The 288,358-nt window shown below is 43.0% G+C and overlaps 2 protein-coding genes across 5 annotated transcripts; one reads left to right on the forward strand and one right to left on the reverse strand.

The window, feature by feature from the left end:
- Positions 1-39,926: 39,926 nt before the first annotated feature.
- Positions 39,927-176,507, forward strand: LOC140727894 (mitogen-activated protein kinase kinase kinase 15-like). Of its 4 annotated transcripts, none has more exons than XM_073045829.1 (28): positions 39,927-40,359; positions 71,288-71,427; positions 75,747-75,940; positions 76,925-77,093; positions 78,636-78,742; positions 93,383-93,553; positions 98,660-98,772; positions 101,524-101,683; positions 107,579-107,729; positions 112,169-112,273; positions 114,966-115,015; positions 117,370-117,465; positions 119,016-119,100; positions 120,866-120,999; positions 129,060-129,187; positions 138,412-138,548; positions 139,226-139,331; positions 146,967-147,124; positions 147,243-147,426; positions 148,468-148,645; positions 156,039-156,213; positions 157,418-157,603; positions 160,604-160,709; positions 162,098-162,323; positions 169,584-169,693; positions 172,452-172,528; positions 173,411-173,487; positions 175,449-176,507. In XM_073045829.1, the coding sequence occupies exons 1-28, from the start codon at positions 40,029-40,031 to the stop codon at positions 175,510-175,512; spliced, it is 3,918 nt and encodes a 1,305-aa protein (XP_072901930.1). In that variant the 5' UTR covers positions 39,927-40,028; the 3' UTR covers positions 175,513-176,507. The 4 variants fall into 4 exon arrangements, with proteins under 4 accessions (XP_072901930.1, XP_072901931.1, XP_072901933.1 ...); XM_073045830.1 differs by having other exon boundaries at positions 112,169-112,270; XM_073045831.1 differs by lacking the exon at positions 39,927-40,359 and adding an exon at positions 40,791-40,883.
- A 284-nt stretch (positions 176,508-176,791) lies between these two features.
- LOC140727895 (pyruvate dehydrogenase E1 component subunit alpha, mitochondrial) lies at positions 176,792-203,067 on the reverse strand. The gene is made up of 11 exons (XM_073045833.1): positions 202,892-203,067; positions 194,451-194,519; positions 192,627-192,800; positions 191,512-191,638; positions 188,429-188,520; positions 187,439-187,531; positions 182,829-182,984; positions 180,308-180,379; positions 179,304-179,371; positions 178,373-178,481; positions 176,792-177,253 (listed from the first exon to the last, which is right to left on the reverse strand). The coding sequence occupies exons 1-11, from the start codon at positions 202,940-202,942 to the stop codon at positions 177,089-177,091; spliced, it is 1,176 nt and encodes a 391-aa protein (XP_072901934.1). The 5' UTR covers positions 202,943-203,067; the 3' UTR covers positions 176,792-177,088.
- Between the last annotated feature and the right edge of the window lie 85,291 nt (positions 203,068-288,358).

Genomic DNA, 288,358 nt, shown 5'->3' on the forward strand with positions numbered 1-288,358 from the left:
CTCCCGCGTGGTATCTCAAGGCTGGGGTCCAATGAGCCCCTCCGGCCCATCAGGTGGTGGTGCAGCCAGAACCTCTCCACCTCCCCAAGTCCCCTTGATACCCACCATGATAGGACTGGGGCCAGCCCCCCTCGCAGCAGAGCACTGTCCCCCACTGGTGCAGGATTACCCTGCCTGGATGAGATTAGACAACATACCTTCAACAGCTCTCGGTAAAAGTGAGGCAGTTCCCTCAAAGCGGTGTGGTTGATGGTGTCCGCTGGAAGCCGTGTGCCCTCCTGCAGGCAGTCACCCTGGCGGAGAAAATGCATTGCCAGCACATGCCATCTTGGAGGGCGGTCACTGTACAGGTATCTCTGCAGGGTCCAAAGGGGGAGAGCCACCAGCTGAGTGCGCACACACACCAATAACTGATCACCCTCCACAATCGGAAGACTCAGAACGACAGCAGAGACCCAATGCCCCCTGGTCCACCAGCTTCTTCTGGGTCCTGGAGACAAAATCAGTTGGTGGGACTAAAGGAATCAGCCGGTATCATATCTTTACAATGAAGGCTACTTATCGATGGATTTTACATGGGCTGGTGACCCAAGTTGTCCTATTCCAATGTGCCTTGTCAGTGGCAAACAATTTACAAGTATAGCAAAATTGAAAAGACACAACTGCAAATCACAGCCATATGACATGTAAAGGTGCTGATTATTTTAGATGACTATTGGAATCTCAAAACAAACAGGTTGAAGCTTTTGAAAATAAAGTCACAGTGGGTAAAAAAAAGTCAGGAATCATCATTTAGTAGCTTTAAGACCAGTTGACCCGAGAATGTTTAAAAAAGCTGTGTAACAACCTGGACAAAGAGCACACTAGTCTCCTGCGACAAACAAAAATCTGGTGGTTTAGCAGAGGAAGAGTTCTCAACACTGTGTTTGTGCTGAAAGGTGAACTGCAGGAGTATTTTCAAGAAAATAGAAGGCCATATTTTGCTAAGTGCTTTGAAGGTGAAGAATGGCTACAGAAACTAGCCTGTTTAACAAATATTTTTCATCATATGAACCAGTTGAACAAGTCTCTGCAAGGCCCCTGGAGAAAATGTTTAAGCTTCAAGTGACAAGATTTAAAAGGAAACTGAATCTTTGGAAAAATCATGCTGCAAAAGGAAATCTTGAAAGGTTTCCACTGCTGCTTGGGCTTGAGAGTAAGGAAGGATATCAGAAAGTCTTGAGTCTTATCGAAAACCACCTGGAAGAACTGCAGAACAAAATTGAACAGTATTTTTCCTCCCTTTCAACACAGGTGTGACTGGGTGAGGGACCCTTTCTTTCAATCTTCTGCTCAGCCCCAAAACTTAATTTTGAGAGAAGAGGGTGAACTTTGTGAGCTGCAGTCTGATCATGCACTCAAGATGAGATTTACTGTCCTGCCCCTGGACAAGTTCTGGATTTCTGTGAAAGAAGAGTATCCTGCCATTCATAGAAAAGCAATGAACATTTTATCGTGGTTTTCAACTTCTTACATGTGTGAGCAAGCTTTTTCTTGTTTAGCAAGCATCAAGAGCAAGGATAGAAATCATCTAATTTCAGTTGAAGGTAAAATCCATCTGTGCTTATCTCAAGTTTGACCCAGAATTGAGAAATTTATCATGTTTGCCTTATGAGTTTTTTAAAAATTTATGAAAGAGACTGTAGAGTAATTTCAAGGAAATTAAGCTAAGCTTACTATCTTTTTTTTTCAAGAAAGGTTGGCTAAAAATTCATTCTCTACGCAAAAGAGCATTGACAATTATTTTTTGATTGTTATATCTACAACTTACTAATCACACTAACGTACCGTGAGCTCTAGATATAATAATTTTTATGCAGGTGTTCCCTGAGATCTGGAAATTATTTCAAGGGTTCCTCCAGGGCAAAGAGGTTGAGAAAGTCTGCTCTAGTGAATAAGATCTTAACCTATTCAACATTTCCCTACAACTCAAGTCCTCAAGTTCTGGGCAATATCCTTGTAAATTTTCTCTACACTCTTCCAATCTTATTGATATTGTTCCTATAGGTACATGATCAGAACTACTCACAATACCCTAAATTCAGCCTCTTATGAACCTATGTACCTGTGATTCCACGTTCAAGGAATCAGGGATCCCTCTGTTCTACCACACTCTTCACAGCCCAATCACTCACTGTTCAAGTCCTACCCTGGCTTGGCCCTCTAAAGTGCAACACCTCACACTTGTCTGCATTATTTTCCATCTGTTACTTTTCAGCCCATTTTTTAAGCTTGTCCAGATCCTGCTGCAAGCTTTGATAGCCTTTCTCGCTGTCCACTATCCGCCAATGTTAGTGTCATCTGTAAGTTTACTGATCCAGTTTACTATGATATCACTCAGATCGTTGATATAGATGACAACTGCAATGTACCCAGCACTGAACCCTGTGGCATTCCACTAGTCACAGACCTCCAGTCAGAGAGGCAACCGTTTACTACCACTCATAGTCTTCTACCTCAAAACCAATGTGTAATCCAATTTACTACCTCATCATGAATGCCAAGTAACTGAATCTTCCTGACCAACCTCCCGTGTGTGACCTTGTCAAAGGACTTGCCAAAATCCATGTAGACAACATCCACTGCCTTGCCTTCATCAGCTTTCCTGGCAACTTCCTGGAAAACTCTATAAGATTGCTTCAGCATGACCTACCATGTTGGCTATCCCTAATCAATCCCAGTCTATCCAAATACTTATATATCAAGTCCCTTAGAATACCTTCCAATAATTTACCACCTACTGATGTCAGTCTCACTGGCCTATAATTTCTTAGTTAATCTTAAACAACAGAACAACATTAGCTATCCTTTCATTCTCCAGCACTTTACCCAATACTAGGGACATTTTAAATATCTCTGCTAAGGCCCCGGGATTTTCTGCACTAGCCTTCCGTAAGGTCCAAGGGAACATCTTGTCAGGCCCTGGGGAATTATCCACCCTAATTTCCCCCAAGACACCAAACACTTTCTCCTCTGTAATGTGTATGCGGCCCATAACCTCCCTGCTATTTTGCCTCACTTCTATAGACTGTGTGTCTGTTTCCCGAATAAGTATAGATGCAAAAATTTGATTTAAGATCTCCCCCATCCCCTTTGGCTCCATGCATTGATTACCACTCTGATCTTCAAGAGGACCAATTTTGTCCCTTGCTTTGATTTTGCTATTAGTATTGCTTTAGAATCCCTTAGGATTGTCTTTCACCTTGTCTACTATAAGACCATAAAATCATAAGCCATAGGGGTAGAATGAGGCCATTCAGACAATCAAGTCTGCTCTCCCATTCCATCATGGCTGATCCTGGATCCCACTCAACCCCATATAGCTGCCTTCTCGCTAGAGCCAACCTCATGCCTTCTTTTGGACCTCCCTATTTCCTTCTTAAGTGTCCTCTTCTTAACTAGGGCCTCAGTATCTATTGAAAATCATAAACCATAAGACTATAGGAGCATATTTAGGCCATTTGACCCATCAAGTGTGCTCTGCTATTTCATCATGGCAGATCCTTTTTTTTTTGTCTCAGCCCCAACCTCGTACCTTGCCTCTATATCCATTCATGCTCTGACAAATCAAGAATCTATCAACCTCTGCCTTAAATATACATAAGAACTTGGCCTCCACAGCTGCCTGCGGAAAGGAAGTACTCAGTTTCACCACTGTCTGGCTAAAGATATTCCTCCTCTTCTCCATGCTAAAAGGATGCCCCTCTATTCTCAGACTGTGATCACTGGTCCAAGACTCTTCAAACATAGGAAACATTCTCTCTACTTCCACTCTATCAAGGCATTTTACCTTTGATAGGTTTCAGTTAGGTCACTCCTCATTCTTCTGAATTCTAGAGGCCCTGAGCCATCAAACAGTCATTCAATCCTGGAATCATTTTAGTGAACCTTCTTTGAACACTCACCAGTTTCCGCACATGCTTTCTCACATAAGTGGCCCAAAACTGCTCACAATATGCCAAGTGAGTCCTCACTAGTACTTTATATAGTCTCAAAATCACATCCTTGTTTTTATATTCTAGTCCTCTTCAAATGAATGCTAACATTGCCTTTGCCTTCCTCACCACACACTCAATGTTGCAAGGAAGGACTGGGGGCAAAACCAAGTGCAGGACACAAATGGCCTGCCTACTGAGCTGGATACGAGACGACAAAACAATGACAGTTCATTCGAGTAGCGGCAAACGGCCTACCTACTCAGCTGGATATGAGATGACGAAATCCAAACCACGACAGTCCATTCAAATCTCGGCTCGGAGAAGCGGCCACTGGCCAGCAAATCTCAGCAGGCCACGGAAACAGCAGAATTCGTACATTTGGCTCGGAGTGGCGGCAAACGGCCAGCAACTCAGCTGGACACGAAAACGACCAAATCCACAAAGCAACCCCAGGCACTGGAGCTGCTTAGAGTGCACAATGAACGGGCACCCGAATTAAGCACAACTGCACTTGCTCAGGTGACGGTCCAGCACTGAGTAGCTGTAAGCTGGAGCTTTCATGCTCCCCGGCTCAGATGGGAAACAGGTGCCTTAATCAAGGCACCTGATGGGCCATGGGGGAAAAGGAAATAACTGGAATGAGGAGACAATGGACCAGACCTTGACACTCGACCTGCAAGTTAACCTTTCGAGAATTCTGAAGGAGGACTCCCAAGTCCCTTTGTACCTCAGCTTTTTTTTGTATTTTCTCTCCATATAGAAAATAGTCAATTCTTTCCTTTCTTCTACCAGACTGCATGACCATACACTTCCCAATACCATACTTCACTTGCCACTTCTTTGCCTATTCTCCTAATCCATCTAAGTCCTTCTGTAGCCTCTCTACTTCCTCAAAACTACCCGCTACTCTACCTACCTCCATATTGTCTGCAAACTTTGCAACAAAGCCATAAATTCCATCATCCAAATCATTGACATATAACGTAAAAAGCATCAGTCCTAACAGACCCCTGTGGAACACCACTAGTCTCTGGAGGCCAACCAGAAAAGGCTGCCTTTGCCTCCTGCCAATCAGCCACTGCTGTATCCATGCTAGGATCTTTGAATCTTTCCTGTAATACCATGGGCTCATAGTATGTTAAGTAGCCTCGTGTGTGGCACCTTGTCAAAGGCCTTCTGAAATTCCAAGTACACAACATCACCCAATTCTCCTTTGCCTATTCTTGTTATTTCTTCATAGAACTCCAACAGATTTGTCAGGCAAGATTTTCTCTTGAGGAAACCATGCTGACTGTGGCCTATTTTATCATGTGCCTCCAAGTACCCTGAGTCCTCATCCTTAATAATCGACTCCAACATCTTCCCAACCGCTGAGGTCAGACTAACAGGCCTATAGTTTCCTTTATTTTGCTTCTCTCCCTTCTTGAAGAGCAAAATGAAATATACAATTTTCCAGCAATTCAGAACCATTCCAGAATCTAGTGATTCTAGAAAGATCATTACTAATGCCTCCACAATCTCTTCAGCCACCTCTTTCAGAACCATCAGGTCCAGGTGACCTATCTATCTTCAGACCTTTCAGTTTCCCAAGAACCTTCTCTCTATTTATGCTAACTTCACACACATCATGACCCCTGGCACCTGCAACTTCCACCATACTGCTATTGGCTTCCACAGTGAAGACTGATGCAAAATACTGATTTAGTTTGTCCACCATTTCTTTGCTCCCCAACACTACCTCTCCAGCAATCTGATATCCACTTTCACCTTTTTTTTACACTTTACATGTCCGAAGGAACTTTTGGTATCCTCTTTAATATCATTGGCTAGCTTACTTTCTTATTCCACTTTACCTTCTTAGTGACTTTTTTGTTGCCTTCTGTTGGTTCTTAAAAGTTTCTCAATCCTCTAACTTCCCACTAATTTTTGCTCTATTATATGACCTCTCTTTGACTTTTATATCAGCTTTCATTTCTCCTGTTAGACACAGTTGTATCATCTTGCCTTTAGAATACATCTTCCTCTTTGTGACGTATTTATCCGGTGCCTTCCAAATTGGTTCCAGAAATTCCAGCCATTGCTGCTCTGCCATCATCCCTGACAGTGTTCTTTCTCCAATCAATTCTGGCCAACTCTTGTCTCAAGCGTTTGTAATTCCATTTACTCCACTGTAAAAATGATACATTTGACGTTAGCTTCTCTTCCTCAATTGCAATCATACTATGTTCATTTTTTCCCTAAGGGTTCTTTTATCTTAAGCTCTCTAATCAATTCTGGTTAATTGCGCAACATCCAATCCAGAATAACTGATCCCCTAGTGGATTCAACCACGAGCTGCTCTGAAAAGTCATCTCATAGGCACTCTAGAAATTCCCCCTCTTGGAATCCAGCGCCAATCTGATTTTCCCAATCTACCTGAATATGGAGATCCCCATGACTATTGTAACATTGCCCTTTTGGCATACATTTTTTATCTCTTGCTTTAACTTGTAGAACACATCATTACTACTGTATGGGGGTCTGTATGTAACTCCCATTATGGTCTTTTGACCCTTGCAGTTCCTTAGTTCTATCCACAATGATTCAATCACCCCCGCCCCAGACCCTATGTAACTCTAATGATTTGATTCTGGTTTTCACCAACAGAACAATGCGCCTCCTTTGCCTTCCTGCCTGTCCTTTCGATACAATGTGATGATAAGCTCCTAGCTATAACCTTCTTTCAACCATGATTCAGTTATGCCTAAAACATCATACACACCAATCCTTTCGAAACAATGTGTGTCGATGGACATTGAGTTCCCAGCTATAATCTTCTTCCAGCCATGATTCCGTGATGCCTATTACATCATATATGCCAATCTGCAACTGTGCTTCAAATTCATTTACCTTATTCCATCTACTGTGCACATTCAAATACAACACCTTCAGTCCTGTATTCACCCTTTTCAATGTTGTCCACCTTTTACATTGCAACTCATCCTGTTGACTGCAATTTTGCCCTATCAACAGCCTCTGATTGCCAATCAGCTACCTCATCTTCAGCACTTTTATCCGCCTTTCCTACGATACTTCTTGCACTAAGATACAGGCAGCTCAGGACACTAGTCGCACTATGCTCAACCTTTTCATTCCTAATTTGGTCTGAGGTCTTACCAACATCTACCTCCATAACCTCTCCACTAACTGTTCAGGCACTCTGACTCCCATCCCCCTACAACTCTAGTTTGAACCTCATCATGCAGCATTAAGAATCCTTCCGGCTACGATATTAGTTTCCCTCCAGTTCAGGTACAAATTATCCCTTCTAGATAGGTCCCCACTTTCCCTGGAAGAGAGCCCAATGATAGAAACATAGAAAACCTACAGCACAATACAGGCCCTTCAGCCCACAAAGTTGTGCCGAACATGTCCTTACCTTAGAACAACCTAGGCTTACCTATAGCCCTCTATTTTTCTAAGTTTCATGTACCTATTCAGGAGTCTCTTAAAAGCCCCTATCGTTTTTGCACCCGCCAGCGGCACCATTCTCTGCATAAAAAAAACTTACCTCCGACATCTCCTCTGTACCTACTTCCAAGCACCTTAAAACTGTGCCCTCTCAATGCTAGCCATTTCAGCCCTGGGAAAAAGCCTCTGACTATCTACATGATCAATGCCTCTCATTGTCTTGTACACCTCGATCAGGTCACCTCTCATCCTCCACCTATTCTCATAAGGCATGCTTCCCAATCCAGGCAACGTCCTTGTAAATCTGCTCTGCACCCTTTCTGTGGTTTCCATGTCCTTCCTGTACTGAGGCGACCAGAACTGAGCACAATACTCCAAGTGGGTCTGACCAGGGTCCTATATAGCTGCAACATTACCTCTCGGCTCTTAAACTCAGTCCCACAGTTGATGAAGGCCAATGCACCGTATGCCTTCTTAACCACAGAGTCAACCTGTGTAGCAGCTTTGAGTGTCCTATGGACTTGGACCCCAAGATCCTTTTGATCCTCCACACTGCCAAGAGTCTTACCATTAATGCTATATTGTGCCATCATATTTGACCAACCAAAATGAACCACCTCACACTTATCTGGGTTGAACTCCATCTGCCATTTCTCAGCCCAGTTTTGCATCCTATCAATATCCTGCTGCAACCTCTGACAGCCCTCCACACTATCCACAACACCCCCAACCTTTGTGTCATCAGCAAATTTACTAACCCATCCCTCCACTTCCTCATCCAGGTCATTTATAAAAATCACAAAGAGTAAGGATCCCAGAACAGATCCCTGAGGCACACCACTGGTCACCGACCTCCATGCAGAATATGACTGGTCTACAACCACTCTTTGCCTTCTGTGGGCAAGCCAGTTCTGGATCCACAAAGCAATGCCCCCTTGGATCCCATGCCTCCTTACTTTCTTAATAAGCCTTGCATGGGGTACCTTATCAAATGTCTTGGTGAAATGATCCAAAAATCTTGTGCCTTCCCTCCTACACCAACTCCTTAGCCACATATTAAACTGTATAATCTTCCTAGTTCTGATCTCACCAGCACATGGCATGGGTAGCAAACCTGAGATCACAATCCTAGAGGTCCTGCCCTTTAACTTACCACCTAAGCACTAGGAGGAGGAGCTTAGGAGAGTCAATGGCACCTAACCTCAACTCCTTGGCTTGCATCTTCTGAAAATGCTCTATTTCTATCTTTAATATCTCTATTTTCCCCTTTCAAGTTTGTTTTGAAGACCCTGACCTGGAGTTACATGCTGCTTCGGTTCTTTGTGGGAATGGGACCCACTCTTGTGGTTTTCATGACTAGCTGTTATTCAACTTGCCAAAGGTGCAGCCTAAGAGCTTTGATCACCTTCGGAGGACTGTGATTTCATGGCTCTGGAGACGGGCGGATCGAAGGTTGGTGTCCCAGAAGGAGATAAGTGTGTCGTGGGGGTCATAGGATCTATGGCCGTATGCCTGAGATCTTTGGACACAGAGCTCGGAAAAAGCGACGCAACTGACTTTTAACATTGTAAACCAGAGAGCTGTTTGTTATGTTTCCCCTCTCGCTGTGAAATGGAAACATCTCTTTCTCCCTTATTAGGGAGAGAGAGCCTGTGGTATGTCGAATACTGGGTGAACGAGTAGTCTTTGGGTTACTGCAAGTCTGTGTCTTTGCTGTTGCTTTGCTGCACGCTTGAGTGCTCGGTGGTGAGTGCCAACGCGCTTTTTTTTGCTGGTGGAGGGAGGGGGTATTGTTGTTTGCTGCTGCTTATGCGCGGGAGGGAGGGGAGCTGGGGGGGCTTTGAGGTTCTAACATTTAACTGTCATTCAGTCTTCAGGGCACACTGTTTTCATGGATGGTTATGAAGAAAAAGCATTTCAGGATGTATATTGTATACATTTCTATGACATTAAATGTACTTTTGAAACCTTTGAAGTCCCTGAACTCCCCATGCAAAACCTCGTCACTTATCCTACCCATGTCATTGGTACCTATATGGACCATAACCTCTAGCTGTTCAACTTTCCACTTAAGAATACCGAGGACTCGATCCAAGATGTCCTGGGCACTGGCACCCAGGAGGTAACATACCATCTGGGAATCTCATTCTTGCCCACAGAACCCCCTTCCCTTCCCTTCTGTGTCACAGTGCCAGACTCAGTGACAGAGACTCAACCACTATCAATTTCCTCAGTTAGGTCAACACCTCCCCAACAATATTGTAACCCAGGTTAATTAAACCTCAAGGCTTAATATAAGAAAGCTCCACCTATGGAGAGGTTAAAATGGGATTTAATGAGTTTTTAAAAAGAACTTGAAAAAAACCAAGTGAATATGAGGCGTGGCTATGTGATAGAAAGTGCAGTAAACTATTAGAAACTAACTAAAGATAAAAGCTGTTAGAAGTGGAATCAGGAGTTAGTACCTCTGCCCTTCTTATTGGAAGTCCTCAGGGTGAAACCCCTGGAGGAGAGACAATATTGATAAAAGATTAATTGAAGCCATGGCTATAATGAGCAAGGCAATATCGGCAGAGACGGAGGTCCAACATCTCTACCATGCAATCAGGAATAAGTTCTGTTAAATCATACCAAGCGATTTGATGAGTTAAAACACTTTCACTATTCCGAGTGTATAATTTGTGTGTGAAATATGTTCAGTAGTGTTGTAACTGAGAAATGTTTGGAAATGATAATGAGATATTGAGTTATTTTGATATAGAAAATAGAATGTGTATAAGAACTTACGGATTGTAATCCTGTTGTGTATAGATCAGGTTTTTTTGTGTTAGTATTGTGAATCAACTTTCCGTGGATGATCCAGCATTTCATCCATCGAATCAAGAAACAAGATAGCTAACCACCCAGGATCAAAGAACCGGCATGGGAACAAAACTTTTCAAGATGTAAAGGATTTAATATGGCTGGGTGTATACGTTTATTTCTCACTTAAAGGATCTGTAATTGATTTTCTTGAAAAACACACTATTTGGGTTTGAATTTGAATTTGTGGACATATTGACCTGAAATGATGTAAGTCAATGATTTGGACTATGGGATTAATGGATTTGAGCTAAATTTGCTGATGATGCAAAGATAGGTGGAGGAGCGGGTAGTGTTGAGGAAACAGAGAGACTTAGGTAGTTTAGGGGAATGGGCAAAGAAGTGGCAAATGAAATACAATGTTGGAAAGTGTGTGGTCATGCACTTTGGTGGAAGAAATAAATGGGCAGATTATTATTTAGATCGGGAGAGAATTCAAAATGCAGAGATGGAAAGGGACTTATGGTCTTATAATACTTAAGAATAAGAATTCAATTAGTTTCCTAATTAACTAAGAATAAATAGAAGGCAATTGTTAGTCTGTAAGCCTTTGAACAGGGAATAACACGAGATCTAAATAGAGAAATTGGAGTAATAAAGGTTATTTTAATCAATCTTATTGATTCTAACTGAAAAGGAATTTGGTTTTCGTTTCATATCTGAGATTTGGAACCAAAGACTGACAGCTGGAATTTTGAATTGTTCTTACTCGTGTAAATATTTTGTATATATTGCTACTGGTTTATAAACAAACTTACCTACAGAAGTATCTGTTTTCTCTACACTGCCTCCTTCAAATACCTAGATGGCCTATTAGCACTTAGCTATGTAATTTGATGAAAAATAATGATTGCAACAACCAGTCACATGAGATAAGACAAGTGCTACATGGGTGTTATAGTATCCAAAGTGATATACATGTTGTTGAGGGGTTGGCCACCAGGATACTCTGCACTGACTCCTTAACCCCTTTCCCATTCCTGACTGTCACCCAGTTTCCTGAGTCCTGCACCTTGGGTGTGGCTACCTCTCTATCTATCCTATCTATCACCTCTTCAGCTTCCCGAATGATCCAGTGTTCATCCAGTTCCAGCTCCAAATCCTTAATGCAGTTTGTTAGAAGCTGCAGCTGGATGTAGTTCTTGCATTTGTAGTCATCAGGGAACTGGAGGTCTCCCTGCCTTCCCACATCCCTCAAGAGGAACACTCAACTATCTTGCCTGGCATCTCTACTGTCCTAGCTGAGCAGGTATAAGGAAGACAATAGACAATAGGTGCAGGAGTAGGCCATTCGGCCTTTCGAGCCAGCTGCGCCATTCAATGTGATCATGGCTGATCATCCACAATCAGTACCCTGTTCCTGCCTTCTCCCCATATCCCTTAACTCTGCTATCTTTAAGAGCTCTATCTAACTCTTTCTTGAAAGCATCCAGAGAATTGGCCTCCACAGCCTTCTGAGGCAGAGCATTCCATAGATCCACAACTCTCTGGGTGAAAAAGTTTTTCCTGAACTCCAAGATCTTAAAGCACAAACTAACGGAGATGGGAGTAGACTCTCACATGGTGGATTGGATAGTGGACTACTTGACAGATAGACCTCAGTATGTGCGGTTGGGAGACTGTAGGTCTGACACAGTGGTCAGCAGCACAGGAGCGCCACAGGGAACCGTACTCTCTCCGGTCCTGTTCACCCTGTACACATCTGACTTCCAATATAACTCGGAGTCCTGCCATGTGCAGAAGTTCGCTGATGACACGGCCATAGTGGGGTGTGTCAGGAATGGACAGGAGGAGGAGTATAGGAAACTGATACAGGACTTTGTGATATGGTGCAACTCAAACTACCTGCGTCTCAATGTCACCAAGACCAAGGAGATGGTGGTGGACTTTAGGAGATCTAGGCCTCATATGGAGCCAGTGATCATTAATGGAGAATGTGTGGAGCAGGTTAAGACCTACAAGTATCTGGGAGTACAGTTGGACGAGAAGCTAGACTGGACTGCCAACACAGATGCCTTGTGCAGGAAGGCACAGAGTCGACTGTACTTCCTTAGAAGGTTGGCGTCATTCAATGTCTGCAGTGAGATGCTGATGATGTTCTATAGGTCAGTTGTTGAGAGCACCCTCTTCTTTGTGGTGGCGTGTTGGGGAGGAAGCATTAAGAAGAAGGACGCCTCACGTCTTAATAAGCTGATAAGGAAGGCGGGCTCTGTCGTGGGCAAAGTACTGGAGAGTTTATCATCGGTAGCTGAGCGAAGGGCGCTGAGTAGGCTACGGTCAATTATGGAAAACCCTGAACATCCTCTACATAGCACCATCCAGAGACAGAGAAGCAGTTTCAGCGACAGGTTACTGTCGATGCAGTGCTCCTCAGACAGGATGAAGAGGTCGATACTCCCCAATGCCATTAGGCTTTACAATTCAACTGCCAGGACTTAAGAACTTTTTTTAAAGCTATTATTAATGCTTTTTGAGTTAGATGCATATCATATTATTACTGAGTTAAGTATTGTATGTAATGAGTTTTTGCTACAACAAGTGTATGGGACATTGGAAAAAATGTTGAATTTCCCCATGGGGATGAATAAAGTATCTACCTATCTATCTATCTATCTATCTATCTATCTAAATGGCCTACCCCTTATTCCTAAACTGTGGCCTCTGATTCTGGACTCCCCCAACATTAGGAACATGTTTCCTGCCTCTAGCGTGTCCAATCCCTTCATAATCTTATATGTTTCAATCAGATCCCCTCTCATCCTTCTAAGTTCCAGTGTATACAAGCCCAATCAATCAAACCTTTCAACATATGACAGTCCCGCCATCTCGGGAATCAACCTCGTGAACCTACGCTGCACTCCTTCAATAGCAAGAATGTCCTTCCTCAAATTTGGAGACCAAAACTGAACACAATACTCCAGGTGTGGTCTCACCAGGGCCCTGTACAACTGCAGAAGGACCTCTTTGCTCCTATACTTAGAAGGGAAGGAGACAGAAATAAAAACAAGGATCCCTAAACCTGTTATCTATGCCTTATATTCTGACAGGGGCATATGAACTCTGCACTCCCAAAATTTCAGTTTTGAAAGCCTTCCCCTTACCAAAGCACACCTTTGCCTGAAAACAACGTCACGGTCCTTCCACACCTGCCAGGTGCTTCCTGCTACCATCAAAATGAGCCTTTCTTCAACTGATGATCTAAACCCAAGGACCAAGCCTATCCTTCTCCATAATTATCTTGAAGGCTAATGGCATTATGATCAGAAGATGCATAGTGTTCCCCTGCACACAGCAGTAAATCTTTGGATGGAAATCCTTTGCTTAAATGTGTACGTTAAAAGACAAAAAAGCATGAAAAATTAATGTTCACCTCAGGCAACTGTGAACCACAGCAATGCTTTTATCAGTGCATGTTGCACAGTTGACCTTTGAGTGAACTGTACACATCAAGGCAATTAATTGTAAAGAGAACTGAGGCAAACTTTGAGGTATTTATTCACTTAACACCCACCCACGCATGGGTGTTAGTCATGTGATTGCTAAATTTCATAGCAGAGGGTAAGGGAATTGTGGAACCACCTAAATTATTCAATAAATCTCTGTAGTGACAAGATAGCAAGGATGGCATTTCAAGACAGAAGCATGTTGTCAATCATAGCAGCCCAGTTTTGGGCAGAAAGAGAAGTGTATGGTACGAGTGGAATAACCCAGCTGATGGAAATCGGAAATGACTGAGAGAAATGTCAAACTGAAAAGATTTGTCAGAATGGTACAAAGTAAACACAGGAACATTTTACCATTGCTCTACTTCAAAGGTGATGTATCTGCCCAATGCTTTGCTTTAACCACAGCCAACTTGTGATTGTATTAGACAGCAACAACATTAGACCAGCACGAAGAAATATAATGAACTGTTTTCTGGCAGGATTATGAAAGTGACCGAGAGCCACATAAGGAGATACCAGACCATAACACAGAAGATGGTTCAAGAGAGACATTTTGAAAGAGAAAAGCAAGGCAAGTGATTTAATGTAAATAACCTTAAGCAGCAAAGCTATGGTTGCTCATGGCAAGAAGCTTTAAACCACAGATACACAGAAGACCAGGACCTTGAAAGGTTGTAAAGATGGAGGCTGGTGCAAAGCCAGGGAAAGGTGAGACCAGCAATTCATATGAGAACAATATTAATAATGTTATCACTGTGGAGCTGCTGGTTGAAGAAGAGGATCGGCAAAATCCCACTGGATTAGTGAAGTGCCTGTTGACTTGCCAATTCAACATACTTTCAGAATAAAGAGCTGATATAACTACAGTGTGATGCCAAAAGTAAACAGACTAAGAGAAACTTTGAAACAAGGTGTGTTTGAAAAGAGTCAGTGCTGGGGATGAGAGGCATGTGACTGATAAATTCAGCGGGAGAGGGTATGAGAATATTGGAAGCTTCTGCATTATCTTGTAAATTTCCCAAGGTAAACCTCCCATCAGCATTATTTAAACAAATGTATGTTTGGCACTTAATTGTAAACTGTGATTGGAAATTGTGGAGTCCCTAGTGTAGAACTGAATAACCATCATATTAATGCAGGGGCAACCAGTAGGAAAACTGTATCACAGGATGTTTTTCTTACATTTATTCTCTATCAAGCAGCACGAGCATACAGCAGGTACTTGATCTGAGGGTGAATAGAGTCTGTGATCACTCAAGAGAAAATGTTGAGCGTGTTGGGGTGTACACTATCTGATCCAGGTGACTTACAGTCTTTACCTTCAGATCTTTCAGTTTCCCAAGAACCCTTCTCCCTACTAGTCACACACTTCTGATCTCTGACACTCTGGAACTTCCACCATATTGCTAGTGCCTTCTGTGCTATTAAGTGTGTAAATAATAAAGAACTTCAATTCCCAGTGTGTAAAGCAGGCAGTTCACCCCGGAACTGGAAGTAACATTAGTGAGCTGATTGCTCTTGCTCAGTTCAAACTGAAGCCATGAGCTGGGCACACGTGTGTCACTAGAGCAATTACCATTAATAATTATGTGTTAGTTTTACCCATGCTGTTTGTTTTTATTAAGAACAAATATAACATGGTGTCAGAAGTCAGCATGAGGATTAAACATGGAGGGTAAATAAACTGTGTGTAGCTAAGAGACACAAGTGACGGAAAAAAGCTGGCCAACGAGACATGACAGCACATTGTTCCAGAAGTTCACCGAATTAACCAAGAGAAATTCAGGTCAGGGACTGAAAAATTCCATCATGGGTAAGCTCAGTCCTCCCACACGTATGCATTTTACTGGCAATATACAACAGCTTTCAAGTTGATGAGACAGCCGTTACATTGGACACTCTGATGACAAAATGTGAGGAGTACTTTGTCCCAAGTAAAAACATCACATTTGAAAGACACAAGTTATTTTCCTGTGGCCAGAAACAAGGTGTTAGCTTTGACCAATATTTAACTGAACTTCACACACTGAATAACTCCTGTGAGTTTGGAGTTTTTAGAGACAAAATAGTTTGTGGAATTTTGAATAATGAGCTCAGAGAAAGATTGCTCCGTGATAAAGATTTAACGCTGGGAAAGGCTGAGGATATGTGTAGGACAGCAGAGACCAGTTACGGAGCTGCATAGGTCAGAAACAATAGCACATGCTGTGAAAACAGAGGGGGGTATCACAAGGCAACTGCAAAGCAAAGAGGTAGGCGCAAACAGCAAATGCAACAAATGTGGAGGTAGGCACATCCCAAAGAAGTGTCCTGCTTATGGAAAGCCTTGCCATAATTGTGGGTAGAAGAATCAATTTGTAAAGTGCTGCAAAGCTGGAACTACCATGAGAAAGGTGCACACGGTTGATGAGGAAATGGAGGAAGTCTTCATAGATTCTCTACAGACTGTTGGTGCTGGTAAAACAGAATGGATTGTTCCAGTGACTGTGAGGGAGACAGCAATTCCATTCAAGCTTGACACCAGAGCCCAGGCAAATCTGTAGTCTGTGAATGATTACAAGCGTCTCAAAATTTAGAGCAAGATTTACCCAATGAAGCTAAAAGTGACTGGCTTACTGAAGAGAACATTCCAGTAAAATGGGGCTGTGTAGTGACTTTCAAGCACAAGGGGCAGCAAGTAAAGGCACAGCTTCTGATTATTGAAAAGCGAGTAAAGCCAATTATCAGATCTGAGTGAATGTGAAAAACACAACATGGTGAAAAGAGTTTTCATACTGGCTTCACAGACCAAAGACAACCACAATTCACTCATGGAAGAGTACGCAAATGTCTTCGAGGGGCTCAGATGCTTTGAGGTAACTCAAGAAACTTGTATCAGCATCCATGAGAACTTCAGAGAGGTTGCATAAGAGAAGCACTAGAACTCCACTTTCCATAGACATCTGTACCAGCCACAGCAGCTTGACAGTCAGGATGCCAGTGCTGAACAAAGTGATCAAGATGAAGAAGTCGCCAGTCTTGCTTCCACACCGTGCAGCTTTGGTTCTGAATCTGCCTCTCAACAACTTCCGGTTAAAGACTGGAAATCAAACCTATCTCCATGATCCTTTCTGACGTCATAGAGGAAAAACAAAAAGGAGGATGGGGAGACCACACAGTCCCCAAGGTCAGAATAACAGCAACAGTTCAACACAAACCAGCAGGAGGAGTTTCTACCTTTGATATGCAGACAACAGAAAGGGCTCTGTGAACTGAGACAGAATCAGTTGGAATTTGTGTAAAGTTTCACTGATCAGTTGGATGAAGTTCAGGGCTCCATTATGAGGCATATGGAGTGAATTATGGCCACACAACAAGAACAAGAGCAGATAGGAGCTTGGCAGAAGGATGTGAAAGAAATGAACATGTTGATCAGAGTTCTCAAAAAGACACTAATATTAGCACAGCAAGTGAAAGCAATACATTTGTGGAGACAAATATCAGACCAAAAGAGATCATCAAACCACCTAAGAGATGGATTGAGAGCGAATGATTGAATAAGGGACTGTATTTAACCATTAAAATTGAACTTAATGTAAATAACTTTGTTGGAAAGCACTATTGTGTCTTGCAGGTTTATGGGGACATACTACTGTGTTTGTTTTTTTCTTTAATGGAGAAAGATGTGTTATCATATGTGCATAATAAAGAACTTCAGTTCTCAGTGTGCAAAATGGCCATTTCACCCCGGAACCGGAAGTGACGTTAATCAGTTGGTTCCATGCACTGAGGTTGAGCTCAAGCCATGAGCTAGGCACATGTGCTGGTGTCTAGCTAGAGCAATTACCATAAATGAACATTTATTAGTTTTACCCACGCTGTTTGTTTTCATTAAGAACAAACACAACGTCTTCCACAGTGAAGACCAATACAAAATATCTTTTCAGTTCTTCTGCCATTTTCTTGTCCACCATTACTACCGCTCCAGCACTGTTTTCCTGCAGACCAATATCCACTCTTGCCTCTCCTTTATACTTAATATATCTGAAGTAACTTTTGGTATCCTCTTAAACATTATTGATTAGCTTACTTTTGTATTCCAACTTCACCATCTTAATGACTTTTTTACAAGCTTCCCAATCCTCTAACTTCCCTCTTACTTTTGCTCTATTAAATGCCCTCTCTTTGGCTTTTATGTTGACTTTGACTTCTCTTGTTAGTCATGTTTATGTCATTTTGTTTTAGAATATTCTTCCTCTTTGGGATGCATATATCATGTAGCTTCTGAATTGCTTCCTGAAATTCCAGACATTGCTGCTCTGCCATCATCCCAGCCAGTGTTCTTTTTCAATCAACTTTGGCCAGTCAACTTCCTCTCTCATGCCTCTGTAATTCCCTTTACCCCACTGTACTACTGATTCATTTCAGTTCATAAATGAACAAAATTAGACACCTGGCATAGATAATGCTCTGCCTTCATGCAAATTTCGACAATTGCACCCTCCAAATCTTCATTTTCATTATAACATTCAAATGATTGTCAATACCTTTAAATTTGTTGTGATTCCTAACTTGTTTAAGTACTGAAATCATTTCCTTTTCACTCTCAGCCATTTCTGACATTTCCAAGCCTGAATGCTTGAAACCGCAGTAAGCAAAACAATTCATCTCATCTGATGCTGGTCAGAAACTGTTTGGTAACAGTCTCCAGTCTTAATTAAGTGGCATTGTGTTCCAAATAGATAAAGGGAATCCTGGCTATTTTCTCAATTAGGTTTTGCTCTTTAAGAGTTGTCCCAAATAAGTGGCCACCCTGATTAATTGATAACCCAGCTAACCAGATGCGCTACACACATATGTAAATATATATGGAGAATAAAGTTGATACTTCTTCCTTGATCCTTGATGGAGCTCTTCCTGAATGTCTGAATGTGGATTTTCAGGTTCCTGTACCTCATCCCTGATTGAAATAATGAAAAACGTGCATGTCCCAGATGGTTAGGGGCCCTAATGATGGATCATTCTTTAGGTATTATTGCTTGAAGGTGACTTCAGTGGAAGATTTTGATGGCACAGGCTGAGTCTACAATCCTCTGCAGCCTCTGTGTTCATGCTCATTGGAGGCTCCATACTAGTCTTTGATACAACCAGTCAGAATGTTCTCCATGGTACATCTACATAAATTTGCAAGATTCTTTGGTATCATACCAAATCTCCTCAAACTCCTAATGAAGTAAAGCCATTGGTGTGCCTTTTTTTGTGATTGCATGAATGTTTTGGGTCCAGGGCAGATCCTTGGAGATGCTGAATCCTCGAACTTAAAGCTGCTCACTCTTTCCATTGCGGACCCCTCAATGATGACTGGTGCATGCTTTCTCAACTTCCCCTTCCTGAAGTCCACAATCAATTCCTTGGTCTTGCTGTTCATGAGTTCAAAGGTATTGCTCCGACACAACTCAGCCTTGTATCTATCTCACTCTTGTATGCCTCCTCGGCACCGTTTTCGATTTTACCAACAACAGCAGTGTTATCCAAGAATTTATAAATGGCTTTCTGAGCTGTGCTTATCCACATAGTTCATGAGCATAGAGAATACACTTGCCTTATATAATTCTCTAAAGATAAATTAAGCCATATTGCTCTGCACATATATTACAATGTTATTTAAATTAAATTAAAAATGCCATTAAGATTTTGTGTGATTAACTTTTATTTAGTTATCATGAAGGAAAAATTACTTACTCTCATTAATTATATTAATACTGACAGTTAAAAAATAATTTAATTTAAGTACCAATAAATATGCCAGTAGTTAATAGAGAATTAAGTAGAGGACATACTTGTAACATTTCAAAATTCCTAAATTCTAGACATATTGATGATTACTTATTCATTTTACCATCTGTACTTGGATAGCTTTTAAGAAAGAAATGTTACTTATCATAAGTTACTATGCGTTCTTAATAAATTATTGTGTCAGAGAAGAAAGCGTAACTGTTACTGCTCAGAGTAACTGAATGTGATTGAGCCACACTTTAGTCTAAAGTTGGCCGAGTTCACATTCAAAGTGTCTACCCTTGTGGCCTGCAGGAATCCTGTCAAATTCAGCTACAAGAATTAGCTGTACATTTTGTTGATAGATGGATGTTGACATGTCTGTTACCAAGCATATCAGCTTTGGTTTTAACTTTGAAAGCCATTAAGAGTTGCACTCACTAGAGGAGGTTTCTCTTCCTAACCAATTCATGCTCCTTAAATTAACTCTTATATTTTGATAATTATTGCTGGCATTTCCAAATGGACACAAACAGGCAAGATAATTTTATTTCTTCCAAGCTGTTTTAATAATGTCTGGCCTTTACAAGATATTACTGATCACAAGTCTTAGAGCATCTGAACTATTTGTGAAGGAATTCTTTGCAAATAAATTTGCAATTTCATTCCAAATATAGCAGACATGAAATCTATTGCCATCCAGTCTTAAATTAGCAAAAGACAAATCATATCTAAGGATTTTCCACAAGACGTCAATAGGAGAATACTACACAGTTCTCTGAGAGTGCTTTAAGTCTCCAATCCTGATATATTACAATTGATAGATTTTATGTTTTGATTAATTTCTACTTTAATTCCAGAAGGTTGTTTCATTTAAACTTATTACACCAGCTTTCTACAAACTGCAATGTGCCCTGAATTGAATTGTAATTTAAAACTTTTGAAATTACATGATCACAGAGACCAGAGGGTCAATTGAGATGAAGCTTACCTTAAATAGATAGACAAGGGAAGTTAGTACTTAACCTCATTTAGAAGCCATTATAAGCTATGAAATTTAGGTCCATTTTGTAGTGGTCAGAAAGTTGGAAGTGAAGGGAACTGAGTTCACAATAGAAGGTGGTGATCACATCAGAGATCCAACATGAACTCACCCGTATTATATATAAGGCAGTATTAAGGATATGCTCTTGAGAAAGACCATTTAAAGATTATAGTCACTGTGGTGAACTACATATACCTGTCTGGACACGCCCCCCCCCCCCCCCACTGACTGCTCCTGTGGCTCCTCCCACAGACCCCTGTATAAAGGCAATTGGAGGCACTGCTCCTCCCTCAGTCTCCAGGATGTTGTGTGATCGTCTCTTGCTGCTGACAGTGCTTTCTTCCAGCTAATAAAAGCCTATCTCGCCTCACGTCTCCGAGAGTGAGGTTTACCTCAGTTAGGAAGTCTTCACTATGTTGCCTGCCACTTGTGCAGCACTGTTGCCTGATCTAAAAAAAGATTCTGATGGTCAATAATAAGGTCTTTAGAAACCTATTACTGAGCTACCTACATCCATACAGGAGCAAAGGGCACATGGCAGAGGTGTGCAGAGGAATAGATGAAGGAATCTTGTGAGATGGATAATGGCAAGCTGGAAATCAAAGACAAATCGAACTTACAACGTGAAATGCTCAAGGTATTCATTGACAAAATGAGTTTTCACGTGCTGCTGACTTCCAGCAGGGTTAAGTGAATGGCTTATGCTGTGTGCTTGGGAGGAAATGGAATTCTTCCAGTAAATAGCTGTGAGACTCTATTCCCTCATCCCCAATGGGCATGGATTCAGAAATCCCAGTCATTTGCAGTGACGCCTCACAGTATTCATCAGCTGCTTCGCTTCATCGTGGACAATCGGTCTGCAACTCTAGCTTGAGCTGGTGAGAGCAATGATGTGTTGGAGCATACTTTACATGGACAGAGAAAGTGCCTCATTAAATGCCAAGAGGATGTAGAAACAAATGAAAGGGGGAAAAAATGTTCTCTTGGAACGTCTGCTAGAGAAAGGCTGGAATGTATTTCATCTGTGTCAAGTAGGTGTGCAGATTACATGCTGCAGGATGCTTGGGTCTTTCAGCTAAACACATCAGCTCCTCGGGAGACAGAATGTGTCAAAAAGCTGCTAGCATTTGATCCGTAGATGTCAGTACTGGTGGAGATCCTGTTTGACACCACCTTTTATCTCAAGTTTAAAGCTTGATGCTTTCAGTCTTTATTCTCTGTGTGGATGAACATTTACATATTACAGGCATTGGACCCTTTATACCTACATCTAGGTTTTCATGTCAATGGTTTTATTTCCAATCCAATTATCATTAGATGTCAAGACCTGAGTGCTGTGCAACATGAAGGAAGTCTCTGAGGTCTTTGCTGCCCTTGGTGATAGAAGCCACAGCAAAGGAGGATGCTATTGAAATAACCACAGTGAGATGTGACAAAGCACATTTAGCTTGAGCACATGAAAGAAAATGCTGAAAACAGTAGGTCAGGCTGCATCTGTAGAAAAAGGTGAAGAGCACAAATGGAATATCTATGATAGGGTAGAGATCTGGCAGATGCTGGAAACCTGGGGCAACACACACAACCTGCTGGAGGAACTCAGCTAGCGTCATCTATGGAGGGAAATGAACAATTGACATTTCACGTCAAGCCCTGGAAAAAAGAAGGCAGACGTTTTCTTTCTTTTCGAAAACAGGGTTTCCCCTCTAGTGCTATCAATGTACCCTTCACCTGGTTCACTTAGTGTGCATCAGCCCTCACCCCATCCCCCACCCCAACATAACAAGGATGGTGTTCCATTTGTCCTCACCTACCACCCCAGAGCCTTCACATTCAACACATCCTTAGTTACAGCTTCCACCATCTCCAACGCCAGGCACTGCCTACCCTCCCCTCTACTCCCTGCATGGACAATAATCTCTGTGACTCCCCTGTCCACTCCACCAAACCCTGATCAGACACATACCCCTGCAACAGTGCAGAGTGTTACACCTCCTCTCTCACTGTCATTCAGGTCCCTAAACAGCCCTTCCAGGTGAGGCAGCTCTTCATGTGTGAATCCATCAGGGCTATTTATTGTTTCTGTGGCCTCCTCGATATCACTGAGACCCGACGCAAACTGCTCATTGAGCACCTTTACTGCTGGATGCAAATTGGAGCAGCAACAACTCATATTCCTTCTTGGTGGTCTTCAATTGATGGCATCAGCCATCAATTGATGGCTTTTGGTTAGCACTCCACTAAATTCATTCCCCCTCCCATTTGTTTTTCCCTATCCCTCTTGCCACCTTACCCCTTCTCTTTCCCTCCCCACCCTCATGGCCTGCCCATTACCCACAACTCCCTCCCTCTAGTTCCCCCCCTCCTTCCCTTATTCCATGGTCCACTGTCCATTCCCCATCAGATTTCTTCTTCATCCCTTTGCCTCTTCCACCTATAATCTCACGGCTTCTCACATCATCCCCCTCCCACAACTCACCTGGATTCACCTATCTGACGGTTCATGTTCCTCTCCCGACCCCCGCCATTTTCATTCCTGATGGAGGGTCTCGGCCTGAAGAGTTGACTGGTCATTACTCATCATAGCCACTGCCTGACCTGCTGAGTTCCTTCAGCACATTCTGCGTGTTGTGTCCATGATAGGGTGGAGACCGAATGGCATGGCGGTGAGAGTGATCACGGGAGAAGGGTGAAGGCTTGTTCGTCATGATGGATCCATCCAGAGGAGACGTAAATAGAAGCACGTGCATGAGAGCTTAAGAAAAAAGGAATAGATGGGGAAACTGTGAGTTGCAAGACACGTTTGCTTCTGGAAATACTGGGAAAAGCAATATTGAAAAGAAACTATATTCATTCTGGGTAACGTCATGTCCAAACTAACCATGAAAAGAATGAAAATCAAAAGAATATCCAATTATTACAAAAACACAATAAAAAGATGTATTAATGAATAGTATTAAATAGCGCTACTATTAATTGTGTTCTTCCAACTTTCAGAACTCAGATTTGTAATTAAGTATATTCATCACACTGTGTTAATAAACTCAATTACTTCAAGAGGATTTGCAAATGATATGAGCAGAATTACGATGATATGAGCAGAATTATGATGAAATGATTAACAACAGACTCTTTCCTGTGACCAAGTAGGTGCAATCAAAATTAGTCCTGGAAAAATCACAAGCACGTTTATTTTATCAGAGTAAGAGGACAGAAATCAGAAGGACGTAGATGGTATTACAGCACCAGAGAGGATCTGCATTGGCGTGCACTCTACAGGCAGTGACTGTAACAGAGTGCCATCTGCAGGTACTAACTGTAATGGATTGCAGTCTGTAGCTAGTATAAGTCAGTGTATAGCCGCTGTCTGACATGGAGTTCAGTCTTTAGACGGTGAGATGCAAATCAAGTCTAGAATTGCTCTCTGTAATAGACTGCAATATGGAGGGGCTGACTATAGTAGGATGCAATCTAGAGGTATTTTTGCAATTGGATTATAGTCTAGAGATACTGTCTTATTTATTTGTATTTATTTATTGAGATACAGCATGGCCCTTCAAACCATGCTTCCCTGCAATCCCCCGATTTAATACTAGCCCAATTACAGGACAATTTACAATGAGCAATTACCTATCAAATGGTATGACTTTGGACTGTGGGAGGAAACTGGGGCCCCTGGAGGAAGCCCGTGTGGTCCCGGGGTGAATGCACAAGCTCCTTACAGGCAGCGGTGGAAATTGAGCCCAGGTCACTGGGGCTGCAGAGCTTTGTGCTAGCCACTGTGTTCCCGTGCCAGCTACAGGAACTGACGGATTGCTGTCCGTTATGGACTGTGATGTAAGTCAGTGTGTGGCTGCTCTCTTTCATGGAGTTCAGTCCATAGACAGTGAGATGGAAATCAAGTCTAGAGTTGCTCTCTGTAAAAGACCGCAATATGGTGATGGAATCAATTGCTTGCTTTGGGAATATTCTGACCTTACACAATGAACTCAATCAAAGTGAACATAAGAGAATTTCTCTATTAATTGGACGAGCTTCCACAGCATCAAATTCATAAGTAGCTACGGTGAATATCAACACCACTAAATCACACTGAAGTTCCCAGGTTCCAGTATACCTCTGTCGAATAACACTGGGGATAATTTTTCATTTTCTTGACTGAGGTATTGAAGAGGCAAAATGAACCATCCACAAGCTATAAAAAGCACAGAGCTCTTGAAACAGCTTCATAGAAATGACTAGATTTTTTGTTCTCCTAGGAAATGAAAATGCATGTGATCTGAAGCCCATACATAGAGAACGGAAAACTCAGTCAATCGTTTTATCACCTGAGAGATGAAAGGTTAACCCATTTCACCTTCGATGTCGACATTCCTGATTCTGACTCTGAAATCTGTCTGTTGGGATAAGGTTCACTCAGTGATAGTTCCTCAGTATCTTTGGAAGTTTCTTTGTTGGGTTCTAGCAGCCATGAGTCAATAACATGAAATATTGTACTGAAAGCAGTGTCAGTGAGTGAGGGATCAGGTTGGTGTTGAAGGAACTCAGGGTTTGACTGGACGGGAGGAGTGACTGCAGGAACCAAATCTCAAACTGAAGCTGCACTGCACTTGCCTTCAAGCATCACTGAATCCAAATTGCTCCACGGTCCTACTCAGCAAGTCTATACATCAAACAGGGCTGGGTGAGTACTGAACCTTAAAGCACATCAGATACACTCACCGAGGAGACTCTGGAGTTTATCACTAAGGAGACATAAAACATAATTTGCACGTGGCTGGAGAACCTAAGTAAGTCGAACTAACCTTAAAGCTATGGATATACTCTATCAATGCCACTGATGGTGAAAAGGAATAGCGTGCTTCTATGCAGAACATTGCACAGAAACAGGTCCTTTCAAAAGACTCTATTATGCAGGAGTTTCTTCTCAATTTTCACTTCGGTTTGCCTCATACTAGTGTGCTTTACCTTGTCCAAACGGAGTTGTGGGATGTGAGGTTAGGGAAGTGGCAGTGATCTTATTGAATTCCAGACAGGGGGCAAGAGGGAGAACAATGTACTGCTTTTATTTTTTCTGTTCCTAAGTGTTTTACTGTATGTGCTGCATGAATAAGGCTCCTGATCAAAAATTAATCCAGAACCTACCTCGCCTTCCAACTGTGATCCAAACAGTCACTGCAAACAATAGACAACCTTTTGGGCCACCTGTACGACTTGGCATTTGTGCAGTGCGAACAAGGTGCAGGACTGCTGCAGTGTGGCATGGTCCAGGCCGGAATGCGGGGGGTATTGCTGGAGCCGACTCAGAAGCACTGCAATGCAGCAGAATCCAGGCAGAGCCCAGACCCAAGAGCGAGGAAAGACCCAGGTTTGATTAGTTTAGGCATCAGGACGAATCAAGGTGGCAGGGCTCGGGACCAAGAGCGTATCAAAGCATCAGGGCCAGGGTCTGAGAGCAAGGAACGACCTGAGGTTTGGATGATCTAAACACTGAGCCATTTTGAAAAGCTCAGGGTGTTGGGGCCAGAGGCAAGTGATGGGCTGGTTCCAATCACTTCTCCGTGAGCTTTAATCATCTCTGCACTGAACTGAGGTTGTGACCTGCAACTAATAGGCTCCTGAATTGTGAACTTCAGATCTGAACACTATTTGCTTACTCTTATTGTTTGTTGATTTGTTTTTTTTCTCTCTGCACACTGGGTGTTCAATGGTCTTCTTTTGTTTTAATAGGTTCTATTGGGTATCTTTGTTTTGTGGCTGCCTGTAAGGAGACGAATCTTAAGGTGTGTAAAGTATACATACTTCAATAATAAATGTGCTTTGAACTTTGAACTTTGTATGTCCCTTTCAAATTGCTTTCTTTATTTCGGCAAAACATTTTGAAATGCACTAATACTGAATCCCTTCAGGAACCATGTCAATACCCCTGTGGGTACCTTCTTGTAAGGGTCTGCAGAGAATCACAAAAGATTATAGATTCAAACATAAGTTTATACTTCCAAATCAATTCAATACATTTTGGCAATCAAAACCAAAATATTAGATTGAACATATCAATAGCAGATTTATGTTGAATAGCATTTTTATTAAATAATCTTGTATGAATGATTGTATCAACGGAGCAGGATTGCTAGGCTTTGTCAGACTTGGCTCCCTGTCTCAGTGAAAGATGAAAAAAGTTATGCTCTCTAGTTTTGCAGCCAGTTACAATGAAGATTATACAGATAAAAGTTAATATGGTGAATATATTTCTGGTGCTGTTACCTCACAAAATGAAAGACAAACAAATGGGATTTATTCTCTCTGGTTTTGTGGCCAGCCTACTTAACTGTATTCTTAAACTTTTATCAGCAGATGTACTTGTTCTGGTTTAATTGTTTCTTTTTAAGTGTTTGACATCTCTGAAGCGATTTGCACTTGTCTGAACACCTGTAGCGTGCAGGAGTACCGAGAACCACAGGAGAGTTTTGGTGTGATTGTTGGAGTCTCTTGAAAGGTTTGAGTTTCAAATAAATTGTCAAAATTGCTGCAAGATTGCTTAGCCTCATATCGTACACATATCTTATCTCCACAACTTTCCCATTAGTATCAATGTACGCCCAAATAAAATATTAATGCAGGGATAAGGCACGGATGAAGCCAAAAGTTGCAGTTTCTATGGTTGGACACTTGAGTGGAAGAGCCTGGAAATGGTGGATGCATTTGTTATTAGGCTTATGCCAGTCTGAAGTGTCGTGGAGTTGTGCAGTATTGTTTATTGTGCTATCAAACAAAATTTGAAAATGCACAATTTATTCATTGTAATGTCGTTTGCTTTGTTTGTTTAGTGCACAGCATAATTTTCTGTTGAATCCTGTCTGCCTCTCTTCTTGCTACTACCATTGGGCAGGAAGTGCAGGAATCTGAGGTCCCATGCCACCAGATTCAGCAACAGTTGATGCCCTTAAGCCACTGGGCCCCTGGACTGGCTTCTCTCAATTCAGTGCTGCATTTACTCTGTAGCCTGTGGACTTAGTTTCAGGGACTCTGCAGCTCACAATCTCAATACTCTTTGTCTACTCCTTTTTTACTGTTTGCACAATTAGTCCTCTTGGGCATGTTGGATGTTTGTTGTTCTTCAGTTTTACTTGGATTCAGTTATATTTCTTTGTTTTCCTGTGGGTGCCTGCAGGAAAATGAATCTCAAAATTGTTTCATGTTCACATATTTCGATAATAAATTTCTTTGAACTTTGCCTGTGGTCAAAGGGAAGCTCTTTGGACCTTTAAGTCCTTATGAGATTTTTGTTTTTGCAAAATTGAAGAGCCAAACCAGTCATAGCTTTCTTTCTCTTCCTAGCTACTGATGTTAAAGTGTTCTATACATACAACTTAATAGACTGTTTGAGCTGCCCAAATATTTGATGGTAAAAAAGGCTCCAGTTTAAAAGTTGCATCAATGTGGACTTTCGTCTGGTTTAATTTACTGTCTACTGGATGGACCCTCTGCTTCTTCTGATAAAACTGACAAGTCATGGGAATGGATGACCAAGTTTGTGTCAGTCTACTCAAATACAGCACAGGAAGAAAGACCAACAGAGAGAAAAACATTTTTAAACTAGCTATTTAGAAGCAATGTAACGTAAAAGAACAGGAATAGGCTACCTTGGTTTTTGAACTGTCCTTGCACTCTACACAATCATGCCTGATCTTTTGTCTTAATTTGATATTGTCAGGGTCCGGTCCGGTCCGGTCCGGTATCTGCGTACCGGGTCTCGATCCGGTCTGAGGGCTCCAGACTCCGGGTCCTGCAGTTGCCCCTCCCGTCACCCGTGAACTAGTTAGGACCCTCCTGGCTCAAGGAGGCACACCTGTGACTCATTGAGCTGCAGGTGTTTATAAGGGGCCTTGGGACTGGGACGAGGCGGGGGGTTGTTTTGTTCTCTTTCCTGTTTCTCCGCCAGCTCCGAACTCTTCTCTGCATTCTGTTATCCTGCCCGGGCTCAGATCTACTCTTCATCATGCTTCTCTGCCCCGTGCCAGTACTGCCAGGTTGGTCCGCTCCCCCACCTTTCTTCCCATGCGCTGGTCCCGCTTCTCCGCTCATTTGTTTTGTTCGCGCGGTCGCGCTGTCTGCCGCAGTTTCCGATTTTCCTGTTCTCATGGCTGTTGTGTTGGTCACCCTGGACCTATGCCCGTTCCTACCCCTTGCATCCGTCGGGTGGGTCCGGCCGACCCGCTACTGCCCGGCGGTGGTTCTGCCCATTCCTATCCCTTGCCTCCGTCGGTTCTGCCCCATCCTCCTCTTCCGCCCGAACCCTGGGATTGTGCCCCGCACCTGCCTAGGGGTCCGTGTCATGCCGAGGCCTCCGGTGTTTCCGCCTGGGAGGCGGCCCTACCCGGAACATATGCGGCCCGCCCAGGGAGGTCTCTCCGCCAACTTATCTAGCCACCTAGACCTGTCTGCCTGCCTGCCTGAACCCCGGGGACCTGCCTGTCTGAACCCCGGGGACCTGTCTACCTGCCTGTCTGAACCCCGGGGACCTGTCTGTCTGCCTGCCTGAACCCGGGACCTGTCTACCTGCCTGCCTGAACCCCGGGGACCTGTCTACCTGAACACAAACTCCGGGAGCCCGCTCCGCTCTGCCTGCCTGAACTCCGGGAGCCCGCTCCACTCTGCCGGCCCGACACTCTTATCTACCTGAACCCCAGCTCTACCCTTAAATGCCATGGCATCCCCATCCTGTCCTCCCCCTAGTACTTCAGTGTCTGCGTCCTGTGTTTGGGTCCATCCGGCCCCATTCCTGACAGATATAACCATTCTCATCTCACCATTTCCCTATTAAGTATAGAAATGTATTCACAGCTTGGCCTCTATTGCCTTCTGTGTAGAGAATTCCACAGGTTCACTGTACTCTGACTGAAGAAATTCCTTCTCATCTCAGCCCTAAAGATTTTATCCTGAATCCTGAGATGCCTCATTCTAGAACCTTCCTGACCAGCAGAAGCATCTTCCCCACATCCAATCCGTCTAGCCCTGTAAGAAATTTGTATGTGGATTCCGAGCTGTGGACTTTGGACTATTCCTAGAAATAACTAACTGCTTTTGCAATTTGCCGCTGATGTAAAATGCCTCATTGCAGGTTTGTAATATTTTGAGCAGATTTTCTTTTAGATAGCTATGAGATGTTGGATTGTTGTTTGATTTTTATTATCAATGTTCACGAAAGCTGCTTAACTTTGGAAGACTAAAGAAATATGTTTTCATTTCACATGAGGACTTGACTAAGCAGAGTAGCAGTTTGTAAGTATCTATCAATCTAATTGGATTCTATGGCACTGATATTAGTTTACATGAGATATTATCCTCATATCTTCTCTTGAAAAGATTGGGAAAAAAAATCTCTCTCCTCATGAACTGCAATATGACCTTTTGCAGAAACTAATTTTGATCGAGTGTCTCAAGTAAACAATGCATTTTTCACTGAGAAATAAAACAGAAAAATGGTGGAGAACACAGCAGCTGTAGAAAGAGAAGCCAAATAAATATCAGTATTAATTTCAGAATTCCAGCAACCCTAGAAATCCCAGAACTCCAGGAAATACACAGCCGAAAAGAACATTAACATTCCAATACGATCAGATGAATTTTCATAGGCAGCAGCTGGTCAGAAACAAAAGATCTATTCACCATCAATCATTTTGAAAATAAGCAAAATGAGCAGCATTGTCCTCAATATGAAGGGAAGTACAATACATAGCCTTAGGTACAGGGTTGCTCTTTAGGTGGGAACTGGACCTAATAATCGATCAAGTGTTGACATATTATACAGACAGCTGGTGGGTGTACAGCCTAGCTTGTGAGTCATTCACTGTCTGCATGGAGAGGATAGAAATGACTTTTTCTCCAAATAATATTCTCGAGGCAGAAAATCATGTTGACAAAGCGCAGGCACTGCACGCTGCCCCGAGGAAGCATTTTACTGACAGGTAAAGCACATTTCAGACTTACTAATCTGGTGACTCCACAGGAAGCCAGAGATGTCATTTCACAGACGTGGAACAGAAGTTGCAACAATACTTTAAACCAAATCCATCTGGGATCCCGCAGAGCTGTAACTTCTGCACATGCAATCAGAAACCAGAAATTTGAAGGACCTGCAAAGTGACCACAATACTGAATATCCTTTATATGGCATGATGTCTGAAAGATTCCTGCATGACGTGAATTTTGATTGGATTCCAGTCTAAACTATTAGGTGTGATGTGCATCGATGATTTGATGTGGCTTGAAGATTGTAACCTCAATGAACCAGGAGTGAGAACTGCCAGAGAATTGGGTCCAACCACTAATGTGAGTAGCTACAGATACATTACAGCAGAGGGAGCTCCATCCACGAACCAGGGCCAACATCACAGGAGGGTAAGTGGTGCAAATTCCTATCACCAAATGGCAATTACTGTTCCCCACAGGTTTGTTCCTCCAAAGAAATTAAGGAAGGGCATGCAGGAATCCAAGCACAAAGCAACTGGCCAGAGCACTGTTACAAATACAACATCCACACGGAGGCACTTTGAAAACAAAGCATAACGGGACAGCCAAATGATATTTGAGTCCATGCCGATGATGCAGAATTAGACTGGTGCAGCGTCTACACCATCAAGGCAGGAAGCAGCAGGTAAATGTTCCCAGTGTTACAAATATTACGAAAAGAATAGCTAAGCACTGGACAGAAGTGTCTACTGCTCATCTATTGCTTTATACATGAAGCATAGGGATTGCCTGTAAGGAGTTGTGTGTACCCGTGACAACGTGGGTTTCGTTCAGGTCCTCCTGCTTCCTCCCACAGTCCAAAGATGTTCTGCTTGGTAGGTTAATCGGCCGTTGTAAATTGTCCCGTGCTTAGGCTAGGATTAAATCGGGGGTTACTGGGCCGCGTGGCTCAAAGGGCTGGAAGGTCCTATTCTGCACTGTATCTCAATAATTAAAAAATAAAATGAATTACCCACATGAAGAGAGTTCAGGTTTCAGCTTACGATTTTTTGATCTGTCATTTACATGAAACATTAGTTCTGTTCCTCTCTCCACAGGCACACCCTGACCTACTGGTTTTCCGGACTTTCTGTTTGTACTTAGTACCTCCAGCATCTGCAGTACGTTGTTTTCATTACCATATCAATGTTCGGATGTTGATAGCGAAAGCATGATTTTCACAACATAACTTCCCAGTCGCAGCATGAATGACACAGCAGATCCACAAATATCATCTCAGCAGATGGACCAGCTAGGATTAATGTCAAAATAAAGGTGTGCGCCATTCTACAATAGGAAATTTGAATTATCCATATCTCTAGGCTATCTGAAATAGTACCATAGTATAATAGTAACCAATGTTCTAAGAAGAGGAAATTTGAAAATGCCACAACATACTAACATTACCAGCGTGAACACTGTAACCAGACCTTCTTCTATTGGCCTGGTGGCAGCACTTTACCTGATATGCATCAAAGGTTTATATAATGAACATTATGTTCATAGAAATTTGAGAGACTACTAGACGGGTATATGGAGGAATTTAAGATGGGGGGTTATATGGGAGGCAGGGTTTAAGGGTCAGCACAACATTGTGGGCTGAAGGGCCTGTACTGTGCTGTATTGTTCTATGTTCTAGAAGAGGAAGGCGCAAGTAATTCTGTCCACGACGGCAGAAAGAGAATTATCACTGAGCCTTTGACAATGGACTTCAGTTTGCATTGTATTATGTGAATGCTTCATGATGTTCTATGGTATCAAACACATGATTTCTCCATGTAACCCTGTCAGTGCAGCCAAAAGGCCTTTATTTATCACTAGCAGGGGTCATTTTTTAAAAGAAAAGCAAAGATATTTTTTCAGCTAGTATGTGGGTTGTATTGTCTCAGTGTAACCTCGTGGGTATGCAGTGTTCTTTAGATTGTTTACCTTTTATGTCTAATTGTTTGTCTTTCGATGAGCTGTGGATTTTCACTTGTGTTGCAGGTCGGTATCATGGGGGCTGTTAAACTCTCTTTGTACTTATCACTTTTGTTCAATTTGTGGTAATTGCATTAGCATGGGATTTTCTTTGTAGTTGTTGTGTTTGGGGGTTATTGCTTTGTCTCGACACTAGGGCTTTCTGAATGGTCCTGAAATCCTATGTGCTCCAGGGTATATTTCAGGTGGCTTGCTTGGTCGTTGTGGACCCTTGACTCATAAAACTCAGACCGAGTTCCATGTATCGTGAGTGATTTCAGTTCAGCATTCTGTATAGTTTGCCTGAGTTCTTGTTAGTTTTGCTGGTAATTTCTGGAATAAATATTTTCCTCTGTTTGAATTGACAAAGTCTCTGGGATTCCTGACAGTTATGTTACTTAGCTCTGCTCTGTAATTTAATCCGATCAGGTAAAATGTCAGCCATGATCATACTGAATAGAGGAGTAGGCAATTGGGGTCAAACAGTCTACTCCCACTCCCACTCTTTCCTTATCTTCTAACAGCTTGCTATAGCTGCACACTAACTTTCTGTGAATCATCCAAGTCCCTCTCCATTTAAATGATGTTCTACTTCTATACTGTCTCCAAAGCATCTCCACTCTATAAATCATCTGCGGCAGTTTGTCCACTTGTTTAACCTCTCTATATTCCTTCGCAAAAACAAAACCCTGCAGACGTTGGCATTCTGAATCATCCAGAGAAAACGTGTGAAATATGCTGTAAGTTGGGCAGCATCTGTGGAAGCATCAGTGCAGCTGTCATTTCAATTCTTTGAACATTTTGACCTATTAACTTTGTCCTTTCATAATTGTTTCTGCCTTGCTTTCAGCTACATCTTCATCTAGCTTTGTCTTGGCAAAAACTCAGATGGTCCACTCCTCCAAATGACTGAGATGGTTATGAATAGTTAACAACAAAATACTGATCCACGCTGCTCTCAATCAGTTATCATGCATCAACCGGAACATCTCCTGTCCATTCCTATTTTGCATTCTATTCTTTGATGACGTTCCTCTCTGCGCCTTGTGGTGCAAACTTGCTATTTCGTTAGCATTTGTCTGTTTGTTAAGAGGCCGAGTTGCTAACTCAACACTCAACCCTACACAGATGGAAAGCGTGCAGGGGGCCTGCTGGATTCAAACCTGCGACCACTCGCCTCAAAGTCCGGGGTTGTTGCCGCTACACCATTGGCTGGCTAATTCATCCTTAATTAACTCTTATTGCTAACATAATATTCTCAAACCTATGATCCCCAAACCTATAACCTTTACATTTGTAGTATGACTTTTTGTGTGACAAATATTGAGTGCTTTTTTGAAAATGCAAAAATACTCATTCAACCTCTTAACTATCCCAGGAATTGGAATCTCAGGTGTTAACCCCACGTGCACCATTGTAACATTCCTCATAATGAGATTTTGGAGTCTTTCTTTTTGGTGTTTCTCCTGAGCACTTAAGGGTGGTGGAAATGCAGTGCCAATCAGCAGGCAGACGTCTTGCTGTGCCAAACTCTCTCTTTCACAGCACGCTCCAGAAAATCACAGACAGCAAACTCTAGGGACATTAAATATTAAGAGTTTTTAATAAAGTTAGTCATTAAAGGTCGGAGAGGGACTTTGGAGATTATGTTTACTGTAGAATTTCCTACAGTGGTGAACATGAGTAATAGCGGAAGCTGGTCGTTGCCAGACAAGGTATTGTTTATTGCCTGTTTAGCTGTCCTTCACCTGATCAGCCTGTACTTTGTGGTGTTTCCATCTCTACTCAGCTGTACATAGTTCCAGCCAAAAGTACATCATGAGTGTGTATTTCTGTAACTACATGTATTAATGTCTGTGGAAAAAGTTTTTTCTTCCTATAGGAGGAACATAAAGATAGGTTTCAGTACAATCGTATTTTCTTATTATTGATATTCTCTACTGTCTGCTGGCAAATTAAAATGAGGCCAAATGGACAGTGAATAGCCCCATACAGTACTTGATAAATCTCCAATCTTTAGCGTCTCGGGTACTTCAAAATCCATCAAAATCCAAATATCTTCATCACAGATTACACTGCCATGATTTCTTGAAATCATGTATAATCAGATTTCACTTTTTTCAATTTCAGTGTCCACCTTCCCAGAACGCCCAATTCGTGATTAATATAACAATTTCTCATTTCCACATTCTCTCTGACTTTCAATGTGGTATGACTGTTTATGATCACCAGGATAACGAACAGCAGCGTACTTTTCACCAGGATAATGTCCACCTCTTAGAGTCACTCCAGATCTCAGACTTGTTCCCTGACCCCAACATTCATTCTGAAACTTCAGCATTTCAAAATTCAAAGTTCAAAGTAAAATATATTATCAGAGTACATACATGTCACCACATACAACCCTGAGATTCTTTTTCTGCGGGTGTACTTAGCAAATCTATAGACAGTAACTATAAACAGGATCTGTAAACTGTAAACACACTGTGCAAATGCTGATAATAAATAAATAGCAATAAATAACAAGCATGAAATAACAAGATAAAAGTCCTTAAATGAATGTAGTTATCCCCTTTTGTTCTAGTAACTGTTCTTGAACCTGGTAGTGTGAGTCCTGAGGCACCTGTACCTTCTACCTGTTGGCTGCAGTGAGAGAAGGGCATGGCCTGGGTGGTGAGGATCTTTGACGATGGATGATGCTTTTCTGTAGCAACCTTTCATGTAATGTCCTCAATGATTGGGTGGGTTTTACCTGTGATGTACTGGGCTGAATTTACTACCTTCTGTAGGATTTTCCACTCAAAGGAATTGGTGTTCCTGTACCAGGCCATAATACAGCCAGTCAGCACACTTTCCACCACATGTCTATAGAAGTTTGCCAAGGTTTTTGATGACTTGCCGAATCTTGGCAGATTCCCAAGGAAGCAGAGGCGCTGTTGTGCATGTTTTGCAATTATATTTATATGATGTGTCTAGGACAGGTTCTCTGAGATAGTGACATCCAGGAATTTAAAGTTACTGACTCTCTCTACCTCTGATCCTCTGATAATTACTGGCTCGTGGACCTCTAGTTTCCCTCTCCTGAAGTCTACTATCAGTTCCTTGATCTTATTGACATTGAGTGAGAGATTGTTATTATGACACCACTCAGACAAGTTCTCATTCTCCCTCTTGCATGCTGATTCATCACCACCTTTGATACAGCCCACAACAATAGCGTCATTCTCAAACCTGTATATGGTGTTGGAGCTGTACTTAGCCACACAGTCATAGGTGTAAAACGAATAGAGCAAGGGGTGTAAGTACACATCCCTGTGGTTCCAAATGTAGAAAAAAATAATATTTCCACATGACATACCAGTGCACCATTTGCCCCATCAATGCTGGCTCACAAAACTATTCAATTTGCCCATTTTTTTTCCTTTAACCTATTTTCCCCGACAATACTATTAATTCCACCACCTACATAACAGAGGGACAATCTGCAGTTGCCAATTTACCTGCAAATCCACACAAATTTTTGATTTTGATCTCAACCCTTTGTTCCTTCCATCTCTCTTTTTCAATCATTCTCTCTTTCTACTGCTCTCTCTCTCTGTACAGATCAGAAATTTGGGCTTTAACAAGACCACGTTTTCCTTCTGCTGGGCTTCATCAATCTGAGCTGTCGTCAAAATGAAACTCACAATCGCTTTTGATACAATTAATTCCTATTAAGTTTTCAGTGATTAAGTGATTCATAACCTGACTTGAATGGAACTAAAACCAAGAAATGAAGAAATTTCATGGACTGTTTCTACTAACAATGTTTTTCACTTTAAGGCACAAATCCAGATTTGACCTTGCGAGAACTAATCTCTTTGGTCTCCTTTATCAGTTATTCTAATATCCAATCATCTACTTGGGGAAGTTATCTCTTCTTTAATACAAGCCGAACAAATTCCCTTTCAGTTTATTGTTTTTTACTTTTGCTATATTGTACTAAATCAAAAATCCTTGACTCTGTAATTGCGAACCTTACCCATTCTCCCTTATTGTTGCCAATTTTGGAAAGAATGCCATTTCTGTTACTATGTTTATTCCTGCACTTTCCTGACAAATTTAGAAGCTTTTGTCTATACCTGTGGCAGCTCTAGTGTTTTCTTTCAAGAATAGTGCAATGCAATATGAACTTCACTACACAGAGGAATACCCTCCTTCAATCCACACTCTATTCTTCTCTGTTGTGCACAGATCAAATTGAAATGCTTGTAGCCAAGAAGAGTGGAATTATTTTTGGATAACTTTATGATTATGTATATGTAATCTGAAAATAATTATCCAATTCTTTATTAGTGGAGGCATTGGCTCCAAAAGTTGGAAAGTTATGTTGCAGCTTTATAAAACTCTAGTTAGGCCACATCCGGAGTACTGCAAACAGTTCTGGTCACTGCATCATAGGAAGAATGTTAGAGTTTTGGAGAGGGTGCAGTGAGGTTTACCAGCATGTTGCCGGGATTAAAGATGTGTGCTATAATGAGTGGTTGGACAGACTTGGGTTGTGTTCTCTTGATTGTTGGAGGCAGGGGGGAGATCTGATTGAGGTTTCTAAGATTATGAGAGGTATAGATAGTGTATCTTTTTCCCAGAGTTGAACTATCTCATACCAGAGGGCATGCATTTAAGAAGTGCGATAATTTCAAAGATGTGAGGGGCAAGTTTTTTCTACACAGTAAGTGTTGGGTCCCTGGAATGTGCTCTCTGGAGTGGTGGAAGAGGTAGATAGATTAGAGACTTTTAAGATTTGTTTAGATAGGCACATGCATGTGATGAAAATGGAAGGATATGGACATTGTGTAGGCATAAGGGATTAGTTTGGTTGGCCATTTGATTTTTAATTTATTTGGTTCAGCTTGTCATTGTTGGCCAAAGGGCCTGTTCCTATGCTGTACCGTTTCATGTTCTGTTTTATACATATATATATATTTAACTACTATAGATTCATAGGCTTATACCGCTCTGTAACAGACCCTTTGTCCCAACTGATCAATGTATGATAGGCTGATCCAGAAGCTTAGACCAGATGGGTTCCAGAATTAGATATTAAATCGGATGCAAGATTAGCTTGGAGGTTGGAAGCAGAGAATGGCAGTAAAGGGTCGTTTTTAAGGCTGAAGAAATGTGCTCTGTTCTGGTGAAGGGCATTCGTGTGCTGCAAGGATCAGTTCAGAGCCCTTTGCTGTTTATCAGATATATTGATAATCGGGAAGAGGATGTAGGTGGTATGACAATTAAGTTTGCAAAAGTTACCAAAATTGGTAGTACAGTGGACCATGAAGGAGTCTAAAGTTACAACACCATCCAAATCAACCGGAAAAATGGCCAGTGGACGGCAGGTGGAATTTAACTCAGACATGTGCAAAGTACATATTTTCAGAATTGAAAGCAGGCAAGAACATATGCAGTGATTGACTGGCCTTATGTGCAGTGCTATTGAACAGCAAAACCCCCGGATACAAGTACATAGTTTTCCCTGAAAGTGGCAACACAGGTAGACAACATGGTATGCTTATTTATTTATTTATTGTAAAACAGCATGGAATAGGCCCTTCCAACCCTTCGAACCACAGACCTCGACAACCCCGATTTAACCCTAGCCTAACCACAAGACAATTTGCAATGACCAGTTAATCTAGCACCAGGTACATCTTTGGACTCTGGGAGGAAACCAATGCACCCAGAAGAAACCCATGCAGTCAAAGGGAAAACATGCAGCTTCTTACAGGCAGTGGCGGGAATTGAACCCGGGTTGCTGGTACTGCACAGTGTTGTGCTAATCACTACGTTATAGTGCCGCCCCATTGTCCAATGGTGTTGAGTATAGGAGTTAGGATGTCATGTTATAATTGTACAGGTTGAAAGCTGCACTTACACTGTGTGCAGTTCTGGCTGCTATGCTGAAGGAAGGATGTGATTAAGCTAGAGAGGCTACAGAAAATATTTACAGGAATCTTGCAGTACTGCAGCGCTTGAATTATAAGGAGCAATTGGATAAGCTGGAGCTGCTTTCCCTTGAGGTAACGATAGGTAGTCACAGATTTTTCCCCAGGGCTAAAGTTAGAAAGTGCAGCTTTAAGGCATGAGAGGAAAGATTTAAAGGGGACTGAGAAGCATTTTACACAGGGTGTGGTGGGTATGTGGAATGAACTGCCAGAGGAGGTGACAGAGGCAGACAGAATTAGACACTTATATGGCATTTGGACAAGTACATCACTAGGCAAGATTTTTAAGCGTATGAACCAAACGTGGGCAAATGGGACTAGCTCCGGTCGGGACTTTGGTCAGCACGGAGGAGTTGGGTCTTCCGTGCTGTGTGACTTATTGGTTCTTCTACCTCTTTTATGTGACTTGTGAGCAACAACAGTCCTTACAATGGCAAGATTTCATTAGTTTAATACGCATAACATTAACTGGAGGTGTGGTGAGGCTGTGGCTCACAGCAAGGGTCAACTCAGCACTCATCCAAGTCAATTTATTCTGAAAGCTGAGTTGCTTAAAGTGTGGAGAGAACAGAAGCTTTTCCCAATGAGGGAGTCATAACTTTCCAGAAAAATATCAAGTGTGGAGGATAGTTACATATAGCTTCAGAGAATTAAAACAATGCTTATTAATCATGATTGACAAAGGAAAGTATCTACTCCACTGTCCATCTTCTGCCATTGTTATCAAAATCCATCTTCCTTCTGCACCAGCTGTTTGAGATCTGGCAATGAAACTGGCTTTGGGGTTCACAAACGTTCTTATGCCAGGAGCCCTACCATTAAAGGAGGGGCCTGTGGACCACAAGTTAGGAACCCCTGATTCAGTCTCATGCTAAATGGTGCCATTTCTTTTAAGCAACAAGGTTGCTTACCACCACCAAGGTTTCAGAGTCAGAGACAAGAATGCGGAGACACTATAACATAGTTAATTCCTAATACAAAAGTCTTATTAACCTCTAAGCATAGGTACGTTTAAAAAAAAATCCAAAGGGCTGCAGAAATCAGAAATAAGTGCAGAAAATGCCAGAAATGCAGGAGATTTGGCAGCATCTGTGGAAAGAGAAACAGAATGGAAAAGCCTTTCAGGTCTAAAGGCTGGAAAATACTTCGAGTCTTCACATATTTGTCGACCATTGCTGACAACTTTTTGCAATTAAAGCCCGCCTCAGTTTGCATGCGTTACCCAAAGTGTTGTCTTTTTTTTCTACAGGTGCCACCTGGCCTGCTGAGAGTTTACAGTAATTCTGTTTTTTGGTGCACTTTAAGAGGAAGCTGGATTAAGCCAGGGGCGAGTAAGAAACGGAAGGGTAGCCGAGTGTTAGTTTAGACGAAGGAAGAAGTTTCACGGCCGCCGGCTGGATGATTCCGCCCCGGTGACAGGGGGTGCTGCTCTCTGTCTGTTCAGGCTATACGGAGATCAGCTCATCGGTATTTCGACACTATCGGACCGGCACTTGTACTGTGAATGAGTGGACCCTGAAAACCCTGGTTTTCACTTTGGATAGAGATGTACAGGAACTTCTCGTCCCGCAGCCTCTGGTCAGAGACGGGTCAGGGGATAGTGTGCGGGCATCAGGCGGGCGGCAAAGGGGGAGCCGGCCAGCGGCAGGCGGCTTTCGGCTCCGGCTCCGGCTGCGAGGTCGCGGCGTTGTCCCGGTCGCGGCGTCCGCAGGCGGTCTGCGTGCTCAACGAGACGGCCAAGCCGCAGAGCCCGGAGTGGGGAGCGCTGCAGTGTCTGGAGCGGGCGTGCCGGAGCGTGGACACCGATCTCACCACCTTCCCTTTTGGGAAGCTCGACTTCGGGGAGGCGATGGTCCTCGACTCGTTCTACAATGCAGGTTAGTAAGGAAATTTGCAGTAACAAAAAAAGACACTGGCTATTCATCCTTTTACAGCGTAAATATTTCCTTTTTACGATTGCAACTAATAAATGACTTTGTAATAAAGTATTTTATTAATAAAATTAAAGTATTGAAACAAATACTTTTATAAAAATATTAACGTATTCACTGAAAAACCATCAAATCTAATACAAAACATTTGCTGGGGAGGCTAGTGCCCATGATGGAGCTGGCTGAGTTTACAATCCTCTTCAACTTTTTCCCATCCTGTGCAGTGTCCGTTCGATGCCGATGCAACCAGTTAGAATGTTCTCCACTGCACATCTGTAGAACTTCCCGAGTCTTTGGTGACAAGCCAAGTCTCCTCCAACACCAAATGAAATATAGCCGCTGTCGTGTCTGCTTTGTGACTGCGTCAGTATGTTGTGTATGTTGTGCCCGGGATAGATCTTCGGAGATGTTAACACCCAGGAACTTGAAACTGCTCAGCCCTTCCACTGCAGGCCCTTCCATGAGGACTGGTATGTGTTCCCTCGACTTCCCCTTCCTGAAGTCAACAAATAATTCCTTGATCTCACTGACGTTGAGTGCAAGGTTGTCGTTGCGACACCACCCGCTGATCTATCTCGCTCCTGTAGGCCTTCTCATCACCACCTAAGATTCTGCCAATAATAGTAGTGTCAACGTCAAATTTGTAGCTGGTCTTTGCGCTGTGCCTAGCCACACAGTCATGGGTGTATTGAGAGTAGAGCAGTGGGCTAAGCAGGCATCCTTGAGGTGTGCCAAGTGATGCTATTGCCTCTGTGCAATGACTGTGTTCTTCTGATGAGGAAGTCAAGGATCCAGTTGCAAAGGGAAGTCCAGAGGCCCAACTTTTGGATCTTCTTAATTCAAACTGAGGGTATAGTTGTGTTGAAGGCTGAGTTGTAATCAATAGACAGCAGTCTGAGATAGGTAGGTATTGCCATTGTACAGGTGGTCCAACACTGAGTGCAGAACCAGTGAGACTGCATCCGCTGTAGACCAATAGGCAATGACAGTGGGTCCAGGTCCTCGCTTAAGCAGAAGCTGATTCTAGCCACAACCAACCCCTGAAAACACTCCATCACAGTAGATGTGAATGCAGCTGCCTGATAGTCATGGAGGCAGCTCACCGTGCTCTCGCTGGCTGTTGCCCTTCTGAAGCAAGTGGGAACCTCCAGCTGCAGCAGTGACAGACTGAAGATGTCCTTGAAGTGCTTAGTTGGGACAGGCTGTTTAGTGGCCTACAAGTTACACAGCGAGGGCCTGATGCGTTGTGAAGGTTCACCCTCTTGAGAGATGTTCTGATATTGGCCTCTAAGGCAAAGATCAGAGGGTCAGTAGATGCCGCGGGGATTCACACAGGTATAATTTTATTCTCCGTTTTGAAGCGTGCATAAAGGATGTTGAGATCATGTGGGAGTGGAGCATCACAGCTGTTCATGAGGTTAGGCTTTGCTTGTAGGAAGTAATGGCCTGCAAACCCTGCCATTGGTGCAGGATAAGGTAGAAAATAACATTGAGTTTATCAGCACCACCGGACATTGATCAAGTCCCATTCAAGGAAGCTGAGAGTATTGATAGGTTGTTTATATTCAGTGTCTCTCTGTGAGTTGTGTGTTGGCCATGTGTTACCAGGGACCAGAAGAGATGGTAGTTGCCTTTATCAAGTTAAAGGCACTGGCTGAAAGCTGTAACTTCCAGGTTTGGTGAGACCAGGCACTACAAAATAGTTTGGTGTACGGACTGGCAAGTGTGGAAATTCAAGCAAACAATGCTGCCACTCTGGGTCTGATGGCTGAGGGAGAATGCAGAATGGTTAATAGTATGGAAGAACATGAAATATTTCTCATCAGGTGCTGATGGGGAGAAACCCCAAAGGGATGGCAGTGGCTTCTTCGTAATCCAGACTCATTGATCTCTCACATTATTATGGTGGGGAAATTGTAGCTCATGTGAATGCTGAGGGTAGGAAGACTGTAACATAGAACCTACCCTACCTCAGTATAATCATGTCAGCCAAATGGCTGTTTCAATTGTCAGTCGATTTAAATTATAGATAGATAGATAGATAGATAGATAGATTGATAGATAGATACTTTATTCATCCCCATGGGGAAATTCAACTTTTTTTCCAATGTCCCATACACTTGTTGTAGCAAAACTAATTACATACAATACTTAACTCAGTAAAAAATATGATATGCATCTAAATCACTATCTCAAAAAGCATTAATAATAGCTTTTAAAAAGTTCTTAATTCCTGGCGGTAGAATTGTAAAGCCTAATGGCATTGGGGAGTATTGACCTCTTCATCCTGTCTGAGGAGCATTGCATCGATAGTAACCTGTTGCTGAAACTGCTTCTCTGTCTCTGGATGGTGCTATGTAGAGGATGTTCAGAGTTATCCATAATTGACCGTAGCCTACTCAGCGCCCTTCGCTCAGCTACCGATGTTAAACTCTCGAGTACTTTGCCCACGACAGAGCCCGCCTTCCTTACCAGCTTATTAAGATGTGAGGCGTCCCTCTTCTTAATGCTTCCTCCCCAACACGCCACCACAAAGAAGAGGGCGCTCTCCACAACTGACCTATAGAACAACTTCAGCATCTCACTACAGACATTGAATGACGTCAACCTTCTTAGGAAGTACAGTCGACTCTGTGCCTTCCTGCACAAGGCATCTGTGTTGGCAGTCCAGTCTAGCTTCTCGTCTAACTGTACTCCCAGATACTTGTAGGTCTTAACCTGCTCCACACATTCTCCATTAATGATCACTGGCTCCATATGAGGCCTAGATCTCCTAAAGTCCACCACCATCTCCTTGGTCTTGGTGATATTGAGACGCAGGTAGTTTGAGTTGCACCATATCACAAAGTCCTGTATCAGTTTCCTATACTCCTCCTCCTGTCCATTCCTGACACATCCCACTATGGCCACTTGCATGGGGTGCATCACTCTGAGGAAGATGACTACAGGTAAAGACAGTAGTTCTGTTTGCCTCAAGTCAAGATGCAAACTTGTGGAAGGTATCCATGGTATATCAGTTCAGGAAAGTTACCAAAAACTAGAAAGAATGCTCCTCAGACAGGATGAAGAGGTCAATACTCCCCAATGCCATTAGGCTTTACAATTCTACCGCCAGGACTTAAGAACTTTTTAAAAGCTATTATTAATGCTTTTTGAGATAGTGATTTAGATGCATATCATATTATTTTTTACTGAGTTAAGTATTGTATGTAATTAGTTTTGCTACAACAAGTGTATGGGACATTGGAAAAAAGTTGAATTTCCCCATGGGGATGAATAAAGTATCTATCTATCTAAAGTTGCCATTGAGATGTTCCAATAAAGATACTGTCTATGCCTGAGAGTGGAGAATGAAGAGGTTGAATTGGATATATTAAGCGAAGTTTGTTGTACAGCTGGAGTGGGAGTTATCAGCTACATGTCAGTAAGCACTTTCTCAGCTTTGCTGAATTCCCTTTTGGATCTCAAATAATTTTTAATGGTCTACAGTAATGTGGTATAGAAACTAATGCTGAGTGCAATAGATGAACTGTACATCTGTCCAGTCTGATCCAGTACATATAGATGAGTCCAGGTACTTATCATGGACAACAATTGGATTGAGATTTTTAAAAAACTGTGTGCTTTAGAGTTTATTTTGATAGTGATCCAAGAACCATTCAATGCCCTGGAGATGTTGGCTTTACCCATGAAGGTCACTGGTGCAACAAGCAGCATGCTGGAGGAACTCCCAGAGTGTTGAGCAGCATCTGTGGGAGGAAAGGAGTGTCAGCGTTTTGGGTTGAAACCTTGAACTGGTCAGACAGGCTCTAGAAATTTCAGAAAATCGAAAACTTAGCGATTTGGCCACACTAGGACCGACACTGACAACAATGTGAACAAGGTGAAGTGGACTGTATCTCTGTCTAAGAAAGGTGAGAGCTGATGTTTCCGTGGCATGCGGGTATGGTGAGGTGAACTCTGTCTCTCTGTGTGAAACAAGATGTGATGATGGTACGGGCTGTGATGGCCAGGCACCAGTACAGATGGATTCTGGGGAGAGTTCAGCTATGGAGGAGCACACGGTTTGCATCTTAAGATGAGGGAAATGATAGAATGGCAGCTCTGGTAGAGAGGAGAAAAGCTAGAAGTTGAGTCAATGCAACAGGTGTGCGCGGTTGAAAGTAGATCCAACTGTATGGAGCCAAGTTTAACACCCCCTGGGGTGAGTTTGTAATGTGAGTGAAGAAAGAACTAGCAAGAAGAGTGTATTTTAAATTGTGTGTTTGCAGAGATGAGTTTTGAAGGGTCTACTAGCAGGTGTTGCGAATATTTTAACTTTATTGAGAGGAGTAACTGAACTAATCACTGCAGTACAATGGGAGTTACTTAATGTTCATGGTGCTAGCATATGTGGGGGGCATCAGAAGCTGTAAAGCTGTTAAAGAGACACAGCAAAAGAAAACCATGAATGCAGATCAGGGTGAGATGCCCTGGAGCATGCGTGAGCAGTTTAGATACGGACTAACCAGGCTATAATGATACGATGTTTTCTGAGCAATGCGTAGGTGCAGCCCTCAGTAGCAACCAGCTCTGTGATTCGTTGAAATGGGCAAAATGGCTAATATGGATGTGGTAGGATGAAGTCTGGCCTTAGTACTCCAGGATATAAGGCAGCAGCTCATCATTGTTGGGACAACAGCACTGAAAAGATAGAAGGTGAGATGCTTGACATGGGCTATTTCAGCAGTTGAATGCTGGATGAGAGTAGGCAGAACTTGGGAAAGGGTGCACTGGTTATAGGCTCTCCGGAGAGCAGGAGCTGCTGAATGGCCTGAACCAGATGGAAGTCAATGCCTTGAGGGTAAATGATGTTGTGTCATGGAGGCGACAGGGGAGGTGTTGGGTCTGAAGCCTTGTATGATGTTAACTTGGGTTTGGAAGTACTGATAGCAGATCAGCGTATTGTGGCCAAGGCGCAGCAGGAGAGGCTGAGAACTCTAGCTGACTGGTATACACTTGGAAACACCCAAAGAGGAAAGGTCAGAAATTTTCAAAGGGTTGGCAGAGAAAAGGAATGGTGTAGTATCCGTTAGTGCACAGGAAGACAGAGAGAATGTGAGAGTGTGAGGCAGGGTGTATTAGGAGAAAATTATAAATTGCTATTACAGGCGGCTCCTGTGTTATGGCCATTTGGATTATGGACATTCCTTCTTATAGAGCTTGCAAACTATAGAATGATGATGGCTTATAGAGCCAAAAAGTTTGAGATACAGAATACAATTTACTCTCATGAAATTTTTCTGGAGTGGTGGGTGGGGAGTAAATAAAAAACACACAATTTATTCTTCAACTTGCATTTCTAGGTGCATGTGCAGATGATGTGGTGTAACGATATGGAAAGTTGTGATTATTGACCATTGTCTAGGAAATATAATTCCACCCTTACCCTCCAATAATGTCGAGCAGTATTATGATGTCTGTATTGATAAATTGGAATAGTGGTTACCAAACCTTTTTGGGTTTCTACCCTCTTGGCTCCTAGACCACATCCCCAGTGCCCCCTCCCCCTTTCGGGCATTACATAAAAACTATGAAGAATTTTGTCTTACAATGCGAAGTGAAAGAAAGTAGGAACTGCAAGTTCAAAGCGGTGACAAATAATTGCAAAAATTATTCAAATCTTTATAAAGTTACAAATAAAATTATTTATTTATTTAACAGTAAAAACTATTTCCATTAACAATTTTAGCACATACCTTCGTAGCCCAACTATTCACTACTATATTTCTTCACCTTATGTTTGTTACACCTTTATGAAATGAATATAACTAAGAAGCAAATATTCATTACCTTGCAAAGTTGACTCATCCAACTGCAGTGCAAATTCTCTTGTCCTAATTATGTTGGAAAACGTGTCCCCCCACATTCTCAGACATTTCATCTATTTGTCTTTGAATGGAGTTGTTGGTGAGCGGAAACACTTTAATTATTTGATCTGGTGACTAATGCAAAACCATATGCAGAGCATCCCTTCCTGCTGACAGAATCAGTTCTTCTCCAATTGCATGAGGCTTTCCAGATTTATTAATGAGCAAAGAAATGTACGAAACATTTTGTTGTGAAATGCAGACAAACATGTTTTGTTTCTGGTTTCTGAAAGTTTTCATGATGAAGTGACTGAAAATACATAAGCCAAGTTTTTGTTTACTTTATCAGAGTGTATTTTCTTCAAATATTCAAAAAGCCCGGAAGGTTTCATTGCCTCATTTGAAAAAGTGCAGTTTCACACTACAAACACAATGGCTGCTGTTGGTTGCATGGTGTAGGTATAAATCCATATTCCAGATACTCCACACTGTACTGTCTAAACTTCTTTATCGTTTGGTTTGCTTCTGCCATTTTCATTAAGGTTTAATGATCACAGTCAATTGCCTATTGTTTAAGTCCAAACTCAAGTGCTGCGATCAATAAAGGGGAAAGTTATGATGTCATAATTTCTTAGGCAAAACCTGACTCTCCCTGAAGTTGCATAAAGTGGGGCAGTGATATCTCAGTTGGGCCGTGCTAGAGTAATGCAGCCAAGATGATCTGAATGAGCAGATTCTGAACTTTACATCATATCCTAATTGTGTCACTGCATGATTAGAGTATGGCAATTGTACTAGATAACACTACAGTAGTTAACGGCAATAATGGCACAATTCACACAGTCCTGAAATGGATAAATTTTGAATGGGATGTTACACTTGCAACACTTGCTAGGCTAATATTGTAGAGAAAAGAGTTCTCTCTGAGACCAGCAGCATTAATGCTTCAACCAACGCCACTAACATTAGTCTTCCTCATTGAGTTGTGGACAAAATTGTGTCTAAGTAATATTCACTTTTATTTATTGTGGTAAATAGCAGGGATAGTCAGGATATTTGTTTCGGCGGATAAAATAGCAGGAGGTACATAAACTTTTTACAATTTAAAAAAATTAAACCATGTCTGAGGCATGTTTTACAGCAGGACTCCAGTAACCATCAGTTTGTTTTTCAATGTACATCTCTTGGTGTATCGCAGTCCATTGGTCCAATCCAAGGAGTGTTTGCTTTGGATCATGGGGTCTGCTGCTGGAATAGGCAAGCACAGGGTTTAGTATTGTGTGAGCAGACATCATTGTCCATAGGTGGTCAAGAGAGAGGCTAGAGGAAGGATCAAGGCTAATATTATGGATCTCAAATCTGGGAAGGTTCTAGCTTGATGTTGATTTGTGATGCACCAAGGACTAAGGAAAATTTTGCTGTGCCGCATATGGCCTACAGCTTTGTCTTTCAAATAATAGTTTTATGGAACATTTTGAGAGTTTTTTTTGTGAAGTGGAGCAGGTGAGGAAATAGCTTTGATTTGGATTCCCCTTGATTATGTGACAAAATCGCACTTTGCATAATTTTAGGACATTCCAACCAATGAAGTCTTTCTACTCTGCAGGGACTAATAGAATGCAATGAAAGGTGGCACTGGCTTTGCAGAGCAGCACAGCTCCACAAACATCACTGCAATTAATAAATTTTAATGTCATCTTGGTTACGGGTTAAATGTAGGCCAACACAGCAGCATGTACAGTGTCATTAAGGGCTTGAATATTTGGCAGAATGACAAAGGAAATGGTCTTTGTTCCTTCCATATCCTGCTTCTCAGATGAAAAGAATTTGCCAATGAGCAACCAGGGTGACGACTGTAAATATTTGGAATCGGTTTGCACTTATGAAATGCAGAAACTGGAGTATTATTCTCATTGATACATATTGTTTAAGACCAAAAGAAAAATCTGTTGTGATATGCAGGAGAGCTTTGTGCTGTGCTGTTCTTTTCTACCAGTTAGCAAGTGCACATTCCAGAAATGTCAGATAGATGATAAAGTTGGGGGGTGCCCTAACTTGAGGGAACAAACAATTAGAAATAACATTATGTTTTGTATAGTGTGTAGGATATAAGAAGAAGCCAGCCCTTTGTTAGTTCAGAACTGACAAGAGATTATAATTCCTCCATGTAAAGCCTTCTGGTTATTTTTAGAACAGTTAATTTTGGATTCTGTTTCAATATTTTATTGGTGATCATGAACAGTTAACATCCGACTTTCCATTGTTGAGACATAGTTTATTTTCTTTGCATGTAACATAATTCAAGCTAAAAGTACCTACTAATTTTATAAGGCCAAACTATGTGAAAATAAAATAAATGAAACGTTGATTTGGCTGTTCATGAGCAGTCTTAGGATATAGAGCTTTCCAATTGGAGAAAAGCCTATTTCAACCTGTTACTCCTCCAAGTTTTCCATCCATCCGTTCCATATTTAATGATTGATACCCCATTGCTGATCCATCTCCTAAGTGGATTCCGGGGGCACCCCAGATAGGTTTCTAGCCTGGTCTCATCCAAAATCAGAGATGAAGAGGAGTGAAGTCATGAAGGGTTTGAAAACAAAGACAAAAATTCTGAAGCCAAGTTGCTGCCAGAGTAGAAGCCAATGTAGTGTGGACGCCTTGCCAAACAGCTTGTAGTGTGTGTAAGCTTAGACTTATAGTTGCGGCTCTTGTGACAGGGCTGTGTGTGTGAGATTGTTTACCAACAATTGGGACTCAAACCCAGTATTATATGTTCACAATATTGATGGTCTGCAGGGACCAGTATCTGAGCTTTATGTGACAGTTGATAACATGTGGGGTTTGAATGGGTTCACTGATTTTGAATGCATGTGAGGTCTTTGAATTTTTTTCAGACTGTGTCTATGTCCTTGGAACTTGATAACTGGCTTTCTGGACCTAATGTTTTCTGACAGTATCTGGAGTACACTTGTGGCGATGTATTTACTTCATCTTCCATCTCTTCTATCCCTTGATGCAATTTTTGGATATACTTGTAGTTCACTCTGTCCCATGTTTTGACATTATTCTCACAGTGTGAATGACATGTAATGCAACTATGATGCACCTCTCCCTTTTAATATTTGGATAGGATATCTAGTTTTAACTTGGATGAGACACTCAGTTTTGAGTGTTTTTAAAATTCACCCACTGCCTGATTAAGGTTTGATGAGATGACAAACTAATTTAAGGTAGTGTAGTGAATGTGGTGTACATGAATTTTAGTAAGGCATTTGACAAGGTTTCTCATGGTAGGCCCATTCAGAGAGTGATGAATTATGGGATTTGTAGGAAGTTTACTGCATGGATTCAGAATTGACTTGCTCCCCGAATGCAGAGGGTGGTAATGGATGGAGAGTATTCTATCTAGACGTTGGTGTTCTGCAGGGATCTGTTCTAGGGCCCATACTCTTTGTGATTTTTATAAATGATTTGGATGAAAAAGTGGAGGGGTGGGTTAATAGGCTTACAGGTGACACAGAGGTTGGAGATGTTGTGCATAGTGTGGATCATTGTCTAGGTTACTATGGGATGTAGTCAATATGGAGAACTGGGCTGAAGAGTGGCAGGTAGAGTTCAATTTGGAAAAGCGTGACATGATCCACTTTGGCAGATCAAACTTGAAGGCGAAGTATAAGGTTAATGGCAGGGTTCTTAGCAGGGAGGAGGAATGGAGCGGTCTTGGCATCCAAGTCCACAGATCTTTCGAAGTTGCTAGTGTCTCTAAGAAGACGTGTGGTGTGCTGGCTTTAATTAGTCAGGGGATTGAGATAATGTTGCAGCTGTATTAAACTCTGGTTAGACCAGACCTGGAGTATTGTGTCCAGTTTTAGTTGCCTCGTTATAGGAAGGATGTTTCTGTAAGAAGAGAGGGACAGAGGAGATTTATCAGGATGCTGCCTGAATTAAGGAACATATCTTATGAGGGAAAGTTGAGAGAGGTAGGGCTTTCCTCTTTGGAGTGAAGGAGGATGAGAAGTTACTTCACGGAAGATTAAGAGAGCCATTGAAAGAATAGACATCTTTTCTTCCCAGGGCTGCAATGGCTCACACCAGAGGACATCCATTTAAGGCAAGTGGAGGAGAGCTTAAGGAGGTATCAGAGGTGGACTTTTACAGAATGTTACCTCAGTGCCTGGAATATGCTGGCAGGCTTGGTGGATATAATAGAGCTATTTAAAAGTTTCTCAGATAGACTTGGGTGCAGGAAAAATGGAGGGTTATAAATTATGTGGTAGGGAAGGGTTAGACGGATTGTGGAGAAAGTTTCTCTAGATAGCACAACGTTGTCAGCTAAAAGGTCCATACTGTACTGTGCCCTGTGACTGGCATTAGACCATGCTTTAAATATACGGGTTTAGGTATTCGTTTGAATTTAAATTCCACAGCTCCATGCTGGGATTGAAGTTTGTGCATCTTGATCGATGGTTCAGAACTCGGACTGATAGTACAGCAACGTAGTCCTTTCTGCTGTAGTTTATAGCTATCACTAAACAATGCAGCTGGCTGCACCCATCCAGATAAGTCAACAGTTACTTCAAAGTGAGTTGGTCGTCTGTGACTTATGACAGTTGTATTAAGGAAGGAATATACCACTCCTTCAATATCTGTGGGTTGTCTTAATCGAAAGCTCTTAGATATCTCCCTGCAGAATTCCTCACATTGCATGTATGCCTAAAAGTATTTTGGGGAATTTAACCAGGCCAAGACAGGCAGAGTGAAGATCAGGGCCTGGGGTATACTGTATTGTAAACATACGTGCTCCATGGAGGTAGTGACAGGTATACAGCATGGTGAAGAAGGCCTACTATATAATTGGCATTGAGGACAAGAGTGGGGCATCATCTTAGGTTGTACAAAGAGATTGTGAGGCAGCAGTTGGAATATTGTGTGAAATTCTGGTGGCCATATTGCAGGATGAATGTGATTGAGCTGGAGATAGTGCAGAAAATATTCACAGGATTATTGTCTGGACTGAAGCCTTGAGTTATAAGGACAGGCTGGACAGGCTAGGCCAGTTTTCTCTGGAGTGAAGAAGGCTGAGAGGTGACCTTATAGAGGTTTAGAAAACTATGAAGGATATATATAGGATAGGTAGCCACGATTGTTTTTCCAAGGCAGGGGACATAGAATTAAGGTGAGATAAGAGAGATAGAGAGTACAAAATAGAGAGAGTACAGGGAAAATTTACTAGAATATTACCTGGGTTTCAGCACCTAAGTTACAGGGAAAGGTTGAACAAGTTAGGTCTTTATTCTTTGGAGTGCAGAAGGTTGAGGGGGGACTTGATAGAGGTATTTAAAATTATGAGGGGGATAGAGTTGATGTGGATAGGCTTTTTTCCATTGAGAGTAATGGAGATTCAAACAAGAGGACATGAGTTGAGAGTTAGGGGGCAAAAGTTTAAGGGTAACACGAGGGGGAATTTCTTTACTTAGAGAGTAGTAGCTGTGTGGAACGAGCTTCAAGTAGAAGTGGTAGAGGCAGGTTCGGTATTGTCATTTAAAGTAAAATTGGATAGGTACATGGACAGGAAAGGAATGGAGGGTTATGGGCTGAGTGCGGGCCAGTGGGACTAAGTGAGAGTAAGCGTTCCGCACAGACTAGAAGGGCCGAGATGGCCTGTTTCCATGCTGTAATTGTTATATGGTTATATGGTTATGGTCATATTAAAGGAGCAGATTTTTCAAAGATTATGGGCATATGAAACAAACGCTGGCAGAAGTTGTAAAGGCAGGTATAGCTACAATATTTAAACATTTGAATATGTAGGTAGGAGAATTTTAGAGGGAAATGAGCCAAATGGAGGGAAATAGGATTAGCTTAAGTAGCCATTTTAATCAACATGAATGACTTGGGGTGTGGGGTGGGGAGGGCTGGTTTCCCTACTGTATTACTCAATGAATCTGTGACAGTCTCCAAGTGTTATCGTGTGATGTTTCTGAATAGTTGCTGGCTGTTCTGAATCCTTCATCGTCAAAAATAATTATTAAAAGAAGTGTTCTCAGATGCCTCATTCTGCAAATCAATACAGAGTATAGTCAGAGATGAGCAGTATCATGCATTATCTTCACTCTTTTGTACATAAATGTCAGTATGTCTCCATGGTCTTAAGTGCAACAGCACTGAGTTTTTGTCAGACTTTGTTTCTGCAGATTGAAGGGGAGAATCTTGCTGAGTTTTGTTTGAGTCTTTTCCTGGAATTTCTACAATATTTAAATGATGTCTTCATGATCCATAACATCAAAATAAGGAAAATATTGGGGATGTTTCTGATTGTAAGGTATCAAATCCGCATTTGTGTAAAACATTATGTAATTATTAAGGTAATGATGACAAAGACCTTGTCTCCGAAGGTTTCTTCAAGGATTCCAGTTATTACGTTGATTGTATCCGTTTTACTGTAACATTTCCACTGAGCTGAATGTAAGTACTGTCTAACTAGAGGATGGCGCAGACTGTGATAAAGTCATCAAGGTCGTTAACAGAGTCACTGGGAAAATAGGTGCAGGATAATCTTGGGCTATGATGTAGCAACTTTTCAACAAAGTTCTTTGGGTAGTGCAGATGATAGAGCAGCTGTCTGAAAGCTCCAGCAGTTTAGGTTCAATCCTGACCTCCTGTCCTGTTTGTGTGGCATCTCTCTGTGACCATATAGATTTCCTCTGAGCACTCAGTTATTGCCACTCATCCAAAAACTATGCAGGCCGATAGGTTAATTGGCCATGTGAACTGCCTTTGGTTTGTAGGTGAGCAGTAGACAATTGGAGTTGATAGGAGCGTGAGGAAAATAAATGGGATTAGTGTAAACAAATTATTTATGGTCAGCACTGAACTGGAGGGCTGAATAGCCTGTTTCTATGATGTACCCTTTTGATTTGATAGCTAAAGTAAAAAGAAACATGATGTCATTTGGAAGGTGCTAACATAAATTAATTTATTTTAAAGCGTGAATCTTATTTTTCATTTGCTTTGGCACATGTCTATAATACAGTAAACTCATCTATTGAAATTATACAAGTCTCTTAAGCATCAATCAGCATTTTGTGAAAACACTTATCTGTAATTATCAGTTGGTCTCTGGGAGCCGAGAACTAGTCCATTTATTCATTAAAGAGGTTAAATTGTGGTCAGGAGTAAACCTTGATGTGTTGGGTTTCCACTTGTTTCATTCCTATATTAGGAACTGATATGAAAAAATATACACATCTCATTTTGCACCCTGGGTAATCGTTATGATACAAGTGTAATTTTAGTGCGATGTGCAAAATCCCATTCACAAGAAGCCATCTTCATCAATAATTCTGAATTGAGAATGTGTTTTAGCTGCCACTTGATGCCCTTCCATACAGACATGGGACTATGCCTCAACGATGGGTAAGAGAATTAATGGCAGGCAGTCACGTGTCCTCCACCAATAATCATCTAGCAAATGAATAAAGTGAATTTGCAGACCCGCATGTAGCTTCTCACCCTGCAGCATTGAGGATTTGACTGTATGGCCTTCCAAATCTGACCAAATGTTAAACTCCTGCACATAACTTTTGTAGGCCAAATCAAAGGTGGTGAGAAATCAGCATATATGAAGGAGATTGAAAATCTGGCTGAATGGTGCCACACAAACAAACTCTTACTCAATGTCAGCTACACCGAGGAGCTGAGTATTGACTTCAGGAGGAGAAAATTGAGGGTTAGACCTCATTGGGGGTGGGGGGGAGTTCAGTGGTGGAGAGAGTCAGCAATCTTAAATTCCTTGGTGTTAGCAGTTCAAAGGATCTGTCTTGGGCTCAACAAATAAATACAGTTATGAAGGAAGCAATGCAGCGTTTCTACTTCCTTAGGAGTAGGCGAAGATTCAGCATGACGTCTAAAAATTTGACAGGCTTGTGTAGGTGTGGAGTGAAGAGTCTATTGGCTGGTTGCATCACAGCGTGGTATGGAACAGAAATTCCTACAGAAAGTAGTTGATACGACCCAGTCCATCACGGGTAAAGTCCTTTCCACCATTGAGCACATCTACATCAAGCGCTGTCACAGGAAAGCATCATCCGTCATCAGGGACCCCCACCACCCAGGTCATGCTCTCTTATCACTACTACCATCAGGGAGAAGGTACAGGAGCCTTTGGACTCACACCACCAGGTTCAGGAATACTTATTACTCCTCAATCATCAGCCCCTTGAACCAGAGGGAATAACTTTACTCGTCCCTTCACCGAACTGTTCCCACAACCTCTGGACTCACTTTCAGGGACTCTTCATCTCATGTTTTTGATTTTTATTGCTGATTCATTTATTATTCTTTTTGTATCTGTGCTGTTTGTTGTCTTTTGAACATTGATTGTTTCTCCGGTTGGATGTGGCTTTTCATTGATTCTGTTAAGGTCTTGGATTTACTAAGTATGCCCACAAGAAAGCAAATCTCAGGGTTGTTTATGGTAACATATATGTACTTTGATAATAAATTTACTTTGAACTTTGAATGTACATATATATAGAGATGTACTGTAGGAGACTGCATATTCTAATGTTCAGAAGGATTGCAGGGGGAAGATACTTTCAGAAGCAAGGAACATGTATTAATTATGATCCTTGTGCTTGTTCTGGAAAATACACAATGTAGTCATATTTCACACCCCCCCCCCCCACTATATTGTGCTGCCCGGAAATAAAAACAGTTTTTCCGTATCTAACTGATTAAATCCCTTTGTTACTTTACACAGGCCATTTATATCAAATCCCAACCTTCTAAGCTCATTATGCTTATCCAACTATCCTCGTAATTTAACCGTTGGATCCCTGTTTCATTTTGGTATATCTGGTGAAGCTAGTATAACCTTCCTGCTATTTGCTGCTCATCTACTTGCTGTGATAATTGGTAATAATATCTTGTGTCAACCTTTATGAACTGGCTTCTGCAATCCACAGGGTGAGTAGAGTTGTATTTCTGCTTTATATAGGATCATTTTGATCCTATGTACACCTGAAGCTACATTGGTTAGGTTAGGCTGCATGCATTCACCAAAATGAGGAAGTGGGGCTTGTAGCCTTTGTTAGACAAGGAGACAGAGTTGGGAGAAGGAGGTTAGTTCTCTAATTTCTGGCTAAAGCAAGACTCCTTTCACTATAGTTTGGGTGAAGGGTGGGGGTGTTTAGTTCAAGGATCCCTGCAGTTAAATTGGGTTAGCCTCCACCTCCCAAATAAGAATGATCATGGAAATGTTAATGCGTGGGATTGCATTTGTTGTTTTGGATGCACACAAAATGCCAACTTTACTCTGCCTTTATGACAGGTATGGATGATCACTGGGGCACCATCTGCGTCACGATTACATCAGGCTAAACTAATTTGGCTAATTGCTGACAAATTTCAAGATATGACAATCCTTACACCTTTTCTGCAAAATATATTGCTTAATGGATTTAAAAGTTGAACCCTGCTGGAAATGAGTTTATCGGTAAAGATGAACATTTGAATCTGACTTTAAAATTGCTTAAAATAATTTCAAACAATCTGTGCTGAACTGAATTAAATGAGATTACAGAGACCTGATTGATGCTTCAGATTTCCAAATTTTATCTGCTTGAACTTCTTTTTTCATGGTCTTTGATTCTAGGTTTCAGAATTTCTCAAAAGCTAACGTTAAGTTAATTATTAATTTCCTTCTTTTTTCATTGTCTGCCATAGTTGGCCAGCATTACTAATTTTTCAAATCTGGAAGTGGTGTATTTGAAAATAAAGATTACCAATATGCCTTTAATTTATCCACCTCTTCTTTTAACACCCTGGGATGGAAATTATCAGGTGCTGGAGATGTGTCTATTATAAATCTCTGTATTTTCTCCATTGCCGTTTCATAAAATATGAATTCACTGTGTCCTAGCCATGAGTTGCTTGTTATTTATTTCTGGCTCTCTTCATTCCACAAACTGAAACAATGTGTAGTTCTCATTTAACAAGACACCTTTTATTTATTTATAGTCTATTGTGACTATAACTACTCAGTTCCATGGATTTTCCTTGAATTTGTTTAAGATGTTTATCTTGGCTGATTGTTAACGTAAATTACTTAATCTCACATGGAGCTTTTGCCTTTTCGGGAAACGTACTGTCTTTTTTAAAATTGGGCTATAAACTTGTTTTGAAAGGCTTTCATTCCAAAGGCTGGACCTTCTTCTTTGGCACGCTTCCTGAACTCTATGTTCTTAGTGCTGGTTACTCTAGGTCACTAAGTGCCTTGTTCCTTCCTTTCTCAAGGATGCTGACCTCTTCCCTTAAGGTCAGAACCATTTCCTTTCTCATGGTTACAAGTTACTGCTGTTCCTCTTTCCAATGTCAAGCCATCTTCAAGGAATGGAATGTTTGCTGACTTGCTGATACAAATTATTTAATTATAAAATGACAGTTGCATCTGAGTTTCTGAGAATTTGCTTTCCCATGTGCAACCCTGATGTGTAAATGCTTTGTGCTCTTTTTCTCAACGTCATTAAACTCAAAGTACACTGTTGACTGTACTAGCTTCCACTGCTTATCTCAACTTTAAATGTTATTTTTGAACCGCAGATGAAAATGCCACCGTGAGACAGCAGAAAATAATGAAGAGGTGGAAGAGAATGATTTATATACATTGTCAACATTACAACATTTACACAACCTGTAAATGCAGTGTTGTTAGAGAGCTGGGCGGTTCAGTGGCACAGATAGTAGAGTTGCTGTCTCATAGCTCCAGCAACCAGAATTTCTTCCTGACCTTTATTTTCTGTGAGGACTTTGCACATTCTCTCTACATCCCAAAGGTTGTCTGTTGTAAATTGTCCCAAGTGTGTTGGTGAGTGGTAGAAAGTCTGGGGATTTGATAGGAAGGTAGTGTGAATAGGGTCTGACTTCGTGGGAAACTGGGTAAAAGGATTGATGACTATGGTGGAGGTTTTCTGGATGGACCTAATAAGGCCTTTGACAAAGTCTTGCATCATAGGCTAATCTGGAAGGTTACAGTGTATGGTATCCAGTGAGAGCTAGCTAACTGGATGTGTAAATGGTTAGAAAGTAGGAACCCAAGGGTGATGGTGGAAGGTTGTTTCTTAGACTGAAGACCTATAAGTAAGTGTCTACCACAGAGTTTGGTGTTGGAACATGTGCCATTTGTTATTTAAATGATTGGATGGGAATATACAAGGTATAGTTGGTAAGTTTGTAGATAACACTAATATAGGTGGTATTGTAGACACTGAAAAAATTATCAAAAATTACAGAGGGATCTTGACCAGCTAGGTAAGTGTGCTGAGCTTTGGCTTTCAATTTGGATAAGTGTTTAGTGTTGAATTTTGGAAACTCAAACCAGGTAATGAGATACATTGAACGGTAGGGCCCTGGGGAGTGTTGTAGTACAGAAGAATTTAGGAGTGCAAGTACATAATTTGCTGAAAGTGACAGGTAGGCAGAGGGGTGAAAAATGCAGTTTGACATGTTGACCTTCATCAATCAGGGCTCTGAGCATTGGAGTTGCCATGTTGCAGTTATACAAGACTTGGAAAGGCCACTCTTGGAGTATTGTGTATTTATTTGGTCACTCTGTTAAAGGTGTTGTCATTTCAGAGGACCTCTGCTGTAAAGCACAGCACAGCAGATTCAGGATGATATCTAAAACTTTGATAAACTTCTATAGATGTTTGGTGGACATTATATTAACTGGCTGCATCACAGCCTGGTATGGAAACACCAATGCCCTTGAACTGAAAATCCTACAAAGAAGTAGTGGATACGGCCCAGTCCATCACAATTGATAAATGAGTCAAGGTGAAGTCCTCCCCACCATTGAGCACACTGTTGTCACAGGAAAGCTACATCCTTTGTCAGGCAACACCCTCCCCCCTCCCACCCACCAAGGACATGCTTTCTCCTTGCTGCTTCCATCAGGAAGAAAGTACAGGAACCGTGGGATTCACACCACCAGACTCAGGAACAGTTATTACCTCTCACCCATCAGGCTCTTGAACCAGAACGGATAACTTGACTCACTTGTGAGTCTGTTGAGGTCATCTATTGCATCCGGTGCTCCCGGTGTTGTCTCCTCTACATCGGTGAGACCCGACGCAGATTGGGGGACCGCTTCGTCGAGTATCTCTGCCACAATAGACAGGATCTCCCGGTTGCCACCCACTTCATATCTGCTTCACATTCCCATTCGGATATGTCCATACATGGCCTCCTCTACTGCCATGATGAGGCCAAACTCAGGTTGGAGGAACAACACCACATATACTGTCTGGGTAATCTCCAACCCCTTGGCATGAACATTGAATTCTCCAGCTTCCGGTAATTCCCTCCCCCTCCCTTCCGCCATCCCAGTTTCACTCTACCTCCTCCTCCAGCTGCCTATCACCTCCCTCATGGTTCAGCCTCCTTCTACTACACATAATGCTTTACGTTCCTTCTTCACCTTTCTTGCCTATCCCCTCCCTGCTTCCCCTCCCCCACCCCTTGATCTTTCCTCTTACTGGTTTTTCACCTGGCACCTACCAGCCTTCTCCTTCCCACCCTCCCCCCACCTTCTTCTCCCCTGCCCCCTCCCTCTTCAGTCTTGATGAAGGGTCATGGCCCGAAACGTTGACTGCTTATTTCCACGGATGCTGCCCGACCTGATGAGTTCCTCCAGCGTGCTGTGCGTGTTGCTTTGACCCCAGCATCTGCAGGGTATTTTGTGATTTGACTCAACTTCACTTGCCCCATCACTGAACTGTTCCCACAACCTATGGACATACTTTCAAGGACTCTTTGTCTCATGTTCTCAATATTTATTGATTTTTTTTTCCTCAGCTGAAGCTGGTAAAACCCGAGGTACAAGCAAGGCCAAGTATATCCATTTCTCAATTGCCAGAAACTTTCAGACTATTCTGGTGGTGTTTCATATTGTGGCATTCTGGCGATGTACACAGATATTACAGTGTAGCCTTAATTGTTTAATGCTATTGTGCAGTGCCTTTGGGATGACACTAGTAGTAGATATTAATATTGGGACAATGTATACCGTGTTCATGTTCCAAAGTCTCTCAATTCCCTCTTTTAATTCAGCATATTTCTGTTGTTTTTCACTTATTGATATTTGTAAGTTATGTGTGTTTGGAATGGCTTTATCAATTAAATAATTTGTTTTTGCTTGTTCATTCTGTATTGTTATATCCAGAACATTATTATGGATTGTCCTATCTATAATAACTGATCAGTCATAATATAATTTGTGGCATTCTGATTTGTGTGTGGGCTGGCATAGACCTGAGTTGAATTGGCCTCCTATTTTATTAGAAAATACAAGATAATGGAAATATTGCCATGAAGAAATTTAAATTGACACAACTCTGTGTATCAAATCTCAAATCTTTGTTATTTCCAAAGTAAATGGGAGTAGGGCACCTAACACCTCAAGCCTGTCTTCTATTCACTGACAATCTAACTCTGTTGCCCCATCTTTTATCAAAATCCCTGGAGATACAAGAATGTGAGCAACAGAAGCAAGATTTGGCCGTTTGGCCTCTTGGCTAAGATCATGAGATGGTTAAGATCTCAGTAGGATCATGAATGGTTTTATATTTCAGGATTTCATTCTTGCACCAAACCCACTCCTCTTAGTTTCCTTGGAAACTTTTATTAAGAAAATACCAAAAATGGCTTTTTCGATATCATCCTGAATATACTCTGTGATATTTTGATGTTGAATCAATTTAGGTTTTGCTGGTTATAAATTTTGATATTGTCTTGAATACATGTTTGTAAAACCTCTTTGAGAGAGAATTGCAAAGACACACCTCCTCTGGGTCATGGAGCAGTGGGACCTGAGCCGCCAGAAGTCAGGAGTGATAGACAGGGAGAGGCAACCTCTGATGGATAGGAAGGGTCACAAGGGATGGTTGAAGCTGGAGGAGCTGAAGATGGGGCTAAGGAGGTCTCAGAGAGTCAGGAAGCCGCCCGAGAGGCTGGCCTATCCTTCTAGTGAGGTATGCCATTATAATTCACAAATGGATTGGAGGTGATGATGTCATGAAGTATTGATGATGGGTTGATAAAGGTTCAAAGTCAGGAGGACATGACCAGCTTTTGGTGGAGGGAGAGTGTAACGCCCTGGTTAAGATTTTTACTGCTATGGTGTAGGTATTTCATTTTAGTAAGAGCAGTCTGTTCTGCTTTAGGCTTGTTTGGGTTTGAGCTGAGATAAGAGGCTTGTTATTCAACTTAGGAATGTGCTGTCAGCCAGTCAGGATATGGAATTGGGAGAAGGTTCTGGAGAATGCTGGGCTGATGGTTTTTGTTGGCGGGAGCTGGAAGCAGACCGGGGGAAAAGTAGACCCAGTATGCTGTCCCTGTTGCAAGTGTGCTTAGTGCAGATGAATGGCTTCAAGAAGGAAGACCCATCTGTTTAAGATGGATTTCAAGCAACATTCAGAAGGCGTATTGTGGTTTCACTCAGACTGAGGGTCCAGCGTGTGAGTGACAGACAAGTTCAAGATTAGCTCCAACTTAAGTGCACGTTTGACTGCTAAGAGAAATGAGCCCTTTTTGCTTTTCTCTTTCTTTCATTTAATAACTGTTGCTTAAATTACCATTCTCAAATATACTTTTTAATTGCATGCAGCGTACAATCTGTCATTCCTTGCCAGGGGCAGTAAATCACACAGCATTCACACAAACTGGGGTTTGGGTGCGTGAGACATTGCAACCTCACGGGTTTGGCAGGACCATAGTTGTATACATCCTAGATGTACGAAGCGGAGAAAGGTGGGTTTATCGCCATAGAGTGCAGCGGCTGTTAGCGAGGGGTTAACGAGCTGGTTATCCAGAGACACCCCATATAAGGGGGTTTCACTTCCTTGTTGTTCTGGTGTGTCTTCTGGTTCTGGACGCACTAGTCAGGAGGATTTATCCTGTCAAGTCCCTTAGGATATTGGGCAGCGCAGCAGCACAGAGGTTCGTGCAGCACTATTACAGTGTCAGTGATCCAGGTTCAATTCCACCGCTGTGCGTAAGAGGCTCGTATGTTCTTCCCATGACTGCATAGGCTTCCTCCAGTGTTCTCTCACATTCCAGACATATGGGTTATTAGGTTAATTGGTCACATGGGCTGATAAGGATGGCATGGACCTGTTGGATGTAAAATATTATATGCCACCTACCTTTTAATCTTCAACTATTCAGGTTTATAACACTTCATCTCCTCATCAAAATTATTGATGTTGTAGTGAAAAGTTGGGCCTCAGCATCAGTTCCTATGGCAGCCTACTAGTTACAACCGTCCAATGTGGAAATCGCCTGTTTCTTATATTTTCCGTCCATGAATTTATCCTCAGTGCACACCATTAAATTAGCTCCAATATCATGCTTCTTATTTAATTATTCAATGTTACCAAAGGTCTTCTGAAGGTTCAAACACAGCACTTTGCATATTTTGAAAGTTACAACTACAAAATATTCTGAACAGATTTACCAAATATGATTCCCTCTCATAAATCCACATTGATTGTGCCTAATTTGAACAGTATTTTCTGTTTGATAATAGATTACAGCAATTTTCCTACTACTAATATCAGGTTTACAGTTAATCCATGGTTTCCTGTTCCTTTCTTAAGCAGTGAGGCCACACTTGCTACCTTCTGGTTTGTGGGAAGCTTTCCAAAATTTGTGCCGCTTTGGAAAGTGACATCAGGGCACCCACTTTCTCCAGAGCCCTCGCCTTCAATTAACAGAAATGCTATAATCTCGTGGAAGATAACTTTAAAAATCTTATTCTTTAGGGAAACTTAACCAGTTTATAGTGTGGAATAAGAAATCTATTGATGTTTCAGTAACAGCAGTTATGTAACAAACTTCTCCTCTTGGCTTGGTAATATGCTAAAACTGTCCTTTAAAATTTGATTGAGAATTTCACTGTAAGTATCAGATGGGATTTTTTGCCTCAGTTATTCTGATAGTTTTCCAGGTGTCTAGTGTATAGCATGGGTTTAGGTGGAGGAAGGGAAAATTAAAAGAGATTTGAGGAGTAAGTTTTTTCATATGAAGGGCAGTGGTTATATGGAAAGAGATGCCAGAGGAGATAATTACAACATTTTAAGATATTTGTGCAAGCCATTGAGATATATTGGTCAAATGCAGGCAAATGAGTTTAATTGATAGGTATCATGGTTGGGATGGATGATGTGGGTTTAGAGTGTCCACTTCTGTGTTTTATGACTTATTGGATCATGACCTCGAATCCTGGCTGAGCCTTTGGAATTCTCCACTTGGAGCTCCGCAGAAATGAGATCTTTCGAGTAAGATAAATTTTTAATGGATGGGGAGGTGGCTTAGAAAAGTAGGCAAAGTAAAATTTATTATCCAAGTGCATACATATCACCACATACAACCCTGAGAATCTTTTTCTGCGGGTGTACTTAGCAAATCTATAGAATAGTAATTGTAAACTGTAAACATCAGGAACTGTTAACTGTAACCAAACTGTGCAAATGCAGATATAAATAAATAGCAATAAATAACAAGCATGAAATAACAATATTACAGAGTTTTGAAATGAATGTAGTTATCCCCTTTTGCTCAGTTGAGTGGTAGTAACTGTCTTGAACCTGTTGGTGTGAGTCCTGAGGCTCTTGTACCTTCTACCTGATGGCAGCATGGCCTGGGTGGTGAGGATCTTTGACGGTGGATGCTGCTTTTCTATGGCAATGGTTGCTATATGTGCTCAATGGTTGGGAGGGTTTTATCCCTGATGTACTAGGTTGACTTCACAACCATTTGTAGGATTTTCCACTCAAAGGCATTGGTGTTCCCAAATCAGGCCGTAATGGAGCCAGTCAGCACACTTTCCACCACACATCAATAGAAGGTTTTCAATGACAAGCCAAATCTGCACAGACTCCTGAGGAAGTAGAGGCACTGTCATGCTTTCTTCACAATAATTTTTATATGATGGGTCCAAGACAGGTCCTTTGAGATAGTGACCCCCAGGAATTTAAAGTTATTGATCCTCTCCACCTCAGATCGTCTGATGATGGCTGGCTCGTGGACCTCTGGTTTCCCTCTTCTGAAATCTACAATCTTCTGAAGTTCCTTGATCTTATTAACATTGAGTGAGAGGTTGTTATTACACCACTCAGCCAAATTTTCAACCTCCTTCCTGTATGCTGATTCATCACCACTGTTCATGCAGCCCACAACAGTGGTGTCATCAGCAATCTTGTATATGGTGTTGAAGCAGTACTTAGCCACACAGTCCTAGGTTTAAAGTGAATAGAGCAGGGGGCTAAGTACACTTCTATGAAGTGCTCCTGTGCTGATGGAGATTGTGGAGGAGATGTTTTTGCCAATCCGAACTGACTGGGGTCTACTCGTGAGGAAATCCAGGATCCAATTGCAAAAAGGGGTATTGAGGCCTAGGTCTTAGTGTTTACTGATTAGTTTTGAGGGGATAGTGGTGTTAAGTGCTGAGCTGTAATTGATAAAGAGCATCCTGATGTATGTCTGAATGTTCCAGGATTGTGTGAAGAGCCAATGAGATAGCATCTGCTATAGACCTGTTGCTTCAGTAGCCGAATTGGAACGGATTCAAGTAATTATTCAGGCAGGAGCTGATGTGCTTCAACAACAGCCTCTCTAAACACTTGACCACTGTGGATGTTCGTGTCTCTGGGCAGCATTCATTTAGACAAGTTACCACGTTCTTCCTGGTCACTGGTACGACTGAAGCCTGCTTGAAGCAAGTGGGTACCACACACTGCTGGAGCAAGAAGTTGACAATAATCTGTGAATACACCAGCCAGTTGATTGGCACAGGTCTTCAGTACTCGGCCAGGCACTCTGTCCGGACTGGATGCTTTCCTTGAATTCACTCTCCTGAAGGCAGCTGCAGGTCATATTCAGATACTGAGACCAAAGGATCATCAGGAAACATGGAGGTGCGCAATGGTTCCTCACTTTTCTGGTGGTCAAAGCGAGCACAGAAGGCATTGAGCTCATCTGGAAGCGAAGCCCTGATGTCTCCTATGTCACTAGATTTAACTTTGTAGGAGGTTATGGCGTTCAAACCCTGTCACAGATGTCGAGCATCCCTCATTGATTCCAGTCTAGTCTGGACTTTCCACTTCACCTGAGAGTTGGCTTTTCAGAGATCATACCTGCACCTCTTGTAGCATTCTTAATCTCCAGACTTGAATGCCTCTGATCTGGCTCTCAGCAGTTTTTAGATTTCATTGTTTATCCAGAGCTTCTGATTGGGGAAAACCCTGAATGATTTAATGGGGACATACTCATCCACAGCTGTTTTAATAAAGTCTGTAATGACCCTGGTGTAGTCATTCAGGTCCTCCAATGAGTTCTTGACCACGGCCCAATCCACTGACACAAGGCAATCCTGTAACAATTCCTCAGCCTCCCATGACCTCTTATTGGCTGTCTTGATCTCTGGAGCCTTACTCTTTGGGCTCTATCTGTATGCAGGTAGCAGGAGTATAGCCAAATGATCCACTTTGCCAAATTGCAGTCTTGGGAAGGAACAATTGACATTCCTTATCATAGTGTAGGAGTTGTCTAATGTGTTGGGACCCCTGGTGAAGCAGGTTACATGCTGGTGATAACTGGGCAGGGCTTTTTTTAAACAGGCCAGATTAAAATTGCCAATTATAATTTGAAATGTGTCGCGATGGGCTATTTCTTGTTTACAGACAGTATTGTGCAGTTCCGGCTTATAATCGGCTGCTGGCGATATGTAAACTGTGGTCAGGATCACGGATGAGAACTCTCAAAGCAAATAGAGTGGTCTACATTTTTAATTGTTAGTTGTTCTAATTCAGGGGAAGAAGAAGTCAACGTAACCCCAACGTCCGTGCGCCAACAAGAATTGTCTAAAAAGCATACGCCACAAACTTTTTTCTTACCAGAATTCAAGATTCAGTCCATTCTGAAAATCGTAAAACCTTCTGGTCGGAGAGCTGTGTCCACCCAGTTCACTGTTAACCAAGTCTCAATGCAACGGGCAATTGAGATCTGCCTCATCTGCCTCTGATACAGCAGCCTTGCCCTGAGATCGTCAGTCTTATTTTCAAATGACTGGATATTCACTAACAAGATGGTAGACAGAGGAGGCCTCATCCCCCTGTGCTTCAGCTTGGTTTGAATCCGGCATCTCCTGCCACATTTTCTGCCTTAGCCTTGGTCTTGCCCTTTAAGGGTATGCTTTTAACCATCGAACGTGAGATCTGAAGATCATTGATGTAATATCAAACACATCAAACGCCTCAGGCTCGCTCAGCTCGTTCTCGTCTAGGGGGAGCAGCCTTCGGCCCCGCCAAACTGGGTCATCAGCTTGTGTGGATGCTGTGTGATGTCCCCGCCTCGCCCAAAAACAGACAGTACACCATAAGCGATTAAATGAGTACGATTTATAAAGGTTACTATAACTAAGTGATTAATAACGATACAGTATATATGAAGGAAAAACAATAAAGAAAAGGCGCCAAACTTATCAAAGTCCAAACCACATTGTGCACAACTGTTGGAGCTCAATTACTGAAGTCTTCTGGCCACCATTCAATCCCCTCCAAAACCCTTGACTCGCAGCTCAGGACCACCCGAAGAGGTCAACCAAGCACATCTATCGTTGTCTCCTCTCCTCAGGGTACCTCCTGGCCTTGGACCTCCCCCCCCTTGGGGTCCGTTCCTCGCCCAGCTTACAGCATCGCATCCACTCTCTCTCACCCCCTCGTGCCGATCTGCCCAAAAGCCTGCCAACAATAGCTTATAGACTCAGAAGAAAGAACAGCATTAATCCCAATTGGTTTACAAAGGAATACAATTCTCGTTATCAGTAAATTTTAACCCAAACAAGCTTCCAGCACTCTCTCGCAACAAAGAAGCATTCCTACTTTTAACAAAACAAAGAAGCCATTTTGATTACATACACAGTAACAAAGAAAAAGAAGAAATCCCCTTTACACTCTCCTCCCACCAAATAAAAGTCATGTCCTCATGACTATTAAATAACTCGCCACCTTTCCTGCCAACACACCCTAACCCAAGCACAAACAGTGACATCTCCTCCCCACACAGTAAACCTCACACTCTGTTCCTCAGGCACTACATAGGCCAACTATCTGGGAGTTCCCCAACCCTTCTGAGACCTCCGTACCCCCTCACCTAAACCCTTCAGGCTAGGACACAACTGGGGATACCTTGGGCCCACTACCAACTCCTCTCTCAACCTCTCACTCATGCCCCCCACTGCACACAGCTAACCCTCCCCACTACACCTGACTCAGTGGGAGAAGGGCCAAAGGTCTCTTCCTCAGTCGAGGGAAAGTCAGCAAAAGGCAGCATGTACCACACATCCAGCACATTATCCATCGAATCTGTATTCTTCCTCATGTCTGCAATCGGTAGCTGCTGTTTGATCTTCTCCAAACGGAAACACGTGGCCTGCACTGCTCCTGCAGTCTCTTCAGCCTCCTGTTCAGTATTCACTGCACTTCTCTCCAGCTTTTTCTTCCTCATGACTTCTTCCAGATCAACTTTCTCCAGTCTCTCCGTCTTCATTTCAAACTTGATTCTGTAGAGACAGTCACCCACGAGCTGCGACCTTCGCCAGCCCTGGCACATGTCCAGAAAACACTTTAACTCTGTAGTTCTCAACCACTTCTGCAACGACCTCACTTCATATTCTCCTGAGGCAAATCCAAATACCAAGAGATCATCCACATACACCAAAACTCCAAACGCCTCCACATCCCCCATGGTCTTCCACATGCCCCGCAGGAAGGTTGCAAGGGCTCCAGATATGCCCTGTGGCATCTTTTCGGATCGGAAGACTCTTAGGGAATTTATAACGGCCGTCTTCTCCTTGTCAGCCCCACTCATCGAGATCTGGCAACATCCACTCCTCAGATCCAGCACCTTAAACCACTTGGCACCACTCAGACAGGCCATCTCCTCTTCGGCCCTCGGGGCCATATTCTGGTCACTGACAGTGCGCCTCTTCAGCGCAATATAATCCACACACACACGCTGCCTACGTCTTCCACGGCTTCAGGGGCCAGTCGCCGCAGCCTCTCTCTCACTGAGGTGTCTTCAGTGGTCAACTCCCTTTCCTCATGGTATTTCGCAGCGTCCACTAAGAGGCTGTCACCCTCAGATACTTCCCCCAGGCCCTACCACCACCGGCTCTTGTTTGAATTTGGTATCGGCCCAATGCTGCTACACACGTCCGCACAAGCAGCTCGAAACTCTGGGTGCATCGACAATGCCTCCGAACAGCGCTCACCCGCCTCCTCCGGGCAGGCCCCCAAGCGCACCAGCAGGATATTGGTTCTCTCCAGAACCGAAACGCTGCCCGTCTCAACAGTGTCCGGACACATCAGCATTAACGATTCACGAACCTCAGTCACCTCCACTTTTGCCTCCAAGAACTCCATTTTGACTGACCAACAACCATTGTCTGGATAATCACCGGCACTGGTACCCCAAATCTCCAGTGCCCTCAGTGTTGTCAAGGGTAAATGCTTCCAATAACGGTTATAAAACAAACTGTACAGCAACTTAACCGGCACCCCGGTGCCGAGGATGGCTTTAACTTGACTTCCATCCATCCGTAACAACACCTGTGCACTTGGTCCCTCTAAGCCTTCAGGAATAGGGTCTGTTCCTTTTGGGAGTTCCTTGGTACATCGCTGGGAATGTGCTCCCCCAGAGACCCCAAGCCGTTCCCCCACTGGGCCTCCTCTAAGTTTCCCGACACCTCTCGGATCAACTGAACAACTGAGGGAGGAGCTGATCCCCTTGACAGATCCCCCTGGCACTGCAAGCAATTTATCTGCCTCCCTAGCCAAAAGGGACACCCTAAAAACTTTCCATCAATCTCCTGCCACGGATATGATAAGCCCCCCAGCTGTGGCATTTGACTTCCAGTCGAACCACACGCATTTTCCCACACTTTCCCGGAACTGGCAGCTGTCACTTCGAGGTAATTGTACCCGACAGTTCTAACAACGTCACCAGTCCGCCTACTCAAACTTTCAACCAATCCCTGTCGCTTTCCCTCAGCCAAGCACTGCCACTCACCCAACACACATGCAGAGATAACCAGCAATCGCACACCCACAAAGGCACACCAGCTCTTCGCCGCAGACATAATTTAAAGAGGGTGATCACACAGCTTCCACAGAAATCAATCCCGGATGAGCCCCCACAATGTAACCCCCTCGCGCCGATCTGCCCAAAAGCCTGCCAACAATAGCTTACAGACTCAGAAGAAAGAACAACATTAATCCCAATTGGTTTACAAAGGAATACAATTCACGTTATCAGTAAATTTTAACCCAAACAAGCTTCCAGCACTCTCTCGCAACAAAGAAGCATTCCTACTTTTAACAAAACAAAGAAGCCATTTTGATTACATACACAGTAACAAAGAAAAAGAAGAAATCCCCTTTACATGTAAATATCACTCCACTTTTCAAGAGGGGAGAGAGGCAGAAGAAAGGAAACTATAGGCCAGTTAGTCTGACCTCAGTGATGAAATAGGCTTTAGTCAGCATGGTCTCCTGAAGGGAAAATCTTGCTTGACAAATCTGTTGGAATTCTTTGAAAAAAAAACATGAATTGTCACCTGTTGTGTAAAGTCGGACTCTGTGAAGACAAACCTGCTAAGCTGTCACTTCACAAGGCTGTGAGGAGGCTCTCCAAATGTAGACACCAGTTCTCAGATTTCTGGGAGGTCTTTGAAAGGCCAATTGGACTGCAAGTGTCTTTGTTGTATATTTCCTGGTGTAACTGAGAGGTGTGTTATGACATTTCAGAGTCAAACCCATGGTTTCTGGCTCCTCCCCAGACTAATCCCTCCTGCCTGTTGATTTAAAGGACTAAAAGGAGGGCTGCCTCACTGTTAAACTTTCACCTACTAGAAATTTAATCTTTAAATTTCTCAAGTTTATTTTGTTGAAATGTGTTATAGAAGTAAACTTTAGAATATTGCTTTTACAGCTAAGGAAGTTGCACCTTCCTGAAAAAAAGTATTCAGAATTACACCAAGGTGGAAGAGGTGGTAATTTATAGCAAGAGATGGAATATTGTGCCATAGTGAATATTCACTTTGCATCACCCTCAGAGTCCTACTGTTGTGGCATCATTGTGAAATTCTGAACATTGGGATAGTCCATGGTATCAAAAATACCTTGATCCACTGAATTCACATTGTGGTTCGGCTGTTAGCCCTTCTTTAAATCACTGGCCAGGTGTGGTGGGAGGGTGCAGTGAGATTTCCAGGTGATTGGCTGCACTTGCATGTGTAGTGATTGATATCTCTGTGCAATGAACGTCTGGTGTTTTTTCATCTTTCTGCTGTGAGGCCTGCATACTAAAGGGGTATGATGACATTCTGCTGGCAGTATTGTGCAACGCGCTTGTGTTGGCAGCAGCACTTAGTTGTAATGTTAGCTTTATTTCAGTATTTTGTACTCTGTTAATGCATTTTCTTTCCCTTTGGCTGAAGTCATTGGAAGCTAATTTTCATGTTAATTCTGTCTCCATGACCCATCCGCAACCATTTGGCCTCTATCTCATGCTGCACACACAAAATGCTGGTGGAACACAGCAGGCCAGGCAGCATCTAAGGAGAAACACTGTCGACGTTTCGGGCTGAGACCCTTCGTCAGGACTCAGCCCGAAACGTCGACAGTGCTTCTCCCTATAGATGCTGCCTGACCTGCTGCGTTTCACCAGCATTTTGTGTGTGTTGTTTGAATTTCCAGCATCTGCAGATTTCCTCGTGTTTGCTCTATCTCATGCTGTCTGCTTTGGTTGATTTGAAGTATTCACATGACTACTCCTGCAGATATCATCTCCTGATACACTGACACTGTAATATGGTGGTAGCCTGCTGCGTTTATAAACCTAACGCCTAGAATATTAATCAGTAGAACACAAGTTCCAATCTCAGCATGGCAGTTTTAGAAATTGAACTTGGTATTTAAAAAAAAATCTGCATATGTCTGGTGAAGATACTGTTTGAATGTCTTAATATACACCCACTACCAGCTTGCTCATCCACCGGGCATGGGCAATAAATAATTGACTTGTCATTAATGCCTACTTCAGGGAGCACTGCTTCCTCAATGGCTTCAGGGAGATGTGTTCCATTCTGCTTTGTGGGTACGTGTGTGAAATTCTTCCTCCAACCACATGGGTTTCTGCTGTAGTTTTTTCCCCCCGAAACTTGCTGGTAAGTGGTTTGTAAAAACCAGTGGTGGGGGTCTATTGATGGACATCTGACAGAGAATGTGGTAGAACCACAAAGGAGTAGGATTGCTTAGCTGGATTTGATAGACTGAATGGCCTTCATCTATATACCAAGGAAGAAATGGCTGACAGGTGTCCCCCGCTTTCCGAATGTTTGCTTTACACAGCTACACTTTTATGAAAGACTTACAGTAGTACCTGTTTTCGCTAACCGAAAAAAGACGCCCGCTTTAAACTTGTTTACCCTGAGAAAGACTACCATGACCATGAAGCCTTGCGCGGGCAGGTGTGTGCGCATGCGTGTACGTGCCAGTTTATTTTCTATAAATCGGTTTTGGCTCAATCTTTCCAATTCTGGTAAGTGAAACTATACTGTACATACATTATTTCTACTTTATATAGCTGTGTATTTATCATATCATTCCTGCTTTTACTATATGTTAGTGTTATTTTAGGTTTTGTGTGTTATTTGGTAGCTTATTTTTGGGTCTGGGAATACTCAAAATTTTTTCCATATAAATTAATGGTAATTGCTTCTTTACTTTACGCCATTTTGACTTATGAACGGTTTCATAGGACTGCTTTACCGTCGGATAGCGGGGGAAACCTGTATACTGTTCGTTGCAGTTGTAACTTTTGAGATATTATTGTGGTGATTTTCAGGGTATGGTTGGTGCTGAATGTGAACATTGACGAGTCAGCCTGATCTTCCTTTACAGACATTGCAGTGGTGGACATGAGTGACGTTTTCAGGCAGCCTACGCTCTTTTATCATCTGGGCGTGCGAGAAAGCTTCAACATGACAAATAACATTATCCTCTATCACAACACTGACCTGGAAGGTGCCCAGTCACTTAAGGTTAGTCAGTTCATTGACTGAGCTGGAGTGAAAAGTGTCCCTGCAGCCAGTCCCTCTGGATTGTGCCTTCAACAGATGTGTCATTTCAAATTAACTCCTTCTTGTAAAATATTTTCTCTCTCTGGAATTCAGTTTCAAAAAGTAGGGCTATTTGAGAATAATTTTAGGATAGCGGAGATGTTTCCATATTAGCCATTTTACAATTTTGCATATAAGGCTGTAATCTTTGCACTGAAATTTCCTGGGTGACACAAGGACCACCATTACTGCAATCAGTCCACTTGGGCTGTATCCTCCATTCCAATTTCTGTTGCTGCTGTTGCTTGGTATTCCTTTGGGATCAAGGATAACTGACTTCCACTTCAGTATTGTGGGTTGTGGACTGGCTGATAAAACCAAGATGGGAACTACAGACCCTGGCACAGTTCGGCCGCACTATATTTCCAGTCACGCACCAGTATCTCTAAACCACCTTCTGAAGCAGTTCCACAAACCTATTTGAACCGGTCTCACTCTAAGATAGATGGCTTTTATTGTCCTAACTGTTTTTCTGTCAACTTCTCTGGAGTAAAAGTGACCTTTTTTTAAAAAATCTCCTTCCCATTCCTGATGAAGTCTTTGACCTAAAAAATGAACTCTGTGCCTCTCTTTTCACTGGCCTGCTGAGTATTTTCTGTGTTTATTTTGTTCTTTATTAATTGCATTCTGAAAGGAATTATTGAATATCTACACATGTCCCTCTCATGGAATCCTCCAACCTTGTTGTAGGGAAGTTGCTGGAGAGAATTCTTTGAGATAGGATTTATGAGGACTTGGAAAACCATGGCTTAATTAGAGAGAACCAGCATGACATTGTGTCGAGCAAATTGTGCCTTATTAACTTTTACGTTTTTCATTGAGATGATGAGGGTGATTAATGAAGATAGAGCTGTGGATGTTGTCTACATGGATTTTAGTAAGACGTTTTACAGGGTCCTTCATGGAGGCTCATCCATAAGATTAAAATGTATGGGATCCGTGGTGAATTGGCTGTTAGGATTCAGAACTGTCTTGACCATGGAAGACAGAGGATGGTGGTTGAAGGGACTTATTCAGCATTTCATGTTTGTGAATAGTGCTTTTCCGTGTGTTGTTTGTTGCTAACTCAATTGGGTTTTCTGATGAGATAACAAGATGATTGATGAAGGTAGAGCTGCGGATGCTGTTTACATATAGGTTTTAGTAAACACAAGAGATTCTGCAGATGCTGGAAGTCCAGGGGAACACACAAAATGCTGGAGGAACTCAGCAGGTCAGGCAGCATCTGTGGAAATGAATGAGCAACTGACATTTTGGGCTGAGACTCTTTTTCAGGACTGGAAAGGAAGGGGGAGAACACCAGAATAAAAAAGGAGGGAGGGGGAGGAAGAATGATGAGCTAGATGGTCATAGGTGAAGACAGATGGGTAGGGAAAGCAAAGGGCTTCAAATGCTCTATCTCCTCTACAACTTTCAATCTCCTGATCCTGACCATCTTATTTCCAACATGGATGTCTAGTCCCGATGCACTTGTATCTCCCATCAAGAAGACCTTAGAGCTTTCCGCTTCTTTCTCAACAAAATATCCACAGTTTCCCTCCTCTGCCTAGCAGAACTTGTCCTCACACTCAACAATTTCTCTTTCAGCTCTCCCACTTTCTCCAAACTCATTGGGTAGCCATGGGCCCCAGCTATGCCTGTCTTTTTATTGGCTATGTGGTACTGCTCCCCAACTCTTTCTGTGCTACATTGATAACTGCATTGGTGCTGCTTCATGCACCCATGCTGAGCTCATCAATTTCATCAACTTTGCCTCCAACTTCCACTGTGGCCTTAAATTCACTTGGTCCATTTCTGACACCTTCCTCCCCTTTCTTGATCTCTCTGTCTCTATCTCTGGAGACAAACTATCCACCAACATCTTTTATAAACCTACTGATTCCCACAGCTATCTTGACTGTACCTCTTCCCACCCTGTCTCTTGTAAAAACATTATTCCCTTTTTACAATTCCTTCATCTCCCCACATCTGATCCCAGGATGAGGCTTACCTTTCCAGGATATCAAAGATGTCCTCTTTCTTCAAAGAATGGGGGTTCCCTTCCTCCACTATTGATGCTGCCCTCACCCGCATCTCCTCCATTTCCCAGACATCCATGCTCATCCCATCTTCCCGCCATCTTAACAGGGATAGAGTTCCTCTTGTCCACACAGACCAACCCATGAGCCTCTGCATCCAACACATCCTCTTCAACTTCCTTAATCTTCAACATGAACCTACCACCAAACACATCTTTACCCCCCTGCCCCCCCCCCCACACACACCCACTGTCTACTCTCCGCAGGGATCACTCTTTCCGTGATTTCCTTGTCTATTCATCCTTCCTCACAATTCTCCCTCCTGGCACTTATCCCTGCAAGTGACTGAAGTGCTACATCTGCCCACTGACCCCTTCCTTCACCTTCATTCATGCCCCAAACAGTCCTTTCAGTTGAGACAACAATCCACCTGTGAATCTGTTGGGGTCGTCCATTGTACTCAGTGCTCTCAATCTGGTCTCTTCTACATTGGTGAGACCTGAAGTAAACTGGGGAACTGCTTACTCGAGCAACTCTACTCGATCTGACAAAAGCAGAATTTCCCGGTGGCCAACAATTTAAATTCCTTTCCCCAGTCCCGTTCCAAAATGTTGGTTCAGGGCCTCCTCTTTTGCCACATTGGGGCTACTCTCAGGTAACACTTCATATTCTATGAGCATTGATTTCTCCTTCTGGTAATTTTTTTCTCTCCTCCTCCCCTCTTCTATTCTCCACTCTGGCCTCCTATTGCTTCTCCACACCTGTTTATCATCTCCACCTGGTGGCCCTCCTTCAAACTTTTCTACCATAGTCCATTCTTCTCTCCTATTACATAACTTCTTCTCCGGCCCTTAACCTTTCCCACCCACCTGGCTTCCCCTATCACCTTCTAGCTCTCCCTCCTTCCCCTATCCCCACCTTTTTATTCTGGTGTCCTTCCCCTTCCTTATAGAGCAGTCCCAAAGAAGGGTCCTAGCCTGAAATCTTGACTATTTGTTAATTTCCATAGATGCTGCCTGACCTGCCCAGTTCCTCCAGCATTTTGCTGGTCTGGATTTTAGTCCCTCAGGGGAGGCTCATCCAGAAGATTAAGATGCACGGAATCAATGGTGAAATCGCCATTTGGATTCAGAACTAGCTTGCAAATTAAAGACAGGATGTAATGGACAAAGAACTTATTCTAGCTGGAGGCCTGTTGTTGATGGTGCTTTGTAGGGATCCGGATTGGCACCTCTGTTGTTTGTGATGTATATAAGTGACCTGGGTGAAAATATGGATGGGTGGATGAGTAAATATGAAGATTGGTGATGCTGTGGATAGTGTAGATCACTGGCAAAGAATGCAGTGGGATATAGATCAGTTGCAGAAATGGGCGTAGAAATGGCAGATGGAGTTTAACCCAGCCAAATGTGAGGTGTTGCACTTTGGTAGGTCAAATGTAAACGGCAAGACCCCTAACAATGTTGATGAGCAGAGGGATCTTGATGCTTGAGTTCATAGCTCCATTTTGATAGGGTGGCTAAGAAGGCACATGACATGCTTGCCTTTTTTAGTCGAGGTATTGAGCTCAAAAGTCAGGAAGTTATGTTGCAGCTTCATAAAGCTCTAGTTAGGCTGCATCTGGAGCACTGCATACAATTCTGGTTGCCCCATTATTGGAAGGATGTTGAGGCTTTGGAGGGGGTCCAGAAGAGGTTTACCAGGATGCTGCTTGGATTAGAGGGCATGTACTATAAAGAGAATTTGGACAAACTTGTGTTGTTTGCACTGGAGACTGAGGGGAGATCTGATAGATGTTCACAAGATTATAAGAGGCATAGACAGTATCTTTAACCTAGGGTGAAACATCTCATACCAGAGGGTATGTATTAAGGTGAGAGGGGGTCATTTTAAAGGAGATGTGAGAGGCAGGTTTTTTGCACCGAAAGTGATGAGTGCCTGGTATGTGCTGTCTGGGGTGATCATAGAGGCATATACATTAGGGAATTTTAAGTGATATTCAGGTAGGTACATGAATGTGAGGGAATTGGAGGGATGTAGACATTGTGTAGGCATAAGGGATTAGTTCCACTGGCCATTTGATTTCTAATTTAATTGGGCCTCATCCTGTGCTCTACTGTTCTATGTTCTAAAATCCCTTACAGTGGCCCTTAAAGCAAACTAATATAAATATTGTGAATCTTTTGTGTAATTTGACTGTGATGTTTATCTTCTTCCTGTTAGTCTGTTAGCAGCAATTGTCATTTTATCCCCTACGTGACAACAGCAAATGACGATTTTCTGTGCTGCGAGAATGACGCTCAACGGAGGGCCTCTGAGTACTTGCAACCAAACTGGGACAACCTTCTTGGACCCTTCTGTCAACCGTTAGTGGAGAAACTGATCAATCTCCTGAAAGATATTGATGTTACTTCGAGGTAACTACTTGAGGATGACGAGAGATGGTTAACAGAAGTTACTGATGTGCCGCTGAAGGTCAAGGTGATGGTGGTGTTGAAAGACAGGGAAGTAGCACAGCCTGGCAGGAAACTGATTTACCCTCTGCTATTTTTTAAAATCTTCTCTCAGTTCAACCTAAGTGAAATATGAAATGCTAACTGAACATTTGGAGTTAATTTTGTGTGGGGAGGAAAATCTGACTAGCCATTGAAGTTAATGGAATTGTATTAATGGGATTTAGAACTCACTAAGATAGTATGGAATTCACGGACTAAATGATCTCTTGTGTCATATGAAAGTACAGAGTATAATGCTATAAATCTACAATTGAAATCTACAGTTGATTGCTGACTAAATATTAAGCTTCAGTTTAATATCTCGCCTAAAGACCGCCCTCCTGCTTCGTGACACTCCCACAGTACTGCATCAAAAGACAGTCCTCGAGTTGGTCTCAAACTTTAAGTGAATATTCAGATGGAGATATCATTTGAGACCATAATTTAAACTTTTGGAAAGTACCTAGAGAAAGAACTGAGATGAATAAGCCACAAACGTTTGATATCTAGTGTGTCAAAAACTGACTGACATTTTAAGTACAAAAATTCAAAGCACCTGCTTGTTCTAGTCAGCGAAAATGCCATTGTTTTTATTCTTTTCACAATGTTGAGCTAAACTTAAAAAAAAACCTTCTAGTTTGCCTGGTACTACAGGTTTTATAACATTTGAAATGAAACAAATATTCCTGTAAAGATTTCATAAAGCACAAAAATAAGTGGTTTGGGCAGGAATTTTAAAGAGGCATGATGTTGGATTTGCATTTTAGAATGTTCAAAATATTGCTCAAACTGCATCGACAGCTCTCTGATTGACAAGTAATTTATTCCAACTTAAATCATTCTTTCAGTGCATTCTCCCTGTTGTTGCTGTTGTTGTCACTATTCACACTATTGCTCTGTTCACAGCACACACCTGAAGAAAACTCTACTGAGTGATATTAGAAATGCAAGGGAGAAATACCAAGGGGAAGAGCTGGCCAAACGACTGTCTGCCATTAAGTTGCGTTTAGAAAGCACAGAGGTCATCACGCCTGACGTCATCACAAACCTTCTTTTCTCATACAGAGACATCCAGGTAAATTGAAAGGAGTGAGTCAGAAATTATGCTTTTTATGCATTGATGTGAACTTGGCATCACAGGCAAGGGTATCGTAAATGGTTGCTTGTGGTCTTTGTGCAAGTATTGGTGCAATGCCAAACGGGGTGGGAGTATAAGATTTAGACCCAGCGATGCTGAATATGCAGTTACATATTTCCAAGCCAGGAAGCCATGAAGATGAAACTCAATCCATGCATTGGGTGGCATTCCAATCTGCCTGCTGACGTTGCCCTCCTATGCAGTAGTGGGGTGGCACAGTAGTGCAGTGGTAGCACGATGTTTTACAGTACAGGCAACCCGGGTTCAATTCCTGATGCTGCCTATGAGGAATTAGTACGTTCTCTCCGTAACATTGTAGATTTCCTCCGGGTGCTCTCATTTCCTCCCACAGTTCAAAGATGTACCATTTGGTAGGTTAATTGGTCATTGTAAATTGCCCCATGATTAGGCTAGCATTAAATTGGTGGGTTATTGTGCTGCATGGCTTGAAGGGCTGCTGTATCTCAATAAATAAATAAGGTCACATGCTTGACAACTGCTATCAAAGAAAACTTGGCAGGTTGCTTGCATGCCTCTAGTAAACACTGCAAGCCACAAGACATGAGTGAATGTGGTATTAATCCAGTGGGAAATTTTGTCCTGGATAGTCCTGACCAATGTCAGTGTTGTTGGGGCTGCACTTCTCTAAACCAGTGGTCTGATGGCATTCTTGGAAAAGAACAAGGAAATCACACCGGGGAAAATCAGTGTACACAGAAGCTGCAAAGATACGGCAACAAGGTGTGCTTGTAAATAGCCAAAAAGTTAAAGGTACTTGAAACACCTGAGAGATCAGGAAGAGTGTGGGTGGGGTGTTTCCTGTGAAAGGAGATAAGGATCACGCTGGAGGAGTTTGCAGAATGATTTTGAATTTAAACATTATACAATAGCAGCTTCAACCTCACTGATAATACAGCTTTAAATGTTGAACTGAGAGCAAGGAGTACACAGCATCTTTAGGTCCATCCGGACTCCCTAAGCCCAGAGGGTTGTCAGTTAATTCAGCTGCAGGATGAAGCCCCCTTAGATGAGGTTTTTATCAAGCATGCATATGTCTCGTTTTCTTTAACTCTTTATGCTGGGGCACAGTTCCTGGAGTGGACGCTGTCATCTGGGGTCAGCTCAATGATCATTCTTCCACTCAAGTTATTGAGATCAGTGAGGCTTATTGGTTGTTTGACAGTGAGTATTCAGTAGGACCTATTGGCTTATGATGGGGAGAAGATTAGCTCTGTGGGTCCCATTGCTTTATTTCACTATGAGATCTATATAACCTGCTAAGACCTGAGGGTGCAAAGAATTCAACACATTACTTTAATGATAAAAAGCAAGCAGATATGCCAAAACAGATTATACATATCAAACAATAGCAGGATCTTGCTATTGTTATCTACCTTCGTTAATCTCCTTGACTTTTCTTTTAGAAGTGGCAGAATTTTTAGTTTTACTCTGTTTTTTCTTGGCGTCTTCCACTGACAGGATTACGATGGCATGGTGAAGCTGGTGGAAATGCTGGAGGCTCTGCCAACCTCTGACCTGACTGATCAGCACAGCATCCGGTTTCATTATGCATTTGCACTGAACAGGTACGGCCTCTGCTGGAAGGAGGTAGGGAAGATGGATGGCATGGACCAAAGTTCAGAAAGTTCAAAGTACATTTATTATCAAAGTATGTATACAGGATAAAACCTTGAGATTTGTCTGCTTACTGGCAGCCACAAAGCAAGAAACCCAAAAGAACCCATTTAAAAAAAAGACTGACAAACACCCAATGTGCAGAGAGAGAGAGAAAAACAATAATGCAAACAATAAAAGCAAGCAAAATAGTATTCAGAATGAAAGTGAATCCTGGAGCAGGCCCAGAGCCTCAGCCTCGGAGCCTGCTTCTGTGCTAGATCGCTGTCCAATCCACAACCTTCAACTCTGAATAGATTTCCACTCGGGTCCTGGGTTTGTGAGGATAATAGCTTCAAAGCTTTTCTGGTGGTCTGGTTGGAAAATCTTCTTTTTTGATTACTTTCCACTAACGTAACTCCAGTTAGTGTTAGTAGTGGGAAAACTTGGTCCTTTCACTCAATTTGTTTTAAGAATGCCTGAGGGAGCTTTGTTTGTGGAATATGCTTGACACTGAGGGTGTCAACAGTGAATATCATGACTGTACCTGTGTGCTGGTTTCAACATCATTGTTTTTACTGAGACCAAAATTTGTTATGCGTCTTCACTCAAGTATTTTCAGCCAATAGTCGCCATGCACTCTGCAACTTGCCACAGAGCGCTGAACTTCAAGGGTTCTTGAGCTCTTGTATTTACTGATCAATATTTTAACTAGAGTTGTTAAGCCCTTGTGTTTTTGGTTTAACCTTTTCACGCTGATTGTGGCTGGCACATGTTTCCGCAGTCCATGATTATTTAAAGAGGACCCGGTCGGTGCCTGAGTGGGGTCATTGTGTTGGAGAGGATGGATTCTCGTGGTGTCGCTCAGCCGTGCCTCTGATGTTTAATCTCTTGTTTCCGTCTCTTCCTGGGGATCCTGCCATTCCTCCACACTTGGATCCAGTCCTTTGCGAGCACATCACGACAATAGGACAGTACTATAAAATTACAACAATAGCTGTGCGCTCCGCAACACCAGCCATCAGGCAAACTGAAACAGCTTCAAGCTAGTACAACAATAAAGCAAGGTCTAGTTATTGGAAAGGAAAGGCTAATGAAGTTTTAAGTGGAGGGAGCCTGGTGGAAGCTTGTAGGAAATTTTGACTGAGTCAAATGCCTGCTCCTGCTCTGTGAATTCCATTCGATCCTGTAGAAGTAATTCGATGCACTGAATCTCAACTGGTCCTGAAAGGGGATTAAATAGAAGGAAGCTGTCAATTCTGTTTAATTTTGTGGAGACTGATTTGGAGAGAGGATAATTGCACAGCAGTGCTCCATTTGAGGGATCTGTGACCAATTAGGCTCAGTGAAACCTTTGATCTTAATTATAGCCAGACCAAGAATGTCTCCTCACCCACGTCAGAGTATTCCAGCATTACAATTATAATTCACACCAACCCTTCATCTGCTTTTGTTTGGTATCTGAGTAGTTCATGTACAACTAATGATCTCAGTCTTGAAGAGCATCAGCTGTCTCAGTGTCCATATCCCCTGGGTAGAGTGAGTTTAGATTTCCCCTGTCTGTATGTGGAAATTTTTTTTTCCCCATGTTGACGATTACATATTTTAGCTCAGGTTTAAGATAGAGACATAAGAAACCTACGGCACAATACAGGCCCTTTGGCCTACAAAGCTGTGCCAAACATGTCCTTACCTTAGAAATTACCTAGGGTTATCCAGAGCCCTATATTTTTCTGAGCTCCATGTACCTGTCCAGGAGTCTCTTAAAAGACCCTATCGTATATGCCTCCACCACCATAGCCGGGAGCCCATACTACGCAATCACCACTCTCTGCATAAAAAGTTACCCCTGACATTTCCTCTGTACCTACTTCCAAGCACCTTAAAACTGTTTCCTCTCATGTTAGCTATTTCAGCCCTGGGAAAAAGCCTCTGACTATCCACACGATCCATGCCTCTCATCATCTTATACTCCTCTATCAGGTCACCTCTCATCATCCGTTGCTCCAAGGAGAAAAGGCCCAGTTCATTCAACCTATTCTCATAAGGCATGGTCCCCAATCCAGGCAACATCCTTGTAAATCTCCTCTTCATCCTTTCTATGGTTTTCACAGCCTTTCTATAGTGAGGCGACAAGAACTGAGAGTACTCCAAGTGGGATCTGACCAGGGTCCTATATAACTGCAACATTACCTCTTGGCTCTTAAACTCAATCCCATGATTGATGAAGGACAATGCACCGTATGCCTTCTTAACCACAGAGTCAACCTGCGCAGCAGCTTTGAGTGTCTTATGGACTCAGACCTCAAGATCCCTCTGATCCTCCACAGTGCCAAGAGTCCTAACATTAATACTATATTCTGTCATATTTGACCTACCAAAAAGAACCACCTCACACTTACCTGGTTTGAAATCCATCTGCCACTTTTCAGCCTAGCTTTCCAACCTATTAATGTCCTGCTGTAACCTCTGACAGCCCTCCACACTATCCACAACACCTCCAACCTTTATGTTATCAACAAATTTACCAACCCATTCCTCCACTTCCTCATCCAGGTCATTTATGAAAATCACAAAATGTAGGGATCCCAGAACAGATCCCTGAGGCACTTCACTGGTGACCAACCTCCATGCAGAGTATGACCCGTCTACAACCAATCTTTGCCTTCTGTGGGCAACCAGTTCTGGATCCACAAAGCAAGATCCCCTTGGATCCCATGCCGCCTTACTTTCTCAATAAGCCTTGCATGGGGTACCTTATCAAATGCCTTGCTGAGATTCATATACACTACATCTACTGCTCTTCCTTCATCACTGCGTTTAGCCACATACTCAAAAAATTCAATCTGGCTCGTAAGGCACGACCTGCCTTTGACAAAGCGATGCTGACTATTCCTAATCATATTATGCCTCTCCAAATGTTCATAAATCCTGCCTCTCAGGATCTTCTCCATCAGCTTACCAACCACTGAAGTAAGACTCACTGGTCTTTAATTTCCTGGGCTATCCCTACTCCCTCTCTTGAATAATGGAACAACATCTGCAACCCTCCAATCCTCTGAAAACTTTTGCCATCCCCATTGATGATGCAAAGTTCATCACCAGAGGCTCAGTAATCTCCTCCCTCGTCTCCCACAGTATCCTGGGCTACATCTCGTCTAGTCCAGGTGACTTATCCAACTTGATGACTTCCAAAAGCTACAGCACATCCTCTTTTTAATATCTACATGCTCAAGCTTTTCAGTCCACTGTAAGTCATCCCTACAATTGCCAAGATCCTTTTCCGTAGTTAATACTGAAGCAAAGTATTCATTAAGTACCTCTGTTATCCTTGATTGGTCTTATTTTCTCATGTCTTATCCTCTTGCTCTTCACATACTTGTAGAATGCCTTGGGGTTTTCCTTAATCCTAGCCACCAAGGCATTCTCATGGCCCCTCCTGGCTCTCCTAATTTCTTTCTTAAGCTCCTTCCTGCTCACCTTATAATCTTCTAGATTGCTATTATTACCTAGTTTTTGACCCTTTCGTAAGCTCTTTTTTTTTCTTCTTGACTAGATTTACAACAGCCTTTGTATACCATGGTTCCTGTACCCTACCATCCATTCCCTGTCTCATTGGAATGTACCTATGCAGAACTCCATGCAAATATCCCTTGAAAGTTTGCCACATTTCTTCTGTACTTTTCCCTGAGAACATCTGTTCCCAATTTATGCTTCCAAGTTCTTGACTGGCAGCTTCATATTTCTCCTTACTCCAATTAAACGCTTTCCTAACTTGTCTGTGCCTATCCCTCTCCAATGCTATGGTAAAGTAGATAGAATTATGATTGCTATCTCTAAAATGTTCTCCCACTGGGAGATCTGACACCTGACCAGGTTCATTTCCCAATACCCGATCAAGGACAGCCTCTCCTCTTGTAGGCTTATCTACATATTGTGTCAAGAAACCTTCCTGAACACAGCTAACAAACTCCACCCCATCTGAACCCCTTGTTCTAGGGAGATGCCAATTGATATTTGGGAAATTAAAGTCTCCCACCACGACAACCCTGTTATTACTACACCATTCCAGAATCTGTCTCCCTATCTGCTCCTTGATGTCCCTGTTCCTATCGGGTGGTTTATAAAATACACCCAGTAAAATTATTGACTTCTTCCTGTTCCTAACTTCCACCCACAGAGACTCTGTAGACAATCCCTCCATGACTTCCTCCTTTTCTGCAGCCATGACACTATCTCTGATCAACAGTGCCATGCCCCCACCTCTTTTGCCTCCCTCCCTGTCCTTTCTGGAGCATCTAAATGTCTGGCGCTCGAAGTAACCATTCCTGCCCTGAGCCATCCAGTTCTCTGTGATGTCCACAACATCATAGCTCCAAGTACTGATCTGCGCTCTAAGCTCACCTGTTTTGTTCATAATACTCCTTGCATTCAAATAGACACACATCAAACCATCGGTCTGAGCACGTCCCTTCTCTGTCACCTGCCTATTCTCCCTCTCACACTGTCTCCAAGCTGTCTCTATCTGTGAGCCAACCGCCTCTTCCTCCATCTCTTCAATTTGGTTCCCTCTCCCCAGCAAATCTAGTTTAAACTCTCCCCAATAGCCTTAGCAAACCTCCCTGCCAGGATATTGGTCCCCTGGGATTCAAGTGCAACCCATCCCTATTGTACAGGTCACACCTGCCCCAAAAGAGGCCCCAGTGATCCAGAAATCTGAATCTCTGTGCCCTGCTCCAGTCCCTCAGCCACACACTTATCCTCCACCTCACTCTATTTCTGTACTCACTGTCATGTGGCACAGGCAGTAATCCCAAGATTACTACCTTTGTGATCCTGCTTCTCAACTTCAACTCCCTATAATCTGCTTTCAGAACTTCCTCCTTTTTCCTTCCTATGTCATTGGTACCAATATGTACAACGACCACTGGTTGTTCTCCTTCCCACTTCAGGATATCGTGGACATGACCAGAAACATCCCGGACCCTGGCACCTGGGAGGCAAACTACCGTCCATGTTGCTTTCCTGCGTCCACAGAATCGCCTGTCTGACCCCCTAACTATGGAGTCCCCTATCATTGCTGCCATCCTCTTCCTTTCCCTACCCTACTGAGCGACAGGGCCAGACTCTGTGCCAGAGGCACGGCCACCAATGCTTCTGCCAGGTAGGCCGTACCCCCCCCCCCCCACAACAGTACTCAAGCAGGTGTACTTATTGTTAAAGGGGACAGCCGTAGGGGTGCTCTCTAGCCTCTGACTCCTGCCCTTCCCTCTCCTGACTGTTACCCACTTATCTGTCTCCCCAGGCCCCAGTGTGTGACTATCTGCCTATAGTTCCTCTCTATCACCTCCTCACTTTCCCTGACCAGATGAAAGTCATTGAGCTGCATCTCCAGTTCCCTAACACGGTCCCTAAGGAGCTGCAGCTCAGCACACCTGGTGCAGATGTGGCCATCCGGGATGCTGAGAGTCTCCAGGACTTCCCACATTTGACACCCTGCCCTGAACACTTGCCTTCCTGTCTGTATTCTACACAAGTAACCTACCTCACCTCCACCCGTTATCACCAAAGTCCCATTGAGCCAAAGCCTTCCTACTCTGTCTCCCTCTACTCCACGCCCGCTCTGTAAGGTGTCTCCTTTTAAACTCTTCTTGCTCTTCTCATTGGCTGACGTCCATGTGCTTACGCGGTCGTTCCCCGATCAAACCACTGAAGAAATAACCTTGAGGCCTTTGTTCTTTGTTTCATTGCCGTGTAATTGAAAATTACCTCATTTCGCTCCAGGTAGTTGATGATCATTTCTGGTTTATTTTCCATCGATGCAGAAGCTCATTCCCTTGATTTTGGACATTGGCCGCTGTTGCGCATTTGCGGTCGTACCTGGTGCCAGACATCCATCAAGTAACGCTGTTCTAATGCAGCTATCATTCGGAGTGCTGCCTACATGTTCCCTTGACTGTTAATTGTGGCACACTGAGATGGGATCCCATTGAAAATATTCCGTTTCCTCTGCAAGGGCTTCCTTCCCTCTCTTCATTCCTGCTATGGACCTTGCCCATCTCCACTTGGATAGCCTAGTCTTCCTAAAAGCTCTGCCTCTCCCTGTGCCCCATGTCATTCCCTCCCAACACCACACTAGCCAAACTGCATCTCCCTGCTCCCAGGACTCACCTGGGCTTCCAGTCACCCTCACCGTGTCCTGATTGGGCTCCTCGCTGCTGGATGGTGCTCTACAATTCTTATCTAGATTGAAGGATTACATGACCAGAATAGCTACTGGTGTCCACTCAACTATTACATGCCATATTGTTTGTATCATGTTGTTTACCATCACTTTATTTTTAATACATTTATCAAGCTATCCCATAAATTCTGAAACTCAAGAATATAAGGCATTTCAAACTCAGTTGAAACCTTTAAGCCCAGTATTGTTGTGGTGAATCCACAGTAAGTTCACAGTAGATTGAGAGTAATATTCTCTCAATCTGATTTTAACTCTGGTTGAGTAATTGGTTGATTAGCAGTGACAGGAGATGCTTTTGCAGTAATGAGGACCAGGTTTTCCTCCCACAATGGACCCCATTTTAATCCTGTTGACCAACCTGTACCCACTCTGACCAGTGGATTGTGGTACAGATTTCCACAGTTTAGATGGGTAGTTGCTGGAGGCTGCCCCATAGCGTTAGTAGTGGTGTTGCCTGGGGAGCTCTGGGGTTTTGAGGGACCAGAGAATCACACTTACTTTTCTTGGTTCCATTAAGAAGGAAACCAAAATAATTAAAAATGCACCACCTTGGGTCTCGTGTCCCATCTGTCTCACTGCTGGACTGGTTTCCTCATGACATCTTTTACATTGACTCTGGCTGCACCTGGTCTCTGACCGATTGTACCGTTCTTTCAGGAGTAATGTGGCTGGCCAGGTTGCTCTTTGTTCCTGCAAATGATAACTAGAAGCACTATCACGCTGACAATGAAGGAAAGGCAGGGTATAGTTATTCACAGAGACGTCAGACATGCTGTGTATGCTCGATTTCTCACACCCGTGTAGTACTGGTAACTGGGAGTCACCCTATCCACCCCTGACACTGCTGTATCTCCATGCAACACCTCTGCCTGTAGGGCACATTGGCACCCAACTGGAGGAGGCAGCAATGTACGTAAGCAAGTCTACTCAAGTGGCAACTCCTTGGATGGTATGACAAACCTACTGCCTGAACTGTAGCTGATCTGTATCTAGTGGAGCTGCTTAATACTGTCTCCTCTGCCCAGCCCAAACACTGTTTCCCCGATGTGTATCCAAGCACTTTTGAAGAGATCTTGGATGGCCAGAATTCAAACATCACCACAATGGTGTGTTGTCCTGAAGAAGAGAAAAGGCAATGTATCTCAGATGCTGTGACAGAAGAGGAGAGGCTTAGTGTACCTTGGACACCGATAGAAATGGAAAAGACAGTGTTGCAATGTGTTAACCTGTACCAGAGGGGGAAATGATCAAATGGGCTGTGACACTTAATCCCAGAGGGGAACAGAAAGATTGTCTGATGTATTGTGACACCATGGCCTAGGGGGAGGAAGGATATACCTAATGCACCATGACACCCAAACCAGAAGGGAAATGGATCGTGTCTCTAATACATTGTGACATCCGCTCTGTCAGTGGCATAGGACAATGTATCTGACATAGTGTGACATCTAGTCCCTGATACACTCTAATTCCCGAAGACAGAAATGTCAGAATGTCTCATGCACCATGACAACCTCGCCACAGTTTGTAGAACAAGCCACAGCCTTAGCTTTGGACATTGGAGAGACAGACCAGGTGGCAGGAAGGGAGGAATTTGAAAATGGATACAGGAAGCAAATGGGTCAGATATGTGAGGTGCTATGATATTTGGTCAACTTGCTGAAATATGGACCCAACTGCTTGCAAGCTCAGGCTTACAGTTAATTTTCCAATCAGTTCACAACTTGTGAATTTGGTCTACATACTTATATGCTTAATCACTTACCTGCAAGGTTCTAACCATCATGCGAAGGGTTACTATAGGGCTGAGACTCTAAGATGCAAGAGGCTAAACAATTTGTCCTGTTAAGTATCTTTGCCATCCCTACACCACTCAGTCCAGAAAGAGGATTTATAGTTTGTGACGTGTAACCTTCAAAACTCTTTCATGTAGAACAACATTCATATGTAGCTGAAACTTAAAGCTGATTATAAATTCCATTCAGCTACAGTACATCGTGTGCGGAGTTGTAAAGTTGGCTAAGTTTGTTATGAAACTAACATGTACAGAAGACCATTGAGCGAGGCAACTGCCAAATAATGTTGTTTGGTGTTACTTAAACACAATTCATATTTGTACACATGATTACACATTACACAAGCACAAGGACGTACACACAGAAGTGGAATCCCCCACTCGATACCTCCCCTGCTAATGCTCCTCAGGATCTTGTTTCAGTGAGCTCATTTGTCAGTCTACAAGCTCCAAAGAATGTTGGTCGGATGTCTCATGATTGGAAAAACTCTCTCATACCAGGAATTAGCCTGGTGAATCTGTTTTAGTCCAGTCGGATTTATTTGACAATAGCTTCAAATAAAGCTGCAGTTAGAATTGAAATCACTTTTTCTTGTTGACAGTGGCAAATGAGACATTTGAGTCACACGTCCCAGTACTAGGGTGCATGGAAGGAATTTTATGAATGAATAGCCCACAGCTTTTGTTTAAGTACCTGTGTCCAGTGGGAGGAATTCTAAATATTTAGAAGTGGCAGATACAGTGGGTGTATGTTAGTAAAGAACAGAGGCAGGTGAGCAAAATTAACTGCTTGAAGTCTGCAGCAGATATTATTCAATGGTATTGGTCATGTTCCAGGAATGAATGAACACAGCTTCAGCTTTCCCCTCGAGCACTGGCAGGGCTGCACTCATCTTTGCAGCTCCTGTGCTAATTCCCAAACGCCCTGCAGCTAAAATAATTGATTTGTCACTAGGGAGGCCGCAGCTCGATATTGCTTTTCAGGTGCAGCAATTTGCACTCTTCTCATGTCCTGTTCCGTTTCCTTCCTTATCTCTGATTCGGGTTTCTCCACCTCACCCCCTGCCTCCCTCCCCCTTGAGTAGGGTACACTCACCATGTGTAAGTCAGGGTGCTTCCTGCCGGGCCCAGGCACTGAAAAGAATTTGTATAAAGGATCAGGGACATTGACAGGCAAAGTCAGTGGCCACTCTACCTCATAAAGGTCATCTGCTGCTGTAAGGTTCCACTTTAAGGCTTGATGTGTTGTGCCTTCAATGGTGCTCCTTTGCATACCACTGTTGTAATGCGTGGTTATTTAAATTTCCCCTGCCATTCCCCCTCTGACCTTTCTCATTAACAAGGCGTCTTTGCCCACTGCTCACTAGATGTTTTTCGTTTCTTGCACCATTCTCTGTAAACTCCAGAGAAATCCCAGGAGGTCAGCCGTTTCCGAGATACTCTGACCACCCCATCTGGCACCAACAGTCATTCTAAGGACAAAGTCCCCATTCTGATGTTTGGTCTGAGCAATAACTGAACCTCTTGACCACGTCTGCATGCTTTTATGCATTGAGCCTCTGCCACATGATTGGTTAATTAGATATCTGCATTAATAAATAGGCGTACAGGTGCCACTGAGTGTAACACAATAGGTTGAATTTTCTCTGAACAGCTTCAGATACTTCTGAGTCTAGTTGAAGTTTACTGTTGTCAGAAGCAGACATTCACAGTGCATAAATGCCATGAAAATAATATTTTTTGCCGCAGCAGTGCAGTACATTGCAAGAAAGGGTTAAGCATTAATTGATACTAATTTAAGAGAAAATAAGTTATTCAAATCATCCATGTGTACAAGATAACAGAATAAGCGTAAAGACACGAGTGCAAGATTAAGAAGGAGTGAAAGAAATATATCATCTAATGTAGATTTTCAGGTTGGTTCGAGAACCTGATAGCCGTGGGGAAGCAGCTTTTTTTGAAGCTTCAGGTGTAGGTCTGCCGTCTCCTGTAGTTCCTGCCTGACAGCAGCATCAGGAAGAGGGCATGGTCTGGATGATGCAGGCCCACCCAAAGATGGATGCCGCCTTCCTGGTGAGCTGAACAGTTTCAATGTAGAAATCAGAGTCCCAAGTCGAGGAAATCCCATACTTGTAATTTATGATTGTATCCTCAATTGACCAGCAAGTTAGAGTAAGCCAAACTTGAGCTCCGTGCTTAAAGGTGTCATCACACAGACGGAAGACATGTGCCATCATCATCACTGCTCCTCCTCCTGCTCTTATTCCCCTGTCACCCTTCTCCCCACATGCTCGCCAATTTGCCCTTTTTAAATTCTTCAGCGATTTGCCTATTCAAAATGGCATTAATCAAAGACCAATTAATCTACCTTCACATCTTCGGGACTTGAGGGGAAATGGGGGCTGTAAAGCCGTGTAGTCGTGAGAAGAATGTGCAACCTCTGCACAGGGAGCACCTGATATCATCATTGAAGCTGGGTTTCTGTGACTGTGAGATGCCAGCGTCAACTAGTGCACCACTACCGTCACTGAGAGGAGGAAAGAGACTCAAAAATTGGGCATCTAATGCTTTATAAAGTTTGCACCAATGGTCTCCTGTGCAGCGGAATCATGTGTCACATGGGACTAAGGCTGGGTCTTGGGTCTCAGGAGAAGAGATGAGGCTTAAACCAAATTTAAAAGAGTGAAGCTGGGATCAGGACCCAGGGTCTGCTTGCTGAACATGTAATGGGCCTGCAGGAGATGTGAAAGGTGTGGAGAATGGGGAGGAACACTGGTCAGTTTGTAGGTTGATGCAACAACTCTGATTGAGCTAAAAAAAAACAGCCATTAGAAGATGCTGAATGACTTGTGACTTCACATTCGCAAGTTATATTTCGGACCTATGTTTAAAAGAAGTCATGAAACAAATGATTGTATAATATCCTGCCAGATCCTGCTCTCTCTTCCTTCCTGGCCAACCATAAACCAGCTGAAAACAGAGAGTGGGGAAATCAACCCTGCATTTCTAAACATTTAGTACATATCTGCAAGTACAACATGATGTCTTTTGCATTAATATCTCTTGAGGGCATAGATATGAATTTGGTTAATTCTGACTTTGTATGCTAGCAGTCACTGGGAATCTACCTTACAAAACGGGAAAGCAATTGATCTGTTAAAAATTAATTTGAAGAATGTTGTCTGTGGGTTCTTTTAATTCAAAGTGAGACAGACTTCTGATTGGTTACAGAAAGTCACTGTAAATACATTTTAGGGGATTCCCTTTGTTGATTACCTCATATACGAATGCTTTCTTTATTTAAACAGGGATCTATTTTAATTAGAGGGAGGTCAGGGAAGTCTCACTATGTTGAGGGATGGGAAAGCAGGTTTGCCTCATGCTTATTGGAGTTGAGATGAAGGAGAGTAGCTCTCAATGAAACATAAGATTCTGAGGGAACTTCAAATGTTCGGTGCTGGGAGGTGGGCATTTGGCTTTGGGGTTGAGGGTGAGAAGTTGGGGGCATTGATTCATATTGGAGTTGTCTTTGAAATTGGAGACGTAGAATTTCTTCAAGAATATTTTGGTTCATCAATATATAATTTTTGTTGGGATTTATTTATTACAAGTAGAAGTTAATTTTTATTTAACGTAATTTCATTGGACAAGTATTTTTCGCTTTTGCAAAGACACACCCAGGAGCTGTAGAACATTGTAAATAAACACGTGACCTTTCTGACTACTGAAAGCTATTTTCTCTGTAAGGTCATAGATCTTGTCTCGCAGAGGATTGTGAATCTTTGGATTCTGCTTAACCAGAGGGTTGTGAGGATGGTTGTTGAATATTTCTGAGAATGGGGTAAATAGATTTTCGGTCGGCTGGGGAGACAAGGATTATGGGGAATGCGTAGGAAAGTGGAGTTCAGGTGAAGATTAGATAAGCCATGATTTCACTGAATAGTAGTGTGGGATTGAGGGGCCACGCGAAATACTCCCCCTTCTTGTGTCACATTCCTTTGGGCTAACGTGCTCTGGATTTAACACACTGATTAAGTGCCAGTGCCACAAATTCTGGTAGCAGTATCAGTTTACTAAATAGATAAGCAGGTGTTGCTTTAGGTAATAGTTAAGCATTAATAACCTCATGCGCAGAAATTCAGGTCTTTATAATCAATTAGTTTTTCTCTTGAGTTAATATGTTAACATACTTCTGGTTTCATATTCACAATACCTGGTTGTTTTAATGATTTGCCTTCCACCATTTGATCAATAACACCTGGCAAAATGATGCAGCCTGGAGAGTTCACTGGCTCACAGCTCCACTGACCTGAGTTTGCTCCTCACTTCGGGTGCTGTCTGCGTGAAGTTTGAAATATCTTCCTGTGAGTGTGTGGGCTTCTGGCTGCTCCGGGATCCTCTCACATCCCAAAAAATGTCCAGGTCGGTCGATTAGTTGGCTACTGTAAATGACCATGAGTGTGTAGAGGTTTGGCAGAATCTAGAGCATAGAACTTAGAACAGTACAGACCCTTCAGCCCACAATGTTGTGCCAACCTTTTAAGACCATAAGATATAGGAGCAGGCATTTGGCCTATCGAGTCTGCTCCACCATTTTCCACCATCATGGCTGATCAATTTTCTTTCTCAGCCCCAATCTCCTGCCTTCTCCCTGTATCCCTTCATGCCCTGACCACTCAAAAATCTATCAACGTCTACCTTAAATAAACCTAAAGACTTCACAGCTGCCCATGGCAATGAATTCTACAGATTCACCACCCTCTAACTAAAGAAATTGCTCCTCATCTCTGTGCTAAATGGATATCCTCCTATTCTGAAGCTGTGACCGCTGGTCTTAGACTCCCCATCCGGAGGAAACAGCCTCTCCACGTCCACTCTATCGAGGCCTTTCAACTTGCGATAGGTTTTCAATGAGGACACCCCACATTCTTCTGAATTGCAGTGAAAGAGGTCTACGCTAAGATCAATCCACCCCTTTCCTGCTGCATAGCCCTCCATTTTCCTATTGTCCATGTGCATATTCATAGAACACCTGGAAGGGAGTTGACAGTAATGTGGAGAAAATAAAAAGAGGAGGTAGGATAGGTGTAAGACTAGGTGGCTGATAATCAGGATGGACTCTGGACTCGGTAGACCTGTTTCCAAGTCTGTCTCTCAATAATTATGACCCCCAAGTGATTTGAGATGGAAGCTGTTATGAGCCCAGGCCATGTGAGTGAGGAAGGGTTTGAAAGAGCACTCTATCCTTCTTGCTGAGGGCATTGTTCTCACAGCTCATGCATTCTTGCCTATCCAAATATTTGACATGAAATACATCTCCTGACATATTTCGTCCATTTCCTTTGGCCAGAGCACCTCTGTTCCATGTCCAAGCTACAGGAACCCAGCCATTAATTTGGAGCTGAGGTAACAGGATGAGGCACTTTGAACTTCATCTGTTTGGACTACGTATGTGCTTGCCAATCATTGATTACAGAGGAGTTGGTATAATTCATTAAAGAACAATTGCCCACGGAAGCAATAGTAATTTGACTTCCTATAATGTATAAATGTGCAAAACATTGCAAAGAGCTGAAAACAGGAAGTAAGTAGAAAATGAATGCTGTGTAAGAGTGAGTAATGTTATTGATGGAAACATGATTGTTGGTGAATTTGTCACTATCTGCCTGTTAATGGTGGTATTCACATTGAGGGGTTGATCTGTTTGTAGATGCAGAGGGACCTCCTGACATCTTCCCCACTCCTGGCTCTCACACGTTGCCAGATGATTCTCGATCCTGTTCTCCATAACAAATGGTGTCAGAATCTCACCCATATATGGTCAGGGGCAAATGTAAAACAGGCACAGAACTGTTCCCTGCTGACATAAGAGAGAGCGGCTTTGAAGTGACCTAGTTTAAACACGTCATCATCCACTGTTTATTTGCAACGTTAAACTCAAGCACTGACCTGCCCTCTTGAATGGTGGTATATGGTCTCTTAGTATTATTCTAGGAAGAGCAAGGGAGTTCCCCTGATGTTTTAATAGATATTTATCTCCCATCAAGACAACTGAACTGGATTACTTATTGTCATATTTCTGTTTATTTGAGCCTTTTCTGGATGGTTTGGCTGTCCACGACAACCACAATACAACTGTGATTAAATCTTCAAAATTGCTTTATTGCCCACAGAATGTTTACACTGTCTTGAACTCAAAGAAGGACTATAAAATATATGCTCTTTCTCTTTCTCCCATAGTCCACTCTCATCTCCTATCAGATTCCTTCTTCTCCAGACCTTGACCTTTCTCACTCACCTGGCTTCACCTATCACCTTCTCTCTAGCTAGTCTTCCTCCCCACCCCACCCCCCACTGTTTTACTCCGGCATCCTCCGCCTTCCTTTTCAGTACTGAAGAAGGGTCTTGGCTCAAAACGTCGACTATTTATTTCCATTGATGCTACCTGATCTGTCGAGTTCCTCCAGCATTTTATGTGTATTGGTTGGGATTTCAAGCATCTGCAGATTTTCTTGTATTTATGATAAAAATAAAGGTCTTTTTGACTTTAGTTGCTTTTTTTTCGCTTTGTAGGCGGAATCAACAGGGTGACAGAGAAAAAGCCTTAAGAGTAATGCTTGGGGTCCTGGAGTCATGTGACCAGCCTGCCCCCGATATGTACTGCCTGTGTGGAAGAATTTACAAAGACCTCTTTCTCGACTCGTACTGCAAAGATGTAATCAGCCGAGATAATGCAATTGAATGGTAAAAGAAATCCTCAAAACCTCAAGGAAGAAGCAATGGCAATCTTTACCGTAGGGAATTTTCTTTAATATAACGTGGGTGAATGTTAGCCTATACATTTCACTGGAAAAAGTAAAAAAGCAGGGTATTAATTTCGGTGGTGACAATGGGATTCAGAAGGACCTGGGTATACATAGCATGGAAACTTAACATGAAGGTAAATGCGACATTTGAAAAGCTTATAAGAAGTGCACTGTGAGCATGAGCAGACTACACTTCTAATTAATGATGATCTTATCCGAACGTACATATTTTTGTAATTTATTTTTTATTGAAATTCAGCATCATACAAACATTTCCATAAGATGTATTTCAGAAACTGTATGTATATATCATATATTCATGTTTGTCACAGATCTCCACATAGTATTTATCTAGTATATATATCATATATATCTAGTATATATATGATATCTAGTATATCATAGTATATATCCACTTATAGAAAAGAAAGAACAAACAAAAGTAAAACTATGTACAGGTAGGGAGTGATCTCTTTTTTTTACAACATAATCATAAAATACAACATAAAATTTTGAAGAGCCTTGCCAAAAACTGGCAGGATGTGCATCCGCAGATTTTCTTGTGTTGAGGTTGTTTTCTCTGGTTAGTTAGTAGAGAAGTAGAGATTACAGTGTCTCAAACAAGACATCAGCCATTCAAAGCTGAGAGAAGTAGAAACCTCTACATTTAAAGAGCTGTGAATCTTGGAAAATGACTCTTTTGGAAATCGTTGTCTGTGTTTTACTGACTGGTGGTTTTTTAAGGGAAAAAGGAAAAATGTTAAGGGAAACACTGAGGAGGAAAAGGCAGGTAGTGAACTCAAAGTTCAAAGTAAATTTATTATCAAAGTTCATATATGTCACCATATTGTATACAACCCTGAGATTTAAATCTAAGAAACACAAAAGAATCAATGAAAGACCACCCCCAACAGATTGGACAAACAACCAGTGTGCAAAAGACAACAAACTGTGAAAACATGAAAGAGAAATAAGTAATAATAATAAATAAACAAGCAATAAATATTGAGAATATGAGATGAAAAGTCCTTGCAAGTGAGTCTGTAGGTTGTGGGAACAGATCAGTGATGGGGCGAGTGAAGTTATGTGAATTTATCCCCTCTGCTTCAAGAGCCTGATGGTTGAGGGGTAATTACTGTTCCTGAGCCTGGTGAAGTGAGCCCTGGGTCAAATTTGCCTTCTTCCTGACGCAATTGCAAGAAGAGAACATGGTTTAGATGGTGGAGTTGCTTGTTGATGAATACTGCTTTCCTGTGACAATGCTCCGTGTAGATGAGCTCAACAGTTGGTGGGCTTTACCTGTGATGAACTGGGCTATATCCACTACTTTTTGTAGGATGTTTCAGTCAAGGGCATTGGTGTTTTCACACCAGGCCATGATGCAACCAGTCAGTATATTCTCCACTACATGTCTATAGATGTATGTCAAAGTTTTAGAGGTCATGCTGAATATTCACAAACTTCTACGGAAGTAGAGGCACTACCATGCAGTTACATATTGAGCCTAGGATAGGTCTTAGGTGAAGTCCTTCACTCGGTGAAGTGCTAACGCCAAATAACTTAAAGTTGTTGACCTTCTCCATCTTGGATCTTCTGATGAGGACTGGCTCATGGACTTCCAGTTTCCACCTCCTGAAGTCAATAATCAGCTCGTTAGACTTGCTGACATTGAGTGTAAGGTTGTTGTTGTTACACCACTCAGCCACATTTTCAATTTCCCTCCTACATGCTGACTCATCGCCACCTTTGATTTGGCCAGTGACAGTGGAGTCGTCAGCAAACTTAAATATGGCATTGGAGCAGTGTTTAGCCTCACGGTCATCGGTATAAAATGAGTGGAGCTGGGAGCTAAACACGCAGCCTTGTGGCGTCCCTGTGCTGATGGAAATTGTTGTTGCCAATCCGAACTGACTGGGTGAATTTGGGTTAAAAGGTCAATTTTGATATTTTTGACCAATGGGGCAGTTTTGAAGGAATAGGCAGTTCAGCTCCCATTTATCTTCTGTTACAATACACTTTTACTATACTGTATTTACCAGTATGGCTGTTCATGGCCCCCTGTTCTGTCACAAAGAGGCCAAATGCAGGTTGGAGGAGCAACACCTCACATTATGTCTGAGTAGAAACAACCTGATAGCACAAACATCAGTTTCTCTAACTTCTGGAAACCACTCCCCTCTATTACCCCTCCACTCTTTTTTTATTTATCTTTCATTCTGGTAACCCTGTCATTCCTTCTCTTCTCCTTCCCCACCCCTCATGACCTGCCCATTACCTCTGTTTCCCCTCTTCCTTCCCTTGATTCCATGGTCCACTGTCCTTTCCTATCATATACCTCCTTCAGCCCTTTACCTCATCCACCCAGGCTCTCACATGATTTCCCCTTCCCTACCCACCAACATTCCTTGACACCTGACCTCATCTATCACCTGCCAGCTTGTACTCCTTCCCCTTTCTCATCTTATTCTGTCGTCTGCCCCCTTCCTTTGCAGTCGCAATGAAGGGTCTCCCCCTGAAACTTCAACCGTTTATTCCCCTCTAGACACTGTTTGACCTGCTGAGTTCCTCCAACATTTTGTGTGTGTTATACTGACTACTTTTATGTTACATGCTTCAGCGTGCAGAACTATATAAAGCAGAAGGAGTCAAACATAATGTTTGAGTTAGATTGTTCTCCAAACTTGGCAATTTACTTGCTAAATGTTTAATCACCATGAGAAGAGACATTATCAGTGCTTTATTGATTGCAGTTTGTCCTCCAAATGCTTGGCCTTTATAGTATAAAGTATATAAAGGCCAAACACGGGTATTGCCAACAGGCTCAATAAGCTGATTAGGAAGGCTGGCTTTGTTGTAGGAGTCAAACTGGACACAGTGGAGGCTGTGGTAGAACAAAGGACCCAACAAAAAATCCTGGCATTTCTGGGCTATGCTTCTTACCTTGGCCGAACAGAGAAGCATTTTTAGTAATAAACTAAGGCAACTGCACTGCTCCAAAGAGCGCTATATGAGATCATTCTTACCCTTGGCCATTAGGGTCTATAATGAGTCAACCTATAGCCAGGGATGTGATGACACCCTCCTTTTAGACTGTTTGTTGTAACTTATTTTTTATTCTTTCTACTTCTATTATTTATATCTGTGTAATTGTAGTGCCATTGTGACACTGTGATTTGCTTTGGGATGAATAAAGTATCTATCTATGATGTCTCCTCACATGGTGATGAAACACTTGCCAAAATCAAAGAACAACTCAACCCAACCATCAACCACGTGAGCCACACATCTTCTGAGTTATTTCCAGTCGCACTGAATGTTCGGAGGAACAGAATTTCTGTAATTAATGACTTTATTATAATAGATGAGAACCACATTGTAAAAAAAAACTCTAAAATAAAACAAGTCGATATGCAGGAAACCTGAACTAAGAGCACAAAATGTTGGAAAAGCTCAGCAGGACAGGCAGTGTCTATAGTTGGAGAAACAGACGTAGCATTGCAAATCTAAGATGCTTTAACAGGAGTAGGAAAGGGAGGTTACAGGGTAGTTTTCAATATTTCCTTTGAAGTTATAACGTCCATTAAAACCCATTGTCAATAATATTCTGCAGAATGATTGTAATGGATTGTAGGTGAGCACTCTCTCATTGTTGAATCCTTTCCAAACACTGAAGCATCTGCAGCATCTCTTTGCTTCCTCGCAGAAAAGAAGAACATTGTGCTGCTATATATAAAGGATATGCAGTGCATTATTACCTACGGCACCATTTTCAACAACCTACAGCAACTTTCCTTTTGAGCCATACTGTATGTAATAGATTTTGAAAGCTATTATTGACTCTTCTCCCACAACTCTTCTGGTCTGTGCATTTCATATCAGAAAATATATTGATCTAACACCAGACCTAAAGTTAAGTTGAGAGCAATAAAGCAGCTTAAGTAGAGTTATTGACCAGTCATGCATACAGAACAATTGTGAATGACTGTTGAAGAACATCTCTGAAAGACCCAGAGGACATGGATTTAATGTGGTAAAAGAGCCAATGATGGCACAATGAATAATTGGCATCTAGAATGCACTGTTTCACTGGGTGGGGGAGGTATTTTCAATCATGGCTTTCAAAAAGGAACCATGTCAGAGTATGAAAATAAAAATCAAAATACTGGGCTCCAGGGAAAAGGGCAAAGATTATTAGATTTGAAAATCTGACTGATCTTCCTCTGTGACCTTGCAATTCTACAGCAGGTGATGATGCCCAGATACATCCTAGACTGCACTGGGACACATCATCAGTGACGTAACCTGCAGTCATCGGATGTTTTGGGTCTGTCAACATCAGACACTCTCGCCCAGGTGACCCAGCCGGGGTTGATCAGGCCCTGCTCAGTGTCCCAGCAACACTGGTCCACAGGCCACACCTCTGATCCAAAGCCGTCTGGAGGCTCACTCAGCAGCCATAATGGTGGCCCTGATGGCTCTTTTCTTTGCAGTCCCCAGAATGCCAAGGAGAGTAGATTCTGCACAGTGAGCAGCCGGCGAAACCTCCACACCCCACCTTGATAGGCTTGCAATGTGCCCTTCACCCCTGTCTCTGGTAAATCCTTGTGAGAGACGTCCTTAAACTTGATATCTATTTCATTAATAGGAGCATGGGCTTGAACGGCAGGGGTGTGATTGACAATTGGGATGAAAAATGCCTGTATGCCAACTTGATAGAAGTATAAGCTTAAAGCCAGATTTGTTATTGGATTTGTGAATAGGCAGGACCAAAATATATTGTACATTCACACTAGCTGCAGTCTACCCTGATGAGTGAGAACTTCTATAAATTGCTTTATAAAGTAGTTACATACGTATCAGAATACTGTGTATATCTGACAGCTAAGTGTTGACAAATCTGTGTTCCATTCTCTTTCAGTTTAATTACATTCTAAGAGCTTCTTGGATCCATCTGTAAAGTGTTGAGTGCCCAATGGTAGTTTTAGGGATCAGCATATGCTGTCCCTTTTATAATTGAATAATAATTGTTTCTGTTAATAATAAGGTACTGCAAAGGCTTTGAGCTCCAACCAACTCTATATTCTGGCATTAATTTGGCAGTCCTCCTAATCGCTGCTGGCCAGCAGTTCGAAAGCTCAATGGAGTTGAAAAAAATCGGTAAGTCCTTCACCATGAATTGTCACTGCTTGCATTTATTCCCAATCAACTTCTTGAATTCTACTGTCATTAAGCAGTTCTGAGTTACAAAACAAGGCAAAAGGAAACCAAAAATCATTGAAGATACTATTCAAGGTTTTTTTTCCTGATGACTGAAGATCACAGATGTGTATATAACTTCTTATTTTGATGCCTATACCTACCGGCAGGTCAGAGGGATCTTTTTCCCAACATTCTTCTCAATCCTTCAGCTCCAGTGCTGCATATGGTCTCCAACAAACTTTCCTGCAGGAGTGGAGCCAATCTTCACAACTAATGGAAAGCTGTTTAGCCGTTGGCTACACACCACATCCAGGTCATCGAGGTGGGGTAGGCGTTCGATGTCGGCACATGTCCACGGGCTGAGCTTCGATCCATTGTCAATATTTTCACTGAAGCACAGAAAAGCTTGGGTGGTACAGTCTACTCCACAGCTGCATGACAAAGATCCTGTGCTAGTTCTGTCTGTATCAGGCTGACTTCCAGTAATAAAGATTGACAGTGAAATCACAGATCTGCCTTTTGGAGAAGGCAGATGTTAATGATGAAATTTGCCAGCACAGCATTGGGTCAATTGAAGAAAAGGGTATTTGAAGATCGAGATCAGACCCAGCTTGAAACTCATGTTCTAATAGCCAGCAGTGATCGCTGCCCTCTTAAATACTTTTGATACCTAAATTACCTATAGTAAACTACTCACGGCACTAGAAAAATACCCAACATTGTTTGTACTAATTTGACTAAACAGACATTGGCAATGTCCTCTCCCAGGCCAACATCTCCAGCATTGAGACCCAAGTTGTTCTCATTCAGTTAATAATGGGATCACTTTGCACATCTCCAGATTCCAGAAACACCTCTATCTGAACTTTGCCATTGGAAGAAAGGAAGAGATTCGTAATATGCTCAAGACTTCTTTGGAAAAGTGCTGCATTCGTGCTGTCGATTGGGAATCTCTGGCTCATGATGGCTCAGAGAATAGTGAAGGAACATTCAGGATGCTATTGAGAGCCTTGAGGCTTTGCATAAGCAAAAGAACTACCAACCACCCACCTACTGATCCCTTCTGTCTTCACATGCCAAATCTGTTGAAAAGTCTGTGGTTCCTTTGTTGGTCTCATTAGTCACCCCATAATCTGTTAAACTGAGTGGAAGTAAGTTGCCTTTGATCACAAGGGACTGCCTCAGGAGAGAATGAAAGCGGCAGGGATAATGAATTGATGCATGACCATAATGTAAACAGGTGCCCCTCATGTCAGTGAATCATATCACAATATCCCTTGGTTTCCCAAATATTGAAAGTCTATTGACAGTTTTGGTAAATTCACTGCCCCTCTCAACTCCCCTTTACTATCCATCCCAGGTTTCAGAATAGAGCCATAGAGTCGTGCATGGAAACAGGACCTTCAATCCATCTTGTCCCTGCTGAGCAATGCACCCATCTGAGCTTGTCCCATTTAGTCCATATTCGTCCAACTTGTACCAATCCGTCCACCTGTCCAAGTGACTTTTATTTGTTGGTTTTGTAATACCCCACTCCAACCACTTCCTCTGTCTGTTCATTTCACATACACACCTTGAAGAAGTTGCTCCTCCGATCCCTTTGAAATCTTTCTGCTCAATTTAATCCCTTTTAGTTTCCAGTTTCTTTCCTCTGGGGAAGATGTCTGTGTACATTCATCCTATCTATGGCCATCATGCCTATATTGAGCAGTTTTGGGCCCCTTGTCTGAGAAAGGGTATGCTGGCATTGGAGAGGGTTTAAAGGAGGTTTACGAAAATGATTTGGGGATTGAAAGGCTTGTCATATGAAGAGCATTTGATGCCTCTGGGCCTGTACTCAATGAAATTCAGCAAAATGAAGGGTACCTCATTGAAACCGAATGTTGAAAGGCCTCGATAGAGTGGACATGGAGAGGATGTTTCCTGTGGGGGGAGGGGAAGAGTCTAAGACTAGAGGGCACAGCCTAGGAATAGAGGGGCTCATTTTAGGACAGAGATGAGGAAGTATTTCTTTAGCCAGAGAGAGGTGGCTGTGGATGCCAAGTTATTGGGTATATTTATGGTAGATGATGACGGACTCTTGATTAGCCAGGGAATGGATGGATATGGAGAGAAGGCAGGGGATTGGGACTGGGAGGGAAATTGGATCAGCCATAATGAAATGGCAGAGTAGACTTGATGAACCAAATATGCCTGCTTCTGCTCCTATATATTATGGTCGTATTGTCTCTATAAAGTCTCACTTCAGTTTCCTATGCACCAAGGAATAAAGTTCAAACTTGACTAAACCCTCCCTATAACCCCTTAATCCCTGGCAATGTTCTTGTAAATCTTCTTTCCAGCTTAATGATGTCTTTCCTGTAGCAGGTTAATGAAAATTATATACTATAATCCAGGTAGAGCCTCATCAGTGTATTCTACAATATCAATTCTATGGCTACCATTTGTTATCAGGGCAGACAATGGTCAAACATGGAATATTTTTAGTATTTATAGTTCAATGATAAATGAATGGTTCAGATGCCATTAGAAAGCTGCTTCATTCATTGTACAAATCCTCTACAGACTCACAGCTGCACATAGGAGTAATAAGGATTATTATTATTATCTTTAGTAGAGGCAGCCTCCCTCATAAGGGCATTAGTGATAACAAGAATGTTAGCATTGGAGTACCTGTTGCTTACATTTATTATCTTACCTCATGGACAGGCGTGAGATTAAACAGTCTGCTGGGGAGAAAAGGGAGTCTGGATAAAATGAACAACTACTATGATGTGGGCCATTTCTTCACTGTCAGCATGTTGGCCAAAGACATCAACAAGGCTGTACTGGCAGCAGAGAAGCTCTTCAAACTCAAGTCTCCTTTCTGGTAAGTGAGGAACCAACACTCATATTTCATTATGTCCCTGAATAAACTTCATCGGAGTTATTCTGAGTGACCACTACGAAATTCAGTGGGGCTATTTTAAATTAAGTGAGAGAAAGAAATGGTCAAAAAAATCAACCATCATTTAGACACCACTTTCCTCAATGTTGTTATTAATGGTATGTAGTGTCAGGAGAGGTGAGGTTGTAAAATGACTGAAGGAGGAGCAAGTCTAACATGCCTGTGTTGATTTATGTACCAAGCTAGAAGTGTTCTTCTTCTACTTCTTGGGACCTTAGCTCTCAGCGGAGCATAGACCATTGATGACCTCCTATCTCCATCGTCCAAAATTGCTGGTATGTTGGAATTCCTCACTGTTTCAGGAATCCATGGTATCCACTGTCCATGGGATTGGTTTATACAGTTTCACCAAAGCCCTGTTGGCCGGCCTTGCCTGTTCCTATCTCTCACAATGGGGACGTAGGGTTGGACTTTGAGAGGCAAGCTGGTAGTTAGATGGTACAAAATAGGCAAGAAATTTGTTTCCATGGACTTCATTGAAAATCAGGACAGCTTAAAAACTAGCTGCTAACTTATCCCTCATGTAAAGTCAAAACCGTAGCAAGGCAATGTAGAAAGCAAAACTACAGGTTTGATAATGTTCTGAAGGAAGCTTCTGCTCACTAAGGTTGGGAACATTCATTTAAATTTGTTTGCAAGGGTGATTTCAGGTTATCTAATCTCATAGTAAGTTACAACCAAAATCGTTCAACTATTTATCAAAAATTGTTGACTATTGTTCATCATCGCCAATGGTGCGAGACAATTAGACCATAAGACCATAAGATATAGGAGCAGAAGTAGGCCATTCAGCCCATCAAGTCTGTTCTACCATTCAAGAATGGGCTGACCCAGTCATTCTCACTCCCTTGCCTTCTCCCCATAGCCTTTGATGCCCTGGCTAATCAAGAACCCATCTATCTCTGCCTTAAGTGCACCCAATGACTTGGCGTCCACAGCCGCTTGTGGCAAGAAATTCCACAGATTTACCACTTTCTGACTAAAGTAATTTCTCTGCATCTCTGTTCTAAATGGTTGTCCTTCAATCCTGAAGTCATGCCCCTTTGTCCTAGACTCCCCTACCATGGGAAATAACTTTGCCATATCTAATCTGTTAAGGCCTTTTAACATTTGGAATGTTTCTATGAGATCCCCCCTCATTCTCCTGAATTCCAGGGAATACAGCCCAAGAGCTGCCAGATGTTCCTCATACAGTAACCCTTTCATTGCTGGAATCATTCTCGTGAATCTTCTCTGAACCCTCTCCAACATCAGTATATCCTTTCTAAAATAAGGAGCCCAAAACTGCACACAATACTTCATATGTGGTCTCACGAGTGCCTTATGGAGCCTCAACATCGCATCCCTGCTCTGATATTCTATACCTCTAGAAATAAATGCCAACTTTGCATTCGCCTTCTTCACCTCCGACTCAACCTGGAGGCTAACCTTTAGGATATCCTGCACAAAGACTCCCAAGTCCCTATGCATCTCTGCATTTTGAATTCTCTCCCCATCTAAATAATAGTCTGCCCATTTATTTCATCCACCGAAGTGCATGACCATACACTTTACATCATTGTATTTCATTTGCCTCTTTTTTGCCCATTCCCCTAAACTTTCTGCTGGCTTTTTATTTCCTCGACAGTATCTGCTCCTCCACCTATCTTTGTATCATCAGCAAATTTAGCCACAAATCCATTAATTCAATAGCCAAAATCATCAACATACATCGTAAAAAGCAGCTGTTCCAACACCGACACCTGCGAAACTCCACTGGTAACCGGCAGCCAGCCAGAATAGGATCCCTTTATTCCCACTCTCTGTTTTCTGCCAATCAACCAATGTTCCATCCATACTAATAACTTCCCTGTAATTCCATGGGCTCTTATCTTGCTAAGCAACCTCATGTGCAGCATCTTGTCAAAGACCCTCTGAAAATCCAAGTACACCACATCTACTGCATCTCCTTTGTCTACTCTGCTTGTAATTTCTTAAAGAATTTACAGTAGGTTAGTCAGGCAGGATTTTCCTTTCAGGAAACCATGCTGGCTTTGGCCTACCTTGTCATGTGCCTCCAGGTACTCCGTAATCTCATCCCTAACAATCGATTCCAACAGCTTCCCAACTACTGATGTCTGGCTAACAAATCAATAGTTTCCTTTCTGCTCCCACCCTTCATAAATAGTGGAGTAACATTTGCAATTTTCTAGTCATCTGGTACAATGCCAGAATCTATCGATTCTTGAAAGATCATTGTTAATGACTCTGCAATCTCTCCAACTACTTCCTTCAGAACCTGTGGGTGCATTCCATCAGGTCCAGAAGATTTATCCATCCTCAGACCATTAGGTTTCCTGAGCACCTTCCCAGTCGTAATTTTCACTGCACATACTTCACTTCCCTGACACTCTTGAATGTGCAGTACACTACAGATGTCTTCAACTGTGAAGACTGATGCAAAATACACATTCAGTTCCTCTGCCATCTCTGTGTCTCTCATTACAATATCTCCAGCGTCGTTTTCTATTGGTCCTCTATCTACCGTCGACTCGCTTTTGCCCTTTAAATGTTTAAGAAAGCTCTTAATAGCTTCTTTAATATATCGCCAGCTTCCTCTCATAATTCATCCTTTCCTTCCTAATGACCTTCTTAGTTTCCTTCTGCAAGTTTTTAAAAGCTTCCCAATCCTCTATCTTCCCACTAGTTTTGGCACATATCAGCCACAGAAGTGTCCTTCCATTCGGAAATTTCTTCTTATGTGGAATATCTGTCTTGCGCATCTCTCATTTTTCACAGAAACTCCAGTCATTGCTGCTCTGCTGTCCTTCCTGCTAGTGTCCCTTTCCAGTCAAGTTTGGCCAGTTCCTCTCTCATGCCGTTGTAACTTGCTTTATTCCATTGCAATACCAACACATATGAATTTAGTTTCTCCTTCTCAAATTTCAAAGTGAACTCGATCATTCTGTGATCACTGTTCCCTAAGGGTTCCTTAACAAACTCCCATATCACCTCCGGATTATTGCACAACACCCAACCCAGCACAGCCGATCCCCTAGTGGGCTCAACAACAAGCTGTTCTGAAAAGTCAACCCTTAGACATTCTACAAATTCTCTCTCTTGAGGTTCAGTACTGGCCTGGTTTTCCCAATCCACTTTCATGTTAAAATCCCCAACGATTATCGTGACATTGCCCTTCTGACACACCTTCTCTATCTCCTGCTGTAATCTGTAATCCACATCTTGGCTGCTGTTTTGAGGCCTGTATACAACTGTCATTAGGGTCCTTTTACCCTTGCCATTTCTTAACTCAACCCATAGAGACTTTACACCTTCCGATCGTATGTCATCCCTTTCTATTGATTTAATATTATTTCTTATACACAGGGCCACACTTCCCCTTTTGCCTACTAACCTGTCTTTCCAACACACCGTATATCCTTGGACATTCAGACCCCAATGGCAGCCCTCCTCTAACCAAGTTTCAGAGATGGCCACAACGTCATACTTACCAATCTGTAGCTGAATTTCAAGATCGTCCATTTTATTTCTTATGTTGTGTGCATTCAAAGATAACACTTTCAGTCCAGTATTTGTTGCTTTCTGTTGTAAATCATCCCACTAGCTGTAATTATGCCTCATCTCTTGCCTGTCCTTTCTATTACCTCTGTTGCATGTTATTTTTGATTTATTTCTGTTTTCCTCTTCCTCAGTCCTATCTCTCCGGTTCCCATCCCCCTGCCAAATTAGTTTAAATGCTCCTGAACAGCTCTATTAAACCTGCCTGCTAGGATATTAGACCCCTTTGGGTTCAGGTGTAACCCATCCTTTTTGTACAGATTGTGCATCCGCCAGAAGAGGCCCCAATGATCCAGGAACCCGAAGCCCTGCCCCCTACACCGGTCTCTCAGCCACGCATTAATGTGCCTGATCATGCTATTCTTGCACTCGTTAGCACATGGTACAGGCAACAATCCTGAGATTACTACCCTGGATGTCCTGCTTTTCATCTTCCTACCCAACTCCCTGAATTCTTCAGGACCTCCTCCCTTTTTCTACCTATGTCATTGGTATCAACAATGTGCCAAGACTCCTGGCTGTTCACCCTCTCCCTTCAGATACACTGCACCTGACATGAGACATCCCGTACCCTGGCACCTGGGAGGCAACACACCATGCGGGTATCTCTGTCAGGTGACAGAACCTCCTGTCTGTTCCCCTCACTATGGAATCCCCTCTGACTACCGCATTCCTCATCTCCTGCTCTCCCTTTTGCACCACGTAACCAGGCTCAATGCCAGAGACCCAGTCACCGTGGTCGTCCTCTGTCAGGTCACCCCCTCTCCCCATGAGCGTCCAAAATGACTAGAACCATAGTTTCTAAACGTCTGACTTGAAATGACAGTGTTTGCAGCCTTTTTTGTTTTTGTTGCCATTGTTGCCAGGAGCTTTCTACAGCACATTAAAACTAAGAAATTACAGTGTTGGAATGGTCAATACCTGTAACTTTCATCAGTAAGCCATGGAGCAGTGTAAGTGAATGAAATGGAAGAGTCATTCCTATTGCTAGCAACAGCTAAATTTACCATCAGAGACTGTGAAATAATGTTATGGATGCTTTATAGGAACTACAAAGAAGTTTTTGTAAGTAGTTCATTTTACTTGGTTTTAATGTTGAAAGCTATGACCTGGGAGAGCAGGTGTACATAAGTTTGTCTTCTTCGCTGCACTGACAGGTTCTGAGTAAAAGGTTTGAGTGTTCTAATTGCACGTACTTGCTTGCTGCTTTGATGTAGGAGAAAACGTGGAGGGTGCTGAGAAATTGATTAGAACAGTGTTGAAGATAAGATTATATATGGGTGACACGGTAGCATGGTGGTTAGCAGAACAGTTTACAGTACCAACAACATGGAATCTATTCCTGCTGCTGTCTGTAAGGAGTTTGTACATTCTCTCTGTGGCCATGCAGGTTTCCATCGGGTATTCCAGTTTCCTCCCGCAGTCCAAAGCTGTACTGGTCGGTAGGTAAATTGTCCTGTGATTAGGCTAAGGTCAAATCCAACGTTGCTGGGCAGTGCGGCTTGAAGGGCCTATAAAAAAATAAAAAATAAAAATCCTCTATTGGGCAGATTGGCCTGTGAAGGCAGTTTATGTATTCCGTGTTTGCCTCCTGGCTCAGAGCAACCTTGAGGGTCATATTTCTGTGCCATTTGGTGTGTATCATTAGGTAATTAGAGGAACAGGACAATTCTGCATTTTTGTGATGATACCAACATCAGAGTGATAGAAACATTCAGTTTTATAGCATTCCTGAGCAGGGTGTAACATGTAGTCCATTCTTAACTCTGTCACCTTTCTTATCGCCAAACAATACAGGTTTGTGATCATTTGCAAGCTATTCTTTGCTCTAATGCTATAAGTTGCTGTTTTGTATATGCCATCTATTTGTTTATTGGACAATATCATTAGTAAGTACTTTAAAAAACTGAAAGATAGATAAGCCAGGTTTAAAATTTACCTAAGTTAAAACAAGTGATGGACATCTGAAAAGTCAGGAAATGACCAAAAGATCTAGGAGCAGTTGTGCAGAGAACAGCAGAGTTGATGTTTCCAGTTGATGAACTTTCATTGTTATTAAAATTATTTTTTTAATAATTTTTATTAAAATTATTCTCTTCTCAAGTGCTGCTTGAATGTTTCCAAAGTTTGTTGCAACCTTGATCTCCAAAGTTGAGAAACTGACTGAAGATGTGGCATGTACTGTAAATGTGTCAATATTTATCAAAAAGCACTGCACAGCATCACTGAGCTGTCTTTCCTCCTCTTTTATTTTTTCAGGTACTTGAGATCCGTAGTTCAGAACCTAATGTTATTGCAGCAATTCCAGAAGATGAACAATGATCATTCCCCCAAACAGGAGTGTCTCAATTTCTGGATGGACATCATTGTGGAAGCAACTAAGACCAACAGCACTGGATTACGTTTCCCTGTATGAAATTTTATTTAATCTTGCTTCTTTGTCACCTGTCTAGTCTGAGGGTAGGGATTCTATCTCGGATATAGCATCCACTCACTATTGCTCTACACCCATTAGTGGAAAGCAAACACAGTTGGTCAGGATTGGTAGGTTGTGACATTCACAAGAAGACAACATCTAGAAGTGAACGCTGGATAGCAGTAGGCACCTTCCTAAACGCAAACACACCAAAGTTAATTGGACTGACCGGCCTTGGTTAGAATCATAGAGTTACAGAAAAATACAGCACAGGAACAAGCCCTTCGGCCCATCTAGTTCATGCCAAGCCGTTCTGTAGATTCCTCTATGACATGGAGGTACAGCTGCAAGGTGAGGTAACCCATATTTGCTTTCCTTACTCCAGAAGGAGATTGTTCTTTTGTTGGGAGAGCAGCAGCTTTAATATAACATTTAGCAATGATTTGAATGATTCTTCCAGCAAAGTATTCAAAGCTCATCAGAAATAAGCTAAGTTAGCCAGACGTATACCAGATTCATGCAAGCAATTCTCAGCACTCCTCTGGGGATTAAGCCCGAATCAGAAATTGGTCCATTTGTGTCTTTTTTTTTTCCATTTGGATTTATTGTGTTGAATTCCAAGTGATCCTCAGAATTAACGTACAAGTAGAATTTCCCCTGCTTTTCCTGGTCTGATTTTGCACAGTGGCACTTTTGCTGGAGAGTAGAGATCAGTTGTAGCTTTTGTCTGCTTCTAGATAGATAGATAGATAGATACTTTATTCATCCCCATGGGGAAATTCAACATTTTTTTCCAATGTCCCATACACTTATTGTAGCAAAACTAATTACATACAATACTTAACTCAGTAAAAATATGATATGCATCTAAAATCACCCTCTCAAAAAGCATTAATAATAGCTTTTAAAAAGTTCTTAAGTAGTTTACTTAAATACATTGAGTCCTAACCCCGGCACTATAACATATCTTACTCCTGGTGGTTGAATTTTAAAGCCGAATGGCATTGGGGAGTATTGATCTCTTCATCCTGTCTGAGGAGCATTGCATCGATAGCAACCTGTCGCTGAAACTGCTTCTCTGTCTCTGGATGGTGCTATGTAGAGGATGTTCAGGGTTTTCCATAATTGACCGTAGCCTACTCAGCGCCCTTCACTCTGCTACCGATGTTATACTCTCCAGTACTTTGCCCACGACAGAGCCCGCCTTCCTTACCAGCTTATTAAGATCTTCCAGAAGTACTGGAAGCTGCTGAATGAGCTGGCCCCTGGCGTGTAGCTGGATTAACGTTTCATGTTAATGAAGGTCAGATATCGACCACCTTATTAGTTGGTTTTGGTTCAGTAATATCACTGCATCATTAATACTCTGGGCCACAACAACAGGCAGTTTTAAAACACAACCTTTGAGTAGTGGAAGCAGCAAGTTACGTTTGTAAATAAAAATAAAAGAAATAGAAATGAGAGTAGACCGTCTGGCCCTTTGTGTCTCTTCTGTCATTCAGTAAATCTAAACCTATCTTTTATTTTAGCCCTGCCTTGACCCATATCTCTAATGGCCTGCATGTTTTTAAGTTTTCTACAATGCTGCCTAACTCGTCTCACTGTACCAGGACACTTTCCTTCACTACCAACGTTAGAAACTAAGTAATCGGTCTTGTTAAACAAGTTCCCTCCATGAGAAAACTGGTTTGGTCTCTGAAAATATGCCAAGGTCATTCTCACATACTGATGCATTCCATGGTGCAGCAAAGAAAATCTAGACCAAAGAGTTTAACACTGGCCTTGTTTGTCCTTCATTTCCCTTAAATTGGAGTTCGAACTGAGCTACCTTTCTGAAGCATGTAAATTTCCACTTTGAGTCTCCCATGAAGAGAAAGGAGATTTCACAAGAGAAACATGTGATCCATAAAATGATATCACGCGTACATATTACAGTTCAGGAAATGGCAGGTATCTGGCTGTATAGAAAGACTACAGTTGCTTTCAGAAGCATTCATTCCTTTTTACTTTGATATTTCACCCTTGCAGATCACAGTGAGATCAGAATCCAGACCAAAAGAGAAAATGGCAAATACTAAATGTGACCTAGAATATATAAAATGGCAAGCAAATACTGATACAGCATTGAAATATTATATCTGGACCGATTATTCAAACATCACACCAGCTGTAGTTTATGGATATTAAAATATGAATTGTGGTGAAGTTTAAAGCAATTTCACAGTTCATTCATATGACAACATGGTACCATTCAACCATTTCCATTAACACACAATGTGTAGTGCTGCTCCCTCAAAGCTCCCATACTTTGGCGATTGCTTGTGTGAAGTTTAAAAGTTTTGTCTGTGTGGAACTCCCCTGGTGCTCTGATATCCCAAAGGGGTAGTTGCTATGGTGAGAGAATCAAAAAGAAAATGAGCTTGTGGGCGAAAAGAGATTGCTGTGAAATCAGAGAGGAGTGGAACTAAAATGAGCTACCATAAACATCACAGGGTGAAGGGCCTCGTTCCTGTTATAAGAATCACATTTCGATTTAGGAATGCACTACATGTATAAATAAAATACCTCTCTGATCCTTATTTCGCCACAGTGGAATTTACCAGATCCCTTCCACTATTACCCTCCTCTGTGTGGCAGAACTGGTCCTCGCCCTGAATTGGTCATTTAGTTCCCCCAACTTTCTCCAGACTCGAGGGGTAGTCATGGGCATCCACATGAGCTCCAGTTATTCTTGTCTTTTTGTTGCAACGTAGAGCAGTCCATGTTCCAAGCCTTCCCTGATAATGCTGCCCAGCTCTTCCTGCGCTATATTGATGATAGTTCTGGTGCTGCTTCCTGCACGCATGCTGAGCTTGTCAATTCATCAACTTTGCTCTAACTTCCACCCTGCCCTTAAATTCACTCGGTCTATTTGTCATATCTCCCTTCCCTTTCCCGATCACTCTGTTAACATTTCTGGAGACAAACTGTCTCTTATAAAGCTACCAATTTGCATGGCTATTTTGACTGTACCTCTTCCCACCCTGAATCCTGTAAACGTGCTATTCCCTTTCCTCAGTTCCTTCACCTCTGTTCCCAGGGCGTGGCTTTCCATTGCAGAACATCCGAAAAGACCTTTTTCAAAGAAGAGGGTTTCCCTTCCTCCACCATTGATACTGCCTTAACTGCATCTCCTCCATTTCCTGAACATCCGTGCTCACTGCACCTTCATAGTGATGGAGTTCCTCTTGTCCTTACTTACCACCCCATCAGCCTCTGAATTCAATGCATCAATTTCCACAACTTTCCCCATCTCCAAAGGGATCCTACCACTAAACATATCACTATCTCTCCCCCCACTCTCTGCTTTCCACAGGGATTGTTCCCTCAACGATTCCCTTGTCCGTTTGTCCTCCTGGCATATATCACTCCAAGCAGCCAAGTGTTATGTCTGCCCATTTACGTCCTCCCTCAGCTCCATTCAGGGCCTCAAACAGTCTGGGTGAGGCATCACTTCAGCTGCGAACCTGTTGTATCCAGAACGCCTGACACAGCTTTCTCTACACTGGTGAGAAACATCATAAACTGGGGGACTGCTTCTTCAAGCCCCTCTGCGCCATTTGCCAGAAGCGGAACTTCCCAACAAAATGGCCCAACATTTGTATTCCGATTCCCATTCTGAAATGTTCATTCATGGCCTCCTCTTGTGCCATAATGAGGCCACCCTCAAGGTGGAGGAACAACACCTCATATTCCGTTAGGGTGGCCTCCAACCTGAATATCGATGCATGAATATCAATTTTTTTTTCTGATAAAAAAAATTTCCCTCCCCCTCCCCTCTTCTTCTGTTCCCCACATTGGCCTCTTGCCTCTTCTTACCCTGCCTATCATCTCCCACTGGTGCCCCTCCTTCCCTTTCACCTGTGGTCCACTCTTCTCCCCTTCCTTTGACCTCGCCCAACCACCTGGCTTCACCTATCACCTTCTAGCTATCTTTCTTCCCCTTCCCTTCCAGTCCTAAAGAAGGGTCTCGGCCCAAAACATTGACTATTTGTTCATTTCCTGCTGAGTTCCTCCAGCATTTTGTGTGTTTTACTTTGAATTTCCAGCATCTGCAGAATTTCTTGTGTTTATTTATTGTTCAATCCTTTTATTTAGCAGTCGTGTTATTAATAACTAGCATTAGCACACTGTTTTGCTGGCAACAGCAGAAAACAATAACAATCATTACTTTAACTATAGTTTTCATTTGAAGCAATGCCATTCGTTACCAGTAATTGATCTAATCCATTAAGGGATGGTGCTGGGGTAGACTGCATGAAACCGCTGGATCATTTTCCCTTTAAAATAGCATAGAATTTCACCGAAGTATTACACAGTGCAAATTTAGACCAAGCTTGAAAAACCATTATGAACACAGTTAATGAGTGACAAATTCCTTTGATTTGTTTTAGGTTCTTATTCTGGAGCCAACCAATGTCTATCAGCCATCCTACATATCGATAAATAGTGAAGCAGAAGAAAAGACCATCTCCATATGGCATGTCTCTTCTGAGGTAGTAGTAAGATTGAGAAATATTTTTGCCAGTATTATCACAACACATGCTGGATTCTTATTTATCCATTGTTTTTGCTAATGTCCCTTCTAGAAATGAATCAATGTGTTTACTTGCATCCTTTATGTGCTTATGTACAGTGTGTTTGAAGGTACTTGTCTAATTGTACTCTGTGTGACAGAAGGTTCACTTAATCTGATTATAGCCATTGTCTTTTAACCTGATATGCCCAAGGCTTCAAAACGAATTGCAGGCCTTCTCCTTTTTCCCTGGATGATAGATTTTTCACGCTTTCATCAGCTCCTCCAAGATTTTACCACTCATCAGCACACGAGAGGCAATTCACAGTGGCCAATCAATTTCCCTATCTCCTCCAAGTGCACCAGTTACCGCCCACATTCCAAAGACTTACAGGTTAGGGTTAGATTAAAGATAAAGATTACCTTGAGTTGTCACATGTACATCTAAACATCCAGTGAGATATGTTGCTTTGTGTCAAAGAACAACAAATTCCAAGGATTGTGTTGGGGACAGCCGTAAGTGTCGTCAAGCTTCTGATGTCAACATAGCATACCCACAACTCACTAACCCTAACACTAACTATACGTTTTTGGAATGTGGGATAAAACTGGAGCATTTGGAGGAAACCCATGTGGTCACAGGGAGAACATGTCAACTCCATACAAACAGTAGCGGGAATTGAAACCTGACCAGCGATCACTGGCTTAGTAAGATAATGACATTACTCCGTAGCATGTTGGTACATCACACAGTTCAGAAGGCAAATTATAAAGGGCCTGGCCATCAGTACAAAGGGATTGGAGTTTAAAAATATGTACATGGTTTTGTTAAGGCTGCATCTACAAGCTAAAGTTTACATTGGAAGCATTGGAGTTGGCCAAGAAGAGTTTAACTTGGAATGTGGGCTGTCTTCTAACAAATGGCAAAACAGGTTAATTCGCATTTTCTTTATACAAGTATGTGGAGTAATCTTACTGAGATGTGCTGTCCTAAGAGGTCACAACTAGGCAGGTATTTCCATTTGTGGGAACACCAAAAAAAAAGACACCACCATTAGATGAGAGCAATGATCTAAAACTTATTAGGAATTTCTTCTCTTTGTGGGTGGTGAATTCCTGGAATTCTACATCACTCAGGCAAGATTACAGGAAATATTTAATGTGAAGTTAAATATTGACTGATGGCCCCCAGCACATCCTCAGAGTATGTTGGCCATTGACGCAAATGACGGATTTCACTGTATGTTTCGATATACATGTGACAAATAAAGCTAATCTTTAATGTTTAAATCTTTTAAATCCACAACCTTAAGGATGTAGGAGGAAACCGCAGCACCCAGAGGAAACCCATTTGATTGTGGAGGGAAAAGAAATTCCACACAGAGAACACTAGAGGTGTGAGGCAGCAGCTATACCAGGGACACACTACAGTATGTACACTTGTTAGTTGACAAGAAGGTTGAGTTTGGCCAGTATGATTTTCATTGCAACTTGTAAACGATCCACGTTCAGTTGCGAAGGTAACCATTGAAGGAGTTGTTACCTCCCGTTGACTTATATTCCATTTTAAGCCATTGTGTTTGAGTGAAAAAGTATAGATGGTTAAAAAGAAAATGAATACAGGTGAACTTCTCTCCTCACTATTTTGAACAGGACACAAACTGACAAATAATCTATTCCTGGATGCTGGAGAGGAGTTTTTTTTTTTTGCAACTCTGCTGCAAATTGTCTCCATCTTACAAAATCCCCTTGTATTTTGGATCTTTCACCATCTAGCTAGCAAATCATGTAGCCTCATTTACACCTACGATAAATTTCTTTCACAGTGTAACTCTGATTTATTGTTATTATGTACTTTGGCAAAACCTGGGCTGAGAAAATTGAGGAACCTGAAGAATGTGGTAGTTTTCATTAGAGGTTTCCATATTGGTGCTCCTTGCCAGTGTAGATCTATACTCCCATCACTTTAAGACAGGGCCAGATTACTACATTATTTGGAAGCTGCCCTGTTGAACTTAAGGAGCTGACCAGGTCTTCCAGGGTGCTGGTGCGGTACTTGACATAATGCACAGATTGCACAAGATCCCTTCTGAGGAGATGTGAATTGAAGGGTATCGTTCACTGGAGAGACAACAGAAAAACCCACAGGGTTGTGGATCTGCAGCAATACTTAACCATCCACCTGAGCTGTAGTTTGTTTTTGAAATAATTGCCTTTCAGGTGTGAGCATGTCATTGAATGTACTGCAATTTGGCTGTCTCTTGGTTAAAAAATTAACTTGTTCCACAAAACATCTAACAATCTGGTAGCTCGTCTAGGAGAGGATTGATCAAATTTATTGGAGTTTAATTCCCAAGGTCCAAGATGCAATCAATAGTTTCTTTTTGACTTCGGGAGTTTTGACAGAAGATCTCTTTGCATTAAAAGTCAACTCACTGTCATCAAAAACAGCCCCACTAAATGTACTGATAGCACTAGTGAACCACTCTGGCATTGTAATGTGCAATTGAAGTTGGGTTGTTTGGATGTTTCAGATCTGATTTGGTGAATCAGTGAACCAGATCGAGGGCCAATGGCATACTCCTGGATATGCTTTGAGTAGGCAATTGGTAGTGAAAGTGGTGTTGCCTCATTGTTTGGTTTAACTAACATAAATATTGTTATCCTCCTAACAGAAGGGGATTTATGAATGGAATTTTACATCCTCATCAATCAAAGGAATAAGGTGAGTGTATGTGAAATAGCACCAGTAAGCACATAAAAGCAAAAATCAGCAGTTGGCCTTGCTTTAGAAAGTGAATGCATACAAAGTTATATGTGCACGTGTATAGTGTACATTTTACTGTGCTCACTTCTGGTCGCCTCACTACAGGAAGGATATGGAGGCCATAGAAAGGGTACAGAGGAGATTTACAAGGATGTTGCCTGGATTGGGGAGCATGCCTTATGAAGACAGGTTGAGTGAACTTGGCCTTTTCTCCTTGGAGCGAAGGAGGATGAGAGGTGACCTGATAGAGGTGTACAAGATGATGAGAGGCATTGATCGTGTGGATAGTCAGAGGCTTTTTCCCAGGGCTGAAATGGTTGCCACAAGAGGACACAGGTTTAAGGTGCTGGGGAGTAGGTACAGAGGAGATGTCAGGGGTAAGTTTTTTTACTCAGAGAGTGGTGAGTGCATGGAATGGGCTGCTGGCAATGGTGGTGGAGGCGGATACGATAGGGACTTTTAAGAGGCTTTTAGATAGGTACATGGAGCTTAGAAAAATAGAGGGCTTATAGGTAAGCCCAGAAATTTCTACGGTAGGGACATGTTCGGCACAACTTTGTGGGCCGAAGGGCCTGTATTGTGCTGTAGGTTTTCTATGTTTCTATGTGTAATAGGCAATGCTTGCAGTAAAGGCAAGATGCCTTAGGGTCTGGCAACTCCCACAGTGTAAGGGTCTGAATAAAAGAAGTGTAGTATGTAGAATAAAACATTTTGAAAACAAACCTGTTGAGAATGATGGCTGTTGAAAAGTAATTCCAAGACAAGAAAGACTACCAAGTTGTTTACCGAGGTGCTGCCAAGATAAGAGGAGAGAGCATATAAGGAGAAGATGGACAGACTAGGGCTGCTTTGTCTGGAGCGGCAGAGGCTGAGGGGAAACCTGATAGAAATTTATAAAAAATGATTAGAGGCATAGACAGACAGCTGGTATCTTTTCTCAGAGCCAAAGGTTCGGACATGTGAGTTACAAGTGGTGGGAGACGTGACTCGAGTGAGTGATCTTGGCCTCTCTACTTCAGTTGTCACATGGGCCTTGTGATCACACTGCCAGCATGTTGAAGGGTTTGCTCGTTCCAGGGACTTTCTCAAGCTACTCTGTTAATCAGTAAATTGGAACTTGAGGGATTTTTAACACATTTTAAACATCTCTAAGTCTACGGAACTTCCTGCTGCTGTATAGAGCAGACAGCTGCTCAGTAACGCACATGAGTGACGGGTTAGGACTATTTCTGCATCTGTGTAGCAGGATGTAAGAACATCCTTGGATTTAATAAAAATCCTTTCAAACCAAATTGCCATGACCTCTAACTTTAGTATTTTTTTAATGCTGTGCCTCTTTGAGGGTGTTTCTCCCTTCTTCAAACAACACGGTGTAAATCCATGTTTCTTTACTTGACGTTTCATTGACAGCACGGTGGTAACAGAGCTGACTTCTGTAGAAATATCAGGGACTGTATTTCACGTGATGACAGCCTCCCTCACTCGGTCCAGATCACAGATACTGCAGTGCAGTCTCCAAATTACTTACTCATTTGGGTGACCTAGAAAGTTCCGTGCATAGCTGGTCCTGAGGACCCATCAGCCTGCAGGCACCAGTAAGGCCTATCATCAAATACGTGCACTAGGAAGGGATTGCTACCTGCAATAACCTTATGTTCACTGCAATGTCCTCACATCCCCAATAGATTTCTATAACTTCTGGTAAACACTACCTCTGTTTTCCTTTCTCTCCCCCACCTTTGTTTTCCCCAATCCCAGTGGTCCCCTCACCTCCCCTGCTCATCACTCCCTCTGCTTCCCCGTCAGCTTCCGTTATTCCATGGTCTAATACCCTCTCCTCTTTGATTCTTTCTTCTTCAGCCTTTTGCCTCTTCCGACTATCACTTTCCAGCTTTACACATAATTCTCTTTCATTGCCCCTGCTCTAACCCTCCTACCTCCCTCTCTTGCCTAGACTCACTTTTCACCTACCAACTTGTGCCCCACCCCCTCTCCTACCTTCTTATTCTGGCTTCTGCTCCCTTCCCTCCCAGTCCTGGTGAAGCATCTCAGCCCAAAGTGACAACCGTCCATTTCCCTCCAACCTGCTGAGTTCCTTCAGATAAACAAATCTAGGATTACTGTAAGAGCTGTTGAAGGTTGATGTGAACTCCACACTGACAGCACCAGATCTGGCTCGCTGGCTCTTAAGCAGTTTTAGAGGGTGGATGTTCTCATTGCTGTTCTCCCTCATGGCCTCCAGTAGAACAGTGCCGTCTCTGGTGGTATGTGGAAAGAAACCTGACATGCATTCCTGTCTGTCTTCGTTCCAGCATTTCGAAATGTGATGAACGCTGCTGTTTCCTCTACGTCCATCACAACTCCGATGATTTTCAGATCTATTTCTCCACCGAGGCACAGTGCAGCAGGTGAGTTATCCAAGCTTGAAAGGATAGCTTCTGCCCTTGAAGGAACCATTCCAGCTGGTCATAGAGTTTCTTCAAGGGCATAGAAATTTCCAGTGAGATGTCCCCAGTCTCCCCTCTGGAACATAGGGTGTCTGGTTCCTTCATTATCCCTCCCCCTCTCCCTCCCCCTCTTCCCCCTCTCTCCATTCCAGTGGATCCATCTCCACCTCACTTGGTTTCACCTATCACCTGCCAGGCTCCCCTCCCCTCCCCCCCCACCAACCTCATCCTTCTCCCTCAGTTCTTTATGCTGCCCATTGTTCCTGATGTGGGCTCTCAACATGAAGTTTTGACTATCTTTTTGCCCTCATCGATACTACTTAACGCTCTGACCTCTCTCACTAGTCTTCTCTGTCTCCTTTCAACACAGCTCCTTCACTCTGTTTCACTGTTGAGTGAGAATGAAATTTATAGTTGGTCCCTAGTCACATTTGTGTGCTGTTCCAGATTTCCATTGCTTCCTACAAGAAGGAATATTTCCGAGCATCTCTGCCAAACATTTTAACTCTAATTTTAGCTTGGCAGTGCACACGCTCCTGTTTACCTCAATGGCGCTGAGATCAAGAGGGTTGAGAGCTTCAAGCTGTTAGGAGTAAGTGGCACTAATAGCCCACCCTGGTCAACCCGAATAGTTACCCTGACCATCAAAGCTCACCCGGTGCTTTCTCTTCCTTGGGTGGCTCGAGAAATTTGGTATGGCCAATTTAACCATCATCAATTTTTATCGCAGTGCCAGAGGAAAGTATCCTATCCAGATGGCTTGGTACGGCAACCGCTCTGCCCGTGACCTGTAAGAAACTGCAGAGAGTTGTGGACACAGCTCAGCACATCATGAAAACCTGCCTCTCTTCCACTGACTCTGTCTAAAGTTCTCACTGCTTTGGTAAAGCAGACAGCTTAATCAAAACCCCACTCACCCCTAGCATTCTCCACTTCTCCCCCTCCCGTCGGGCAGAAGTTATAAAAGCCTGAGAGCACGTATCGTCAGGCACAGGGACAGTTTCCATCAGTAAGATAAACGTGCTCTCACCTTGTTATGACCTTGCACCTTATTGGCTGCCTGAGCTGCACTTTCTCCACGAGTGCCACATTCTGTTATTGCTTGTGTGAAGTTGTAGATGAAATGATCTTTATACATGGCACACAAAACAAAGTTTTTCACTGTACCTCAGCACATAGGGCAAAAATAAACCAATTTACCATTACTCTCTGTCCTTGCTGCACTCCAGGACGAAATAGGTTCTTTTCTACTTTCTTTTCCATTTCATCCTCAGAGACTGTGGGGAGCATATCACGTTCAGGAGGTGGAATTAGGCTACTAATGTTTCACGCAGCCCAGTCTGGCACAGGATGCCTCCAGTCTGATACCAGGAAGAGTGCAGCAAGAAGACCTGTTAATTTTTGAGCCATTCTGCTTCTGTTTTTTTCTTTTGGACCATGTCTTTTATTTACCTGAGTTTTCTTAAAACTTGCTCACACCTGCCCTACATAGTTCTGTAACTCTTTTGCAGGTTTTGCCGCTTGGTAAAGGAAATCAACAACGAAGCGGCAAGCAGTGCCAAACTGGAGGTTGATGCTGAGGGAGAGACACTGGAGGTACGATGGTTCTTCACTGTGGCTGTGCTCTGCACGGTGCTGTGTACACAAGAGCCAGCAAGTGATGCTCTCAACCATGTTTTCCACTGAATTCACATGAGGTGCTTTCAGGAGACTTGTGTAGCTCAGAGGGTTACATCTACACTGGGTCTCCCCGAGACTTCATTGGAGTTCAGGAGGAAAAAAAATTAATAGCGGTGAAGAAATTGAAGTTAGGTGTGGCCACTGGAGTTGTAATTGTTCCAGCAAAAATGTGGAAAGAAGTCAAAGGCAGATGGAGTGTGTGGCTGTTTGTTTCTTGATAACTAATCTCATCTTGACTGCAAAATGGTAAAATAAACATGATGTTTGTGCAATTGTCATTTGAGCTCTGCCTTACAGATAGTCCATTGTCCCAAAAGTGTGATGCTCTGAGCACATTGCCTGTGAGATCCGCAGGTTAAACCAGGATCTTTCCATTCTCAGTCACAGCCCTCCCCCTACACCAAAGAAGGAGAAGAACGATGCTTCAGATGGGAATCTCTTGTGATAAAGTTTCCTGAACTATAACCTGGGTTATCCTGGTTTGCTGGTATATTAAAACAAACCAGTGATTAATTTCATTTTCAAGTGATGGCTGCATATACCCATCTTGCAGTCCAGGTCTGATCTTCGAGCTGAACCCCAGAAGACCTCCAGATAATTTCAGCAAAAGGACTTACTGAGGCCACCCCAGTCAAGCAATGTCACAGTTGTCAGAAGTTGTCTGATGGGGGCCTCCTCTTATAATATGGAGTTTTCCAGCAGGTTAGGTCCTACTCTTTGAGCAGAATCAAAGCCCCGTGCCTTCGCATGCCCAGAATCAATGCAAGCACTTAAATTTTGTTTACTTGCATCTCTGTGGTACATAAAACCAAATATAATTAATGTTTTTTAAACAATAAAATAATTTGTTCTTGATATGATGTTGAAGAATAAATATTAGTCAGAGCTCAGTCTTTCAGTTAGTTCCCGAAGGTTGTTATTGATAGCTGGGAGTGGTCCCACTACCTATTGACTGCTTAAAATGGCATATGACTCAAATAGACTTTGACAACCATGTCCAGGTTCTTCATATGTGGCCTAGTTACTAAGTCTGACAGAACTGTGTCTACTGACAGGAGAATGGGCAAAGGTGGGTTACCGGTGCCTTAAAATGAGTTGCTTTGGGCAGATGGGGCTTGTCAGCCATGGTTAGCAGCTCATCTTGGAGAAGGAAAGCTCTGTTCTCAAACCTCTGCTGCCTTGCAGCTATACACACTCATGGGGAAGGCTTTGGGAGTAAACCCTGAGGGAAAAATCCAGAGCTGGAGTCCCTAAGGCAATCCTATGTTGAGTTCAATGCTGATTGCCAACTCTTGTGACACCGCTGGTAAGAAACTGTATCGGGCTCTGCCGTTCCTTTGGGTTCATCAATCTATAGACGGGGGAGTCTGCTACATGGACAACAGTTTGCTCTACATCCTGTACTGCCCAGGGTTGCATATCTAGACAGTTAAGGTGTAGCATCCATGGTCAACTGTGACTAACGGAGGCCACATTCATTTATTCAATCTCTCAGTTTCTGTTTTCTCATAGCATAATTGGATTAAAAAGATCATACTTACAACAGTGCAGTGCTCCCCCAGTGCAGCCTGGATGGAAGGACTGGAACATGTTTATTTTGGGTGTTTGTACCGAGACTGGAACCAGTCATTCCAGTATATGGCTAAAGATTAATTATCTTCTCCCTTCCCTTATGTTTCAGTATGAGTACGAGTACGAAGAGTCTGAAGAACGGGTGGTGTTAGGAAGAGGAACATATGGAGTGGTCTACGCCGGGCGGGATCTCAGCAATCAAGTGAGAATAGCCATCAAAGAAATACCAGAGAAGGATAGTAGGTGAGTGTTAGGCAGCCAGTTTCATATTGGTCCAGGGTCAGCGCCTATATCATTCAGTGGAAAATAGTACTTGCTTCCTTTTTTTGTTGATAAGTATCAGAGTTACTTTTGCATACACTGAAAGTATCTACATATCATGGGATGATAAAAACAGAAGCAATCATTTGGCCCTTTGGCGTTTTGCCAAAACATCCCACAATAGGTTCCATGATAATAATTGATGACAGTCAGGTGAAATCATTGCATTACTGAGTCAGTTAATATTCTGCATTACAATAGTGATATTTTTCTATAATATTAATTGTGTTCTTGCTAATTGAAAAGTGATACGGTGTGTACAACTGTGCTAAATTTTACGTAACGTTCTAACACAATAAAGATGTGTAATTGTGAAGAATTGTCATTAGAAACCTTGAAAAAATATTCCCATAAATCTCATTTCCTTTCACAATGATTTTGGATAACTTTTGTTTCAGTATTTTGCACCATAAATTGCAATTTCACTATAAGCATTTTACTGCTTTGTCAAACTTCATGGTACAGTTGTGGACTTTGAATTCTAGGTTGCTTGATGGAATAGGTTTTGGTAAATTAACCTAACTATCAGGATGTCAAAAAACAACACCAGTCCAAATTCAAGTAACAGACCAGCTATTAATTGCAACAGGGCTTACATGCTCTGTTGGGGAACCAGGATGAAGTCCCAACAACATGCCTTCCCAATGAGCTTTTCTTTTTTACAAAATATATTTATTACAGATTCAGTGCAACAATATATACAAACCAGTGACTAACACAATTACTGGGGTATGGGCCCAAGAGCTTAAGATTAGCTGACTTTACTTAGGAAATAGTATAATTGGAAGTACTAAGAGTTTTGATCTCTTGGGTACAGGTTCGAGTCCTGTTTTTCTAAAGCAAGGAAGAGGAATGGCTTTAACATGACTACTAGACAAATGACATTAAACAAAAATGTTTCCATCCCTGTCAATGGTGGCACTACTCCCCCGCAGAGCCCAATGGTCCTGGAATGCGTCTGTGGTGCCATGGACGGCCCATGTTCCCTCTCAGTGGTTACCCAGACACCAGCATACCCCCTAAACATTGCCAGGCTCTCTGCTTGGGCAGATCTATCCACCACCCATTTCCAGGACTCATGGATGCCTGATTTCGCCAGGCCCAGGAGCAAGTTGACAGGGACATCCTCATCCCTCCATGACCCCTCCTTACTGGATGACCGTAAATGAATAGGGTGGAGCTAAAGTGTAACGAGAAGGCGAGAAACAGCCCTTGCAGATACGCAAAAAGGGGCTGCAGCCTCGCACACTCCATATAGCTTAATTCATTTAATGAACATTTTAAACAAAAGGGGACTAGTCTGTCACCATTAGCTCTGACAGCCTCCAATTTGAACCCACAGCCACTGTTGTAGATGTAGGATCTGGAGAGTGAACCTGCTGGAAGCATTGGGCCCAGATTGGGTCCTTGACTGTGTCCTTAGATCCTATATTGATAAGCAGGCAGGGGTGTTTGCGGACATTTCTAACCTTTCCCTGCTTCAGTCTGAGATTTCCACCTGCTTTAAGAAGATTCCGGTACCTAAAATACACAAGGCATCGTGCCTAAATGACTACCACATGGTGGTCCTGGTGTCCACCATTACGAAGTCATTTGAGAGGCTGATCATGGCATGTATTAACTCCACCCTTCCAGACAACCTCGAGCCACTGAGTTTCACCTACTGCAGAAACAGACACCATTTCCCTGGCGCCACTCCCATCACAGGAGTATCGGAACAGTAAGGGTGCCTATGTTACGCTTATGTTAAATAAATGGGGCAACCAGAACTGTGTGCAGCCTAACTAGAGTTTTATAAAGCTGCAACATAACTTTTTGACTTCTGAACTCAATGCCTTAACTAACGAGGGCAAGCATGCCACATGCCTTCTTAACCACTCTATTAACTGTTCAGGGAGCTGTGAACATGGACAGCAAGATCCTTCTGCTTCTCAACACTGTTAAGGGTCTTGTTCTAGGCAGTGTACTGTCTCTTCCCATTTGACCTAGCAAATTGCTCATTGTCTTCGGGAAGGGGGTGCAGTGTGCATGCTCCTGTTCACATCAAAAGTGCTGAGACTGAGAGGGTTGAGAGCTTCAGGTACCAAGGAGTGAACGACACCAATAGTCCGTCCTGGTCCAGCCACGTTTGTATTACAGCTAATAATGTGCACCAGTGTCTCTACTTCCTCAGGGAGCTAAAGGAATTTGGTATGTCCCCTTTGACCCCCAATAATTGTTATTGATGCACCAGAGAAAGCATCCTTTCCAGATGCATCAGGGCCTGGTACGGTAACTACTCTGCCCATAACCACAAGAAACTGCAGAGAGGTGAGCTTTGCTCAGCACAACACAGAAACCAGCCTCTGCTCCATGAACCCTGTCTATACTTTTCACTGCCTTAGTGAAATAGGCAGTGTAATCCAAGACCCCACTCTTCCAAGACACTCTCTCTTCTCCTCCCTCACACTGGGCAAAGATACAAAAGCCCAAAAGTACATACCAAGGCAACACCAGTGAATCTGCAGATGATGGAAATAAATAAAAACACAAAATGCTGGCAGAACTCAGCAGGCCAGACAGCATCTATGGGAGGAGGTAGTGATGACAGTTCGCCAATATGATAAAATGGACACATTCTTGGATCTTATTTTCACTTTCTCTGCACTTCCTCTGTAACTGCAACACCTTATAATAACTGTTTTTATTTTACCTTATGCTACCTCACTGTGCTGTTGTAATGAACTGATCTGTGTGAATTGTATGCAAGGTAAGTTTTTCATTGTAGCCAAGTATGTGACAATAATAGACCAATTTAACAACTCTGCTAAACCTCAGTAACTTTGTAGAAGTAAAATATTGCATATTCCTGGATATGTGACAGAGAAGCAGAAAGCGTTATTAATGCTCAGCAGGTTCACGCAGAGATGTCTGATGAAAGGTCATTGACATGAAGCATCTATTTCTCTCAGCCGACACTGCCTGGCCTGTTAATCAAGCTACAGTTACTAATGATGAACATGGTCATTAATGATGAATAGATAGTGATCTTGTTAATTGGATATTTCTAGCTAGGGACTGGAGCAGGGAAGTGGATGCAGGTGAGAAAGTTTCTTTTTTAATTAAAAATCCAAAAAGGGAGATGGGTTGTAAGTGCTCTTTTCTTGTCTGAATCTTGGTTTTGACTCCAATAAGGTGAAAGTTTTATCTCTACCAACTGCAAGGGCTGTTTCAACTCTTGTTTTCAGTGAGCTGGGAGCATGGGTCTAGAGTTATGAATTACTTTTTCCATATGTACATAGAACCATAGAACCATGTACATACTGCATAACCTGCCGAAATTGTTCTGTTCTTATTTCAGACTTTTTGTTTCTGTGTTGTTATTATTCACACTGCTACAAAAGGCGACAGTGCTTTTGAGGTTGACCTTGTGGATGTCTTTGCATGGAGCCTGCATCACCAACTTAAATCAGTGGGACCCAGCTATGAATATTGGGTTCAGATCAGTTCTGCAGAACGTTATACGTCTGGTTGCTCAGGCTGAGCCAGGCTGCCTGAATACTTTATAATGTGGATCTTTGTCACTCTTTTAGATAGTTTCTCTCCAAGGATCATTGGGGAAAGACGCTGCTGAGTGGGGTGGAGAGATCTGACTGGGGTTCAGGAGGTCCCAGGCACAGATAGCTGGTGAATTTGATTGGAAGAAGATTGAAGGTAAAGAAACTCAGTAAATGGCTTTTGGAGCAATGAACTCTTAAAGTCTATGCATATAAGGGGCTCCAGCAGTGTCAGGGTGAGGCAAAAGGTCAGGATTCTGGACAACAGTATGTTTGTGTTATTGTATTTCTGGTGACAGTCAGGTTGGTTGTGAGCAACATGAAGTCCTTGGCTTGCAGTCACATCAAGTTTGCTCGAGTTTTAATTTTGTATCCAAGCAGATTACCAGTGTCACATTACGACTGTAGGTCAGTTTGAAATAGTATAATGACTTGGCACTGAGGCTGCAAATATAAATAGGTAGTAAGAGTCATATTCCAATCTGGTCCCAAGGTGAAGTGAAAGGAGATTTCTTGCAGGTGGAAATTAGTTTGGGCATTATTGTTTGACACAGAGTACATAGCACAGCACACAATTTTCATGGGTAGCATGTTTGTTCCCAAGTGATGTAATCTAGATGATTGTCCGCTTTGATCTTCCGGTGGTGAGTTTATACCAGAGTGTGCTGAAGAGCTGATTAAATCTTGACACGTCACAAGAGAGTGGCAATTGTAAAATAGTATAGTTAATACATTAAAAACACTTTCCCATCAGTTCTGATCAGAATATCAATTATTTGTTTTTCCTGCTTAATAAAAATATCCTTTTTGGGAAGCTACTACAAAGTGACTTGTTTATTGTGTACTGCGGTTGTGTTGTCAACTGGACTTATTGTGTACCATTGGACGGTGTGCAGTGCGGGTGATTGTCCTGAACGTTGTGATCCGAAGACCCTATTGCTTGGCATTGGTAATGTAGAATACTGCAAGTCTGGTTCATTGGCAAAACCGACAGCAGGGGAGCTGCGTTGTCTCGGTTGTGGCAACTTCCAGGCCTGTTGCAGTCCTGGAGGGGAGGAGACACCAAGGTGGGGTGGGAGAGAGCAGGGCCTCTGTGGGCATGCTGGAATGAGTACCGGATTGGGGGCTATCCCCTCCCATTGGCGCTACTCTCCATTGTTTGCTCGGTGCTGCCCTCTAGTGTTTGCTCAGTGGAAGAACAAACTGAACCAGGACAACTTGCAATCAATCTACAGTCATGGACTCAGGGACCTGGCTATATTATTTTGTTTCTTTGTGGCTTTATGTTTTTCTGAAATTGGAACTATATGTACTCTTTGTTCATTTGCGCTATGTGCTGCACCTTGGCCTCAGAGCAACACTATTTTGTTTGGCTATATTCTTGTACGGATGAATGATAATTATACTTGAATTTGTTGTATTTTTGCATAAAGTTAAAGGAATCCCTGCAACTAATAACAATAATAATTGAGAATGTCAAAAGCTTTGAAATTTTGTTCAGCTGTTGGTGTCAGTAGCCTAATTTAGTTCAAAGCATGCCCTTTTGTCCGGGAGGGGAATTGCAATGATTGAAAAAAAGCATCAATGGGAAGAAATAATTAAATAATTCCCTCTCCTGTCTTTAGGTTCCAAACAAATGCAGCCATGTGGTTCTAACAAAAAGTCTCAGATGTTTCAACTTAACTATTTCTCCTTTCACAGATGTTCCCTACCCTGCTGAGTATTTCTAGATTCTATTTCCTTTTCAGATTTCCAACATCTGCAGTGTTTTATTTTGAATTATGCTATGTGTTATGAAAATGCCTTCACTTGTTTAAATGGATCCATTTTGTCCTGACAGGATGGGTTGAATGGTGGCCTCCACTATTCAGTTATCCTGTGGAATTTGATATTCACTGATGCTACACCTCATTGATGTGAAATTGATTGTATTTTCTGGATAAAATTTATGTGGTTGATGGTGAAAATAAAAACCTGCAACTGTCACTGCCAAGGCACCAGAGTTTATTGAATAGATGCAAACATTATATGTCTTGTAGAACATACAAGGTAAATGGTAGGACACCAAGGAGTGCAGTAGAACAGAGGGATCTGGGAATACAGATACATAATTCCCTAAAAGTGGCATCACGGGTAGATAGGATCATAAAGAGAGCCTTTGGTACATTGGCCTTTATAAATCAAAGTACAGTATTGAATATAAGAGTTGGAATGTTATGGTGAGGTTGTATAAGACATTGGTGAGGCTGAATTTGGAGTACTGTGTGCAGTTTTGGTCACCAAATTACAGGAAGGATACTAATAAGGTTGAAAGAGTACAGAGAAGGTTTACAAGGATGTTGCTGGGACTTGAGAAACTGAGTTACAGAGTAAGGTTGAATAGGTTAGGACTTTATTCCCTGGAGCGTAGAAGAATGACGGGTGATTTGATAGAGGTGTATAAAATTATGATGGGTATAGATAGAGTGAATGCAAGCAGGCTTTTTCCACTAAGGCTAGGGGAGAAAAAAAAACAGAGGGCATGGGTTAAGGGTGAAGGGAGAAAAGTTTAAAGGGAACATGGGGGGGGGGCTTCTTCACACAGAGAGTGGTGGGAGTGTGGAATGAGCTGCCAGATGAAGTGGTAAATGCGGGCTCACTTTTAACATTTAAGAAAAACTTGGACAGGTACATGGATGAGAGGTGTATGGAGGGATATGGTCCAGGTGCAGGTCAGTGGGACTAGGCAGAAAAATGATTCGGCACTGCCAAGAAGGGCCAAAAGGCCTGTTTTTGTGCTGTAATGTTCTATGGCACTATGGTCTTTCAAAAATTTGATTCCATTTAATGGGAATATGTTCTGCTTAACTAATACATTGGAAGGCCAATTATCTATTCGTTAGCTGAATAAATCTGCAATAGGGGCATATGTGGTAATTGGAAATCTGTTTTGGAGCAATAAATCTCTCTGCTGTCAGATCAAGTCTAGCTTTGTTTCAGTTTGCAAATCAGTACTGATCAAAACAGTCCTAATTAAGCAATGAGGAAGGCACCATTGATTGTAGAGAGGTGCTGGAGACATTCCAGTGCACGGTAATAGTCATATAATGTCTTTCATAATCCTAAGGCACCTTAGGATGTTTCTAGCCAATCCAATACAAAAAAACAGTTGTTGTTGTGATAATTAAATTGTAATGTGCCATTTTGTGTACAACAATGTTTGACAATCAATACTGCATTTGTGACTGGTAAATCCGGTTCACATTACTGAATTGGTTCAGCGATAAGTCTATAAGCAGGTTCTTTTGCTCTTTGCATAGAGCCACAGAACTTGCTTTGTTCACCCAAGAGAGCAGATAGTGCAGCAGTGTAATATTTTTATCTGAAAGACAGCACCTTTGGCAGGATAGTACTCCTTTGCAATGGGGTCTAAATCCCAGTGATTATTTCAAAGTTTTTGATGTGGGACTTCAATTTGATAGCCTTTTGACCAGAGTCTTATCATTGTCAGGACAGGAACTTAATAAAAATCACATTCTTGCCAAAGGGGTGCAGAGGGGTCCAGGAAATTTGGATGTGCCATTAGTAATGATCTAGGTCATTTATACCTGAGAAAACCGTTTCACTCCAATGCTTCTGGCCATCATAGGTTTCCAGGAAATTGATGGGAACCTGCAGGGGCTGATTTCCTCACATTCAAGATGAGGGTATCAATACACACTGGCAGAAGTGGAATTCTAAAGCAACTTCAGAATGAGTAAGAGAACAATGGTTCTCAATGTGAACTCTGATTGTTACTAGATGGATTTATTGGCTATAAGCATTCTGATCTGATGTCAATAAAGGCATTAGAGCAGGTTATGTTCCTGGAAGAGAGTCCGTATCACAAATTTCTGTAGTGTGGAGCTGCGTATGTTGGGAAACATGACTCAAGACATTAAAAAATAATGTTTATTTATTTACTTAACATCCATGAGACTGAATTTTATTGTTTCTCACCTTTTTGGTAGTGATTTATGAATTCTGCCAGGTTGTATCTCAGTTGCCTGAATGACTATAAGTGAGGGTTGTCTCTAAGTGGAAGGTGCCATATGACAGCCAGTTCCATCTGCCAAACCACAACTTACCCCCCCCATGGGAAAAGCCCAAATAAATTGCATAACAATGAATTTCAGTGTGCTTACTAGTTTTTAGCAAAAGCAACACAAAAACAAAACTAACTTCCACTGAATTACAAAAATATCCCTTACGTTTCAGAAGATCTTCACAAGTAAATAAGTTATTTTTGTACTGACTGTATCTGTATTTAATCTAAAAGTGCTTGGCACAGATATTGGGTGGAAAAGATTCCCCTGTAGTGATCCTCTCACCTGGACAATTAAGTTTCCTTTAACAATTGTAAATGTTAGTGAATGCGTAACACACTGGAAATTTGGCTTCAGTGGTTCTCTTTGTTTTCATTCCTAGATACTCCCAGCCTCTTCACGAAGAGATAGCTTTGCACAAATATCTTAAGCACCGAAATATTGTCCAGTACCTTGGTTCAGTTTCAGAAAATGGCTACATCAAGATCTTTATGGAACAAGTACCAGGGGGTAAGTGAATCAAATCTTATATGTGTTCTTAGTGAGTACTTTTCCTAGCAGGTCTCCAGCAGCTAATAGAAATTTAATTTTACCAAGGCAAACTTCATCTACTTTAGATCAATAAGGCACAAATGTGGAAAGACTTGGAGTTGAGTGACTTGGATATCCAAGTACAAATTTCACCAGAAACTATTTCACAAGTACCAAAGGTCCACCTTAACCTCAAGAGGCAGGAATACAAATGTGAAGAGATTTGACTAGCCCTTGACAGACAGCAGCATTCAATTATAGATACCAGGGCAGATGTTAGCAATCATGCTGAGTGGAGTTGTGCTGTTGGACAGCAGTTACCTTTGCCATAAGTAGAAGTGGCAACAGAAACTGGACCAATCACATTGACTTCTGAGTTCATCTTGGATACATTTGGACGTCTGTTCCTCATCCTTCTGCAGAGGTGTGTCATTGATTATATTTAAATTGGGTTTTATTGAAGAAATAATTGCTGCCTTTCACTCTTCTGAAATGGGAATGACCATCGAGAGGAAATTGCGAAGGCTGGATCAATTCATCTGGCTGATTATCTAGCCGAATACACAGTGCTTAAAGCTGCTTTCTTAACTAATCCTTAAAGGTTTAGGGGTGTTAACTTGTTGGATTCTCCTTTAACTGCCTTAGACTGAACTCAGGCCAGAAACAAGAAAAGAAAGGTATGGAAGCGTGAAAATCTAAAAAAAACCTGTAAACGCTGAAAATATAAACCAAAATGCTAAAAAGATTCAGCAGATGAGATAGCATCTGCAGAAAGAGAAAGAGTTAATGTTTCAAGTGTACAGACATTTCAGGCCAAGACCCTTCACCAATCCTGCTGAAGGGTCTGGGCCAGAAATGTTGACTGTACTCTTTTCCATAGATGTTGCCTGGCCTGCTGAGTTCCTCCAGCATTTTGTGTGTGTTTGCACTTCGAGCATCTGCAGATTTTCTCTTGTTAATGTTTCAAGTTGATAAGTACTACTGGACTAGTATTCAGGGGCCTGGACAGTGAGCTGGAAACAAAGTTCAAATCTCAGATGAGGAGTTTAGTGTCAAATCAGAAATGAAACTCAGCATCGGTGATCTTTCTGGATTGCTTCTAAATGTCCTTCAAAGGAGGAGATTTCTGGATTTTCTGTGATTTCAGCTTCATCATTACTTTAAAATGGCCTACCAAGGTATTAGAGAAGGGCAGCGTATATTGAACAAAGTCTCTCAGGACTGAGATTGGTATTGGTTTATTATTGTCACATATACCAAGGCACAGTGAAAATCTGTCTTGCATATTGTTCATATAGATCAAATCATTACACAGTGCATTAAGGTGGAACAAATTAAAATAATAGCAATGCAGAATGAGGCGAAAAAGCTACAGAGAACGTGCGGTACAGTATACAACAAAGTAGATTGTAAGGCTATTGTCCATTTTATCATGTAAGAGGTCAGTTCAAGAGTAATGTAACCGTGGGACAAAACCTGCCCTTGAGACTGGTGGAATGTGCTTTCAGGCTCTTGTATCTTCCTCGTCTTGGGAGAGGGGAAAAGAGAGAATGGTCTGGAGTGGTTGGGTGAAGCTGTCTCCTTTTACTCGGGCAGTGGAAAGTATAGACAGACTATAGGGTAGTCCGGTCTCACTGATGTGCTTAGCTGTGTTCACAGCTATCTGTGGCCATGAGCAAAGCACTTGTCGTACAAGTTGTTATATCAGAGTCAGGTTTAATATCACCGGTGTATGTTGTGAAATGTGTAGTCTTTGTGACAGTAATACATTGCAATAAATAATTATAGAAAAAAAGGTGAATCGCAGTAAGTTCTTACTGTATAATATAGTTAAGTGAGGGCAACTTACAGAGGCTAAATGACTCAGCTGCCCAGTGCACTCTGGGAAAACCCAGATGATCACAGGGAGAATGCACAATCTCCACACAAGTAGAACCGGAGGTCATGACTGAACGCGGATCCCTGGAGCTGTGAGGCCTGTCTCTACAATCTGCACCTCTGTGCTGTGTTATACAGACCTGGACTGCGATCGCATGCCCACTTCACTCAGAACTACAGGCAGGAGGAAATAGGTGGTTAGCTAACTTCCAAGCATTCAGGCCAGTCCAAACCCAACCAACACTCGAGCACAAGGTAATCATTTTCATTCCCAGCCTGATTCAAATCTAGGTAGCCAGGCCTCTAAGTCTCCTGTTAGGTCACTGCTCTTGGCTCCCAATCACTCATTTTCCACTTTAGTTGGGGCTCTTTGCATCAGCACTTGTTTCAATCGCCTCACTTGGAGAAGTTAGAAGTCAGGTAGAGTCCTGGGATGCATTTCACTGTATGTTCTGATATGCATATGTTAAATAAATCTGAATCCGGGTCATCATCTTCGTTCAGAATTCACACTCTGAGCAGAGAGACAGCTCGGCTCCTGCTTCTCGCGTTGTGTCAGTCACGTGTTTATCATCAAGGGCTGAGCTGCTGTCCTGAATGTGACAATGAATGCATAACTCCCTCTGCTGATGGCAGGTCGCTGGGCCTTCGCGTGCTGCCTCTTGATTCAGGAGCAGGAGCTCTGCTGGCTGTCTTGGAAGGATACTCACTGTCTATTTTCGGTAACTGGAACCAGGAGGCTCAGTTACACTTGTTCTCTGATCCTGCGTGATGAAGCTTCCATGATGGTTCTACTGAAAGAATTTGATGGAAGAGCACCAATGACACAAGGCTACTTCCCCAAACACTGGGCTTAGAGTTACGTATCTACATGTGCACGTGATTCTCTCCCAATTCCTTGGAAGACCTCAAATGCTATTTAGAAGCAGCCGGCAAAACATTGGCTGCAGCTCAGTTATTTTCATGCCTGACGATAGCAGCCCTTGGTCATTACGCTGTGTGATAACAGATCTGATATCCAGGGGTTGCTATCGCAAAGTTTATGCTGGTTTCAAATGCGGTGTCCAGCTGCAGAGCAAAATTGAGAAAGGTAATTAAGCAAATGAAGTGAATATGTGAGAAGAGGTTAGGCCATAAGATCATTGATACAGGAGCAGAATTAGGCCATTTGGCCCATCAGATCTACTCTGCTATTTCATCATGGATGATCCATTTTCGTTCTTAAACTCTTGCCTTCTCCACATATCCCTTCACACCCTGAGAATCCAACAACTTCTGCCTTAAGTATACCATGACTTGGCCCCCACAGCCGCCTGTGGCAATAGCTTCCACAGATTCCCCACTGTCTGGCTGAAGAAATTCCTCCTCATCTCCACTCTAAAAGGACGTTCCTCTATTCTGAGGCTATGTCCTCTGGTCTGAGACTCCCCCACCACAGGAAACATCCTCCAAACATCCACTTTATCGAGGCGTTTCAGCATTTGATAGGTTTCAATTAGCTCACCCGTCATCTTTCTGAATTCCAGTGAGTAGTGACCCAGAGTCATCAGATGTTCCATTTATGACAAGCTTTCAATCCCGGAATCATTTTCGTGAACCTCCTTAGAACCCTCTCCTGTAGCATCACATCCTTTCTTGGGTAAGGAGCCCAAAGCTGCTCACAATCCTCCAAATGAGGCTTCACCAGTGCTTCATAAAGACTCAACATTACATCCATGCTTTTATGTTCTAGTCTAGTTGGTGGATAACTTAATAAGGAATCCTTTGTCTTTTATAAGCATGTTTATTGTAAAGTGCTAATGAACCAAAATAGATCATATTTGTCTTCTTTTGAAGAGGACACTGCAAATTTCTTAGTTATCCTCAACCAGAGGTTCCCAGCCTTTTTTATGCCATGGACTAATACCATTAAGCAAGGAGTCCATAGACCCCAGCTTGGAACCCCTGCCCTAAACCTACGCCCTCTAGTTTTGAATAGCTTGTTAATAGCAAAATGTTTCCCATGATCTGCACTCTTTTTGTCCATATTTATTCTGTTTACATTAATCATATCCTTTCTCAGCCTCCTCAGTTGTCCAAGGAAAACAAATCAAGTTCATCCAGTCTCCCCTGATAAATGAAATCCTCCCTCCCTGGCAGCAGTGAGCTCTTTGGGATGTGAGAGGAAACTGGAGAACCCATGTGGTCATGGGGAACTTGTGTAAGCCCCTACGTAGAAAGCAGCCAAAGTCAGGATTGCTGGAGCAAATTTACCTCTGGCACTGCTGACCAGAATGAATAGCAACTCGTGACAGTGGAAAGCAGCTGGGGAGGATGACAAAAGCATCTGTTGGACTAGGTGCAAAAGAGGGCCTTATTCTACAGGTGCATTTGTAACTTGTGCTCCCTTTGTACATCTAATTGTATACAGTACTCTCAGGATGGAACTGTGTATTACTCATATGTAACAAATCAGCGGCTGTTTCTGATCATAAATGTTGGAATTGTGAATTTATGAGGAAAATACAACATGTTGGTTTGATCTGTACAGTGGTTTCTGCAATGCACGTGGAAGGACTTGAGAATGGGTTTTGACAAGCGGTCTATTTTAGTAGTAACAGCGTCAACTGCACCCTTGGACCTCGGATCTACTTCAGCCCTCGTTGGTGGTTCTTGACAGCAAGTGTCTAGTTCAATTTCCCATGAAGTGAATTTCCCGATTCACCACAATTTACTCTAAATTAAATATATTTGCATATACCTAGTGCGGAACCCTATGATCCCATTTCTAAGCATTCCACCAGTTTGGTCAGAACAAAATAGAGCCTTTCAAATTCCCATAGTATTGTCCATTAAAAAGACCAGGCTACCATAGAATTTGAGAGCTACTTTGGCATTATATCAAATTAATAATGTCTTTTTATGAGTCTTTCGCTATGAATTGATATTAAAATGCCTTATTACCTTGTGCCACATAAATATCCTATTCACAAGGAAGTCTGCAGATGCTGGTATTCCAAAGCAACACACACAAAATGCTGGAGGAATTTAGCAGGTCAGGCAGCATCTATGGAGATGATTAAACAGTCGACATTTTGGGCCGAGACCCTTCCGCAGGACTGGAAAGGAAGGGGGAAGATGCCAGAATAAAAAGATAGGGGGGGAAGGGAAGGATGCTAGCTGGAAGGTGATAGGTGAAGCTGGGTGGGTGGGAAAGGTCAAGGGCTGGAGAAGACAGAATCTGATAGGTAAGGACAGTGGACAGTAGGAGAAAGAGAAGAGAGGAGGGTGTTGTGACTGTGAATAAAGTAACCAGAGAGTCACTGAAGCTGGTGGTTATAGAAGTCTTTATTTAACAAGCTGGCATCATACTGGAGAGACTCTCGGAAGAAGAGGACTGCCTGACGCAATATTACGTGACATTTTCATATGCTAAAGATCAAAGATAACAGCAGGGCAATTTTATAGTTACAATGCATCCTTTGAATTACATATAATTTTCAAACACCTCCAACACTCCAGACACCCAAAATGGATGTTAATCCCCGTCGTCTCTCTAGCTGCACTCTTGCACATGCAGACATCTCAGGTAATCAACCCTAGTCTGCAGATCCAGGAAGACCTTTGTTCAGAGTTGCATTTTGAATTCAACCTGCAATCCACTTTCCCGTTTGAAGACTTGTTGCTGCCGAACTTAGTATTTTTATATCCCCTAAATCCAGAATACTCCCTAATGGAGGGGCCCCAGGCAGAAGTGATAGGTAGCTGACAAGTGATGGAAGGTCAGAGTGGGGAATAGAGGAAGGGGGGAGGGGGGAAAATGTGTTTATCAGAAGGAGAAATCGATATTCATGCCATCAGGTTGGAGGCTACCCAGACGGAGTATAAGGTGTCGCTCCTCCACCCTGAGGGTGGCCTCATCTTGGCTCAAGAGGAGGCCGTAGATTGACATGTCAGAATGGGAATTAAAAGGTTTGGCCATCAGAATGTCCCGCTTGTGAGGGATGGTGTGGAGGTGCTCGCCAAAGCAGTCCTCCAATTAAATACCCGATTCATGTTTCTGAATATTTCACATGAAACCTAACCATCATATGCATTTTGATTTAAATTATTTAAAATAGAAATAATATGTAATCTTTTGATCATTTCCCTTCCTGCAATATTTTGATCTGGATGTAATTGTATCTAGTGCTGCTAGAAATTAGGTTTCACATTCTGCTGAAAAAGGAGATTTAGTCTTTTAACAAACCAGAATAGAATCATGACAGTAATGTAGGGAGCCCTTTTGGATTTGCTGCGTCTGTATCCACCGTCTGCTGAAATGATCCAGTCGGTACCAGCTGCAGTTCTTTCCCCATAGTCCTGCACGTTTTGATCCTCTTCATGTATACAGTATCTCTAAATGCTTTATAAATTTTGCTGCCATATCTGCTTCTGCAGCCTACCATTGAAGAGTGCCCTGGGCACCTTCCACTGTTTGAGCATGAATTCAGTTCCCTCTTAACTTCAAGGTTAGCTTTACTTCTCACCGGACATTGAAACACACAGTGAAATGCATTGTTTGCATCAAATCATATCAGTGCTGGGAAGCCGACTAGTGTCACCACACTTCCTGTGCCAACATAGTACGTCAAACCTCACTAATCCTAACCATATGTCTTTGGAATGTGGGAGGAAACTGGAGCACCTGGAGGAAACCCACGCTGCCACAGGATCATGTGTAAGCTCCTTCTAGACAAAGGCAGGAATCGAACCCTGATTTTACAGCTGCTGCTAATAAGTGTTGCACTGACCATGCTCCACTTTGACTGCATTCAGACAGTGAGATCCAGAACATAACCTCAGGCCATCCCCAAGTTACAAGCACTTGGGGTCTGGAGACCCCAATGCATGGACTAGCTACCATAATAAGTTCAAAACTCCAACGTACATGCATACACTCATTCCAATAAACCGCAGAACTAGTTTACTCCACTTTTAGTAATTCTTCTTAGCAACCTTGCAGGCTCATTTACTTATTTATCTATTGAGATACAGCACAGAATAGTCCCTTCCAGCCCATCGAGACATGCCACCCAGCAATCCCCTGATTTAATCTGAGCCTAATCACAGGACAATTTACAAGGGCCAATTAATTTACCAACCAGCATGTCTTTGGACTGTGGGAGGAGCCCGAGCACCCGGAGGAAACTCACGCGTTCACAGGGAGAATGTCCAAACTCCTTACTGGCAGCAGCAGGAATTGAACACGGGTTGCCTGTACTGCAAAGTGTTGTGCTAACCAGTGCGTACTGTGTTTTTGACGCCATTTATTGGCAGCGGTGTGTTTATGAAATTGAGTGGTTTTCAGTGTTTTTTGACATATGACGTCTGTGAAAATAGAACCCGTTCATTATCTTGCGGTGGCCTGCATTCCTGCATGAGAAAGGTCTTTCATTGTGCCTGTACCCACTCTTTAGATCTCACCTTCTAGTATTCAACCTTTTCACCACTGGAAAATGTTTTTTCACACTGTCTGGACATTTGATGATTTTGGACATGTTTGTCAAACCTTCTGTCAATCTGCCAATCTTTTCTTCTCGGTGGAGAAAATCTTTTCTGTCGGCACTGTCCCTTAGACCACTCCAACAAGTTGATCCAAGCCTTTGTGCCTTTCCTGACATGCAGTAACCAGACATGGAACTAATAAGGCACAAAATGCAGGAGGTAATTCAGCAGCCCAGGCAGCATCAATGCAGAGAGTAAAATAATGGCTTACATCAGAATCAGAATCTAATAACCAGAGGCAGTACTCTTCTTGTAACCAGTGCTTTACAGGAGCTCAACACTTTTATTCTCCGAGGCTGCATATATAAAACCTGTGATCTTGTATGTTTCCTTTTGATCTATTTTTCAGTCTGTACTGCTACCTTCAAATTCTGTGCACAAGAATGCTGTGTTCCTGAACACCTTTCAGAATGATAATTTACTTCTTGTCTTCACTTATTCTTCCTACCAAAATGGATCTCCCTGCACTTGTCTCTGTTAAATTGCACTTTGCTTATGTTCCACACCATTCCACCAGGTTTCTAACAGCCACTTGAAGCCTGTCACTGCTACCCTCTCTGCTTTCCTTGTAAATCTCCTGTAAGCTTCCCTCCTCTCACCTTAAACCTACGCCCTCAAGTATTTGGTATTTCCTCCTTCTGATCTATCTATGCTTCTCATAATTTTATATACTTTTATCTGATTGCACCCCTGCCGCTTCAGTTGCAGAGAAAACAAAATCCAAGTTTGTTCAATATCCTCCTATAGCTAACAGTGTGACCCAGAGACACTCTGGAGAAATCATGCAACTAGTGATTTGTTGTAATCTGCCATCGTGTGGATTGTCTGAGGTACTGAAGTTAGAGACACCAAAGGACGACTTGACTAAAAAGAATGTAGCTGAGGGATATGTTGAGAGGGTTAGATAACTGGTGTAAGTTTAGAAAGGGTTAAATTGCCTGTTACTGTGCTGTACGTGCCAGTGAGTAAGCTATGTATTGGTTTCATTTTGAATTGATTGGAGGACCATTTGTACACTGGCCCAGAGAGCAAAAGTTAAACACTGTATCTAGTAGAAATATGTACAGAAGGAGCTGGAAACACTCTGCAGGCTAGAGCTCAACTAGAGAAAGAACTTAGGTGATGATCTGTAATCAAAGCAGGAAAAATCTGAGGTGATTGGATGAACACGCGAGAATATACAATGTATAGAGACACAAGACTGCAGGTGCTGGAATGTGGGGCATAAAAACAAGATGTAGGTGAACTCAGCTGGTCAGGCAACATCTGTGGAGGGAAATGAACAGTCAATGTTTCAGGATGCGACCCACTAGAGTAGACAAAGATGGAATTGTCAATTGGCCATTTCCCTCCCTGAATACCGAGTTCCTTCAGCATCTCGTCTGGAAAAATATTCACGTTCATCCTGCAGTATTCAGTTAGGGACATAATTATAGCTGGTTCTGATGGAACTGGAGTTCGCAATGTGCTGAAGAAGGAGCTCCATTTTCTGAATTTCAGAACAAGTTGACAGGGAGATTCTGCAATGCCACCTTCTTTCCCCAGCACACAGGATGTAACGTTGCCTTAAGAATGAGGATACAGTTATCAGCATTAAGGTGCTTGATCTTGATTACTAGTTACAAGGCCATGTACATACAGATTTTGGAGGTGGATGGTAATTTTCTAGATGAAAGGTATCATACGATTTATTTTAAAAAAAAATCAGGATACAGTCTTAATTGTGCAGTAGAGATAATGAGCTGCATTGAAGTGTTTAGTTTAATTTTGTTCATAGTATACGTCTTTTTTCTTTACAGGAAGCCTTTCTGCACTCCTCAAATCAAAGTGGGGTCCATTGAAAGATAATGTGTCTACCATTGTGTTTTACACCAGACAGATACTGGAGGGCCTACACTATCTGCATGAGAACCAGATTGTGCATCGCGACATTAAGGTGACTGGTTTGAATTGGCTTGTGACCTGTCTGAGTTTATATCAGATTGTCAAGATGATGCTTAGGTAAACTATAGTACATTAAATAGAGAAAAGATGGTTTACTGGGAATTTACCAAAATTGTCCTTCAGTGGAACTATTTCAGAGGCACTTGATGATATACGTACTGTATTCTCAAAATGGCATTACCAATACACCATTCCAACTATGTTAAATAGAGAATGTTACCCTGCATAAAGTCTTTCTCTGCAGATACAGTATTTAATTACATTTCTGCAATTGATGCATATTGATTGCATACAAAGGTTAATTAGTTATTGTTTTTAGGAGAATTCAGGAACTCAGCCTCAAGCAGATGTACACACTATTATGGGATAATCAAAGATTCAAGGCTGAGATAAATGTTTAGTTAAGGATTCAGAGGAAATGGAATAAGGCCAATAAATGTGTTTGAGGTACAGAACAACCATCACTTGATTCAACAGTAGAGATATATTGAAGAACTGAACCACATTCCTCCCCGTGATATAGCCTTAGTATCCAATAATAAATATTGTCAACTGTTGGTTTTCTGCAGAATTGTGCTAAAAATAATTTCCTTTTGGCTAGTATATTGGTTACCTGGGCTAATTTCCTTACAATTATTTTTAATCCTGTGAAGATCTTTGTACTTACAGGGAGATAATGTTCTTGTAAACACATACAGTGGTGTGGTGAAGATTTCAGACTTTGGAACATCGAAGCGATTGGCAGAAGTGAACCCTTGTACTGAAACATTTACTGGTAAGGACCAAAGGATTCAAATTGTTTGGTCACAACACTGGAGAGAGCTGGTATTGTGTTTATTGCCTGCTGGATGTGCTGGTTTCTTACTTTATAAGAAGTTTCTCATATTGCATTACAACTTGGAAGTATGCCATTCAGCTCATTAGAATTGATCCCAGTAGAATCACATCATTTATATGTTCCCACCCATTCTCATTGTGCTTTACATTGGGATAACTTTCAGTAGAAACATCTAAAACTGTAACAAACTTCTGTAGGTGTGTAGTGGAGAGTGTGTTGACTGGCTGCATCACAGCCTGGTACAGAAACACCAATATCTTTGAACAGAAAATCCTACAAGAAGGAGTGAATTTGGCCTAATACATCATGGATAAAGCCCTCCCAACCATTGAGCATATCTACAAGAAGCACTGTCATAGGAATGCAGCGTCCCTCATCAGAGATCCCCACCACCCAGGTCATGCTCTCTTCTCGCTGCTGCCATCAGGTAGAAGGTACAAGAGTCTCATAACTTGCACCACTAGGTTCAAGAACAGTTACTACCCCTCAACCATCAAGCTCATGAATAAAAGGACATAACTACACTCACTTGCCCCATCTTTGAAATGTTCCCACAACCAATGAATTCACTTTCAAGGGCTCTTCACCTCATGTTCTCATTATTTATTACTATTTATTTATATTGGCACTTGCACAGTCTGGTCTGCTGGAATCTGGTTGATCTTTCATTGATCCTGTTATAGTTACTGCTCCATAGAATTGTTGAATGTGCCCACAAGGGAAATAACTTCAGGGTTATATATGGTGACATGTATGTACTCTGATAATAAAATTTACTTTGAACTTTGAATGTGGGAGGGAACCAGAAGATGGCTACAGAAGAAAAAGATGTACAGTAATTCGCACACGGGTCAGCATTGAAGCTGGTCTGCTGGAGCTATAAGCCAGCAGTGCCACCCCTGCTTCTCAAATTCCAGTGTTGAAGTAGTGGATGAGTAACTCTCACCATTTCCCGTACGTGGGGAAGCTACTAGATCACTTCAGCATTTGTCCGGCGTAAACATTTCTGCACTGTGCAGACTTGGGTTCTGTTCAGGAAGTTAATAAAGGCAGCAAGTGATGACTATATTATTTATTTAATATAACAAAATAATTAAAATAGGTGGGCCCAGAACACACACACTCTTACGACTCAACCATTCCTGTTATTTTACTTGTGCACAAGGGAAACAGCATGGCCCCTGTCACCCACACTGTCCTGAAGTCTGAACAGAAATTTGCTATTTTTCTACAGAATTGGCTTCTCATTTACAGATATTAATCATTGTAAATTTCAAATGTTTCATGGAACAACAATAACAATTGAAAAGCAGGGAAAGGTTCATATTTACTTCACTGTGTTCTATTGGAGCTCCGAAGCGCTGAAAAACTCACGTAGATTCCATAAGTGTCTGTTGTCATGTGCTACTTCGATGGCATAATGATATTTACCAGGATAGGGCGAAAAGGCTCAGCTGAGTCGAGCAAAGCAGGAAGGTAACTGTGCTATCTTACCTGTTATATGACATGCAGCCGCCACTTCTTCCAGTATCAAATTAGGAGATAAAGCTATCAAAGAAAAATTACATAGGGTCTTACATTAGGTGGCATTTTACAATGGGCAATATTAAAATTGTACAAGTTATTAAATACAGTTAGGGAATGGATTATTTAAACTGTGTAGTCTATGTTGTGGGTGGCACTGAAGATGGAAACTGTTATCAAAGCTTTCTTGCCTGAGGGTATTGTTGAGCCCAGTGGCCAGGATGTCCACAAACAAAACATACCCCTCTCAGACATCCCAGTGTTTTACCCCCCACCGTGTTCACTGTCCCATTTCCATGTTTGCTGGATCAAAAAACCCATTTAGAATTTATTTCACATTTAGGATAGTATTCCCTAAAGTTTTCAGTGAAATTTTAAACAGAAATTAATCTGGTAAGATTAGCCAAAATTTGGTCACGATCAATTTGGTTAAATATAAAACAAAGCAATAAGTTAAAATAATATTCAAGTTGTACAGGACAGCTTTGCAATACCTTTAAATCAGTGTACAATATTGCCCAGAGACCATAGTGAAGCAGCCTGGAAAGTCTACAAATATTGTCTCCATTCACTTAACGGATTTAATCTTTTGATGTTGTAATTGCTTTTGGCAATATTGTAAAATACTCACAATTTTACTTAACTCTTCTCATCTCACACAAGTAACAGTACGTATTTTCCTTTAAGCTAGGATGCAATTTATTTACAATAACATTTATTAAAATGGGTGTCCCTACGTTTAGAGTTAATCCAGGTACTTTTGTAAACATTTACACACAAGTTCTATGTATTCATTAACATCCTTGTCTTTTGTACAACAGTGTATTTTATGCCGATCTACAGTGCGAAGGAAACATTTTCTTATGGCTCTTACTAGATGAGTTCAAGGTACACTGAAATCAACATTTTGCTCATCACCTCTGCATCCCTCCACCTCCCGTCTCCCGTAGTGCTATTGGGAACCTCCATCTGTGGCAGGGCACCAGCTGATGCCAGCCTCGCCAAGTACTCTTGAGTGACACTTGGTGTGGGCCTTGTTGAAACCGTGCCTGGGGAAGGCATGAGGACAACACCTAGTTCACCACCGGACTCCAGTGTTAATTGTTTCTTTTCAAGCACTGAGGTAGATGATATTAACTTCTCCTGATGTTTCTGTCTTTTCCTTTAACTTTTGCTCACTTTCTCTGCTTTTTGCTGAGATTCATCTGACTGTTTTTGCATTTCACATCTTCATTGAAAAATCACGGTCACCATACAGTCTTCTCTCATTTTCTTTTCTCTAACAACCCATCTGCAGACCTTAGTCCATTCCACCGTACAATACACTTTTCAACATACCTAATGTTTTCTGGTCCATAACATACAAACATGCACACTATCGGAGTCCTTTAGAAGTCCGGGACACGGCACTTTCACGCACACACACAATCAGGGAGTGCTCTCACACACACACACACACACACACACACACACACACACACACACACACACACACACACACACACACACACACACACACACACACACACACACACACACACACACACACACACACACACACACACACACACACACACACACACACACACACACAGTACCTGTGCTCTATGCGGGAAACCAACCCGAACCACGACAACCTCGTGTGGAACTCCATCCCAGACACAGCAACGTCGTGCAGAACTCCAGCCTGGACGTGGCAACCTCGTGTGAAACTCCAACCTGGACCACGGCAACCTTGTGCGGGACTCCAACCTCAACTTTTGTTAAACATTACAGCTTTCCTATTTCAGTGACTAAGGTGACACAGCTTGACTACTCCACACAGTGATATTTGCCTTCCTGCAGCAGGCTTAGACTCAGTCTCCTACTCACCTATGAGCAGCCTGCGATAGAGCTGATCAGATACCAGGGCTGAATTCCTTTCTCCCATATAACAAAGTCAAGGATTAGCCGTCTCGGTAGAACCTCCAAGTAACTGTCGTTGGTGATAGTAAAATAAAATAACTGGGCCCAGAGCACACACACTCTTATGACTCGACCATTCCTGTTATGTTACTTGTGCACAAAGGGAACAGCATGGGTCCAGTCACCCACACTGTTCTGAAGTCTGAACAGAATTTTTGTACAGAATTGGCTTATCAGTAAATTGTACAGTGTATTTAGCCCCATCCCTTTGTTCACAGAAATGAGCATTACCACCAGGGGTTTTCAATAATTTAACTGAGAATTTTTATTTGGGAATCACATGCTGCTTTTTCACAGTAAAGCCCAAAATAAAACAGGGAATATTGTAAAGTATGAAAAACTAAAAATTCAAGAACTGAAATGTCAACAATTCCAAGTATTCTTTGCTCGGTGCTGAGGTGAACCACCTCTCACAGCGATTACCTCCAGTAGTCTTTTTGGCTGATGGTGTAGTGGCATCAGCACTGGACTTTGGGTCGAAAGGTCCCGAGTTCAAATCCAGCCGGCTCCCTTGCACGCTCTCCATCCGTGCCTGGGTTGAGTGTCGAGCTAGCAACTCGACCTCATTAAAAAGAAAACCTAGAGAGGGATGGGCGGATGGACTCCACCAAGTTCCAGATGCCCAAGACACGCCGTACGATGAGCAGTCACCAAAAGATCAGTGCAAAAAGCTTGTCATGACGGTGCCCTGACGACTCCACCAGAGTTCAGGATGCACACACACACGCACGCACGCACACACAGTCTTTTTGGATAAGTCTCTATTCGCTTTGCACAATGTGATGGAGCAAGACTTTCTCATTCATCTGTGCAAAAATTGCTGAAGCTGTGCCAGGTCAGTTGGGGACCACTAGTTAGTTGCAGCCACTGGCTTCTGCGGCTTACTCAGAATGACAGCAATTTTGAGGTCTTACCAGAGGTGTTCGATTGGGTTAAGGTCAGGATTCTGACTGGGCCTCTCAAGGGTATCACTCCATGGTTGCTCTGGCAGTGTGCTTTGGGTTGTTGTCCTACTGAAAAATGAACTTTCTCCCCAGTTTAAGCTTTCTGGTGGAGGCTAGCAGGTTTTTATCCAGGATCTCTGTATTTAGTGGCATTCACCTTCCCATTAATAATGACCTGATTTCTAGTCCCTGCTGCTGAAAAGCATCCCCATGGCATAATGCTACCTCCACCATACTTTACAGAAGAGATGGTGTTACCTGGCTGGTGTGTAGTATTAGATTTATGTCACACATACCACTTAGTTCTAAGGCCAAAAAGTTCCACTTTAGTCACATCCGACATCCAACCACAAGGCTAACTTCCACACTTTTACAGTAATTTCTAAGCAATGTTTCATCTTTTCATCTGCAGAGTGACTGTTAACATCACAGTAGCCTCTCTAACAAATACCATTCTTCTCCAGCAACAAAGTTTATAGGGTCAGTCTGACCTAGGCAATGTGGCTGTGATTTCATATTATATCCACTTTTTCACAATGGACTGCATTGAGCACCAAGGTCTGTTTGGTGCTTTTGAGATGGTCTTGTACCCTTGTGCTTCTCTATTATAATTTCCCTGACTCCTCCTGAATGTTCTTTTGTTTTTGTTTTGGTTTGGTCTGTGGAAAACCTACCCTACCATTGAGAGAGAGGTTATTTATTCTTATGAATTCATTGAAAACAGGTGATCCTCCAATTTTCTACATTAAAAATCGGGTGAGTGGGTAGTATACACATCACACCTGTGGAAAGTTAGCTGAGTAATTACAAAGGGGCTAAATACTTCTTCAGCCTCAGAATTTTTAAATTTTTAGTAAATTGTTGACAGGTTTTGAAATTTTTCTTTTGTTTTGACATAATGCACAATGTTTTGTAGATTAGCTCAAAAATCCTACTTCAATATATTTTAAATTTCGAAAATGAGACAGCATAATATGAAAATAGTTGTGGGGGCTGAATACTTTTGAAATACACTGTATAAGTTTGAATTCCTTCCTCACAAGATCAATCACCATTCACAACAGAGAGTCAATTGAAGTTTCAAGTGAACAGCGGATGACATTTTGAAGTTAGTAAGGACAATAGAGGGTTAGTTGTTGGATATGTTTCACATCCTTCTGTTATTCTTACCTTGTCGATCTCCAGCACCCCCTATTGTGTAAAGGGATACTATGTTTTAGGAAGACCTTTCTAGAAATGTCTCACTACAGAGGCATCCCTTGTCTGGCTTGAGTGCACATTGCCTCAGTCACCCCAGCCCATCTCGTCCAATGTGAGCAGAGGTTTCTCCAGCGGTCTCACTTCAAAGATCTTACTTGACTCCAACTGCCTGAGGCTATCCTTGCCTTAGCACAACTACCATACAAGGAATACGAAACATGATAAACATCCTTGAGATAAACCAATGTCTTTGCTGAGATTATTTCCAAAGCAAATATCAAATGTCAATTAACTGGCCATCTTTCTAATTGTGGACGAACCTCCCTAAGATTGTTATGTTAGATTTTCCCCTTGTCTATATCATGGCCCTTTGTTCTCCAGTTCATCCCGGAAGAAATGCTTCAAAGATTAACCTGGAACAGTTAAAACAAAAGCAAGAATGCTAAAAACATTCCATTTACCTGTCCTTTTTTGAAAGGTTTATGCAGAAAAATACTTTTGAGCGCAGGCTGTGGTCTACATAAAACGTCTTGATGCACCATCAATAACTCACGCTGAGACTTAGGAAGTGAGATATCGGCTTTTATTGACTGAAGAACAACACTACATCCTGGGAAAATGAGGGAGAGCAGCAGACCACAGTCGCCTTTATACAGGGGTCTGTGGGAGGAGCCACAGGAGCAGTCAGCAGGGTCTGTGGGAGGAGCCACAGGAGCAGTCAGACAGGTATATCTAGTTCACCACACGTCTGCAGGAGAAAAACGGTGGTGAATCATTTTGGGTGCTTTCCCTGTGAAAGTCATTTGGCAGAATGTCTCATCACCACAACCCTGAAGCTAGGCCTTCATCTTAAGAGGGGCCATCCCTGTGAAAACCTCTGTGCACAGGTAGTGTCTCATCTCTACTGCACACTATTCTTAGGTTGCTGTGGTGTGGATGAGTTATTATCCTGCTCCTGCCAAACTGTGGGCTTTTCCAGAAAGTCTTGGTTGGGATCTCCATCAGGGTCGATCGTGAGCAACTGTGCAACATTGGATTCTGAGCTCTAAGGATGCTTCCAAGAATGGACCAAGTTACGCATCATCTGTTGCAAGATCATCAACTTGGTGAAAAAACGGAGTTTGCTGTGCCTAAAATTTGCTGGTAATCCAGTGTAAGGGTATGTTGACAATCAATAGTTGGAGACTGGCATATTCCAGGGTGCAGGAGTAGGTGCTGAAGAATTCGCTGAAACTTGGTGCAGTGCCATGGAAGCTTTAAGGGAAGGAATACACTATAGGGTTGTCTTGGGACAGAGCCCATGTTAGTCTCTCAGACTAACTGTAGATAGAATGTTTGGGAATCAGCAGTAAGTTTTAAGTATGCGGTGGGTAATGATATGCTTGATAGACTGAATGAAACTGATGCAACTTCCTTTACTATAAAACTGTGTATTTTATCAGTAACATATATCTTTGGAAATAAAAGTTATGCTGTGGCTCAAGAATGCCGAGGGAAGTAGCAGTTACAAGACTTGTAAAACTGGCTGCTGCCTTGTCATTGCTTATTTTATGCAATTGTTCAAAAGCAGAAGGTCTTCTTCCACATTAATTGGAGCTAGGAGTGTTTCTAAAATATGTCTAATATATATGGAACATGTATTCTGTCTAATTATCATCAGCATGCATTGTTTATTTGTTTTTATTTTCTCTTATGCTTTTCTTAAGCATGGAAATCAAGAACAATAATTTTCCTCCAGAATCTCGAACACTTTTGTCTCATTATTTGGAAGGTATCTTACCCCCCCCCCCCACTGTAAAGAAGGCATCAGATTCTTCCTTCTACTCTCACTGTACCTCATTGTAGAATGGCTAATATGTGACAAAAGGACTTCTGTGTCATTGACGGTGAAATCTTCCCTTTCTTCAATGGGTTTCTTTGTCTAATTCAAACCATCTAGGCACATTACAATACATGGCTCCTGAGATCATGGACAAGGGCCCCCGAGGTTACGGTGCCCCAGCAGATATTTGGTCTCTGGGCTGTACAATCATTGAAATGGCAACTGGCAAACCACCCTTCTACGAATTAGGGGAGCCTCAAGTAGCTATGTTTAAGGTAAGGTTGCCACTGTGTCACTTCTTGCTGTTACAGAGTATGCCTTTACTCCTAAAGGATTACAGTCAAACTCTGTTTTGAAGTTTTCCTGTTTATCTAAGATGGGTTTCTTCAACAGGTTGGAATGTTTAAAATACACCCTGAAATCCCAGAATCTATGCCAACAGATGCAAAGTCTTTTATTCTACGCTGCTTTGAGCCTGATCCTTCCAAGCGAGCCATGGCTGCAGAGCTGTTAAAGGATCCCTTCCTCAGGAAGACTAGTTGGGGCAAGAAGAATAAAATTGCCTTCAAACAGACTGGTAAGTCTTGCAAGTAATCAAAGATCCAATGTCATTACAAGAAGAGATAAGAACTGATTATATGATTAAATTGGAGAAGGATGAGCAGAAACAACTCAACAGAAGATTGCAAAGACAGAGAGTACACAGCAAATGGTGGGAACCTTAACCGTATTGATACACTGAAGGGTCTTGGGATCTAAGTCCATAGCTCTCAGAAAGTGGCTGTCTAAGGTAAAAGGGTGGTAAAGAAAGTAAATAGCCTATTTGTCTTTATTAGTTAAGGTGTTGAGTTCAGGAGCCAAGAAGTTATATTACAGCTATATAAATCTCCAGTTAGGCCACTTCTGGCATATTGCATATTACTCATTGTGGGAAGGATGTTGATGCTTTGGGCAGGATGCAGAAGTGGCTTCCCAGGATGCTGCCCGGATTAGAGGGTAGGCACTATGAGGAGAGTATGGTCAAACCTGAGTTGTCTCTCTGGACCAACAGAAAGAGCACTTTCATAAGATTATGAGATGGAATAGATAGACAGCTGGCATCTTTTGCTCAAGATTGAAATGCCTGATACTAGAGGACAAGCATTTAGGGTGAGAGGGGGAGATGTGGGAGTTACTTTTAGTTTACACAGAATGGTGTGTGTCTGGGATGTGATACCAGAGATCGTGTGGAGGTAGGTATGATCGTGGTATTTCAGAGACTCTTAAAGAGGCAAATAAATATGCAGAGAATAGATGGATATGGACCTACAGACAGAAGGGATTATTAATTTGGTGTCATTCATTGGCTTAATCAGTTCAGCTGAACTATTCCAGTGCTTTGCTATGGACTGTTCTAGAAGCAGTCCCTGAAATTGTGAGGCAGACAATCTGCTGAATGGGAGTGGATTCCAGTATTGGGTTTGGAACTTAATGCTGTAATTATTGTTTTTCCTCAGTACTAATGGTCGCAAAGTTAAGCCTGGTCCAGGGTAGCAAGCTGAGTGCTCGGAATCAGACTGGGGTTTAAGGGAAATGGTCAGCAGGAAGATGATTTGTTTCCTTGTCTTTTGCTGTCTAGAGTCCAATCGAAGCATCTCTCTTCCGATCCTGGGTCCGGGTGAAAACCGGGGCAGCAGTGGCAGTGATCATGGATCAACGTCACCAGACTTTGACACAAAGCAGAGCACATTCTTCGAGAAAAATGAAGGACTGAATTCGGACAATCAGATCGGAGTTTCAGGGTCTCCTTTACTGAGGTAAAATGCAAAACCAAATTTTACCAGTTTTGCTTATAGGTTTTGTGCGTGGATCTTCCAGGCTTCAGTGCGGAATGTCAATAAGCCAGAGTGAAATGCTTGCCGAGTTTGCAGTCAGAAGATAGGACTGTAATGCAAGGACCACATTACCCCATTGCATTATCCTGTATGATCGTATTACCGTCCTCCAACTGTGTACATTGAAAGATAAATATTACAAAAAATGCTTAGTGAATGAAATAGCTCCAGACATCTTTTGGCACAGGACAAATTTCCAATCTTAACTGAGCCATAATGAGGAAATAAATGACAAGGGGAAAAGCATTGACATTTCTAGACTTCTACAATACAACACGTCCTTTCATTTCTTCCGTTCTCACCATCAGTGATGCAAACAGTTCTTCTAGGTGAAGTTCATAAAACTATAATGCATAGGAGCAGGATTTGGTGATTCGGCCCATCGAGTCTGCTGTGCCATTTCATCATGGCTGATCTATTTCCTTCTCAGCCCAAATCCCCTGCCTTCTCCCCATATCCCTTCATGCCATGACTAATCTAGAATCCATCAACTTCTGCCTTGAACATACCCAGTGACTTGCCACCATGGTAACAAATTTCACAGGTTGATCACTCTTTAGCTTAAGAAATTCCTCCTCTTCTCTATTCTAACAGGATGTCCCTCTATGCTAAGGTCATGTCATCTGGTCTTAGACTCCTCCACCACAGGGAAACATCCTCCCCATATCCACTCTATCAAGGCCTTTCAACATTCAATTCAATGTGATGCTCTGCTGACCTAGTTTTCTGCATGTGATCCTTCTGCTCTATAGAAAGCAAATGTAGGCAGGTTGATTGTTTTTGTGTGTTCTTCAGGGTGAAGAGAGCCCCAGTTCACATTATATGCAGATTTCACAAATTGTGCAAGTGATTCAAGATCCCCTGTGCCAGATTATAAATTCACATTAATTTTGGTTCCAAATAGAAAACCAAGAAACCAGACGAGATGTGCATTAGGTTGGGTCAATGTAAGCAAAAGCAAACTGAGGGAGAAACTGGAGATGCAAGGCAGCAGATGCTGGAATCTGAAGAAGCACTGGAGAAGCTCAGTGGGTCAGTCAGCATCTACCGTAGGAATTAGGCAGTTCTGGTTCGACATCCTGACAGATGAAGAGACACAACCCGAGTCTTCAGCTGTCCATTTCTCTCCATGCTTCCTTTCTCACTGAATTGCTCCAGCACTTTGATTCTTTTTCTCGGTATTTGAAACCTCTTTATGTCCCTGGATAAACTCAAGATAGAGCGCCCCTAATACATTACAGGATTTACTTTCTTGAGGGAAAGAATACAGAATTAGTTGCAATAATGTGAAATGTATGATGATCTCTGCAAAGATTCATAGCTGATTCCATATTTGCTTGAATGGAAGCTACATCCTGTGGGTGAAGAGGTACTTAGGATTGCAAGTTTCTGGTGCACAGCACGAGGTCCCCTTATGTATTATGTCCTGAAATCTTTAGGACTTCAAGACCGCGTCAGCCAATAATGGTTCCAATACTGGTTAGATTTCCAAGATTCAGCCTGCTCTCTCACAGACCCAGTCTCACCACTTTAAGGGATAGTGCCCCTTCCTGTTTTACTGAAGGCTTGGTGGAGGAGGCTCCCATGGCCTGTATCACTGGGTTTGCCTGTGATTGAGTAGAGAATCCTGAGTGTCAAGTGTATTGCATTTTCCCTTGTGCAAGCTGCCGCCTAATCCACTCACTACCCGAAGCAAAAATGGATAACAGTGCGGATCATGTTCACAATCAGTATGTGTGCTTTTCAGAAACTTGATGCTTATGTGTGATATGGAATGCAACTAGATTGCAAAGGGTTTTGTGTGCAGTTTCCATGGTGCAATCACAAGGGACTGTATGTCAACTCAATGTATCATGCTGTTCATTCCCATCATAAATTAGTTTGTACCTATTATGTTATGCATGAGATACATTTACAGAGCTAACCATTTCCACTTGCTGTTTGCATTTATTTTAAGAGCCCAACATGTGTATTAAAAGTTCAGCTAAAAATAGAAGACACTTTCATTCCAGGAAGACACAGAGCTTCATTTCACATTAGAAGAGACAGTCAGAATGACTTCACTTCAAGTCAACAAGTTAATTTACGCGTCAGAGGAGCCTGGTTACTTTCATCACTCACTTCCATTTGCCAGATGCCTAGGCATTATCTACTTTCAGCAGTGATTTCAGTTGTTGTTTTATTCATCCAGCCCATTCTCCTCTGAGGAATTAATATTGCCAATCGCTTTTCCCATGTGGTAGTAGCAAAATTACTCAAGTGTTATTGTCCCAAAGTCAGTTACTGAGCCCAAACCTTCTTGAGGAGATTACACAGCTTAAAAGAATGCATATACTGTAAATCGTACATTCACCAAATCTCAAAAGACCTATTACCCGTTATCTTGGCTTCTCCCTTCCTTTCTAGTCCTGATGAAGTCTTGGTCCAAAGCGAGATCATAAAGTACAGGAGCAGAATTAGGCCATTTGGTCCATCGAGTCTGCTCCACCATTTCACCATGGCTGATCCAGTTTTCCCCTCAGCCCCAATCTCCTGCCTTCTCCTCGTATCCTTCCATACCCTGACCAATCAAGAATCTGTCAAACCCTGCCTTAAGTATACATAAGGACTTGGCTTCCCTAGCTGTATGTGGTGAAGAATTCCACAGATTCTCTACCTTCTGGTCTTGGGCTGTCCCACCATAGGAAGCATCCTCTCTGCATCCACTCTATCAAGGCCTTTCACCGTTCAATAGGTTTCAATGAAGTCAACCCTCATTCTTCTGAATTCCAGTAAACACAGGCCCACGGCCATCAAACGCACTTCATATGATAAGCCATTCAGTCATGGAATCATTTTCATGAACTTCCTTTGAACCCTTGTGAAACCCTCTCTAATTTCATACATCCTAAGATAAGGGGCCCAAATCTGCTCACAATACTCCAAGTGAGGCCTCACCAGTGCTTTATAAAGTTTCAGCATTACATTCTTCATTTATATTCTAGTCCTCTTGAAACGAATGCTAACATTGCATTTGCCTTCTTCACAACAGACTCAACCCTGCAAATTAACCTTTAGGGAATCCTGTACAAGCACTCCCAAGTCCTTTTTTGTATTTTCTCTCCATCTAGAAAATAGTCAACCCTTTCATTCTTTCTACCAAAGTCCGTGACCATACACTTCCCAGCACTGCATTCCATCTGTCATTTCTTTGCCCATTTTCCTAATCTATCTAAGTCCTTCAGTAGCCTCTCTACTTCCTCAAAATTACATGACCCTCCTCCTATCTTCATATCGCCTGCAAAATTTGCAACAAACCTATCAATTCTGTCATCCAAATCATTGACATTTAACATGAAAAGAATCAGTCCCAACACAAATCCCTGTGGAACACCATTATTCACCAGCAGCCAGTCAGAAATTCATTCATTCAGATGCCTTGCCATGGGGGCGGGCGATCGTGTCTCTCCATCCATCACAGTCCCTGACCCTCCAAATTGTAGTTGTTGCCTCCCCTGTTTCTAACCATGATATTAATCCATCTATAATTCTCATTCTCTGTCAGCCTCTGCTTCTTTTTCCTTCCAGTCCGAAAAGGCTCCCGTTATTCCCACTCTTTGCTCCCTGCCCATCAGCCACTGCTTTATCCATGCTAGAATATTTCCTGTAATACCATGAGCTTGTACCTTGTTAAGCAGCTTCATGTGTGGCAACTTTTCAAAGGCTTTCTGATAATCCAAGTACACAACATCAACTTGTCTATCCTGCTTGGTACTTCTTCAAAGAACTCCAACAGATTTGTCAGGCAAGATTTTCCCTTGACGAAACTATCCTGACTACAGCCAATTTTATCATGTGCCACCAAGTATCCTGAAACCACGTCCTTAATAATCAACTCCAACATCTTCCCATCCACTGAGGTCAGACTAACTGGCCTATAGATTCCTTTCTTCTGCCTCTCTCCCTTCTTGAAGAGTGGAGTGACATTTGCAATTTTCCAGTCTTCTCAAACCATTTCAGAATCTAGTGATTCTGGAAAGATTATCACTTATGCCTCCACAATCTCTTCAGCCTCCCCTTTCAGAACCCTGGGATGTACACCATTTGGTCCAGGTGACTTTTCTACCTTCAGAACTTTAAGTTTCCCAAGAACTTTCTCACTAGTAATGGTAACTTTACACACCTCATCACCCTTAACACCTGGAAATTCCACCATAGTGCTTGTGTCTTTCACAGTGAAGACTGATGCAAAATAATTATTCAGTTCATTTGCTATTTCATTCTACACCAATTTACTACCTCTCTATAATTGTCTGATATCCACTCTTGCCTTTCTTTTACACATTAAGTATCTGAAGAAACTTTTGGTATCCTCTTTAATATTATTGGCTAGCTTCCTTTCATACTTCATCTCTACCTTCTTAATGACTTTTTTAGTTGCTTTCTGTTGGCTTTTAAAAGCTTCCAAATCCTCTAACTTCTCACTAATGTTTTCTCTATTATATGCCATCTCTTTGGCTTTTATGTTGGTTTTGACCTCTCTCGTTAGCCATGGTTGTGTCATCTTTCCTTTACAATACCCCTTCCTCTTTGGAATGTATATATCCTGTGCCTTCTAAATTACTTTCAGAAATTCCAGCCATTGCTGTTTTGCCAGTGTTTTTTCCAGTTCTGGTCAATTCTGGCCAGCTCCTCTCATGCCTCTGTAATTCCATTTACCCCACTGTAATATTGATACAGCTGACTTTAGCATCTCCTTCTCAAATTTCAGGGTGAATCCGGTCATAGTATGATCACTTCCCTGAAGGGTTCTTTTATTTTAAGCTCTTTAATCCATTTTGGTTCATTGCACAACACCCAATCCAGAATAGGTTATCCTCTAGTGGTCTCAACCGCAAGCTGCTCTAAAATGCCATCTCATAGGCACTCTGGGGAAACCCTCCTGTAATCCAGCACCAACCTGATTTTTCCAATTACCTGCATATTGAATTCCACCATGGCTATTTCAACACTGCCCTTTTGGCGTGCATTTTCTGCCTTCTGTTGTAATTTGTAGTCTGCATCCTGACTACTGTCTGGGGATCTCCATACAACTCCCATCAGGGTCTTTTTACACTTGCAGTTCCTTAGCTCTATCCACAATGATTCAACACCTTCCAGCTCTTTGTTACCTCTTTCTAATTATTTGATTTCATTTTTTACCAATTTTGTAAGGCCACCCCTCTGCCTTCCTGCCTCACATTTGGATACAATGTGTTTCTTTGGACATTAAGCTCCCTGCTATAATCTTTCAGACATGATTCTGTGATGCATACAACATCATACCTGCTAATCTGCAACTGTGCTGCAAGATCATCTACGTTATTCTATATACTGGACGCATTCAGATACAACACCTTCAGTAATGTATTCACCTTTTTCGATTTTGTTGCACCACGCTCAATACTTTTATTCCTAACTTTGTCTGAGGTCTTACCAACATCTGCCTCCACAACCTCTCCATTAACTGTGTTGGCACTCTGGTTTCCATCCCACTGCAACCCTAGTTTAAACCCCATCGTGCAGCATTAGCAAACCTTCCCTCTAGGATATTGGTCCCCCTCCCGTTCAGGTGCAAACTGTCCCTTTGATACAGGTCTCACCTTCCCTGGAAGAGAGCCCAATGATCCAAAAATCTTGTGTACCCCCCCCCCCCCCACACCAACTTCTTAGCCATGTATTAAACTGTATAGTCTTCCTAGTTCTGGCCTCACTGGCACATGGCATGGGGAGTAATCCTGAGATCACAACCTTGTAGGTCCTGCCCTTTGACTTAGCACCTAAACTCCTTAGGCAGAACCTCGTCACTCATCCTACCCACATCATTGGTACCTACATGGACCACGCCTTCTGACTGTTCACCCTCCCATTTAAGAATGCTGAGGATTCGATCCAAGACATCCCAGACCCTGGCACCTGGTAGGCAACAGACCATCCAGGGGTTTTGTTCTCGCCTCCTGTCAGTTCCCCAAGCTAATGAATCCCCTATTACCACAACATGCCTCTTCTTCCACCTTTCCGTCTGAGATTCTGAGGCAGAGACCCTACCACTGTGACTTTCCTCTGTTAGGTCATTCCCCCCCAACAGTATCCAAGGTGGTGTACCTGTAGTTGAGAGGGAGGGCTACAGGGGCGCTCTGCACTGGCTCCTTAACCCCTTTCCCCTTCCTGAATGTCACCCAGTTTCCTACATCCTGCACTTTGGGTGTAACTACCTTTCTACATATCCTACCTATCACCTCTTCAGCTTCCTGAATCATCCGCAGTTCATCCAGTTCCAGCTCCAACTCCTCCATGCGATTTGTTGGAAGCTGCAGCTGGATGCACTTCTTGCAGTCGTAGTCATCGGGAATACTGGAGGTCTCCCTGCCTTCCCACATCCTGCAAGAGGAGCATTTCACTATCCTGCGTGGCATCCCTACGGTCCTAGCTGAGCAGATATAAAGAAGAATGGAAGAAAAAAGTTTGTATTTTTCCTTCCATTGCTTTCTTTGAGCCAAGCCCCTCCTGTTTGAAACCTTGAAGAGCTAAAGCCTTCAAATCACCACTCTGACTATGTCCACTCATTCGACAGTCACTGTACTTGCCGCTGCCTTCCTTTAATTTGTTCTTACTATTTAATCCGAAATGCTGACAGACCATTGGTCAAAGCTGTGTTACACTGCCACGAATCGCTCCTGTCTTTCATCCTCGGGAGGTGGACCTGATTGAAGTGTCCTCCTCTTGAAACTTCTGATGTCCGATTGATGCTGATGAAAGTTTTCCATAGAAGCTTCCTCCAGCATTTTATGTGTGTTACTCTGGATTTCAGCATCTGCAGAATCCCTTGTGTTTACCCATTATCCTCTGTAATTGTTCTGTCTGTTATTGGCATCATCATCCATATTCCAACATTAAAGCAGGTTTGAAAGGCCATTTGTGTACCCATGTTCCTTTTTTCTTGTATTCACTGTTGCTTGCATGAGTTTGTTGGTTGTACTCCCCTAGAGATTGACTGACGTTTTCTTGATCACCGAGTATCAGATAATGCTCTTGGCAGCTTTGGCCAGCTGCTCATCCCTAGAAGTCCTAATGGTTTCATCTTTGGCTTTTATTTTGTTACCTTTTTATCTGATTGCTCACAAGGAGTATTTTACTGTGACAACCTGTTATATACATCAGATTGATCAGATTATCTGAAATAAAGCATTGATAGTTGCTTCACTGTTAGTTAAATGGCACTGAGCATTAATATTCTTAAAACGTGCTCTTTTGTTAATGGTTGCTCACTAACCTCAATGACCATCCCATGATATAGTCTCCCTGATGAGTCTTTATCCACGGATGACCGAAGCAGTCCTGTTTCCTCTGATGAGATAGATGCAAGCTTATTCCTGCTAAAGAATGACAGCAAGCGCAGATCCCTTCTCTACAAAATTCTGAACGCAGACCAGGATAAGGTTGTTTCCAACTTGTTGGAAAGTCTGCAACAGGTAAGTGGATTTCACACACTCCTTGGAGCTAAGTAATTAAGTTTGTTACTCTGTTATATATAGCATACTGAAAATATCTTCTCCTGTGATGTGGCACTGTGTCACCAGAGGTATTGCTGCTACTTTGTAGTTCTAGTGACTCGGCTTCCATCCTACTGAAGATGCAGTGAGTGCAGAGTTTGCATGATCTCCCTATATCCATATGCCTGTTCTTTTCTCATTGCTCCTGCTCATTCTCACATTCCAAAGATGTGCTGGTTGGTGAATTAATTACTCCAAGTGTAGGCAGATGGTAGGAGAAATGAAGGGAAGCTGATGAATATGTGAGAGAGAAATAGGTAAAGGAATGGGACTGATGGAGTTGTTCTGAGAGCTGGCTATATTGTAAGGAAATAGGAGAAACAAAATTTTTGAATTGAGATAATTTGTTTGAAATATTTTTGTCAATTTTACTTTCTTCCGTTTTGTTCTATCACCCCTGATGGTAGCCAATTAAATCAAATCAAATTAGTTTTCTTTTTGTGAATTGTGGTTGTCAGATAGTGCTGAAGATTGAGGCATTTTTCCATCTTGCCTCTGGGATGTGAGCATGGGTATTCTCATATCAAGAGAAGCTTGGTTTGACACGTTTCAAAATTCTCTCTGCTCTTTCTCAGGAAAGCGCCTGCTACCACTTTCAGGTGAATATCTACACCTGCATTAAGGGCATGTATTTCCCACTACGTTCACCTGAGTAGCATGCTGTTTAGCAATAGCGTGGTGCAGTGAACCATGTCCAGTGATTTGTGGGTGAGTGTAGAACGTGCACATGGGCTTGATTTGTGTGCAGCTCCATGAAGTAGGGATCCCACGTCACCTCCAGATGGGATTAAAGTCACAGGCCCTTCAGCCCTGCCAATCTATTATTTTGCCCAGTCCCACCAACCCACACATGGATATGCAAAATGGTCAGCATGAATGTGATGGGCCAAAGGGCCTGCCTCTGTGTTATGTTACTCTAGGACTCCTTTTTTTTTTCTACAACTTCATTAATAGATAATGTACACCTCAGTAGTTACTAACATTCTGAGCAGCCAGACATCTTATTAGTGTTTTTTCCTCCGTCTCTTTACTCAGTTTTGGATGCCCTTTGTATTGTTTTTCCAGTCATTTCCCCGCCAGCTTTCCTCATTAGATTGAACACATGGCTCATTTTATTTTCCAGGGTCATGAAGAGCTTAAGCTGTCAGTTGATCACATAAAGCAGATAATCAGTGTCCTGCGGGATTTCATTCGCTTTCCGGAGCAGAGAGTGATGGCCAGTGCCATATCTAAATTCAAGCTGGATTTGCATTTCGATCCCATCTCCATCAACCAGTCCCAGTTAGTTTTGTTTGCTTTTCAGGATGCGGTAAGTTCTCTGACAATAGAATAATACAAATGACAAGACTCATAGTGGTCTATTTATTAAATCAAAATCAGGTTTATTATCATTGATGTACATATCATTGATGTCATGAAATTTGACATTTTGTGGCAGTAGTAGAGAGCATTTTTGAAAAAGTTGCTGGAAGTTTTAAACACAGCCAGCTCCATCATAGACAATAAACCCATGTACACTACCTTCCTGTTTACCTTTTCTGTTCTCTTTTCTTATTGTAATTTATAGTATTTTTATTATGTATTGCAGTGTACTGCAGCCACAAAACAGCAAATTTCACAACAGATGCCAATGATATGAAACCTAATTCTGACTCTTTCGCCATGAGGAATAATCGTCAGTGGCCAGTTAACCTACCAAATGATAGGGGGGAAAAGTCACGTCTCTGAGGGGTGGGGGGGTGGGTATGTGGGGAGAAGGGTTGTGAGGAAATTCACACGGTTGAAGGGACAATGAGCATCAATGTGCAAATTCCACACAGTATCTGAGGCCAAGATTGAATCTGGATCCCTGGAGCTCGTTGGCAGCAGCACCACTGTCTGCCATCCATTACAGTTCAAATCGCCCCGTATCGTCAGGTTTTACTCCGGCCGCGTCAGGCTCATAACAACTGTTCAACAATGGAACATGAAGGACCGTACAGAAGGAGACTGACTGTTACATCTGCTCCTCACCAGCCATATCCTGAATCCACCCAGCATTAGATCCCTTGTGAGCTCATCAGCTGAGCACAATATTTAAGTAGTTTTAAATGCTCTTCTTATTATAAATAATACACTTTGTCTTTTTATAAATTTTAATATAGCTATTTTTCAATTATTTGATTGGCTGTTTGTGAATGTGAATTTGGGCATGCAAGATGCTACGGAAGTTGACTGTCCCTCCACCAGAGAAGGGACAGTTACAAAAGGAATAGTGTAAAAGAGGAGCAAGGTAGTATTTATAGGTTCATGAGCATTCAGAAATCTGATGGTGGAGGAGAAGAAGGTGTTCCTGAAATGCTGCGTATGGGTCTTCAGAAAGCACATGACTTGCAGTAACCTTAAGAAAAGTCTTGAGTTCATTGAAAAGGAGGACTTGGTTGGTTATACAGAGCTAAGGTCAAGAGTTTCATAGCACACAGGAAGTTAGAAACTGAATGCAACTTGTAGTGACTACTCGAGGAAACCAATACTGCTTAGAGACTAAGGTAAGGGTGGGGGGGGGGGATGATTGATTCTGTATGACGTGCTCTCCAATCCTATTCCATTAACAAGGCTCCAAAGTCGAAGAATATGTTCAATCTTTATTAGCAAACTAACAAATCTATCTTGAAGTCATAAAATCTAATAAAACTAAAACTAGCATTATAACAAAATAAAGTCTTGGCATATTAAGTGTACTTAAGCATACCTCAACATTATTAAGCAGTCAACAAAAAAGATATTTCCCCTACTCCCATAGGTTGACTGAAATAAAGACAAAAGCATGAAGACGTAACTAAAACTCTTTGCTTCTTCCAAGCCCCCATCTAAGTGACTAACTACCATAATAAACATACTAACCACACAACACAAAATACAATGCAGATAGAAGATCGATGTGTGGCTCCTACACAGATTTTATGTCTGATGCATAAACACACCAAGGATAGCAAATTAGTGTAGAAACCAGTTCTGGATTTGACCGTTCATTGACTGAAATACTCAACAAAATAGTTTCAGTTCAAGGTGGTAAAAGGTGGATGATATTTATACTTGGTTACTGAACTGATTGAGGAGGAACGTGTCCTAGCAAAGGAGAGAGGTAAAGAAAACCTGCAGAACTGAGTCAAAGAAACAAATCAGACCATCGGTTAAGGGGAAAAGCTACTGATGAATAAAACTAATGAAGAACTGAGGAAGTGAGGAAAGTTTGGAAAACTGCAGCAGAAAGTCAGAAATGAGTGAGACACAGCAAGAAACCTTGTTGAGTAATGTAACTGACATTAAACAGATGAACCGGTCAGTAGCAAAGATATTGTCAGTTCCTAATGGTTCCAGATAACATCCCTTCCAAATGTTTGAACACAGAAGATTTCAGAATATAGTGGAAAATCTTCTTCCCCACCGCCATAAGATTTCTGAAGAGTCTGTGAACCCCTGAACACCACTTCATCGTTCCATTTCTGTGCTACTTGTTCACTTTCATCATTTATAGTAATTCTATGTCTTTGCATTGTCCCACTGCTGGAAAGCAACACATTGCACATCACTGGAAATAAATGTGATTTGGATCCTGAGGGATGTTTAGGCTGAAGAGTTCCAGTGTGGAGATGGAGCAGGCAAGATGCAATAGAATAAATGAGCTCCATCTGTGCAGAAGTATTCTTGAACCTTTTATGCTTCAACATTGAGAATTTTAAGTAGGGAGTCAGACTGTTTCCTGAGATGATTTCTTGGAGCATAAAAAGAGACAAGAATACTAAACAAAATTGACAGAGTCTTGACTAGATGGAAACGGAGAAGGTAATTTTTCCTTGAAGTGTACTAAATGAAGGTGGATGGGATAGTGATGACAAAACATTACTCAAAGTGGAATTGGCAAGGAGACAAACCAGGTAATTCTGTCAGACTCGGCATGTTCTTACTGTCAGATTATAGAGCGGTGACAATAGACTGGAAACTGGCAGAAGCAATTATCTTTTAGCAATCTTTCTGGTGTTCCTAGTCAATCATCATTAAATGACATTCCCCTAATGTTTTAATAGCATGATGGCTAAAGAACCAAAGATGCATTAAAATATTACCAATTTGGATTGCCAAATGATAGTGACAATCTTATTCCTTAATGACAGCGTTCAATGGATACATGTATGGTGAGGCAGAATAACTAAAATGAGAAAGTAAGGGATTGAATGGGGAAAGCAGACTGATGAAAATGACAGATTCATGTTAGATTTTTCTTTTCTTTCTCTTTACAATAAAATAAAAAACCTTTCTGCTGTTTTAGGTTAATAAAGTTACACGGCATCATAATATCAAGCCCCACTGGATGTTTGCAATGGACAACATCATCCGCCGTGCAGTTCAAGCTGCAGTGACTATTCTTAATCCAGGTACACAATGTCCTGCTCTTTGAAAACCAGCTCAGCAACAGGCCTCACTGATGATTTAGGTTCTCTAACATTACTGAGACTTCCAAGCTTCAAACAGAAATAGAGTTGGAATAGTTAATGTTTCACTCCTTTTAATTTCTGGATGTAAGATAATGTCTTCAGCAGATCTACCACGTACAGGAACTATACATACAGGAAGTATTGAAATTGATGACTATGTCTTACATTGAGGAGTTATTCAAAATGTGCCAGATGATAATTAAATCCCACTTCAACTAGGTTTTAATGCAAGAGGAACTGCATTTCTCAGATAGGACCAGGAGAACCGTGATAGGTCAGTGAGGTATCACCTGGTTGATAATATTTCAATGAGAAGTACCTGACTTGAGGTTAGGATTAAATGTAGTATTTGAATGCTTTTGCTCACTCTTTCATGGCAACAGGCCCTTCTGGCATAGCAGGCCCGCGCATTTCAATTATAGCCATGAGACCAACTAATCTACTAATACATACATCTTTGGAATGTGGGTAGAAACCAGTGCACCCAGAGGAACCCTGGTCGCTGGCACTTTAACAGCGTTAAACTAACTGCTGGGTTACCATGTCGCCCAATCTCTCACCTGACATAAACTACTGATTTCAATGGAAACACATGGAGAAGAGGGTTACAAAGCCTGATATTCAGTCACCATTCTTTTGGCAATAAAAACAGCAATTTACTTTCAAATCAACTTGCCCAGGTGTCCTCTGGGCTCCATACCAACACTCAAAGGCACTAGAGTGTGTCAAGCAACCTCTATGGAGGGAAATAGATAGTTAATAGTTTCCTGATTGGTCAGGATGTCGAAGAATATGGCGAAGGCAGCTGTATATGCGGTTGAGTGGGATCTGGGATCAGCCACGATGGAATGGCAGAGCAGATTTGATGGGCTGAATCCCTAATTCTCTCCTATGTCTTAAGGTCTTATGGTCTTGTGGACCATGTTTTGGGTCAGCCTGTAATGTCGACTGTCCATTTCTCTCCCTTGATGCTGCCTGACCTGCTGAGTTGCTCCAGTATTTTTGTGTGCTGCTCCGGAAAAGCAGCATTCATAAAAAAAGCATAAACTAAACATAAATTACACACATAACTAGAACAAAAAAGTCAATTTAGTGCAAAATACCATCATGGTGGTCAGTCATATTAAAGCCTCACAGTATGTAATCTTCCACAAATATCAGACCCTAAAATATCATTGTGTGTACATTTGCAGCAATATTAAATAGAGCTGTAACTATTTATTAAATAATTTTATTAAAATTATATTTCTAAACATACCGCTGATCAGAGCTTTTAATTTTATTGTTTAATGGCTGGTTTCTAATATATCAAAGGTGATTTCGTTTAGAGCTGCATTCCCACTTTGGGCCTATCTCGGAGGGCGATGGGGCAGACCGAGATGGAGATGAGGTAGAGGATCACATCTACCAGCCGAGGGCAGCATTGCCCAAAAACAAGGGGCATCCCGTTACCTCGGGAGCAAGCACCTTTAGTTCCACCACGTCTCATGACTTGCAGTACCAACGGGAGCCTCTGAGTGTACAGCTGGGGAGAATGAAGCAGGAGACAAACAGGTATCGAACTTGTGTTTTTTATTAAGTATGGTATTGAACTAGGGAGAAAAGTTATGCTGCCAGGCCTAGAGAGCTTGAGTTATAAGGAGAGGCTGAATAGGCTGGAATTGTTTTCCCTGGAGTAACGAATGCTGAAGGGTGACCTTATAGAGCAGGTCTTCCCAACCATTTTATGCCATAGACCAATACCATTAAGCAAGGGGTCTGTGGACCCCAGGTTGGGAACCTCTGTTATGGAGGTTTATAGCGGTAACATAGTGGGTTAGCACAACACCTTACAGTATCAGCAACCCAGGTTCAATTCCCGCCGCTACCTGTAAGGAGTTGGTATGTTCTCCCCGTGTCTGTGTGGCTTTTATCCAGGTGCTCCAGTTTCCTCCCACAGTCCAAAGACATACTGGTTGGTAGGGTAATTGGTCATTGTAAATTGTCATGTGATTAGGCTAGGGTTAAATCAGGGAATTGCTTGGAGGCACGGCTCAAAGGAGCGTAAAGGCCTTCTCCACACTTTATCTCAATCAATCAATAAATAAAATCACGAGGGTAGTGGATAGATAGACAGTCATTGCCTTTTTCCCAGGGCAAGGGAGTCTAAAACTAAAGGACATAGATTTAAGCAGAGAGGGGAACGATTTGATGGGGCCTTGAGAAGCGGGTTTTTTTCATTCAGAGGGTGATGGGTTATTATAATGAACTGCCAGAGGAGGTGGTAGACATGGGTAGAATTGCAACATTTAAAGTTGGACAAGTTCATAGCTAGGGAAGTTTAAAGGACAAAATTCAAGCAAATGGAACTAGTTCAGATCGGCATCTTGGTCAGCATGAAGGAGTTGGGCTGATGGGTCTGGGCTTGTTTTCGTGTTATACAACTCAATTTCCATTCACCAGCTGCAGTTACTTCATATATTTGGGCCAAGAGCAGGAGTAGGCCACTCAGTCCTTGGCCTGCTTCACCATTCAATAGCAAAGTAGCTGTGCTGATTGTAAATTCAATTATGTATTCATGTCCACCCTTGGTAACATTTCAAGACCCCTGCTTTACTAAGAATCTATTCAACTCTGCATTACTTCCTACAAAGTGAAGCCTAACATCATAAATGGCCATGATGCTTCCCTGCTGATGAGTTGAATGCCTTTTATGGATGCTTTGAAGGGAGAATCAAACAATACCTGTGCAAATCCCAGTAGCATTTGGCAACCCTGTGACCTCTCAGAGGCTGATGTCAGAAGATCCTTCAAAAGGCATCAGGCCCTAATGGTGTACCTGGTAGGGCACTGAAAACCTTTGCCAATCAACTGGCTGGAGTGTTGAAGGATGGCTTCAATCGCGCTGCTGTGGTCTGCAGTTCCCACCTGCTTCGAAAGGGCATCAGTCGTACTGGTGTCTAGGAAGAGCAGGGTGAACTGTCTTAATGACTATCACCTAGTAGTTCCCACATCTGCTGTGATGAAGCATTTTGAGAAGTTGGTCATGGCTAGAATTAACTCCTGCCTAAGCAAGGACTTGGACCTTTCCAGTTATTTCATCTAGTGAACTGCTTCCAGCACTTTGATATCTCTCCTTAAAAAAGTGACCAATTCTGCACACAGACATGTAGATGAGTTTTCAGCAGTGTTGATACATAACCTTTCTGCTCCTGTATTAAATGCCCCTAGTAATAACTGATAGTGCTAAATGAGTTAGATAAGGTTTTCTAATTACTCTCTGTAGTTAGACGATAAAATCTGTGTGGCTTCGAATCCTGAGGAACACGTCAATTCAATTAAGTCAGGTTTATTGTCATCCGCAAGTGTAGTATGGTGCAGGCACGATGAAAACCAGGTTTGCAGCAGCACCATAAACACATCGATCAGGCAACACACTGATTCAAAGATTCAAGATTCAACGTCCATTTATTATCAAAGTATATGTGCAGTATACAACCCTGAGGTTCGTCTTCCCACAGACAGCCATGAAACAAGGAAAACCAGGGGAACAAACACTTTTAAAGAAAAATATCAAACCTCCCACACGCAAAAAAAAAAGTCGTGCAACTGGCAAAAAAAGAGTAAAAAACACATAATGTAAAACACCAAACCACAAGTCATCAAAACAGTCCAGGCATATTCAGTTCAGTTCAATCTAGCGAAGAGTCATTTGTTAACTTTAGGCTGCAGTTACACATAAATTATACAATATAGTAAAAAAAAATTAGTATTAAAAAAAAAAGTCAATTGGAGGCAAGTTCCCAGGACTGTAAGTGGTGGTCTGTAGTACCCTATTGCTGAGTCATTATGCAGGCCTCCATTAGTCTCGATAGACCATGGATTTGCGCCTTGAAAAGTTTCCAGGGCTCAGGCCTGGGCAAGGTTGTATGGAAGACTGGCATTTGCCCATGCTACCTTCTCCACGCCACTGATGTTGTCCAAGGGAAAGGCATTAGGAGACAGCTTGGCACCGGTGTCATCGCAGAGCAATGTGTTGTTAAGTGCCTTGCTCAAGGACACACATGCAGCCTCAGCCAAGGCTCAAACTATTGACCTTCAGATCACTAGATGAACGCCTTAACCACTTGGCCACGTGCCAACACATTGCTGGAGTAGAGTTAGGTTTGTGTAGGTCAGATCAAGAACCTATGAAAGTAACTATTTGTGAAGCTGGTAATGTGGGGCTTCAATATTCCCTGCCTGACAGTAACAGCCAGTAGAGGTCTTGACCCAGATAGTGGGGATCCTTGATCATAGATGCTGCTTTCTTGAGGCAGCACATGTTGATGCTTTCAGTGGTGCCCGGGATGGACCAGTCTGTATCCACATCTCTCTGCAACTCTTGTGTTTCCTGTATTGCTATTGCTCCGTTGCAATGCAATTTATTTCTGTCTGCATTTGCACACTTTACTTACAGTTTACAGTTCCTTTTCTATAGATAGATTTGCTAAATATGCCCGCAGAAAAAGAATTTCAGGGTTGTGCGTGGTAACATGTATGCACTCTGATAATAAATTTTACTTCTGAACTTTAAACTTTGTACAATGTACATTAGAATTGTCATACCAGGATGCGATGCAACAAATCAGTATACTTTCAAGTATTGAGGATGTGCGATGAGTGACTGGAGCCCTCTTGCCTACTTAGATGGATGCAAACTGTTATACCAGCATAACGGGCTGGGGGAAGGTCAGTTCTCTCTGCACCTAACAACATTTATCCCTCAACCAATAAACGGAAGTAATGAACCTAGTGATTTTAACTACTTGCAGTTTGTGGGACATTGCAGTTAACAAATGGGTCACCCTGTTTTCTACATTGCAGTATTGTCCTTTGGTTATAAATAGCTTTTGTTTGTCCTGGGATTGTGGTCTGGAGTTATCTGGAGAAGAACTAATTGCTCATTCCCCAATGTACACCCTCCTTCTATCGCATGCCACCTCAGTCCCTTCATTACATTTAATGCATGCGTTGTTGACAACAGAACGAGCATTTAGAGTTGTCATTGAATTTCAAAAGTCTTATTGTTCAACTCTATCCTGTTGAAATTGCCTTTAACCAACATTTTGGTACTAATGAAGCTATTTAGATCCTGTTATATCTTTAAAAAAAGGAAGTTATGTCAATGATCATTATAATGCAGATTTTCAGTGGTGACTCATGGGTTGTGTCCAACTCCAGACAACAGGTGAAGGCATAGGGAGCCGAATATTTTTATTAGGATGGTTTGTGGGATGAGAGACCTTGGTTATTTGGACAGGCTGGAGAAATCAGGGTTGTTCCCCTCAAAGTGGCATGGTATTATCATATTTGATTTGAATAGAGAAAAACCTTAGTTTTATTTTGCACATTGATTGTTTGCCAGTCCTTGTTTATGTATAGTTTTTCATAAGTTCTGTTGTATTTCTTTATTCCTGTAAATACCTGCAAGAAAATGAATCTCAGGGTTATATATGGTTACATACGCATAGTTTGATAATAAATTTACTTCGAATTTCAACTTTGAATTTTGAACAATCGATCTACCAACTTTCACGTCTTTGGGATGTGGGGGGAAACTCGCGCAGTCACAGGGAGAATATACAAATTCCACACCGACAGCACTGGAGGTGAGGATTCAAACTCAGAATCAGAATCAGAATTAGGTTTATTATCACTGGCATGTGACGTGAAATTTATTAACTTAGCAGCAGCAGTTCAATGCAATACATAATACAGAAAAGAGAAAAAAATAAATTAAATAATACTATGGTGTGACCTGCACAAAAAGGACGAGTTGCACTTGAATCCGAGGGGGAACCAATATCCTGGCAGGGAGGTTTGCTAAGGCTATTGGGGAGAGTTTAAGCTAGAATTGTTGGTGGGGTGGGAATTAAACTGAAGAGACAGGGGAAGGGGCGTTTGGCTCACAAATAGAGAAAGCTTGTAGACAGTGTGAGAGGGAGGATAGGCAGGTGATAGAGAAGGGATCCACTCAGACCGATGGTCTGAGATGTGCCTATTTTAATGCAAGAAGCATCATGAACAAAGCAGATGAGCTTAGAGCATGGATCAGTACTTGGAGCTATGATGTTGTGGCCATTACAGAGATTGAGATGGCTCAGAGGCAGGAATGGTTACTTAGAGTGCCATACTTTAGATGTTTCCGAAAGGACAGGGAGGGGGGCAAAAGAGGTGGGGATGTGGCACTGTTGATCAGAGATAGTGTTATGGCTGCAGAAAAGGAGGAAGTCATGGAGGGATTGTCTACGGAGTCTCTGTGGGTGGAAGTTAGAAACAGGAAGGGGTCAATAACTCTACTGGGTGTTTTTTATAGACCACCCAATAGTAACAGGGACATCGAGGAGCAGATAGGGAAGCAGATTCTGGAATGGTGCAATAATAACAGGGTTGTCATGATGGGGGATTTTAATTTCCGCAATATTGATTGGCATCTCCATAGAGCGAGGGGTTCAGATGGGGTAGAGTTTGTTAGGTGTGTTCAGGAAGGTTTTATGGCACAGTAGGTAGCTAAGTATACAAGAGGAGAGGCTGTACTTGATCTGGTATTGGGAAATGAACCTGGTCAGATGTCAGGTCTCTCAGTGGGAGAGCATTTTGGAGATAGTGATCACAATTCTATCTCCTTTACCATAGCATTGGAGAGGGATAGGAACAGACAAGTTAGGGAAGCGTTTAATTGGAGTAAGGAATATGAATCTATCAAGAGGGAAGCATAAATTGGGAACAGATGTTCTCAGCGAATTGTACAGCAGAAATGTGGCAAACGTTCAGGGGATATTTGCGTACATTCCAATGAGATAGGGTTGAAGTTACTGCCCTATCATGAGAATAGGTTGAATGAACTTGGCCTTTTCTCCTTGGACCGGAATATAGATGATAAGTCAACTATAAGTCACTTATAAGTGGCTAATCACTCAATTTTGTTCCTAAAAGTGTTTATCTAATGAATTTAATATTAAACACACAGTGCATATTTTCCATGCATGAATATAGTGGTAAGTCAATTATAAGTCACTTATAAGTCAATAGCATCATAACATTTTAAGTAACATTTGGATATTAAACACACAGCGCATATTTTCCTCGTATGAACATATAAAATCATTGCAACACACCAATATCGCTGAATCAGTGGGAGCTCTGGGCTTGTTTCCCTGCAACAAGATGGTCCCATCGCGGAGTGATAGGAGACAGCGATACTCAAAGGGGGTTCCTTATGTCCAGTCTATTCTGCAATTTAGTTTTCATTGCATTAATTGCAGAAAACCCCTTTTTGCAGAGATATGTTGGTAATGGAAGCAACATTTTCAGTGCTTTCGTGGCTATCTCAGGATATTCAGCCTTGACTTTGATCCAGAATGCCGGCAGAGATGTTATGTCAAACATACTTTTCAGCCCACCGTCATTTGCAAGCTCAAGGAGTTGATCTTCTTCCCACGTTGATGTGGATGATTCACCGGGGACATTCACAAATGGGTCACGGACCCATTCCTTTGCACATCTTGGGTCATTTGCAGTTGGGAAGTAATGCTCGAATTCTGTCGACAGTGCAGATAGACGATCGCGCACCAGCTGTGAGAAGGATGGTGCAACCTCAGTCTCTCCCAAGATCCCAGCTAATGTTGGGAACATGTCAAATATGCCCCTGTCCACTCGCCGTCCCCACAGTTCCAGTTTGGCTTTGAAAGCACTTTATCTGCCAATTTGAAGACAGTTGTCATTCTCCCCTGAAGTGACAAATTGAGTTCATTGAGCAGGTTGAAGATGTCACATAGATAAGCGAGTTTTGCTATCTGCTCCTCATCACTGAAGTGTGCTGCCAGTGGTGACTTTTTTCCTGAAAGAAATCTCTGTAGTGGCTCTCTTAACTCAAAAACCCTGGCCTTGATAGCCGCCTGACTTCAGTGCATAAGATAAGACGTTTGTGCTCTGCATCCATTTCCTCACAAAGCTGCTCAAACAGACGTGAGTTAAGGGCTTTTGCTTTGATGTGATTGATAACTTCAACGTCACTCAATACGCTGTTAAGATCAGGTGACATTTTTCGGCTAGCCAGCATTTCCCTGTGTATGCCACAGTGTGTAGACTGGCATTCAGGAGCAACCTCTTTGACTTGGGTAGTGAAACCAGACAGTCGTCCAGTCATAGCTGCAGCCCCGTCTGTGCATATTCCAACACAGAATGACCAGTCCAGTTTGCCTGACATGTAGTCATTCAAAGACTTGGAATAGTTCTGCCCCAGTTGTGTTAGTTGGCTGTGGCAGTGCACACAATATATCCTTGTGCATATTGTCTTGAAATGTCAAGAAGGCCTGGAAGATCATCGGGGACACCAGTCACCCCAACCATAAACTGTTCCAGCTTCTTCCGTCTAGCAAATGGTACCACAGCATTAAAGCAGGACCAACAGACTACAGGACAGATTTCTTCTACAAGCCGTGAGACTTAAAAATTCACAAGTCTATACATTGCAACGGAGCTGTTACGCAAAGATTGTTACTCCCTCGTGTCGTGGGATGGACGTAAGATTTAAATAAATTCAATTTAAAAGGTCTTTTTCTGGTGCTGCAATCATTCTGTTATTCTTTATAACTCAAATGGTGCCTAAGGAGAAGGATAAAAATCTAATAAAGTGTTGAAGGTGAAGCAGGTGTACTATCGAAGATCCGAATATTAGTGACTACCCTTCGGAAGTACATAACTGCTGTAAAACAACTCTGGCACACCTTGAGCTCATGAAATACAAATCTATCTCTCAGTGCGGTTGATCTTTTCCTTCTGACCTTTCAGGCTTTTGGAGAAGTTAGTCCAGAAGGAAAAGGAGTATCAGAAGGTTCTTCAAAAAAAAATCAAGCAGAAAGGCCAGGTCATATCCCAACTCCAGTCAAAATACACATCAGGTAAGTAATTCAAACTGAACTCCAGGGTCACAGAGAAGAACAGCATCTAGTCTGTGCCGAACCATTTATGTTGCTTAGTCCCTTTGACCTGCACCCAGACCATAGACGTCCATACCCCTAACTATCCATGTACCTATCCAAACTTCTCTTCAACGTTAAAACAAAGCTTGCATGCAACACTTGTGCTGGCAGCTCATTCCACATTCTCACGACCCTCTGAGTGAAGAAGTTTCCCCTCATGTTCTCCTTAAACTTCTCACCTTCCATCTTTAACCCATGGCCTGTAGTTGTGGTTTCACCCAACCACAGTGGAAAAAACCTGCTTGCACTTACTCTGTCTATATCTATCATATTTTGTATACCTCAATCAAAATCTCCCCTCAGTCTTCTATATTCCAAGGAATAAAGTCTTAACCTACTCTATCTTTCTTTTTAACTCCGGTTCTCCAGTCCCAGCAACATCCTTGTAAAATTTCTCTGTACTCTTTCAACAGTATTTATATCTTTCCTGTAGGTAAGTGGCCTAAATTGTATACAATACTCCAAATTAGGTCTCATCAACGTCTTCTACAACTTCAACATAACATCCCATCTCCTGTACTCAATACTTCGATTTATGAAGGCCAATGTGTCAAAAGTTTTCTTTACAACCCTAGCTACTGTACCTGTGCCAGCACTGTCAATGAATTATGGAGCTGTATTTCCAGATCCCTTGGTTCTACTGCACTTATCAGTACCGTGACATTCATGGTGTAAGACCTACACTGGTTGGTCCTACTGAAGTGCAACACCTCACACTTGTCTATATTAAATTCCATCTGCCACTTTTCAGCTTATTCTTCCAGCTGGTCCAGATCACTCTGTAAGCTCTGATAGTCTTCATTACACCCCCAGTCTTGGTGTCATCCACAAATTTGCTGATCCAGTTTACCATACCATCATCCAGACCATTGATATTGATGACAAACTTCAGTGGACCCAGCACCAATCTCTGTGGCACTCCACTAGTCACAGGCCTCCAGTCAGAGAGGCAACCATCTACTACCACTCTCTGGCTTCTCCCACAAAGCCAATGGTTAATCAAGTTTACCACTTCATCTTGAATGCCAAGCAACTGTATCTTTCTGGCCAACCTCCCATGTGGGACCTTGTCAAGAGCCTTGCTAAAGTCCATGTAGGTAACATCCTCTGCCTAACCTTCATCAACTTTATTGGTACCTTCCTCATAAAACTTGGTTAGACACGAGAGCCATGCTGACTATCCCTAATGTGTCCCCATTTATCCAAATACTCATTTGCCCAGTCCCATAGAATACCTTCTAGTAACTTTCCCACCTCTGATATCAGGCTTACTGGCCTATAATTTTCTGGTTTAGTTTTAGAGCATTTCTTGAACAGTGGAGCAACATTAGCTATCCTCCAATCCTCTGGTACCTCACCAGTTGCTAAGGATAATTTAAGTATTTCTGCTAGGGCCCCTGCAATTTCTGCATTTGCCTCCCAAAGGGTCTGAAGGAACAGTTTTTGTCAGGTCCTGAGGATTTATCCACCCTAATTTGCCTCAAGATAGCAAACACCTTCTCTGTAATCTGTATAGGGTCTATGACTCTCTGCTGCTTTTCCTCACTTCCATCTCCCAAGTAAATACAGATGGAAAAAAAATCCATTATATCTCCCTCAACCTCTTTTGACTCCACACACAGATCTTCCAGAGGATCAATTTTGTCCTTTGCAATCCTTTTGCTCTTAACATATCTGTAGAATCCCTTAGGATTCTCCTTCATCTTGTCTGCTAGAGCAACACCATGCCTTCTTTTACCCCTCTTGCATCTCTTATACTCCATAAACTTATTTGTTCCAACCTGCCTATACCTGTTACATACTCCTTTTTTTTCTCTCTTAACCAGGTCCTCAATATCTCTTGAAAACCAAGGTTCCATAACCCATGTTTACACTTTATTCTGACAGATACATACAAGCTTTGTACTCTCAAAATTTCACATTTGAAGGCCTCCCACGTACCAAGTACACCTTTGCCAGAAAACAGCCTGTTCCAATCTACACTTGGCAGATTGTTTCTGATAACATCAGAGCTAACCTTTCTCCAGTTTAGAATCTCAACCATGGACCAGAGCTATCGTTTTCCATATTTACTTCGAAACTAATGGCATTGTGGTCACCAGATGCAAAGTTTTCTGCTACACAAACACCTGTCACCTCTCCTGTCTCATTCCCTAATAGTAGATCGAGTATCGCACTTCCATGAACACATTTGAAAAACTCTGTCCCATTTAGTCCTTTTACAGCATGGGAGTCCCAGTCAATAAGTGGAAAGTTAATGTCACCTACTATAACAACCTTATGTTTCTTGCAACAGTTTGCAACCTCTACAAATCTATTCCTCTAAATCACCTGGACTATTGGGTCTATGATATATTCCCATTAATGTGCTCATACTCAAGTAACACTCCTCAAGAAAGTGCACAATACCCAGATCATCTCTCACAGCTAACAGAAATGTAGGCCAAAATGCTGAACTTTTTCGACGGAATTGTTCAGCCAGTTTAGTTCATAGAAACGCATCTATTTAGCTTGCAGTGATTTTTGCCTTTTACATTTATACATTTTTAGAGAGTTTCTTCATCTATTTTGACCTTCCCAGCACATTCCTTCATTGGTGCAGTGCTGACATAGATAGGATCGGGATCGAGGATGACAAGCTGACAGCACTAACTTTGCTCTCCTTTGCCTCTTTCAGTGCCACACCACACCCTGGATCAGGAACTCATCAGCTGGCTGAGAGAGCAAGGAGCCAATGCAGAGACTATAACCAGGGTAAAGTGGCACTTGACAGGCCAAATAGATTTAAAACAGCAAAACACTTTCTTTTTCTATGATAGTTACTTGTACTGAACTTTTGATTACTGTTATAAACAGAAATGATGTTGGAAATAGTCAGCATGTTGGGCATCATCTACAGAGAGAGAGAAGCAAAATTAACATTTCAGGTTAATGGTCGTTCATTGGAATAGTTTCTGAGGTGAGGGACCTCAGGGGCTGGAACAGACTGAAGAGACTAGGATTGTTTTCGGCGCAGTGAGAGTTGATGTCTGCTCCAAATTCCACTGTTCTCAGATTAGGAAAACACAGTTCAATTCTACCAGTATTTATTTCTGTTTAGTTTTTCTTCATTTTTCTTTCTTCCAATCCTTTTTTGTCTTTCCTTTCTCAGCTGTTTCTTTCTCCGTTTTCTTTAGTACCCTACTCCTTATAACGTTTTCCTCCCCCTGCCTTCCCTTCTCTTCGTAATTCTCATTCATTCCTCAATTCTGGTTTTCACACCTTATTTCAACTCTTCCAGATCCTCATCTTCTCCCTCTCCATTTTCTCTCTTCTCTTCCTCTTTCCCTTTAGGTTAGAAATTCAGAAGGATCACTAAGGCTGGGTCTCTGCAGGTTTACACTGCGCCTATTCTCAGTAACACATGGGGTTACACTAATCACTCCTAATCATGGCAACAGACGACCTCGTGTCCAAAGACACTGAGGTACATGCAGGAAGATTATATGTGGTATTATGTGGTGAGACCATGAGATCATTCTATGCAGGCTCAAGTTTTGCCATCAATAAAATCAATGTAAAATGTAGAGATAAAGAAGAATTGAGCTGCTTTTCCTTTGTTTAGGTCACCTTTAAAATAGCCTTTTCCTTCAATAGATCTGTGATGAGGGCTACGTGTTGTCTGACATTCTCAAATATATCACCAAAGATGATTTGCGAACGCTGAAACTCAGGTAAGGGCAGCTTCAGATTGCAAAAGAAATAAATGGCAGATACTTTTATCTTTTGCAGTTTAAAAAAAAACACAGGATAAAGATAAATGGATAGTTTAGGAACATTTACCAATGCAAAGATTGAATAGCAAAAAGAACTATTTTGGTTGTTGGACTGCCCTGAGTACACTGTAGGAGGATGACTGCATTGCTGTAATTGTAGTTGTAGCAGCATTATATCATTTACACTTGAAGATGTTCAAGCAAACATCAGCTAGCCTCGTGAGCCTCCAGTAAGTTTACAATGCTTGCATTACCTGCTTAGCCTGTTTCACCAGGCTTTGGCAATAGTAACAGAGCTCTGTGCAAATTTTGAAATAAGCATGCAATCTTTCCCTAAAATGATTTGCTGCCCATGAGAAGATGATGGTGAGCTACTACTTTAAATTGTTGCAGTACCTCTGGTGAAGTTACTCCTATTGGGATTGTTGGATAGGGAATTTCACCGTCAGGCCATCAGACTGATGAACACACGCTGATTTGAGTGTGTTCTATATTACATTGACTGTTCTATTTATTGTAAATTACTTTGATTGCACATTGCACATTTAGATGGAGACATAACATAAAGGTTTTTACTCCTCATGTAGGTGAAGGATGTAAGAAACATAGTCGATTCAATTCAGTTAGGAATTAGACATAGTCATGAAGGGGAAATGATGATCTACTTCCAGGTCAGAATGGAAGCAAAGCTACAAGTGGTGTTCCCATTCACCTGGTGCCCTTTGTGGTGGTACAGGTTGTTAGTGGGTTGGGGGGGGGGGGGGGGGGGAAATGATGTGAGAGCTTTGTGAAGGCTCAGAAACTGAGTGGTTCCTTTTCAAAACTTCAGCAGTGTTCAAACTCACAGATCTAATAGTAGAAGAGACAATGTGTGTCTAAGAATTCAGTCCCTGAAACAGCTGACAGCTGTCCAATGCTCAATGACATTGATGGAGAATTGGTCAACGTCATATAGGTGGGAGTGAGCAGTGGACATGACCCAACACTCATCTGTGGCCCAGCTATGAAGTCAATGTCTTAACTGATCTCAGACACTAGTTATTGGAAAGGCATGAGGTTTGTGGTGGGGCCAAATGATTCCAGTCTTCCCAGTGATTTCTTTTGGGATTTTTTTTTGCCCTGTGGTGGATGTCAGCCAGACAATGAGATAAATTGGCTGTTGCCTGTTTTCCACATGCCCTTCTCAATGAAAAGCAAGCAGTATTTTGTGCCAACACTCCTGGATCACGTCTGCTCACTTGGTGCTCAGATTTTTTTAAATTATCAGAATTGATTGCAAGAAAATGGGAAGTTCTGCACAACTATCATACTGATCTCCAAGCACGTACTATCCGTGCTGCACACAAATATTGTGGGTTGCTGTGATCTAACTGATACAGGGTAAGCTGCCCTCCCCTCCTCAACCAGTGCCACAAACTTCAGAGTGACTTATGGAACTTTGTCACTGCAACAAGGCAGTATTTCATATCATCAGCAGTGACCAAGGAAAAAGAATGAGAATCTTTCACGTCTTTTGGCCACAAGGAGGGTTGGAAGTGGGTACTTGGATCTGCAGGAGAATCTGGCAGAGTTTGGGCATTCATGCATTTCATTTGAGCCATCTTGCTTTATGGACCCAGATCTGATGGATGAAGATGTGCTTTAGTGGGTGTTTTCTCTTTTCTCAGCCTTTGCTACGCTACATTGTAGGCACAAAACAGAAAAAGAACAGTACATGGATTTGGGGGTAGATTATAATAAAATTAGCAAGCTGTTGTTCTTGCTAATATTGCAAAAATAGCAAGAAGGGTCTGTGGATGTATGAAAGGTACTGCATTGATACATGAGTCAAATATGTATGTTTAATGAATATTCTATTAAGCTAATGCATATTCCCATTGGGAAGAGCTCCTAATTCACTGTCATTTTTCACATTTTAGAGGAGGAACTGTTTGCAGACTATGGAATGCCATATTAAAATTCAGGAAAATAGCCAAAGACTAAATAAGTGAAAATGGAAAATATACAATCCAGCTATTTCAAAGTGATTTTTTTTTAAGAATGACCAAAGATGCAACCTTTCTGAGGGTAAATATGTTTGTGTGTGTCTCTACATGTGTATTGAACTTCAGTTATTGCACTAATTTGGATTGCCATACAGATGGTTGTGAAATCTTTACTATTCTTAGGGTAGTCTGTGAATCTTGTATACTCAGCTGTACTGCTGACTTACTTTTCAAAGTACAGTTGCCTCTTTAAATAACCTCCCTGTTTCCATTCCAAAGCAGCACTCTGAGACACCTTGACTTTAGAAGTGCACATTTTGTATTAATAATAGATTGTGTATATTTAGACCAATAACATGTTGGTTTTCTAGTAACATAAAATAGCAAAGGGACCCATTATGATGGAAATAATTTTAAATTAGTATTTATTTGTTGTGCAAATGATCATGTAAAATTGATTCCCCCTATGTAATAGAACCTGTATGCTGTTTATTGATTTTTCTTTTTATCTAATACATTCGCCACCTGTGCAGGATCCATCCATTATTTCAGCTGGCCTAAGAGGTGAAGGTTTGAGTTAGCTCAATAAATGGATATAGGTGGATTTAGTATTGAAAGGATTGCCATCTTTTTCCTTAAAAATGTTAATTAGTCAAATGTAACTTCACGCCATGGTTTGCCTTAAGTTTACTATCTTGCTAAATGGTCCTGTTAGAAAGACACCTTGAATGTTTAGTATTTTTATATTATTCTTAAAATTGTCTCTGAGTAATAACCTTTAAAAATGTTTTAATACTTTTCGTATTGTGCATATATAATTGTAAATATTGCTTGAAGTGAAAATATTTTTTGTTTGCACTGTTGAAACAGGATGCTATTCCGCTCCTCAATTAATTCATTGCTGATTTGTATTTATTCATTATGCAAAACTAATTTTTAACAATACGATTAGTGTAGTTAAAGGCTTTCTGAGTAAAAGATATTTTCTTCATATTGAGGTGGTTTGAAGTGTCTGGTCATTTTTCAATGACTAACTTTTTTTATGTCAGGTATTACAAATTATTTCTAAAGTAGCATGAAGTGTGAGATGAGCTTTGGGGTCCTCTTAAGTCCCTCCAAATCACAGGGCTATAAAAATGCATGACTTTTGTTTATATGTTGCAGTAGTTCACAAGTCAAATTCATTGGGACAGAGAACTGTAAACAAAAAAAATTATCATTCTTATAAATAAGTACAAGGTTTAGAATCTGGAAAAAAGGAATTTACAAGAGGCCCATTTTATAAAGCAGTCCAGCTATTTTTATTATATTGATGTCAGATATTACAACTAAAACAAGAATCTGAATTCTTTCAGAATACCCTTAATTAAAAACAACCAAAGTAACACAAACCATAAATAAATCATGGGAGATAGATGACTTACGATGGTCTATAAACTGCATATGTACAGTAGATAACATTAATCAAGACTAAAAGAAAGTTAGGATTGTATACCTAATTTTCAGATCCCCTATGACAATGTACATGTTGGCTGCAGGCGGCTGTATAACCAATTACAAGGGCTTTATCTCTTTTATGAGACAGATCTGTATTTAATCCATGGATTGGTGCCACGGACTTCAAATTCCGATTCGTTGTTGTAAATATAGTAGGCCAGTTCTTCTAACGCTGGTTCAGGGTCAGTGGTGGCAAACTGTGCTGCTTCCTCCACCTCTTTCCTAATGCCAGCGTCAATTTCCTACAAAACAACACAGCTGTTAATGTAACTGCAGATTAGACCTAAGCATCAGTAATATTGTAAAAAGAAATAGAAAGGCAGCTACAGATAGACCTTAATTCAACATATGCTAAAATACAGGGGTGATGGCAGCAGTAACAAATGGGTAGAAAAGAAAATCCTTCATTTTGGAAAACTGGCAAGAAATTAGATATGACTGCATTGTGTTACTAATTTGGACAAATTTTAACCCCCATGGTAGTTACAGCAGCTGCTTATGTTTTACCAATAAACATGGAACTTACAAATGCACAAAGGTTACAACAGCATTCCAAACAAGACAGGAAACTTTTTCAAGCCCCTGTAAAGTTATTACTTACCCCACTGCTAACAGTAACTGATTGGTTGTATTTGGCTAACGTTGTTACTTCATGCAGCATATATGTACTTCTAACAAACTTTTTCAAGCAAAATTAGTAAGTTTTCACAGATCAAATCTCGTTGGCCTTCATAATTTGATGAATTACCTTTGGTTCTTTCACAGCATAGGCTTTCCTGCTCTCAGTCATCTTTCTGTTGTTTATCCAGTGTCCTAACATGCTCATCAAGTAAAATCTCTAATCAGAGAGCTTGTATGCAACCAGTTTTTTCCACATGTTAAACTCCCTTTTGTCCAACTGCATGCTACAGCCACGGTGACAGATTAGGAATCTTGATTTGAAATTGGAGCTAACTTTAACATCAAGCTACTTAAAAATCCATTTTACAATAGCGGGTTTGCACAGGACTGAATGAGGCAGATGCAATGTTCCCACACCACATGAAAAGGTTACTCAATAGGCTGTTTTTTTCCCAAAGAAGAATGGAGGAGAACCAAATGTATTTTTTGTTGTTAAATATTAAGGGATGAGTCTGAACTAATAATTACCTAACTTAATTGTTAATACTAGTACCGTTAGAATACTTTGACAAAAATCTCAAGTCAATTTTGAAATTTAACTTTGGTGTGACAACTGTTCTATATCAAGTACATCACACTATATACTATTAATTAATTCTTAATTCATTGTTATTTTGTGTTCGAAGCCTTGATGCTCACTGTTTTGTTGCATTCAAGACTATGAAAGATAAGAAACTTACCTTCAGTTCTTCTATGCTGGACAGATTATTCTTCAGCATCCTATCCTTCAACATGCTAATTGGGTCACTTTTACTTCTCACTTCTTGGATTTCTTCTCTGGTACGGTAACTGTAAATATCAACATACAAGAAGTAATATTTTAAATGACCTGACACCATCTTCCCTTTGTTTAAATGTAAAGTTGCTCAATTCTTGAGACCATTGAGATTTTGAACCTAGTTAACTTTACCTTGATAAGGAAATATTTAATGTACCACAGATATTGATCAAGGGGAGGTACATTTTCAAGCTGTCTTATTTTAAAGCAATTATGAAGGCCTTTGATGTCCTTTATATTATACACTCAAGAACTACTAACCAAAAATGTTAAGATCTTAATGCATCACTCAGGAATGAATTTAAACTAGGGTTCAAGGTACAACTTTTAGATGTATTTTATGGGACACCATAGTAATCATTATACAAGTAATTAGCTTACAGGCTAATTACTCTCAAGCAAAAATATAGTAATGAAGCATGACTTAAGTCTACCAATATACAGAAGCACAAGACACTGCTTGAAGAACTCTGCATTCCAGGTAGCATCTGCAGAGGGAAATGGACAGTTGCTGATTTGGGATGAGACCCTATTTTGTATGGTTGGACTCAAAAGTGGGTTTTGGGATAAATATGGTGGCAGAAGCTGATTCAACTGTAGCATTTGATAAAATGATACTGGTGAGTGGGAAAAACAGATTATTGAGACCAATTGCTTTGTAAAGGGACAGCAGAATATTGGATGAGTTGAATAGGCCCATTTTATACCTTTCTAAGATTTGGCATATGACTTCTATCTGTTGGAAAACCAACAAAATACAAAATCTTATCTCAAGCTGAAACTTGCTCTATATTACATTTTTTAATATTTTACTCAAACTGAACAGCTGTTACCTGATCCCTGGATCACTCATGCTATGTCCATGATAGCGATAAGTTTGCAGTTCCATCAAGATGGGGCCCTGAAGTTGAACATAAAGTATTAGAAATCAATCATATAGTAACAAACTATTCCAGTCCACCCTATGCATTCCCCCCCCCCCGCAATTCCCATTACATATACAGCTTTTAATTTCCTAAGAATGTAACTTCAAGTTGCAAAGTAACTTCTTGAAAGAATAGCTTTATTCATTTCTCAATGGGAACTGAGTTACCTCCAAGGAAACAGTCTGAGGTGAACGGTGAAAGGATGAATGTGATTAACAACAAATTGTACAGATTACTGGCATTCACCAATGATGAAATAGCAGGTACTCTAGACAAAAAGATATTATTTCTATTAATACCCCAATATTTTAAAAGTATGTTACAGTGTTATAAAAGTTCAGAGAAAATCTGGTAGCCTTAAAAGGAGTGCCAGAACTGGCACCCGAGTCTAAAAGGAATGTGGAAAACATCTGTTGAGCCAGGTGCTAAGAAATTGGAATGCGGATTTTTACTGTATTTCCAGAAAATCTGTAGCATTGATTGAACTGCTTCAATGAATCAAATGTTGTATTGTTATCCTTCAGACTCATTAAGTGCTATACTTTGTGATATCATTCTACCATTACATAGTAAGGTCCCAGTTTCTAATAAATGAATTGCAGATCCATTTAAGAATAAATCTTGTTTCACAAAGCTACCAAACTGCTGTAACGAATAATATAGCTCAATCGTGTCCCTACATGGATGGAAATCTGCCATTGTTATCCTCCTCCATTCTGGGGGAATTAAGAGTAAACAAGAAATTTTGGTGCTGCCAATAATTTCCACTTATTTAAGATTCAGGAAATTAACACCATACTCTGAACTTGACATATTAGTGGGAAATTAATGTTCTATACTGCTTACAAATGAACTATTTTCAAAGTACAAAGGAGATCTCACATTTCAGTGAATAGTGCACGTGCATTTACCTTTCCAGACCTGCAGTAATCTGCTGCAAACTTTGTCGCTTCTCTGACACACAACACATCCATCCCATCGACCTGTAAAAAGATTAGTGCAAGGTGGATTCATGCAAGAAATGTATGCAAAGGTAACCAAACCTTAGGATTTAACCAATAAAAATTGTTCTCATTCTGCTTTTCTTTCATAGCTTGGGTTGTTCCAAACTTTCCCTTTCCCACAATTCACCTTTTTTCCAGGGCAGCATGAGCGCTATCCCTAATCATTGATAACTTGCAGGAAAAGCAATCAATGTGCTATAAAGATCCACGTGCAAGAGCTGGCATCTTTCTGCTTTGTAACAATGTGCTTCATCACTAAGAAATTCAGCATGCAATAATAAATATGGCTTCAAGGAACCAATTCACTTCTGTCTGAATACAAGAATGTTAAAACTCCTATAAAAAGGAATGAAAATGCACTGAGCACATGCAATTTGCAGCATGGCTGCCTGAGCTATGATCGCTTATAGTGGTAACAAGTATCACTACAAATTACACTAAGTGCTCCAGCAAAAAACACTCCAGGTTCAGAATTCAATTTCTTTTTCTCTAACAAAATACTTGAAGAACTACTACTGTTCCTCTTTGCATTTGTATTGTGCTGCATTTACAATGTGTACATATAAACTGTGGCTAAAGAAAAAGACTATAATGAAGAGATGTCAGGTTTCATTCTGTGTTCTATTGTTCTCTAGCCCTGGAGGGTTCAGCACTAATGTTAGGGCTATGCTCCTAAATGCCAGTCTTCTCGTGAGACAGAAAGAGCTTCTCTCCACCTACACTGTCTATTTACCTCCAATATGTTTTGAAAACGCTAACCTAGCAGTTACTTCACACCTTAATCCTCAGGAGTACAATTCTGCTAAATCTGTGCTGCACTCCTTCCAAAGCCAATGTATCCCTTTATTGTTATGGTGCCCTGAACTTTTCTGTAACATTGGACTAATCGGAACTTAGTATAAATGTAGATTATTTTTATCACCTTGAATTTCTAGGCATCTTGATAGATGGATCGCAAAATCTAGATATACACATTACTGCTTCCAGCTTTCCCTGCATCATTGTTACAGTTTGTCCACTGTACATATCCCATTTACCATAATCTGTGTTCACTTTTGTTTCTGTACACTTTCCTCCTCCGGTTTGGCATCTTTGGTCATTTATGACCAGTTTTACTTGGCTACTGATGGCGTCACTCTTCAGAGGAATAAACTTGTTTTATATCTCATTCTTCTTTATTTTACACCTCCTGAGTTCCAGAGCAACTTTATCATTAGAATTTGCTCAGTTTACTACTGCAGATGTCTAGACCAGGGGGTTGGCTTCCCAATTATTTTTATGCCATGGACCAACACAATTAAGCAAGGGGTCCATGGATTCTACAGTGTTGTTCCTTGAGCTTTCTTTGGATTTCATTGGTGTAGGAGGCAAGAGACAGGTCAGAGTGGAAGAATCAACCTCACAGACTACTGGAAGCTCAAGTTCTCCAATCTAATGTTAACAATGTGATCCTCTCTATATGGGAAAAGCTTCACAAGGTGACTGAGCTACACCTATGGCCTCCTGTACTGTTTTAAACAAACCCTAACATCAGGTTGAGAAATAGCATCTCATTTTCTAATGAATCATGTTGTGACTCTCGGGACTCAACTTGAAATGTAATGACTTCAGATAGCCAGACCTTTCTTTCTTTCATTGATTATTACTCCTTTTTCCTTCTCAGTCCTCTCTGCACGATTTACTTGTCACATTCCAGTGATTACTCAGCTAGGACTTGGGTCCCAGGTTGATTCAGATGAAATTAGACCCAAAAATAATATTCCTTCCTGCCCAGACCCATTATGAATGCTCCATAAACTGGGACACATTCTTTCCAACACTGCTACTGCAGCTTAATAATGTTATTATACCCGAGTTAAACTGCATTTCACTCATGGTTTTTTTCCCCCCAGTTTAGTTCTTAGTACTCACCAATCTCCAACCAGAACAACAATTCTTCTTTTGGTTGAGATATTTTGTCTAAATGATAGTCATGGGAAGATATAACACAAAGCCCTGCCCACTGAGTCAACATCGACCATCAAATACATATTTACATTTATTCTACATTCATCTGATTTTTAAAAAAATCTACTTTTCTGTCACTCACCAACACACTAGGGGAATTTACAGTAGCCAATTAGCCTACCAATCGGCATGTCATTGGGATGTGGAAAGAAACCAGAGTGCCTCAAAGAAACCAAGATAGTCATTGGGAGCCTGTGTAAATTCCACACGGTCAACGCACAAGGCCAAGATTAAACCTGGGTCAGCAGCTCTACTGTGCCATAATTCTACAGTCATTACATAATTCTACAGTCATTATATTAAGCATTTTTGATACAGCTACAAGATAAAATAAGAGGCAATAGCCACACTCAGGGTAGGTAAGAAACAACAAGTAGATTGACTGGTTCATTATTTGCAAAATTAGTAGTTTATACCTTACCCTCAGACCAGGGATGTAGTCACCTCTCTTGTAATAGTCAGTGCTGGCTGCCGCTCTCTCCACAGATGTACCCATGCCATATCTGTTGTTCTCACAGATAAATATGCAGGGCAGTTTCCAAAGCATAGCCATGTTGTAGGTTTCAAAAATTTGACCCTTAGAAAAAAAAAAAAGGATTGATATAAATAATGTTTAAAGAAAGAGATTAAATAGTAAAATATGCGCTCAAGTGAGTCTTCCCTTTGCACTTCACGGTGTTTTATATTGTGCAATGCTTCAGATAATCTTACCCAATGGATAACATTTCAGATATAAGATGGAACCAATAAGCCCGTTACTTAAAGTTGGCTAAAGATCATGGGACATCACATATTGAACTTTACATTTAATTAATCAATGACCCAGTGCTTGTCCATACTGTGGGCTTATTAAGCCACAATAGGCCTCTTATACTCAACGTGTTCATAGCCAATGTACTGAGAAGACCACATTACTAGTTTAAGAAATCCAAATATTTACATTTGGCTCAAACTGCTAATACCAGTAGATCTTGTTCTACGAGTTAGCATTTATGGTAAGTCCACAGCATTATGAACAGACCTGTAGGTTCGTGAAATTTAAAGAATTCATGAAATTAGTTAACTACTAATAGTCTTGAGTTGAGCTGCCTGGATTTCAAGAGCTGTGACTTAGGACCAGGCCCAGAAGTTGAGCCCCTTATCCTAAAACCCATTGGGAAACTGGAGAATTTTATATTTTTAATGAATATTGATTTGCAATTTACTCCTCATAAAATGATTAAACATATTACATTTACACATGCCCTTTCATGACTCTTGCAATATGCTCCTAAGGACCTTACAAGCAATGACATACTTTTTAAGTGTAATCTCTGTTGTACTATAGAATGTGTAGCAGCTAACTGGTGCACGCAAAGCTCCCACAAAATACAACATAACTTATTGCAGTAATATGTGAGAGATAAGTATTGGTCAGGGTATAAAGGATAATTCCCTGCTTTCTTCAAAACAGTGGAACAGGATATGAAGGAGGAGCCCCTGACAACATAGCACTTTCTACAAAGCACATGAACTTAAAAAAATAGCATGATGCTCAAGCCCCTGCTGTAGGAATTGAACCTACAACCTTACAGTTGAAGATAAGAGTGCTCCCAAATGAGACACACCTTTCAGTGCAAAGTATCTTGCACTAGATTAACACCAGGTATTGAAAGCTACTGTTACAGGAATCACTCTTTGTAATAATGATCAGGGAGGCACGGGGAGAATCTGTAATTATCAATAAGTACCTTTATTGCCTCAACAGAATAACATGTGAACTTACACAACCGAAAACCTGTGCAAGTTTTCCGGACCTTCCATGAACAGTCAAAGAACAGAAAATATAATACCAGTTCAAAAGGAGTTTCTGCTACTGACATGATCATCGTAGTCCTGTTTCAAATCTCCACGTGTCCATGGGGACCTCACGTCCATGGTGGTGAACCTCCTACCGAGTCATCGCTGTCTTCTATATGAAAGTATTTCATTCCAGTGTCATTGGCTGTAGATCATAGGTCTGGCCTTTAACACCTTTTTATTGGCTCTGTTCCAGGCCAGCATCCATTTACTGCCCCTTTCCAGCAAGTGACAATCAGTAATTTATAGCTCTTTGTTCTCAATCCACAAGAGGCTTGAATCACACAGAACAGATTCAGACACCAATAATTAAAAACCTGCATATTATATCCAATTAAAGAATACTTCACAAATAACTTATTTGGAAATTATCCCTAGTTCATCAAATTACTTGAGGTATCATTGTGTCTACTTTAAAACACTGATCCAGCCAAGTGATCAACTTACAAAAATGAAGAACAGTCTCTTCATAAAATGGCAGCCTCCATCTCCTCCCTCACGGCAAGAACAAAGGCAATCTGCCTGCTTGCTTTCACTGTCCTTGATTCATTCCAATTCACTGATTTATAGACTGCAGTTTTTCCTGGCCAACACAACTATTTCCCAACTTGAGATCAACTTATATATCTCACACTCAAATTTAAATACAGAAATCAAGTTTCAATGCTTGTCAATCCAGCAAAATCGCCACATGGTCATACTCAGAACAATGGGTTGCATTTGATGAGTGTGGAATAACTGCCACCATTCATGCGTTCGCGCTGAAGTTCCACATATACATACTCTGCCACAGACTGGCACCAGATTAAAAAACTGATTTGATAGTGATTTTAGCACTGCAGGTTCAGGAGCAAGTTGGAACTACTTTTTTGCAGTTACATTTCTGCTTTTAAATGCTTTAACTATAACCCAGCCAAAAGTCTAGAACTAAAGACTGCAAAAGGTTGGTTTGCAGGTGCAGCAGGCTAACAAGAAGGCAAATGGAATGTTAACCATCATTCCTAGAGGATCGAATTTAAGAGCAGGGAGACTATGCTGCAACTGTATAGGGTACTGATGAGGCCACACCTGGAGTACTGCGTTCAGTTCTAGTCTCTTACTTAACGACACACTGGCTTTGGAGGCGGATCACAGATTGATTCCAGAGATCGGGGGTTAGACTATGAGGAGGGATTAAGTTGCCTGGGACTGTACTCACCGGAACTCAGAAGGATGACAGGAGATCTTATAGAAACATATAAAATTATGAAAGGGATAGATAAGATAGAGGCAGGAAAATTGTTTCCACTGGTAGGTGAGACTAGAACTAGGGGAACTAGATTTAGGATGGAGATGAGGAGGAACTGCTTTTCCCAGAGAGTGGTGAATCTGTGGAATTCTCTGCCCAATGAAGCAGTGAAAGCTACCTCAGTAAATATATTTAAAAATAGATTGGATAGATTTTAGCATAGTAGGGGAATTAAGGGTTATGGGGAAAAGGCAGGTAGGTGGAGATGAGTCCATGGTCAGATCAGTCATGATCTTATTGAATGGCGGAGCAAGCTGGATGGGCCAGATGGCCGACTCCTGCTCCTATTTCTTATGTATCAAGGGTTAAGGATGAGAGGTGAGATGTTTAAGAGGAACATGAAGGGTAAGTTCTTCACTCAGAGGGTGGTGAGAGTGTGGAATGAGCTGTCAGCTGATGTGATGGATACAGGTTAAATTTCAAGATTTAAGATAAATGTGGATAGATACATGGTTGGGAAGGTTACAGAGGGCTATGGTCCAGGTGCAGGTTGATGGGCCCAAGCAAATTTATAGTTCAGCACAGACAAGATGGACCGAAGGGCCAGTTTCTCTGCTGCACTGTATCACATACAATGTATTAGCACTGATGCGGTGTTGATTAGCTAGGTCTACTGTTTCATAGCATCACATGAATAAATAGAGGCTGGTCAAGGACTGTATATGCAGCATGCTACCACCCACACTGGACCCCCTAAAATTTGCCGACCGACACAACCGATCAACAGACGATGCCTTAGCCACAGCACTACACACTGTCTTCACTCACCGGGAGAAGAGGGATGGTTATGTTAGAATGCTGTTCTTGGGACTACAGTTCAGCATTCAACATCATAATTCCCCCCAGGCTCGACAAGAAGCTCAGAGAACTCAGTGTGCACCCTGCCTCGTGCAGCTGGATCCTGGACTTCCTGTCGGATCACCGGCAGATGGCAAAGATGGGCTCTCTCGCCTCTGCCCCTGACCTTCAACACAGGAGTCCCCTGGGGCTGTGTCCTGAGCCCACACCCCCGTCTACTCCCTATACACTCACGGCTGTGTTGCTATACACAGTTCCAATGTGTTGATCAAATGTGCAGATGGCACAACACTGATAGGTCTTATTTTCAACAGTGACGAACAGGCATAGATAAGTCACTGCCCTGACACAGTGGTGCCAAGAAAACAACCTCTCCCTCAGTGTCAAATAAATGAAAGAGTTTATCATGAATTACAGGAGGAACAGAGACAGGAGAGCCCCTATTGACATCAATGGGACTGTAGTTGAGAGGGTGAGTAGTTTCAAGTTCCTAAGTGTATACATCACCGAGGATCTCACCTGGACTGTACATAACAGCTGTGTGGTGAAAAAAGCACAACAGTGCCTCTTTCACCTCAGACAGCTGAAGAAGTTTGGCATGAGTCCCCAAATCCTCAGGACTTTCTACAGGGGCTGCTCACTGCCTGGTACAGGAACTGTACTACTCTTAATCACAGGACACTGCAGAGAGTGTTGTGGGTAGCCCAGCAGATCTGTGGATGTGAACCTTCCTCTATTCAGGACATTTACAGCAGCACAGGTGTGTAAAAAAAGGCCCGGAGGATCATCAGGGACTCCAGCCACCCCAACCACAAACTGTTTCAACAGCTTCCATCTGGCAAACTGTACTGCAGCATTAAGGCCAGGACCAACAGGCTCTGGGACAGCTTCTTTCACCAGACCATCAATACACATCGAGCTGATTGTTATCTGACTGTACATTCGTGTATACAAAACAATTATGTATGCACTCTTCATATCCTCCCACATTTCCCATCCTTATTGCTTGTACGTAGCAACGGAGACACAACATAAAGAGTTTTACTCTCTCATGTTGTGAGATGGATGTAAGAAATAAAATACTAATTCTAGAAAGCATGCTTTACCTGATTGGCTGCACCATCACCATACAATGTCAAGCAGATCTCATTCTTCTCCATGTATTTGCAAGCTAACGCAATCCCTGCTCCAAGTGGAACCTGATATAGAGGGAAAAATAACCAAGGAGAAATACAACAATCCACCCCATCTCCTGTGTGGCTAATAGAAATTTGCCCTTATGGAATAAAATAAACTCTTACTGAAATAAATAAACAGAATATGTAAAAAAATATATATTTTCAATGCTCATTTTTAGTCACAATACTACAGGGCAATAAGGTTTAGATATGATGCCACCATTTCAATTCAGGTGGCAGTTGCAGCTAGATCCCTCCTTTGCTACACCTGTCCAAGAACATGTGAACAGACAACTCATTATGGTGGTGTTGCACTCTTTATCTGTGAAGCATCTTCTCTGAGACACTGCACTGTGGGGAGCATGGCCAGATCTTTCAATGTTTCCTCAAGTAATCTATAGACCCATTCTCCACTATCACCATCATCGTGCTTTAACCCATACTGCACCCATTCTCCATTGTCCCATCCAGAACCCTTTCGACACGACTTTTCTCCCATGAAAACTAGTTCTCAGATCCCATCCACTTCCCTGATATCCCCCACTTCCTAAACCCTTTCTTATCCCTTTCTGAGCCTCGTGTATCTCCCCCCTCCCCACCCAATTCAAATGCTGACCCCAGCTGTAAAACTACAACAACAATGGGTCACCGTCATCATCGGTAAAGTGGCGTCATTGGAGAGAAACATCCTGTTTCTCCACTTTTAATGTGGATTTCAAGGGCTGGAGTAACAGAAAAATCACAAGCTTATTCTAGGACATAATCCTTCTTTCTGACATAGCAGCCACCTGCACAGCATTTCCATCTATTACCTATTACAAACTGTAGATGCTCTTAGCTTCACTATATAATCATGAATTAATATGCATAAAAATTTAAATCTTCCAAATTGGTGTGATCTTGTGGAACCATATTTACCTGTGCACCAACAATGCCATTGCCTCCATAGAATTTGTCAGCATACATATGCATAGATCCACCTCTACCTTTCGCACAACCTCCACGTCGACCTGTTCAGATCACACACACTTTTGTGAGAAACACAGGCAGTTAGCAGCTAGTTATTTTTGACGACTAACAAGAGGATTTTCAAGAGTCAAGGCAATAGTGAGGAATATTACCATTAGCAAGACTAAATACTGGAACTCTGGAGTGTGGCAAATGTATCTTTATTTAAGAAGGGCTGCGAGGACAAGCTAGGGGTCTGTAGGCTGGTTAGCCTAACATCAGTTGTGGAAATTACTGGATCGATCAAACTTCATTTCAAGAGACAAAAACTGATTAAAGATAGCACAAAAATTGTGTTTCACAACACTGAGTATTTTTTTTTTTAAAAAGGACATTTATTTTGACTTTGACAAGGTCCACATAATAGGCTTATCCAAAACGTTAGATCAGACAAGACTGAAGATTAGTTGGTAACTTAGATACAAAGCTGGATTGGTAGGACTCAGAGGGTCATAGTGGAGGATTATTTTTCAATGGGAGGCCTGTGACCAGTGCCACAGGAATTAGTGCTGGATCTAATGTTGTTTGTGGAGTGCTATGTGCAGTTCTGGTCATCTAGCTGAGGAAGTATGTCATGAAAGAGTGCAGAAAAGATTCTTAAGATTACTATTGGGACTGGAGGGCCTGAGTTATAAGGAGAAACTAGATAAACTGGGAGCGTAGAAGACTGAAAGGTGACCTTATAGATGTTTATGAAATCATGAGGAGTACAGTTAAGGTGAATGGTCGGTCTTTTTACCAAGGTAGAGTAATCTGAAACTGGCAGATTTAATGTGAGATGGGAAAGATTCAAAGGGGACACAAGTGACAACTATTGCCATAACAGGGTTGTGGATATGTGAACACACTGCCAGTGAAGTGCTAGAGGCACATACAATTACAACATAAGAAGACATTTGGACAGTACAAGTATGGGAAAGGTTTAGAGGGAAATGGACCAAATAGAGGTAATGGGACTAGCTCCAATAGGCAGCTTAGTTGGGATAGACAAATTAACCCTAAGGGCCTGTTTCTGTGTTAACTCCATGACTATGACTAATTTCATGCCAATACAGAAACATTTGAAGCTGCAAGATGAAAATTGTAATCATTGACAATGTTCTTATAATTAATTCAATGTCTGGCCTATGTTACAAATTTAGATCCTGTATTTTTTAAGTTTAAGTGTTATACAGGATGCTCCTCAAGATTTTTTCTTTAAAGAGATTCATTGATCAGTGTATGCATAGCACTGGCAAAACCAGTAATTATTGCTCATCCCTGACTTACCAAACGCTGTTGCATACCCATAATTCTGTTCGATAAGGTTTCTATGATAACAATGAAGGAACAGTGACATGCAGCATATTCCTTCATTATGGCAGATCAAGTAATGGAAACTTGCCCTTATAAAATTCACAAATGACCCAAAAATGAGGTATAGATATATATTTTTTTAAAAAGACTCTTATAGAACTTATACGGAAGAAAATAAAACAAACATAAATGTACACAAAGAACTGAACAGTTTTTCAGGAACACTCATCACAGGTTGCAGGTTCACAACGGGAGGCCAGTGGAGAAATATTTTGGAAACTGATAAGGCAACCTCTTCCAGTAATACTAGTACAGCAATACTTTATCAAACAATGTAACATCTCTAGTTAATTAAAACAACAGCTTTACTCTTGCGCTGATAATACAATCAGAATTCCTCTGCTAACAGATCACTTACCCAGGGGGCATTACCATTGAGAGAAAATCTTCCTATACAAATGCACCTCCACTTAAAGTATGGTATTCAATGGGGGGGGGAAAAGGTTTGCATCACAGAAAATCATGATATGGTTTTCTACAAATGCAATAATGCCTGTTAATGCAGGAGTAGACTGTACAAAACTGAGAATACTGTGTTTAACCCTGGCTCTTCTTGATGGTAAAGATGGGTTGGGAGATGTCGCTGGAGTTTTCTGTACGAGTAATCACAACATACTTCATAGATGAAGCACATTAAAGCCAAGATGTGTCTATTTATGGAAGTGCCAATCAAGGGGAAAGCTTTATCCTGAATGTGTCCAGTTTCATGATTGCTGTTAAAACTGTACTCAATCAATGAAGCAAACTATCACACCCCTGATTTATCCCGAGTAAATGGTAGAAAGGTTTTGGGGCAACAGGAGGCAAGTTACTTCTTGAAAAATATCCAATCTCTGATCTACTCTTGTTAAATTGATACTGTGTGTGTGTGGGGGGGGGGGGGGGGGTAGATTTAGTGATAGGGCAGTAATGCCGTTGAGCATCAAGAACAGGTAGTTAGACTTTCTCTTGTTGAAGATGGTCCACGTCTAGCATTTCTGTGGCACAAAATTTATTGCCATGTCATAGCAGACACCTGAATGTTGTCTAGGTCTTGCTGTATGCATGAGTTACTTCATTTTCTTGGGAGTTTAAAATGGAATTGAACACTGCATGATTATCAATGAAAATTCCTTCTGCCTTTATGATAAAGAAGGCAACATAACCAATCAAAAGAGTGTATTTTACTTTTGTTTAACTGTGGTTGATGTCGAAGAACATGACTGTAACTTTATCCCTAAAACACACTGCCACCTGATCAGAAGTTGGTCTAATACTTATAGTTCGTTGTGGTCACTCAAACCAGCTAACCGAATTATAATTCATAACAGCACAATTTTCACAGCTCTGGTCGTTACTTTCTGGCAAATACAATGTGGTAAGACTGAAATGGTATTTGGTAACAAACAAAAGAAAATCTGCAGATGCTGGACACCCAAGCAACACACATGGAATGCTGGAGGAATTCAGGCCATGCAACATCTATGGAAAAGAGTACAGTCGATGTTTCGGGCCGAGACGGTCATTTTTGTGTTGCTTATATTTGGTAACCTCTAATTTATCCAAGAATCTATGTCATTTCAGGTTGCTATCTCAAGATGAGGTAGAAGAAGATACATTTAAAACAAAATACTGTGGATTTTCTACACATTTCTTACCAGTTAGCTCAGCCAAGATTTCTTTGGCAGGAATGCCACGTGTGTAGGTGAAACCATGAGCCCGATAAGCTGTTATAAGGTGGTCCGTTGGCTTAATTGCTTCCTCAATTCCAACGCAACAAGCCTCCTGAAGTTTAAAAAAAATATATAGTAGCCTTGCTGTTAATATTTGGATAAAGTAGCTCAAACAACAATTCAAACTTTGTGGTATTAACTTAAAAAAGAACAATTGTGGACCAGACAATATAGCATACTACATCTAGGCCAGCATAATTAAGGTTTATTACTTTGACTGACTTTACTTGCTTCATACAGTAGTGTTCTCAAAGTAAGTCAGACCAGCAATAGTAATAAATATATATTTCCATTTTAAACAAAAAATGTAGCATTTTAGAAGAAAGATTATTTGGAAAGGAAAAGTAAATGAGAGCCAAAACTAAAATGAAGATAATGAATGGAATAGAACAGTACAAACATTCAGAACAGAAAAATAGAAGGATATGCACAATATAGCACAAAGACGGGCAACAGCATGGCAGAAAATGCCACCTTCATTTGGACTGAAGATTCTACTGAAAAACACAGGTACTTGGCCTTATTGTTTGGCTCTCCTTGTCAAACAAGAGGCAGTGATCAATTCTGAAAACCCATCTCCGATCAGGCGTTACACAGAGGCTTCTAGACAAGGACTTTAGGGTAACCTCAAACATCATGAGTGAGATTTAAACTTGAGTCTGACAGGAACTGAGCATTCTGTTTCAGAAAGATTATGTTCACTCTGTACTAACTTCAGCACAAGAATATATATCCTTTATCAATACTAACTTCAGCACAAGAATATATATCCTTTATCAACCATTACACAATGCAAAATTTTCCTGTTACTTTTCACACATGATCAAAATAATTACACATGTATAATTATTGGAACAGGAAATACACTCAATTATTTTATGGTGGAGAAAATGCCATATATCAATACCAGATACCAAAAATTATCTTCAGATCTCCATATTATAGCTATATATTGCTTTTTGACTTTCATAGACTGATTAACAGCGAAACCGAGTAATTTCCTCTGAAAGAGCCATACTCATCCATTCGCCATTACATACTTGGCCATCATACAAATGGCAGAACCCACGAATGATCTTCTGTTTGTATAGCTGATCTGCCTTGAGCTCCAAGCGACGAATGAATTGCATTGTTCGGTAGTACTTAAGGCCATCTTCTCTAGTCAGGACGGTTGTGCTCTGAGGAGCTTCTTCAAGACGATGCACGTCGCATTTCTGGATTTTAAAAAATGAAGATGTCCTCAAACAGCAACAGCAGAAAACATCACACAAAGTATTCCTGAAAATGCGTATAAACACCAATATTTCACTAAAAATTTCCTATGCTAATGTTGCACTAAATAATTCTGGAGAACAGAGATTACCAACTTATATGAGCATGTGATCATTGTGCTAAAGTGATGTCTACCCTAATGGAATTAGTCTTTAGTATTTGGACATTTTTTATTGATCAAAATGTTATCAGAACTATTGGTGATGACCTCAAGAAAGCGGCATTCATCACTAGGGACTCGTTATCCAGGAAATGCCCTCTTCTTGGGGAATGGGGAAGAGGCAGAGAAGCCAGAAGACCCACACAATTTAGGAGCAACTTCATTCCTTTCACCATCAGGTTTCTAAATGGTCTATGAATACTATTATTTCTTTTTTTCCCCCACTATTTATTTAGTTTATAATTTATAGTAATGTTTTTTCTGTCTTTGCACAGTACTGCTGCTATAAAATAACAAATTTCATAACACAAATCATTGATAACATACCCTATTCCTACTCAATAATTTTTGGATTTATAAAGCATCAGAAATTATTAAACCATTTTTAAAATATTATTTATTTATTGAATTTTAGAAATTACAAGAATAAATGTAATAATAAAATAGTAAGAAAAATGATATTAACCCTCCCCCCTCCCCTTTAAACCATTTTTGATGAACATTTTCAATGGCCACATCTTCATAAGACATGGGCGGTGGACGGAAGTGGAGTGCTGGGATGTAGAATCCCAAGAGGATCCTACAAGAAGGTATTAAATCCATCTAAGATGAAAGCAAATAACTTCTACTTCACTTGACAAATTACTTTCCCCCTTATTCCAAGTATTTGAATTCCAGAAGTATTGGAACCAATTGCAGTTTTATCTGTTTTCCATACCTGAATCTGCAAACTATTCTAAGGACATAGGAAAGATAACATCTTGTTCAGCATTTGATAGTTTCAGTCTGAACTTCAATCATACCCATTTAAAATGATAAACTGTCCTGAACATTTAGGCAAATAATATTATAATCAGTACCAAATATTAATTAACATAAATTGCAAATGAGCGATCTTCAGTCAAAGCACCATTTCAGTTCAAAATAAAATGAAATGTTAATAACTCAATTCCTCCACTTCATAAATAATTAATTTTATAATTTGCATACAAGTTCCTTCTGTGGCACAATTAACAATGAGATCATAATGCTCAAATAAAAATTACTATCAAAAGGGTCACCATTGTAGAGGAAGGAAGGGAGTGGAGATGGAGGAAAGAAAGATGGAGGTAACATTTCTGTGATCTTACAAAGTTGTTGAATGTACAAACACCAGTGAACATAGCACATCTTTGTAGGATATAATACATATTTTAAGAATATTGAATTGACTTTTTTTGTAAATGAGAATGACTGAAATAGCAATGATCTTTAAGGGTACTATCTCTGCTACAGACAGGCTATTTACAGACCCATTTTGTAGTTCATACCCTAAAACTGGCTTGTAAATTCAGTCATATTTCTTTTTGCTAATCTTTCTTCTACTCAAATAAGGAGCCTCAATGGTTATATATGACATAGAAGAAAGATAAAATACACAAAATTGCATTACCTTAATGTCAAACGATGCTTCAGATGCGAAATCAGCATAATTGCGAGATCCCACTAGAACTCTGGCAGGCTGGAAGAAATTGAAAACTGATTTTTAAAAGGTCCATCAAAAAATAAAGGTTATAATGTAGCGATGTGCAGTCGGTAAGTCGTTCCGAGACTAGTTTATTCAAACTTTGCACCGCTGGCTTTTAACCCCTAGCGCCCGCCCTCTCTGGGTGGAAATGACGTTAGAGGTGCATTACCAAAGTCTCTCCCCGCGCGCTGGCTATTTGTGAGCCGGTTCGCCTGCGCAGAAAGTGGGTTGCCACAATAAGATACATAATGGAGTACAAAATGAAAGACTAAGAAAATTAATTGATTTCCTGTGTAATGAGTATGCAATTGTGTGTGGATTGAGAGCTGAAAAGTGAATTTAAGATGGTGGTAGGCTCAGCAGTTAAATAATTATTCAAATCACTCTTTCACACAATTTTCCAAAACTGTGTGATTCATTTTTGTTCTCAATTTTATCATTTCATTTTGAGAAAGAATCAAACTATTAGCAGCATATGCCTTACCACCAATATAAAATAATAGTTTTTAGAACTGAAAGTGTAATTACAGACAAAATCTACATGTATGTAAATAATGTACAAAGAGCTCCCTCTTTGGGGCTGACTGGGCACATAATGAAGATGCTGCCTCAAAGGAATGAAGCCTAAATCCTGTACATTAATAAGGCGCCTTGTCGTTCCTTTCCATGCCTTGTGGTGCATAGAGCAGCAACCTTGTTGTTTCTTCAGCATTTTTAACAAAGCCAAGTTGCTAGCTTAACGCTCAACCCAGCACGGATGGAAAGCATGCAGGAAGCCAAACAGATTCAAACCTGGAGCCATTCGCCTCGAAGTCCAGTGTTGATGCCACTACGCCATCGGCCAGCATAATAAGGACTCTTGGGGAATTATTATTGTATTTTTAATTTATCTTATTTAAAAGGGCACAATTAACTTTGTGCTATATAATGAATTAGAATTGTGGGCTTTTACCATTATCAATTTAACCTTGAAAGTCATGTAGATCTTAGATCCAATGTCATTCTCGAACACAGTACTATAAATAATTGACCATGACATTTCTGACATTCTACAAACACATTGCAGAAGCTCAAACTCATATACACAACAGACCTCATTCCAAAATATCACGTTTAAGGTGAAAAAGGTCAATATTGGAAACGACAACTTATCAACCACTTCTTCACTTATTGCACTGTAAGTGCCATGATCTTCAAATTCAACTTTCAGAACAAGATTAAATCCCATCTTCCCCTGTAACTGCATAAAACAAATGTACCACTTTGACCTGTTTGACCTTTGTACAGGATAGCTAATTAAAATAAGTCCTTCTAAATAAACACGTGGCAGAATTTCTATTTTCTTCATTTAGCAAATACTCAGTTGTAAATCAACTTACTTGCACTCATATGATTTTGGAGTCTCTATTTGCAAATTGTTTGCAACACACAAAAATTAGTATTTTTGATTCAAGGCTCACACAAATCCTATTGTTATGGAAGAAGTCACATCAACCCCCCCCCCCCCCCGCCCCCCAGGCTAGAAGAGAAGCCACCACCAAGCGCAAGGCTATTGTGGATCTGGTCATTGTCTTCAGAGGCCATTTGGCACTCATGTCTGTTTTACCATTAAATGAGATTGAAATTCTCTCCCCAATCCCATATCCTTGAATTCCCTAAATAAATATAAAAGACTCCAACTCATTCATGAATATCCACAGTGGCTTAGCTTTTTCAACCTTTTTCAGTAGCAAATTCTAAAGATTAACAACCCTTGGATTGAAGAACCATCTGTTGTGAATGGTTGACCCCCCTATTATGAGGGTTCAACCCCCAGTCATTGATACCCCAGCCAGGGAAACTATCAAATCTGCATCCACCCCTTTATAACCTGTAAAAAATTTTCACGTTTCCATGAGATCACCTCGCATTCTTCTAAACTTATGAGAGTATGGACCCAGTAGTATGCTGAACCTCTTCTCATACAAGGAAACTCTGATCCTGGGAATCAATTTGGTGAAACATTGTTCCACTCTGTCTTTTGCAAATATATTTCCTCCTTTGGGCACAGAAACCAGCCTAATACCCAATGAATGCAATTTCGTCTGGGGCCTTATCGAACTGGAGCAAGAAGTCACTACCCTTGAGATTTCTTGTTCTAGCAAATCATTTTGCGAAGGCAAAAATACTGTTTGCATTTCTAATTACCTATTAGTGATTTCAAAGTTCTAAATACCTTTATTATCAAAGTATGTACACAAACCTTGAGATTTGTCTCCATACAGGCAGCCACAAAACAAAGAAACCCAGAAGAACCCATAAAAAAAAACTGTCAAACACCTAATATGCAGAGAGAGAGGGAGAGAGAGAAACAAACAAATTCTGCAAACAATGATGGTGGCATCCATTAGTCTTGTGAGACCATGTCCTGCGCCTGGAAAGTCTACTGGACTGTCCTCTCCAGGGCGCAGGGTTGTATGGAAGACCGGCAGTTGCCCATGCTGCAAGTCTCCCCTCACCACGACACCAATGTTGTCCAAGGGAAGTGCAAGGGCCGATACAACTTGGCACCAGTGTCATCGCAGGAGTTGCCAGAATGAGGTTGAAGGCAACATCGGACTGCCTTAGGGACTTCAGCTCTGGATTTGACCTCAGGGTTTACTCCCGAAGCCTTTCCCATGAGTGGGTATGGCTGCAAGGCAGCGGAGGTTTGAAATCAGAGTTTTCCTTCTCTTAGATGGAATGCCTTCCCAGGCTGATGAGGTCCACCTACCTGAAACAATGAAAGCAAGCAAATACCATTCAGAGCAAAAGTGAGTCCATAGACTTGAGGATCGGATGAGCCAATGCCGCAGCAGGCCACAGCCTGAGCCCCAGTTCAGAACAGAGTTGAGTAAATATCACAGAGCCCTCAGACAGAGTCTGGAGCTGTCAGACCAGGCCACAGGCTGAGGCCCAGTTCAAAGTTGAGTAAGCATTAGAGAGCAGCGAGTAGGACTAGCCCAACCCTCATCTCTTGTCCTGGCACCCTGACTTTTCAATCCATTTGGCCCAGCATTTAAATCGCCCAATCATCAGGTCGTTCCTTGCACTAGGACCCAACCCCGTCACATCGATACACTCTGGGATTGGACCCTGCTGTCACATTTCGGCCGTATCTGACCTATCCAAATCGAGTCAAATCCAACTTTAACTTAAATGATTATCTTCATGGACCACTAAGTGCTTCTAGAAACTAAACTTTTCAATCTCTCTCTACAAAAATACTCTGCCTTTCTATATTTCTTTCCATATAAAATGTGTATTTTCCCAATATTCATCTAAGTATGGGCCTTGATAAATTCTGAACTTCAGTGAGGAAGGTAAGGTTTTTTTTTTACAATTTCCTAAGCAAGTAAACTTTTCCCTCAAAGGTTTTAGATATGGCAAATGCGTTCAGGCCAATGAACCATGGAACCATAGAACATTACAGCACAGAAACAGGCCTTTTGGCCCTTCTTGGCTGTGCCAAACCATTTTTCTGCCTAGTCCCACTGACCTGCACCTGGCCCATATCCCTCCAAACCCCTCTCATCCATGTACCTGTCCAAGTTTTTCTTAAATGTCAAAAGTGAGCCCACATTTACAACTTCATCTGGCAGCTCATTGCACACTCTCACCACTCTCTGCGTGAAGAAGCCCCCCCTAATGTTCCCCTTAAACCTTTCCCCTTTCACCCATGACCTCCGTTTTTTCTCTCCCCTAGCCTCCGTGGAAAACGCCTGCTTGCATTCACTCTATCTATATCCATCATAATTTTATACACCTCTATCAAATCACCCCTCATTCTCCTATGCTCCAGGGAATAAAGTCCTAACCTATTCAACCTTTCTCTGTAACTCAGTTTCTCAAGTCCCGGCAACATCCTTGTAAACCTTCTCTGCACTCTTCAACCTTATTAGTATCCTTCTTGTAATTAGGAGACCAAAACTGCACACAATATTCCAGATTCGGTCTCACCAATGTCTTATACCACCTCACCATTACATTCCAACTCTAATACTCAATACTTTGATTTATAACAGCCAATGTGCCAAAAGCTCTCTTTACAAACCTATCTACTTGTGACGCCACTTTTAGGGAATTATGTATCTGTACTCCCAGATCCCTCTGTTCTACTGCACTCCTCAGTGTCCTAACACTTACCTCGTATGTTCTACCTTGGTTTGACCTTCCAAAGTGGAATACCTCACACATGTCCACATTAAACTCCAATGCCAATGTTGTGCTTCTCCTGAGCAAAGTGGAAACTCGTGAGTTCCTAATAACTATGTGTACAGGAAACGTGTCCAGCTACAACTCTGACAGACTGCGTGACAGCACTGGAGCTGTGCATGGATTCAGTCCATAACATCGACGGGTGCTGGGAGTATTTTGGCTAACATGTTTAGTAATCTGTGTCACACTGCAGTTTAAAGATCTAAGGGACAATAAAGAATGAGTGATGAACAGGTAGAGCAGTAGCAAGCAGGTATTAGTGCAGGGTTTCCCTGTGGTCAACTCTATCCAAAATAGATAAACCACTTTGGATACTGCTGGCTCAACAGTGAAAGGCAGCAGTAACCAAGATCACAGCTCTGTGAGTGGCTCTACTGCACAAGGGGACAGGACAAAAGAGTGGCAGCGCTAAAGTGGTACAGGATCCCATAGTAAGGGTACAGACAGGAGCCCCAGTGCCAGGATGGAACTTCCAGTTGGTGTGTTGCCTCCTGGGTGCAAGGATCAGGGACTAGGTTTCCTCTCTTTCTTTAAGGAAATTTTTACACCGAAATTTTACATGGCCTGAAGACTGTGAGGCACATTATACAAAAGAAAATTTCAGCTGCGCAGCAAAAAAGGTGATGTGTGCAGGAGCACTTCAGTTACTGTGCAGCCAGGTATGGCGGAACTTAGAGGAAACAGTGGTCAGAGATATCTCAGAGAAATTGTAGGGCTTTCTGAAAGGGGAAGGTGAACAGCCAAGTGCCGTGGTGTATTGGAGTATAAAATATTATGGAGTATAAAACTTAATGCTAAAAACTATGGTGTGTTGGTATATGCTAGGGAGAGGTGGCTGGGAGCGCGCCAGCTGTGAAGTTGCTGTGTAACCAAAACTGTGTGAAATGCTAAAAGACAATGATGTGTTAATATATGCTAATCAGGTATCCAATTGAATGTAGAGACAATATGTGTTAATGAAAAGTAGCTAAGGGATATTTTGCTTTGAACGTGTCGGCTGTGTAACTAAAGCTATGTAGGAGACAAGTTGTCTGCTGTGTAATTAAAACTATATAGTCGACTAGAACGAATAAGTCAATAGGTAAAAACAATAGTAACGGATGTACTGTGATATGCACCGCTTGGGTATGTTAATGCAGCTAAACCAGGTTTGCTTTAAAAAGCGGCTGGGTCCGAAAATCAGGAGGCATTCAGCGACTAGCTCAATGACTGTCTCAACTTTGATTTGCAAATTAAAGTTTAACCCTTCTTGAAGAATTTTCTGCGTCTCCTGGTCATTTGAAAAGCACGAAAAACCACGACAGGTGCAGATAGTTACCAATAACACAGGGGGAAAAAGCAAGAAGAGTCACACAAAGAAAATTTAGAGAACTAGGAGATAAATTAAAAAGTACGACCTTAACAGTAGTAATCTCAGGATTGCTATCTGTGCCACACGCAAGTCAGAGTAGGAACAGCAGCACAGTGAGGATAAATTAGTGGCTTAAAGAGTCTTGCAGGAGGAAGGGTTTCAGATTCCTGAAGCACTGGAACTGATTCTGGGGGAAATGGATCCAGTACCAACCGGAGAGCGTACAGCTAGGCAGGACTGGGATCAATGTCCTGGGCGATTGTTGGGGAGTGTTTAAACTAATTTGAGTACAGGAAAGACAAATTCCAAAGATTACTAGATTCTAAAAGGACAATAAGTTTGGGCGCACTTCATCTGAATGCCTGTATTATTCCAAACAAGGTCAGTGAATCTCAGGCATAAATCAGTACAAAGGGGTTTGATTAAATGGTTAATTACAGAAACATGGCTACAGGGTGGAGTTGATAGGAACTAAATATCCCGGGGTATCAGGCAATACAGAAAGATAGGGAGGAATGTAAGGAAAGTGGGATAGTGATCTTATTGAAGGATGGGATCAGGGTGATAGTGAGAGACGATTTAAGAACTAAGGAACAGATGATGAATCATCTGGGTAGAGATTAGGAATAGTAAAGAGAAAAAAATATGACTGTTGGGGGTTGTCTGTAGGCCACCAAATAACATTACATAGAAATTAATAGAAATAAACTAAAAAATATTTGCTGCATCATAGCCTGCTATGCAAAACACCAACACCTTTGAACAAAAAAGCCTACAAAAAGTAGTAGAAGAAGCCCAGTTCATCATGGGTAAAGCGGAGATCAGGATGAACTGCTTTTCCCCAGAAAGTAGTGAATCTGTAGAATTCTCTGCTAAGGGAAGCAGTAGAGACTACTTCATTAAATATATGCAAGACATGGAAAGATTTTTGCAAGCAGGGCCAGTAAAGGTTATGGGGAAAATTAACCATTTATTCCTACTTTCTACTTATTAATAAAATATCATATTTGCCCTCCTCCACCTTTTATTCTGGCTTTTGTCCCCTTCCTTTCTCATCCTGATGTGGAGTCTCGGCCTGAAACATTGACTGTTTATTTCCCCTTCATAGGTACTGTCCGACTTGCTGAGCTCCTCCAGCATCTTGTGTATTTTACTTAAGATTTTCAGCTTCTGCATAATCTTGTGTTTAATATATTCCAGGATATGACCTCAAATACCATGTAAACTAATTGAGTTTGATCATCTGTGGAGCATCTCATTGAAAGTCTTAAATTCTAAACACACCACATCAACTGTTCCACCCTGATCAATTATAAAAAAGCAGTCGCAGACAAGAGTCCCTACAAAAATCACTCAGTCTTCCCCAACTAGAATCATTCAGTATTCCCCAACCAGAAGCCCTGGATGAACCATGAGAACAACAATCTGCTGAAGGCTAGATTAGAGGCATTTTCATGTTTGGTGACCCAGAAAGTTACAAGAGGTCTCTGGAAAGTCATCTCATGGGCAAAGTGACAATTCAGGACTACACTTGAATCAATGAAGGATAGCAGTTGCATAGTGTTTCAAGTCAATATACATCTGTAACAAGCACTTCATCATTGTGGATGTAAGTCCCACTGGATGACAGTCGTTGAGGCCAGTTACCACATTCTTCTTGGGCACCAATATAATTGGAGCCTGCTTGAAGCAGGTGGGTACTTCATTTCTGCCAGAGAGAGAGGTTAACGAACTCAGTGACAGTTGTGTCAGGGCTTGAATTCTATCACCTTATAAAGTAAAATCAAACAACATATGCGACAATAGGGCTTCGTTTCCAGGTGAGCTCAATGCCTTCAATGCTTGCTTTGAATATCAAAACATGGAGGAGCCATCACAAATTCCCATAGCCCCGATGATTCTGTGATTTCAGTCTCTGAGGTCATGTAAATTCACAGGAGGGTGAATTCACAGCAAGCATCTGGCCCAGATGAGGTACCTGTGCTTATCAACTGGCTGGAGAGTTCACTGAGATCGTTAACCTCTATCTCCGGCAGAAATGAAGTACCCACCTCCTTCAAGCAGGCTCCAATTATATTGGTGCCCAAGAAGAATGTGGTAACCGGGCTCAATGACTGTCATCCAGTGGGACTTACATCCACAATGATGAAGTACTTGTTACAGATGTATATTGACTTGAAACACAATGCAAAAACGGTTTCACTTTTTGGGGGTATATGTATAAATAATAAACTAATTCCAATTGAGCCGAAGGGGCTGTTGCATACGGTACGCCTCTATGGATCTAAATGAGAAAGTAATAGGTGTGTATGGAGAGCTTGTGAACAAACAGGGAGAGGTAGAGTCGATCTCAGGGTCAGTCAGGTGCCGCAGTCACTATGAACATCAGGCAGCTTTGAAAGCCGAGGCCGTCTCCCAGGGCAGGGGGCTGTCTTTATACTGAAAGACCACCGTCCTTGCAGCGGTCCCCGCCGGGTAAAAAGGAGGCTCCGACACCCCGCTCCCTCGCACCGACAGCACACCCGCTCCCCACACTGCTCAACCGACACGGGGCGCAGAGAAAGGCCGGGGAAATGGACCTGTTTGCACGGCTCCGAAAACCGGCACTGGCTCGATGAAGCCAGTGGCCTCTGGGGGAGACCGTCCATTCACCCTACCCGCTCCGCAGCCACGGTCACCTTCAGCCCCGGCTGCCGATGGAAGGACCGACCCCCTCGCCTGCAGCCACTAACCCACACGGGAGTCTCAGCCCCAGCCCCAGCCCCAGCCCGGTACTCACGCTATTACTCCCCCGGATCAGGTTGCCCAGGAGCCGCAACATCTTGGTCATCACCGACAACTCGAAGCTCAGGCAGAGCGGCCGATGCGTGGGCCGAGCAGCGGATTTCCGGAGTGAGACGGCGAGCAGCGGTGACTGGGTGGCCGAGCAGCGCCGTCCCGGAGTGACAGAACACTCGGGGAAACTCGTCCCCGTGCACCGTCCCACTCGGGGGAACTCGTCCCCGTGCACCGTCCCACTCGGGGGAACTCGTCCCCGTGCACCTTCCCACTCGGGGGAACTCGTCCCCGTGCACCTGCCCACTCGGGGGAACTCGTCCCCGTGCACCTTCCCACTCGGGGGAACCCGTCCCCGTGCTCCTTCCCACTCGGGGGAACGTCCCCGTGCACCGTCCCACTCGGGGGAACTCGTCCCCGTGCACCTTCCCACTCGGGGGAACTCGTCCCCGTGCACCGTCCCACTCGGGGGAACTCGTCCCCGTGCACCGTCCCACTCGGGGGAACTCGTCCCCGTGCTCCTTCCCACTCGGGGGAACTCGTCCCCGTGCACCTGCCCACTCGGGGGAACTCGTCCCCGTGCACCTTCCCACTCGGGGGAACTCGCCCCCGTGCACCTGCCCACTCGGGGGAACTCGCCCCCGTGCACCTTCCCACTCGGGGGAACTCGTCCCCGTGCACCTTCCCACTCGGGGGAACTCGTCCCCGTGCACCTTTCCACTCGGGGGAACTCGTCCCCGTGCACCTTCCCACTCGGGGGAACTCGTCCCCGTGCACCTTCCCACTCGGGGGAACTCGTCCCCGTGCACCTGCCCACTCGGGGGAACTCGTCCCCGTGCACCTTTCCACTCGGGGGAACTCGTCCCCGTGCACCGTCCCACTCGGGGGAACTCGCCCCCGTGCACCTGCCCACTCGGGGGAACTCGTCCCCGTGCACCTTCCCACTCGGGGGAACTCGTCCCCGTGCACCTTTCCACTCGGGGGAACTCGTCCCCGTGCACCGTCCCACTCGGGGGAACTCGCCCCCGTGCACCGTCCCACTCGGGGGAACGTCCCCGTGCACCGTCCCACTCGGGGGAACTCGTCCCCGTGCACCTTCCCACTCGGGGGAACTCGTCCCCGTGCACCGTCCCACTCGGGGGAACTCGTCCCCGTGCACCGTCCCACTCGGGGGAACGTCCCCGTGCACCGTCCCACTCGGGGGAACTCGTCCCCGTGCACCTTCCCACTCGGGGGAACTCGTCCCCGTGCACCGTCCCACTCGGGGGAACTCGTCCCCGTGCACCGTCCCACTCGGGGGAACTCGTCCCCGTGCACCGTCCCACTCGGGGGAACGTCCCCGTGCACCGTCCCACTCGGGGGAACCCGTCCCCGTGCACCTGCCCACTCGGGGGAACTCGCCCCCGTGCACCTTCCCACTCGGGGGAACTCGCCCCCGTGCACCTTCCCACTCGGGGGAACTCGCCCCCGTGCACCTGCCCACTCGGGGGAACTCGCCCCCGTGCACCTGCCCACTCGGGGGAACTCGCCCCCGTGCACCTTCCCACTCGGGGGAACTCGCCCCCGTGCACCGTCCCACTCGGGGGAACTCGCCCCCGTGCACCTGCCCACTCGGGGGAACTCGCCCCCGTGCACCTTCCCACTCGGGGGAACTCGCCCCCGTGCACCGTCCCACTCGGGGGAACTCGTCCCCGTGCACCTTCCCACTCGGGGGAACTCGCACCCGTGCACCTTCCCACTCGGGGGAACTCGTCCCCGTGCACCTTCCCACTCGGGGGAACTCGCCCCCGTGCACCTGCCCACTCGGGGGAACTCGTCCCCGTGCACCGTCCCACTCGGGGGAACTCGCCCCCGTGCACCTTCCCACTCGGGGGAACTCGTCCCCGTGCACCGTCCCACTCGGGGGAACCCGTCCCCGTGCACCTGCCCACTCGGGGGAACTCGTCCCCGTGCACCGTCCCATTCGGGGGAACTCGTCCCCGTGCACCTTCCCACTCGGGGGAACTCGTCCCCGTGCACCTGCCCACGGGGGAACTCGTCCCCGTGCACCTGCCCACTCGGGGGAACTCGTCCCCGTGCACCTTCCCACTCGGGGGAACTCGCCCCCGTGCACCTGCCCACGGGGGAACTCGTCCCCGTGCACCTTCCCACTCGGGGGAACTCGCCCCCGTGCACCTGCCCACTCGGGGGAACTCGTCCCCGTGCACCGTCCCACTCGGGGGAACTCGCCCCCGTGCACCTTCCCACTCGGGGGAACTCGCCCCCGTGCACCTGCCCACGGGGGAACTCGCCCCCGTGCACCTTCCCACTCGGGGGAACTCGCCCCCGTGCACCGTCCCACTCGGGGGAACTCGCCCCCGTGCACCGTCCCACTCGGGGGAACTCGTCCCCGTGCACCTGCCCACTCGGGGGAACTCGTCCCCGTGCACCGTCCCACTCGGGGGAACTCGTCCCCGTGCACCTGCCCACTCGGGGGAACTCGTCCCCGTGCACCTTTCCACTCGGGGGAACTCGTCCCCGTGCACCTTCCCACTCGGGGGAACTCGTCCCCGTGCACCGTCCCACTCGGGGGAACTCGCCCCCGTGCACCTGCCCACGGGGGAACTCGTCCCCGTGCACCTTCCCACTCGGGGGAACTCGTCCCCGTGCACCGTCCCACTCGGGGGAACTCGTCCCCGTGCACCGTCCCACTCGGGGGAACTCGCCCCCGTGCACCTTCCCACTCGGGGGAACCCGTCCCCGTGCACCTTCCCACTCGGGGGAACTCGTCCCCGTGCACCGTCCCACTCGGGGGAACTCGTCCCCGTGCACCTGCCCACTCGGGGGAACTCGTCCCCGTGCACCTTCCCACTCGGGGGAACTCGCCCCCGTGCACCTGCCCACGGGGGAACTCGTCCCCGTGCACCTTCCCACTCGGGGGAACTCGTCCCCGTGCACCGTCCCACTCGGGGGAACTCGTCCCCGTGCACCGTCCCACTCGGGGGAACTCGTCCCCGTGCACCGTCCCACTCGGGGGAACTCGTCCCCGTGCACCTTCCCACTCGGGGGAACTCGTCCCCGTGCACCGTCCCACTCGGGGGAACTCGTCCCCGTGCACCTTCCCACTCGGGGGAACTCGTCCCCGTGCACCGTCCCACTCGGGGGAACTCGTCCCCGTGCACCTGCCCACTCGGGGGAACTCGTCCCTGTGCACCTTCCCACTCGGGGGAACCCGTCCCCGTGCACCTGCCCACTCGGGGAAATGGTAGGAATCGGAAGTGTTCTCAAAACCTAATTCTTACTCTGCGTAAAGAAGATGCTATTGCCACTTGAATTTATTCTCCATCCTTCTTATCGAACCCACTACCGAAATAATCAACCGAACAAAGAAGCTTCCATAAATTACAAAAAAAAATTAAAAGAAAATACTCAGAGCAAACACGAGGAAATCTGCAGATGCTGGAAATTCAAACAACAACAACACACACAAAATGCTGGTGGAACACAGCAGGCCAGGCAGCATCTATAAGGAGAAGCACTGTCGACGTTTCGGGCCGAGACCCTTCGTCAGGACTAACTGAAAGGAAAGATACTAAGAGATTTGAAAGTAGTGGGGGGGGGAGGGGGAAATGTGAAATGATAGGAGAAAACCGGAGAGGGTGGGGTGTAGCTGAGAGCCGGAAAGGTGATTGGCGAAAGTGATACAGAGCTGGAGAAGGGAAAGAATCATGGGACGGGAGGCCTCGGGAGAAAGAAAAGGGGGGGGGGGGGGGAAGCACCAGAGGGAGATGGAGAACAGGCAAACAACTAAATATGTCAGGGATGGGGTAAGAAGGGGAGGAGGGGCATTAACGGAAGTTAGAGAAGTCAATGTTCATGCCATCAGGTTGGAGGCTACCCAGCCAGTATATAAGGTGTTGTTCCTCCAAATGGATTCATTTTGACAATAGAGGAGGCCATGGATAGACATATCAGAATGGGAATGGGACGTGGAATTAAAATGTGTGGCCACTGGGAGATCCTGCTTTTTCTGGCGGACCGAACATAGGTGTTCAGCGAAACGGTCTCCCAGTCTGCGTCGGGTCTCACCAATATATAAAAGGCCACACCGGGAGCACCGGACGCAGTATACCACACCAGCCGACTCACAGGTGAAGTGTCGCCTCACCTGGAAGGACTGTCTGGGGTCCTGAATGGTGGTGAGGGAGGAAGTGTAAGGGCAGGTGTAGCACTTGTTCTGTTTACAAGGATAAGTGCCAGGAGAGAGATCGGTGGGAAGGGATGGGGGGGATGAGTGGACAAGGGAGTCGTGTAGGGAGCGATCCCTGCGAAAAGCAGAAAGGGGGGGAGGGAAAAATGTGTTTGGTAGTGGGATCCCGTTGGAGGTGGCGGAAGTTACAGAGAATTATATGTTGGACCTGGAGGCTGGTGGGGTGGTAGGTAAGGACAAGGGGAACCCTATCCCGAATGGGGTGGCGGGTGGATGGGGTGAGGGGAGATGTGCGGGAAATAGGAGAGATGCGTTTGAGAGCAGAGTTGATGGTGGACGAAGGGAAGCCCCTTTGCTTAAAAAAGGAAGACATCTCCTTCGTCCTGGAAAGAAAAGCCTCATCCTGAGAGCAGATGCAGCGGAGACGGAGGAATTGTGAGAAGGGGATAACCTTTTTGCAAGAGACAGGGTTCTCTTGAAAATACTGATCTATTTCCAATAAAATTGGAACAATTAACTATCCTCTTTAAGTCTGCAAACACCCTCTGGCAGAGAATGTTTTTTTTTCTAGTTCCATAAAATTTAACGAAATAAGTCACTGTTCTGTAGGAATTTACAAATAAAAACAGCGGAGACGTTTGATGTTTAAGAAAAGCTGTAACATTTATTTATTGTACTCCAAACCCTGAGCACAAAGCGCTGTTTAAAAAAAAACACTTTACGTACTTATAACATCACATCAGACCAGCTTCGTAAAGTGAAAGCCCAACTCACTGTCTGTGGTGAACTACATATACCTGTCTGGACTGCTCCTGTGGCTCCTCCCACAGACCCCTGTATAAAGGCGATTGAGGTCTGAGCCCGGCCTCTCTGTCTCCAGGATGTAGTATGGTGGTCACTCACTGCTTGTTCCTTCTTCCAGTCAATAAAAGCCGATACCTCGCTTTTACGTCTCAGAGTGAGTTATTGATGGTGCATCAATTTTATTGACTGGAAGTTTTAAAACATGGAAAGCGTTTTACGTCCTACAGACACTCATCCGAACTTGTGATTGCAAAAGACTTACGGCGGAACAGCATGCGGAGCTCCTCGTACGAGACGCCTTTGTTACAGGAATTAGGTCAGTGTACGTACACCAGCGGCTGCTGGAAAATGCCGATCTTACCTTACGCTCAGCGATCGAGACGGCCGACATGCTGGAGGCTGTTCTGCACAATGCTGACGCTGTCCAGTCACGCGATTCCCCGCCGGTTCTGTGGACACCTCAGACCCCGCCGTTGCCGGTTCCCGCGAGCGAATTCGCCAACGCCGCTGCCAGTCGTGATTCCACGAACTCCCTGAACCCAACTATGGCGGCGGCCAGACAAAAGCCCGAGCTGTGTTACTTCTGCGGACTCGAAAAGCACCCCCAAAAACGCTGCCTGGCCCGAGAAGCGACCTTCTCCAGCTGCGGGAAGAAGGGCCATTTTGCCAAGCTCTGTAAGTCTAAACTACGAGCGGGGTCAGGCAGCACGGCGTGTGAGACATGGGGGCCGCCATCTTGCATGCCTGGATGTGGGCGGCCATCTTTGTCGGCATCAACATGCCCCGCCCCCTACCCACCGGTGTTTACCGGGCACCAAGCCGGCTCAACTCTGGCCACCGTAACCCTCGACCAAAGCGCCCCACACCAGCTTGCTAGGTCAATGATGGACATCCTGGTGGAGGGGCACAGGACTAGCTGCCTGTTTGACACAGGCAGCACTGAGAGTTTTATTGACCCGGACACAGTGCAACGCTGCGGACTTGTGACACGGCCAGTAAGTCAGAAGGTCACCTTGGCTTCTGGGTCGCATTCCACAGACATCCGAGTGGGTTGTGTAGCGACATTGGTGGTGCAGGGCACAGAATATCGGGACTTTGCGCTACTGGTCATGCCTCAACTGTGCGCACCTGTGCTATTGGGGCTGGACTTCCAGAGCCATCTCGAAAGTGTGACTATGGCATATGACGGGCCCCTCCCACCACTCACTGTCAGGAATCCTCAGTTTGGTGGGACTTCACCATATACCCCACTAATGACCACACACACACACCAAACCACACGTCCCGCCCAACACCATGCCGACAGCCGCGCTACTGACACCACTTGCAGCCTCTCCACCCTCAAGATCCCTCCCCCATCGCTGTTCGCCAACCTGACCCCCGACTGTAAACTGGTGGCAACTAAAAGCAGGAGGTACAGCGCGAGGGACAGGGCCTTCATTCAGTCAGAGGTGCAGCGGCTGCTTGGGGAGGGGATCATTGAGCCAAGCACAAGCCCTTGGCGGTCCCAGGTGGTTGTTGTTCGGACTGGGCAGAAAAATAGGATGGTCGTGGACTATAGTCAAACCATCAATAGGTTCACGCAGCTTGACGCGTACCCACTACCCCGCATCGTGGATATGGTCAACCAGATAGCTCAGTACAAGGTGTACTCGACAATAGATCTGAAATCCGCTTATCACCAGCTCCCCATCCGCCCGGAGGACCGCCCCTACACCGCCTTCGAGGCGGGCGGCAGGCTCTGTCACTTCCTGCGCGTCCCCTTCAGTGTCACAAATGGTGTCTCTGTCTTCCAGAGGGAAATGGACCGGATGGTGGACCAGTACCAACTGAAGGCCACATTTCCCTATCTGGATAATATCACTATCTGTGGTCATGACTGGTCGGATCACGATGCCTACCTCCATCGATTTTTCCAAGTGGCCGAAGCTCTGAACCTTACTTATAACAGGGACAAGTGTGTGTTCGGAACCACCCGACTCGCTATCCTTGGGTATGTCGTGGAAAACGGGGTCATTGGCCCTGATCCCGACCGTATGCGCCCCCTGTTAGAACTCCCTCTTCCCACCACCCTCAGAGCCCTCAGACGGTGCCTGGGCTTCTTTTCCTATTACGCCCAATGGGTTCCCCATTACGCAGACAAGGCCCGCCCCCTGGTCAAGTCTACCACTTTTCCCCTCTCAGCTGAGGCCTGTGCGGCCTTCAGCTGCATTAAAGGGGACATTGCCAAAGCAACGATGCATGCAGCGGACGAGACCATTCCCTTCCAAGTAGAGAGTGACGCCTCTGATTTCGTGCTTGCCGCTACCCTCAATCAGGAAGGCAGGCCAGTAGCATTCTTTTCTCGTACCCTTCAAGGCCCTGAAATTTGGCACTCCGCGGTGGAGAAAGAAGCCCAGGCCATAGTGGAAGCTATTAGGCACTGGAGGCACTATCTCGCCGGCAAAAGGTTCACCTTGCTGACCGACCAGCGCTCGGTTGCGTTCATGTTCAGCAACCAACAGCGGGGCAAAATCAAAAATGATAAAATTTTGCAGTGGAGAATAGAACTCTCCACCTACAACTATGATATCCTGTACCGGCCTGGCAGACTCAATGAGCCCCCTGATGCCCTATCCCGGGGAACGTGTGCTAGTGCACAGCTCGACCAGCTATACGCCTTTCATGCACATCTTTGCCATCCGGGGGTCACCCGATTTTACCATTTCGTGAAAGCCTGGAATCTGCCGTACTCCCTGGAGGATATCAGGACAATGAACAGGGACTGCCAAGTCTGCGCTGAGTGCAAACCGCACTTCTACCGTCCTGAAACGGCGCAACTTGTCAAGGCCACCCGCCCCTTTGAGCGACTGAGTGTTGACTTTAAGGGCCCCCTTCCCTCCACCGACCACAATGTCTATTTTCTTAATATTATCGACGAGTACTCGCGGTTCCCCTTTGCCATTCCCTGCCCCGACACCACTACCACGTCCGTCATAAAAGCCCTGCGCCAGCTCTTCACTCCGTTCGGATATCCCTGCTATATCCACAGTGATAGAGGGTCCTCCTTTATGAGTGACGAGCTGCGCCAGTACCTGCTGGCTAGGGGCATTGCTACTAGTCGAACCATGAGTTATAATCCCCGGGGGAATGGACAGGTGGAGAGGGAGAATGTCACAGTGCGGAAGGCCACACTTTTAGCCCTTAAGTCAAAAGGGTTGCCGGTCTCTCGATGGCAGGAGGTCCTCCCTGAGGCACTCCACTCTATCCGCTCCCTGTTATGTATGTCCACCAATGCCACCCCTCACGAACGCCTATTCTCTTTTCCCAGGAAGTCTGTCACTGGGACCACCCTACCAGCTTGGCTGACGTCCCCAGGGCCAGTGCTGCTCCGGAAACATGTGAGGAGTAATAAATACTCCCCGCTGGTTGAGAGGGTTCACCTTCTACATGCGAATCCCCCAGTATGTCTACGTGGTCTTACCTGATGGGCGGGAGGACACTGTCTCCGTCCGTGACCTGACACCCACAGGAGCAGCAGACCGCTACCCCAAACACTCCACGGTAACTAAGAACCCTGTACCCGAGGTGACACCGCGCACACCAAGCCCTACACTGACCCCTCACGACACTCATATACCGGGCGTCTCGTACGCGCATATACCAGGCTCCTCGCACACGCGTGAGGGATCACTGACGCCTAGTGGGCTGACACCTTCTGTTAGGCCGGAACCAGCACAACCACCGTCTCCGGTGCAATCACCACCGGCACCTGTGCAATCACCACCACCGGCACCTGTGCAATCACCACCACCGGCATCTGTGCAATCACCACCACCGGCACCTGTGCAATCACCACCACCGGCATCTGTGCAATCACCACCACCGGCACCTGTGCAATCACCACCACCGGCATCTGTGCAATCACCACCACCGGCATCTGTGCAATCACCACCACCGGCATCTGAGCAATCACCACCACCGGCACCTGTGCAATCACCACCACCGGCATCTGTGCAATCACCACCACCGGCATTGGTGCAATCACCACCACCGGCACCTGTGCAATCACCACCACCGGCACCTGTGCAATCACCACCACCGGCACCTGTGCAATCACCACCACTGGCATCTGTGCAATCACCACCACCGGCATCTATGCAATCAGCACCACCGGCACCTGTGCAATCATCACCACCGGCACCTGTGCAATCACCACCACCGGCATCTGTGCAATCACCACCACCGGCACCTGTGCAATCACCACCACCGGCACCTGTGCAATCACCACCACCGGCATCTGTGCAATCACCACCACCGGCACCTGTGCAATCACCACCACTGGCATCTGTGCAATCACCACCACCGGCATCTGTGCAATCATCACCTCCGGCACCTGTGCAATCACCACCACCGGCACCTGTGCAATCACCACCACCGGCACCTGTGCAATCACCACCACCGGCATCTGTGCAATCACCACCACTGGCATCTGTGCAATCACCACCACCAGCACCTGTGCAATCACCACCACCGGCATCTGTGCAATCACCACCACCGGCATCTGAGCAATCACCACCACCGGCATCTGTGCAATCACCACCACTGGCATCTGTGCAATCACCACCACCGGCATCTGTGCAATCACCACCACCGGCATCTGTGCAATCACCACCACCGGCATCTGTGCAATCATCACCTCCGGCATCTGTGCAATCATCACCTCCGGCATCTGTGCAATCATCACCTCCGGCATCTGTGCAATCACCACCACCGGCACCTGTGCAATCACCACCACCGGCACCTGTGCAATCACCACCACCGGCATCTGTGCAATCACCACCACTGGCATCTGTGCAATCATCACCTCCGGCATCTGTGCAATCATCACCACCGGCACCTGTGCAATCACCACCATCGGCATCTGTGCAATCACCACCACCGGCACCTGTGCAATCACCACCACCGGCACCTGTGCAATCATCACCACCGGCACCTGTGCAATCACCACCACCGGCATCTGTGCAATCACCACCACTGGCATCTGTGCAATCATCACCTCCGGCATCTGTGCAATCATCACCACCGGCACCTGTGCAATCACCACCATCGGCATCTGTGCAATCACCACCACCGGCACCTGTGCAATCACCACCATCGGCATCTGTGCAATCACCACCACCGGCATCTGTGCAATCACCACCACCGGCACCTGTGCAATCACCACCACCGGCACCTGTGCAATCATCACCACCGGCACCTGTGCAATCATCACCACCGGCATCTGTGCAATCATCACCTCCGGCATCTGTGCAATCACCACCACCGGCACCTGTGCAATCACCACCACCGGCACCTGTGCAATCACCACCACCGGCACCTGTGCCATCGCCACCACCGGCATCTGTGCAATCACCACCACCGGCATCTGTGCAATCATCACCACCGGCACCTGTGCAATCACCACCACCGGCACCTGTGCAATCATCACCACCGGCACCTGTGCAATCACCACCATCGGCATCTGTGCAATCACCACCACCGGCATCTGTGCAATCATCACCACCGGCACCTGTGCAATCACCACCACCGGCACCTGTGCAATCACCACCACCGGCATCTGTGCAATCACCACCACTGGCATCTGTGCAATCATCACCTCCGGCATCTGTGCAATCACCACCACCGGCACCTGTGCAATCACCACCACCGGCATCTGTGCAATCACCACCACTGGCATCTGTGCAATCATCACCTCCGGCATCTGTGCAATCATCACCACCGGCACCTGTGCAATCACCACCATCGGCATCTGTGCAATCACCACCACCGGCACCTGTGCAATCACCACCACCGGCACCTGTGCAATCATCACCACCCGCACCTGTGCAATCACCACCACCGGCACCTGTGCAATCACCACCACCGGCACCTGTGCAATCACCACCACCGGCATCTGTGCAATCACCACCACTGGCATCTGTGCAATCATCACCTCCGGCATCTGTGCAATCACCACCACCGGCACCTGTGCAATCACCACCATCGGCATCTGTGCAATCACCACCACCGGCACCTGTGCAATCACCACCACCGGCACCTGTGCAATCACCACCACTGGCACCTGTGCAATCACCACCACTGGCATCTGTGCAATCATCACCTCCGGCATCTGTGCAATCACCACCACCGGCACCTGTGCAATCACCACCACCGGCACCTGTGCAATCACCACCACTGGCATCTGTGCAATCACCACCACCGGCATCTGTGCAATCATCACCACCGGCACCTGTGCAATCATCACCACCCGCACCTGTGCAATCACCACCACCGGCACCTGTGCAATCACCACCACCGGCACCTGTGCAATCACCACCACCGGCATCTGTGCAATCACCACCACTGGCATCTGTGCAATCACCACCACCGGCACCTGTGCAATCACCACCGGCACCTGTGCAATCACCACCACCGGCATCTGTGCAATCACCACCACCGGCATCTGTGCAATCATCACCACCGGCACCTGTGCAATCATCACCACCGGCACCTGTGCAATCACCACCACCGGCACCTGTGCAATCACCACCACCGGCACCTGTGCAATCACCACCACTGGCATCTGTGCAATCACCACCACCGGCACCTGTGCAATCACCACCGGCATCTGTGCAATCACAGCCGGTGCTATGTAGATCGCAGCGACAGGTTTGACCACCTGATAGACTTAACCTGTAAATATACTTGTAAGAAACTTCGCCACATGGGGACTCTTTTTAAAACAAAGGGGGGGGGGTGAATGTGGTGAACTACATATACCTGTCTGGATACGCCCCTGATGACTGCTCCTGTGGCTCCTCCCACAGACCCCTGTATAAAGGCAATTGAGGCCTGAGCCCGGCCTCTCAGTCTCCAGGAGGTAGTATGGTGGTCAACCACTGCTCGTTCCTTCTTCCAGTCAATAAAAGCCGATACCTCGCTTTTACGTCTCAGAGTGAGTTATTGATGGTGCATCTCTATCGGTGGTTGTGAATTACATACCTTTCCACAAACTGCGTTACCCTATACCCCCCCCCCCAAAAAAAATCATTAAAACCAGTACTGGGAGTCTATCTGGACCTCAGACAAGCTGCCCGGCTCGGATCCTATTAGTCCGTGAGCTATGTCCCCAAATTTGGGCCACCGGTGCCATCTGGGGGGAATAATTCTTATAGTGATTTTTGGCCAGGTATACACCCCTAGTGCTAGAAAATATGTGATAACATTGCAGTGGTGGTGGCTTTCTGTGTGTTATCATGCGATTTATAACCCCATGCCAAAACACACTTTACAAAACTATACATAGCACAGAATAAAGCATTCTACTTCAAACTGATGGTTCTCTCTTATTATTGACACTTTGTCTTTGAAAATTGGAGGGAATACAGCTCAGACTGTATGTTTTTCAGAAAAGTTGTTAAAATTAGCATCTCTACAAATGGTATATATTACTGGCAGTGACAGCACAGTGACTATATATTACATAAGATGTACTTCGTTTTCATGTTCTGTTTCACATTTATATCTTGTATATCACATTTATACATACATTTATATCACCTTTGCAGCAGGTGCTTTTTTCACCAGCAATGTTAATGTGATTTTTTCAGTTTCAGGTACTGTGGTGGAGGGACAGTCCTGCACAATAGAGGAGAGAGAAGAGTAGAGTAGATTTAGATCTGGAGTAGCCGAATCACTTTGCTTCAGAATGGAGAGCCAGAAGCACAAAGAATCTATTAAGAAGCAGTGTATCATACACCGGAAAACATCAAAAGAAGATGATGACCATTTAGTTAGTCCTCAAGACCATGAATCCTGTAATACATTACGTGAAGCAGCTGAAGTGAGAAACTATTCTCTTTTAATCTTTTTATTAGTATTAAAAATATTATGAACAAAATACAATTAAAATATTAATAATGGATTACAAACATATAAACTCCCATTACACATGAAGGAATACATAAACAATGAATACAGTATAAGTAAGCTTTCCCAAACATAAACCATATAGTGTATATATGAACAAGGTAAGTCTAGATATTCCATAATATATAATATAAAAAAAAGAGAAAAAAAATATAAATCTATATATGAAAGTTAACTAATCTACTAATCTAATATCTAAGAAAAAAAACAAAAAAGGAAGAAAAAACTAAAAAAAAAGAGAAGAAAAAAAAAAGGGCTGTTCATAATATCTCACAAGCATACATAAACATCAATGTCGTCAACTCCGATCCTCTCAACATACATACGATTAAAGCTGAAAAAACCAATAAGCCTGGCACAGGGCCATTACATCATATGAAAATATTGAATAAATGGTCTCCAGAAGTGAGAAACTATGCCCCTGTTTCAGGTGTTGCTAAAGAACTTGGAGAAAGAGAAGTCCCAAGAATCTACTATCACTGAAAATGCCGAAGCCTCTTCACCATGAAGTGAGACTTAGAGACTCTGAAAAGGAAAGCATTACTGATGAAGCTGGTGAGAATACCTGTACATCAAAAAGGCCAAGTAGGAGATCTTCATCAGAAGCAAGGGTGTATGATCAAGTCTGCGTTTTTTGTAATAAGGTGAAATTTCTGAAGGCTCCAAGTCGCATGAAAAGCTTACACGAGCTGTACAACTCAGAGCTGACCAAAAACGTTTAAAGTCTGTCCCAAGCCTTTAGGCACATCAGGCCAGTTTCTGACTGATTTCAGAGCTGACCAAACACTACGAGAATGTGCAACCCAAAAGGAAGATGAAAAGATTCTAGCAGTAACAAGCAGAAACATAGTTACTGCAGAGATCCACCATAATGTTTCATGCTATAAGGATTATACCAGAATCAAGAAAACCTGAGTACAAAGAGAATGATGATGAAACAGATGGTGATGAACTGTATAAAAGGATTGAAAGAGAAGCCTATAAAGTCCTTTTGAAGTACATCAGAACTGATATCATACCCAACAAGATGATTGTCCAAGTCACTTCTTTGGTCACGAAACTTGAATCTTTCCTGTGGAGTTACACTCCTGCAAGATTCTACAAGGAAGCACATTCATAGGAAACTGGAATCTGAGCTGGGCAATTCAGTCGATATATTTACAGATGACAAAGGAAAATTGTTAATGGTTCCTGAAAGTGTATCATTAAGGGACATTGTCTTTGAAAATCAAACTCTACAGAGGGAACTCAAAGTTTGAAAGGCCAAGGCAACCAATTTCGAGCAGTAGAAGAGCAACTCCCCAGGAAACTCTGCTACAGTGGTTGATGGAATGAACTTGGTCCAAAGAGTGAAAGGTGATCAAGTTACTTTCAGAGATGTTGCCACAACAATTCTGGGTATGGCTCGGAGGGAAGGCAATCAGAGTAGCAGAATAGATGCTGTGTTCGACACATACAAGGAGAACTCTATCAAGAATAGTGAAAGATCTCTACGGGGTGAAGAGTCTGGTCATGAGTTGCAAGGTATCACAAGCACACAGATGGTGAGGCAGTGCAGGAGCTTCCTGACCAAAGTCAGTAACAAAAGTAGTCTCATTAGCTTCATAGTCCATGAATGGAGGAAGACGGAGTACAGAGCAAAGCTACAAGAGAAGATTCTGTCTGCAACTGTGAATGACAAATATTACAGAATCATATCTCAAGACGGTGAGGAGGTGTCAGCTCTTCAGTGTCAACAAGAAGAAGCAGATGGCCGCCTACTTCTCCATGCTGCCCATGCCACAAGAGAGGGATACCAATCTGTAGTGATCTGCTCAGAAGACACAAATGTCTTTACCACATCTTTAGCATTTTGTGACAAGATTGAGGCCCCATTGTTCCAGAAGTGTGGCACCAGAACCCATACAAGGCTTGTAGACATCGGGAAGGTTGCTGCCACTGTTGGCATACAGGTTTGTAGGGCTCTCATCGGGTTGCACACATATACAGGATGTGACACAGTAAGCGCTTTTTCAGGCAAAGGGAAGACAAATGCTCTATAACTTCAACCAGCAACAGGGAAACTCAGGACACATTCTTAGAGTTGGGTCAGGAATGGGACCTCTCCCCAGAACTGATGGACAAACTGGAGGCACTTACATGTCTCCTGTATATCCCAAAAGCATCGACCACCAAGGTCAATGAGCTCAGGTGTCACCTTTTCTGTGCCAAAAAAAGGTGAAATCGGAAGTCATCAACTCCCACCATGCAAGGACAAAACATGCACAGCGAGCCAGCTACCAGGCTGGTATATGGAGAAGATGTTTGGAGAAGGACCCACAAGTGCCAAGCCCTGTTGGCAGAGGATGGAAGATGGAGAGAAGAGGAAGCTGAACAGTTGGTGGTGCACTGGATGGAAGGCCAGCCAGCACCCGATGCCATCCTGGATCTACTGGCTTGTAACTGTCCAAAAAAAAGTTCATCCCCAAGATGTATGTGTGTTGCAAATGGCCTCAGCTGTACTGAGATGTAGACTGGCAGACTGTGAGAACCAGGCATCCACCTCAGAGAGTGTGGCAAGTTCAGATGAAGACGTGGAAAATTATGATTACTAATAGGTTATGAAAGTATGGAAAGCAAAGTGTGGAAAGCAGTCTTTGATTAAATATATTCATTTTACAACCAAATGGGGCCTAGGTTATGGCCATGTGGAATCCCACATTTGAATTATTGTACTGTAATTCTATATGCTATGACAAAAGCTTTAGATTGTCTTGATTTGATACAACAATATGGAAAATATCATGACATTGATAAAACTCCAAAAATCTCTCCAAATGAGGTTTTTTACTTTTTGGGGGGGGGTGAGGTAACATTTTCTGCTGTACTGATGTTAATATGGAATATAACCATAACCATATAACAATTACAGCACGGAAACAGGCCATCTCGGCCCTTCTGGTCCGTGCTGAATGCTTACTCTCAGCTAGTCCCACCTACCTGCACTCAGCCCATAACCCTCCATTCCTTTCCTGTCCATATACGTATCCAATTTTTTAAAAATGACAATACCGAACCTGCCTCTACCACTTCTACTGGAAGCTCGTTCCACACAGCTACCACTCTCTGAGTAAAGAAAAAGTGATATACAAAAAGTGATTATTATTTGAATTCCTGAATAATTTCTCTACAAATCTATATGATTATATGTGTCCTAGGGTTTTATTGACTTTTCCAAAATAAAGAACAGACACATATTTTTCTAAAAATGAAATGATTCACTCTACTGAAATTGGGCGCTGTACTGCAAGTGCCACCAATGACATAATTTTCAATGTAGAATTTTATAACAACATTTGATGAAAAGTGCTTGAACTCAGCTATCATTGTGACAAATTTCAATGTTGAGGGATCACTGATGACAAAATACCACTAGGTTGAATATATATGTTGTACTTTATATTGGCCAGAAATTATTCAGAAAAGCTTATTTTAGGGTAGTGTTATAAAATGCATGATAGCACACATAAAGCTACCCCTGATGCAATGCTATCACAGATTTTCTAACTCTAGAGATGTATACCTTGCCAAAACTCACTAGGAGCATTATTTCCCTCAGATGATACCAACCAACCCTACTGGCTCACGGACTATATGTTCCATAGCTGAGGAACAGCAAATGCCTCTGGCTCATCCAGAGGTGTATTGACATGGTAACAGAATCCTCCAAATGTTGGTGAGCCAGTTTAAGGTGATCCACCAAAATACATTCAGGCTTACCCTTCTATCTATGATAAAAGTCTTTTCTACCTATTTCAAAATGCAAAATGGGCTATTGTAGGTGGCCAAAGGGGATGTTAGTGTGTATCATGGCGGACAAAACAATCGAGGCGGAATGTAGGTCAACAGGAACCCAAGAGTGCTGTATGCCATGATGTGAGGTAGAAGTAGGCGAAAAGGAATTGAATTTACTGAGGAGAGTGAAGTACCATTGAGTGGCCGACCGGACAGTCAGGACATCAGGAATGGAATCACTTGGCACTCGTAATGTCTGTCTGTATACCAACTCAGCCATGGAGGACTGCAGGTCCTCTTTTGGAGCTGTTCTGTTCTGAGCCCCAGCAGGAACCACAGGCCATTGGACTGCGGGCGATGCGCCATGGTGCTGGCATAGTTAACCCCTACGCGTACGGCTGCAGTGGCCTGCCACGAGACGCAACCAGCCACGGCATTACTTTCCACCCTGATATGTTGTAAACTCTGATATGTCGGTCAGTTGGCGTTGCTGCCCTGCAGACTAAGGGCCCATCGCGTGCATGAGGGATTTGTTGTCGACAAACAATGTGAAAACGGAAGTGACGGACAGCCAGGTAGAGACCCAGAGGCTCATGTTCAAACGTGCTGTGCTTCTTTTTGGGGCGACAGAGCTGGTGGCTGAAGAAGGCGAGTAGTCGCCATTCGCCTCCGACCGACTGTTCGTGCATAGCACCCACAGCACAGTCTGAAGTGTCAGTCGTATGGGAGTGTTGGGGAGCAGGTGCGCCAGTCGGGTCGCGTTAGAAAGAGCTTGTTTGGTATCATCAAATGCCCTGGTCATGTCAGCTGACCAGTCAAGCACGTGATTGGGGCATTGTTTTATAAGCGCACGATACGGGGTAAGTATGGGTACAGCAGCTCGCAGAATGAAGCGGCGAAGGAAATTCTCCATGCCTAAAACCTCCTGTAGCTATTTAGTAGTGCAGGGTGGTGGGAAATCCATAATAGCAGCTACTTTTGATGGGAAGGTTTTGCACTTTCTGTGGAGATGCGATGGCTGAGAAAGTCAATAGTTGACGGCCCAAACTGGCATTCAGCAGGGTTAATAATCAACCCACGTTGGCTCAAGTGCTGGAAAAGTGTGCGGAGATGAGATATATGTTCAGATTTGGATGCATTGGTGACAACTATGTCATCCGAGTAGACAAAAAGAAAATCTAAGACTTTTAGTACACACTTTATTGGCCTTTGGAAACTCTGTGCTGCATTTTTCAGCCCAAACAGCTTGCACAGAATCTCAAAGAGGCCAAACAGGGTTTTCACAGCCATTTTGGGAATGTCCTGTGAGCCACAGGCACTTGATGGTGGTCTTTAACTAGACTGACTTTGGAAAAAATTAACCCTCTGGCTAAACATGCTGAATGGTCTTGGATGTGTGGGACTGGGTAAAGATCGGGTGTGGTGGTCTCATTATGGTGTCTGTAATCACCAAATGGGAATGTTTGTGATAGGATGGGAATCAGGAGAGATTTCCTCCTGAATGACCTAAGTATTTGACAGTGCTGGTTGGGAGAAGATGGTTAGATCATACGTCATCAATATAAAACATTAATCCTGCTCCTCTTTGCTCAAAAACACTGCCAAACCCGCAGAACATTTCTAACATTTCTTATTTTTAATTTCAGATTCCAAGCATTGACTTACCAGCACCACACCTATTTAGCATCATATTTCACCCTCTTGCCAAAAGTAACCCTGCAAATAGACCTCCCAGAACTGCACGCAATCTCGTTGGTTGGAAAAGGCAATTTCTTATCATAAAATTTGTAGCCCAAAGGCTCACTGAATGCTTTTACCACCAAGCTAGGTCAAACAAAGTATGACCTTGCGTTCAAACACTATTATCACCTGTTTTTAGTGGAAGATGCCACTTTTTGAAGTAGGGTGCAGCAAATACTGGTTCCATCTGGCTGCTCCAGGTTCCTGGGTTCAATCCTGACTTCGGGTGCTGAGTTTAAGGAGTCTGCACCATCTCCTCACGAATGCATGGGCTCTCTCTAATTAATCTCCTCCTAATTTCTTCCCGCAACTCAGAATTATTATGACAGGTTAATTATTGATGGTAGTGAATTACCCATGAGTGTAAGTAGGTGGCAGCAGAATCAAACGGTAGTTGAAAAGTAACACAAGAGAATATTGTATTGAAGCACATTACTCTTTAGGTATTGTTCAAAGTGAAATGAGCTGAATTATGAATTTATATCTGGTAATGACTTTATCTGAACTGGAAAACTGCCTGCAAAAGATTATAACCATATAACAATTACAGCACGGAAACAGGCCATCTCGGCACTTCTGGTCCGTGCTGAACGCTTACTCTCAGCTAGTCCCACCTACCTGCACTCAGCCCATAACCCTCCATTCCTTTCCTGTCCATATACGTATCCAATTTTTTTTTATGACAAAATCAAACCTGCCTCTACCACTTCTACTGGAAGCTCGTTCCACACAGCTACCACTCTCTGAGTAAAGAAGTTCCCCCTCGTGTTACCCCTGAACTTTTGCTGGATACTGGAAGATACTTTCTCATTTCATCTAATGAAATGTTTTATTGAACTATAACTTCACAGACAGATTATTAATATTTCTGGCTTTGGAGTTATAGCGGTTTTCTGTCATTCATTCCTTGGGGTTCTTTCTTCTGTTTTGCGGATGTTTGTGAAGAGTAAGAATTTCAGGTTGTACACAGTATACATTATCTGATATTAAATGGAGTCAGTGAACTGGTTTTGCTCCATTCCATTGTAAAATATTTGTAACAACACACGGAAAGCAGTTCATGGATCACACCCAGTATTACCCAAACCATATAGGTCAAACACACCTTCTTCATAATAATCTACTTATGTACATTGGAGTAGTTTTGTTGGTCATATCCATATCTGGATTAATTGTAGAGAAGTTGTATACTGCAGTCCGGACCTATTACACATCCAATGATTAAGTCATCTCTCTCCTTGTATATCAAGGTTCATCCCAAGAATTCAGTATGAACTTCCTCCATAATCTTACTGTGATTTCATTAGCTGGTCTGTAACCCAATGTTTTGTAACCTTGGTTTCAAGGCAGTTCATACTCCCTGTGATGGAATGCCTCTATAATAATATATCACAGGTCTAAAATATTCTATTCTATTCACATTCTCTTCTAAACTGGATCTTTTTACATATGTCAAAGTCAAAAAAAATTATTATCAAAGTACACATATGCCACTACATACTTCCCTTAGATTAATTTTCTTTCAGGCATTCGCAATAGAACAAAGAAATACAATAGAAACAATGAAGACCTATACACAAAAACTGACAAGCAAACAATATGCAAAAAAACAAATTTTGAAATGCAAAATAAACAAATAATAACTCTTATGGAACTGATCCAACCTTGATCACTTGGCACTGCAGAGAGTGGTGTGGACAGCTCAGCACATCTGTGGATGTGAACTTCCCTCCACTGAGGACATTTATAGCAGCAGGTGCAGGAAGAAGGCCTGGAGGATCATCGGGGGCACCAGTCACCCTAACCATAAACTGTTTCAGCTGCTTCCATCTGGCAAACGGTACTGCAGCATTAAAACCAGGGCCAACAGTTAGACATAAATTCACATGTCTGTACATTGCAACGGAGTCATAGAACGTAGAACAATACAGCACAGTTCAGGCCCTTTGGCCCACAATGTTGTGCTGACCCTTAAACCCTGCCTCCCATATAACCCTCCACCTTAAATTCCTCCATATACCTGTCTAGTAGTCTCTTAAATTTCACTAGTGTATCTGCCTCCACCACTGACTCAGGCAGTGCATTCCACGCACTGACAACTCCCTGAGTATAAAACCTTCCTCTAATATCCCCCTTGAACTTTCCACCCCTTACCTTAAGGCCATGTCCTCTTGTATTGAGCAGTGGTGCCCTGGGGAAGAGGCGCTGGCTGTCCACTCTATCTGTCCACTCATAACGCGAACATTGTTACTCACTCACATTGAGAGACAGATGTAAGTTTTCAAAAAATTCAATTCAATTCAATAAGGTGAGTGAAGTTATCTTCACTGGTTCAGGTGCCTGAAGGTTGAAGGGTAATAACTGTTTCTGAACCTGGTGGTTTAGGACCTAGGGCTCCAATACCTCCTTTCCAATGGCAGCTGAGAGCATTGCCTAGATGGTAGTGTTCTTAATGATGGATGCTGCTTTCTTGTGACAGCACTGCTTGTTGATATACTCAATGGAGGGGAGGACATTTCTGTGATGGACTGGACTGTATCCACCAGTTTTTGTACATTTTTCCATTCTTGGATATTGGTGTTTCCATACTGGACTGTGATACAGCAAGTCAGCTTAATCTCCACTGCGTAGCTATAGAAGTTGGTCAAAGTTTTAGATCAGTGGTCCACAACCACCGGGCCGCGTACCATTACCAGGCCACAAAGCATATGCTACTGGGCCACGAGGAAACGATAGGATTTGGCGATATGAAACAATATGAGTCAGCTGCACCTTTCCTCATCCCCTGTCGCACCCACTGTTGAACTTGAACGCACACAAGGTCATTATGCACGCAAAGTCATTACCCATGCAAGGTCATCAGTCGCCTAAATGCAGTGATACCCTAGCGTCGGGGATCACTGGTTGGCCTCGGGTAACCGGCCACCTAGCGCGGCCGGCGAGAAGTGCCGTTGATACTGGCCTGGAATGCGGACAGATGGGCGCCACCTCTAAACCTGTTTAGCACACTGAATGTTCGTGGGGAACCCGGTGCTAAAATATTCGCAGCCAACCTAATTTGGGCTCAGGGTTTCATAAGTAGCAGAGCAATAAACTCACTGCGATCTACTGGAAGTCATCCCTCGAGCCAAACATTTCTCAGCTGATAGATCCTACCTACCTACAAGGAGGACAGGCGGGCACCCTGTCGCACTCCTCGCTCGGTCACTCTCTCCGGACTGCGACTGCCGTGGCTCTGGTATGGTGACCTCCGACCCTTACCTTGTCCTCTCACTGGTGTGTTGCAATGATTTTATATGTTCATACGAGGAAAATATGTGCTGTGTGTTCAATATCCAAACGTTACTTAAAATGTTATGATGCTATTGACTTATAAGTGAGTTATAATTGACTTATCACTATGTTCACGTGAGGAAAATATGCACTGTATGTTTATTATTAAATTCGTTAGATAAACCCTTTTAGAAACGAAATTGAGTGTATTAGCCACTTATAAATGACTTATAGTTGACTTACCACCTATATGTCGCGTGCGCAGCCATTCCAGGAATGAATATCTGTTATCTGTAAGTAGGGACCGTACACAATCCTGATTTGATGGGGGACGGACGTGAGAAGCACGGAGGAACATCTGGTGAAACTTCTGACATGCCTGTTTCGCTGCTGCTGCTACTGTGCAATCGAGAAATCTCCGGAGAGGAAGGCCCCGAATCCTCGGCTTTGCCTGTTGCTTGGCGGCCAGGGCCGAGGTCGAAGCGCTCAGCAGAGATGGTGCTCGGTGCTCGGTGTCGGAGGGCTGGTCAGAGGCTCGAAGTTTTTCAGATGGACCCAGAGTTGGCTGTGGTCGGATGCTTCCAGAGGCTGCATCGGGAAGCTTTGTGGCGCTGGAGGTTCATGGCAAGAAGAGTTTTTCTTCCTTCTACCATCTACGTGAGATGATGGGCTATCGAGGACTTTGAGACTTTCTTTTACCGTGTCCATGGTCTGCCCTTATCGAATTACGGCATTGCTTTGCACTGTTGTAACTATATGTTATAATTATGTGGTTTTTGTCAGTTAGTCTTGGTCTGTTTTGTGTTTTTGTGATATCATACTGGAGGAACATTGTATCATTTCTTAATGCATGTATTACTAAATGACAATAAACGAGGACTGAGTGTCCTCATAATCTAAAAAATATTCTGGTCGTGATTAACACCCCCACCACCTCCCACTCCCCCACCCACCCCCCCCCCCCCTCCCGTCGGCCAGTCTGCAAAATATTGTCAATATTAAACCGGTCTGCGGTGCAAAAAAAGGTTGGTGACCCCTGTTTTAGATGGCCTGCCAAATCTGGGCAAACTTCTAAGAAAGTACAGGCCTTTTTTAAATTGCACTAACATGTTGGTCCCAGAACAGCTCCTCTGATATAATGGTACCAAGGAATTTAAAGTTACTAATTCGGTCCACTTCTGATCCTGTGATGAGGATGGGCCTATTAGCAATTACTGCTGCTCTTAAAGAGAAATTCACAGAAGTCAATCAGTCACGAGTTGAGTTTGTTGTCATATGCACAAGTCCATGTATGGCCAGGTACACCAAGAACAACTTACATGGCATCAGATACACAATGTTCACATCTGCCTCCCGTAAAAAACAAACTTTGCTTCATGTGTTCATTGGTGCTTGATACTCACAGCAGTGTGACATTTTGTGCTGTTCCCCATGTCGCAGTCTATCTGCAAATGTAAGGCGACCCACTTCTGTGTTCATGATGCCATAATTGCAGCGATAGCAGATGGTCAGCAAACGCTGGTGAACAGTTACTAGTGGATGTGGTCAATTCAAAAAACAAACCTTGTATCTTCAAATATAATTGCCAACATCTCCTCCTCCATCTGAGTAGATTCTTTAAGCTTTTGGTTAGTGTGTGTGATAGGTTACCAACAGGCTTCCCATCCTATAGCCCATGCAGTTCCTGAGCATTATACAAGCTCCATTCTTAAAAGTATTGAAAACAAGCTTTAGTGTCTGTTTTGTATCAAAAAAGGACTCAAAGCTAAGGCTTTACTTCTGCAGACAAAATGCCCTTTAATTATCTTTTCCTTACCATCATAGCCCATCATTCTCAGCTGATGAGGTAGGATCAACGCTGTACCAAAAACCAATACAGCATTAAATCGTACCTGGAAATGGAGCTCAGTAAAGTTTCTGAGCTTTGATGATGGTTTGAACTTTTGCTTAATTGGCAACAGTATATTTTCAGCTACCTAGAGGCCGAAATAAATCGCTGATATTTTCCTGCTCAATTGCCTTCTTGCAACGTAACATCTTGTTGATAAAGTCTTCTGAACACCTCTTGCAGTATGTAAAGGTTATTCCTCAAGTTTGTAATATTTATATATTCCTGTAGCATAACTTACATGGTTTTCTGGAATATTTTTGGTTCAGGTTAGTTTGATATTTGAGTTGAAGGTCCTGTGGATTTCAATGGTTGAGTCATGATGACGTTCATTATTTACATTAAGATGGGCTAATGTAATGATTTTTTTGCCCCTGTCAATTGGGCATGCAACTTGAGGAAAGCTTAAAATTCATCGTCATATATCCTTCTGAGGATCACCATGACGAGTGATATTTTCACCATTTTGAACATTTTATCTGTTCTGAATAAATCTCTACATTCAATGTATGTATAGATGTCTCCAATGCTTTGTCATAACTACTGAGATTCCTTTCTTATGGAATTACACCAAACTATTACATGTTGCAGGGAATGGAATGTTACCGGTATGGTATTGCATAAACACAAGTGATTCTGCAGATGCTGGAAATACAGTGCTGCACATGCAAAATGCATGTGCAATCACCACCATCGGCACCTGTGCAATCACCACCTCTGGCATCTGTGCAATCACCACCACCGGCACCTGTGCAATCACCACCACCGGCACCTGTGCAATCACCACCACCGGCACCTGTGCAATCACCACCTCTGGCATCTGTGCAATCACCACCACCGGCACCTGTGCAATCACCACCACCGGCACCTGTGCAATCATCACCACCGGCACCTGTGCAATCACCACCACCGGCATCTGTGCAATCACCACCTCTGGCATCTGTGCAATCACCACCGGCACCTGTGCAATCACCACCATCGGCATCTGTGCAATCATCACCTCCGGCATCTGTGCAATCACCACCACCGGCACCTGTGCAATCACCACCATCGGCATCTGTGCAATCACCACCACCGGCACCTGTGCAATCACCACCACCAGCACCTGTGCAATCACCACCACCGGCACCTGTGCAATCACCACCACTGGCATCTGTGCAATCACCACCACCGGCATCTGTGCAATCATCACCACCGGCACCTGTGCAATCACCACCACCGGCACGTGTGCAATCACCACCACTGGCACCTGTGCAATCACCACCACTGGCATCTGTGCAATCACCACCTCTGGCATCTGTGCAATCACCACCACCGGCATCTGTGCAATCACCACCACCGGCACCTGTGCAATCATCACCACCGGCACCTGTGCAATCACCACCACCGGCATCTGTGCAATCACCACCACTGGCATCTGTGCAATCACCACCACCGGCACCTGTGCAATCACCACCACCGACACCTGTGCAATCACCACCACCGGCATCTGTGCAATCATCACCTCCGGCATCTGTGCAATCACCACCACCAGCACCTGTGCAATCACCACCACCGGCATCTGTGCAATCATCACCTCCGGCATCTGTGCAATCACCACCACCGGCACCTGTGCAATCACCACCATCGGCACCTGTGCAATCACCACCGGCACCTGTGCAATCACCACCGGCATCTGTGCAATCACCACCACCGGCATCTGTGCAATCACCACCACTGGCATCTGTGCAATCACCACCACCGGCACCTGTGCAATCACCACCACCGACACCTGTGCAATCACCACCACCGGCACCTGTGCAATCACCACCACCGGCATCTGTGCAATCACCACCACCGGCACCTGTGCAATCACCACCACCGGCATCTGTGCAATCATCACCTCCGGCATCTGTGCAATCACCACCACCGGCACCTGTGCAATCACCACCATCGGCACCTGTGCAATCACCACCGGCACCTGTGCAATCACCACCACTGGCATCTGTGCAATCACCACCACCGGCATCTGTGCAATCATCACCTCCGGCATCTGTGCAATCACCACCACCGGCACCTGTGCAATCACCACCATCGGCATCTGTGCAATCACCACCACCGGCATCTGTGCAATCATCACCTCCGGCATCTGTGCAATCACCACCACCGGCACCTGTGCAATCACCACCATCGGCACCTGTGCAATCACCACCACCGGCACCTGTGCAATCACCACCATCGGCACCTGTGCAATCGTCTCCTCCGGCACCTGTGCAATCACAACCACCGGCACCTGTGCAATCATCACCACCAGCACCTGTGCAATCACCACCACCAGCACCTGTGCAATCACCACCACCGGCACCTGTGCAATCACCACCACCGGCACCTGTGCAATCACCACCATCGGCACCTGTGCAATCACCACCACCGGCACCTGTGCAATCACCACCACCGGCATCTGTGCAATCACCACCACCGGCACCTGTGCAATCATCACCACCGGCACCTGTGCAATCACCACCACCGGCATCTGTGCAATCACCACCTCTGGCATCTGTGCAATCACCACCACCGGCATCTGTGCAATCACCACCACCGGCACCTGTGCAATCACCACCACCGGCACCTGTGCAATCATCACCACCGGCACCTGTGCAATCACCACCACCGGCATCTGTGCAATCACCACCTCTGGCATCTGTGCAATCACCACCACCGGCATCTGTGCAATCACCACCACCGGCACCTGTGCAATCATCACCACCGGCACCTGTGCAATCACCACCACCGGCATCTGTGCAATCACCACCACCGGCACCTGTGCAATCACCACCATCGGCACCTGTGCAATCACCACCACCGGCACCTGTGCAATCACCACCACCGGCATCTGTGCAATCACCACCACCGGCACCTGTGCAATCACCACCATCGGCACCTGTGCAATCACCACCACCGGCACCTGTGCAATCACCACCTCTGGCATCTGTGCAATCACCACCACCGGCAGCTGTGCAATCACCACCACCGGAACCTGTGCAATCATCACCACCGGCACCTGTGCAATCACCACCACCGGCATCTGTGCAATCACCACCTCTGGCATCTGTGCAATCACCACCGGCACCTGTGCAATCACCACCATCGGCATCTGTGCAATCATCACCTCCGGCATCTGTGCAATCACCACCACCGGCACCTGTGCAATCACCACCATCGGCATCTGTGCAATCACCACCACCGGCACCTGTGCAATCACCACCACCAGCACCTGTGCAATCACCACCACCGGCACCTGTGCAATCACCACCACTGGCATCTGTGCAATCACCACCACCGGCATCTGTGCAATCATCACCACCGGCACCTGTGCAATCACCACCACCGGCACGTGTGCAATCACCACCACTGGCACCTGTGCAATCACCACCACTGGCATCTGTGCAATCATCACCTCCGGCATCTGTGCAATCACCACCACCGGCACCTGTGCAATCGCCACCACCGGCACCTGTGCAATCACCACCACCAACACCTGTGCAATCACCACCACCAGCACCTGTGCAATCACCACCACCGGCACCTGTGCAATCACCACCACCAACACCTGTGCAATCACCACCACCAGCACCTGTGCAATCACCACCACCGGCACCTGTGCAATCACCACCTCCGGCACCTGTGCAATCACCACCACCGGCACCTGTGCAATCACCACCACCGGCACCTGTGCAATCATCACCACCGGCACCTGTGCAATCACCACCTCCGGCATCTGTGCAATCACCACCACCGGCACCTGTGCAATCACCACCACCGGCACCTGTGCAATCACCACCACCGGCACCTGTGCAATCATCACCACCGGCACCTGTGCAATCACCACCACCGGCATCTGTGCAATCACCACCACCGGCACCTGTGCAATCACCACCACCGGCACGTGTGCAATCACCACCACTGGCACCTGTGCAATCACCACCACTGGCATCTGTGCAATCATCACCACCGGCATCTGTGCAATCACCACCACCGGCACCTGTGCAATCACCACCATCGGCATCTATGCAATCACCACCACCGGCATCTGTGCAATCACCACCACCGGCACCTGTGCAATCACCACCGGCACCTGTGCAATCACCACCACCGGCACCTGTGCAATCACCACCACCGGCACCTGTGCAATCACCACCACCGGCACCTTTGCAATCATCACCATCGGCACCTGTGCAATCACCACCACCGGCATCTGTGCAATCACCACCACCGGCACCTGTGCAATCACCACCACCGGCACGTGTGCAATCACCACCACTGGCACCTGTGCAATCACCACCACTGGCATCTGTGCAATCATCACCTCCGGCATCTGTGCAATCACCACCACCGGCACCTGTGCAATCACCACCATCGGCATCTGTGCAATCACCACCACCGGCACCTGTGCAATCACCACCACTGGCATCTGTGCAATCACCACCACCGGCATCTGTGCAATCATCACCACCGGCACCTGTGCAATCACCACCACCGGCACCTGTGCAATCATCACCACCGGCACCTGTGCAATCACCACCATCGGCATCTGTGCAATCACCACCACCGGCATCTGTGCAATCATCACCACCGGCACCTGTGCAATCACCACCACCGGCACCTGTGCAATCACCACCACCGGCACCTGTGCCATCACCACCGGCACCTGTGCAATCATCACCACCGGCACCTGTGCCATCACCACCGGCACCTGTGCAATCACCACCACCGGCACGTGTGCAATCACCACCACTGGCACCTGTGCAATCACCACCACTGGCATCTGTGCAATCATCACCTCCGGCATCTGTGCAATCACCACCACCGGCACCTGTGCAATCACCACCATCGGCATCTGTGCAATCACCACCACCGGCACCTGTGCAATCACCACCACTGGCATCTGTGCAATCACCACCACCGGCATCTGTGCAATCATCACCACCGGCACCTGTGCAATCACCACCACCGGCACCTGTGCAATCATCACCACCGGCACCTGTGCAATCACCACCATCGGCATCTGTGCAATCACCACCACCGGCATCTGTGCAATCATCACCACCGGCACCTGTGCAATCACCACCACCGGCACCTGTGCAATCACCACCACCGGCACCTGTGCCATCACCACCGGCACCTGTGCAATCATCACCACCGGCACCTGTGCCATCACCACCGGCACCTGTGCAATCATCACCACCGGCACCTGTGCAATCACCACCACCGGCACCTGTGCAATCATCACCACCGGCACCTGTGCAATCACCACCACCGGCACCTGTGCAATCACCACCACCGGCATCTGTGCAATCACCACCACCTGTGCAATCACCACCACCGGCATCTGTGCAATCACCACCACCGGCATCTGTGCAATCACCACCACCGACACCTGTGCAATCACCACCACCGGCACCTGTGCAATCACCACCACCGGCATCTGTGCAATCACCACCACCTGTGCAATCACCACCACCGGCACCTGTGCAATCACCACCACCTGTGCAATCACCACCGGCATCTGTGCAATCACAGCCGGTGCTATGTAGATCGCAGCGACAGGTTCGACCACCTGATAGACTTAACCTGTAAATATACTTGTAAGGAACTTCGCCATATGGGGACTCTTTTTAAAACAAAGGGGGGGGGGTGAATGTGGTGAACTACATATACCTGTCTGGATACGCCCCTGATGACTGCTCCTGTGGCTCCTCCCACAGACCCCTGTATAAAGGTGATGGAGGTCTGAGCCCGGCCTCTCTGTCTCCAGGATGTAGTATGGTGGTCAACCACTGCTCGTTCCTTCTTCCAGTCAATAAAAGCCGATACCTCGCTTTTACGTCTCAGAGTGAGTTATTGATGGTGCATCTCTGTCGGTGGTTGTGAATTACATACCTTTCCACAAACTGCGTTACCCTATACCCCCCCAAAAAAAAAAAATCATTAAAACCGGTACTGGGAGTCTATCTGGACCTCAGACAAGCTGCCCGGCTCGGATCCTATTAGTCCGTGAGCTATGTCCCCAAATTTGGGCCACCGGTGCCATCTGGGGGGAATAATTCTTATAGTGATTTTTGGCAAGGTATACACCCCTAGTGCTAGAAAATATGTGATAACATTGCAGTGGTGGTGGCTTTCTGTGTGTTATCATGCGATTTATAACCCCATGCCAAAACACACTTTACAAAACTATACATAGCACAGAATAAAGCATTCTACTTCAAACTGATGGTTCTCTCTTATTATTGACACTTTGTCTTTGAAAATTGGAGGGAATACAGCTCAGACTGTATGTTTTTCAGAAAAGTTGTTAAAATTAGCATCTCTACAAATGGTATATATTACTGGCAGTGACAGCACAGTGACTATATATTACATAAGATGTACTTCGTTTTCATGTTCTGTTTCACATTTATATCTTGTATATCACATTTATACATACATTTATATCACCTTTGCAGCAGGTGCTTTTTTCACCAGCAATGTTAATGTGATTTTTTCAGTTTCAGGTACTGTGGTGGAGGGACAGTCCTGCACAATAGAGGAGAGAGAAGAGTAGAGTAGATTTAGATCTGGAGTAGCCGAATCACTTTGCTTCAGAATGGAGAGCCAGAAGCACAAAGAATCTATTAAGAAGCAGTGTATCATACACCGGAAAACATCAAAAGAAGATGATGACCATTTAGTTAGTCCTCAAGACCATGAATCCTGTAATACATTACGTGAAGCAGCTGAAGTGAGAAACTATTCTCTTTTAATCTTTTTATTAGTATTAAAAATATTATGAACAAAATACAATTAAAATATTAATAATGGATTACAAACATATAAACTCCCATTACACATGAAGGAATACATAAACAATGAATACAGTATAAGTAAGCTTTCCCAAAACATAAACCATATCGTGTATATATGAACAAGGTAAGTCTAGATATTCCATAATATATAATATAAAAAAAAGAGAAAAAAAATATAAATCTATATATGAAAGTTAACTAATCTACTAATCTAATATCTAAGAAAAAAAACAAAAAAGGAAGAAAAAACTAAAAAAAAGAGAAGAAAAAAAAGGGCTGTTCATAATATCTCACAAGCATACATAAACATCAATGTCGTCAACTCCGATCCTCTCAACATACATACGATTAAAGCTGAAAAAACCAATAAGCCTGGCACAGGGCCATTACATCATATGAAAATATTGAATAAATGGTCTCCAGAAGTGAGAAACTATGCCTCTGTTTCAGGTGTTGCTAAAGAACTTGGAGAAAGAGAAGTCCCAAGAATCTACTATCACTGAAAATGCCGAAGCCTCTTCACCATGAAGTGAGACTTAGAGACTCTGAAAAGGAAAGCATTACTGATGAAGCTGGTGAGAATACCTGTACATCAAAAAGGCCAAGTAGGAGATCTTCATCAGAAGCAAGGGTGTATGATCAAGTCTGCGTTTTTTGTAATAAGGTGAAATTTCTGAAGGCTCCAAGTCGCATGAAAAGCTTACACGAGCTGTACAACTCAGAGCTGACCAAAAACGTTTAAAGTCTGTCCCAAGCCTTTAGGCACATCAGGCCAGTTTCTGACTGATTTCAGAGCTGACCAAACACTACGAGAATGTGCAACCCAAAAGGAAGATGAAAAGATTCTAGCAGTAACAAGCAGAAACATAGTTACTGCAGAGACCCACCATAATGTTTCATGCTATAAGGATTATACCAGAATCAAGAAAACCTGAGTACAAAGAGAATGATGATGAAACAGATGGTGATGAACTGTATAAAAGGATTGAAAGAGAAGCCTATAAAGTCCTTTTGAAGTACATCAGAACTGATATCATACCCAACAAGATGATTGTCCAAGTCACTTCTTTGGTCACGAAACTTGAATCTTTCCTGTGGAGTTACACTCCTGCAAGATTCTACAAGGAAGCACATTCATAGGAAACTGGAATCTGAGCTGGGCAATTCAGTCGATATATTTACAGATGACAAAGGAAAATTGTTAATGGTTCCTGAAAGTGTATCATTAAGGGACATTGTCTTTGAAAATCAAACTCTACAGAGGGAACTCAAAGTTTGAAAGGCCAAGGCAACCAATTTCGAGCAGTAGAAGAGCAACTCCCCAGGAAACTCTGCTACAGTGGTTGATGGAATGAACTTGGTCCAAAGAGTGAAAGGTGATCAAGTTACTTTCAGAGATGTTGCCACAACAATTCTGGGTATGGCTCGGAGGGAAGGCAATCAGAGTAGCAGAATAGATGCTGTGTTCGACACATACAAGGAGAACTCTATCAAGAATAGTGAAAGATCTCTACGGGGTGAAGAGTCTGGTCATGAGTTGCAAGGTATCACAAGCACACATATGGTGAGGCAGTGCAGGAGCTTCCTGACCAAAGTCAGTAACAAAAGTAGTCTCATTAGCTTCATAGTCCATGAATGGAGGAAGACGGAGTACAGAGCAAAGCTACAAGAGAAGATTCTGTCTGCAACTGTGAATGACAAATATTACAGAATCATATCTCAAGACGGTGAGGAGGTGTCAGCTCTTCAGTGTCAACAAGAAGAAGCAGATGGCCGCCTACTTCTCCATGCTGCCCATGCCACAAGAGAGGGATACCAATCTGTAGTGATCTGCTCAGAAGACACAAATGTCTTTACCACATCTTTAGCATTTTGTGACAAGATTGAGGCCCCATTGTTCCAGAAGTGTGGCACCAGAACCCATACAAGGCTTGTAGACATCGGGAAGGTTGCTGCCACTGTTGGCATACAGGTTTGTAGGGCTCTCATCGGGTTGCACACATATACAGGATGTGACACAGTAAGCGCTTTTTCAGGCAAAGGGAAGACAAATGCTCTATAACTTCAACCAGCAACAGGGAAACTCAGGACACATTCTTAGAGTTGGGTCAGGAATGGGACCTCTCCCCAGAACTGATGGACAAACTGGAGGCACTTACATGTCTCCTGTATATCCCAAAAGCATCGACCACCAAGGTCAATGAGCTCAGGTGTCACCTTTTCTGTGCCAAAAAAAGGTGAAATCGGAAGTCATCAACTCCCACCATGCAAGGACAAAACATGCACAGCGAGCCAGCTACCAGGCTGGTATATGGAGAAGATGTTTGGAGAAGGACCCACAAGTGCCAAGCCCTGTTGGCAGAGGATGGAAGATGGAGAGAAGAGGAAGCTGAACAGTTGGTGGTGCACTGGATGGAAGGCCAGCCAGCACCCGATGCCATCCTGGATCTACTGGCTTGTAACTGTCCAAAAAAAAGTTCATCCCCAAGATGTATGTGTGTTGCAAATGGCCTCAGCTGTACTGAGATGTAGACTGGCAGACTGTGAGAACCAGGCATCCACCTCAGAGAGTGTGGCAAGTTCAGATGAAGACGTGGAAAATTATGATTACTAATAGGTTATGAAAGTATGGAAAGCAAAGTGTGGAAAGCAGTCTTTGATTAAATATATTCATTTTACAACCAAATGGGGCCTAGGTTATGGCCATGTGGAATCCCACATTTGAATTATTGTACTGTAATTCTATATGCTATGACAAAAGCTTTAGATTGTCTTGATTTGATACAACAATATGGAAAATATCATGACATTGATAAAACTCCAAAAATCTCTCCAAATGAGGTTTTTTACTTTTTTGGGGGGGGTGAGGTAACATTTTCTGCTGTACTGATGTTAATATGGAATATAACCATAACCATATAACAATTACAGCACGGAAACAGGCCATCTCGGCCCTTCTGGTCCGTGCTGAATGCTTACTCTCAGCTAGTCCCACCTACCTGCACTCAGCCCATAACCCTCCATTCCTTTCCTGTCCATATACGTATCCAATTTTTTAAAAATGACAATACCGAACCTGCCTCTACCACTTCTACTGGAAGCTCGTTCCACACAGCTACCACTCTCTGAGTAAAGAAAAAGTGATATACAAAAAGTGATTATTATTTGAATTCCTGAATAATTTCTCTACAAATCTATATGATTATATGTGTCCTAGGGTTTTATTGACTTTTCCAAAATAAAGAACAGACACATATTTTTCTAAAAATGAAATGATTCACTCTACTGAAATTGGGCGCTGTACTGCAAGTGCCACCAATGACATAATTTTCAATGTAGAATTTTATAACAACATTTGATGAAAAGTGCTTGAACTCAGCTATCATTGTGACAAATTTCAATGTTGAGGGATCACTGATGACAAAATACCACTAGGTTGAATATATATGTTGTACTTTATATTGGCCAGAAATTATTCAGAAAAGCTTATTTTAGGGTAGTGTTATAAAATGCATGATAGCACACATAAAGCTACCCCTGATGCAATGCTATCACAGATTTTCTAACTCTAGAGATGTATACCTTGCCAAAACTCACTAGGAGCATTATTTCCCTCAGATGATACCAACCAACCCTACTGGCTCACGGACTATATGTTCCATAGCTGAGGAACAGCAAATGCCTCTGGCTCATCCAGAGGTGTATTGACATGGTAACAGAATCCTCCAAATGTTGGTGAGCCAGTTTAAGGTGATCCACCAAAATACATTCAGGCTTACCCTTCTATCTATGATAAAAGTCTTTTCTACCTATTTCAAAATGCAAAATGGGCTATTGTAGGTGGCCAAAGGGGATGTTAGTGTGTATCATGGCGGACAAAACAATCGAGGCGGAATGTAGGTCAACAGGAACCCAAGAGTGCTGTATGCCATGATGTGAGGTAGAAGTAGGCGAAAAGGAATTGAATTTACTGAGGAGAGTGAAGTACCATTGAGTGGCCGACCGGACAGTCAGGACATCAGGAATGGAATCACTTGGCACTCGTAATGTCTGTCTGTATACCAACTCAGCCATGGAGGACTGCAGGTCCTCTTTTGGAGCTGTTCTGTTCTGAGCCCCAGCAGGAACCACAGGCCATTGGACTGCGGGCGATGCGCCATGGTGCTGGCATAGTTAACCCCTACGCGTACGGCTGCAGTGGCCTGCCACGAGACGCAACCAGCCACGGCATTACTTTCCACCCTGATATGTTGTAAACTCTGATATGTCGGTCAGTTGGCGTTGCTGCCCTGCAGACTAAGGGCCCATCGCGTGCATGAGAGATTTGTTGTCGACAAACAATGTGAAAACGGAAGTGACGGACAGCCAGGTAGAGACCCAGAGGCTCATGTTCAAACGTGCTGTGCTTCTTTTTGGGGCGACAGAGCTGGTGGCTGAAGAAGGCGAGTAGTCGCCATTCGCCTCCGACCGACTGTTCGTGCATAGCACCCACAGCACAGTCTGAAGTGTCAGTCGTATGGGAGTGTTGGGGAGCAGGTGCGCCAGTCGGGTCGCGTTAGAAAGAGCTTGTTTGGTATCATCAAATGCCCTGGTCATGTCAGCTGACCAGTCAAGCACGTGATTGGGGCATTGTTTTATAAGCGCACGATACGGGGTAAGTATGGGTACAGCAGCTCGCAGAATGAAGCGGCGAAGGAAATTCTCCATGCCTAAAACCTCCTGTAGCTATTTAGTAGTGCAGGGTGGTGGGAAATCCATAATAGCAGCTACTTTTGATGGGAAGGTTTTGCACTTTCTGTGGAGATGCGATGGCTGAGAAAGTCAATAGTTGACGGCCCAAACTGGCATTCAGCAGGGTTAATAATCAACCCACGTTGGCTCAAGTGCTGGAAAAGTGTGCGGAGATGAGATATATGTTCAGATTTGGATGCATTGGTGACAACTATGTCATCCGAGTAGACAAAAAGAAAATCTAAGACTTTTAGTACACACTTTATTGGCCTTTGGAAACTCTGTGCTGCATTTTTCAGCCCAAACAGCTTGCACAGAATCTCAAAGAGGCCAAACAGGGTTTTCACAGCCATTTTGGGAATGTCCTGTGAGCCACAGGCACTTGATGGTGGTCTTTAACTAGACTGACTTTGGAAAAAATTAACCCTCTGGCTAAACATGCTGAATGGTCTTGGATGTGTGGGACTGGGTAAAGATCGGGTGTGGTGGTCTCATTATGGTGTCTGTAATCACCAAATGGGAATGTTTGTGATAGGATGGGAATCAGGAGAGATTTCCTCCTGAATGACCTAAGTATTTGACAGTGCTGGTTGGGAGAAGATGGTTAGATCATACGTCATCAATATAAAACATTAATCCTGCTCCTCTTTGCTCAAAAACACTGCCAAACCCGCAGAACATTTCTAACATTTCTTATTTTTAATTTCAGATTCCAAGCATTGACTTACCAGCACCACACCTATTTAGCATCATATTTCACCCTCTTGCCAAAAGTAACCCTGCAAATAGACCTCCCAGAACTGCACGCAATCTCGTTGGTTGGAAAAGGCAATTTCTTATCATAAAATTTGTAGCCCAAAGGCTCACTGAATGCTTTTACCACCAAGCTAGGTCAAACAAAGTATGACCTTGCGTTCAAACACTATTATCACCTGTTTTTAGTGGAAGATGCCACTTTTTGAAGTAGGGTGCAGCAAATACTGGTTCCATCTGGCTGCTCCAGGTTCCTGGGTTCAATCCTGACTTCGGGTGCTGAGTTTAAGGAGTCTGCACCATCTCCTCACGAATGCATGGGCTCTCTCTAATTAATCTCCTCCTAATTTCTTCCCGCAACTCAGAATTATTATGACAGGTTAATTATTGATGGTAGTGAATTACCCATGAGTGTAAGTAGGTGGCAGCAGAATCAAACGGTAGTTGAAAAGTAACACAAGAGAATATTGTATTGAAGCACATTACTCTTTAGGTATTGTTCAAAGTGAAATGAGCTGAATTATGAATTTATATCTGGTAATGACTTTATCTGAACTGGAAAACTGCCTGCAAAAGATTATAACCATATAACAATTACAGCACGGAAACAGGCCATCTCGGCACTTCTGGTCCGTGCTGAACGCTTACTCTCAGCTAGTCCCACCTACCTGCACTCAGCCCATAACCCTCCATTCCTTTCCTGTCCATATACGTATCCAATTTTTTTTTATGACAAAATCAAACCTGCCTCTACCACTTCTACTGGAAGCTCGTTCCACACAGCTACCACTCTCTGAGTAAAGAAGTTCCCCCTCGTGTTACCCCTGAACTTTTGCTGGATACTGGAAGATACTTTCTCATTTCATCTAATGAAATGTTTTATTGAACTATAACTTCACAGACAGATTATTAATATTTCTGGCTTTGGAGTTATAGCGGTTTTCTGTCATTCATTCCTTGGGGTTCTTTCTTCTGTTTTGCGGATGTTTGTGAAGAGTAAGAATTTCAGGTTGTACACAGTATACATTATCTGATATTAAATGGAGTCAGTGAACTGGTTTTGCTCCATTCCATTGTAAAATATTTGTAACAACACACGGAAAGCAGTTCATGGATCACACCCAGTATTACCCAAACCATATAGGTCAAACACACCTTCTTCATAATAATCTACTTATGTACATTGGAGTAGTTTTGTTGGTCATATCCATATCTGGATTAATTGTAGAGAAGTTGTATACTGCAGTCCGGACCTATTACACATCCAATGATTAAGTCATCTCTCTCCTTGTATATCAAGGTTCATCCCAAGAATTCAGTATGAACTTCCTCCATAATCTTACTGTGATTTCATTAGCTGGTCTGTAACCCAATGTTTTGTAACCTTGGTTTCAAGGCAGTTCATACTCCCTGTGATGGAATGCCTCTATAATAATATATCACAGGTCTAAAATATTCTATTCTATTCACATTCTCTTCTAAACTGGATCTTTTTACATATGTCAAAGTCAAAAAAAATTATTATCAAAGTACACATATGCCACTACATACTACCCTTAGATTAATTTTCTTTCAGGCATTCGCAATAGAACAAAGAAATACAATAGAAACAATGAAGACCTATACACAAAAACTGACAAGCAAACAATATGCAAAAAAACAAATTTTGAAATGCAAAATAAACAAATAATAACTCTTATGGAACTGATCCAACCTTGATCACTTGGCACTGCAGAGAGTGGTGTGGACAGCTCAGCACATCTGTGGATGTGAACTTCCCTCCACTGAGGACATTTATAGCAGCAGGTGCAGGAAGAAGGCCTGGAGGATCATCGGGGGCACCAGTCACCCTAACCATAAACTGTTTCAGCTGCTTCCATCTGGCAAACGGTACTGCAGCATTAAAACCAGGGCCAACAGTTAGACATAAATTCACATGTCTGTACATTGCAACGGAGTCATAGAACGTAGAACAATACAGCACAGTTCAGGCCCTTTGGCCCACAATGTTGTGCTGACCCTTAAACCCTGCCTCCCATATAACCCTCCACCTTAAATTCCTCCATATACCTGTCTAGTAGTCTCTTAAATTTCACTAGTGTATCTGCCTCCACCACTGACTCAGGCAGTGCATTCCACGCACTGACAACTCCCTGAGTATAAAACCTTCCTCTAATATCCCCCTTGAACTTTCCACCCCTTACCTTAAGGCCATGTCCTCTTGTATTGAGCAGTGGTGCCCTGGGGAAGAGGCGCTGGCTGTCCACTCTATCTGTCCACTCATAACGCGAACATTGTTACTCACTCACATTGAGAGACAGATGTAAGTTTTCAAAAAATTCAATTCAATTCAATAAGGTGAGTGAAGTTATCTTCACTGGTTCAGGTGCCTGAAGGTTGAAGGGTAATAACTGTTTCTGAACCTGGTGGTTTAGGACCTAGGGCTCCAATACCTCCTTTCCAATGGCAGCTGAGAGCATTGCCTAGATGGTAGTGTTCTTAATGATGGATGCTGCTTTCTTGTGACAGCACTGCTTGTTGATATACTCAATGGAGGGGAGGACATTTCTGTGATGGACTGGACTGTATCCACCAGTTTTTGTACATTTTTCCATTCTTGGATATTGGTGTTTCCATACTGGACTGTGATACAGCAAGTCAGCTTAATCTCCACTGCGTAGCTATAGAAGTTGGTCAAAGTTTTAGATCAGTGGTCCACAACCACCGGGCCGCGTACCATTACCAGGCCACAAAGCATATGCTACTGGGCCACGAGGAAACGATAGGATTTGGCGATATGAAACAATATGAGTCAGCTGCACGTTTCCTCATCCCCTGTCGCACCCACTGTTGAACTTGAACGCACACAAGGTCATTATGCACGCAAAGTCATTACCCATGCAAGGTCATCAGTCGCCTAAATGCAGTGATACCCTAGCGTCGGGGATCACTGGTTGGCCTCGGGTAACCGGCCACCTAGCGCGGCCGGCGAGAAGTGCCGTTGATACTGGCCTGGAATGCGGACAGATGGGCGCCACCTCTAAACCTGTTTAGCACACTGAATGTTCGTGGGGAACCCGGTGCTAAAATATTCGCAGCCAACCTAATTTGGGCTCAGGGTTTCATAAGTAGCAGAGCAATAAACTCACTGCGATCTACTGGAAGTCATCCCTCGAGCCAAACATTTCTCAGCTGATAGATCCTACCTACCTACAAGGAGGACAGGCGGGCACCCTGTCGCACTCCTCGCTCGGTCACTCTCTCCGGACTGCGACTGCCGTGGCTCTGGTATGGTGACCTCCGACCCTTACCTTGTCCTCTCACTGGTGTGTTGCAATGATTTTATATGTTCATACGAGGAAAATATGTGCTGTGTGTTCAATATCCAAACGTTACTTAAAATGTTATGATGCTATTGACTTATAAGTGAGTTATAATTGACTTATCACTATGTTCACGTGAGGAAAATATGCACTGTATGTTTATTATTAAATTCGTTAGATAAACCCTTTTAGAAACGAAATTGAGTGTATTAGCCACTTATAAATGACTTATAGTTGACTTACCACCTATATGTCGCGTGCGCAGCCATTCCAGGAATGAATATCTGTTATCTGTAAGTAGGGACCGTACACAATCCTGATTTGATGGGGGACGGACGTGAGAAGCACGGAGGAACATCTGGTGAAACTTCTGACATGCCTGTTTCGCTGCTGCTGCTACTGTGCAATCGAGAAATCTCCGGAGAGGAAGGCCCCGAATCCTCGGCTTTGCCTGTTGCTTGGCGGCCAGGGCCGAGGTCGAAGCGCTCAGCAGAGATGGTGCTCGGTGCTCGGTGTCGGAGGGCTGGTCAGAGGCTCGAAGTTTTTCAGATGGACCCAGAGTTGGCTGTGGTCGGATGCTTCCAGAGGCTGCATCGGGAAGCTTTGTGGCGCTGGAGGTTCATGGCAAGAAGAGTTTTTCTTCCTTCTACCATCTACGTGAGATGATGGGCTATCGAGGACTTTGAGACTTTCTTTTACCGTGTCCATGGTCTGCCCTTATCGAATTACGGCATTGCTTTGCACTGTTGTAACTATATGTTATAATTATGTGGTTTTTGTCAGTTAGTCTTGGTCTGTTTTGTGTTTTTGTGATATCATACTGGAGGAACATTGTATCATTTCTTAATGCATGTATTACTAAATGACAATAAACGAGGACTGAGTGTCCTCATAATCTAAAAAATATTCTGGTCGTGATTAACACCCCCACCACCTCCCACTCCCCCACCCACCCCCCCCCCCCCTCCCGTCGGCCAGTCTGCAAAATATTGTCAATATTAAACCGGTCTGCGGTGCAAAAAAAGGTTGGTGACCCCTGTTTTAGATGGCCTGCCAAATCTGGGCAAACTTCTAAGAAAGTACAGGCCTTTTTTAAATTGCACTAACATGTTGGTCCCAGAACAGCTCCTCTGATATAATGGTACCAAGGAATTTAAAGTTACTAATTCGGTCCACTTCTGATCCTGTGATGAGGATGGGCCTATTAGCAATTACTGCTGCTCTTAAAGAGAAATTCACAGAAGTCAATCAGTCACGAGTTGAGTTTGTTGTCATATGCACAAGTCCATGTATGGCCAGGTACACCAAGAACAACTTACATGGCATCAGATACACAATGTTCACATCTGCCTCCCGTAAAGAACAAACTTTGCTTCATGTGTTCATTGGTGCTTGATACTCACAGCAGTGTGACATTTTGTGCTGCTCCCCATGTCGCAGTCTATCTGCAAATGTAAGGCGACCCACTTCTGTGTTCATGATGCCATAATTGCAGCGATAGCAGATGGTCAGCAAACGCTGGTGAACAGTTACTAGTGGATGTGGTCAATTCAAAAAACAAACCTTGTATCTTCAAATATAATTGCCAACATCTCCTCCTCCATCTGAGTAGATTCTTTAAGCTTTTGGTTAGTGTGTGTGATAGGTTACCAACAGGCTTCCCATCCTATAGCCCATGCAGTTCCTGAGCATTATACAAGCTCCATTCTTAAAAGTACTGAAAACAAGCTTTAGTGTCTGTTTGGTATCAAAAAAGGACTCAAAGCTAAGGCTTTACTTCTGCAGACAAAATGCCCTTTAATTATCTTTTCCTTACCATCATAGCCCATCATTCTCAGCTGATGAGGTAGGATCAACGCTGTACCAAAAACCAATACAGCATTAAATCGTACCTGGAAATGGAGCTCAGTAAAGTTTCTGAGCTTTGATGATGGTTTGAACTTTTGCTTAATTGGCAACAGTATATTTTCAGCTACCTAGAGGCCGAAATAAATCGCTGATATTTTCCTGCTCAATTGCCTTCTTGCAACGTAACATCTTGTTGATAAAGTCTTCTGTACACCTCTTGCAGTATGTAAAGGTTATTCCTCAAGTTTGTAATATTTATATATTCCTGTAGCATAACTTACATGGTTTTCTGGAATATTTTTGGTTCAGGTTAGTTTGATATTTGAGTTGAAGGTCCTGTGGATTTCAATGGTTGAGTCATGATGATGTTCATTATTTACATTAAGATGGGCTAATGTAATGATTTTTTTGCCCCTGTCAATTGGGCATGCAACTTGAGGAAAGCTTAAAATTCATCGTCATATATCCTTCTGAGGATCACCATGACGAGTGATATTTTCACTATTTTTAACATTTTATCTGTTCTGAATAAATCTCTACATTCAATGTATGTATAGATGTCTCCAATGCTTTGTCATAACTACTGAGATTCCTTTCTTATGGAATTACACCAAACTATTACATGTTGCAGGGAATGGAATGTTACCAGTATGGTATTGCATAAACACAAGTGATTCTGCAGATGCTGGAAATACAGTGCTGCACATGCAAAATGCAAGAGGAACTCAGCAGATCAGGCAGCATCTATATAAAGAACTAAACAGTCGATATTTCAGGCTTTGACCCTTCATCAGTACTGGAAAGGAAGGAGGAAGAAGCCAGAATGAGAAGTGGGGGAGGGGAAGGAGGATAAGGTTGAAGGTGAGAGGTGAAACCAGGTGGGTGGAGGGGATGAAGTCAGAAGCTGGGAGTTGACAGGTGGTAAAGGTAAAGGGCTGGAGTAGAAGGAATCTGTTAGGAGGTGAGAGTAGACTGTGGGAGAAAGGAAAGGAGGAGAGGCACCAGGGGGAGATGATAGGCAGGTGAGGAAAAGTGCAGAGATAAAGGGGAAGTCAGAGCAGGGAATAGAAGAAGAGGAAATGCGAGGGTGAAAAATTATTGGAAGTTAGAGAAATCGGTGTTCATGCCCTTTAGGTTAGAGGCTGCCTAGTATATGAGGTGTTTCTCCTCCAACCTGAGACTGTTCTCAGCTACCAAAAAATGGGCTTTTGACATAAAATTGAAGTGACAGTAGATAATAGTGTGTATTGTGATATGCCAATGCCTAAGATGCTTGTGTTAGGGCATACCATGAATGATCCTTCTATCTAAGCATACACCATTGCATGAATAGAAAAGAGCGAACTGCAGGTGCACAACAATGACTGCAAGCAAAAACAATATGCTTTGTTTATTAAGAACTCCCGTGTTTTTGGTGATGCACATTGCTGTCAGAAGGAGTTACCAGTATCAAATTAACGAAGTTGTCATAAAAATCAAAGATTCCATATAAAATGCAGCAGATTAACAACTATGGAGATGAAGGACAGATTATGCTTTTTTTTTAGGAGTAGTCTTTTCATGCATCTTGAAAGAGCTTTCATTATTTTTGATTTATTTCTTTGCGGTTTTAATTTCGGGATTTCTGTTTGACTGATAGGTCTTCATTATGTTATTGAGTGTCGTCACGCAGCCAGCACTCCCTTCTTTACAGTCCTATTCACCTTTCATCAACCTCCCATTGGGCTATGTTAGAGCTTTCAGCACCCCACCTCATGGATACAGTTTCAATTGGTTGAACCAGATGGTTTGGCTTTAGGCAGTTGCTAACATATAAAAAAGCAATGTCGGTAAAGCATTTTTGCTGCTTTTAAGAAGTATTACGTATACAACTGGACTCTTCTAAATAAGCATGAATGACTTTGGAACCATTTTGTGCTGAAAGAGTTGGACTGATGTAGGCAAAGTTCAAAATACATTTATTATCAAAGTATGTATACATTATACAACCTTGGGCTTTATGTCCTAATGGGCAACTACACAGCAAAGTAACCCAAAACATTTTAAAAAGATCAACAAAACCTAATATGCCCAAAGAAAAAACAAATCATGTATGCAATAAATGCAAGCAAATAGCGTTCTGAAGTCCATAAAGACAGTCCTGTCCGCAGACCCGTAGTTCAGCGCAGAGTGGTACAGTGAGCTGAACTGGCCTAATCCTTGCCTTGGACCCTGATACCCTGATTTTTTCAGTCTGGCCCAATGCCTAAGCCTTCAACTAAACATCAGGTTAGTTGCTTCATTACACTCTGGGACCTGGACCTCGCCAGCTTGATTTGGCCTGTACCTGACCTTTCCGATTCAGCCTGGCGCCTAAGTCAACCGATCATCGGGTCTTCCTCACTCTCGGTGACAGGCCTGCTGCCTCGCCTCGGCTTTGTTCTGCCACGTTGAATTACCTCCAAGTCGAAAGGGAAATTACTAACTACCCTTTGCGATGATTGTTGACCAGAAGCAGAGTGATTAACAAAGTATTTAGTTGTTTTCCTTGTTTCGTTAGTGGCCTACCAGAAGTTGCTGAGATTCACCAGCGCCATCTTAAACCAGAAGAGCAGCAGTGGGAAGTGATTGAGAGGTGATCTTACAGAGCTTAAAATCACACGAGACATACAGTGCTTATAAAAATTACTCACCCCCTTGAAAGTTTTCATGTTTTATTGTTTTTTTTAACATTAAAACACAGGGGATTTAATTTGGCTTTTTGTGACACTGATCAACAGAAAAATACTCTTTTGTGTCAAAGTGAAAACAGACCTCCACAAAGTGATCTAAAAAGATAGGTTTGTTGGCTACATGGAACAGTCTATATTCCAAGCCTACACTGGTGTCACTCCCCGCTTTTCCTACGCTACATCGACAACCGCCTTAAAGCTGCTTCCTGCACCCATGCCAAGCTCGTCAACTTCAAATTTGCCTCCAACTTCCACACAGCCATTAAATTTACCTGATCCATTTCTGACACCTCCCTCCTCTTTCTTGATCTCTCTGTCTCTAACTCTGGAGACAATTTCTCTACTGATGTCTACTATAAACCCACTGACTCTCATAGCTACCTGAACTATAACTCTTCCAACCATGTTACTTGTAAAAATGCCCTACCCCTTCTATCAATTCCTCTGTCTCAGCTGCATCTGCTCTTAGGATGAGACTTTTCATTCCAGAATGGAGGAGAAGTCCTCCTTCTTCAAAGAAAGGGCTTCCATTACTACACTATCAACGCTGCCCAGAACTGCATCTCTTCTATTTTGTGCACATCTGCTCTCACCCCATCCTCCTGCCACACCCCCAGGGATAGAGTCTTCATTTACCACCCCACCAGCCTCTGCATCTAGCACATAATTCTCTGTAACTTCTGCCATCTCCAAAGGGATCCCACCACCAAGCCCATCTTTCCCTCCCCCACCCCACTTTCTGCCTTCCACAGTGATCACTCCCTACACAAATCCCTTGTCCATTCATCCCTCCCTACTGATCTACCTCCTGGAACTTTTCCTAAACAAGCAGAACAAGTATCAAGATCAAGGCAAAAATCAAGATGGCGGCGCAACGCAGCTTGCAGTGGCCACTCCGGAGCTGATATGTTATTTGTCAAGTGGGGTGCCGTGCGCAATCCTAATCTAATGAAAAACAGACATGGGAGCACGGAGCATGGAAGAACATCTGGAAATCTCAAGGAAGGCCCTCTTCGTTGCTGCTGCTGCTGTGAGGTCCGGGTCTCTGCTGAGAAGAACAGGCCCCCAGTCCTCGGGGTCTCATTGCCGGTGGCCGTTGGCGGGGCGTCTTAATACGCTCGGCAGAGGATGGTGCTCGGAGAAGCTGTGCTGGAGGGGATGGTCGGAGGCTCGGAGGTTCGATGGACTCGGAATCCGCTGCGGTCAGGTCGCTTTCATTGTGTGCTGCGTCTGCGAGGCTGAGTCGGGCGGTGCCGTGGAAGTCCATAGCGGGGGTACTCCCTTCTGCCGCCGGCGTGGGATGACGAGTCTATTGGGACTCTGAGGACTTGTGGAAACTGTGTGGTGGTTTCTTTCGAACTTATAGTCTTTTAACATCTTTGGACTATTTTTACCTTGCCCATGGCCTGTTGTTTTTAATCAAATTATGGTATTGTTTGCACTGTTGTAACTATATGTTGTAACTATGTGGTTTTGTGCAGGTCTTGTAGCTTTAGTTTTTGGTCTTGTTTTGTCTAGTGGTTTTGGAGCTCCTTTCCAGGGGAATGCGCTAAGATGGTAGCACGATATTAATACACAGCAGTCTCTCCGGACTCTGGATTGGAGATTGCCAAACATTATGTGGATTTTCTGGTGTAGTCTATTTTGTCATGTGCTTTGTTGATATCATTCTGGAGGAACGTTGTCTCATTTTTTACCTGCATTGCATTTGTGATTTTTAAATTACAATAAACTGAAGCTGAATCTGAATCTGAAGTACTACACCTGCCTCTACACCTCCTCTCTCACTGCCATTCAGGTCCCCAAACAGTCCTTCCAGGTGGGTCTGTTGGGGTCATCTACTGTATCTGGTGCTCTCGGTGTGGCCTCCTGTATATCGGTGAGACCTGACATAGATCGGGAGACTGCTTCGCTGAGCACCTATGCTTCATCCGCCAGAAAAAGCGGGATCTTCCAGTGGCCACCCATTTTAATTCTACTTCCCACTCCCATTCCAGTATGTCAATTCATGGCCTCCTCTACTGTCATGATGAGGCCACACTCAGCTGGAGGAGCAACACCTTATATTCGTCTGGGTAGCCTGCAGCCTGATGGCTTGAACTTCTGGTAATGTCCTCATCACCCACCCACATCATTCCCCATCCCCTTTTCCCTCTCTCACCTTACCTGTTTGCCTGCCCATCACCTCCCTCTGGTGCTTCTCCCCCTTTTCTTTCTTCCATGGCCTTCTCTCCTCTCTGATTAGATTCCCCCTTCTCCAGCCCTGTATCTCTCTCACCAATCAACTCCCCAGCTCTTTACTTCTCCCTTCCCCCATTGCTCCCCCATTTTTCACCCATCACCTTGTGTATCTCCCTCCCCTCCCCCCCATCTTCTAACTCTGACTCCTCATCTTATTTTCTCCAGTCCAGCTGAAGGGTCTCGCACCAAAATGTTGACTGTACTCTTTTCCATAGATGTTGCCTGGCCTGCTGAGTTTCTCCAGCCTTTTGTTGTTTGGCTTGAATTTCCAGCATCTGCAGATGTTCTGTTGTTCCTCTGTATCCTTTTCTAGTCTTCAATGCTATATACATCACCATCGATCTTTGTGTCATTTGCAAACAAACTGACCCACCCATCTACATTTTCATCCAGGTCATTTGTATATTTTACTAACAGCGGAGGTCCCTGTATCAATTCCCGTGGAAAACTACTAGACACAAACCTCCAGCCAGAATAAGTCCCATGAACCAATGCCTCCTGTCTTCTTTCACAAGCCAATGCTGAATAAAAATAGCCAAATCAGTGGATCCCATGAATCTTAATCTTCTGGATGAGCCTCTCATGAAGGAGCTTGTCAAACAGCTTATTAAAGTCCATGTAGACAACATTCACTGCCCTACCTTCGTTAATTATTCTCATCATCTCCTCAAAAACTCAGACAAATTAGAATGAAACTGCTTGCTCTGCACAAAGCCATGCCATCTGTTTTAATTAGGCCAGGGTTTTCCAATTGCTCATCAAGCCTAACTCCAAGAATCCTCACCAGTAACTTCCCCACCACAGATCAGAGACTGACAGGTCTATAGTTTTCAAGATCATCCATGAAGAAAGGAACAATATTTGCTATTCACCAGCTCTCTGGGGCCTTGCCTGTGGCTGGAGAGGACATGAGGATGTTGGCCAAAGCTCCAGCAATCTCATCTCAATAACCTGGTGTATATCCCACCACACCCTGAGAATTTTTCTATCTTATATCCCACCAGGCCTTGAGAACTTATCCAATGGCATAGGTAGACGAGGTGAGGAGGTCCTGAAGAGAGATTTGGGAGAGCTAGGTAGAAAGCTGAAAAATGGTACCTCAGGACAGTAATCTCTGGACTGCTGCATGTGCTGTGTGCCAGTGAGGGTAAGAATAGGATGATTTGGCAGGTGAATGTGTGGCTGAGGAGCTGGTGCAGGGGGAAGGGGTTCAGATTTATGGATCTTTGGGATCTATCATGGGGAGGAAATGACCTGTACAAAAGGGACAGGTTACACCCATCCCAACGGGGTCCATTATCCAAGCAGGCAGGTTGGTTATATTTGCTCGGGAGAGTTTAAACTAATTTGGTAGGAGGGATAGTACCGAGGATGAGGATGTTGGTTTACAAAGAGAGGCAATGTGTCGTGAGACTTGTAGCAAGGAGAGGCTGATGATGGGACAAAAGTGCAGGCAACAGGATGAGTTGCAATGTAAAAGGCAGACAGAAACAAAAAGGGTGAATACAGGACTGAAGGTGTTATATTTGAATGTGCACAGTATACAGAAGCACAGTTACAGATTGGCATATACGATGCTGTTGGCATCTCTGAATCATTACTGAAAGAAGATTATAGCGGGGAGCTGCATGTCCAAGGATACACATTGTATTGAAAGGACAATCAGGAAGGCAGAAGGGCTGGCATGGCTCTGTTGGTAAAAATTGAAATTAAATCATTAGAAAGAGATAACAAAGGATCAGAAAGTGTTGAATCATTGTGGATAGAGCTATGGAACTGCAAAGGTAAAAAGACCATGATGGGAGTTGTATACAACCCCCAAACAGTAGTAACGATATGATCTGCAAGTTACAACAGGAGATAGAAAATGTATGCCAAAAGGGTAATGTTACAATAGTCATGGGGGATTTCAATATGCAGGTAGATTTGGAAAATCAGGTTGGTGCTGGATTTCAAGAGGAGAATTCCTAGAATGTTTATGAGATGGCTTTTCAGAACAGCTCGTAGTTGAGCCCACTAGGGGATGAGCAATTTTGGATTGGGTATTGTGCAATGAACCAGATTAAGGATTGAGTGTCATGCAATGAACTGGATTAAGTTCTTGATTAAAGAATTGAAGATTTTTTAAAAAACGTTAGGGGCAAGCGATCATAATATGATCAAATTCATCCTGAAACTTGAGAAGGAGAAGCTTAAGTCTATCAAGTTATCATGCTCCACTCTGATCTCCCTACCATCCATGACCTTCTCCTTGGTAAATACTGATGTAAAGTAATCTCTTAGGACATCACCCATATCCTTCATCTCCTAGCACTCGTTCTCCCTTTATCCCTTGAATGGTCCTATCTGCTCCCTAGTTATCTTCTTGCTTTTGGTGTATGTATAGAATGCATTGGGGTTTTCTTTAACCCTACTTGCAAAGGACTTCTGTTATGTCCTCTCCTTGCTTTCCTAATTCTCTTTTTGAGTTCTTTTGTGGTTTCTTTATAATCCTTAAGTGTTTCAATCGATTCTAACTTCCTAAACCTTACATATGCTTTCTTTTTCTTCTCAACAAAATTCACTACCTATTTTGATATCCAAGGTTCCCTGACCTTGCCATTGTAGTCCTTCCTGCTTACTAAAAAATACCTAACCTGTACTCTGTGCAGTTAGCCTTTAAACACCTTCCATGTCTCAGATACGGACTTACACAAAAACAGCTGTTCCCAATGAACTCTCCTTTGTTCCTCTTAATATTATAATAATTTACCCTGCACCAATTTAAAGCTCTTCTGCAAGGTCTACACTTACCTTTATCTATAGCTACCTTAAAACTTAAGGAGAGGTGGTCACCATTCCCTAATTGATCTCCCACTGAAAAGTTGGACACTAAGCTCATTCGCCAATATTGGGTCCAGTATGGCCCCTCCTCTTGTTGGATGATCTACATATTGATTTAAGAAACCCTCTTGGAAACACCTAACAAGGTTGGCTCTGTTTAAATATCTTGCATAAAGGAAGTCCCAATCTATATTAGGAAAGTTGAAGTCACCCACCACAACAACCCTATGCTTTTACTCCTTTCCCAAATCTGTCTGGACACCTGTTCCTCAATGTTTCAGTGGCCACTGGGGAGTCTGTAGTATAATCCCATCAGAGTGATTACACTACACTTTTTGTATTTTTGAGTTCCACCCCTATAGACACAATGGACAAGCCCTCCATTATGTCCCTCCTGACAGCAGCTGTGATATTGTTTCTGGTTAATAGCACAACTCCCTGTCCCCTTTTATCTCCTTCTCTATTTTTTTCTCAAACTACAAAACCATTGAATATTAAGCATTCATTCATGTCCCCCTTTCCCTGTACCAAGTGTCTATTACAGCCACAACATCATGGTTCCATGTACTGATCCATGCTCTTAGTTCTTCACCCTTAACCATAATACTCCTGGCATTAAAGTACTCATACTTCAACTCATCTGTCCATTTTTGTCTATTATCATTCCTCTGCCTGTTCTCCTTTTATTCCCTCTGTTTTATGACCTGGTGCTCTGTTTCCCACCCTCCTTCCAATCTAATTTAAACTCTCCTGAGTAGAACTAGTGTACCTTCTGGCCAGGTTATTGTTATCCCTCTAGTTAAAATACAACCTGTTCTCTTGTACATGTCATCCATACCCCAGAAGAGGTTTGGATTATCCAGGAATCTGAAACCCTGCCCTCTGCACCAGCTTTTCTGCCATGCATTCATCTGTTCTATCTTTCTAATCCTGCCCTGACTAGCACATAGCACTGGGAGTAAACCAGAGATTACTACCTTTGAGATCCTGCATTTCAGCCTCTTTTCCATAGATGCTGCCTGGCCTGCTGAGTTCCTCCAGCATTTGGTGTGTTTTGCAAGATTACAGAGGGATCTAGATCAATTGCAAAAATTGGAAGAGAAATTATGGAAGGAGTTTAACCCAGCCAAATGTGAGGTGTTACACTGTTGGAGAGAAAATATAAAGAGGCAGTACACTGTTCATGGAAGACCCTTAGCAGTGGTGATGTGCAGAGGGATCCAGTGGTCCAAGTCCATAGTTCACTGAAAGTGACAGCACAGGTTGATAAAGAAGGCATGTGGCTTGCTTGTTTTGAAGAACTGAGTTCAAGAGTTTTGAAGTTATGTTGCAGCTTTATAAAGCTCTAGTTAAGTCCCATTGGGAGTATTGCATTTAGTTCTGGTTGCATTCTTGGAAAGATGCCAGGGCTTTGGGTAGGATGCATGAGTGGTTTATCAGGACTACTACCTGAATCAGAGAACATGTGCCATAGTGATCGATTTTACAAACTTTGGTTGTTTTCTCTGGGGTGTCAGAGGCTGAAGGGAGATCTGAAAATGTTTATTCGATTAAGGTAAGTGTAAACAGATTAACCAGCCAGTATCTTTATCCCAGGGTCAAAATGTCTAATGCCAGAGGAGATGCATTTCAGGTTCCAAGGAGATGTGCAGGGCAAGGTAATGGTAGAGGCACATACAATTGAGGTGTTCACGAGCTTTTTAGTATTTTTATTTAAACTATAATCTATAAAAATTATAGGCGCCTAATTTCTACCCACTGAGCCCCTGTAACAGTAGATAAGCCTTCAGATTCATGACCCATCACTTAAAACGTTCTGTTAAAACAGGCGGACACTTACACAGCTCAAAAATGAAAACTATTATCCACCTGCATTAACATTAATTCATGAGTTGCTGGAAATAGTATTTTAAATATTGTATGTATTTCCTCACAATCCCATTGTGCTTATGCAACTTTAAGATGTATTCCACTTGACTATACATTTTGAAGAACCTGCTATGTATGGACTGATAAGGCAAAGAGGAATATATCGTCCTATCTGTGAAGCAGACTTCATAGATCCGTGGAGTTATACAGTGTGGAAACATGCTCTACTGTTCAACTTGTCTATGTCAACCAAAATGCCATATCCATTTGCTTGCATATGGCCCATACCTCTCTAAATGTTTCCCATCTATGTTCCTGTCCAAATGCCTTTTAAATATAATTGTACCTTCCTCAACCACTTCTGGTAAATGAGAAGGAAGACCAAAGGAACAAATAACAGCATCTGCATGATTCTCATCCATGCATTATACTCCAGGTATCCAATTGCAGTAAGCAACAAACCCAACAATTAAAAACAAAAATAGTGTCTGGGGTTTAGATGTCAGATATCATCATTTTCAAGTTCAAATTTCAAAGTACATTTGTTATCAAAGTACTTATACATTATACACCCCTGAGATTCATCTCCTGAGCCACAAAACGAAGAAACCCCAAAAGAACTCAGTTAAAAAAGACTGTCAGACACTCAATACACAGAGGGAAAAAAAATCATGCAAACAATCAAAGTAAATAAATGGTATTCAGAAATGATGTTTTACGAAAGACGCAATGCCAGGCTTCACTGCTGCCGGAGCAGGCCACAGCTGTAGTTCACTGCAGAGCTGATAAATGTCATGGGACCACAGAGACGAATCCAGGCATCACTGCTACCAGAGCAGGCCACGGAATCAGTTCAGCGTAGAGCTGAGTAAACATCGCAGAACACTGAGCAAAACCAAGCAGAACCAGGCAAAACTGATCCGTCCCTTGCCTCCAGTTCCAACACTCTGATCTTTTCAATTTGGCCTGGCACATTTTTTTAATTAATTTTTTTATGAGTTTCTACAACGTGACAAAAAAACAACAAAAAAAGGTTTATGAGTGCAAAACAAACGTATCAAATGTACAATTGATAATGATCAAGAAAAAGCACACATAGTAGAAACATACAAAGTTAGTTACCATCCCACCTTCCCACTACCCAACTCCAAGCCAACCTTATGATATATAAAAAAGTTAATCAGAACTTTTATCACCACAGTATTTATAAAAAGAAGGTATATTGCCTACTACCCGAACAATAATATGTTTACACACAAAAAAAACTGTAAATCTTAATGGAAAGAAGATGGACTTAAGGGATTTAAATGCAAAAGGAAAAAGGGAGGAATGCACCCTTAATCTAAATGGGAATTATGAAAATATTCAAGGAAAGGTCCCCACACCATTTGGAACTTTATGCCCGAATTAAGACGGGAATAATGAATCTTTTCAATGTCTAAGCAGGACATAATATCTCTGAGCTCTTGAGCATGAGTGGGTGGAGCAGGGCCTGGCACTTAACTTGTCTAAACATAGGGTTGTTTCTTGCTCTTGGTCTGTTCTGTGGCCTGAACCCTGCTGCCCACATGTGAGTATTTATAACCATTAGGGATGTATGAAGTCTCTAGATTTTGTTATTTATCATTTGCGACAAGATGGCAGCACGTTCAGATGCACTGGCCTCTCTGGGACCAACCAAAGGTGTTTTTTTTCTTTGTAAAATGTCTTCTTTACAATCACAAGACAATTATGGACTCCAAGAACTTTGGGTACTACAATTCTACCATTCAATTCAGTACTACAATTCAGAGAGTTGCATATTGGCAGAGGTACAGATGGATTTTCTGCCTGCTAAAGGAAGGCATCAGAGTTGGTGTGTGAAGGAGGCGTGTAGTGTAACCGTGGGTGGTTGCTTTGGACACTTCCCTTGCAATCACAAGTCCCTGTTGGACCTCGATAATGTACGATGCTGCAGGTCTGTTTCCCTTGTTTGGTGGCATGACACATAGCTGGGGAGCTCCGTGGCCTCGATTGTAGCGAGAATTGGGCCTTAAGCCGCAGGCTTGCCTGCTGCTGCAGTCCAGGAGAGAAGACATCGGAGGTGGTTTAGCACGGCATCCATGCTCGGATGAGGGCTGGCCACTCCCGTTGTTGCTGCCTTCCAGTGTTTGATCAGTGAAATGACAAGCTGGATAGTGTGCGTATGTTTGCGTACTGCTGGGAACTGCACCATCAATTAGCAGGACATGTCGCTCAGGGACTTGGGCTATATATATATATGTGGTTTTCTTTGCATGGCTATGTATTTTTGCTCCCTATTTTGAATGTGCCATGTATGTTTCACACCTTGGCCCTGTTTTGTTCAGCTGTAGTTGAATAATAAGTAAACTTGAATTTAAATTTGCATTTTAACAACTGTGACTCCTCACATTTTATCTTTTGGTTCCTGAAGCAATGAGTGATAAAGCACAGCAGAGACTGTTAGGATCCTGCTCCTGTGAACTTTTGATCAAATGTCGTGAGTTATGCTGGTATGTAGCCAAAATATGAGCAGGAAATTTTAACCAAGTCAGTGCGTTTACAACTTATGCCCTTGGCTTTACTTTTCTTAATGCGATTTAAAGATTCAAGATTGTTTAATATCATTGCCAAAACACAAGGGTAAAGGAGAATGAAATAATTGTTACTCCGGGTCTGATGCAGTACAATAAAACCCAAACACAATAAGATAAAGAACACAATAATAAAAACCACAATAAATATAAATACACAAGATAGCTTATCTACATAAATTAATTGTCCATAAAGTGATGCGAGGCACGGGAGTGCCTTTACATAAGGTGACTCTGAGAGGAATTGATGAAGCAATGGTAGTAGGATGGGTTAGTGGGTGGAGCTGTTGATCAGCCTTACAGCTTGACACAAGTAGCAGTTTTTGAGTCTGGTGGTCATGATGTGGATGGTACGAAGCTTCCTCTGTGATGGTGGTGGGACAAACAGTTCACGAGCAGGGTGGGTGGAATCCTTCACGATTGCTGGACTTTTTCCGACACCTTTCTCTATATATATCATTGATGGTGGATGGGCTGGTGCCAGTGATGTGTTGGACAATTTTGACTACCTGTTCTGGAGCCTTCCCGTCCACTCCATGCAGTTTTTGCACCATTCAGTGATGCAGCATGTTAGGATGCTCTCTACTGCGTCTCTGCAGGTGCTTGTGAATATTGATGTGCTTTGTATGGCTCTCTTCAGCCTCCTCAGAAAGTAGAGTCATTGGTGAGCTTTCCTGATGTGTTCTAGGACCATGGGAGGTTGTGTGTGATGCACAGCCTCACAACTTTCAAACTGCTTGCAATTTCCACTGGTGTGCTGTCATTGGGAATGAGCCCCACCACTGCCCCTGTCATCAGCAAAATTGACAATGTGACGACTTAGGTGCTTGGCCATGCAGCTGTGTGTGAGCAGAGTGTGAGCCAGGTGAGCACAGCACACAGCCCTGGGAGCCTCCCATGATGAGGATGACGGGGAGGGAGGAGCGGTTAAACATCCTGACTATTTGAGGATTGTTGGTTAGGAAGTCCAATAACCAGTTGTGCAATGGTTTATTTAGAGTAAGGAAGAGGGGTTTCTTCACCAAGGTCTGTGGGACAATAATGTTGAATGCTGAACTGAAATCCAGAAACGGTATTCTGACATAAGTGCCCTTGTTTTTGAGATGTGTCAGGGCCTGGTGCATGAGAGTTGCTACGGCATCTGTCGTAGAATGGCCTGTCAGTAAGCATATTGGTAAGTATCCTGTGTGGCAGGTATGGAATTTTTTGTTAAGTGCCAAGCCAGGTGTTCAAAGCACTTCATGATGATTGGTGTCAATTCCACTGGGTGGTAGTCATTTAGATGTGGAGTTCTTTGTTACAGGGATGATGGTGCATGGGAGTGAGCAGCCTCGTGAGTGAAGTGTTGAAGATGTTTTTGAAGACGTCAGTGAGCTGGTGTGCGTGATCCCTGAGCATTCAGCCTGAGATGTTGTCTGGCAAGGCAGCCTTTATGGTTGTTGACTCACTGCAGCATCCTTCTCACGTCTGCTGCTGTTACAGGAAATTGCTGCTCACCTGTTTGCTTTTCAGTGGCTGGCATTGCTTTGCATGCCTCGAAGCATAAAATTTACTCAGAGCGTCAAGGAGGAAGGTGTCACTGGTGCAGCTGACACTTTTTCCTTGCACAGTCAGTATACCCTTAATGCCCAAACACATACACCAGGGATACTGCTGCTGAATTTTTGATGTATAAGACGTGTTTGCCTAAGATGAGGTTTCTCCTGTCTGCTCTGAGAGCTGTTTGTCTCCAGACTTGAAGGCAACATCTCGGATTTTTCATAGGGAGTGCACCTGGCTTTTTGCCAGAGCTTCTGTGTGGGCCATGAAATTGCCATTCTTGAGGTACCAACACTTACAGGTATAGCCCGTGACAGATGAAGCAGGTTCCTCAAGGTCTGTTTGTGAAGTAAACCTATAAAATGAATAAAACTCTGAATGGGCCAAGGGCTCTTGATAGCTAGAGAAGTGGATGGCACACTTCTTTCAGATCTATGCAAAGAATCTCAGATCTTCAGTATCTATTTTATATTTGTGGGATTTCCTGATGCTGAAGAAATAGTCATTCTAGTCCCTGGCACGCTGATGTATAATACTAAGTAGCAGCACAAAGTATTTTCCAGAGCTAAAGAGAGATTAAAACAAGCCTCTACCTGTATACTTGTTACTGCTGCAAAATATCATTAGGTAATTTACTGGAAAATCATCCTCCTGTCTTATTCAAACACAAAGTTGGCCTAGTCTTTTTTCAGTATTGTAAGACTGGCTTTCTCATTCATCTTGTAAACGTTTCATGAACCTGGCAGTGGGGATTTTATCAATACAATACACATATCGGTGCAGCCTCAAAGAGGAAACCGGGATATCTACGACAGTCTGTGAGAGAACCTTCAGCTAGTCATTTGAACTAAGCTCACTATGAAATGCAGATTCCAAATGAGGGGAAAAAAATTAAAAGAGACTTTTAAATTATATACAGAACGTAATGTGAAAATTGAGAGAAGCAAGTGGAGTTATTTATTTATTTCTTGAGATACAGCACAGAATAGGCCTTTCTGGCCCTTTGAGGTCAATAATCCCCAGTTAAGTATTGTATGTAATTAGTTTTGCTACAACAAGTGTATGGGACATTGGAAAAAAAGTTGAATTTCCCCATGGGGATGAATAAAGTATCTATCTATCTATCTATCTATCTATCTATCTATCTATCTATCTATCTATTTAAATCGAGGCTAATCACTGAACAAATTACAATGACTAATTAACCTACCAACCGGTACATCTTTGCATTGTGGGAGGAGATCTGAAAACCGGAGAAAACCCAGGCTGACAGGGGTGGGTGGTGGGGGGGAACGTACAAGCTCCTTACAGGCAGTGGTGGGAATTGAACCTGGGTCACTGGCTCTGTATTGTGCTAATCACTATGCTACCGTGCCACGAAGAGAAAAGAGAAACAAGCAGAAGATGTTAGAAAGATACTTTAAATGTACTTTTAAAAAGAAATCCATTGGATTAATTCTCTTCTGAGGGAATGAGCTTCCAATTAGTAATTTCTTTTTATATCAGATTACTATCTAAATGGAGTCAAGTTAGGAAAAGGGGAAGTACAATGAGATCTAGGTGTTCTTGTACATCAGTCAATGAAAGCAAGCATGCAGGTACAGCAGGCAGTGAAGAAAGCTAATGGCATGCTGGCTTTTATAACGAGAGGAATTGAGTATAGGAGTAAAGAGGTCCTTCTGCAGCTGTACAGGGCCCTGGTGAGACCACACCTGGAGTATTGTGTGCAGTTTTGGTCTCCAAATTTGAGGAAGGACATTCTTGTTATTGAAGGAGTGCAGCGTAGGTTCACAAGGTTAATTCCTGGAATGGCGGGACTGTCATATGTTGAAAGATTGGAGCGACTGGGCTTGTATACACTGGAATTTAGAAGGATGAGAGGGGATCTGATTGAAACATATAAGATTATTAAGGGATTGGACACACTGGAGGCAGGAAGCATGTTCCCGCTGATGGGTGAGTCCAGAACTAGAGGCCACAGTTTAAGAATAAGGGGTAGGCCATTTTGAACAGAGATGCGAAAAAATGTTTTCACCCAGAGAGTGGTGGATATGTGGAATGCTCTGCCCCAGAAGGCAGTGGAGGCCAAGTCTCTGGATGCATTCAAGAGAGAGTTAGATAGAGCTCTTATAGATAGCGGAGTCAAAGGATATGGGGAGAGGGCAGGAACGGGGTACTGATTGTGTATGATCAGCCATGATCACAGTGAATGGTGGTGCTGGCTAGAAGGGCCAAATGGCCTACTCCTGTATCTACTGTCTATTGTCTATTGTCTATTTTGAGAGGTTGTTCGACAGTAATAATAACTTATTATACCAACGTACTGGCAGAGTCTGAACTCATTAATCTTACCTGTTTTATTGCAGGTCTGGTGGGTAAATGGCAGAAACTTACAATCCTTTCAGTGCTGAGTTGGAATCAAAGAGTTGGGTTATTCTTCATGAAGCAGCAATGATTGGACCTCTTCACTTAACTTGACGTGTGATGGATTCAGTACTTACTGGAAGCTGAAGAGCACTTGGGCAGATGGGGGTAGCAAAGGGGGAGATAGGGACAGAGAATGGGAGATGATGAGAGACAAGGAATTGCAGATTTGGAATATGATAAGTAAGGAAGGTGAAGAGTGGAAACGAATAAGAGAGAAATGACGAGCAGATAGAAACAGCTGGGGGAGTGGTAGGAAATGCAGTACATTAAGTGAGTGTGGGGTGGGTGACAGGCAGAGGGGAAAGAAACGAGGTCACCAGGAGCTGAGGAGGGAGGGATTGGGCATTGGAAAGAAGCAGTCAGAGTGGTGAGAGGACCCGGATAGTTCAGGAAGAATACAGAAGTTGTGGCTTACCTGAAGTTGGTGAATTCAGCATTCATGCAATTAGATTACAGACAGAATACAAGAAGCTGTTCTTCCATGATACAGTATATCCTTTGTTAACCTGGCAAGGCCATCCACTCACAATGTCTATTCATGCTTATGAAAATGTATATCAAACATACACCAAAATTAATCACTTAAAATAGAATGAAGTTTCAATGTGCTTCATATAGCTACAATTTAAAAAATGGATGCTGATCCAACAGGGACATGAAGGTGATCATTAACAGCAAACTGGACAATGTGCATACTAGTGAAATATTGAAAGGCTTATTTCCCTCCCTCCAACCAATGATTATGTAGCTTATTTATAAAAAGATCATAAAATTGGACTTCAAATCATAGAAGAAAACTATTCCAGCTCTGGAGATGGTGAAGGACTGAGGCAGTATCATTAGAAAATGAAAAAAAGAATTGCTCTATAGCAGAGTTAAAGCATTTGTTCCAGTCACATTTCAGTGAAATATGATCATCATATGGATGTCACTAATGCAACAATTGTTGGATGACATCCAAGATAGAAGCTTCAATAATTAAAAGTAACAATTGATTTTTCCAAATATCATTAACAGTGAATGATATAAAATCATCAGATATCAGAAAACCCTGATACAGTGGCAATATCTTGAAACATTCAAGTACTTCATGTAGTCGCAGTCATACAGTGCAGAAACAGGTCCTACAGCCCACTAACCATCAAACACCAATTCACGTTGTGGCAGATTGCAACACCGAAACAGCAAGCTGTTGTTCTCCCCTCTCGCCTGTTGCAAGAGCGATATCTCTCCCTCCCTCGCTAGTGAGAGAGAGAGATCCTGTCTGAGATGTCGAAGTGTTGGGGTGGACCAGTAGTTTTTGGTGGACTCCAGATCATGCTCTCTGGGGGCTTCGCTTTTGCTTGCGTGGTGGGAGGTGGGAGTTTGATAGCTTTGCTGGAGCAAATGCGGGGAGGCTTGGTGCTTTTGCTGCTGCTTGTACATGGGACGGGAAGGGGAGACTTTGGGGCTCTAACATTTTTCTGTCATTTATTCTTTATGGTTTTTCTTCCGCTTTGTAGATGTCTGGGAACAGTAAAGATTGCAAGCTGTACACTGTATACATTCTCTGTTATTAAAATGAACCACTGAACATTAATTTTATACTAATGCCTTTTTATTCTTCCCCATTTCCAACAATTCCAACCACCCCCCCCCCCCCACAACAATCACCACTCCAGGCAATTTACAGTGAGTTGATGAATCCTCCGTCATGCACTTTTGTGGAATATGGGAGGGAACTGGAGCTCATCGAGGAAACCCATGCAGACACAGGGAGATCATGCAGACTCCACACAAACAGCAGCCAAGGTCAGGACTGAGCCCAGGACACTGGAGCCAAAAGGCAACAAATCCACTATCTGTGCCACTGAGCCACGACTGTATGCACGTGAAGAGAATCCTTTAAACCACAATGCTGTTCAATCCCAGTAGTTGGACTTTGTTTTCTAGGTTACCTAATACAAAGCTGGGTGCATCAGGTGTACAGGGAAGGACAACACCTCTGGTGAAGGGGCTTGTCATCGTCTATTCTGGAGCAGTTCCATCATCTTTGGTCTCCACTGGATATGCAGCTCTTACCTGTGGTTCCAAGTAGCTGTTTCAATCTGACAGTGGCCACACACCAGCACACTGATTTGACAGGCTGGCTAAACCAGGTGAGGGTAGCCAGAAGGCCTTGTATCCCAGTCTGATAGGGACATGCCCAGCATGCAAAGTCAGCGCTGGCGGGCTGGGTGGATGGGATCAGCAGTGAGATCCAACAAACAGTAATAAATATTGAGAACATGAGTTGTAGATTCCTCAAAACTGAATCCATAGCTAATTGAATTATTTCACTGTTGGGATGAGTGAAGTTCTCCACTGTAGTTCAAGAACCTGATGGTTCAGGGGTAATAACTGCTCCTGAACCTGATGGTATGGGACCTAAGGCTCCTGTACCTCTTTCCTGGTGGCAGCAGAGTGGAAGAGAGCATGGCCTTGATGGTGGGGGGGGGGGGGGGGGGTAGAAGGTGTCTTTGATGATAGATGCTGATTTCCTGCATCTACGCTTCCTGCAGATGTGCTCAATGGTGGGAAGGGTTTTACTTGTGATGGACTGGGCTTTATCCACTACTTTTTGTAGTATTTTTGGCTCAAGGACATTAGTGCTTCCATATCAGGCCAAGATTCAACTAGTCAGTATACTCTCCACCGTGCGTCTATAGAAGTTTGTCAAGTTCTAGATGACATGCCGATTCTTCACAAGTTTCTATGAAAGTAGAGGACTTATTGTATTGGCACTTCTACGCTGGTCCCAGAACATATCCGCTGAAATGATAACGCAGAGGAATTTAAAGTTGCTGTTTCTCTTCATCTCTGATCCCTTGATGAGGACTGCATCACGGATCTCTGCTTTCTTCCCCCTGTAGTCCTCATTAGAAGCACGTATCCTTCATAAACACTGTTAAAGCTAATCCAGAAATTAGGAAGTAATCAGCAGTAAAATTGACCTCTGCTTATAGATACAAGGCCCAGAGTTTGAATTTATCATAATTCAAGACTGTGTTGAAACAGTACAGAGTCAGAGATCTCACAGCATTAAGTTGTTCAGCCCGGACTAATAATTGTAGAAAATATATCGGGGGAACTAGAACTTGTTAAACTTCAGCTCATTTAAATTTCTCCCCTCTCACCATCCCTTCATCTTAGGAAGAACATTTGACTATCTGCCCTATCTATGTCCTTTTTAATTTTATAAATATCTATATGGTCACTCTCTCAGCCTATCCAATATTTCTGATTAGTTGCTGGAGCTGAAGTTGTTGGGGTGGGAGTTGGATAGAAGCTGTATTCAGACAAGAGGGGGAGAATTTAGAATATGCTTGCCCTGCCAGTATTCACAAAACCTCCATTTCTTGTGTGTAGGGCAGCAGAGACCCAAGTGAAAATATGAAATGAAAGTCATGTTTGACCAATGCGTTGGAATACATTGGGGATGAGACTAGTATAACAAATAAGGATAACTAATGGATAAGGATAAGCGTAGGAGATTTCAATATGCAGGTAAATTGGGAAAATTATTTTTGTGCTCGCTTCCAAGAGGGGGAATTTCTAGAATGCCTACAAAATCAAATCAGGACCCCGAGGACTTGTGGAGTCTGTGTGGTGGTTTATTTCGAACTTATAGTCTTTTGACATCTTTGGACTATTTTTGCTGTGCCCATGGTCTGTTTTTTTTTATCAATTGTGCTATTGTTTGCACTGTTGTAACTGCATGTTGTGACTATGTAGTTTTGTGCAGGTCTTGTAGCTTTAGTTTTTGGTCTTGTTTTTGTCTGGTGGTTTTGGAGCTCCTTTCTGGGGAATGCGCTAAGATGGTAGCACGATATTAATACGCAGCAGCCACTCCGGCTCTGGATTGGGGTTTGCCAAACGATATGTGGATTTTCTGGTGTAGTCTGTTTTGTCATATGCTTTTGTGATATCATTCTGGAGGAACGTTGTCTTATTTTTAACTGCATTGCATTTGTGGTTTCTAAATGACAATAAACTGAATCTGAAGATGGCTTTTTAGAGCAGCACATGATTGAGCCCTCTAGGGGAACCAGCTATTCTGGATTTGGTGTTGTGCAGTGAAGCGGAATTGATTAGTAATCTTAAGGTAAAAGAACCCTTAGGGGAGGTGATCATAATATAACCAAATTCACCCTAAAATTTGAGAAGGAGAAGCTGAAGTCAGATGTATCAGTATCAGAAAACTTGTGCCAACCAGCTGGCAGAAGTATTCAAACATTTTCAAACTTTCACTCCTGAGGTTGGGTGTTCCCACCTGCTTCAAAAAAGGCAACAAACACATCTGTGCTGGAGAATCTGTGGAATTCTTTTCCACAGGCAGCTGTCGTTATGTATATTAAAAGCAGAGGTTGATAGATTCTTTATTGGTCAGGGCATGAAGGGATACGTGGAGAAGGCAGGAGATTAGGGCTGAGAGGAAAAATGGATCAGCCATGATGAAATGGCAGAGCAGACCGGATGGGCCAAATGGCCTCATTCTTCTCCTGTATCTTATGGTCTTATATGATGTATTTGAGTTTTCAGAAGGTTTTGCACAGGAGACAGGTCAACAAGGTTACAGCACACAGAAGTGGGATTATCTTTCTGGTTGGAAGCCGTGTTGTTTAAAAAAAAGATCTCTTCAGCTCACTTAATTTCAAGTAACAAAGGAAAGGCAGAACAGTTAATCTGCCCACTTTATCTTGTCTATACCTTTCACTTCAAAGCAACCAGAAATATATTACAGGCCAACAAGAAATTTGAATTGAACAACACACAAAATGTCAGAAGAACTCAGCAAGTCAGACGCCATTAATGAAGGGAAATGAAGGGTCTCGGTTCAAAATATCCATTGTTTATTCTACTCCATAGATGCTGGCTTACCTGCTGAGTTCCAACAAAATTTTGTGTGTGTTGTTCAAGATTTCATGCATCTGTGGATCTTTTATGTAAAGTAACATTAATTCGATTATAGCGCATACATGTTATTTGTTAACTATTATGCAAATAAAGCATGACCACAGATCAATTCTCGGGATTTCCTCATGTCTATATAAATTATAGGTGAAGGGTTGTTCACCTGAAAATTTAACTTTATCTCTGCATGGACGCTTCTCAACACACTAAATGCAGTGGATTCTTGTAAATTGGGCCATCAGTTAATTGAACCTGCCGCTTACTTAGGCCAACTGTCAAAGAAAATAGCTGGGATTCCCCTCATTTGGGACACTATGCCACTTAATTGGAGCAGGAGACTGTTGCAGAACAGTTTCTAACTAGCATCAATTATGTGCACTTGTGTGGCTGTTAAACACTACACTGTGCTTAGACTGAACAGTTTTTAAGTAGCATCAGATGCGAGTGTTTGTGTTCAAAAAGCCATGAATTTTATCACTGATAGTTGGTGAGAAGAAAGCAGTAAGATAATTCTGAACTGTTTTGATCACTACAGTTTCAAGCATTCAGGGTTGGGAATGCCAGAATTATCTGGGAGTGAAAATGAAATGATTTTTCTACTTCAACAAGTTAGGAGCTACGAATAATTTGAAGGTATTGATGATCACCTTGAATATTACAATGAAAATGAAGATTTAGAAGAAGCAATTATCAAAAGGATTTTTTGCATCAATATTTACTCAGGAAACTGGCATAGTGTATATGGAAGGAAGGGAATGAAGCAGTAGTGTCATGGAACATATAGAGATTAAAGAGAAGGAGGTGCTTGCTGCCTTACAGCGAATAAAGGTAGATAAATCCCCCGGACCTGACATGATATTTCCTTGGACCTTGAGAGAGACTAGCGTAGAAATTGCAGGGGCCCTGGCAGAAATATTCAAAATGTCCTTAGCCATGGGTGCAGTGCCGGAGGACCGGAGGGTGGCTTATGTTGTTCTGTTGTTTAAAAAAGGCTGGCTCTAAAAGTAATCCAGGTAATTACAGGCCGGTGAACCTGACATCAGTAGTAGGTAAATTATTGGAAAGTGTTCTGAGAGATCGGATATACAAGTATTTGGACAGCCAAGGGTTGATTAAGGATAGTCAGCAAGGCTTTGTGTGTGTTAGATCATGTTTAATGAATCTCGTAGAGTTTTTCGAGGAGGTTACGAAAAATGTAGATGAAGGAAAGGCTGTGGATGTTGTCTACATGGACTTTAGTAAGACCTTTGACAAGCTCCAACGTGGGAGGTTAGTTCAGAAGGTTCAGACACTAGGTATCCATGGAGAGGTTGTAAACTGGATTCAAAATTGGCTGTGTGGGAAAAGACAGGGAGTGGTGGTTGATGATTGCTTCTCAGACTGGAGGCCTGTGACTACTGATGTGCCTCAGGGATCTGTGCTGGAATCATTGTTCCAGGAACTAAATATTCCTGGATTTAGATGCTTCAGGTGTGATAGAGTAGGAGGGGCCAGAGGAGGAGGTGTTGCATTGCTTGTCCGAGAAAATCTTATGGCGGTGCTTTGGAAGGATAGATTAGAGAGCTCCTCTAGGGAGGCTATTTGGATGGAATTGAGGAATGGGAAAGGTGTAGTAACACTGATAGGAGTGTATTATAGGCCACCTAATGGGGAGCGTGAGTTGGAAGAGCAAATGTGTAAGGAGATAGCAGATATTTGTAGTAAACACAAGGTGGTGATTGTGGGAGATTTTAATTTTCCACACATAGCTCATTCTGTAAAAGGGCTGGATGGTTTAGAGTTTGTGAAATGTGTGCAGGATAGTTTGTTGCAACAATACATAGAAGTACCGACTAGAAATGGGGCAGTGTTGGATCTCCTGTTAGGGAATGCGATAGGTCAGCTGACAGATGTATGTGTTGGGGAGCACTTCGGGTCCAGTGATCACAATAGCATTAGCTTCAATATAATTATGGAGAAGGACAGGACTGGACCTAGAGTTGAGATTTTTGATTGGAGAAAGGCTAACTTTGAGGAGATGCGAAGGGATTTAGAGAGAGTGGATTGGGTCAAGTTGTTTTATGGGAAGGATGTAATAGAGAAATGGAGGTCATTTAAGGGTGAAATTATGAGGGTACAGAATCTTTATGTTCCTGTTAGGTTGAAAGGAAAGGTTAAAGGTTTGAAAGCGCCATGGTTTTCAAGGGATATTAGAAACTTGGTTCGGAAAAAGTGGGATGTCTACAATAGATATAGGCAGCATGGAGTAAAGGAATTGCTCAAGGAATATAAAGAATGTAAAAGGAATCTTAAGAAAGAGATTAGAAAAGCTAAAAGAAGATACGAGTTTGGTTTGGCAAATAAGGTGGAAGTAAATCCGAAAGGTTTCTACAGTTATATTAAAAGCAAGAGGATAGTGAGGGATAAAATTGGTCCCTTAGAGAATCAGGGTGGTTAGCTATGTGTGGAGCTGAGGGAGATGGGAGAGATTTTGAACGATTTCTTCTCTTCGGTATTCACTAAGGAGAAGGATATTAAATTGTGTAAGGTGTGGGAAACAAGTAAGGAAGTTATGGAACCTATGACAATTAAAGAGGTGGAAGTACTGGCGCTTTTAAGAAATTTAAAAGTGGATAAATCTCTGGGTCCTGACAGGATATTCCCCAGGACCTTGAGGGAAGTTTGTGTAGAGATAGCAGCAGCTCTGACAAAGATCTTTCAGATGTCATTAGAAATGGGGATTGTGCTGGAGGATTGGCGTATTGCTCATGTGGTTCCATTGTTTAAAAAGGGTTCTAGAAGTAAGCCTAGCAATTATAGACCTGTCAGTTTGACATCAGTGGTGGGTAAATTAATGGAAAGTATTCCCAGCTATTTTCTTTGAGAGTTGGCCTAAATAAGCGGCAGGTTCAATTAACCGATGGCCCAATTTACAAGAATCCACTGCATTTAGTGTGTTGAGAAGTGTCCATGCAGAGATAAAGTTAAATTTTCAGGTGAACAACCCTTCATCTATAATTTATATAGACATGAGGAAATCCCGAGAATTGATCTGTGGTCATGCTATATTTGCATTGTTATGATCCCAGCCCCCTCCTTTGTGAGAATCACCAGAGCCCTAGTGAAGGGGGGATCAATGACCCAAGAGAAGAGAGAGATACGTGCGGTGTCCCACGTTTCACGGCGAGGCAAAGCTGGCGACTGTGGTCATTGTCTCGTGGAGACACCTTTGTGAATTGGGAACTGTACTACGTGTATACCCTCAGGGCAATGTGGGTGGAGAGATGGAGAGAGATTGCATCATCCCAACCTGATTGACATCTGAGACCCTGTGAGTTCAGATAAAAGAGGGGTTATAAAGACCGCCCCCCAGACGCACCAGAAGACACGCTAGAAATCCTGTGACAGCGTTTAATAGCGACAGCCGGTGGTGGGGTTCGTGTGCGTCTTTTCCTTGCCTGGGATTGGTGACCTCACCACGAGAGAACGGCTTAGCTACAGGGGAGGCCACCAGCGAGCGTCCATTCCCCAACGAGATAAAAGACGGAATCGAACCCCTAAAGGTTGGACAAACCCGGCGGGTAACTGTTTCATTCAATCTCTCTCTCTCTCTTTCTAACAAAAGTGTGCCAACGCGACACCACCAAAGACGGCAGCTGGTGGAACTGCAGTGACTGCAAGAGACTTTCAGATATACAGCGGACAATATATACATTACCCCTAGACAACGATAGAGTTTATTTCTTATTGGTTATTACTATACCTGCGCTTTAGATTGAGTAGTGACGACTTATGGTATCTGAATGTTTGTATTAACCTTACTTTTGTGCCCCTTTATAAATAAAAACGTTTGAAAATGGTACCATCAGACTTCAGCGGACCTCTCTATCTTTGCTGGTAAGTGATCCAGTTACGGGATACGTAACAACGTGGGTGCCTCGTCTCGAGATTTGAAACCTAATTGGGAGGGCAGTGAATTGGGTTTGTAAGTCAAAAAAAATAAAAATAAAAATAAATTGGATCTGGTACGCGGGTAGCCAGACGGGAAACCAGCAAAGATGGACGTGGATGAATTTATGGAAAACCCGACTGTGGAGGCGCTAGAGGCGGCCACCAAATCAGACTTGTTAAATTTGGCAAAGGGATTGGACCTCGCAGAAGTGAGGTCATCCATGAAAAAGCGGGAGGTGCGAGGGGCCATAACTTGGTATTACATTGGGAAGAAAGTGTTCGAAGCTGGAGTCTTGGAAAATATCCCTGAAAAAGTACCAGCGAGTGGAATGGATCAGCTAGAGTTGGAGAAAATAAGGTTGGAACATGAATTTAAAATCAAGCAGCTGGAAGCGGCTGAGAGAGAGAAAGAACGTGCTGAGAGAGAGAAAGAACGGGCTGAGAGAGAGAAAGAAGGGCTGAGAAAGGAAGGGAGCAGGCGTTCCACATAAAGGAGTTAGAGGTGAAACAGGACCAGGAGCTCCAACTAAAGGCATTAGAAGTGGGAAAAGAGCGGGACCAAGCTGAAAAGCAAAGACAGCATGAAATTCAGCTAAAAGAGCTAGAAGTAGCCGAGAACGAGAGGGAACGAGCCGAGAACGAGAGGGAACGAGCCGAAAAGAAAAGAGAGTATGAGGACAGATGAGAACAGAGGGAACATGACTTGGAGATGGAGAAGTTAAAGAAAGAGCGAAGAGATCTAGGGTTAGATCGAGAGGGGAGGTTTAATGTTAGTCGGGAGTTGAGGGTAGTACCTCCATTCGAAGAGTCGGATGTTGATAGTTATTTCTTGCTTTTTGAAAAGGTGGCAGTAAATCAAAAGTGGCCCAAAGAGCAGTGGGTGGCGTTGTTACAAAGTGTGTTAAAGGGGAAGGCACAACGAGCATATGCGGCCTTGGCCGTCGAGGAAGGGGAAGCGGAGAATTATGCCAAAGTAAAAGAGGCCATTCTCTGGAGTTACGAGCTAGTACCTGAAGCGTATAGACAAAGGTTCAGAAATTTACGGAAAGGGTGGAATCAAACGTATACCGAGCTAGCCTACGAAAAGGGTGCGCTCTTGGACCGTTGGTGCACCGCGGAACAGGTGGACGGGGATTATGGGCGTATCAGGGAGTTATTTCTGATTGAGGAATTAAAAGGGTGTGTTCTGGAGGAGATCCGGATGTATTTGAATGAGAAGGCGAATAAGTCCATCTCAGAAATTGCTAGGTTCGCAGATGAATATGCCCTAACCCACAGGCCAAAGATTTCCTCGCCAAAAGGTTACCCGAGAGACCGTCGGAACGGTAGGGAAAGTCCGCCGGCTGAGGCAGAGGTCCCGCCGGGAGCTAGTGGTAAGGTTGAGGGGGAAAGACCAGGCGGCCCGAGATTTCCGGGCTTGACCTGTTTTAATTGTGGGAAGGGAGGACATATTGCCTCTAGGTGCTTTGCTCCGAGAAAGGAGCCAGAAACAGGGAGAGCAGCGGTCCCTATCGGGTGTGCCGTGGTAATCAGTAAATCGACGAGAGAGCCCCGGGTAGACAGAGTACGAGAAGGGTCAGAGACCTGGCTGTCATCCAGAACCGTGTCCGTGAAGGGGGGAGACCCACCCATTCCCGTCCGAATCTGGCGAGACACCGGGGCGGAGCTGTCGTTGATCCGCCGTGAGATACTAGATTTCGGTCGGGGAAGGGGAATGGTCGCCGTGAAGGGGATAGGTTCAAGAATAGATATGGTGCCCCTACATCAGGGAATTATGGATGGTGAGCTGGTATCTGAACCAGTCGAAATAGGGGTGCCAGCAGAATTCCCGAGAACTGACGCGGACGTCCTCCTCGGAAATGATTTAGCCGGGGGGCAGGTTTGGACACGGCTCAAACCGCCTGTGAGGAGTGCAGCCCCGCCCCTCGCATCTCCAGTCTGTACCACAGGCGCGAGCATTCGCAGCCTGTCGAGAAAGGCAGCTGAGAAAGCGAGCAGTTTAAATCTGGCCAGTATTGATTTGGCCGAGACGGTCCTACCGACCCTGTACCACGAGGGTTCTGAGGGTGGTAAACCGAAGAGTAGTAAAGTGAAAGGGGTTAAGGGAGAGGAGCGAGATCTGCCCTTAGCGAAGAGAAAGGTCCTAGAGGTAGGAAATAAAGATGAGAGACGGGAAAAGCTGTTAAAAGGTCCAGAGTTGGATATGGATGATCTGTCGGGGGTGGCAGCCCTGTTTGAAGAAGTTGAGAGTTATCAAGGTGTTCCCGATAATGAGATGAAAGCAGTCCTAGATGAAAAGGATGCCATTACCTTGGAGAGGTCCGCTGGGTTGGCAGACGAGGTTGTTTCAGCCCGCGGGGTTGAGTTTACTCCGGAAGGGAGTTGCCCAGAGAGGAACTGGGAGGGTCAGGGGAACTTAGAATCTGAAAAGGGTATGGGTATTGAAAGCCTGGGAGAGGCAGATGTCCCGTTTGAGTGTGTCCAAGATGTGGATGCACGTGGTACTGAACCTAGTAATGGAGCTCAGAACAAGTCTGAGGTATTTGATTCAGTTGAAAAGGAATGCAGTACTTGTGGGTCAGATGGACTGGGTTTAGTGAAGACAGGGTTAACCCTGGTAATTGGGGGAAGGGAGGGTTCCCAGGTGTTGGTACACGAAGGGGTGGTGAGCCTTAAAGTGGAACTCGACCATGGGGGGATAAACATTATTATTGAAGGGAACGGGAAGTTTGTAGTTCCCAAATCGAATGAAGAAAATTTAAAGTTTATATTGGTGTCAGAAGAAGCAACCAAGCTACAGAAACGAGGGCTTGGTAACACGGTGCCTGCGTATCGATTACAGGTTGATTTGGAATGTAAAGGTGCCCCACACGCTGTTGTTATTTAAGAGAGCGCTGTGAAAAAGTCAAAATTTAAATGCGGCCTGAGGGAAAGGTTCGAACTGAAACCCATCAGCCTGCATGGTCTTGACGAAAGGGTTAGCTACCTGTGTAACATTAAAGATTTGGGTGGAAATTCCCACGATGATTTAAGTTTGGGACACGGTGTTGAGAGAATAACCCTTATGGAATGAAAAGGCGGGAGAGTACCTCGCCAAATTACCCAGGTCCCCCACGTAGGAACTCACCGGAAAAGAGGTGACAGCTAATGGGGGCGCCATTTTTAAATAGAAAAACCGGCTGTACGGGATTTTGACAAAACATGTGAATAACAAAGACAACCCCCTTGGAACCCTGCCTGTTGAAATCTGACGTTACCATATTAAAGGAAGTGACACTGTAATCGTTAACTGTTTAGACGCTGAAAAAATGTATGATGGTACAGCTCTGTAGTTAAAAGAAAAGCTTTTGTACTATGTTAAATCCTAAAACTCTGTAAGACTCTGTACCACTCCGTTTTAACCGCTGGTAAAAACGTTTTTAAGAGGGGAGGTGTTATGATCCCAGTCCCCTCCTTTGTGAGAATCGCCAGAGCCATAGTGAAGGGGGGGGGGTCAATGACCCAAGAGAAGAAAGAGATACGTGCGGTGTCCCACGTTTCACGGCGAGGCAAAGCTGGCGACTGTGGTCATTGTCTCGTGGAGACACCTTTGTGAATTGGGAACTGTACTACGTGTATACCCTCAGGGCAATGTGGGTGGAGAGATGGAGAGAGATTGCATCATCCCAACCTGATTGACATCTGAGACCCCGTGAGTTCAGATAAAAGAGGGGTTATAAAGACGGCCCCCCAGATGCACCAGAAGACACGCTAGAAATCCTGTGACAGCGTTTAATAGCGACAGCCGGTGGTGGGGTTCGTGTGCGTCTTTTCCTTGCCTGGGATTGGCGACCTCACCACGAGAGAACGGCTTAGCTACAGGGGAGGCCACCAGCGAGCGTCCATTCCCCAACGAGATAAAAGACGGAATCGAACCCCTAAAGGTTGGACAAACCCGGCGGGTAACTGTTTCATTCAATCTCTCTCTCTCTCTTTCTAACAAAAGTGCGCCAACGCGACACCACCAAAGACGGCAGCTGGTGGAACTGCAGTGACTGCAAGAGACTTTCAGATATACTGCGGACAATATATACATTACCCCTAGACAACGATAGAGTTTATTTCTTATTGGTTATTACTATACCTGCGCTTTAGATTGAGTAGTGACAACTTATGGTATCTGAATGTTTGTATTAACCTTACTTTTGTGCCCCTTTATAAATAAAAACGTTTGAAAATGGTACCATCAGACTTCAGCGGACGTCTCTATCTTTGCTGGTAAGTGATCCAGTTACGGGATACGTAACAGCATAATAGTTAACAAATAACATGTATGCGCTATAATTAAATTAATGTTCCTTTACATAAAAGATCCACAGATGCATGAAATCTTGAACAACACACACAAAATTTTGTTGGAACTCAGCAGGTAAGCCAGCATCTATGGAGTAGAATAAACAGTGGATATTTTGAACCGAGACCCTTCATTTCCCTTCATTAATGGCGTCTGACTTGCTGAGTTCTTCTGACATTTTGTGTGTTGTTCATTTCAAATTTCTTGTTGGCCTGTAATATATTTCTGGTTGCTTTGAAGTGAAAGGTATAGACAAGATAAAGTGGGCAGATTAACTATTCTGTTTGCATCTGTTCTGCCTTTCCTTTGTTACTTGAAATTAAGTGAGCTGAAGAGATCTTTTTTTAAACAATTATCCACCACTATAGACTACATCCACTGCCTTACCCTCGTCAACATTCCTCGTAACTTCTTCAAAAAATTCAATAAGGTTTGTCAAACATGACCTTCCACGCACAAATCCATGCTGGCTACTCCTAATCAGATCCTGTCTATCCAGATAATTATAAATTCTTAGAGATAGTATTTATAATTATGAATTTTTTGAAGAAGTTACGAGGAATGTTGACGAGGGTAAGGCAGTGGATGTAATCTATATGGACTTCAGCAAGGCCTTTGACAAAGTTCCACATGGAAGGTTAGTTAAGAAGGTTCAGTCGTTAGGTATTAATGCTGGAGTAATAAAATGGATTCAACAGTGGCTAGATGGGAGATGCCAGAGAGTAGTGGTGGATAATTGTTTATTGGGATGGAGGCCGGTGACTAGCGGGGTGCCTCAGGGATCTGTTTTGGGCCCAATGTTGTTTGTAATATACATAAATGATCTGGATGATGGGGTGGTAAATTGGATCAGTAAGTATGCCGATGATACTAAGGTAGGAGGTGTTGTGGATAATGAGGTGGGTTTTCAAAGCTTGCAGGGAGATTTATGCCGGTTAGAAGAATGGGCTGAACGTTGGCAGATGGAGTTTAATGCTGAGAAGTGTGAGGTTCTACATTTTGGCAGGAATAATCCAAATAGAACATACAGGGTAAATGGTAGGGCATTGAGGAATGCAGTGGAACAGAGAGATCTAGGAATAACAGTGCATAGTTCCCTGAAGGTGGAGTCTCATGTAGATAGGGTGGTGAAGAAGGCTTTTGGAACGCTGGCCTTTATAAATCAGAGCATTGAGTACAGAAGTTGGGATGTAATATTAAAATTGTACAAGGCATTGGTAAGGCCAAATTTGGAATATTGTGTACAGTTCTGGTCACCGAATTATAGGAAAGATATCAATAAATTACAGAGAGTGCAGAGACGATTTACTAGGATGTTACCTGGGTTTCAGCACTTAAGTTACAGAGAAAGGTTGAACAAGTTAGGTCTCTATTCATTGGAGCGTAGAAGGTTGAGGGGGGATTTGATCGAGGTATTTAAAATGTTGAGAGGGATAGATAGAGTTGACGTGAATAGGCTGTTTCCATTGAGAGTAGGGGAGATTCAAACGAGAGGACATGATTTCAGAGTTAGGGGGCAAAAGTTTAAGGGAAACACGAGGGGGTATTTCTTTACTCAGAGAGTGATAGCTGTGTGGAATGAGCTTCCTGTAGAAGTAGTAGAGGCCAGTTCAGTTGTGTAATTTAAGGTAAAATTGGATAGGTATATGGACAGGAAAGGAGTGGAGGGTTATGGGCTGAGTGCGGGTAGGTGGGACTAGGTGAGATTAAGAGTTCGGCATGGACTAGGAGGGCCGAGATGGCCTGTTTCCCTGCTGTGATTGTTATATGATTATATGATTGTTGTTTGCTGTCTATAACAATGATGGTAATCTGGTAAATTGGATCAAGTAAAGTCAAGTCACTTTTATTGTCATTTCGACCATAACTGCTATGTACAGTACATAGTAAAAATGAGACAACGTTTTTCAGGACCATGGTGTTACATGATACAGTACAAAAACTAGACTGAACTACTTAAAAAACAACACAGAGAAAAAAAAACAGCTACACTAGACTACAGACCTACCCAGGACTGCATAAAGTGCACAAAACAGTGCAGGCACTATAATAAATAATAAACAGGACAAGAGGGCAGTAAGGTGTCAGTCCAGACTCTGGGTATTGAGGAGTCTGATAGCTTGGTGGAAGAAACTGTTACATAGTCTGGTCATGAGAGCCCAAATGCTTCGGTGCCTTTTCCCAGACGGCAGGAGAGAGAAGAGTTTGTATGAGGGGTGCGTGGGGTCCTTCATAAAGCTGTTTGCTTTGCCAATGCAGCGTGTAGTGTAAATGTCCATGATGGCGGGAACAGAGACCCCGATGATCTTCTCAGCTGACCTCACTATCCGCTGCAGGGTCTCGTGATCCGAGATGGTGCAATTTCCGAACCAAGCAGTGATGCAGCTGCTCAGCAAGTTTGCTGATGACACTAAGATTGGAGGCATTGTGGACAGCGAGGAGGACTTTCAAAGCTTGCAGAGGGATCTGGACCAACTGGAAAAATGTGCCAGAAAATGGCAGATGGAATTTAATGCAGACAAGTGTGAGTCGTTGTATTTTGGAAGGACAAATCAAGGTAGGACATACACAGTAAATGGTAGGGCACTGAGGAGTGCGGAGGAACAAAGGGATCTGGCAGTTCAGATTCATAATTTCCTGGAAGTGACGTCACAGGTAGATAGGGTTTTAAAGAAGGCTTTTGGCATCCTGGCATTCATAAATCAAAGTATTGAGATTAGGATTTGGGATGCTATGGTGAGGTTGTATAAGACATTGGTGAGGCCAAATTTGGAATATTGTGTGCAGTTCTGGTCACCTAACTATAGGAAGGATATCAGTAAGATTGAAAGAGTGCAGAGATTTACTAGGATGTTGCAGGGTCTTCAGGAGTTGGGTTACTAGGGAAGATTGAACAGGTTAGGACTTTATTCCTAGGAATGTAGGGAATGAGGGGAGATTTGATAGAGGTTTACAAAATTATGAGGGGTATAGACAGAGTAAATGCGAGTAGGCTCTTTCCACTTAGACTAGGAGAGATAAATACGAGAGGACATGGCTTTAGGGTGAAAGGGGAAAGATTTAGGGGGAACATTAGGGGGAACTTCTTCACTCAGAGTGGTGGGAGTATGGAACGAGCTGCCATCTGACGTGGTAACTGCGGGCTCACTCTTAAGTTTTAAGGATAAATTGGATAGATACATGGATGGGAGAGGTCTGGAGGGTTATGGACTGGGTGCAGGTCAATGGGACTAGTGGAATAAAGTTTCGGCACAGACTAGAAGGGCCAAATGGCCTGTTTTCTGTGCTGTAGTGCTCTCTGGCTCTATGAAGGCAGTCCATTATCTGCATTAGGTGTCTGCACTGATTTTGTTCACTTACAGTCAGTCAAAGGAACTCAGCAGCATATCCTGGAAATCCTCTGTCAATAACTAATAGGAACTAATGCACAGTTTCACAATACTGTAGCAGCATTGATAGTGTGCTAATTTATTCTGTATTTCATTTAAATACATAACTTGTCACTCAGTGTCTTTTTTTTACACCTTTTTAACTATTTGCATGACACTTCGGCAAATTGGGGCAGCTGCTTAATTGGGCCAAAAAGTACTGGCCCCAATATATCCCAATGAACTGGAATCCACTGAATTTCTAGAACTTACTTTTTTTATTTTAGATTTTCAGCTGTACCTACTGCTTTTCAACATTTAAAATTAGCGATGAATGGTTAATTTTGTGTGCATAAGTAGTAGTATCCAATCTTTATTGTGGCTCAAATACACTGCAGAGTGTTAATAAGTCAGAGCCATTTCGGCTGAACTAATTCAGCACTCAGAATGTCTGCAAAATAAGCTTAATAAATAACCGTAGTTATCAACATTTAATGGGTGAAACGCTGACAGCAATAAATGGAAAACCAGATTTCCTTTTCTGACTTAAATTAGTGAAGAAGTGAATCTAGGTGTACATAGTCAACTCATTCACATTGGAGACAAGTAGTTGAGGACAAAAATGTCAATTTGCTTGGGTGCCAATATGCCAATGATCCTTGCATTACAATGGGAAGGGAAGGTGGGTGGAGAGATACTCCTTTTATAAGCTGTTCGATTAATCCTACATCCTGGTATTAAGCTCAAAGATTGTCTCAGTTGGCTTTCTGTTTCCAAGCAGCACATCTTGGTTCAAAGGAGAGTAATTTCTAGCAAAGAGGTGACACTGGGAGATTTTGTTGTCTCCCTTAGTTACCAATGTGTTCAATAACAATCCTAGAGTGAAGCTTGGTAACAGCTGTAACATAAATGAAAGTCTTCAATCTCAACAGTCACTACTTCAAAGCACCTTCATCTTTCCTGGTTATGCATTCTATAAACAGTGATTTATGCTAGTTGTTGGATTTCTTTAGATGAAGAAAGGTATGAAATTACTGCAGATAGAAACAGTAAGCATTTTGACTGATCACGTAAATTAATGTGTTCGTTTTTGAATTATTTGTACCATGTAACAGCTTAAAAACAATCCTAATATTTGCACAAGATTATTTGGGTGATTGAAGCACTAATAACTTTGACTTTATATTCAGATTGTCCTCCGGAGTGTCAGCTTCTGAGCTTTAACCAGCATTACTACTGGATTTAGCAAGACTTTGTTTACTCTGGAGCAAGTGTTTCAGCAAAAGGTGTCATGGAAATTGTTGCGGCTGCAGTAATGTTTGAAAAGACATTACTGGTGTATCTGCTTGTGGGAAATGTCTTTGCAAGCATGTCAAAAGCAAATTAAAATATATTGCGCAAGGCTACATTAAATGGGAGAGGCTACAGTCTGGCTACAATTGTTACGACACAGGTTCTGTCAAATGTTTTAATTTCCCTTTTTTGGTTTTCAGATTATCTCCTTAAATAGAGCTGGATAGATGTTGTGCATTTTGTAAATGATACAATTGCAGCCACAGTAAACTGGTGGCAGAGGGAGTGAATGCTTCTGGTCATGAATGAGGTGAAACTCAGCAGACTGCTTTGTTCTAAACTGCTTGAGACTTCCTTTTGAAACTGCACCCATCCAGGTGAGAGGCGACCATTTCATCACATTCCTGATGAGCATTTTAAGCAGAGGCTTTCAAGAGGTGAGTCACTCACTGCAGGATTATGCAATAATTGTGCAATTACAATAAACATCCCCACTTCTGACCTTAAAATGCAATGAAGATCTTTGATGAAGCAGCTGAAGAACATTTCCTAGAGGAAGTGCTGTACAGTTGCTCTAGGTTTGGGATGACTGAATTTCAACAATCACGACCATCTTCCTTGAGAATTTATTGGAGAAGTTTTCCTTTGCTGCTAATTCATCTCATATTTACTAGGATCCTGTGATGACCACTTAAGCAAATTCTGCCTCGCTGTTAGAATTCAGTCACTCTCAATTCAGGAGATTCTGCTTGATGTATGGTCCAAGGCTATGATGAGGGCTGGAACTGCAAAATCCAAAATGGATATCAATGGGCAATTTATTAGCGAGTAAGTCCCAGTTGTTAGCATTATTAGTAAAGCCTTCCAACACATTGCTGGTAATTGAGAGTAGACTCTGGGTAGGAATTAGGTTGGATTTGTCTGAAGTTTCTCACATAGATTTCAGTGTTGTAATTGGATTGGAACAGCTTGGCTAGAGGTGCACATCATTCTGGGATGCAGTTCTTCAATAATACAGATGGGATGTTTTCTGATCCCAAAACTTTTTTGGTACCTGGTGCTCTTAGCATTTCTGTGATGACGTAAGGAGTCCATCAAATTGGTTGGAGTCAGTGATGGCAGGGAGATAAAATGGGTCACCCTACCTGCACTTCTGGCAGAATAGAAGAAGTCGTGGATACAGTTCAAAGTTCAGAGTAAATTTTAATATCTAAGTACATATATGTCACCAGCTACTGGACTGAGATTAATTTTCTTGCAGGCATTCACAGTAGAATAAAGAAGTACTATGGAATCAAAGAAAAACTACAGACAAAGAACAAATAAACAATCAATGGCAGAAGAAGACAAGCTACAAACACAATATAAACAAATAATAATATAAGTAAATAATACTGAGAACATGAATTATAGAGTCCTTGAAAGTGAGTCTGAACATTGTGTTCAATGATCAGCTTAGTGTTGTGGTGAGCAAAGATGTTCACGCTGGTTCTGGAGCCTTATGGTTGAAGGGTAATAACTGTTTCTGAACCTGGAGCCTTAGGCGCCTGTACCACCCTCCTAATGGTAGCAACGAGAAGAGAGCATGATGTTGGATAGAGGGGTACTTGATGATGGATGTTGCTTTCTTGTGGCAGCGCTCTTTGTAATTTGCACAATAGTGGGGAGGGCTTTTCCTGTGATGGACTGGGCTGTATCCATGATTTTCTGTAGGTTCTTCTGTTCTTGGGCACTGGTGCTTCCATACTAGACTGTGATGCAGCCAGTCAGGATACTCTCCACTGAGCATCTATAGAAGTTTGACACAGTTCTTTGGTGACATGCTGGATCAGTGCAAACTTCTTTAAAAAATAGAGGTTCTTCCCTACTTTCTTTGAAATAATATTTCTGTGCTGGTCACAGGATAATTCTCTGATATGATAATGCTCAGGAATTTAAAGTCACTGACCCTCTCCACCTCTGATTCCCCCCAATGAGCACTGGCTCATGGACCTTCAATGTTTTCTTCCTGTAGTCAATTATCAGCTCTTCGGTCTTGCTGACATTGAATGAGAGGTTGTTGTTGTGGCACCACTCAGCCAGATTTTCAGTCCCCCCTTCTAAATGCTGTTTCGTCACCACCTTTGATTCAGCCAACATCAGTGGTGTTATCAGCAAATATAAGTATGGCATTGAACTACACTTAGTCTCAAAGTCTTGTTATGATCCCAGCCCCCTCCTTCTTGAGAATCGCAAGATCGCTATTAAGATGGGTCTTGGACCCAGGAAATGAGAGAGAATCCTCAGCAGGACAAAGCAACGGATTTGGCCATTGTTTCTTGGAGACACCTTTGCGGATTGCGATCCTATACTACGTGCCAGCTCTCAGGGCTACGTGTATACCCTCGGGCAATGTGGGCTGGGGATTGCATCACCCTACCCTGATTGACATCTACAACCTTGCAAGTCAAGATAAAAGATGGGCTGCAGGGGGCAGTTCCCTAGCGACGCACCAGAAGGAGACACCATCGCTCATCGCTCCCGTGATAACGGGAAGCTATTCGGAAGCCACGTGTGGTCTGTTTCCCCTGGCCTGGGGAACGGGTGGCTGATAACACCAAAAAGGACTTTGAACTAACAACGGGGAACCCACGTTCCCGATTCAACGGTTTGCGTCGTAAAAGACTGGGCAAGTTTCTTTTCTCACCAAAAATCTCTCTCTCTCCAACACGTGAAACCCAGCGGTCCCCGAAAGGCTAAAAGCCTGCATGAACTTGAAAGACTTTTATATTTCCATCGGACAATATTTTTATCCCTAGACAAAATGATAGAGCTACTTCTTATTGTTGATTATTACTATACCCGCGCTTTAGATTGAGTATTGACGACGTATATTATCTGAATGTTTGTATTAACCTTACTTTTGTGCCCCTTTATAAATAAAAACGTTTAAAAATAGTACCATCAGACTTCAACGGACCTCTCTATCTTTGCTGGTAAGTGACCCAGTTACGGGGTTCGTAACAGTCTTAAGTAAAAAGTGAGTAGAGCAGACGAGTAAGCACACAACCTTGTGCTGATGGTGACTGTGGGGGAGATGTTTTTGGCAATCACCCACAGGCAAAGCCCTCCCCTACCACTGAACACTTGGCAAAGCGCTCCCCACCCCTGAACACACCTACAAGGAGCACTGCCACAAGAAAGCAGCATTCATCATCAAAGATCCCCACCATCCAGGCCTTGCTCTCTTCTTGCTCCAGCCTTTGGGAAGGAGGTACAGGAACCATATGTTTCACACCACCGGGTTCAGAAACAGTTATCACCCCTCAACCATCAGGTTCTTGAACCAGCGGGATAACTTCACTCACCACAACTCTGAAGTGATTCCACATCCTATGGACTCATTTTCAAGGACTCTAACTCATGTCCTCAGTACTATTTACTTACTTTTTAAAAATGTTTACAATGTGCTTTCTTTGGTACATTGGCTGTTCATCAGTTTTTGTGTGTAGTTTTTCATTGATTCTATAATATTTCTTTTGTTTATATGTATGTAGGTTCATACTTATTTAGAGATACAGCATAGAACAGGTTCTTCTCTGGCCCAGTGAGCGGTACCGCACAGCAAGCCACCTATATAACAGTCTCCTGATCACAGGGCAGCTTTACAAAGACATATTAACCTACACACTGGTACATCTTTGGACTGTGGGAGAAAACACACGCTCTCACGGGGAAAAGGTACAAACTTGGATTGAACTCTGAACTCCGGAATGCCCCAAGCTGTAAAGGCATCACAGTAACCGCTACGCTACAGTTATAGCGAACGCCTGCAAGAAAGTGAATCTCAAAGTAGTATATGGTGACATATACATACTTTGATAATGAATTTACTTTGAACTTTGAGTATGGTCACGGATGCTTCAGCTTTCTCTTTAGTGTTTGCTGTCATCAGTGATGATGGAAGTGGTCTTGGATTCTTCTCCTCCCACTAGCCATTTAATTGTCTACCTCCACACACAGTTTAATGTGGCAGGATTACAGAGCATTGATTGGCTCTATTGTCTGGCATCATGTTGGGTGCTGCTTTTTGCTGTTTAACCTCAATAAAGTCTTGTGCAGCCAGCTTTTAAGTACAGCTGATGCTGTAACATTTGTCCTTCTACAGTCTCCATTGAACCTTTGCCTTCACAGCAGTGGTGACATGAGAGATAAGGTGGGCCATGACTCGAGTTGGACACTTAACTGATCGTTGTTTACAAAACCTCATGGATGCTAACTTGTGAGCTGCCAGAACTACTTAAAGAGTCCTATTTGGCAGATTTGTAATGTTGTATAACACAATAGAGAACTCCTTCAGTGTTAAAAAGGGACTATGGACAGATGAGAAATCTATCAGGGACAAATATATCTGTTACAAGTTGATTGGAGAGGATAAGGTCAAATACCATTTGTAGTTTTATACCATTTTTTGTTGTACAGATTTAGGAGCAGGTTCTTTTTCACTGTTAATCTGACTCCTGAACCCATCACCTCTTTCACACCCCCATCCAGGAGTGCTGTCACGTCCATGGACACCTGCCTTTCTCAGTTAATCTGTTTTTTCACTTCTGTAGGTTTTTTCCTGCATTGCTTCAGATTACACAGCAATCTCATTGTTACTGTCAGGAAGGAGGTGCAGAAGCCTGAAGGCACACACTCAGCGATTCAGGAACAGTTTCTTCCCCCCTGCCAGACGATTTCTTAATGAACATTGAACCCATGAACTATTCACTATTTTTGATTATTACTTCATATTATTTATGTTTTGGCATTATTTTTAATTTATATATATACTTATTGTAATTCAGTTTTTTTCTATATTTATCATGTATTGCTGCCGCAAAGTTAACAAATTCCACAATATATGCCGATGATATTAAACCTGATTCTGATACTGAATCTGACAATCTTTGCAATCCATTCAGCTGTTTTGCACTTGTTGCTGTATCTATTGTTGTATTTAAAATTAAAATCTTCTCCAATGATCGTCACTTTAGAGCAGAGGCTCCCAACCATTTTATGTCATGGACCAATACCATTAAGCAAGGGGTCAGTGGGACCAGGATTGGGAACCTCTGCTTTAAAAGGTTGTGAGTTTCTGAGATCCTGAGGATGATACCATGTGGAGACCCATGGTGGTCGGGTCAAGGGAGAAGTTCCAGACAAAGAGCGATCCAAACAAGATCTAAATGGTGGAAGGTGATGACACATCACAACGGCAGTGAAAGCAGAGGAAGTCTGCAGTGGTGAAGGGTTCCCAGTGGTCTTGCACTCCATGGCACTGGACTCTGACGCCGATCTGCCAAGGACCACGTGGTTCAGCCTCCTCATGTTAAACACACGGGCATTCTCCATTTGGGAATCCACCCTAACATCCCAAATTAAATCCCATGGCGATCAGCAAGAGGCACCGAGGGCAGGATTGTGAGTTCTGGAAGCCCCTAGTGAAGAGCTGGCACATTGGGCAGTAGATGTTTAACTCAGTCACTGGGCTGTAAGACTTAGGAAGGAAGAGCAGCCCCATTTCAGATCCACTCTGCTTATCCCATTCGGGGAAGGGGCTGGAAAAGTGACCAAAAAATAGCCGGCCTCGAGACATCCTGACTGGATTACTGCCTCCAGGGGGATCACCATACATGATCAGAAGCAAATCTGACCTTTGGCGCCTGGAATCTGGTAGATAGTGTGACCAGCGATTGACCAGAGAGGAAAACTGCGATCATCGCCAGAGAACCGAGGAGATGCCAGACTGACCTAGTTGCTCTGTCAGAAATCCCCCTGACAGATGAAGGACCACTGAAGCAGGAGAAGGGTGGTTACGTAAGGAATCAGGTTGTCAGTCAACTCTCTGAACTTCTGTCGGGTCACTGAATGCCTCATGGCGATCTGTCTGATGCTTGCCAACTACAAGATGACTGCTTACTCACCAACTCCGGACTCACATGAGTATGAAAAAGAGGCCCTATATGCCTGGCGAGACACAACACTCTTGAGCGTCCCCAAGGAGGATAAGTTAATTCGCTAATGGAACTTCAGTGCCAGAGTTGGTTGGGATTTCAGTATTTGGAAGGGTATCATAGGAAAGGTAGGCATTGACAACATCAACTCAAATAGAGTTGTAGATTCATGGAAACATACACCACAGTAACAGGCCCGTCAGCTCATCTAGTCCATGCCGAATCATTGATACTGCTAAATCCCATTGACTTGCACTGGGACCATGGCCCTCCTTACTCCTAGCATCTATGTACCTATCCAAACTTCCCTTAAATATTGAAATCGAGCTCACATGCATCACTTGTGCTGGCAGCATGCTCCACACTCTCTGCCCCTCTGAGTGAAGACGTTTCTCCTCATATTTTTGTATACCTTTATCAAATTTCCTCATCTTCTTTCTTGGTTCATTGGAATGAAATAGGTTGTCATCCACAGAAAGTTAATTCACAAGCCTGTACAAAAACTTGACCAAATCCCTTGGTATGGTTTTGCCGAACGAATTCCCGAATACATGGTAGGGATTTTGGATCCTCGTCTCTGCAGATACTTTCTCGTTATAGCTGCTGCGTGTTATAGCTGTAGGTTCAATAAGTCTTTTATCGCTATTGTCTCCCCTCCGGGAGTTTCACCCTGAGCGCTTCAAGTTAGTAGGGTAAAGGTACTCACTACTAATTCCACTCTTAACAATTCATGTCTTCAGCTTCTAATCGTTGCTACATCCAGTCCACCCCACCCTTGCATAATGCTTTTTGCAAGCACCACACACAAAATGCTGCCTGACCTACTGCGTTCCACCAGCATTTTGTGTGTGTTGCTTGAATTTCCAGCATCTGCAGATTTCCTCGTGTTTGCCTTTTAAATTCACTACTGCGAAGCCTCTGCCAGTGATGCCTACACTGAAGAAGTTTAAATCTTCTCCAACGGGAGTTCAGTGAAACCCTCTCTCGCTGTTCCCCATCTATAAGTTCTTCGGCCCTTCAACGTTTCGATCAGTCCTGACGAAGGGTCTCGGCCCAAAACGCCGACAGCGCTTCTCCCTATAGATGCTGCCTGGCCTGCTGCGTTCCACCAGCATTTTGTGTGTGTTGCTTGAATTTCCAGCATCTGCAGATTTCCTCGTGTTTGCCTTATTTTTTTTGTAAATTCTTTTTTAAAAAAATCAGTGAATCTCATTTTCATCCCTCCGCAGGTTATACTTTCTAACATTACAACTTTGGGTTTGATTAACCTGGGTTACACTTGGGTGATGGGGGTCTTTAATGATAGATACCTTCTTTTTGAGGCATCTCCCTTTGAAGGTGTTCTGGGTGCTGGGAAGGCTAGTGCATGGTGGAGCTGGCTGAGTTTACAACTTTCTGCAATTTCTTACGATCTCATCCGTACATCACTGTACTCAGTCTGGAGGGACTGTCCCTTAGTGAGACGGGACCTTATCAGGGATTGTAATGGTGGAGGGGGAAGAGTGGCACAATATTTGTAAAATATGACTTTATGAGTATAACTGCAGTAACTTATTTATTTATTGATGTACAGCATGGAATAGACCCTTCTGGTTCTTTGAGACACGCCGCTCTGTCATGGTCCGGCCCGTTGACTCCTCATTTCTGTTAATTTCCTTTTTCCCCTGCTCTCTTTCAATATTTTTATTAGCTTCTGCATAGAGGAATATAGAGTACAAGAAGATATATATCATAAGTCAAAAGAAAAAATAAAATAGTACCAAATACATTGTATTAAAAATACAGTTGCAATCACAAAACCCTGTATTCATAAAAATTAAATTAAATCGTAATATTGAAATATAATAATCTTGTTATACAGAAAAAAAATTTAAACTCACTACCAAAGTCAGAGCTGTTAAGAAAGGCAAGAAACAAGGGGGAAAAAACCCTTATCATATAATAAAATATATTATTAGCCACCATCTGTACTTTTACAACAAATCAAAGGTTTTGAAAATAACTCAAAAATTGTCCCCACAATGTATAAAAGTCTTGGTTAGATTCAAAAAATGAACAACGTATCTTCTCTAAATTTAAGCATGACATAACATCCCATAACCATTGAGCATGAGTAGGTGGAACAGCATCCTTCCATTTAAGCACGAGCACCCTCCTAGCTATAAGAGAAATAAAAGCCAAAATATGCAAATCAGGTGTCTCCAAAATAAAGGTCTCTTCTTCCAACAATACCAAATAATGTGGTCAAAGGGTTAGACTGAAAACTTACCTTGAAAAGTACCGAGAAAGTTTGGAATACTTCCTTTCAGTGTCTTTCAAGGCTCAGACATGTCCAAAGCATGTGAATTAATGAAGCTTCTCCATTATTACATCTATCACAGAAAGGACATATATCCGAATAAAAACGAGATAGCTTATCTTTAGACATGTGAGCCCTGTGAACCACTTTAAATTGTAAGAGGGAATGATGGGCACATAACGATGAAGTGTTAACCAATTTTAAAATTTCATTGGCAAACACGAGGAAGTCTGCAGATGCTGGAAATTCAAGCAATACACACAAAATGCTGGTGGAACACAGCAGGTCAGGCAGCATCTATAGGGAGAAGCGCTGTCGACGTTTCGGGCTGAGACCCTTCGTCAGGACTCACGAAGTGCTGACTCAGTCCTGATGAAGGGTCTTGGCCCGAAACATCGACAGCGCTTCTCCCTATAGATGCTGTCTGGCCTGCTGTGTTCCACCAGCATTTTGTGTGTGTTGCTTAAAAATTTCAATCGAAGTTTCCTCAGAGATTGAAGTCTGTAAATCTTGTTCCCAAAGATTTTTAATTTTGTCTATAGGAGCGTTTCTCATTCCTAGCAACATACCATAAATATTGGACATTGAACAATTATTAAAAGGTTTCATATTAAAAATTACATCTAATAAGTCCTTATTTGAACTTATGGAAATGTATATAGTTGAGAACGCAGAAAGTCTCTAATTTGTAAATAACGAAAAAAGTTAGTTTTGGGTAAACTATACTTAGCTGACCTTTGCTCAAACGAAAGAAGACTTCCTCCAACAAACAAATCCTGGAAGCATTTAATATCCAATCTATCCCATTCTTTAAAAACTGAATCAGTCATCGAAGGTTTAAAAAAATAGTTAGAACAAATGGGACTAGACAAAGAAAATCTTAATAGACCAAAGAATTTTCTAAATTATACCCAGATCCTCAAAGTATGTTTAACTACCAAATTTTCAGTTAGTTTACTAAAAGATAAAAGGAGTGAGGATTCCAGAAGAGAAATAATAGAAAATTTAATAACAGAGTTAGCTTCTAAAGAAACCCATATCGGACAGTCCTCATGGTTAATATAATACTAGACAATGGGGTGACCCGTTGGGGCACTCTTTGAGAGAAGGGTAGTGCAGTCTGATGTGTCCAGAATGAACATTAAATTTTCCTGGATGCTATTGGTATTGTTTTGCTTTGGAAATTGAAGAAGAAAAACCAGTTTATTGAAGAAGAAAGACGCGTAGCAAGGCAAATACAGGTCCTCTTCGTTTAACGAAGGACACTTCAGATGGCAACATTTTTGGTTGATCTGCCAGCCTTGTGCTTCTCGTTGTCATTCTGAAGATGTGCAGTCCTTTCATGTGCCATCTCTTCATCTCTTCTGCTGTTTGTTCTTTGTCTCTGATCTTGGAGACGTGCATTTCTCAGCTCCTTTGTCTCTTCCTCTCTCCTCCTCCTGTGCCTGTTTTTGTCATTCTGGAGACGTGCATGCCTCTCCTCCTCTGTCTCTCCTTCTCTCTTCTTTTTTGTCCTGAGTCTTTGATCCTGGAGTCATGTGGCCCTGGCCTCATTCAATTCTTGTTCTCTCCCTCTCCTTGCTGCTTCCCAACGACGTTTGGCATCATCTCTTGACCATAATGTCCCCCTTCTCTTTCCACGTGGTATAATTAGGCTGACCATATTTTTTTTACCCTAATGCTGGATGGAAGACACGAAGCAGTAATAACAAAGGAAGCTGATTATTCTTGATGATGTGGTTGACGCTCTCCTAAATGAACGTGATATAGTTACCGCTGTCTTTTGACTGCAGCAAAAGGTTTTATGGGTGTCTCGAAGTACATCATTTCAGAGAAGATCCGATGTTCAGTTTTTGAATCAAGTCAAGACTTTTATACATTGTGGGGACCATTTTTGAGTTATTTTCAAACCTTTGATGGTGGCTAATAATATATTTTATTATATGATAAGGGTTTTTTCCCCTTGATTCTTGCCTTTCCTAACAGCTCTGACTTTGGTAGTGGGTTAGTTTTTTTTCTGTATAACAATATTATTAT

This window comes from Hemitrygon akajei, chromosome 5 (genome assembly GCF_048418815.1).
Source record: "Hemitrygon akajei chromosome 5, sHemAka1.3, whole genome shotgun sequence".
In the NCBI taxonomy this organism is placed as follows: Eukaryota; Metazoa; Chordata; class Chondrichthyes; order Myliobatiformes; family Dasyatidae; genus Hemitrygon; species Hemitrygon akajei.

Bases quoted from the DNA above. Each gene is read 5' to 3' on its own strand.
- LOC140727894 (XM_073045829.1), top strand. From the start codon at position 40,029: ATGTACAGGAACTTCTCGTCCCGCAGCCTCTGGTCAGAGACGGGTCAG. The intron at 172,529-173,410 runs GTAAAGTGGCAC...TTCCTTCAATAG, and splicing joins ATGCAGAGACTATAACCAGG to ATCTGTGATGAGGGCTACGT. The intron at 173,488-175,448 runs GTAAGGGCAGCT...TTCACATTTTAG, and splicing joins TTGCGAACGCTGAAACTCAG to AGGAGGAACTGTTTGCAGAC.
- LOC140727895 (XM_073045833.1), bottom strand. From the start codon at position 202,942: ATGACCAAGATGTTGCGGCTCCTGGGCAACCTGATCCGGGGGAGTAAT. The intron at 192,801-194,450 runs GTAATGCAATTT...TTTAAAATCCAG, and splicing joins AAGCATCGTTTGACATTAAG to AAATGCGACGTGCATCGTCT. The intron at 177,254-178,372 runs GTAAGTTTCTTA...GTTGTTTTGTAG, and splicing joins CCAGCATAGAAGAACTGAAG to GAAATTGACGCTGGCATTAG.